This window comes from Odontesthes bonariensis, chromosome 17 (genome assembly GCF_027942865.1).
Source record: "Odontesthes bonariensis isolate fOdoBon6 chromosome 17, fOdoBon6.hap1, whole genome shotgun sequence".
Taxonomy (NCBI): Eukaryota; Metazoa; Chordata; class Actinopteri; order Atheriniformes; family Atherinopsidae; genus Odontesthes; species Odontesthes bonariensis.
This window is the reverse complement of record NC_134522.1, coordinates 246,872-486,871: the sequence shown is the minus strand read 5'-3', so window position 1 is coordinate 486,871 and position 240,000 is coordinate 246,872. Positions and strand designations below refer to the sequence as shown.

At 43.5% G+C, this 240,000-nt stretch overlaps 8 protein-coding genes across 10 annotated transcripts; 4 read left to right on the top strand and 4 right to left on the bottom strand.

Moving 5' to 3' along the window:
* Positions 1-2,764: 2,764 nt before the first annotated feature.
* Positions 2,765-14,267, bottom strand: lrit3b (leucine-rich repeat, immunoglobulin-like and transmembrane domains 3b). Its single transcript, XM_075448552.1, has 6 exons — positions 13,867-14,267; positions 9,159-9,533; positions 8,990-9,075; positions 7,838-8,138; positions 7,285-7,459; positions 2,765-3,004 (listed from the first exon to the last, which is right to left on the bottom strand). The coding sequence occupies exons 1-6, from the start codon at positions 14,265-14,267 to the stop codon at positions 2,765-2,767; spliced, it is 1,578 nt and encodes a 525-aa protein (XP_075304667.1).
* Positions 14,268-17,198: 2,931 nt separating this feature from the next.
* On the top strand, positions 17,199-20,847 carry fam241a (family with sequence similarity 241 member A). Its single transcript, XM_075447578.1, has 2 exons — positions 17,199-17,410; positions 19,333-20,847. The coding sequence occupies exons 1-2, from the start codon at positions 17,342-17,344 to the stop codon at positions 19,660-19,662; spliced, it is 399 nt and encodes a 132-aa protein (XP_075303693.1). The 5' UTR covers positions 17,199-17,341; the 3' UTR covers positions 19,663-20,847.
* A 3,693-nt stretch (positions 20,848-24,540) lies between these two features.
* On the bottom strand, positions 24,541-30,920 carry jkamp (jnk1/mapk8 associated membrane protein). Its single transcript, XM_075447682.1, has 7 exons — positions 30,807-30,920; positions 28,668-28,747; positions 27,659-27,813; positions 26,918-27,124; positions 26,225-26,406; positions 26,066-26,142; positions 24,541-25,398 (listed from the first exon to the last, which is right to left on the bottom strand). Exons 1-7 carry the CDS (start codon positions 30,808-30,810, stop codon positions 25,180-25,182), a joined length of 924 nt encoding a protein of 307 aa, XP_075303797.1. The 5' UTR covers positions 30,811-30,920; the 3' UTR covers positions 24,541-25,179.
* A 1,786-nt stretch (positions 30,921-32,706) lies between these two features.
* gpr135 (G protein-coupled receptor 135) lies at positions 32,707-35,622 on the top strand. The gene is made up of 3 exons (XM_075447894.1): positions 32,707-32,945; positions 33,809-34,026; positions 34,121-35,622. The coding sequence occupies exons 2-3, from the start codon at positions 33,926-33,928 to the stop codon at positions 35,460-35,462; spliced, it is 1,443 nt and encodes a 480-aa protein (XP_075304009.1). The 5' UTR covers positions 32,707-32,945; positions 33,809-33,925; the 3' UTR covers positions 35,463-35,622.
* Positions 35,623-38,673: 3,051 nt separating this feature from the next.
* On the top strand, positions 38,674-62,382 carry LOC142366319 (disheveled-associated activator of morphogenesis 1-like). Of its 3 annotated transcripts, none has more exons than XM_075448157.1 (26): positions 38,674-39,003; positions 45,704-45,955; positions 46,035-46,124; positions 47,960-48,031; positions 48,126-48,220; positions 48,333-48,552; positions 48,674-48,787; positions 49,447-49,557; positions 49,720-49,823; positions 49,910-49,976; positions 50,151-50,268; positions 50,358-50,496; positions 51,529-51,587; positions 51,928-52,115; positions 52,231-52,485; positions 53,379-53,486; positions 53,727-53,824; positions 55,571-55,655; positions 55,861-55,967; positions 56,557-56,645; positions 58,014-58,182; positions 59,440-59,547; positions 59,635-59,695; positions 59,776-59,946; positions 60,642-60,812; positions 61,053-62,382. In XM_075448157.1, the coding sequence occupies exons 2-26, from the start codon at positions 45,770-45,772 to the stop codon at positions 61,266-61,268; spliced, it is 3,201 nt and encodes a 1,066-aa protein (XP_075304272.1). In that variant the 5' UTR covers positions 38,674-39,003; positions 45,704-45,769; the 3' UTR covers positions 61,269-62,382. The 3 variants fall into 3 exon arrangements, with proteins under 3 accessions (XP_075304272.1, XP_075304273.1, XP_075304274.1); XM_075448158.1 differs by having other exon boundaries at positions 38,674-39,014; XM_075448159.1 differs by lacking the exon at positions 38,674-39,003 and adding an exon at positions 44,941-45,110.
* A 2,671-nt stretch (positions 62,383-65,053) lies between these two features.
* Positions 65,054-98,561, top strand: LOC142365824 (mitogen-activated protein kinase kinase kinase 7-like). Its single transcript, XM_075447557.1, has 14 exons — positions 65,054-65,434; positions 66,568-66,678; positions 78,344-78,409; positions 80,568-80,613; positions 82,791-82,929; positions 83,609-83,733; positions 89,094-89,222; positions 89,456-89,586; positions 90,088-90,172; positions 90,539-90,666; positions 91,856-91,994; positions 93,864-93,922; positions 94,145-94,260; positions 96,759-98,561. The coding sequence occupies exons 1-14, from the start codon at positions 65,369-65,371 to the stop codon at positions 96,925-96,927; spliced, it is 1,509 nt and encodes a 502-aa protein (XP_075303672.1). The 5' UTR covers positions 65,054-65,368; the 3' UTR covers positions 96,928-98,561.
* A 4,095-nt stretch (positions 98,562-102,656) lies between these two features.
* On the bottom strand, positions 102,657-105,643 carry LOC142366601 (galactocerebrosidase-like). The gene is made up of 3 exons (XM_075448551.1): positions 105,511-105,643; positions 102,868-102,944; positions 102,657-102,800 (listed from the first exon to the last, which is right to left on the bottom strand). The coding sequence occupies exons 1-3, from the start codon at positions 105,641-105,643 to the stop codon at positions 102,657-102,659; spliced, it is 354 nt and encodes a 117-aa protein (XP_075304666.1).
* A 14,937-nt stretch (positions 105,644-120,580) lies between these two features.
* LOC142366833 (uncharacterized) lies at positions 120,581-123,826 on the bottom strand. The gene has a single exon (XM_075448818.1). It carries the CDS (start codon positions 123,809-123,811, stop codon positions 120,581-120,583), a length of 3,231 nt encoding a protein of 1,076 aa, XP_075304933.1. The 5' UTR covers positions 123,812-123,826.
* Between the last annotated feature and the right edge of the window lie 116,174 nt (positions 123,827-240,000).

Below are 240,000 nucleotides of genomic sequence, written 5' to 3'. Positions count from 1 at the left end.
CATATAATTTTCATGCAATTTCTTTATTCAATTCTTTATTTTCATCTTTTTTTGTTTGTGTGGCACTTGGGGGGAGAAGGGACCCATGATTCGGGCCAGAGATGGACTGTGCACCCAAAATTCTGTCGCCTTCGGCGCCAGAATTTCTCATATTTTTATAATCCTAACCCTCTATCCGAACCTAGAGTTGCAGCCCAATCCCAACCCTAACCTTAGCCTTTCCCCCTCACTCTACTTTACTGCGTACCCCACTTCCCCCTCTACCCCCACTATGACCAACACACCATCACGAACCACCACAGAACAACTCCTCCCTCTAATCTCCACATTTTCCCATAAAATCACCAATCTTCACCAAACAATAAAGTCCAACTTCAACAGGACACAACCCCATTACTCCCCCATCAAAAACCACAGGGTAATCTCAGCTTTCAGGAAGAACCCCAACCTCCATAACCTCCTGGTCAAGTCCAAATTCACCCCCAACTCCCAACCCGTCGCCATACCAGAGGATCATTATTTCAGGAATAGGAAATTCATCACCAATCCCCACGGCAAACTGTCATTCCCCCCGCACGGCAATTTCTCTCTAAATCACACCAATATAGTTTATATCATCACTTGCACAACCTGCAATAAACACTATATCGGAGAAACTCAAAACCAACTCATCACCCGTCTCCAACAACATCTCAGAAATATCCGGTTAAACATACTCACCACTCCATTGGTCACCCACTTTCAAATTCATTCCCCGGATTCAATCATCATCTCCGGCCTCGAATCAACATCACCTGGACTGTGGGGCAGAGGAGAAGAGCAGAAAGAATCTGGATCCATAGATTAGGCACCACAGTCCCAACAGGTCTCAATGACACTCCATAATTATTCCACCTCAAACATTCCTCCACAAACCATAGCTGGAATCGAACTTGGTTTCTCCACGTGGCAGGCGGTTGCCCTTCCACTCAGCCACAAATTCCCTTCCTCCCTACCCTCATTATTTCTCCCTTCTCAATATTCATGGACCGGGGACACTCTGCAGGCAGGCCAGTGCAAACAAAATTCACACCAATAACCCTAACCCTAACCCCAACCCTAACCCTAACCCCTAACCCTCACCCTTTATCCTAACCCTAACCCTCACCCTCACCCTAATCCTGCCACCCATTCCCCCTTGCCTAATCCTAAAAGTCCCCTTGCCTAAACCTAACAACTGGATCCCCCCACCTATCACTAACCAATGGGTCCCCCGCCTAACCCCAACCACTAGGTCCCCTCGCCTGACCCTAACCACTAGGCCCCCTCGCTTAACTCTAACCATTCTATTCCCTGGCCTACCCTAACCCTCATCCTCCGATCTCCTTCTCTAAAACTCTAACTTTTATCCCCCCACACACCCGAACCTTTATCCTAAAATCCAACCCTAACCCTAACCATAACCATTAGTTATCCTTGCCATTCAGGTCCTTTTGCCTGACCCTAGCCACTAGGTCCCTTTGTCTATCACTAACCACTAGATCCCCTCACCTGACCCAAAGGCCCCCCTCGTCTAACCCTAACCATTCGTTTCCCTGACCTAACCCTGATTCAAAACCAACCCCCCCCCCCCCCCCCAGGCTAAACCCATACTTTAGTTCCTGACATAGACTTGCTGAAAATAGAGTCTGACTGGGTATCTGGGGGTGGGAGGTCCCACCTTCCAACCAACTAGCAGGGTATTGGGACTCTTCGAGTCCGCCCCTTGCTGGTTGTCTTGGGGGACCCGTGAGCCAGCCAAACCCAGATAATGTTCCACTCAGGGACTTGGAGACTACCAAAACTAAAAAATAAAATATAAAAAATAGACATATTTCTTTGAACAACTCCGCCCCTGGCCAATCAGAGAGGGGTGACGGTCCCAATAGGACACGCCCCTGACCTATTGACCGGGGGCATAGACTCTCCTCGGAGAATCAGATCCAGTTAAGGATCAATCAGACTCTTAAAAGGTCCGAAAGCATAGTAGGCCTAAAAAACACTGCTGGGTTATATCAGATGATGAGTAACTTTGATCGCGGCGCATAAAAAACGGACGAAAATGCATATAGTGAGAAGTATGATTTTTCTTAAGTTTTGTCACCCAATCGTGTTTAAATTACACGTATGATATAGCTTTTCGATCGTCGGATCCTTTAAACAAAGTATTTCTACTTTATTCGCGACAAATTACTAATTTTGGTACATTTCAACACCATAATATAGTAAATGGGACCAAGATGCAATGCAGGTTACTTCCTGGTTTAAGGGTCACGTACCATGGTGCATTGCATCCTATAAAAACTTCAATTCTGAGCTTCTTTGTCCGATTTTTATCGTATCGCCACATATATATTATATATCAAAATAAGCGACCGACCGCCACGGACCCAAATATGAAGCCCGATCATGCGTCAAACCTAGCAGGTGACTTTTAATACCACATCTAGGTATGTTTTACCACTCACAACCGCGAACGCTGGTACAATTTCTTAAGATAAAGGGTTGAGGTTGGATCGTTGTTCTTCGGATCCTGACGACCGGTCAACTTTCAAAGGTAAGTTCCTACTCGAGCATTCAAACACATTTCCTGTAGTCGTGCGGTGTATGGGGCACAGGAAATTGCTTTTTGGGTTAGCATGAGAGTCTTGGATGGTTCCAGGAGGCAATGCTTGCATGGCTGGCCTGGTTCCTTCCTTCTCCTAGGGTGACTGGGAAGGCAACGCTTAGTCGTGGCTGGTCCTGGTCATTCCTGGGGGGGACTCTCTTTAGCACGGCTGGTCGAGGGATTCTGGGGGGCCTGGGGAGGCAGCGCTCTGTCGCGGCTGGCCCCGGGCTCCCCTTTGACCCTTGGGGTGGCCAGGAAGGCAACGCTCTGTCGTGGCTGGTCCTGTCTCTCCCTGGTGGGGATGCCTTTGACTTGGCACGGGGATCTGGGGGGTTCCGGGGGGCTATGCTCGCACGGCTTACCCGATTCCCCCTTCCCCTGGGGGTGGGTGGGGAGAGGACCTCAGCTCTTCGGCCCCAATCGGCTGGACCAGGGCAACCATGCGGTGTTAACAAATGGTCCATGCGGGTTGGGGGGTAAGTATGCGGCCCCCCTGGGTTCCGATTCTAGGAACAGCACGCAGGGTGTGGTGGTCCGGAGCGGCAGGACCTTAATCGTGGCTCAGTTTTCTACGGGGGTTAGCCCCACTCACGCAGCAGCACATGCCGCACCACACATGCCTTACCTGGCTTCTGGGAAACTGGAGTTGTCTTTGGTCACTTAAAACTTACCGTAATGCCAAGCTTAATCAAATTACTTACCTTAGAATTACTTACCTCGGTCTCCGTTTTTCGACTCACGCCGTCTCAATTCTTAAAACCTACCTTTATTTCCTACTTTGCACACTTTCCGACTAGCGACTACGAACCACTTAACCTACCGCTCTTCAACCGACTTCCAATAGGGATGAATCTAATTGGGCGAGGGACACACAGCGGGACATAATCACTCCCGTCTGGGCCTCCCTCGGGCGAGGGTGTCTGGTGGTAATGGCTGAAACACCTGACGACCCCGGGGTCCACCACTGATGATGTGTCTCAAATTTAGGTTTAAACTACCTGACTAGGATCTCAAGTTGGACAACAGATCTGATGACCTGTCTCCAATTTGAGAAAACTCTCTGACACCAGACTGACACCGACCTTGATCTATATGGTCGACTCCAAATCCTCTAAAGCTAATAATTTCGTCTAAAAAAACACTATCTAGACAGATTATTCGTACATAACCTTGACCCCTGAAACACCATGAAATATCCAGCCGTGGTTAGCTCGGCTACCGCGAAGAGTTGAACTCTGTTGCTTCAGGGTTTTCAGGGAGTCTCAACAAAACATTAATTTAAACCAATTCCCTCATCGGACTTCCCCTTCTCTCCCACCTTCCATGATGGGATTGTTAGGGAGGTTACGAGATTGCGGTTGTGCCCAATCGGGCGAAGTGCTAGTTGGAAATGTGCTCACATATTAATACCTCAAAGACACTTAGTTCCGTATTAATTTAACAAATCGGATGATTGTTTCGACCCAAAATAGTAATGCTAAGCGAGGAGAGGTTGTCATGTTGGCAAGCGCCGGCCAGAGCCTTACCTTTAGTTCTCTACACCAAACCGTGAGTATCGTTGGATGCCTCGGGGGGAACTATCGAGATAGATTACTTACACCTAACCCTAAACCTAACCCTTACCCTAACCCTAACAGGAGGCTATCTCACGTGAGACATCACGTCACGTGAGTCCGTAGTTGATTGCCGAGTGTGGAGTAACTCGCTCTGGAAAGTCACAATTTCGTTGCCGTTTTTTTTACAAACATAGTCCAGTATTTCTTTCGAAAGTGAAAGGAAGTTGTATGCAACAGCAAAGCCTAGCTTACTAACAGGTTGGAATTTTGAAATGTCACATGACGTGATGTCTCGCTTGAGATAGCCTCATGTTGACAGAAGAGGCTCTGATTGAGAGCAGGTACTGGCTTGATTAAATTCATTCTGGACTCTATATCCGACCACATGAAGACCTCGGGACACTTCGGTTTGGCTTTAGGGACGCTCTACTCACTACCACGTAAGTGTTATGTTGTTTGGAGCTGTAGAAGAGGTATAAAAATAGCGTTTTGTAGCGGTGACATGATATGCCCGCGTCACCTCCAGGCTAACGACTTTTGGCTAAAAACGGTCAAATCGAAATTCTCAAAACACATCCGAATGACATGATTTTGATGTCAACTCAACGTATGTACTCCCAACATCCCGTAAATTGATCTAAAGTGCATTTTACTCCGGATTATCCCTTTAAGGGTGATGAATATGTACTTTTAAAGTGGTACTTACCCTAATAAATAATAACCATAATAACTTTGTGTATATGTGTGTGTACATATATATATATATATATATAAAGCTATGTATAATAAAGATAAGGGGATGTGTGAATATTTCACATAAGTATAAAATTGATATGTAAATATGTGTGTGGGGGGTCTGGGTTTTGTTGGGGGCCAGATGGAGTGTGTATTGACCCTGCCTCCATATTGGATGGCGAGGTTCAAACATTTATGTTCTAACCCTAAACTAACAGAACCAACATTGATCACAAAACCCAAACTCAGTGAAACACAGCATTATTCCCCACTTTTATTCATAGTGATATGAACTTGATGCATGCAGGGAACAGGTCTGCCTCCCCCTAGTGGAGGCAGAATGGAGCGGCACACTTAATTTATCTTTTTGTAAAGCTGAGATAGAGTTTACATGTTCTCCCTGTTTATTCGTGGGTTCTCTCCGGGTACTCCAGCTTCTTCCCACCATCCAAAAACATGCATGTTAGGTTAACTGGTGTCTCTAAAATTGTCCTTAGGGGTGAGTAAGCGTGTGTGTGACCCTGTGATGGACCGGCGGTCTGTCCAGGGTGAACCCCGCCTATCGCCCGATGACCACTGAGATAGGCTCCGCCCCCCCGCGACCCGACCGACAGGTTCAGCGGGTACAGAAAATGGATGGATGGATGGAAAGCTCAGATAGCTTGCAACATATATGATGCATGCAGGGAACAGGTCTTTCTCCCCCCGGTGTAACTGTATACGACATGCATACAACATTTTAAATTTATATGTATTAATATTAAATATATATATATATATAAGTGTAGACGTGTTGAAGTATGAATGGAAAAAGAATCATACCTATGTTATATCAATGTATTAAAGTATTAATATCAAGTGTTACTTTATATTGGAAATATATGATGATTTTTGGACATGTCACAAAGGGGCCATGTTATGTGTCTATGGAAGCGGCATAATTACATAATTACACATTCCTGATAGAATAATAAGTATTATGCTTACATGCTGAGTACAGCTTCAAATGATTCATTAATGCAGTAAACGGGCATCTTCCTTATAAAAGATAAACACATCCTGGAATTGGTGGGAGTTCATTTCACTGACACCACAGTTTTTTTTTTTTAGATAAAGGCAACATTAATCACAATGAGAGATGAAGACACAGATGCAGATGGAGATCAGTCTGGAGGCAAGTAAAACACAATAATAAGGTTTAATTCAATCCAAGATGTAAAACGAAGAATGGCAAAAAAAATAAAAATGCCATATGATCAAAACCACACGGGGATCTAACATAAACTGAGGGAGTCAATGATTAATACAAGGCAGTTGTGGTAATAAGGAAATAAGCTCCAGCTGTGAGAAATCAGACAGCATGACTAACTGAAAGAAATCAGGAAACCGACTGAGGAAAAACAAACAAGTACAAGAACAAGAAACAAGTTCAAATTAGACTTAGATTAAGTTAATTTAGCCAAAGAAAGAAAACATGAAATATAAACATAGAAATCAAACTGATAATGTCAGGACTGGTGGGTAGGACACGGACTCCAGAAGTGAGAAAAGCAAGCTTGGTTTATAAAGTTAAACAAAAAGCCGGATAACAAGACCAAACTGTGGAATAAATACATGAATACATGAATATTATTAAATAACAAAAAAAAACAAAAGACTTGACATGAAGGACACTTAGAACAGGTGACTGAGTGCAGCTGGGGACAATGACAAATGTGAGAGAAACTAATGAGCAAACAGGAACTGTGGGGAACACAATGGGAAACTAAACATGAACTCAAAAACCAAGACATAAAACAACCTAAAACATGATAAAACATAAAACTAAAAACATGGGGGAAATCACATGGGTGGGACAGATAACACAATAAGTAATAATATATCATATGATATTTATTCTCTAATAATTATATATGATGTATTATATAATATTTATTTCTATATAATTAATATATTAAAAAAATGTAGTGCATGAAAGTCCATTAGTCACTCAGTCGATCTTGTTATGGGAGAATTCATCTCTGTGAAGCTGGAGTCTGATTAATCTGTCTTAGGTTGGGTTGGTTGGGATTTTAGTATAGACTATGTAGACAGTGTAAGGGTCTTTTTGTTTGCTTCTACTAAGTTAATTGTACGCCGTTTTATGAACTTGCCTTCTTGAAACACTTTGGACTGAGGACTTTGAGCTCTCTGGTTCATGTTCTTCATATATGATGGGGTGCTCGTAATAATCTGACTCTCCTTCAATGTGAGGGTGTTGGTGGCAGCTGGGCTTTGGTTTGGTCTCTTGTATTTTGCAGATGATTTGGATGGAATCTTTCTGGGTTGTTTCTTGGGAGGACGAGATAGTCTGCTGACTCCCGTGACCTTGAGTTTTATCGGGGCCTCAGAAGTTCCAGCCATGTTTCGTGCTTGGCAGCGGTATTCACCAGCATCCTTGTAAGATATCCCATTCAAACTGATAATGGACCAACGGACCCCAACTCGAGGAGATTCCTGCATAACTGGAACATTAAGGCATACAGTCTTATTTTCCATATTACTATGGCATACTTTAACAGAGTTATGTCATAGACAACAGAAGATGGTACATCTTGTCTAAAACCCACATTCAGCCCAAGAGGTCAGGACCCATATCCCCTTTATTTTATGCTTAAGAGAGATTTACTACTCCAGAGCTACAAAACAAGTAGGAACAACAGAGGCAGATACACAATGTGAAGGACAATTCTGTGAGATACAAACGTGTCTGTTAAAAGAGATAAGATAGAACTTACAGCTGCTCAGTATCCTGGGTAGCTGTTCAGAGTTCTTTGGGATGTCTTGTTGGCAACAGTCTATAAAGATAATAAGATAGCAACATACTTATTTTCAAGGTCAGATGTTTTATTAACTAAAGCATCTTGGAGTGACCCTGGACTGCTCACCGGAGCTGGATGATGTTTTAATCCAGGTCAGTGTTGGTGTTGGGTAGCCACTGGCATCACAACGCAGGATTACGTTGCTGCCCAGCGGGGAGACGACCCCGGTGGCTGCCGGCTTCACTGAGAGCCGCATACAGCGAGACAGCTCGGCCTGGGTCAGCAGCATCCCGGACTGACCCAGAGACCTGCTGCACATCAGCAGCTGATCCATCAGAACCACCGAACTCCCAAAGGACATGGACAAGGAAGTTAGCATGGAGATCTGGCAGTCACACAACCAGGGGTTGTCATGGAGACCTAGGTAGCAGGACCAGATGAGTTCAATTTAAAAGAGCAACCTGATAAGATGAGGAAGTGACATGATGGCAACATTTGTTGTTAGACCGATATATTGATAAAAAATAGAATGAATTGGATTATAATTGGGTTGAATTGGACTGTATCTTTGAAATGAACTGACATGACATTGTGGGAGAAGGATGTCATGACATTCTCATGACTTCTGGCCTAGTTACATCGTGTGCCTTGCTGACTGGTTCAGATGAATATTGTTGATAGTTAGAAGAGTTGTTTAACATTAGGCACCTCCAGAGAGTGCCACGTACGCTTGTTTTGATAAGGACCAGCATAAAGAGAGATCACAAAAGGAGACGGCGGACATTTTGTACATTCTGTATGCATATTTGCTGTGGCAGTTTGTTCAATAAACTCCCCAATGGACGGCTGACCAACGCGTGATTCGACTCTAATTTCTCCACAACAACATCTGTTGGGATTTGGTGCGTTATGAATAAAACTGAATTTAATTTAACAGAACCAGAAGTTGGTCTTCATATCTGTGACAAATGAGAAACAACAAAAGGACGTTTGTGTTCACACAAAACAAAACTGTGTCTTCTGTAAACTGTAATAGTCCACCAAATTCTTCATGGTATTTGCTATAACTGACTTTATTTGAGAATGAATGTGACACGTAAACCAGGTCATTCCATAAGCAGCTCTTTCACTGCATGTAAGCTCTGTCTTTGATGTTGGCCCATTAGAAATGTTCTTATTCAGTTTACTGCTGCCATCAATTAGGATAAATGCATCTGTTTTATATATCACAACAAGGCAATATGGACGACATGCTCCAAAACGTACTCTACCCAGGATTTTTCTTTGTACTGGTCCTTCCTGTAGTCCTGGAAGAGGAAACCAAAGGTCCAAGAACTCAGCCGGTAATATGGTCAGCCTGATGAGAGAAGAAGGGACGGTTTAGAGTGGTTTAACATTCCTGAACTCTACAGAAACCTTACATATGGCCACAGAGCCCACCTGTTGCTCGACAGGTCCAGGTATGTGATATTATGGAGAAAGAGAGCAGCGTGGGCTGGAAGGCTGGACAGACGATTGTTGTGGAGCCCCAAAGTCTGGAGGTGGGGCATGTCCCTGAGCCCCTCCCACGGGAAAGTGGTCAACAAGTTTCCATCCAGACGCAGCTCTCGCAAAGCCTTCAGGTTGACGAAGCTGCTGGGATGGACGGACGTTATGGAGTTGAAAGTCAGCCACAAGAAGCGCAGCTCTGACAGATTGTAGAACGCTGCTCGGGGAACCCTGGAGATCAAGGTCTTCTCCAGACGAAGTTTTACTGTGTCAGCTGGAACATTAATGGGAACTGATGACAGCCCCGGGTCACTGCACTGCACAAGCCTGCAGGGTCAAGAACAACCAAGTAAGAACAAAGAGCAGCTGAACAAGAACAACCAAGGAAGAACCAAGAGCAGATGAACCAAACATCTTCAGGTCAATACTCAGATTCAAATGTTCCTATATGTGATTATGTGAAGAAACAGATTTTTAATTACGTGTCCCCACTTTGGCTTTTGGACATTTGATTAAAGTGTTACAAATTAAATTACAGAATGCAGGTTTTTACGTAATTAAAGTCCTCTTTAGAATTATGTTTTTCACATTTATTTGCTATCAAACTTGCACAATGACATGAATGCATGGTTAGAGCTGACCCATTCTTTAGGGTTAGGGTCAGTCCAGGGTTAGGGTTAGTCCAGGGTTAGGGTTAGGTTTAGTCCAGGGCTAGGGTTAGGGTCAGTCCAGGGTTAGGGTTAGGGTTAGTCCAGGGTTAGGGTTAGGGTAGGGTTAGGGTTTTTGATTTTATTTTATTTCAGATGTTCAAGGGAGATGGGTTAGGGTTAGGGTTAGCCTCCTAACCCCAGCCTCCAAGTCAACTAAACAAAATCATATAAGCAAAATCCCACTTAACACACCTGAAAAGGAGAGGGAAGAAGCATAGCTTATTGAATCCCACCCCTACACATTCAAAATATAATACATTTTACTTGTACGCACCTCCATGTAAAATCAAAACTATACCATACATGTTATACATGCATATCCAAATAATACAAAAAGAAAGAGAGAGAAAAACAAGAAAAAAAATCACAGCATGTTTTCACTCATGTATCTCTGAAAAACGGTCTGTTTATACATTTTCTTGAATTGATACATACTTTGACATTTTTTTTTAACTCCATCTTCAGAGCATTCCACATCCTTACTCCACATATTGATAAACTGAAACCTCTCATTGTCGTTCTATTCCTGGTTCTTTTGAAATTACATGTCCTTCTTAAATTATAATGTACATCTTCAAGACTAAACAATTGTTGAATGTTACCAGGTAGCTTATTATTTTTTGCCTTATACATAAATTGCATTGTTTGATATTTTACCATATCAACAAATTTTAAGATCTTTGACTGCAAAAAAAGTGAATGAGTATGGTCCACATATCTTACCTTATGAATAACACAAATTGCTCTTTTTTGAAAAACAACTATAGAATTCAATGAACTTTTGTAATTATTGCCCCATACTTCCACACAGTACATTAAATAAGGCAGAACTAAAGAACAGTACAGAATATAGAGTGAATCAAAATCTAAAAACATTCTGGCTTATGTATTACTGAAATACTCCTTGATATCTTGCTTTGTAGGTATTTCATATGTGGTTTCCAACTTATTTTATCATCAATTATGACTCCAAGAGATTTTATTTAAAGTTTCCAAACAACATAAATTTTGTCTTTGCTAAGTTTAAGGATAATTTATTATAATCAAACCAAACTTTCAAATTACTCATTTCAGGTCATCATCCTGTAACTTCTTTAAATTATCTCCTGAACTAAAAATGTTTGTATCATCAGCAAAAAGAACCAATTTCTTTTATTATTATTTTTTATTTTTATTTTATTAAGGCTTTAAGGATACATACATTAAAGGATATTATTCATACATTTCTCCTTTCAGTGTTTACACGGTCAGTCCCCTTGCCAGACCTAAAACAGGTAAATAAAACAAATATAAATACCCTAGCCCCTTTTTTTTTCTTTTTTTTCCATATGCAAAAGGAAACAAATAAAAAACAAAAACAAAATGAACATAAGGGGAAGTTTCACTGTATTCCTTACAAAAGAATTATGAAAAAGAAAATAAAAGACATGCATACATATATTACAGAAAGATGCCTCAAGCAAAATCTGATCTTAAACCCACTTGTTCAACATACAGTCCATCTATGCCATATAAGAACCAATTTCAATAACTTAGACACTTTGCATATATCATTAATGTACAAAATAAACAATTTTGGCCCCAACACCGAACCTTGTGGGACCCCACACACAATATCTAAGTACGATGAATAACAGTCCCCCAGTTTGACGCCTCCTATCTAAGTAGCTTTTAACCCAAACTAGAACCACTCCCCTGATACCATACTTTTCCAATTTAGTGGTTAGTAATTGGTGATTTATTGTATCAAATGCTTTTTTTAAATCAATGAATATTCCTATTGCAAATTGCTTATTGTCGATAGATTTAGTGATTTCTTCAGTTGTTTCTGTCAGTGCCATTGTTGTTGATCTGTTTGATCGAAACCCATATGGACTTTCAGAAAGTAACTGATATTTGTCGAGGAATGCATCCAGCCTTTTGTTAAAAAACGTTTCTAGTATTTTTGAGAATTGTGGCAATAAAGAAACAGGCCTTTAATTTGTGAAGTAATGTTTGCTCCCAGTCTTAAACAAAGGTATAACTTTAGCGATTTTCATTTCATCTGGAAAAACACCTGTCTGAAATGATAAGTTACAGATGTAGGTTAGTGGTTTAGATATGGCTGAAATAACCTTTTTCACCAATGTCATATCAATATCATTGAAGTCAGTGGATAACTACCTCTTGCAATTGTTAACTGTATCCAATATTTCACTTTCTTGTACATCACTTATAAACATTGAATTAGGATTACTCTTCAGTAGTCCTTCCATATGTTTCCCCCTTTCCCCTGGATCTGGGATTTCTCTTGCAAGATCAGGGCCCACATTAACAAAAAAGTCATTAAAACCATTGACAAAATCTTGTGTATTGTAATTCTTGCCATCATAAATAAAGTGCTGGGGATAATTTCTTGATGAGCTTCCTTTTCTTAAGATATTATTTAGCGTATTCCATATTCCTTTCACATTATTTTTATTCTCATTGAGTACTTTCTTGTAGTAGTCCTTTTTATTTGGCCTTATAATATGAGTTAATTTATTCTTATATTTCTTATATTTATTTTCTGCTTCTTTTGTTCTTACTCTAAGAAATTCTTTGTAAAGACTGTTTTTCTTTTTACACGCATTTACAATTCCCTTTGTAATCCAAGGATCATTGTTTTCATGCTTTCTTACACTTTTCCATTCTTTAACTGGACAATGTTTATCATATAGATTACCAAATATCTTAATGAATGTTTCATAAGCACTGTTAACATCATCATTTTCATATATTACTTCCCAGGTCTGTTTTAACAAATCCTCTTTAAATAAATGAATGGATTTCTCAGATCGGATTCTTCTATATTGTTTTGGTCTATTTGAAATGTTCTTCTTGTATCTTCCTTTTATTAACAGAAAAACTGGCAGATGGTCTGTAATGTCACTTATCAATAGCCCACTCACAGTTTGATTTTCCATATCATTAGTAAAAATATTATCAATTAGAGTAGCTGAGTGTGTTGTAACTCGGCTGGGCCTAGTAATTTTTGGGAATAAGCTCATGCTGTACATTGTATCAATGAAATCATCTATAGCTTTAACTTTGTTAGGATTTAACAAATCAATATTAAAGTCCCCGCAAATGAAAATAGTCTTATTACTCTTGCTTACAAGCATGCTTTCAAAATATTCTGTAAACACATCAATACTTATTCCTGGTGCTCTATATATACAACTTATGATAATATTTCTACCTCTTTCCATACAAACTTCAATAGTCAAACATTCAAGTAAATTGTCAACCACAGTTGTCATATCATCTAAGACTTTAAATTTCAGGCCATTGTCCACATAGATTGCTACTCCTCCACCAGCCTTGTTTTTCCTGTTTACATATACAAGTTCATAACCATCCATTTCAAAGTCCTCCACGTCCCCACTATTCATCCAGGTTTCAGATATTGCAATATGGTGAAAGGTTGTGAAAATGTATGCAAATAATCCTTTATGTCCTTAAAGTTTTTATTTAGGCTTCTGCTGTTAAAATGAATTGTTGATATGTTGCCCTCGTTGGTGATGTTATGATTAAATTGTTCGTTAGTGTAGTAAGAACAGTTTTCATTCACCTCGAGAAGAAAATTGTACACGGTCATATTCTGTAATCAGCTGAATTGTGTCAAGAGTATTGTCTGTTAAGTCTCGTGAAACTGTGAGTGTCATGGTTAGGAAATGTGGTCGCGTTTACCTTCGTTCATCACAGGTACTCGCTCAACTCCTCGATGTTTTTGATCACCAATTCCTCGGCCTCCTCCGGAGATCCGTTAAGTTTGATGAACACCTTTCCATGTCCATGTCTGCTGAATTTTCTTCTCCTTCCTTAAATCCCGTGCCTTTTTGGCTATATCCGCATTTCGTTTTGTCAGATGGTCATTCATGTATACGTTCGTTCCTTTTAATTTCTTTCCTTGTTTCAACAACTCCAACTTGTGCTTCCTGTTCACAAATCTCAGGATCACACTTGTTTCCTTAGGCCTTATTCCTCTCCGTGTGTCGGTGCCGACTCTCTTCTTGGGCAAAATATGGCATGCCTCGATGTTGTTAGTATCCAATATAATTCCATTTGATTCCATGAAAGCAGCGACCTGTCGCTCCGTGGAGCTGGCGTTTTTCTCCTCGGAGGCCGCGTCACCATTGCCTTCAGGTTCCACTGCCCTCGCGTATGATCTTGGTTTGATGTTCAGTCCAGTTATGATAACATCATTCATTCGACTGTATTGCTCCAGGTATTCCAGGTCCGTGACTCTGTTTTCCAGAGTCACGGTCCGTCTTTCCAAAGACGCAATTTTCTCATCCTTTCTTTTGATTTGCTCCTGCATCTCCTCCATTTTTTTCACAAGTTCCAAAATCATCGTCTGTTGTTCTTTGACAGCTGCTACTTCCAAAATCAACTTATCAAGTGATTGTTTCAGCTCCAAGTTGGAAGGCATCTTGATTTGGCTTGTTGGTGCTCTGCACCAGCTGATGGTTCAAGCAAGGTTATCGGAGTTTCGTCAAACCGAAAGCATCACTGCGCACCTTAAAAGTTCACGGTATTTCACCATAATACTTTAATCAGGCACACGATCAGCTTTGTTAAATAATAATAAATAAAGAATCGGAGCCGCGAGGCTACTCTACCTGCTCACAGGAAGTGCGTCACAGGACACAGGAGGGTCAGTCCAGGGTTAGGGTTAGTCCAGGGTTAGGGTTAGGGTCAGGGTTAGTCCTGAAGCAGCAATGAAGCAAAAAAGGATGATGACAAGGCAGTGCCAGGGACTGAAATATACAGTAACAAAGTCTATACTATGCATGACTTAAATCGGAGGTGTGCACTTCCATAGAATATCTTTGATCATTTTGACCTGTGCTGTGTTTGTGCTGCACTTTAATCCCAGACTGAAACTCTTAAAACCATCCAATTATCTGCAGATACTCTCAAAGTCAGTTTGCTGTTTTTACTTAAGTGTTTTAGAAATAAAGGGGGATTGATATTTAGGTATTTGATTGGCTAATGCTTCTTGACCAAAGGTACAGGATATCTAAGTACCTGATTAATTAATGCATGTTTAAAAGGCATGCAGTGCATCACATGCTAATGAGGATAGAGCGATCAGATCCAATATGTAAGTAGTAAAAAGGAAAGAAATTTCCTTGCACAACCTGGTTTGGGAAGGGTAGGTAGGTCTAACAGCAACCCGGTTACCAGGAAAATTAATTTCATGTTTCTGAAAATCAATGAAACGTACAATATCTATGTTTCAAATGTGTTATTTTATGCTTTTAACCAAACACAGAAACACACAGAGATGAAGATACTCAACCTAAGCTCTGCCATCCCACTGCTCCCATACGTGCACGCGCACAAAGCCGGACAGGAGTGCACCTCCATCAGAGGCAACTGCAGGACGAGGACCAGCAGGAACATCTCTGATCAAACAAACTGCTCAGAGAGGCTTTTTGTTCTCCATACACCTCTCCAGTCTGTGGGTTGGTCTGGCTGCACAGTGAAACTGAATCCCAGATTAGCCGGGATTACTCTGTTTAGAGGCGGGATGTAATCCTTCGCCTCACTGTCAGAATGACACATCACAGCATCAGAGTCCAAACGGGGCCCCGAAGACAACTTACCCCTCCATCAAGATTTGATCATTTCATCAGAAGTGAGCAAAGGTGGGTGGGCTGCAGCAGTGGATACCTAAATGCTCCGTTCAGCACCAAATGTCCAAATTGTGATCAGAACATCTATAATTCACCCCAGACTACCTAAAAACAGGGCTTAATGTGTAAAATGGCGAACTAACCCTTTAATGTGATTTTCACAGTTGAGAGTCCATTTTTACTCCAAGATTTGTAACAGGGGTGGAGAGGGAGATGTCCAGAAAAAGAAATAGTCGTCAGAGTTGAAGTTTGAACCTGGTGAGGGGTGCCAATCAATATGGCCTCAGTTTTGGAGCAGTTTAACTGAAGAAAGTTCTGATTCATCCACGTCCTTATCTCCTCCAGGCAGGTAGTGAGGGCAGTGAGTGAAGATGGTGATGATGATGCTCCAGTTCTAATGTAGAGTTGTATGTCGTCAGCATAACAATGGAAGGAGATGTTGTGCCGATTAATGAAGTGTGTAAAACTACAACTCTGCATCCTGGTCTGAACCCTGGGTTGTCATGTTTTTGGAGGACTAATAAATTCTTCCATATTTCTAGAAATGAGAGCTGCTCCTTCCAAAGTGGGATGGATGCCGTCTCTCCTAGTCAGACCAGGCTTTCTCCATAAAGATTGCCAATTTTGTAGTTTTGTAGTCGAGGTTATCTGAATTGGAAGCTCGACACTGCACTGTTGAAAACCGACCGATAGCTAACCAGGTCCCTTTAGTCACTGTGGAGCCACCTGGCATAGCTAATCCCGTTAGCTGTTCCCCAGCTTGCCCTGAGCAGCGAGGACCCCCAAGCTGGCTGGGTTACAGTCAGGAAGAGGAGGCATAGCCCTAAAGCCCGTAGTTCACTATCAACCTGTCTGCGTTTCTAATAGATTTTCCCCACTCAGCAACACATTCTGACGTATTAGGAAATGCGCGTTACTCAAATTAACAGTCCCTTCTTTCTGTTCATGCATTTTACATGTTTTAAGACGTGTACAGATGTGATAAAGTCTTTAAAAGCCAAATTAAAGCCCCCCCCCTCTCTCTGGTTGTTATTCAAAGCTTGTGATGTTTGAATGATATTAAATTGACACTGAATGATGATTTAAGGGTCAAATCTACAGTCGGAGGGAAGGATCAGGTGGATGTGGGCTTATTTCGGATTTTAGAAATAAAAACAAAAGATGATGCAATCAGAGGGGGTCAAGATGAAGATGGAGTCAATCACAAGGCCAATCAGGGACCCTCATGTTGTGTTGACAGCGATGTTGTGTTGACAGCGATGACTTTATATACTCCTAAGAAAAGTTTGATTATATGGAAGTTCACTTTAACATTTCACTTTGCAATAATGGGGCAAACAGAAAGAAATGTTCAAAATCTCTTTGTTGTGTCTGTCGGAGGATGGTTAGAGTTTAAAAATTAGATGTAGCCGGTGGGATGAGAAAATATACACACATACACAACGATAAGGTGCAAACTCCCCACAGAAAGAACCAAACCAGGATTCAAACCTTAATGTGACTAATTAACATTACTGTGAGTAATTAACATTAATTTAACATTAATGTTATTACTCTGTGGGTGCAGTGACTCTCCCAGCCTGCAGGCGGCGCCAGGTGGCTGAACAGGTCGATATGCATCTAACCGCCACCTCCCGTAAACACGGCTCTGGGCGGACGGACAGCTTCTCTCCGGTCAGTTCGTGGTGTCCTGACCCTGGAAGGTGGCTTCGGTTCGGGAGTCCTGACCCTGGAAGGTGGCTTCGGTTCGGTTCGGGTGAACATGTCGGACGGACGCGGGCTGGAGGACCAGAGGGCGCGAGGCTCCGCCGGCCAACGGCTCACTCACGAGGTAAAACCGTTAAAGTAACTGCCGAGCTGTGAATGTGAAACTAAGTAAGCTAACACCGAACTGAGCCGAGCCGAGCCGAGCCGGGCCCGGAGGGGGTCTGTGTGGTTCTGTTTACAGTCACTCACCACCGAGTTAATAAAGTTTGCTCATATTTAACAAACTGAAGCTCCTGAGCTTAAACATTTACTGATTTAAAGGTTCTGGGAGGATCGGGTGGGTTAGGGAGCAGCAGAAGGAGGAAGTTTCAGGGCTGGATCAGCACTGTTGGGTCGGTGTTTTATCAGCTGATTGATCAGTGTGATCAGCAGCTGCTGATCAGCATGAACTTTGTTCAGAGGTAAAAACAGGCGTGTGTGCCCACTTCCTGTTAGTTTCCCTGTTGGTGAGCGTGCACGTGCGCGTGCACAACAGCAGGGCCTTCACTAAAGCTGTGAACATTTCCTGATTGTACCTGATGGACTTCCTGCTGATAACAGGCTCCTTTATTCTCTTTATTGCCCAAACTTCTCTAACTGCTGCTTTGACAGCCATGAAAAACAGTTTGGCACGGTAACAGTTATCCAGCTGTGTTCCAGCTGTTATCCAGCTGTGTTCCAGCTGTTATCCAGCTGTGCTCCAGCTGTTATCCAGCTGAGTTTCAGCTGTGATCCAGCTGAGTTCCAGCTGTGTTCCAGCTGTTATTCAGCTGAGTTCCAGCTGTGATCCAGCTGTGTTCCAGCTGTTATTCAGCTGAGTTCCAGCTGTGATCCAGCTGAGTTCCAGCTGTTATCCAGCTGTGCTCCAGCTGTTATCCAGCTGAGTTTCAGCTGTTATCCAGCTGTGCTCCAGCTGTTATCCAGCTGTTGTCCAGCTGAGTTTCAGCTGTTATCCAGCTGTTATCCAGCTGAGTTTCAGCTGTGATCCAGCTGAGTTCCAGCTGTGTTCCAGCCGTGATCCAGCTGTGATCCAGCTGTGTTGCAGCTGTTATTCAGCTGAGTTCCAGCTGTGATCCAGCTGAGTTCCAGCTGTTATCCAGCTGTGCTCCAGCTGTTATCCAGCTGTTATCCAGCTGAGTTTCAGCTGTTATCCAGCTGTGCTCCAGCTGTTATCCAGCTGTTATCCAGCTGAGTTTCAGCTGTGATCCAGCTGAGTTCCAGCTGTGTTCCAGCCGTGATCCAGCTGTGTTCCAGCCGTGATCCAGCTGTGATCCAGCTGTGTTCCAGCTGTTATCCAGCTGTGTTCCAGCTGTTATCCAGCTGAGTTCTCAGGGCTCTAGACTAACTTTTTGTACTGGTTGCACTGGTGCGCCTAACTTTTTTTCTTAGGTGCACCCAAATTTTCAAACACATTACATTTAACATCGCAGTTTTACAGGTTCACTTTATTTATTTATTTTTAAATCGCTGTCCATATAGGCAATATTGACTTGTAAACGATTAACTAGCAATCTGGTCAAAATAAAGCTCTTTATTTGAAGCACAATTCTACAAACTTACTGAACTTAACTTTCTAACTACTTACTGAAACTTACTGAAAAAGTGTTGGTGCTTAAAGTGCTTCACTGGCCTGAAATTTCAACTTAAAACATCTCAAGATTAATGAAATAAAAAGAAAATCTAAATTAAAATTGCAAGTTTTTTAAGGGCTTCACACTGAACATCTCATGGCTCAATGTCTTATGGACTATCCTCCATGCAGTCACATGCCCCTCGGATGGCCAACTCCTGTAGTTGGAAAATATATATATATATATATCTATATCTATCTATATATATATATCTATATATCTATATCTATCTATATATATCTATCTATATCTATCTATATATATCTATATCTATATATATATCTATCTATCTATATAGATATATATATATATATATATCTCAGCTGTGTAACAGCAGCCCACACACATGATCCTGATCTGAGTTCTCTTTGCACAGATTGACTTCAGCTGGACCCGACCTAGACCCCCCGGTGCCGCTGCCCGACCTGGACCCCCCGGTGCTGCTCGGCCCCCCGGCGCCGCTGCGTGGCTGCGGGACCCGGCCCCCGCCCCCCCTCAGCTGGATGACTGTGAGCGGATGGGGACGCTGTTCGGGATGATCAACAAGTGTCTGCGGGGGGCCGGCTTCAGCCAGATGTACTTTGGGGACCGGACGGTGGAGCCGGTGGTGATCGTGTTCTTCTGGCTGCTGCTCTGGTTCCTGGGTCTGCAGGCCCTGGGGCTGGTGGGGACCCTGTGCATCATCATCATCTACATCCAGAAGTGATCCAGATCCTGCAGGCTGGACTCAGAACTGGACTCAGAACTGGACTCAGAACTGGACTCAGCTGGTTTCTGGGAGGGTTTGTTTGAATAGAGAAGTCCTCCCCGGTGTTCAGACGCTCCCTGACCTCTGGGGAATTGGTAGAATCCGGGGTCTGGGGTTCTGGGGTTCTGGGGTTCTGGGCCGGGACATTTCACCATTACGTTGTTGCCAAAGGACACTTTTCTGTAAATACGCCGGGCTGTTAAATTCAGTTCTTTTATTTCCATTAAACCCAAGAAGCTGCGGTGACTCACCGGGTCCTCAGCCTGACTGAATACACCGCCAGGAGTCCCATGATCTAACCTTTGACCTTTGACCTTTCCTGTTCCCCCAAATTTGCAGACCAACTCATCCCATGGGTCCAGAAGTAGAAACGTGCTTTTTTTAAGTTTCAGCAGCGTAACATTTACATTAATGAATAAAGACGGAAACCATCTCTGAGAGGTTCTGAACTGGTTCTGGTTCTGAACTGGTTCTGGTTCTGAACTGGTTCTGGTTCTGGTTCTGAACTGGTTCTGGTTTGGGCAGCAGGTGGTTCTCAGTTTCCTGTGATGCTGCTTCAGTTTATCTGAACTAATTATAAACAACTTTAATCAGTTAAATAACCATCAGCAGCTGAAGTGAATTACAGGAAGGATGACCTCTGACTGACCTCTGACCTCCAGTTATCTGAAAGCTCACTGAGGAGTTTATCTGCTGATGAACAGTCTGAAGTACATAAAGAATGTTTAGAGAAGTTATTCTGGAACCATCCGAGTGCTTCTGTCAGCATGAATCTGTTCTGTACCAATTTAATTTAATTTAATTTAATTTATGATTTACTCAGAAAACTATTGATTACGGTCAGCGATGCCTTATATCTCCTTACAGGGAAAACTCGGCTGCCAGTGTCTGTCCGAGCATATTTGCTTTTAAAAATCCCAAAAACAGATTACAACATAAAATAACTTTAAACTGTATTAGAATCAGTTATTTGTTGTATTGATATTACTGTGAGTGATCGGGAGCATCATCGTTCTGCTGGAATCGGACTTCCTCGGGTCCACTCGGCCAGACGCCACGCCTCAGAATCTGCTGTGAACCCCGGGGGTGCATAAAGCTGGGTCTGAGGGTCTGGAGGGTCTGAAGGGTCTGGAGGGTCTGAAGGGTCTGTAGGGTCTGAAGGGTCTGAAGGGTCTGGAGGGTCTGAAGGGTCTGGAGGGTCGGAGGATCTGAAGGGTCTGAGGGTCTGAAGGGTCTGAAGGGTTGGAGGGTCTGAAGGGTCTGAAGGGTCTGGAGGGTCTGAAGGGTCTGGAGGGTTGGAGGATCTGAAGGGTCTGAGGGTCTGAAGGGTTGGAGGGTCTGAAGGGTCTGAAGGGTCGGAGGGTCTGAAGGGTTGGAGGGTCTGAGGGTCTGAAGGGTCTGAAGGTCGGAGGGTCTGAGGGTCTGGAGGGTCTGAAGGGTCTGAAGGTCTGAGGGTCTGGAGGGTCTGAGGGTCTGAAGGGTCTGAGGGTCTGAGGGTCTGAAGGGTCTGAAGGTCGGAGGGTCGGAGGGTCTGAAGGGTTGGAGGGTCTGAAGGGTCTGAAGGGTCTGGAGGGTCTGAAGGGTCTGGAGGATCTGGAACATGTCGGAGCCGTTTTGTTTTCAGCTTACTGAACAGTCGCTGTGCTGAAGGACTCTGATTGGCTGCTTCTCTCTGAGGGTTTGGTTGCACGGTGAGGCGTCTTCATCGTCTTCCTCAGGACGCCTCCATCAGTAAACCTGTAGCGAACACTCGGGCAGCTTTGGACTCTGTTGATTTATCCAACAGAGTTTAATTTATCCAGCTTCCCCGAGCAGCTGATCACATATCAGTTTGAGTTTTATCTGAAGCGGCTTGTTGGAAAAATGAATAAATGTGTCAAAGTAACTCCTGTCATCCTGTGTTCACCTTCCTGTTTCCAGTTTAACTTCTGCTGTCTAACACCTTTAACAGGTCGTCTCCTGATGAATCCTCACCTGAAACCTGATCAATGCTGAAAACTTTGAGCTGAAGGAAGTCCTGTCACACTTTGATTAAATCGGAGTTTTCATCGGGTGGAAAAAAAATATTTGAGTAGATTGAATCTTTGCTGCTGCTCACACATTCAGCCGATCAGTTTTCTCCTTTTTGGTCTCTGCTGTTTGTAATATTGAGTTCTCCCTGCTGTTGGAAACATTTCCACCACAATGAGTCAAATGTTCCAACCCTAAAAGTGACCCTGGGAACATGCACCTGTCAGTAATTAGTCTGTCAGCTGGAAGTGACCTTTGATGTTCAGGCTGATTAAAATCAGGGGTTGAAGTTTAATCCTTTCTTTATTCATCAGAAAGCACCTGATATAGAAGTTGGAAGACTCTGTGCAGTCATCATGCCTGAGCTAATTATTACGCCACGATTAAACCTTTTTCAAATAAAACAGATAAAACTCAAAACAATGTAACTGAAAAACTTTAAAAAGGGTAATCTATTCTGAGGTGACAGGAAGCCAACGGAGAGGCTCTAAAACTGGTGTTATTGGTGCTCTCTTTCTGGTTCGGGTCAGAACTTGTGGAGTTCCGGAGGAGCTGCAGGGGGAAAAGAAAGTAGAGCAATGCAGTAGAAGGAATAAAAGCTGTGAAAGAGTGCATCGGCTTCAGAGAGAAACTGTATTCTGGTGATATTCTTCAGATAATAAAAACAGTCGCAGTTACATTTCTGACATGTGGCTCAAAACTGAGATCTGGGTCAGGGATGTCCAAAGTCCAAAGGGAGGGCCGCTGTCCTGCAGGTTTTAGATGCTGCTTCAACACACCTGATTCAGGTGAAATGGATCTCTTCAAAAGATTAAGTTCTGCAGCAGCTGATGATGCGCTGATCTGGAGCAGGGAACATCTAAAACCTGCAGGACAGCGGCCCTCCCTTTGGACATCCCTGATCTGGGTCAAAGAGGACGCCAAGATTCTTTTCTTTACTGCTTCAGATGGGTTCAGAGTAATCGTAGATGAACTGACAGTTTCTCTCTCTGAGCTTCAGCACCAATAACTAAAACCTCAGTTTAGTCCTGGTTGAGCTTCAGAAACTTTTCTGAAATCCATGTTTTAACATCAGACGGTTTAAAAGGGAAACTACGGTGTCATCAGCATAGCTGTGGAACTTAAGGCTCCCGATGACACCTCCAAGGGTAACATATAAAGATTAAACAGTGGTGGGCCTCAAACTGACCCTTGGGGGACACCAGTATTCAATTTATGACTTATGGAAGATTGATCTTCCATTCCTATAAAAAATAAAAATAAAAAAAAAAACTCAAATAGAAAAAATATATGATTCAAGCCATTTTAGAACTGTTGTGTAAACCAACTCTTATTGGGTTAGGGTCAAAAGGAGAGGGTTAGGGTTAAAAGGAGAGGGTTAGGGTTTGGGTTAGGGTCAAAAGGAGAGGGTTAGGGTTAAAAGGAGAGGGTTAGGGTTCGGGTTAGGGTCAAAAGGAGAGGGTTAGGGTCAAAAGGAGAGGGTTAGGTTTCGGGTTAAAGGGATAATCCGGAGTAAAATGCACTTTAGATCAATTTACGGGATGTTCGTAGTACATACGTTGAGTTGACATCAAAATCATGTCATTCGAATGTGTTTTGAGAATTTCGATTTGACCGTTTTTAGCCAAAAGTCGTTAGCCTGGAGGTGACGCGGGCATATCGTATCGCCGCCACAAAACGCTATTTTTATACCTCTTCTACAGCTCCAAACAACATAACACTTACGTGGTAGTGAGTAGAGGGTCCCTAAAGCCAAACCGAAGTGTCCCGAGGTCTTCATGTGGTCGGATATAGAGTCCAGAATTAATTTAATCAAGCCAGTACCTTTCCGGAAATGTTGCTGCTGCACCTGCCGCTGAAGACTGTGGTGAAGTTGGTTTGATATTGGATATTCGACAGATATTCACAATAAGGAAATAAGGTGTCTTTTTTTCCCCAATACCTCCCAAGCCTTGTGACCTAGTGAGTGTAGTACCAACCACACACACCTTTTTGTACACCAATTGAATGCACACTTTATTTTATATTCATTTCAAAAGGAGAGGGTTGAATTCAGATTAATTAGTTCTAAATGAGTTGGTTACTAACCCTAATCCTAAAGGCTGATTTATGGTCGGAAACCAGGTCGTCTGCGTGTGTGTCGCAGTTAACGCAGACGTGCCCCCGCCCCTTACGCAGACACTCTGGTGCACCTCCCCAAAATTGTAACTCACCGCAGACGTCGCCGCAGGAGGAGAGAAAGGAGGCCTCTGATTGGTCAACTCTACATCCGCTCTACACTATTCATATTTCCGGTTTGCTAACCGGCTAATGTTGACGCTAACCGTGCTAACCGTGACGATTCTTTCGCCTCTCTGCCAGCTCCAGTAGTAGCAATATTTCTTCTATTTCTAGATCGATCAGCTGCATCTCAATCAAAGTGCGCATTCGTCCAGTCGCCATTGTTGTTGAATGACCTCCGTAACCGGAAGAGAAACATGCCACCACCAGACCCACAATCCTAGCTTGTTCGTGATTGTCCCTCTTGCGTTGTGGCGTGGGATTAACATAGTGCAGACAGCGCTTCAAATGTAGGCATAAATCAAAGATAACTGCGTCGTGTCTGCGACAAGCTCACTGCGACACACTGCTGCGAGAGTATACACGGCCCTTAAGCCTGGTGTGTGATGATAGGCAGGGGTCATAGCATCAGGGGAAAGTTGGGGGCTGAGGCTCCTCAGTGGAGCTTAGACCCCAGAAACCTGGATCAGGACCATGCAGACCAGGACTCTACATCTGATGCAGTTCTGCAGTGGAAACAGGTGAGTCATGAAGCTGGAAAACATCAGGAGGAAACATCAGTTTATTTCTCTTTGCTGTGAGACGGAAACACAAACATTCAGACATATATTTACAGAGCAGCCGGCCTCTGAGGAGGTTCACACTTCAGAAGGAAAAGGAACAGAACAGCAGCTGCTTAAACACATCGTAAAGACTCAGTAAAATACTCAGAAATACATCCTGTACGGAGCATATATATGAGAGCTCCAACCTGTGCTGAACCAGTCCGACAGTAACATGTCACATGACCGGGTGTGGCTGCGCTGCTTCATCAGGACGGACCCAGAATTCACCAGAACATTTGCTCAAACTGTCATCAGCTGCTGCCAGAGGAGGGAACTGGACTCCAGACACTCAGTGTCCACTGCCCCCCTCCGACAGGGTGGACTCAGTGTCCAACGCCCCCCTCCGACAGGATGGACTCAGTGTCCACTGCCCCCCTCCGACAGGATGCGGCTGGGCTCAGTGTCCACTGCCCCCCCCTCCGACAGGATGCGGCTGGGCTCAGTGTCCACTGCCCCCCTCCGATAGGGTGGACTCAGTGTCCACTGCCCCCCTCCGACAGGGTGGGCTCAGTGTCCGCTGCCCCCCTCCGACAGGATGGGGTGGGCTCAGTGTCCACTGCCCCCCTCCGACAGGATGGGCTCAGTGTCCGCTGCCCCCCTCCGACAGGATGCGGCTGGGCTCGGTGAACTTGGCGGTGGCGATGTAGAACAGGGTGGGGCCCGGCACCAGGGCGAGCAGCGGCAGCGCCACCTCCAGCTTATCCAGCAGCGAGATGGAGATGATCCCGTAGGCGTGCAGCAGCCAGTGGCTGAGCAGCACCACCAGACGCTTCTTCCTGGAGAACAGGGTCTTAAAGGACTGTGGAGGGGAGACAGGTGGGGGGGGAGATCAGTGATTGGTTCAAACACACACCTGAAACTTTACATTTAAAATAGAAACAGTTCAGACCCTGTGTTCCTCTGATCAATCAACATATTGCTCAGTTTAACTCTTTAAACCTAAACTGGACGATAGAAACAACTGAACCTGGGGTGGAATCTGACCAATCAGACAAAGGCGATTCTCTGTGGGCGGGACTTTGGAACAACTGCTGTCAGTTCAGGGCTTTGTTCCAAACCGCATACTTCTCCTACTACTCCTACTAACTTTCTGAGTCAGTATGCGAGTTTGAGTAAGCGAGAAGTTCCCGGATGCATACTAGATTCTCTACATGTTGGGTATGCATCATGAGGTCACTACTCATACTCAAACTACCCAAGATGCAACGTAACGTGACGTCGCCGATCGTCATTTCCTGTCAAAACGGCAGTTTCAAGCTAGCTACAACGAGGGTAGGTTCACTTCCTGTTTTCAAAACAAAAGCACCAATTGTATGGTAATGGCTTTCCCTATGATAAAAGGCAACGGGTATTTTATTTTGTGAAAATAACAGGAAGTGCGTTGCTCACTGCGGCAAGCTTTAGTAGCGCCGAATTCGTGGGAACAAAATTGTAAACAGCCGGTATTTTGTCAGGTTTCGTCTCACCTGTATCTCAGAGGCAGACATGTAGACGGCGAGCGTGACCAGCGACAGGACCAGGATGATGTAGGGGAAGGCGTAGTCTGAAACACAGACCAACGTGGTTAATGAACCAGAAAATGCTGGTTACTGTGTTACCATGGAAACATCTGCGGAGAAACTCACAGAGCAGCCCGCCGCCGATGGCCTGCAGTACCGTGAGGATGGGAAAGAAGTAAAGAGCTGCGTAGATGCTCCTGAAGCGGTCCGACTTCCCAAGACCGCAGGCGATCTTCTTCACCAGCAGAGGGCGCAGCATCATCATCATCACCAGGCAGAAGGCGTAGTAGATCAGGACGATGGTGTAGCTGGGGAGGAGTCAGGAAGTAACATCAGACAGGAAGTGATGTCAGAAACAGGAAGTAACGTCAAAGAGAGGAAGTAATGTCAGAAACAGGAAGTGACGTCAAAGACAGGAAGTAACGTCAAAGACAGGAAGTAACGTCAAAGACAGGAAGTAACGTCAGACAGGAAGTGATGTCAGAAACAGGAAGTGGCGTCAGAGACAGGAAGTAGCGTCAGAGACAGGAAGTAGCGTCAGAAACAGGAAATAACGTCAGACAGGAAGTAATGTCAGAAACAGGAAGTAACGTCAGAGACAGGAAGTAACGTCAAAGACAGGAAGTAACATCAGACAGGAAGTGGCGTCAGAGACATGAAGTGATGTCAGAGACAGGAAGTGATGTCAGACACAGGAAGTGACGTCAAACAGGTAACGTCAGAGACAGGAAGTGATGTCTGAGACAGGAAGTGACGTCAAACAGGTAACGTCAGAGACAGGAAGTGATGTCTGAACCGGTCCAGGCTCTTGGTACTCACAGCGGGTAGACGGCCTCCTGGGTGCAGTGCAACGTGTTGATGTAGTCGGGGCTCGGGTTGTACAGCATGGTGTACCAGTCGGACAGCATCTGGACCCGGCAGGACCGGATGCTGAGCAGGCCCACTGGTTCTGTGAGGAGCAGGGTCACCACGGCCGAAACGCTGCACTCCAACATGGCCGTCACGTGCTGCAGCACGGCGCTGGAGCTGCCAACAGACACCAAGAGTCAGTCACCTGGCGTCCATCATCACCCGACCGCCTGACCCGAGTCCAACGAATCACAGACCAGGAGGAGAAACACCTGACCAGAGTCTGAACCAGAGTCTGGATCTGGACCTGAACCAGAGTCTGGACCTGAATCAGACAGAGTCTGGACCTGAACCAGAGTCTGGACCTGAACCAGAGTCTGGATCTGGCCCTGAACCAGAGTCTGGATCTGAACCAGCCAGAGTCTGGATCAGGACCAGAGTCTGGACCTGAACCAGAGTCTGGACCTGAACCAGCCAGAGTCTGGATCTGAACCAGCCAGAGTCTGGATCTGAACCAGCCAGAGTCTGGATCTGAACCAGCCAGAGTCTGGACTGCTGGTTCTTACTCGGTGAAGCTGCCTCTGAATACTTTAATGAATTAATAAAATGTTCCAACAACTTGTTCTTGTCATTTTTATCTGGTTTACGGATCAGCTGGATGAACAGAACCAGAACCAGAACCAGCTGGTGAGCAGCAGGGCTCCACCTCACCTCTTCTTCCCAGAGTACCACTCGATGAAGAACCAGTGCAGAACCAGAGGCAGCATGGCCATGAAGCCCAGGTAGAGCCAGTCGTAGAGCTCGGGCACCTCTGAGCAGCGTTCACACACCTTCTGGAGGTTGGCCCGTTCCCCCCGAGGACAAACCTGAGATCACCGAGGCAGCAACGAGCACGAGGAAGAGGAAAGATGATTAAAACATGAAAGTAGCAACGAGCACGAGGAAGAGGAAAGATGATTAAAACATGAAGAATAACCACAGATATACACAGACAGGAAAAACTAAACCTGTGACCTCATGTAAACCATGAAACCACCGTCAGGTACCATCAGATGGCCTCCGCCTGCTCCTCATTGGTCAGATCAGTGAGGTCAGAGGCCTCCTGCTCCTCATTGGTCAGATCAGTGAGGTCAGAGGCCTCCGCCTGCTGCTCATTGGTCAGATCAGTGAGGTCAGAGGCCTCCGCCTGCTGCTCATTGGTCAGATCAGTGAGGTCAGAGGCCTCCTGCTCCTCATTGGTCAGATCAGTGAGGTCAGAGGCCTACGCCAGCTGCTCATTGGTCAGATCAGTGAGGTCAGAGGCCTACGCCTGCTCCTCATTGGTCAGATCAGTGAGGTCAGAGGCCTCCAGCTGCTCCTCATTGGTCAGATCAGTGAGGTCAGAGGCCTACGCCTGCTGCTCATTGGTCAGATCAGTGAGGTCAGAGGCCTACGCCAGCTGCTCATTGGTCAGATCAGTGAGGTCAGAGGCCTACGCCAGCTGCTCATTGGTCAGATCAGTGAGGTCAGAGCCCTCCAGCTGCTCCTCATTGGTCAGATCAGTGAGGTCAGAGGCCTCCAGCTGCTCCTCATTGGTCAGATCAGTGAGGTCAGAGGCCTACGCCAGCTGCTCATTGGTCAGATCAGTGAGGTCAGAGGCCTACGCCAGCTGCTCATTGGTCAGATCAGTGAGGTCAGAGGCCTCCGCCTGCTGCTCATTGGTCAGATCTTTGGTACTCACCCCACACTCCCCCTCCACGGACCCGTTCACCAGGAGCCGACCACAGTACAGACCCGGACACGTGGAGCTCATGGCGACCACTGGAAGACAGAAGCACACTGTGAACAGACGGCCCGGGGTTCCTAACCAGTCCATGAACCAGTCCTGTTCAAACTAACCGGAGCATCCTCCATCTTTCCTGGTCTAAAAAGCTTTTTACAGAAATATTTCTCAGACCCAACACTGCTGATCTGGGTTTCCAGCATCATTCTCAAGGCTCGTTGACACAAGTAAACCAGAACGTTACTGCCCACATTCTCCCAGGCCTGCTCCAAGTTGGCCTGGTTCTTACAGCCACCAGAGGGCGGTACAGAGTTCAGAGTTCAGACATTACTGCCCACATTCTCCCTTCTCTTTCTTTCCTCTCTTTTTCTTCTTTCCTCTCTTTCTTTTTTCTTATTGCCTATATATTGATAAAAGCACTTGTATATTGAGAATTCACGTTTTGTATGCAACGTAGATTGTTGTTGTTGTAACATTGTGGTTTTCAATAAAGAAAAAAAATGCCTGCTCTAAGTTGGCATAGTTCTTACAGCCACCAGAGGGCAGCACAGAGTTCTGACGTCAGTTTGATAACAAACATGGCGGCGGTCAAGCAGATAATGCTCTTTAAAAGGAGACATTAAACACACAGCGCAGTATTAAACACAGTGAGACGTGTGGACAGAGTTTTAAACACAGTGAGACATGTGGACAGAGTATTAAACACAGTGAGACGTGTGGACAGAGTTTTAAACACAGTGAGACGTGTGGACAGAGTTTTAAACGCAGTGAGACGTGTGGACAGAGTATTAAACCCAGTGAGACGTGTGGACAGAGTTTTAAACAAAGTGAGACGTGTGGACAGAGTTTTAAACAAAGTGAGACGTGTGGACAGAGTATTAAACGCAGTGAGACGTGTGGACAGAGTATTAAACGCAGTGAGACGTGTGGACAGAGTTTTAAACGCAGTGAGATGTGTGGACAGAGTTTTAAACGCAGTGAGACGTGTGGACAGAGTATTAAACACAGTGAGACGTGTGGACAGAGTTTTAAACACAGTGAGACGTGTGGACAGAGTATTAAACACAGTGAGACGTGTGGACAGAGTATTAAACCCAGTGAGACGTGTGGACAGAGTTTTAAACAAAGTGAGACGTGTGGACAGAGTTTTAAACGCAGTGAGACGTGTGGACAGAGTATTAAACGCAGTGAGACGTGTGGACAGAGTATTAAACGCAGTGAGACGTGTGGACAGAGTTTTAAACGCAGTGAGACGTGTGGACAGAGTTTTAAACGCAGTGAGACGTGTGGACAGAGTTTTAAACGCAGTGAGACGTGTGGACAGAGTTTTAAACGCAGTGAGACGTGTGGACAGAGTATTAAACCCAGTGAGACGTGTGGACAGAGTTTTAAACGCAGTGAGACGTGTGGACAGAGTATTAAACGCAGTGAGACGTGTGGACAGAGTTTTAAACACAGTGAGACATGTGGACAGAGTTTTAAACGCAGTGAGACATGTGGACAGAGTTTTAAACGCAGTGAGACGTGTGGACAGAGTTTTAAACGCAGTGAGACGTGTGGACAGAGTATTAAACCCAGTGAGACGTGTGGACAGAGTTTTAAACAAAGTGAGACGTGTGGACAGAGTATTAAACGCAGTGAGACATGTGGACAGAGTATTAAACCCAGTGAGACGTGTGGACAGAGTTTTAAACAAAGTGAGACGTGTGGACAGAGTTTTAAACACAGTGAGACATGTGGACAGAGTTCCAACATTTCCGTTGTTGTCTTCTTCTTCGTCCCTTTCGTTGGTCGCACTGCTGAACCCCCCCTCCTCCCGGTGCGCCCCCCGCGGTTTCTGATGGAACTGCTCCATTTTATTAAATGGTTAAATTAACGCAGTGGACGGACAGAAGGTGCCGTGTGTGTGAATGTTAGAAACAGAAGAGCCATTAATCCTGCTCCAGCCGGAAGGAGCCGAGCCGAGCCGAGCCGAGATACATCAGCTACATCGGCTCCTTCCGGCTGATAAAACAAGAAGCCGTTACGGTTAAAGTGCGTCAGTTAATCAGCTGTGAACAGATGAAGAAGATCAGCTTTAACTCAGCTTTAACTCACCCATTATGAAAACCACAGATCAATAAAATGAGCTCCTTTTCTTCATTTCTCTCAGCTTCTGCTTCTTCTTCTTCGTCTTCTTCGTCTTGTATTTGTTCTTCTTCTTCTTGTATTTGTTCCTGGATGCAGCAGGTCCACAGCGCCACCTTTCTTATTGGAGGAGGAGGACATATATCCTTTATACATACTACATGCATAAATACTTTATACATACTACATGCATATATACTTTATACATACTACATACATATATACTTTATATGTTGAACAGTCATCAATTCTGTACCTTCAATTCAGGGACCGAAACTGTGGAAGCCCGTTTCTGCCACTTAATAAAAATAAAAATAGAAATACTATCTCATAATTATGAGATACTAATTCAACAGACTTAGTATCTCACGATAAACATGAACTTCTTCTCTTCTGTTATACATGAATCATCTGTATTTGTGTTCATATACTCAATGCTTATTTTTTCAGTCTGTAATTACTCATAATCTGATTTATCTATTTATTAATTTAATCTATTTTAGTGCTACAGTTTCTTAGCACGGCTGTGGCTCAGAGTGGGTCATCCAATAATCGGAAGGTTGGCAGTTCGATTCCCACTCTCGCCACTCAAAAACAAAGATTGGTGAAACTGAGAGCTGGAGGGGTAACAGTCCACCTCCTTCTCATGGCCGAGGTGCCCTTGAGCAAGGCAACAGTGCCCCATGATCCCCGGGCGCTGTGAATGGCCGCCCACCGCTCCAGTGTGTGGCATCTATGAGTGTGTGACCCTGTGCACGTGCACGTGTGTGTCAGCAGGTGCCTGGACGGGTTAAAAGCGGAGGACTTTCATGTGTCTGCATGACCATAATATAATGATCAATCTTAATCTTTTTTTGTTTAATATTTTTATTGGGAGGTAAGGCACATTGGAATAGAAATCAATGTCACATTTACATTGAGCATTATATCACCACTGACAGTTTGAGCAAACATTGATACAGTCAAAATAATGTGCATCTTGATGAGTTAAAAAAAAAAAAAAAAAAAAAGCATACAGTCTACCTCCTCTAGTGTTTTTTTTTGTTTTTTTTTTCACAACAATTCCAGAACAATACACAATTGTGGGGGGCTACTTAACTAACAGTTAAGGACATCTATATATAGCAATTGATAATAAGTGTAATATGTACGTGTGTGTGTAAGCTGCTCAGTATAAATAAAAAGGAGGACAAAAGACAGAAAAGGAAAAAGAGAGGAAAGAGAAGGAGAGAGTGAGTGGGGGTCCGTCAATCAGGGGGCAGAGATTGAAGAGAATGAAAAAAAGTTAAAAAAGGACGCCACTTGTTGTAGAATTTGTCAGAGTTACCTTTCACTGAATATCTGATCTTCTCCAGCTTTAGAAAAGACATAGTATCGTTGAGCCACTGAGAGCTGGAGGGAGTATATGTACATTAACATCAGCTCTTTTAAAAGAAATATAAGTTATTTAATAGCTGATTGTGCTGTTTAATTCTTTAATTTGGATTTTTTTTTAGTAACCTGGTTTACATTTACTCAGGTGAAAACATTAAAATATCAGAATATTAATACTGTAAACATAAGTGAACTGAGGTAAAACAGAGTTGTGTATAAACCCGTTTTATTGCCACAGCCACGGAGGCACAGCATCACCGGTTGCCATGGCAACGCGCATTCATTCAAAGGGCGTGGCTTCGGAAGCTGAGAGCAGACATCTTTACAGAATAAGCGCGTGCAGGCTGTGTTCACCTGGACTCGTGAGGCAGCTGAGATGATGTGATGATGGAGGTGAGGAGAGGCAGAGAGCCCGCTCCGTGTCCCCGGGTCCCCCGGCTCCTCAGGCCGCTGCTCCGGCGGCGCTGAGCGCCTCCGCGGGCCTGCGGAGCGGCCTGCCGGACAGATCCAGCTGTTTGCTGTGGCCGGCAGAGACAGAGCACCGCAGCATGTTTCACAGGAGAACCTGAACACGACGAGGGAAACAGGGGTTTGTTCTGTTTGTTTCTTCTGCGGAGGGAAGTGAGGAGTCCGTTCATCAGTGGATGGGCGGCCCGGATCTGTTCTGAGGAGAAAACACGCGTCTCACATTTAAACTTCACCGTCAGGTTAACAACAGACACCGAGCTGGAGATGGTGAATATCTTTCTGTTTATCACAGTATATAAAATGTCAGAATAAGTAGAAAAAAGTTCATGTAAAACAGCAGAATGTCAACAGGTGCATCAACCTGTGAAAACAGCAGCTGTGAGCACGTGCACAGATGCACAGCCACACGCATTTTTAATGCTGCAGATCAATAACACCATAAATCAGGGACCGTTTCATAGGGTTATAACCCTCTGAGGGGTAATAACTCTGACCCTCTGAGGGGTAATAACTCTGACCCTCTGAGGGGTTATAACCCTCTGAGGGGTAATAACTCTGACCCTCTGAGGGGTAATAACCCTGACCCTCTGAGGGGTAATAACTCTGACCCTCTGAGGGGTTATAACTCTGACCCTCTGAGGGGTAATAACTCTGACCCTCTGAGGGGTAATAACCCTGACCCTCTGAGGGGTAATAACTCTGACCCTCTGAGGGGTAATAACCCTGACCCTCTGAGGGGTAATAACTCTGACCCTCTGAGGGGTTATAACTCTGACCCTCTGAGGGGTAATAACTCTGACCCTCTGAGGGGTTATAACTCTGACCCTCTGAGGGGTAATAACTCTGACCCTCTGAGGGGTAATAACTCTGACCCTCTGAGGGGTAATAACCCTGACCCTCTGAGGGGTAATAACTCTGACCCTCTGAGGGGTTATAACTCTGACCCTCTGAGGGAGAATAACTCTGACCCTCTGAGGGGTAATAACTCTAACCCTCTGAGGGGTTATAACTCTGACCCTCTGAGGGAGAATAACTCTGACCCTCTGAGGGGTAATAACTCTAACCCTCTGAGGGGTAATAACTCTGACCCTCTGAGGGAGAATAACTCTGACCCTCTGTCGTCACCACAGAGAGAAACAGCTGGATGGGTTCAGGACATGTTAGGATCCAGGCCACCAACACACACCGACTCAGCTGTCAGTGGGACCCACAGGAGATGACCGCTGCCGTCCTGCCCGGCTTCATCCATGGATTCCCCTGTTAGCATGGCGCTGCGGGGCAGCAACTACACAGCTGACTCCGAGGGCTTCATCACCCAGCTCAGCACCTCCTCACCTCTGGTGCCACGGTAAGCTCTTTCACCACCTGGATGAATGCTAATCTGATTAGCAATGAGAACTTTCTCCAGATTATGTGATAAAACGTTCCACTTCTGTCTTCAGGGTTGTTTCCATGGTGACCAGCCTGGTGATTTCCACCATAAAGGCCACGGTGCAAACCACAGGAAGCGTGTTGGCACTCCGAGACCAGAGAGGCAGCGAGCAAAGCGAAACGCATCAGCCAACGATGGCGCCGGTCCTGGGCGCCGCCGGGACCCCCTCCGCTCTGCAGGGGGTCGCGGTGGCAGCTCAGGCCCTGGTGCTGCTCTCCATCTTCCTCCTCTCCAGTCTGGGGAACTCTGCCGTGGTCATCGTCATCATCAAACATCGACAGCTGCGGACGGTGACCAACGCGTTCATCATGTCGCTGTCGCTGTCAGACTTCCTCACCGCGGTTTTATGCCTTCCCTTTTCCTTCGCCATGCTCTTCAGTAAGGACGGAGTCTGGATGTTCGGGGACGCTTTCTGTGTGGCCAACGGCTTCTTCAACACCTGCTTCGGCATCATCTCCACCCTCACTATGACTCTGATCTCCTTCGACAGGTACTACGCCATCGTCAAGCAGCCGCAGGCTAAGATCGGACGTCAGAAGGCCACTCGGCTGCTGGTAGCTGTGTGGTTAACCGCGGTGATATTCTCCCTCCCGTGGTATCTGTTGGTCCAAACACCGACTCAGGTGCATAAGCGAGGTTTCTACCACTGCATGTATGTTTTCCACTCCGGTTCCTCCAGCATGGGCGCAGCTTACAGCATCTGTCTCATCGTGGTGTGTTACCTGCTGCCCTTCTCCCTGATGTGCTTCTGTCATTACAACATCTGTAAGACCGTGCGGCTCTCTGAGATACGAGTCCGGCCCGTCACCACGTACGCTTACTTACTCAGATTCTACAGTGAGATGCGAACGGCCACCACAGTGCTGATTATGATCGTGTTTGTCATCTTCTGCTGGGGACCATATTGTTTGATGGGGTTGGTCACAGCGATCGGAGACTACACTTTCAACCCTGCGATGGACACGGTGGCCATCTGGCTGGCCTGGGCCAACGGAGCCATTAACCCTCTGATCTACGCTCTGAGGAACCCAAACATATCGATGCTGCTGGGACGCAGCAGAGAGGAGGGCTATCGGACCAGAAACATCGCTGCTTACCTCTCCAGCCAGAGCCAGAACCGGGAGATCCAGCTGAGCCAGGCAGAGAGGATCAGGGACCGTTACGTGTGCCGGGCTGGGTTGAACAGCAGCCGATTGTCCAGTTCCAGTCCTGGAAAAACCGGAGGAGAGGTGGCGATGTGGGCCTGTAAGAACCCTGCGGTGTTCTTCTGTCGGGACGCCCAGATGGACACGGCAACGCTGGCCAACGCTGCCGGCACCGCCAAGACGAAGACCGCCGACACCAGCCTGTGAGCCGGAACATCTGGCCTGCTGATGCAGATGTTTCCTCTGATCACAGACTGTTAGATGCAGATGTTTCCTCTGATCTCAGACTGTTAGATGCAGATGTTTCCTCTGATCTCAGACTGTTAGATGCAGATGTTTCCTCTGATCTCAGACTGTTAGATGCAGATGTTTCCTCTGATCTCAGACTGTTAGATGCAGATGTTTCCTCTGATCTCAGACTGTTAGATGCAGATGTTTCCTCTGATCTCAGACTGTTAGATGCAGATGTTTCCTCTGATCACAGACTGTTAGATGCAGATGTTTCCTGTGATCACAGACTGTTAGATGCAGATGTTTCCTCTGATCTCAGACTGTTAGATGCAGATGTTTCCTCTGATCACAGACTGTTAGATGCAGATGTTTCCTCTGGTCACAGGCTGTTAGATGCAGATGTTTCCTCTGATCACAGGCTGTTAGATGCAGATGTTTCCTCTGATCACAGGCTGTTAGATGCAGATGTTTCCTCTGGTCACAGGCTGTTAGATGCAGATGTTTCCTCTGATCACAGGCTGTTAGATGCAGATGTTTCCTCTGATCACAGGCTGTTAGATGCAGATGTTTCCTCTGATCACAGACTGTTAGATGCAGATGTTTCCTCTGATCACAGGCTGTTAGATGCAGATGTTTCCTCTGATCACAGGCTGTTAGATGCAGATGTTTCCTCTGATCACAGACTGTTAGATGCAGATGTTTCCTCTGATCACAGACTGTTAGATGCAGATGTTTCCTCTGATCACAGACTGTTAGATGCAGATGTTTCCTCTGATCACAGGCTGTTAGATGCAGATGTTTCCTCTGATCACAGGCTGTTAGATGCAGATGTTTCCTCTGATCACAGACTGCTAACAGCACATCAGGATTCAGGAAGCAGGAGGATTATTGTTGACATACTGACTTAAAAGCAGAAATCTTCCCACTATTTGGGGAAAAAAAGTTCTGTTATAAAAATATCCCTTCAGTCCTTAAGCATTGGGAGTTTCTATACATTTCATGTGTAAATGCACCTTGTGGATGCAAAGCACTGAACGAGCCGCCAGCTCGTCCTTACTTCTCACACTGTCTCACTAGAGAAATGACTGAATTTGTTGCTTGTTTTAATGCTAATGTGACCTTTAGTTTTAAACCTGGTCTCAGTCCGGTAATTATTTTGTACAACTTACAAACAACAGAAGAAAACCCAAAGGAACCTGTCAGATCTGGGGTTTCTCTCTGTGGAAACAGACATGTGTACTCTGTTGTTTGTTCACACGTCCTTTTGTCACAAATTCAGAGATAATTAAATGAGTTGTTGCTATAAATATTGATGGTGGTGGGAGGGAATAAATATCAGAATGCTTCCAGCAGCCTACTCCGTCTGAAATGTTATCAACTGTCCCTAAATTCACTTTTTAAATTCAGAAGTAGTTACATTGGAATAAATGTTTAAGTTTGCATTGGAGCAGTTTAGACCTATTAGCATCTTAACTTTGGGATGTTTCAGGGTCACCTGAGTGGACGAGCCATCAAGAACACAGACTGATGCAGACGCTGTACACGAGGGGTAAAGGTGGGATAAGAGTTCATGGACAGGAGCTCAAGTGGAGGGTGTATGTTACAGATGGGCCCAGTTTAGGTGTATGTTACAGATGGGCCCAGTTTAGGTGTATGTTACAGATGGGCCCAGTTTAGGTGAGTGTTACAGATGGGCCCAGTTTAGGTGAATGTTACAGATGGGCCCAGTTTAGGTGTGTGTTACAGATGGGCCCAGTTTAGGTGAGTGTTACAGATGGGCCCAGTTTAGGTGAGTGTTACAGATGGGCCCAGTTTAGGTGAGTGTTACAGATGGGCCCAGTTTAGGTGACTGTTACAGATGGGCCCAGTTTAGGTGAGTGTTACAGATGGGCCCAGTTTAGGTGTGTGTTACAGATGGGCCCAGTTTAGGTGAGTGTTACAGATGGGCCCAGTTTAGGTGTATGTTACAGATGGGCCCAGTTTAGGTGTATGTTACAGATGGGCCCAGTTTAGGTGAATGTTACAGATGGGCCCAGTTTATGTGAATGTTACAGATGGGCCCAGTTTAGGTGAATGTTACAGATGGGCCCAGTTTATGTGAATGTTACAGATGGGCCCAGTTTAGGTGTATGTTACAGATGGGCCCAGTTTAGGTGAATGTTACAGATGGGCCCAGTTTATGTGAATGTTACAGATGGGCCAAGTTTAGGTGTATGTTACAGATGGGCCCAGTTTAGGTGTATGTTACAGATGGGCCCAGTTTAGGTGAATGTTACAGATGGGCCCAGTTTAGGTGAATGTTACAGATGGGCCCAGTTTAGGTGAGTGTTACAGATGGGCCCCAGTTTAGGTGAATGTTACAGATGGGCCCAGTTTAGGTGAGTGTTACAGATGGGCCCAGTTTATGTGAATGTTACAGATGGGCCCAGTTTAGGTGAATGTTACAGATGGGCCAAGTTTAGGTGAATGTTACAGATGGGCCCAGTTTATGTGAATGTTACAGATGGGCCAAGTTTAGGTGAATGTTACAGATGGGCCCAGTTTATGTGAATGTTACAGATGGGCCCAGTTTATGTGAGTGTTACAGATGGGCCCAGTTTAGGTGAGTCTTACAGATGGGCCCAGTTTAGGTGAATGTTACAGATGGGCCCAGTTTAGGTGAATGTTACAGATGGGCCCAGTTTATGTGAGTGTTACAGATGGGCCCAGTTTATGTGAGTGTTACAGATGGGCCCAGTTTAGGTGAATGTTACAGATGGGCCCAGTTTAGGTGAATGTTACAGATGGGCCCAGTTTAGGTGAATGTTACAGATGGGCCCCAGTTTAGGTGAATGTTACAGATGGGCCCAGTTTAGGTGAATGTTACAGATGGGCCCAGTTTATGTGAGTCTTACAGATGGGCCCAGTTTAGGTGAGTGTTACAGATGGGCCCAGTTTAGGTGAATGTTACAGATGGGCCCCAGTTTATGTGAATGTTACAGGTGATTACACAGCTGCAGCTCAGACAGGTGAGACTGGGACAGGTGAGGCTGGGACAGGTGAAGCTGGGTGTGACCACATGCTGCAGGAATGCAGCCCTGTCTGTTTTTAACACACCCACTCAGGCTGTGAGTTTCTCTCTGCACACACAGTGACATCAGAGGGTGAATCTGAAGGCCGGCGCTGTGGGGATGCATCACAGTCAAACATTGTAGTCCTGCAGGTTTCTGTAAAACTGGCTGAGCTGCATGAATCAGCTGTGGGGCAGAAGCAGCATTTCAACAACCCTCTGAGAGCAGCAACTCAGAGTTTCCCTCTCAGGTGGCTGTTGTTGTGTTTTCAGACCGTTTTCTGCAGCATTCTCTCGCTTCTTTGAAATTCTGGGCCTCTGTCTTTAGATGATTTAAAACTTCAGTTTCAGACCTGATCAGCTGTTACTATGTTTAACTGGAGGCTGACGACCAAAGATGGCAGAGTGAAGGATCCGACCGATGACTGCAGCAGGTCTCACTGCGTCACATAGGACTAAATCCCAAAGGTAAGCCAAAGGTAAGGCGCCATCCCAGGGCAGCTTATTCTCTGATGACCGCAGTGCACAGGTGGTTTTACAGTGTTTCAGGTACATGTAGAAGGAAATGACTGTGGAGTGCACGTGTATAGCATGTTGGGTGTGTTTGGTTGAAATGTATTTTTAAAGCCTGACCACCTAACCCTCTCCCTTGAGCTGTCACCTTACCGTGGTGGGGGGGTTTGCGTGCCCCAATGAGTCTGGGAGCTATGTTGTCTGGGGCTTTAAGCCCCTGGTAGGGTCACCCATGGCAAACAGATCCTAGATGAGGGACCAGACAAAGAACAGCTCACAAGACCCCTATGATGAGTGATACTTTTGGACGCCGTGTTCCCTTGCCCGGACGCGGGTCACCGGGGCCTCCCCCTGGAGCCAGGCCCAGGGGTGGGGCCCGCCGGCGAGCGCCTGGTGGCCGGGTCTGTGCCCGTGGGGCTCGGTCGGGCACAGCCCGAAGAAACGACACGGGTCCCCCTTCCTACGGGCTCACCACCCGTGGGAGGGGCCATGGGGGTCGGGTGCAATGTGAGCTGGGCGGCAGCCGAAGGCAGGGACCTTGGCGGTCTGATCCTCGGCTACTGAAGCTGGCTCTTGGGACGTGGAACGTCACCTCTCTGCTGGGGAAGGAGCCTGAGCTGGTGCGCGAGGCTGAGCGGTTCCGGCTAGATATAGTCGGACTCACCTCGACGCATGGCTTGGGCTCCGGAACCAGCCTCCTCGAGAGGGGTTGGACTCTCTTCCACTCTGGAGTTGCCCGCGGTGAGAGGCGTAAAGCAGGTGTAGGCATACTTATTGCCCCCCGGCTGTGCGCCTGTACATTGGGGTTCACCCCGGTAGACGAGAGGGTAGCCTCCCTCCGCCTTAGGGTGGGGGGACGGGTCCTGACTGTTGTTTGTGCTTATGCACCGAACGGCAGTTCAGAGTACCCACCCTTTTTGGAGTCCCTGGAGGAGGCACTAGAGAGTGCTCCTCCGGGAGACTCCCTCGTCCTGCTGGGGGACTTCAATGCTCACGTGGGCAATGACAGTGAGACCTGGAGGGGCGTGATTGGGAGGAACGGCCCCCCCGATCTGAATCAGAGTGGTGTTTTGTTGTTGGACTTCTGTGCTCGTCACGGATTGTCCATAACGAACACCATGTTCAGGCATAAGGGTGTCCATATGTGCACTTGGCACCAGGACACCCTAGGCCGCAGCTCGATGATCGACTTTGTAGTCGTATCATCGGACTTGCGGCCATATGTCCTGGACACTCGGGTGAAGAGAGGGGCGGAGCTGTCAACTGATCACCACCTGGTGGTGAGTTGGCTCCGCTGGTGGGGGAGGAAGCCGGTCAGACCTGGCAGGCCCAAACGTATTGTGAGGGTCTGCTGGGAACGGCTGGCGGAATCCCCTGTAAGGAGGAGTTTCAACTCCCACCTCCGGCAGAGCTTCAACCATGTCCCGGGGGAGGTGGGGGACATTGAGCCCGAATGGGCCATGTTCCGTGCCTCCATTGTTGAGGCGGCCGACCGGAGCTGTGGCCGCAAGGTGGTCGGTGCCTGTCGTGGCGGCAATCCCCGAACCCGCTGGTGGACCCCAGTGGTGAGGGAGGCCGTCAAGCTGAAGAAGGAGTCCTATCGGGCCTTTTTGGCCAGTGGGACTCTGGAAGCAGCTGATGGGTACCGACAGGCCAAGCGGAACGCAGCCTCGGCGGTTGCTGAGGCAAAAACTCGGGCTTGGGAGGAGTTCGGGGAGGCCATGGAGAACGATTTCCGGATGGCCTCGAGGAGATTCTGGTCCACCATCCGGCGGCTCAGGGGGGGGAAGCGGTGCACCGTCAACACTGTGTATGGTGAGGGCGGGGCTCTGCTGACTTCAACTAGGGACGTCGTGAGTCGGTGGGGGGAGTACTTCGAGGGCCTCCTCAATCCTACCGACACGCCTTCCGATGAGGAAGCAGAGTTGGGGAGCTCGGACGTGGGACCTCCCATTTCTGGGGCTGAGGTTGCCGAGGTGGTCAAAAAACTCCTCGGTGGCAAGGCCCCGGGGGTGGATGAGGTCCGTCCTGAGTTCCTCAAGGCTCTGGATGTTGTGGGGCTGTCTTGGTTGACACGCCTCTGCAGCATCGCGTGGACATCGGGGGCAGTGCCTCTGGACTGGCAGATCGGGGTGGTGGTCCCCCTCTTTAAAAAGGGGGACCGGAGGGTGTGTTCCAACTATAGGGGGATCACACTCCTCAGCCTCCCTGGTAAGGTCTTTTCGGGGGTACTGGAGAGGAGGATCCGCCGGATAGTCGAATCTCGGATTCAGGAGGTGCAGTGTGGTTTTCGTCCTGGCCGTGGAACAGTGGACCAGCTCTTCACCCTCCGCAGGATCCTGGAGGGAGCATGGGAGTTCGCCCAACCTGTCTACATGTGTTTTGTGGACTTGGAGAAGGCGTTCGACCGTGTCCCTCGGGGACTCTTGTGGGGGGTGCTCCGGGAGTATGGAGTGCCGGACTCCTTGATATGGGCTGTTCGGTCCCTGTATGACCGGTGTCAGAGTCTGGTCCGCATTGCCGGCAGTAAGTCGGACATGTTTCCTGTGAGGGTTGGACTCCGTCAGGGCTGCCCTTTGTCACCGATTCTGTTCATAATTTTTATGGACAGAATTTCTAGGCGCAGCCAGGGCGTCGAGGGGGTCCGGTTTGGCGACCTCAGAATCGGGTCTCTGCTTTTTGCGGACGATTTGGTTCTGTTGGCGTCGTCAGGCCGTGACCTTCAGCTCTCACTGGAGCGGTTCGCAGCCGAGTGTGAAGCGGCTGGGATGACCATCAGCACCTCCAAATCTGAGACCATGGTCTTCGGCCGGAAAAGGGTGGAATGCTCTCTTCGGGTCGGGAATGAGATCCTTCCCCAAGTGGAGGAGTTCAAGTATCTCGGGGTCTTGTTCACGACTGAGGGACGAATGGAACAGGAGATTGACAGACGGATTGGTGCGGCGTCTGCAGTGATGCGGGCTCTGCACCGGCCCGTCGTGGTGAAGAAGGAGCTGAGCCAGAAGGCGAAGCTCTCGATTTACCGGTCAATCTATGTTCCTACCCTCACCTATGGTCACGAGCTGTGGGTAGTGACCGAAAGAACGAGATCGCGAATACAAGCGGCCGAAATGAGTTTCCTCCGCAGGGTGTCTGGGCTCTCCCTTAGAGATAGGGTGAGAAGCTCGGTCATCCGGGAGGGGCTCGGAGTAGAACCGCTGCTCCTCCGCATCGAGAGGAGTCAGATGAGGTGGCTCGGGCATCTGGTGAGAATGCCTCCTGGACGCCTCCCCGGTGAGGTGTTCCGGGCCCGTCCCACTGGGAGGAGACCCCGGGGAAGACCCAGGACACGTTGGAGAGACTATGTCTCTCGGCTGGCCTGGGAACGCCTCGGGGTCCCCCCAGAAGAGCTGGAGGAAGTGGCCGGGGACAGGGACGTCTGGGTCTCTTTGCTCAAGCTGCTGCCCCCGCGACCCGATCCCCGGACCAGCGGAAGATAATGGATGGATGGATGGATGGACCACCTAACCATGGTAGAGGCCATACTGTGACAGATTCTGTCCACCTAACCATGGTAGAGGCCATACTGTGACAGATTCAGACCACCTAACCATGGTAGAGGCCATACTGTGACAGATTCAGACCACCTAACCATGGTAAGGCCATACTGTGACAGATTCAGTCCACCTAACCATGATAGAGGCCATACTGTGACAGATTCAGACCACCTAATCATGGTAGAGGCCATACTGTGACAGATTCAGACCACCTAATCATGGTAGATGCCATACTGTGACAGATTCAGACCACCTAACCATGGTAAGGCCATACTGTGACAGATTCAGTCCACCTAACCATGATAGAGGCCATACTGTGACAGATTCAGACCACCTAACCATGGTAAGGCCATACTGTGACAGATTCAGTCCACCTAACCATGGTAGAGGCCATACTGTGACAGATTCAGACCACCTAACCATGGTAGAGGCCATACTGTGACAGATTCAGACCACCTAACCATGGTAAGGCTATACTGTGACAGATTCAGTCCACCTAACCATGGTAAGGCCACACTGTGACAGATTCAGACCACCTAACCATGGTAGAGGCCATACTGTGACAGATTCAGTCCACCTAACCATGGTAGAGGCCATACTGTGACATATTCAGATCACCTAACCATGGTAGAGGCCATACTGTGACAGATTCAGTCCACCTAACCATGGTAGAGGCCATACTGTGACAGATTCAGTCCACCTAACCATGGTAGAGACCATACTGTGACAGATTCAGTCCACCTAACCATGGTAGAGGCCATACTGTGACATATTCAGATCACCTAACCATGGTAGAGGCCATACTGTGACAGATTCAGTCCACCTAACCATGGTAGAGGCCATACTGTGACAGATTCAGACCACCTAACCATGGTAGAGGCCATACTGTGACAGATTCAGACCACCTAACCATGGTAGAGGCCATACTGTGACAGATTCAGTCCACCTAACCATGGTAGAGGCCATACTGTGACAGATTCAGTCCACCTAACCATGGTAGAGGCCATACTGTGACAGATTCAGACCACCTAACCATGGTAGAGGACATACTGTGACAGATTCAGTCCACCTAACCATGGTAGAGACCATACTGTGACAGATTCAGTCCACCTAACCATGGTAGAGGCCATACTGTGACAGATTCAGACCACCTAACCATGGTAGAGGCCATACTGTGACAGATTCAGTCCACCTAACCATGGTAGAGGCCATACTGTGACAGATTCAGACCACCTAACCATGGTAGAGGCCATACTGTGACAGATTCAGACCACCTAACCATGGTAGAGGCCATACTGTGACAGATTCAGACCACCTAACCATGGTAAGGCCATACTGTGACAGATTCAGTCCACCTAACCATGGTAAGGCCATACTGTGACAGATTCAGTCCACCTAACCATGGTAGAGGCCATACTGGGACAGATTCAGTCCACCTAACCATGGTAGAAGCCATACTGTGACAGATTCAGACCACCTAACCATGGTAGAGGCCATACTGTGACAGATTCAGACCACCTAACCATGGTAGAGGCCATACTGTGACAGATTCAGACCACCTAACCACGGTAGAGGCCATACTGTGACAGATTCAGTCCACCTAACCATGGTAGAGGCCATACTGTGACAGATTCAGTCCACCTAACCATGGTAGAGGCCATACTGTGACAGATTCAGTCCACCTAACCATGGTAGAGGCCATACTGTGACAGATTCAGTCCACCTAACCATGATAGAGGCCATACTGTGACAGATTCAGTCCACCTAACCATGATAGAGGCCATACTGTGACAGATTCAGACCACCTAACCATGGTAGAGGCCATACTGTGACAGATTCAGTCAGAAGAACCAACCATCATTAGAGTCCTCAGATGAATCCTGACATGAAACCAGCTCACAGACTCTCAGGGTTATAACAGCAGCGATGTTCAGTCTGAGGTCAGTGAACTGGACTGTTTGTTGACTTTGAAAGCTCACCATCATGAGTGGTGTTTGTGTAGAACATGTTTGGCTTTGCTCTAGTTTTTATCGCCCAGATCAAACATTCAGTTTGAACAGCAGCCATGAGGCATGAGCTTTGACCAATGGTGGTCTCTGCTGAAAAGGTAGAAAAAAGTACTGCTGACGAGTTCAGTCCGGTCAATCCAATCTTTGGGAAACCATCACAATAACTGAGAGCTGAGTTACAGCATTAATGTCTTCATCAGACTGTGAGATCTGCCTCTGGAGGGTTATATTATGCAGGAAGGAGCTCAGCTCATGTGTTCTGATGGTTCTGATGGTTCTGAGCTTGACCTCAGAGGGCAGCTTAAGATTCTGAATGCTGGATTAGGTATTGAAGATGTTGGTTTAAATCTACTGGACCTCTGTGGAAATAAGATGTAGATGTACCAGGCCGAGCACCAGGACCAGGACCAGGACCAAGACCAGGACCAGGACCAGGACCAGGACCAGGACCAGCACCAGGACTAGGACCAGGACCAGGACCAGGACCAGGAGACCAACTCAAACAGACACGGTTCCTGTTGGTGGATTTAACAAAACGTTTCACAGATTTACTGTCTGATTGTTTGATTTCAGGGACTCTGATGCTGTAATCTATTGTCAGAGATTAAAAGTTTATTTTTTGCACAGTACGCTTGATAAGCTGCAGCATTCGTCACATCGATCACAGACTCATTGCGTTAACCATGGAGCACCAACATGACTCCTCCCTCACATCCAAATATGGTCACTTCTGGTTCCAGCCAATCACAGTCCGGATGAATCAGAGAAACCTGAAACCATGAGAGACACTTTAAGATCAGAGGTTCTTTTGGTTTGGGCCATTTCCTTTGGATCCAAACAAAGAAGAATTAAATGTATAATAAATCCACTGCTGTGAGAATGTTGATGATATGCAGCTCATTATGTGTCCTTTATGATAAAGTTGTGCTGATTTTAGGTTATATAAAAACCTAAAATCAGATGTGGGACAAATTGAATCTGATATTAATAAACAGGGTAAAACACTGTGATTGAAATAAGATTCTCATTAGGGTTTCAGATAACTGTAAGTGCTTTAAGCCCAAAACCCGTCTCCTCACCTGGCAGTTTACCTGTGTTCCTTCTGTCCAGCCAGCCAATCAGGTCAGCTCGCTGAAAGAAGCTGTCCAGCCAGCCAATCAGCTCGCTGAAAGAAGCATGGCCTCTACAGAGAAGCAGCCTCGGGGGCGGGGCCTGGCGGCGCTGTTTCCATGCTGCTTCAGAGAACCTGACCAGCCAGAGATCACCTACCGGCAGGAGGCCACGCCCACTGCGGTGGCCCTGGAGCCCACGCCGCCCCTGCCCCCCCTCCAGGAGCTGGACGCCATGTTCAGGGAGCTGGTGGTGTGTACAAGGCACCGTTCACGTCTGTGTTGCCTTTCAGACGTGCAGTTACTCTTTCTTTAATCTCTTTCTGTTTCAGGATGAGCTGGAGCTGACGGAGCAGCACCGAGCAGCCATGTTCGCTCTGCCGGTGGAGAAGAAGTGGCAGCTCTACTGCAGCAAGAACAGGGTGAGAAACCTTTGGTACTACAGGCCATAACTGTGTGAGAAGAAGTGGCAGATCTACTGCAGCAAGAACTGGTCTGATCCTTAGTTTGGTTCTCAGTTTGGTCCTCCGTTTGGTCCTCAGTTTGGTCCTCAGCTCCCTGTTTGGTCCTCAGGTTGGTTCTCAGTTTGGTCCTTGGTTTGGTCCTTGGTTTGGTCCTCCGTTTGGTCCTCAGTTTGGTCCTCAGTTTGGTTCTCAGTTTGGTCCTCGGTTTGGTCCTCGGTTTGGTCCTCAGCTCCCTGTTTGGTCCTCAGTTTGGTTCTCAGTTTGGTCCTCCGTTTGGTCCTTGGTTTGGTCCTCCGTTTGGTCCTCAGTTTGGTCCTCAGTTTGGTCCTCCGTTTGGTTCTCAGTTTGGTCCTCCGTTTGGTCCTCAGCTCCCTGTTTGGTCCTCAGTTTGGTCCTCAGCTCCCTGTTTGGTCCTCAGGTTGGTTCTCAGGTTGGTTCTCAGTTTGGTCCTCCGTTTGGTCCTTGGTTTGGTCCTCCGTTTGGTCCTCAGTTTGGTCCTCAGTTTGGTCCTCAGTTTGGTTCTCAGTTTGGTCCTCAGTTTGGTTCTCAGTTTGGTCCTCCGTTTGGTCCTCGGTTTGGTCCTCAGTTTGGTTCTCAGTTTGGTCCTCCGTTTGGTCCTCAGTTTGGTCCTCAGGTTGGTCCTCCGTTTGGTCCTCAGTTTGGTCCTCAGTTTGGTTCTCAGTTTGGTCCTCCGTTTGGTCCTCGGTTTGGTCCTCAGTTTGGTCCTCCGTTTGGTCCTCAGGTTGGTCCTCCGTTTGGTCCTCAGTTTGGTCCTCAGTTTGGTTCTCAGTTTGGTCCTCCGTTTGGTCCTCGGTTTGGTCCTCAGTTTGGTCCTCAGCTCCCTGTTTGGTCCTCAGTTTGGTTCTCAGTTTGGTCCTCCGTTTGGTCCTCAGCTCCTTTTTTGGTCCTTAGTTTGGTTCTTAGTTTGGTCCTCCGTTTGGTCTTCAGCTCCCTGTTTGGTCCTCACTTTCTCAGTAGTTCCTCTCAGTATAAGATCCTTTGTTCATCTCAGTGTTTGTCAGATCCTCACCGTTACTTTCATCATCGATCTTCTCTGTTCCTTGTTCATCTCCCGTCTGGTTGTTCTATTATTTCGTCTTTTGTTTTCCTAGTTTAGTTGATGTTTTCCCGTCTCAGCAGCTCTTTTGGTTTCTGTTCAATAAAGACTTCAATCAATCATCTGTTAGCCTACAGACAGCTTCTCTCTGCATCTGGGTCCTTCATAACCTTCCACCGCTGACAACAATAACGAGTCCTCTGAGATAATCGGTCGTGTGTGTAACTTATTAATTCCCCTCAACATGACTCAGCATCCTTTGAAGCCCCAACTCCATCAGATGATGACGACATGATGACAGTCCACTTAAATTCAGTTCAGTTTTATTCATAAAGAACCAAATCACAACATGTTAGAGCACTTCAAAGATACAGGGCAATTCAAGCCAATTACAGTCCATGGTAATCCTTTCATAATCCAATTAAATCCAATTAATTGAATTCCAAATGTGTCCAATTCATACAGAGCCAATTTAAAAAAGTAGCCTCGCTCAGGAAACCAACAGATTGCACTGAAACTTGTCTTCCATCCAATCCCCCATCCTGAGTGTGCATGAGGCGCCTGTGGAAACACTTCCTGTTTGGGTCAGCTGATGACATCATGGGGTTAGGGTTAGAAAACGATCTTATTGCACAGTGACAGTCACCATCATGAAAGCCGTTTAAATCAGTCATAAATGCTGATTATTTCACATGAACAGCAGAAAACTCACAACTCTGATGTGTCTTTGATTCAGGAGGCAGAGGATGAGAAAGGAGCCACGAGCTGGCCGGAGTTCTACATCGACCAGCTGAGGACCATGGCTGCGGTGAGTCCCTCAGGTTTTACACCGCAGAGGATCAAATAAATATGATTAACTGAAGACTCTGTGGTGAGTGTTGGGTGGACTCTTGTCTCCTCAGAGGAGGACTCTGCAGGTGCTGGAGGATGAGGAAGACCAGGGCCGGCAAAAGGTGGTAGAAGATCTGAAAACAGCTCTGCGGACTCAGCCGATGAGGTGAGTCTCTGCCGGCTCAGTGTTTCTTCTGTGTTCTGGAGCTGAAAATAACCTGAAAATAACCTGAAAATAACCTAAAATGACCTGAAAATAACCTCCTGGTCTCCGGCAGGTTCGTCTCACGGTTCATTGAGCTCGATGGCCTCTCGTGCATCCTGAACTTCGTGAGGACGATGGATGATGAGACGGCCGAGTCTCAGGTCCACACGTCTCTGATCGGCTGCATCAAAGCTCTGATGAACAGCTCTCAGGGCAGAGCGCACGTCCTGGGGCACTGCGAGGGCATCAACGTGATTTCACAGAGTCTGGCCACCGAAAACATTAAAGCCAAGGTGAGTTACAGCCTCACCTGTGAGTAAACAGGTGTATCAGAAAGGAAGAGTTTCTTATGACAGAGCTTCCACATGTAAACCTTAATGAATGTGTCTCTGATGAGTTCATCTGTGTCCTCAGGTGGCCGTTTTGGAGATCCTTGGTGCAGTTTGTCTGGTGCCAGGCGGCCATAAAAAGGTCCTGGAGGCCATGCTGCACTTCCAGAAGTTTGCCTCTGAAAGAACTCGCTTCCAGGTCTGCTTTTTTGGTTTTTCATTCATCGCTGTGAAAGTGTGAAAAAAGATGGACGAAGTCACTATGGCATCTTCTCTTTATTGATAGATTAAACTTTCCTCCATCTAAAATCTCTGTTTTTAACTCATTTCCCAAACCAAAGAACATTCACAGTTTGAGGTTCTCTGCAGCAACGACACTGATAGCTCAAATTACTGCAAACAGAGCAGAATAATCCCGTTAGTCTGTGGGCCATCAGTTAACTACACCCATCTGACCCAACATTTTCTAAAGTTACTTGTGATTTTAAAGAAAAATCTGAGGTTAAACATCCATTGATGGACTGAATGTGTTTGAAACACCACTAAACGTGTAATCTCATGAGAAATGTTGGATAGATTTGAACCACTTTTCTTATTTTACTTTGGTGTATTTAAGATGTTTATAAATGAGGTTGTCATTAAACAGATAATCTACCAAATGATAAGGTATGAAATGATTTCCTTTAGATAATTTACCCAAGCTGAGTGCAGATTGTTCAATGAAAACTCTTTTCAGACCTGCTCTGCTTTCCATTGACCAGAGAACACCTGAATGTGTCTGAATGACCTCTGTTGGACCAGCCGTGGTCTTTCATCACAGAGTGAACTCACATTTTCAAACATTTTCTCTGTGTGTAGAACCTGCTGACCAACCTGGACAGATCCACAGGCTGCTACAGAGATGAAGTCAGTCTTAAGACCGCCATCATGTCCTTCATCAATGCTGTGCTCAGCCAGGGAGCAGGAGAGGTGAGATGTCTGACGGTCTGAGGACCACCGCTTCCACTAAACCACCTCAATGATTTAAAATGGATTTAAAATGGATTTAAAATGGATGGGACACAATTCATTACAGTACAGTACAATATAACACAGGTAAGTCTCACATGTTTTCTGTGAATGTGTTCCCAGACCAGTCTGGAGTTCAGGATTCATTTACGTTACGAGTTTCTGATGTTGGGCATTCAGCCAATTATTGACAAGCTGCGCTTCCATGAGAACGCCACCCTGGACAGGTACACCAGGTCTTAACTTTTTCAAACATTTATTCATATTTGTACTTTGACTTTAAAAGGCTTTCTTTTCTCTTTCTGTCCTTCAGGCATCTGGACTTCTTTGAGATGTTGAGGAATGAAGATGAGCTTCAAATGTCCAAACGCTTTAATGTTGTCAGTAATTTTGCTTCATGTCATACCTCTTAGGTCTTATAATTTAAATTGTTTTATTCTCTCAAGTTTAAAATGATACCTGACTATGAAACTCTATATTCCAGCGTTCAAGTTTCAGCTTGTGGTTAGTGTTTGGCATTTGTTGATAATCTGATGTTCTTTCCACCGTCTCAGAATCACATCAACACTAAAAGTGCAAATCAGATGTTTGAGCTGATCAAGAAGAGCCTGAGCCACACTGCAGCTTACCCTCACCTGCTGTCAGCTCTGCAGCACTGCCTCATGATGCAGCGTAAGATCAGTTACCGTTTACTGCACCTCCTTCTTCTCTGGGTAACATCTCTAACCCTAACCTAAGTGTTGACTCCTTTCTGTCTGCAGATAAAAAGAGCCCCACAGTTCTTCAGTACTGGGTTCTGTTGGACAGGATAGTTCAGCAGCTGGTTCTGCAGACAGACAAAGGTGAAAACCCGGACATTGCCCCACTGGAGGACTTCAATGTTAAAAACATTGTGCGCATGTAAGTTCCAACACTGTCATTAAGGTGTAACATACAGCCAAAAGACTGAGATGTTCTCAGGTTGTGGGTGTTTGTGAGTCTCTGCATCAGGGGGTGGAGTCTCTACCTCAGGGGGAGGAGTCTCTGCCTCAGGGGGAGGAGTCTCTGTCTCAGGGGGTGTAGTCTCTGCCTCAGGGGGAGGGGTCTCTGTCTCAGGGGGAGGAGTCTCTCCCTCAGGGGCAGGAGTCTCTGTCTCAAGGGGAGGAGTCTCTGCCTCAGGGGGAGGAGCTTCAGTATCTCTGGATCTGGTTCTCAGTGATGGTGAGTTGGAGTCATAGATGGACAGACGGATCGGGGCTCCGTCAGCAGGAATGAGGGCGCTGAGCCAGAAGGAGAAGCTTTCAGGTACCTTCTCCATCTTTGCTCCAACCCTCAGCTGTGGGCTCAGATCTGAGTAGAGACCCAAAGAAGGAGGTTGAGGATACGAGAGGCTGAAATGAGTTTCCTTCAGAGGGGGGCGTGGCTTAGCCTTAGAGACAGGGGGGGAGGAGCTCCAACATCCAGAGGGAGGAGCTCCATCATCTGGGGGGAGTAGCTCCACCATCAGGGGGAGGAGCTCCATCATCCGGGGGGAGGAGCTCCATCATCCAGGGGGAGGAGCTCCATCGTCCGGGGGAGGAGCTCCTCCATCTGGAGGGCGCTGGGAGTAGAGCCGCTGCTCCTCCACTTAGAAAGGAGTCAGCTGAGGTGGTTCCTCTGGTCAGGATGCCTCCTGGGAGTAGGCCCCGGGTCAGAACTAGAACTCTCTGGAGAGATTATAGATCCCATCTGACCTGGGAACACCTCGGGATCCCCAGGAGGAGCTGGAGAGGGATGTCTGGGTTTACATGCTAGACCACAAACACAGATGGGAACTTTCTAACCTGCTAACAGTTCAGTTAGCTTCAGTTAGCTTCAGTTATGTTCGCTCTGCTCCATCACATGTTGGTCCACTGCAGCTGTGGCTGAACATGAGCCGACTTCCTCACCTGATCCTCATCTTTGTGTTGACAGGCTGGTCAAAGAAGATGAAGTCAAACAATGGAAAGAACAAGCTGCTGAAATGAGAAAAGGTAAACACACACACACATCTGTGCAGGAGCTTTTCATATTATCAAAAGGGAAAGATAAAGGAGTTTAAAGTTTAAAGAAATACAACAATGTTGGCAGGTCAACGTGTTCAAAGGAACCATCCAAAGCCATCATACCTTAGTTCTTCTGTAAGCAGGTTTTACACTGTGATGTTTTGTTCAAAATAAACTATAAAACAGGTGTTTCCTGATGTCCCTGTTAATAAAACCAGGGTTCAAACACCTCACTCTGAATGAAATGTGTCGATGAGCCGCTAGGCCTTCATAACCACCCTCTGAAGGACTCATGGCCACGTTTCATCCAATCTTCCCGTCCTCTCAGAGCAAAAGCAGCTGCAGCAGCGCTTGGAGAAGAAAGAGCGGGAGTGCCAGGCCAAGAACAAGGAAAAGGAGGACATGATGGAGACACTGAATAAGATGAAAGACCGATTGGCGCGAGAGACCAACGAGCACAAGCAAGCCAAAGGACGAGTGGAGGAGCTGTTGGCACGGCTACAGCAGCTCAGCTCAGTGCGTTCAGTCCCATCCTGAAGTTCAGACAACATCACAAACAGGAAGTTTCTGGATATTTGAGTCACATCAGGAAGGATTTTAAGGTTGTTTCTCTGCCATCTTCTCTTTTTAGGCCTCCAGTGTTCCAGGAGGACCCCCACTGCCCTCTGGTAGTGTAGTTCCCCCAGTTCCTCTCTCATCCACCTCCACTCCTCATCCTGCTCCTCCCCCCCCACCTCCTCCTCCAGGAGGCCCATCGGTCTTTGGCATTGCTCCCCCCCCACCACCTCCTCCTCCAGGAGCTCCACTAGAAACAGGACAAAGGAGGAAGAACATTCCTCTGCCGTCTCACCCACTGAAGTCCTTCAACTGGAGCAAACTGCCTGAGGTACACCCAGGTGTGGGTACTGTTGACTAACCCTAACCCTGTGGGTACTGTTGACTAACCCTAACCCTAACCCATGTGTACTGTTGACTAACCCTAACCCTGTGGGTATTATTGACTAACCCTAACCCTGTGGGTACTGTTGACTAACCCTAACCCTAACCCATGTGTACTGTTGACTAACCCTAACCCTTTGGGTATTGTTGACTAACCCTAACTCTAACCCTGTGGGTACTGTTGACTAACCCTAACCCTGTGGGTACTGTTGACTAACCCTAACCCTGTGGGTATTGTTGACTAACCCTAACCCTAACCCTGTGGGTACTGTTGACTAACCATAACCATAACCATAATATTTGAAAATATTAATTTTCAAAAATATTTGAAAATATTAATATGAAAATATTAATTTTGATAATTTTGATAATTTCTCCCAAAAACCAAATTGCATCCACTACCTCCCTTGTTATAACCTTTCCATGCCACATACCCTAACCCTAAGGGTCACAGTCCTAAGTCCACCACTCCAAGCTACTTTTCGAAATATTCATTTCTATAACTTTAATAATTCTTCCAAGAAAACAAATCAGACCCACTACCTCCCTTTATTCTACTCTCACCTCCTCTTCTCCCTCTTTCCCTTCTGCCTCTTCAGACTGCTCCTTTAGGTCTATAAACCCCTGTTACTGCTGCAGATGGTTCTGAACTGCAACACTTCTGCTGGACCTGTTTGTTTTAAGTTATCAGTCTGTGAGAAGGTTTACTTCCACTGAAGGAGATAAACTCATGCTGGTTGGTTGGTTTCCTGGCTGGAAAACAGGAAAACAGCAGGCCGCTGCATGGAGAACATATGATCCACTTTGAGGGTAAACGGATCACGTTTTTGTCTTTTTCAGAACAAACTAGAAGGAACCATCTGGGAAGAGATCGATGATCTGAAAGTGTTCAGAGTTCTGGATCTGGAGGAGTTCCAGTCGACCTTCTCAGCTTACCAGAGACCAACAGTAACTCAAAGCACACTCACACTGATCACACCACAAATAAATAAATAAATAAATAAATAGATAAATAAATAAATAAAGATGCCTTGCCTCTGAGCCACTCTGACACCAGTCAGTACAAATGTGGCTACATTCACATAAACACACATAGAAAGAGTCAGAGAGTCATTAGGTTTCTAAGAAACATAATATTTATATTAAACCTCAGAGCTTCATTTGACTGTAACATGTGTTTGCTCACAGAAAGATGCTGAGGAAGACCACCTGTCTGTTCAGAGAGTGAAGGAGCTGTCAGTGATCGACGGACGCAGAGCGCAGAACTGCAATATCCTCCTGTCACGGTAAGTGTTGGTCTGCACGCCGTTTTCACAGCGTGTGATGATGAAATGCATCGGCGTGATTCTCCTCACATCTTTAGAGACACATCAGACCTTCATATGTCCATCACCGGCTTCTTTTTAGTACCATTAGACCAGTGGCGTCAATTCAGCCAAAGCTAAGGTATGGCAAGGTCACTATAGTCACATGACTACAGTATCAATCAATAAATATACATGCCCAGCAAATAATCACCACAAAAGTCTGATATGTAGCTTATCTGTGTGCAAACGCAGTCTCACTCTCACTCTCACCCCGCTAACATAACTATGGACACAAACACTTAACTACGCACGTCTTGATCAATTCAGTCAAATGCGCCTTTACGCATCCGTTGTTGTGCTGCTGTAGTTGTGCTGCTGTAGTTGTGCTGTTGTAGTTGTACTGCTGTAGTTGTGCTGCTGTAGCTGTGTTGCTGTAGTTGTGCTGCTGTTGTTGTGCTGCTGTAGTTGTGCTGCTGTAGCTGTGTTGCTGTAGTTGTACTGCTGTAGTTGTGCTGCTGTAGTTGTACTGCTGTAGTTGTGCTGCTGTAGCTGTGTTGCTGTAGTTGTGCTGCTGTAGTTGTACTGCTGTAGCTGTGCTGCTGTAGTTGTGCTGCTATAGCTGTGCTGCTGTAGTTATGCTGCTGTAGTTGTGCTCCTGTAGTTGTGCTGCTGTAGTTGTGCTGCTGTAGTTGTACTGCTGTAGTTGTACTGCTGTAGTTGTGCTGCTGTAGTTGTACTGCTGTAGTTGTGCTGCTGTTGTTGTGCAGCTGTTGTTGTACTGCTGTACATGTGCTGCTGTAGTTGTGCTGCTGTAGTTGTGCAGCTGTTGTTGTACTGCTGTACATGTGCTGCTGTAGTTGTGCTGCTGTAGTTGTACTGCTGTAGCTGTACTGCTGTAGTTGTGCAGCTGTTGTTGTACTGCTGTACATGTGCTGCTGTAGTTGTGCTGCTGCAGCTGTACTGCTGTAGTTGTGCTGCTGTACTTGTGCTGCTGTACTTGTGCTGCTGTAGTTGTACTGCTGTACTTGTGCTGCTGTAGTTGTACTGCTGTACTTGTGCTGCTGTACTTGTGCTGCTGTAGTTGTACTGCTGTAGTTGTACTGCTGTAGTTGTACTGCTGTAGTTGTGCTGCTGTACTTGTGCTGCTGTACTTGTGCTGCTGTAGTTGTACTGCTGTAGTTGTGCTGCTGTAGTTGTGCTGCTGTAGTTGTGCTGCTGTAGTTCTACTCCTGTAGTTGTACTGCTGTAGTTGTACTGGCGCCCGCACCCTCACCCGGGCCTTGACCTTCCTTATCGCTGTCCAAGTCTGATCCAGCTCTTTCAATCTGAGAAATCGGTGGGGACTCACAAATCTCAGATTCAATTTGAGAAGTCGGAGTGGAGGAGTTCTCAGTCTCAGCGCACGTAGTCTCCATCTCCCTGTTAGCATTAGCATTAGCGTCGGAGGTGCTGAAGTGGACAGCCTCGTTAACAGCATGAATCCCGCCTTCACTACCTGGACCCATCATCACCTGCCCTTTATTTGGTGAAAAATGAATCTAAAGTTTGATGTAAATTGATGCCCATGCAATAGACCTGGGGTCTGACTCTGAGCAGCTTCTTTTAGTCCCATTAGACCTCAGGTCGGACTCTGAGCAGCTTCTTTTTAGTCCCATTAGACCTCGGGTCTGACTCTGACAGGCTGTCTGACTTGATGTGAAACATGAGTTTGAATTTCTGTGACAGACTGAAGCTGACCAATGAGGAGATCTGCCAGGCCATCTTGACCATGGATGAACAGGAGGACCTGCCCAAAGACATGCTGGAGCAGGTATGAAACCAGAAGTTGTGTGTTTGTTCATGAGTCCATGTCTGTCATCATCCCGGTTCTGGCAGCTGAAGTCCAAACCAACAGAACTTTCTGACCTGTTGGATGAGTTCAGAACACTTTAACCAAATAATAACTGTGTGTGCGTGTGTGTGTGTGCGTGTGTGTGCATGTGTGTGTATGTGTGTGCATGTGTGTGTTTGCGTAGCTTCTAAAGTTCGTTCCTGAGAAAAGTGACATCGAGCTGTTGGAAGAACACAAGCACGAGTTGGACCGCATGGCTAAAGCCGACCGTTTCTTGTATGACATGAGCAGGTACGCACGTACACGTGCACAGACACATCAACACACACACGTGCTTTTGTGTAAACAACCTGAATGTTTACAACATGAACTCCACAGCTCACATGACATCAAACAGCAGAGAAAGTGATAAGCGTTAAACTTAAATAAACTTAAATAAACTCATGAGCCCCTCCTCATCCGTAAAACCTCCACCCCATCAGATCTGTTGATGTACTCGGGGGGGGCGTTGGTGGTAGCTGGAACCTTCTATTCAAAGGTTCTCATCAAACTAGATTAGATTAGATTGTACTTTATTTATCCCACAACGGGGAAATTCACTTGTCACAGCAGCAACAATAGACATGAAACAAGAAATTAAAAAAGATAAACATTTTTTTTAAAGAGAAAAAGCAAGTACTAAAAGGTAAAAAAAAAGAAAGAAAGAAAAAAAAAAGTAAGTACTAAAAACTAAAGTGACCAAAAAGTAAAGTGACCTAGTATGAATAAGGCCCACCAAGGATGGGGGGCTGATCAGGGTGGGGCAGATGGTCATAAATTAAATGAAATAAACTTTTTCATGAGTCCAAACAGTCAGTTGTTGTGGTCTGGTGCCCCCCAGGATCAACCACTACCAGCAGAGACTGCGGACCCTCCACTTTAAGAAGAAGTTTGCAGACAGAGTTGCTGACGTCAAACCAAAGATCGAAGGTATGTGGCCATACGTTGACCAAAGATCGAAGGTATGTGGCCATACGTTGACCAAAGATCGAAGGTATGTGGCCATACGTTGGCCAAAGATCGAAGGTATGTGGCCATACGTTGACCAAAGATCGAAGGTATGTGGCCATACGTTGGCCAAAGATCGAAGGTATGTGGCCATACGTTGACCAAAGATCGAAGGTATGTGGCCATACGTTGACTAAAGATCGAAGGTATGTGGCGATACGTTGGCCAAAGATTGAAGGTATGTGGCCATACGTTGACCAAAGATCGAAGGTATGTGGCCATACGTTGACCAAAGATCGAAGGTATGTGGCCATACGTTGACCAAGGCCATACGTTGACCAAAGATCGAAGGTATGTGGCCATACGTTGACCAAAGATCGAAGGTATGTGGCCATACGTTGGCCAAAGATCGAAGGTATGTGGCCATACGTTGACCAAAGATCGAAGGTATGTGGCCATACGTTGGCCAAAGATCGAAGGTATGTGGCCATACGTTGACCAAAGATCGAAGGTATGTGGCCATACGTTGGCCAAAGATCGAAGGTATGTGGCCATACGTTGACCAAAGATCGAAGGTATGTGGCCATACGTTGGCCAAAGATCGAAGGTATGTGGCCATACGTTGACCAAAGATCGAAGGGATGTGGCCATACGTTGACCAAAGATCGAAGGTATGTGGCCATACGTTGACCAAGGCCATACGTTGACCAAAGATCGAAGGTATGTGGCCATACGTTGACCAAAGATCGAAGGTATGTGGCCATACGTTGACCAAAGATCGAAGGTATGTGGCCATACGTTGGCCAAAGATCGAAGGTATGTGGCCATATGTTGACCAAAGATCGAAGGTATGTGGCCATACGTTGACCAAAGATCGAAGGTATGTGGCCATACGTTGACTAAAGATCGAAGGTATGTGGTGATACGTTGACCAAAGATCAAAGGTATGTGGCCATACGTTGACCAAAGATCGAAGGTATGTGGCCATACGTTGGCCAAAGATCGAAGGCATGTGGCCATACGTTGACCAAAGATCGAAGGTATGTGGCCATACGTTGGCCAAAGATCGAAGGTATGTGGCCATACGTTGGCCAAAGATCGAAGGTATGTGGCCATACGTTGGCCAAAGATTGAAGGTATGTGGCCATACGTTGACCAAAGATCGAAAGATCGAAGGTATATGGCCATACGTTGGCCAAAGATCGAAGGTATGTGGCCATACGTTGACCAAAGATCGAAAGATCGAAGGTATGTGGCCATATGTTGACCAAAGATCGAAGGTATGTGGCCATATGTTGGCGACCTGTTCTATGACAGCGTTCCTCACCTCCCCGTCCTTTCTGCCCTCAGCTCTGACCCTGGCGTCCCAGGAGCTGGTTCGGAGCGGGGCGCTGCGCCAGCTCCTGGAGGTGATCTTGGCCTTCGGGAACTTCATGAACAAAGGACAGAGAGGGAACGCTTTTGGGTTCCGAGTGTCCAGCCTCAACAAGATGGCCGACACCAAGTCCAGCACCGACAGGTTTGTTTGCCACAAATTCACCTTCACGGTCCTGCTTTAGTGCACGTCAGGGCTGATAGTGCACGTCAGGGCTCACACTGAACAGAACTGCTGGTGATGGCCTAAAGCCAAATGACCTACAGGGCTACAGGGCTGCAGGGCTACAGGGCTATAGGCTACAGGGCTACAGGCTACAGGGCTGCAGGGCTACAATTCTGCAGGGCTACAGGGCTTCAGGACTGCAGGGCTACAATGCTGCAGGGCTACAATGCTGCAGGGCTACAGGGCTGCAGGGTTACAATGCTGCAGGGCTACAGGGCTACAGGGCTGCAGGGCTACAGGGCTGCAGGACTACAGGCCTGCGGGCTACAGGGCTACAGGGCTGCAGGGCTACAGGGCTACAGGCTACAGGGCTGCAGGGCTACAGGGCTACAGGGCTACAGGGCTACAGGGCTGCAGGGCTGCAGGGCTACAGGGCTACAGGGCTACAGGGCTGCAGGGCTACAGGGCTGCAGGGCTACAGGGATACAGGGATACAGGGCTGCAGGGCTACAGGGCTACAGGCTACAGGGCTACAGGGCTGCAGGGCTACAGGGCTACAGGGCTACAGGGCTGCAGGGCTACAGGGCTACAAGGCTGCAGGGCTACAGGGCTACAGGGCTACAGGGATACAGGGATACAGGGCTGCAGGGCTACAGGCTACAGGGCTGCAGGGCTGCAGGGCTACAGGGCTACAGGGCTACAGGGCTACAGGCCTGCGGGCTACAGGGCTACAGGGCTGCAGGGCTACAGGGCTACAGGGCTGCAGGGCTACAGGGCTACAGGGCTACAATGCTGCAGGGCTACAGGGCTACAGGGCTACAGGGCTGCAGGGCTACAGGGCTACAGGCTACAGGGCTGCAGGGCTACAGGGCTACAGGGCTACAGGGCTACAGGGCTACAGGGCTGCGGGCTACAGGGCTACAGGGCTGCAGGGCTACAGGGCTACAGGGCTACAGGGCTGCAGGGCTACAGGGCTACAGGGCTACAATGCTGCAGGGCTACAGGGCTACAGGGCTACAGGGCTACAGGGCTGCAGGGCTACAGGGCTACAGGGCTACAGGGCTGCAGGGCTACAGGGCTACAGGGCTACAGGGCTACAGGGCTGCAGGGCTACAGGGCTACAGGGCTACAGGGCTACAGGGCTGCAGGGCTACAGGGCTACAGGGCTACAGGGCTACAGGGCTGCAGGGCTTCACCCTGACAGAGAGGAATGTGTGTGACTGTTGATGTTTGCAGGAACGTCACTCTGCTGCACTACATGATTACTGTGCTGGAGAGGAAGTTCTCTGCGGTGCTGTCATTCAGCGAGGAGCTGCAGAGCGTTCCAGAGGCCTCTAAAGTCAAGTAAGTCTGAGGCATATTAGTTTATCTGAATATGAGCTCTGGGTTGGTGGGGCTCGTTCAGACTGTCCAACATCTGTGTGTCTGCAGTATGACCGAGCTGGAGAAGGACATCAGCAGCCTCAGCTCAGGTCTGAAGAGCATCGAGGCGGTAAGTATGTCAGAAAAGTTTTAAAAACCTGTGTGAGACACATGTTTGACTACGGCCCGTATCTCTGTTCACGTGTGCAGGAGCTACAGTACCAGCAGGCCCAGTCCTCCCAGTCCTCCCAGTCCGCCCAGTCCGCCCAGTACTCCCAGCCTGTGGTCGATAGGTTCGTCCCTGTTGTCAGTCAGTTCATCGCTGTGGCATCCTTCAGCTTCTCTGATGTGGAGGAGTCGCTTCGGGAGGCCAAAGAGCTGGTGAGTGTACCACACTGGTCAGCCCATCACCGCACAGCAGAAGGATCCTGGTTCTGATCCTGGTTTTGTCGGTGTAGACGTGTGCATGTTCTCCCTGTGTGAGTGGGTGCTCTCCAGCTTCCATCCACCATCCAAAACAGTATGTTAGGTTAATCAGTGGTTCTAAACTGACCCTGTGGGTGAGTGTGGGTGTGCATGGCTGTATGTCTCTATGGGTTGGGGTTAGGGTTAGGGTTTAGGGTTGGCCACCTGTCTGGGGTGTTCCCCGCCTAATGTGGCGGCTGTAGCTCAGGAGGAAGAGCAGTCGCCCACCAATCGGAAGGTCTGTGGTTCGGCTCCGGCTTCCCCGGGCTACATGTTGAAGTGTCCTTGGGCAAGACACTGAACACCACGTTGCCTACCGATAAATCCATCATAAATCCATCGGTGTATGAGTGTGTGTGAATGGGTGAATGTGGCATGTAGTGTTAGCAGCGCTTTGAGAGGTCAGCTAGACTAGAAAAGCTATACAAGTACAGTCCATTCAACATTGACCAATGGGAGCTGATAGGCTCCGCCCCCTGTGACCCTGAGTTGGATTAAGTGGATGTTTACATCAGTATGGTGACGGTTCCCACTTTATCCTGCATAACAAACTCTGAGAGGTTGTTTTTACAAATCCTAAATCACATGACCTCTTCTCCTGTCTCCTGCAGTTTGCAGAGGCACTGCGACACTTTGGAGAAAGTTCATCCAACCTGCAGCCGGATGAGTTCTTTGGCATCTTCAGCACGTTCCTCACGGCGTTCTCAGCAGCCAAACAGAACAACGAGGACATCGCCCGGTGGCGAGAGGGGGAGGAGAGACGGGCGCTCCTGGAGGCTCAGGTTAGCAGAGACACCCTTCATATGCAGGCACATGGATATCAGTCATGTGACAGAAAAGTCAGTAATCATATGATACAGACTGATGCACAGATAAAGTCACATCCCAATAAGTCTGAACCTCATGGTCTGTTCACATCCCAATAAATCTGAACCTCATGGTCTGTTCACATCCCAATAAGTCTGAACCTCATGGTCTGTTCACATACCAATAAATCTGAACCTCATGGTCTCTCTCTGCAGATGAAGAAGGACAGAGAGCAGAGGGGGACGGCGGCCAGAGGAAACAAAGAAGATGAGGGTGGGGAGTTTGATGACCTGGTGTCCGCCCTGCGCTCTGGGGAAGTCTTTGACAAGGATCTGTCCAAAATGAACCGCCGGAGGCAACGGAGACACAACTCCTTCAGCAACAGTCGAGAAAGGCCGGCAACCAAACTTGACCAGAACCAGGACAGCTGATGAGAATCTGAGGAAGGTGGTCAGTGTGGAGGAAGAACCTCTCTGAGAAGAACACAGTGACAGAAACAATAAGTCCAATATGTGATGCGTCCAACTGTGGAACATCTGAATGTAAACCGATGTGGTAATGTCTTAATATATCAGATATGGGAAACCATTTCTCATGTTTCCACTGAGGAGAGGAATAACACCCGAGTGTAGCAGCTGGGTCCGTGTATCATCCGATCATTCAACTATTCCATTGAATCTGGCAAACGAAAAACGAAATAACGACTCCATATTTTGTTTTCCCGTTTTTCTGTATGACCAAAAAAAGGGAATTGGTGTTTGTTCTCCCTTTTTCCAACACAAAACAGAACATATAATAAACAGGGAAACTAAAACTAAATAATAAATCTAATTTACGTTTTTGGGTTATTGGTTTCCCGGTCATCCGCTCCACTCAGTGTAATCTGGCTGGCGCAATGAAGTGTCAGCTCATTTAATCAATCATAACTCGCTTGAATACAAAACTGATTTTCGCGGGGGTTTTGTTTCTGCAAAATTCATATATGTAGGCATGATACGAGACACATGATTCAGTGTATTTTAATATTCATAGTAGGCTTAACAGTAATATAATATCCTGGTAACATATGTGATGTAAGATAGGTTATTTTGCAAAAGACATACGATATATAAAATATAATACACACACACACACACACACACACACACACACACTGTAGAAAAGGCTCCAAAGTTGAGACATGTTATGTTTAGAGTGTGACGTTTATAGATATTGTGTTGGTCAGTTCATAGCGGAGCGGCCCCCTGCTGGCAGATTCTGAGAAATCTAATAAAGACAATTTGAATCAATCCTGATATAGATATAGATTTTCATTTCTTCTGAGATATATGTAGATATAGATATTATTTTTTCTGATATATAACTTCTGTCTATTGTGTTTTATCTTATATGTATAATGTATTATTTCTTCATTTTTCAACTTAATAAAATAGCTGAGTAGTACACAATCTTCTTCTCTATCATTTATTAGTGTTTATTTATATATATATGTGTGTGTGTGTGTGTGTGTGTATTATATTTTATATATCGTATGTCTTTTGCAAAATAACCTATCTTACATCACATATGTTACCAGGATATTATATTACTGTTAAGCCTACTATGAATATTAAAATACGCTGAATCATGTGTCTCGTATCATGCCTACATATATGAATTTTGCAGAAACAAAACCCCCGCGAAAATCAGTTTTGTATTCAAGCGAGTTATGATTGATTAAATGAGCTGACACTTCATTGCGCCAGCCAGATTACACTGAGTGGAGCGGATGACCGGGAAACCAATAACCCAAAAACGTAAATTAGATTTATTATTTAGTTTTAGTTTCCCTGTTTATTATATGTTCTGTTTTGTGTTGGAAAAAGAGAGAACAAACACCAATTCCCTTTTTTTGGTCATACAGAAAAACGGGAAAACAAAATATGCAGTCGTTATTTCGTTTTTCGTTTGCCAGATTCAATGGAATAGGTGAATGATCGGATGATACACGGACCCAGTTGCCGATCACTGATCATAGTGAGATAAACTTTCAGAACTTTTACTGCCAATAACTCATGTCTGAGTTGAATCTTAGAACCAGAACTTTTGTCTCCCCCAAACTGAAGCCATGGAAACAGCCCGGCAGTGATGCTGCCACCCAACGGGTCAAAGCTTTTCTTTTCCTGTTGCTTCTTTTCAGTCTTTTCAGAAATAAGTTGGTAAATGTGACCCTGACTACATCCGTTCTATGTGTTCTATTGACAAAAGATATTGGAAGTAAATAAATTTTGGATCAATACTTCGCTTCAATGGTACGTAGTAATCACATGGTGAGAAACCCATCTATGTGATTGGGTGAAACATGTCCTGTATGAATGAAAATGCATTTAAGGTTATTTAAAAAAACTGTATATAATATAACATCATATGTGATATAATTTGACATAATGTAATGTTTGTTTGGTTGGGGTCCAATAATGAAACTGCTGGAGCAACATTGTGTCTGTTCCTGGTCTTTGTCCTGAAAGTGTTTCCACCACAGAAACCCTCAGCCCAGAATAATGAAACACCTCCAGCTCCTGAATAAAGGACGATCTATGCAAACGTTGATTTAGATTCCTGAAAACCTGGTTCTGGTTTTTTATCCTGTCAGGAACTGAAGCCATGTGTGGGAGAGGCACTCTCATGGTGTCCACCAGGTTTATAAGCCTGTGTGCACCTGTGGTTCTCTTTTTAGACCCTCCAGAAAAATGCGGGCTAAAATCCTTGATCTTGCGGGCTAAAATCCTGGATTTTGCAATTGAATATGCAGGTTTTTTAATGATTTTATGCCGTGAAATTTCAAAAAGTTGCGGAAACTTGCGAATTATGCAAAAAGTTGTGAATTATGCAAAGTTGCAAAATATGCTGCTACTGAATGAAAAAGAGTAATTTTAAAGACCTCCTATGATAAACAAGCATACTGGAACCAAGTTACTTCACAGAAGGTTTTTTTATTTTAACAACTTGAGCAGTTTCACAATACATACACACGCGCGCGCACACACACACACACTTCTCGGTCTCATTCTGTTTAATTTATTCTTCATTTGGCCAATTTCAAGCGTGTACGCTACTCACCTCGTTTCTGGTAGCCCTCACAAGGGTTTTGGAGGTTGATGCCTCGGTGAACGTCAGCTGTCTGGCTTTGGCTTTCCTTTCCGCAGCTGCAGAAAGCATTTTCAAATGTTTCGCGCTGGTAAAGTGGCACGTCACTGACGATTTTCTTTTATGCTCCAACACACAGTTGCACGGGGTGCAGAATAGTTTCCCCCCGCTTTCGTGCAAGCCATCGGGGTACTGGTTTGCCCGGCCTTTGGCAGTAATGTGCGCCGGTAGGTGAGATCAATTAGCTTTTTTCATTTTGTCTCTCATTAATTTTCTCTTCACGCTACGGTGCTGTTTTCCTTGTTTGTGTTGGTGGCAATGACGTCGCAACCTGCGAGTCGCCAGTTAATTTAGTTCATTTAGACATTTTTTTCTTATCCCAACTTTATGCAGAAAAGTGCGGAGATTGTGAAATCAAGCGAGTCCTACATATTTTGCGCGGAAAATGTGATTATTGCGGTGAATATACGGCTTTTTTGAAAAATATTGACCCCCGCATAATCAGCGGTATTTGGAAAACCACTACTACAACTTCAAGCATAATAATAATAATAATAAAAATAATAATAATAGTAATATTTCAATTCAGTAATGAAAATATGGTCACACTAGCATAAATCATGACCGTCAATTTTGTTAACATTGTGGAAGTTTTTTTTTGTAAAGAAATGTAGAATAGTCAACTCCAGCTTTTTATTACCTTAATTAAGTCTACATTTCAGATCATTATATACAACAAAAACATCCGAAAATGTGAGTTAAAAAAAAAATAAAGCTATAAACTTTGTAGATATATGCTTTTTTTAAATCACCACCTGCACTTATTCTATCAATACAAGACACTGCCCCAACCAGCGCCCCCGTAGCCACGCCCCTGAGCTTCCAGAGTTGCTTCCTCCCTGGAAACGTCTCTTTCCCTGAGAAGGAACCCGGATGTGAAACTGGAACGGTGGGGAATGTCGCCCCCTGGTGGAATCTGAAATAACAACGCTGCATTGAGGAGCGCGAGCCCGATTCAAAAATCCGCCTCGTGCGTCTCCGGGCGCTGTGACGTATGTGTGACGGTTGGTCCTCTCTTCCGCCCTGTGACTCCGCCCACTACATTTCAGCTCCTCACTTCCTGAACTCACAGCAACAGATGAGCAGTTAGGGTTAGTTAGTTAGTTAGTTAATGTTAGTTAAGGTTAGTTAAGGTTAGTTAGGTCCGGCAGCAGCCAGCAGACACTTTGACCCGGTAAGAGGAGGTTCCGGACCGGCTGGGGAGGATCCGGACCGGCTCAGGAGGATCCGGACCGGCTGGGGAGGTTCCGGACCGGCTGAGGAGGTTCCGGACCGGCTGGGGAGGATCCGGACCGGCTGAGGAGGTTCCGGACCGGCTGGGGAGGATCCGGACCGGCTCAGGAGGATGGCTGAGCCCGCGGTCGGCTGCGTGTTTGAGGACATCCAGTATGACGATATCCAAGTTGAGGCGGTGAGTTCACTTCTCCAGCGGGTTCTGGGAGGTTCCGGGTCGGGCTGAGAGCAGCTGAGAGCCGGTGTGGTGGAACTAGGGTTGCCAACTCCCTGAATAATAAATAAAGGACCCAGTTGCCTTCACTCTTCCTGATGAATTTTTTAGCCCATTTTTTTGTGAGTGAAATTATTTTTTTTAACTATTTGACTCGAACCTGAATTGAATTAGATGCATATAACACAAGGAAAACAAATTATTATCCAGCTATTTACTTTGATTAAAAAATAACTGTTTATTAATTGAATAAAATCAGTTTCTTTCTTAAACAGAAACCTGTCCTGCTTAAATTAAAACTGTACACATTAATATAAAACAATAGGTAGAAAGCAGAACATTCATTTGGTAATAGTGCACATTTTTAGTGCAATAATAACAGTGCAAACAGAAAATCTTTAGAAAACTTTCTGTTTGCTTTGTGTCTTCCTCTATCTGCCTCCTCGACCAATGGGATGAGTGTATTCTGTATCGTCATACTTGTGTTAATATGCTGTCAGCTCATTGGTCGCAGAGCAGGAACAAGTTTACCGTATATTTTCACATAAAGCCCTGTTATTCATTTCCATTGGCATGATACTGACTATTGTTTTGCTCTCACAGTAATACGGGACAAAGTGCGTCCCTTTTCAGCTCAATACGGGACGGGTGCTTTTGTTTCTAAATACAGGACGGTTCCGTTTTTCAAGGGACGGCTGGCAACCCCAGTTGGTACCGTCCGGGAGAACTGAACAGAACCATGAACAGAACTATGAACAGAACCAGGAACAGAACCAGGAACAGAACCAGGAACAGAACCATGGAGCCTGTCGTTAAAGCCTTCAGAACCAGCTGCTGGTAAATGTTTAACTTTGTTTCTGTGGAGAGGATGTGGGTCAGCTCCTCTCTGGTTCTGGTTCTGTCTTCTCTGGGTTCTGGTTCCTCTGGGTTCTGGTTCTGGCTCCTCTCTGGTTCTGGTTCTGGCTCCTCTGGGTTCTGATTCTGGCTCCTCTCTGGTTCTGGTTCTGGCTCCTCTGGGTTCTGGTTCTGGCTCCTCTCTGGGTTCTGGTTCTGGCTCCTCTGGGTTCTGGTTATGATGTTTCTGTGTTCTGTTGCAGGCCGTTGGCAGAGGAACCTTCGGGGTGGTCTTCAAAGCGGTTTGGAAAGGAAAGGATGTGGCCATCAAAACCATCGAGAGCGAGAACGAGAGGAACGCCTTCCTGGTGGAGGTGAGTCAGAACCTGTTCCTGAACCGGTTCCATCAGAACCTGTTCCATCAGAGTCTGTTCCATCAGAACCTGTTCCATCAGAACCTGTTCCATCAGTTCGTGTAGTTGATGGTCGTTGTGGTGTTTCTGTAGTTGATGGTCGTTGTGGTGGTCGTGTAGTTGATGGTCGTTGTGGCATTCGTGTAGTTGATGGTCGTTGTGGTGGTCGTGTAGTTGATGGTCGTTGTGGCGTTCGTGTAGTTGATGGTCGTTGTGGTGATCGAGTAGTTGATAGTCGTTGTGGTGGTCATTTAGTTGATGGTCGCTGTGGTGTTTCTGTAGTTGATGGTCGTTGTGGTGTTCGTGTAGTTGATGGTCGTTGTGGTGTTTCTGTAGTTGATGGCCGTTGTGGTGGTCGTGTAGTTGATGGTCGTTGTGGTGTTTCTGTAGTTGATGGTCGTTGTGGTGGTCGTGTAGTTGATGGTCGTTGTGGTGTTTCTGTAGTTGATGGTCGTTGTGGTGGTCGTGTAGTTGATGGTCGTTGTGGTGGTCATTTAGTTGATGGTCGTTGTGGTGTTTCTGTAGTTGATGGTCGTTGTGGTGTTCGTGTAGTTGATGGTCGTTGTGGTGTTTCTGTAGTTGATGGCCGTTGTGGTGGTCGTGTAGTTGATGGTCGTTGTGGTGTTTCTGTAGTTGATGGCCGTTGTGGTGGTCGTGTAGTTGATGGTCGTTGTGGTGTTTCTGTAGTTGATGGTCGTTGTGGTGTTCGTGTAGTTGATGGTCGTTGTGGCGTTCGTGTAGTTGATGGTCGTTGTGGTGATCGAGTAGTTGATAGTCGTTGTGGTGGTCATTTAGTTGATGGTCGCTGTGGTGTTTCTGTAGTTGATGGTCGTTGTGGTGTTTCTGTAGTTGATGGTCGTTGTTGTGTTCGTGTAGTTGATGGTCGTTGTGGTGTTTCTGTAGTTGATGGCCGTTGTGGTGGTCGTGTAGTTGATGGTCGTTGTGGTGTTTCTGTAGTTGATGGCCGTTGTGGTGGTCGTGTAGTTGATGGTCGTTGTGGTGGTCGTGTAGTTGATGGTCGTTGTGGTGTTCGTGTAGTTGATGGTCGTTGTGGTGTTTCTGTAGTTGATGGCCGTTGTGGTGGTCGTGTAGTTGATGGTCGTTGTGGTGATCGTGTAGTTGATGGTCGTTGTGGTGTTCGTGTAGTTGATGGTCGTTGTGGTGTTCGTGTAGTTGATGGTCGTTGTGGTGGTCGTGTAGTTGATGGTCGTTGTGGTGGTCGTGTAGTTGATGGTCGTTGTGGTGTTTCTGTAGTTGATGGCCGTTGTGGTGGTCGTGTAGTTGATGGTCGTTGTGGTGGTCGTGTAGTTGATGGTCGTTGTGGTGTTTCTGTAGTTGATGGCCGTTGTGGTGGTCGTGTAGTTGATGGTCGTTGTGGTGTTTCTGTAGTTGATGGTCGTTGTGGTGTTCGTGTAGTTGATGGTCGTTGTGGTGTTTCTGTAGTTGATGGCCGTTGTGGTGGTCGTGTAGTTGATGGTTGTTGTGGTGGTCGTGTAGTTGATGGTCGTTGTGGTGTTTCTGTAGTTGATGGCCGTTGTGGTGGTCGTGTAGTTGATGGTCGTTGTGGTGGTCGTGTAGTTGATGGTCGTTGTGGTGGTCGTGTAGTTGATGGTCGTTGTGATCGTGTAGTTGATGGTCGTTGTGGTGTTCGTGTAGTTGATGGTCGTTGTGGTGGTCGTGTAGTTGATGGTCGTTGTGGTGATCGTGTAGTTGATGGTTGTTGTGGTGGTCGTGTAGTTGATGGTCGTTGTGGTGTTTCTGTAGTTGATGGCCGTTGTGGTGGTCGTGTAGTTGATGGTCGTTGTGGTGGTCGTGTAGTTGATGGTCGTTGTGGTGGTCGTGTAGTTGATGGTCGTTGTGATCGTGTAGTTGATGGTCGTTGTGGTGTTCGTGTAGTTGATGGTCGTTGTGGTGGTCGTGTAGTTGATGGTCGTTGTGGTGATCGTGTAGTTGATGGTTGTTGTGGTGGTCGTGTAGTTGATGGTCGTTGTGGTGTTTCTGTAGTTGATGGCCGTTGTGGTGGTCATGTAGTTGATGGTCGTTGTGGTGGTCGTGTAGTTGATGGTCGTTGTGGTGATCGTGTAGTTGATGGTTGTTGTGGTGGTCGTGTAGTTGATGGTCGTTGTGGCGTTCGTGTAGTTGATGGTCGTTGTGGTGATCGAGTAGTTGATAGTCGTTGTGGTGGTCATTTAGTTGATGGTCGCTGTGGTGTTTCTGTATTTGATGGTCGTTGTGGTGTTTCTGTAGTTGATGGCCGTTGTGGTGGTCGTGTAGTTGATGGTCGTTGTGGTGGTCGTGTAGTTGATGGTCGTTGTGGTGTTTCTGTAGTTGATGGCCGTTGTGGTGGTCGTGTAGTTGATGGTCGTTGTGGTGGTCGTGTAGTTGATGGTCGTTGTGGTGATCGTGTAGTTGATGGTTGTTGTGGTGGTCGTGTAGTTGATGGTCGTTGTGGCGTTCGTGTAGTTGATGGTCGTTGTGGTGATCGAGTAGTTGATAGTCGTTGTGGTGGTCATTTAGTTGATGGTCGCTGTGGTGTTTCTGTATTTGATGGTCGTTGTGGTGTTTCTGTAGTTGATGGTCGTTGTGGTGTTCGTGTAGTTGATGGTCGTTGTGGTGTTTCTGTAGTTGATGGCCGTTGTGGCGGTCGTGTAGTTGATGGTCGTTGTGGTGTTTCTGTAGTTGATGGCCGTTGTGGTGGTCGTGTAGTTGATGGTCGTTGTGGTGGTCGTGTAGTTTATGGTCGTTGTGGTGGTCGTGTAGTTGATGGTCGTTGTGGTGTTCGTGTAGTTGATGGTCGTTGTGGTGTTTCTGTAGTTGATGGCCGTTGTGGTGGTCGTGTAGTTGATGGTCGTTGTGGTGGTCGTGTAGTTGATGGTCGTTGTGGTGATCGTGTAGTTGATGGTCGTTGTGGTGTTCGTGTAGTTGATGGTCGTTGTGGTGGTCGTGTAGTTGATGGTCGTTGTGGTGTTTCTGTAGTTGATGGCCGTTGTGGCGGTCGTGTAGTTGATGGTCGTTGTGGTGTTTCTGTAGTTGATGGCCGTTGTGGTGGTCGTGTAGTTGATGGTCGTTGTGGTGGTCGTGTAGTTTATGGTCGTTGTGGTGGTCGTGTAGTTGATGGTCGTTGTGGTGTTCGTGTAGTTGATGGTCGTTGTGGTGTTTCTGTAGTTGATGGCCGTTGTGGTGGTCGTGTAGTTGATGGTCGTTGTGGTGTTTCTGTAGTTGATGGCCGTTGTGGTGGTCGTGTAGTTGATGGTCGTTGTGGTGTTTCTGTAGTTGATGGTCGTTGTGGTGTTCGTGTAGTTGATGGTCGTTGTGGTGTTTCTGTAGTTGATGGCCGTTGTGGTGGTCGTGTAGTTGATGGTCGTTGTGGTGTTTCTGTAGTTGATGGTCGTTGTGGTGTTCGTGTAGTTGATGGTCGTTGTGGCGTTCGTGTAGTTGATGGTCGTTGTGGTGATCGAGTAGTTGATAGTCGTTGTGGTGGTCATTTAGTTGATGGTCGCTGTGGTGTTTCTGTAGTTGATGGTCGTTGTGGTGTTTCTGTAGTTGATGGTCGTTGTGGTGTTCGTGTAGTTGATGGTCGTTGTGGTGTTTCTGTAGTTGATGGCCGTTGTGGTGGTCGTGTAGTTGATGGTCGTTGTGGTGTTTCTGTAGTTGATGGCCGTTGTGGTGGTCGTGTAGTTGATGGTCGTTGTGGTGGTCGTGTAGTTGATGGTCGTTGTGGTGTTCGTGTAGTTGATGGTCGTTGTGGTGTTTCTGTAGTTGATGGCCGTTGTGGTGGTCGTGTAGTTGATGGTCGTTGTGGTGATCGTGTAGTTGATGGTCGTTGTGGTGTTCGTGTAGTTGATGGTCGTTGTGGTGTTCGTGTAGTTGATGGTCGTTGTGGTGGTATCGTAGTTGATGGTCGTTGTGGTGGTCGTGTAGTTGATGGTCGTTGTGGTGTTTCTGTAGTTGATGGCCGTTGTGGTGGTCGTGTAGTTGATGGTCGTTGTGGTGGTCGTGTAGTTGATGGTCGTTGTGGTGTTTCTGTAGTTGATGGCCGTTGTGGTGGTCGTGTAGTTGATGGTCGTTGTGGTGTTTCTGTAGTTGATGGTCGTTGTGGTGTTCGTGTAGTTGATGGTCGTTGTGGTGTTTCTGTAGTTGATGGCCGTTGTGGTGGTCGTGTAGTTGATGGTTGTTGTGGTGGTCGTGTAGTTGATGGTCGTTGTGGTGTTTCTGTAGTTGATGGCCGTTGTGGTGGTCGTGTAGTTGATGGTCGTTGTGGTGGTCGTGTAGTTGATGGTCGTTGTGGTGGTCGTGTAGTTGATGGTCGTTGTGATCGTGTAGTTGATGGTCGTTGTGGTGTTCGTGTAGTTGATGGTCGTTGTGGTGGTCGTGTAGTTGATGGTCGTTGTGGTGGTCGTGTAGTTGATGGTCGTTGTGGTGATCGTGTAGTTGATGGTTGTTGTGGTGGTCGTGTAGTTGATGGTCGTTGTGGTGTTTCTGTAGTTGATGGCCGTTGTGGTGGTCGTGTAGTTGATGGTCGTTGTGGTGGTCGTGTAGTTGATGGTCGTTGTGGTGATCGTGTAGTTGATGGTTGTTGTGGTGGTCGTGTAGTTGATGGTCGTTGTGGCGTTCGTGTAGTTGATGGTCGTTGTGGTGATCGAGTAGTTGATAGTCGTTGTGGTGGTCATTTAGTTGATGGTCGCTGTGGTGTTTCTGTAGTTGATGGTCGTTGTGGTGTTTCTGTAGTTGATGGTCGTTGTGGTGTTCGTGTAGTTGATGGTCGTTGTGGTGTTTCTGTAGTTGATAGCCGTTGTGGCGGTCGTGTAGTTGATGGTCGTTGTGGTGTTTCTGTAGTTGATGGCCGTTGTGGTGGTCGTGTAGTTGATGGTCGTTGTGGTGGTCGTGTAGTTTATGGTCGTTGTGGTGGTCGTGTAGTTGATGGTCGTTGTGGTGTTCGTGTAGTTGATGGTCGTTGTGGTGTTTCTGTAGTTGATGGCCGTTGTGGTGGTCGTGTAGTTGATGGTCGTTGTGGTGGTCGTGTAGTTGATGGTCGTTGTGGTGTTCGTGTAGTTGATGGTCGTTGTGGTGTTCGTGTAGTTGATGGTCGTTGTGGTGGTCGTGTAGTTGATGGTCGTTGTGGTGGTCGTGTAGTTGATGGTCGTTGTGGTGTTTCTGTAGTTGATGGCCGTTGTGGTGGTCGTGTAGTTGATGGCCGTTGTGGTGTTTCTGTAGTTGATGGCCGTTGTGGTGGTCGTGTAGTTGATGGTCGTTGTGGTGGTCGTGTAGTTGATGGCCGTTGTGGTGGTCGTGTAGTTGATGGTCGTTGTGGTGGTCGAGTAGTTGATGGTCGTTGTGGTGGTCGTGTAGTTGATGGTCGTTGTGATCGTGTAGTTGATGGTCGTTGTGGTGTTCGTGTAGTTGATGGTCGTTGTGGTGTTTCTGTAGTTGATGGTCGTTGTGGTGTTTCTGTAGTTGATGGCCGTTGTGGTGGTCGTGTAGTTGATGGTTCTTGTGGTGGTCGTGTAGTTGATGGTCGTTGTGGTGTTTCTGTAGTTGATGGCCGTTGTGGTGGTCGTGTAGTTGATGGTCGTTGTGGTGTTTCTGTAGTTGATGGCCGTTGTGGTGGTCGTGTAGTTGATGGTCGTTGTGGTGGTCGTGTAGTTGATGGTCGTTGTGGTGGTCGTGTAGTTGATGGTCGTTGTGATCGTGTAGTTGATGGTCGTTGTGGTGGTCATGTAGTTGATGGTCGTTGTGGTGTTGTGTAGTTGATGGTCGTTGTGGTGTTTCTGTAGTTGATGGCCGTTGTGGTGGTCGTGTAGTTGATGGTCGTTGTGATGGTCGTGTAGTTGATAGTCGTTGTGGTGGTCATTTAGTTGATGGTCGCTGTGGTGTTTCTGTAGTTGATGGTCGTTGTGGTGTTTCTGTAGTTGATGGTCGTTGTGGAGGTCGTGTAGTTGATGGTCGTTGTGGTGTTCGTGTAGTTGATGGTCGTTGTGGTGTTTCTGTAGTTGATGGTCGTTGTGGAGGTCGAGCCGCCGACAGTTGTAGTGGTGTTCGTGTAGTTGATGGTCGTTGTGGTGGTCCTGTAGTTGATGGTCGTTGTGGTGTTTCTCTAGTTGATGGTCGTTGTGGTGTTTCTGTAGTTGATGGTCGTTGTGGTGTTCATGTAGTTGATGGTCGTTGTGGAGGTCGAGCCGCCGACAGTTGTAGTGGTGTTTCTGTAGTTGATGGTCGTTGTGGTGTTTCTGTACTTGATGGTCGATGTGATGTTTCTGTAGTTGATGGTCGTTGTGGTGGTCGTGTAGTTGATGGTCGTTGTGGTGATCGTGTAGTTGATGGTCGTTGTGGTGTTCGTGTAGTTGATGGTCGTTGTGGTGTTCGTGTAGTTGATGGTCGTTGTGGTGGTCGTGTAGTTGATGGTCGTTGTGGTGGTCGTGTAGTTGATGGTCGTTGTGGTGTTTCTGTAGTTGATGGCCGTTGTGGTGGTCGTGTAGTTGATGGTCGTTGTGGTGTTTCTGTAGTTGATGGCCGTTGTGGTGGTCGTGTAGTTGATGGTCGTTGTGGTGGTCGTGTAGTTGATGGTCGTTGTGGTGGTCGTGTAGTTGATGGTCGTTGTGATCGTGTAGTTGATGGTCGTTGTGGTGTTCGTGTAGTTGATGGTCGTTGTGGTGTTTCTGTAGTTGATGGTCGTTGTGGTGTTCGTGTAGTTGATGGTCGTTGTGGTGTTTCTGTAGTTGATGGTCGTTGTGGTGTTTCTGTAGTTGATAGCCGTTGTGGTGGTCGTGTAGTTGATGGTCGTTGTGGTGGTCGTGTAGTTGATGGTCGTTGTGGTGTTTCTGTAGTTGATGGCCGTTGTGGTGGTCGTGTAGTTGATGGTCGTTGTGGTGGTCGTGTAGTTGATGGTCGTTGTGGTGGTCGTGTAGTTGATGGTCGTTGTGATCGTGTAGTTGATGGTCGTTGTGGTGTTCGTGTAGTTGATGGTCGTTGTGGTGGTCGTGTAGTTGATGGTCGTTGTGGTGTTTCTGTAGTTGATGGCCGTTGTGGTGGTCGTGTAGTTGATGGTCGTTGTGGTGGTCGTGTAGTTGATGGTCGTTGTGGTGATCGTGTAGTTGATGGTCGTTGTGGTGGTCGTGTAGTTGATGGTCGTTGTGGCGTTCGTGTAGTTGATGGTCGTTGTGGTGATCGAGTAGTTGATAGTCGTTGTGGTGGTCATTTAGTTGATGGTCGCTGTGGTGTTTCTGTAGTTGATGGTCGTTGTGGTGTTTCTGTAGTTGATGGCCGTTGTGGCGGTCGTGTAGTTGATGGTCGTTGTGGTGTTTCTGTTGTTGATGGCCGTTGTGGTGGTCGAGTAGTTGATGGTCGTTGTGGTGGTCGTGTAGTTGATGGTCGTTGTGGTGATCGTGTAGTTGATGGTCGTTGTGGTGGTCGTGTAGTTGATGGTCGTTGTGGCGTTCGTGTAGTTGATGGTCGTTGTGGTGATCGAGTAGTTGATAGTCGTTGTGGTGGTCATTTAGTTGATGGTCGTTGTGGTGTTTCTGTAGTTGATGGTCGTTGTGGTGTTCGTGTAGTTGATGGTCGTTGTGGTGTTTCTGTAGTTGATGGCCGTTGTGGCGGTCGTGTAGTTGATGGTCGTTGTGGTGTTTCTGTAGTTGATGGCCGTTGTGGTGGTCGTGTAGTTGATGGTCGTTGTGGTGGTCGTGTAGTTTATGGTCGTTGTGGTGGTCGTGTAGTTGATGGTCGTTGTGGTGGTCGTGTAGTTGATGGTCGTTGTGGTGTTTCTGTAGTTGATGGCCGTTGTGGTGGTCGTGTAGTTGATGGTCGTTGTGGTGGTCGTGTAGTTGATGGTCGTTGTGGTGATCGTGTAGTTGATGGTCGTTGTGGTGTTCGTGTAGTTGATGGTCGTTGTGGTGGTCGTGTAGTTGATGGTCGTTGTGGTGGTCGTGTAGTTGATGGTCGTTGTGGTGTTTCTGTAGTTGATGGCCGTTGTGGTGGTCGTGTAGTTGATGGTCGTTGTGGTGTTTCTGTAGTTGATGGCCGTTGTGGTGGTCGTGTAGTTGATGGTCGTTGTGGTGGTCGTGTAGTTGATGGTCGTTGTGGTGGTCGTGTAGTTGATGGTCGTTGTGATCGTGTAGTTGATGGTCGTTGTGGTGTTCGTGTAGTTGATGGTCGTTGTGGTGTTTCTGTAGTTGATGGTTGTTGTGTTGGTCGTGTAGTTGATGGTCGTTGTGGTGTTTCTGTAGTTGATGGCCGTTGTGGTGGTCGTGTAGTTGATGGTCGTTGTGATCGTGTAGTTGATGGTCGTTGTGGTGTTCGTGTAGTTGATGGTCGTTGTGGTGTTTCTGTAGTTGATGGTCGTTGTGGTGTTTCTGTAGTTGATGGCCGTTGTGGTGGTCGTGTAGTTGATGGTCGTTGTGGTGGTCATGTAGTTGATGGTCGTTGTGGTGTTGTGTAGTTGATGGTCGTTGTGGTGTTTCTGTAGTTGATGGCCGTTGTGGTGGTCGTGTAGTTGATGGTCGTTGTGATGGTCGTGTAGTTGATAGTCGTTGTGGTGGTCATTTAGTTGATGGTCGCTGTGGTGTTTCTGTAGTTGATGGTCGTTGTGGTGTTTCTGTAGTTGATGGTCGTTGTGGAGGTCGTGTAGTTGATGGTCGTTGTGGTGTTCGTGTAGTTGATGGTCGTTGTGGTGTTTCTGTAGTTGATGGTCGTTGTGGAGGTCGAGCCGCCGACAGTTGTAGTGGTGTTCGTGTAGTTGATGGTCGTTGTGGTGGTCCTGTAGTTGATGGTCGTTGTGGTGTTTCTGTAGTTGATGGTCGTTGTGGTGTTTCTGTAGTTGATGGTCGTTGTGGTGTTCATGTAGTTGATGGTCGTTGTGGAGGTCGAGCCGCCGACAGTTGTAGTGGTGTTTCTGTAGTTGATGGTCGTTGTGGTGTTTCTGTACTTGATGGTCGATGTGGTGTTTTTGTAGTTGATGGTCGTTGTGGTGGTCGTGTAGTTGATGGTCGTTGTGGTGGTCGTGTAGTTGATGGTCGTTGTGGTGTTCGTGTAGTTGATGGTCGTTGTGGTGGTCATGTAGTTGATGGTCGCTGTGGTGTTTCTGTAGTTGATGGTCGTTGTGGTGGTCCTGTAGTTGATGGTCGTTGTGGTGGTCGTGTAGTTGATGGTCGTTGTGGTGTTCGTGTAGTTGATGGTCGTTTTGGCGGTCGTGTAGTTGATGGTCGTTGTGGCGGTCGTGTAGTTGATGGTCGTTGTGGTATTCGTGTAGTTGATGGTCGTTGTGGTGTTCGTGTAGTTGATGGTCGTTGTGGTGGTCGTGTAGTTGATGGTTGTTGTGGTGGTCGTGTAGTTGATGGTCGTTGTGGTGTTCGTGTAGTTGATGGTCGTTGTGGTGTTCGTGTAGTTGATGGTCGTTGCGGTGTTCGTGTAGTTGATGGTCGTTGTGGTGTTCGTGTAGTTTATGGTCGTTGTGGTGGTTGTGTAGTTGATGGTCGTTGTGGTGTTCGTGTAGTTGATGGTCGTTGTGGTGGTCGTGTAGTTGATGGTCGTTGTGGTGTTCTTGTAGTTGATGGTCGTTGTGGTGGTCGTGTAGTTGATGGACGTTGTGGTGGTCGTGTAGTTGATGGTCGTTGTGGTGTTCGTGTAGTTGATGGTCGTGTAGTTGATGGTCGTTGTGGTGGTCGTGTAGTTGATGGTCGTTGTGGTGTTCGTGTAGTTGATGGTCGTTGTGGTTTTCGTGTAGTTGATGGTCGTTGTGGTGTTCGTGTAGTTGATGGTCGTTGTGGTGGTCGTGTAGTTGATGGTCGTTGTGGTGGTCGTGTAGTTGATGGTCGTTGTGGTGTTCGTGTAGTTGATGGTCGTTGTGGTGGTCGTGTAGTTGATGGTCGTTGTGGTGGTCGTGTAGTTGATGGTCGCTGTGGTGGTCATGTAGTTGATGGTCGCTGTGGTGTTTCTGTAGTTGATGGTCGTTGTGGTGTTTCTGTAGTTGATGGTCGTTGTGGAGGTCGTATAGTTGATGGTCGTTGTGGTGTTTCTGTAGTTGATGGTCGTTGTGGTGTTCATGTAGTTGATGGTCGTTGTGGTGGTCGTGTAGCTGATGGTCGTTGTGGTGGTCGTGTAGTTGATGGTCGTTGTGGTGTTCTTGTAGTTGATGGTCGTTGTGGTGTTCCTGTAGTTTATGGCCGTTGTGGTGGTCGTGTTGTTGATGGTCGTTGTGGTGGTCGTGTAGTTGATGGTCGTTGTGGTGTTCGTGTAGTTGATGGTCGTTGTGGTGTTCGTGTAGTTGATGGTCGTTGTGGTGGTCGTGTAGTTGATGGTCGTTGTGGTGTTTCTGTAGTTGATGGCCGTTGTGGTGGTCGTGTAGTTGATGGTCGTTGTGGTGGTCGTGTTGTTGATGGTCGTTGTGGTGGTCGTGTAGTTGATGGTCGTGTAGTTGATGGTCGTTGTGGTGTTCGTGTAGTTGATGGTCGTTGTGGTGTTCGTGTAGTTGATGGTCGTTGTGGTGGTCGTGTAGTTGATGGTCGTTGTGGTGATCGTTCAGTTGATGGTCTTTGTGGTGGTCGTGTAGTTGATGGTCGTTGTGGTGTTCTTGTAGTTTATGGTCGTTGTGGTGGTCGTGTAGTTGATGGTCGTTGTGGTGGTCGTGTAGTTGATGGTCGTGTAGTTGATGGTCGTTGTGGTGGTCGTGTAGTTGATGGTCATTGTGGTGTTCGTGTAGTTGATGGTCGTTGTGGTGATCGTGTAGTTGATGGTCGTTGTGGTGGTCGTGTAGTTGATGGTCGTTGTGGTGTTCGTGTAGTTGATGGTCGTTGTGGTGATCGTGTAGTTGATGGTCGTTGTGGTGATCGTGTAGTTGATGGTCGTTGTGGTGTTCGTGTAGTTGATGGTCGTGTAGTTGATGGTCGTTGTGGTGGTCGTGTAGTTGATGGTCGTTGTGGTGTTCGTGTAGTTGATGGTCGTTGTGGTGATCGTGTAGTTGATGGTCGTTGTGGTGATCGTGTAGTTGATGGTCGTTGTGGTGGTCGTGTAGTTGATGGTCGTTGTGGTGGTCGTGTAGTTGATGGTCGTTGTGATCGTGTAGTTGATGGTCGTTGTGGTGTTCGTGTAGTTGATGGTCGTTGTGGTGTTCGTGTAGTTGATGGTCGTTGTGGTGATCGTGTAGTTGATGGTCGTTGTGGTGTTCGTGTAGTTGATGGTCGTTGTGGTGTTCGTGTAGTTGATGGTCGTTGTGGTGTTCGTGTAATTGATGGTCATGTAGTTGATGGTCGTTGTGGTGTTTCTGTAGTTGATGGTCGTTGTGGTGGTCGTGTAGTTGATGGTCGTTGTGGTGTTCGTGTAGTTGATGGTCGTGTAGTTGATGGTCGTTGTGGTGGTGGAGTAGTTGATGGTCGTTGTGGTGTTTCTGTAGTTGATGGTCGTTGTGGTGGTCTTGTAGTTGACAGTTGTAGTGGTACAGTGGTCATGTAGGTGACATGTTCTGGTGTGATGGTTCTGTTGCTTTGTATTTTGTATTTTACCAACCAGTCTGATATAAACTGTATTCTCCTTTGTTCATAATAAATCATCCAGATCCACCCTGTGAGGTTGTTTATTAAGATGTTTGGTTTCTTTGTTTATCTTTTTTTCTTTGTTCGTATTTGTTGGTGTCCAGCTCCGCCAGCTCTCTCGGGTCAGCCATGCCAACATTGTTAAGCTGTACGGCTCATGTAAAGACCCAGTGAGTAATACTTCTTCAGTTTCAAACTGCATATTTTGTCTCTTTTCAAATATCTTGTCACTAATTTTCAGTTTGGTCTGGACTCAGCAAGTGTCAGGGGACATTTACTCATTAACTGAGGTTTAATCGGGGAACATTAACTCTTTAACTGAGGTTTAATCGGGAAACATTAACTCTTTAACCTGTTACTGCACGCTGTACCGTCAGCGGTACACTTGGGATTGGAATTGGGCGGTATGCACTTTAGTTCAATCCTGAATCGCCATCCCTTAACAAGTATAGTCATGCCATACACCGTTAGAAAGCTGAGATTCACCCGATTCATTCAAGACCATTCCCGAATCAAATGGTTGCTCACAGCCATAACAGTAACAGACGTTAGCTCAGCTAGCCTCTAAGCTAACGTGTTTCAGTGTGACATCTCAACCTACCTTTCAAGCCTTGCTGTTATCCACCAAAACCTTTTCGTGACTCGGGGACACCTTGTAAAGCTTGCCAAGTATCCATGGTTATGAAATATGAAGTCCTTTTTCTTATAAACTTAATCCTCTCCTCACAATGTTGATGTATTGTCCAACCGCAAAACGTACTTTGGGCGACTAAAGACGCAAAAGTAACTTATCTAGCTGGCTCCGAGTCATATGCCAGTCCATTGCTTACAAATTACTCAATGTGGAGGTGTGTCAGGTACTGTAGCTTCGATTGACACCAGACACAAGCCAATCGGAGCATGGTTAGTGGGCAGTACACGTCTTGAAAGCCAATGAGGACACACGTCTTCACTTCCCACAATACTACTTAGAATGACAGTAGTTCCAGCCAATGGCGATTTCCATGTAAATTATGTTTATAACCTTTTAGCCAATAGTCTAAGGTTTCCAACGGTGTATGGGACTATACTATCAAGCTTGTATGTGCCAAAACAAATCCATGCGTTATCCATCATAGGGGAAATGCCCCGTGTGGTGCGTAACGTGCATAATGTAAATGCGTACAGATTGTTGCATTGAATCATAACACACAAAGAGATTTGTGATTTTGATATTGGTTTGATATTGTAATTGATACTGTTATAGATAGATAGATAGATATTATATTATATTATTGTTTGATTCTGGTTATACAGCTTTGGTAACCAAGTGTCCTTTTGGAGACTCCAAAAAGGAACTAAGGAAAACGCATAGACATACCTGTTGAAAAATACCTCTGAACAATTCATTTTTTGGTCTTTTGACTCCAAATTTGGACTGCATGAAGTCAAGACATGTGGCTCTGACCTAGCTAGGTCTATAGAGGCCTAGAGGTCCCTGAATGGCTTTACCCAATTTAATGTATAGGCAAACATATGGACGGGGAAACAACCCCATCATTCTAACCCCTCCCACTCTGGGTCAGTAAGACACAGCATCACACAGACACTTTTATAATATTCCTGAGAGTGTTACCTTTCCAATGATACCAGACACATCTCTGAGTCTCAACAAATGTGGGATCTGTGCTGTTTACAACTTGGGCATGTCGTTTTGGCAAAAAACGTGAAAATGGGGGGCGCGCAGTAAGGGGTTAACTGAGGTTTAATCGGGGAACATTAACTCATTAACTGAGGTTTAATCGGGGAACATTAACTCATTAATTCAGATTTAATCTGGGAACATTAACTCTTTAACTGAGGTTTAATCGGGGAACATTAACTCATTAACTGAGGTTTAATCGGGGAACATTAACTCTTTAACTGAGGTTTAATCGGGGAACATTAACTCATTAACTGAGGTTTAATCAGGGAACATTAACTCTTTAACTGAGGTTTAATCAGGGAACATTAACTCTTTAACTGAGGTTTAATCGGGGAACATTAACTCATTAACTGAGGTTTAATCGGGGAACATTAACTCTTTAACTGAGGTTTAATCGGGGAATATTAACTCATTAACTGATTTTTAATCGGGGAACATTAACTCATTAACTGAGGTTTAATCGGGGAACATTAACTCTTTAACTGAGGTTTAATCGGGGAACATTAACTCATTAACTGAGGTTTAATCGGGGAACATTAACTCATTAACTGAGGTTTAATCGGGGAACATTAATTCAGTAACTGAGGATGAGTTTGGTGTATCGTGCCGCTGTGTTCTCACCCTAACATGCTTTGTGTTGCCAGGTCTGTCTGGTGATGGAATACGCAGAATGTGGCTCGCTATATAACCGTAAGTTCCTGCTGAGAGAAGTCCGTTATTATGTGTTTTTTTTTTAAAAGGTGTTTTTGTCCCACCGTGTTAAAGCTGCAGTCTGCAACTCTTTTTCAACAATTAATGCCTGGAACTGTCCGGGGATTCTGAAAGTAGTACATTAAATACCCCAATACAAAAAAAAAAGAGTTCTCTATGTCCCCTATATGTCCCGCTAGGTCCCTCCAAAGCCAGCAGGTTTGTTTACAAAATTGCAGACCGGACCGGTAAAAGGTAACCAATCAGGTTTACGAGCTGGGCTCTGTTGCCTGTCAATCACCGATTGTGCACGCGCGATACAAGGTAGGCTCGTCCCCACGCTTATTTATCTGGACTATTGAACTTCATTACGGGCTAGTCTACTTACTGTGTCTTCCATGATCGCAAATGACAGGTGAGTTGATGAATGAGGAGTCGTGTAGGCGCATCTGGCGTGCACGTCTACGTGCACGAGTTCTCATGTGTTTTGATGGGGCGGGACAGGAAGTTGAATAACTTTTTATTTTTCGGTTAAAAAATAAGCATTTCTTGCATTTTGCGACTACGGAGGTCACCGTTTTCAACTTCAAGCGTTCTGATAGATCATGTAAACTCTTAAAATGCCAAAAAGTAGGACTTTACGTATGACAACAACAAATCTTGCAGACTGCAGCTTTAAGGCCACAGTAACTGATGTCTCTTGTCCCACCGTGTTAAGGCCACAGTAACTGATGTCTCTTGTCCCACCTTGTTAAGGCCACAGTAACTGATGTCTCTTGTCCCACCGTGTTAAGGCCACAGTAACTGATGTCTCTTGTCCCACCGTGTTAAGGCCACAGTAACTGATGTCTCTTGTCCCACCGTGTTAAGGCCACAGTAACTGATGTCTCTTGTCCCACCTTGTTAAGGCCACAGTAACTGATGTCTCTTGTCCCACCGTGTTAAGGCCACAGTAACTGATGTCTCTTGTCCCACCGTGTTAAGGCCACAGTAACTGATGTCTCTTGTCCCACCGTGTTAAGGCCACAGTAACTGATGTCTCTTGTCCCACCGTGTTAAGGCCACAGTAACTGATGTCTCTTGTCCCACCGTGTTAAGGCCACAGTAACTGATGTCTCTTGTCCCACCGTGTTAAGGCCACAGTAACTGATGTCTCTTGTCCCACCGTGTTAAGGCCACAGTAACTGATGTCTCTTGTCCCACCGTGTTAAGGCCGCAGTAACTGATGTCTCTTGTCCCACCTTGTTAAGGCCGCAGTAACTGATGTCTCTTGTCCCACCGTGTTAAGGCCACAGTAACTGATGTCTCTTGTCCCACCGTGTTAAGGCCACAGTAACTGATGTCTCTTGTCCCACCGTGTTAAGGCCACAGTAACTGATGTCTCTTGTCCCATCGTGTTAAGGCCACAGTAACTGATGTCTCTTGTCCCACCGTGTTAAGGCCACAGTAACTGATGTCTCTTGTCCCACCGTGTTAAGGCCACAGTAACTGATGTGTCTTGTCCCACCGTGTTAAGGCCACAGTAACTGATGTCTCTTGTCCCACCGTGTTACGGCCACAGTAACTGATGTCTCTTGTCCCATCGTGTTAAGGCCACGGTAACTGATGTCTCTTGTCCCATCGTGTTAAGGCCACGGTAACTGATATCTCTTGTCCCACCGTGTTAAGGCCACAGTAACTGATGTCTCTTGTCCCACCGTGTTAAGGCCACAGTAACTGATGTCTCTTGTCCCACCGTGTTAAGGCCACAGTAACTGATGTCTCTTGTCCCACCGTGTTAAGGCCACAGTAACTGATGTCTCTTGTCCCATCGTGTTAAGGCCACAGTAACTGATGTCTCTTGTCCCATCGTGTTAAGGCCACAGTAACTGATGTCTCTTGTCCCATCGTGTTAAGGCCACAGTAACTGATGTCTCTTGTCCCACCGTGTTAAGGCCACATCAGTTACGTGTTAAGGCCACAGTAACTGATGTCTCTTGTCCCACCGTGTTAAGGCCACAGTAACTGATGTCTCTTGTCCCATCGTGTTAAGGCCACAGTAACTGATGTCTCTTGTCCCACCGTGTTAAGGCCACAGTAACTGATGTCTCTTGTCCCACCGTGTTAAGGCCACAGTAACTGATGTCTCTTGTCCCACCGTGTTAAGGCCACAGTAACTTCTGTCCTTTGTATTTCAGTCCTGCACAGCGCTGACCCTCCCCCCGACTACACCGCCTCTCATGCCATGAGCTGGTGTCTGCAGTGCGCTCTGGGAGTTGCTTATCTTCATGCCATGAAGCCCAAAGCTCTGATCCACAGAGACCTCAAACCACCAAAGTAAGACTTTCCCATGATGCATCTGTTCATCATCACTGTGTCAGAAAAAATGCTTTGTGTGCGATGTTGGTGTTGGCCGGCTCGTTTGCTGCTGACTGTAACTTCTCTGCGATTAAAGGACACTTTCACAGACTTTCTGACACTTTCTGTTGGACTCCATCAGGTTGACTTTAGGTGAAAGTGAAATGTTGTCCACATTCATAATAACCTCAAAGTTCTGCTCATTGTCCCAACCTCACATCAAAATATATGCTTTCATAAAGTAAAACCGGATAAAGAAAAACAGTTAACTGCAAATCCTTTAAAACCTATTTACGGTCCAACACGGTCCAACAGTACTGAACCATGCTGGCTGCTTCAGAACAAGGGTTCAGACAAGATGTCAATGAAATAATAATGAAACAAAAATTTATTTGTCTCAGCATCTTATTGGTCGACTTTTTCCTGTGTCCATTTAAATGCTGGAAGGATTTGCAGGTCTTTGCGTGTAACACCTGGTTCTGTTGCAGTCTGCTCCTGGTTCTGTTGTAGTCTGCTCCTGGTTCTGTTGTCTAACACCTGGTTCTGTTGTAGTCTGCTCCTGGTTCTGTTGTCTAACACCTGGTTCTGTTGCAGTCTGCTCCTGGTTCTGTTGTAGTCTGCTCCTGGTTCTGTTGTCTAACACCTGGTTCTGTTCCAGTCTGCTCCTGGTGGCCCGTGGGACCGTGTTGAAGATCTGTGACTTTGGGACCGCCTGCGACATTCAGACCTACATGACCAACAACAAGGGCAGCGCAGCCTGGATGGCCCCCGAGGTGTTCGAAGGTGAGTTACAGTCTGTGTCCATCTTTAAATGTTCACAAAACCACAGCAGAGCTGGACTCTGAGCAGCAACCGGAGCAGCAAACTGAACAGCAACCCGAGCAGCAACCCGAGCAGCAGGTTGATGAGTTTCCACATAGCTGCTGGTCACACACAAAAGTCTTAGTGTGAACTCTGACTCCTCAGATATAACAAGAACCAGCAGGTACCTGGTTCCATCGGGTCAGTACCACCAGGTGTTTAGTTCCATGGGGTCAGAACCTTCAGGTACCTGGTTCCATCGGGTCAGTACCACCAGGTGTTTAGTTCCTTGGGGTCAGAACCTTCAGGTACCTGGTTCCAACGGGTCAGTACCACCAGGTGTTTAGTTCCATGGGGTCTGAACCTTAAGGTACCTGGTTCCATCGGGTCAGTACCACCAGGTGTTTAGTTCCATGGGGTCAGAACCTTCAGGTACCTGGTTCCATCGGGTCAGTACCACCAGGTGTTTAGTTCCATAGGGTCAGAACCTTCAGGTACCTGGTTCCATCGGGTCAGTACCACCAGGTGTTTAGTTCCATCGGGTCAGAACCTTCAGGTACCTGGTTCCAACGGGTCAGTACCACCAGGTGTTTAGTTACTTGGGGTCAGAACCTTCAGGTACCTGGTTCCAACGGGTCAGTACCACCAGGTGTTTAGTTCCATGGGGTCTGAACCTTCAGGTACCTGGTTCCATCGGGTCAGTACCACCAGGTGTTTAGTTCCATGGGGTCAGAACCTTCAGGTACCTGGTTCCATCGGGTCAGTACCAACAGGTGTTTAGTTCCATGGGGTCAGAACCTTCAGGTACCTGGTTCCAACGGGTCAGTACCACCAGGTGTTTAGTTCCATGGGGTCTGAACCTTCAGGTACCTGGTTCCATCGGGTCAGTACCACCAGGTGTTTAGTTCCATCGGGTCAGAACCTTCAGGTACCTGGTTCCATCGGGTCAGTACCACCAGGTGTTTAGTTCCATGGGGTCAGAACCTTCAGGTACCTGGTTCCAACGGGTCAGTACCACCAGGTGTTTAGTTCCATGGGGTCAGAACCTTCAGGTACCTGGTTCCATAGGGTCAGTACCACCAGGTGTTTAGTTCCATGGGGTCAGAACCTTCAGGTACCTGGTTCCAACGGGTCAGTACCACCAGGTGTTTAGTTCCATGGGGTCAGAACCTTCAGGTACCTGGTTCCATCGGGTCAGTACCACCAGGTGTTTAGTTCCATCGGGTCAGAACCTTCAGGTACCTGGTTCCATCGGGTCAGTACCACCAGGTGTTTAGTCCCATGGGGTCAGAACCTTCAGGTACCTGGTTCCAACGGGTCAGTACCACCAGGTGTTTAGTTCCATGGGGTCTGAACCTTCAGGTACCTGGTTCCATCGGGTCAGTACCACCAGGTGTTTAGTCCCATGGGGTCAGAACCTTCAGGTACCTGGTTCCTTAGGATCACTACCACCAGGTGTTTAGTCCCATGGGGTCAGAACCTTCAGGTACCTGGTTCCATCGGGTCAGTACCACCAGGTGTTTAGTTCCTTGGGGTCAGTACCACCAGGTGTTTAGTTCCTTGGGGTCAGAACCAGCAGGTACCTGGTTCCAAAGGGTCAGTACCACCAGGTGTTTAGTTCCTTGGGGTCAGAACCAGCAGGTACCTGGTTCCATAGGGTCAGTACCACCAGGTGTTTAGTTCCATGGGGTCAGAACCTTCAGGTACCTGGTTCCATAGGGTCAGTACCACCAGGTGTTTAGTTCCAGGGGGTCAGAACCTTCAGGTACCTGGTTCCATAGGGTCAGTACCACCAGGTGTTTAGTTCCAGGGGGTCAGAACCTTCAGGTAACTGTTTCTTTGGGGTCAGAACCTTCAGGTACCCGGTTCCATGGGGTCAGAACCTTCAGGTACCTGGTTCCAACGGGTCAGTACCACCAGGTGTTTAGTTCCATGGGGTCTGAACCTTCAGGTACCTGGTTCCATCGGGTCAGTACCACCAGGTGTTTAGTTCCATGGGGTCAGAACCTTCAGGTACCTGGTTCCAACGGGTCAGTACCACCAGGTGTTTAGTTCCATGGGGTCTGAACCTTCAGGTACCTGGTTCCATCGGGTCAGTACCACCAGGTGTTTAGTTCCATCGGGTCAGAACCTTCAGGTACCTGGTTCCATAGGGTCAGTACCACCAGGTGTTTAGTTCCATGGGGTCAGAACCTTCAGGTACCTGGTTCCAACGGGTCAGTACCACCAGGTGTTTAGTTCCATGGGGTCTGAACCTTCAGGTACCTGGTTCCTTAGGGTCAGTACCACCAGGTGTTTAGTTCCTTGGGGTCAGAACCAGCAGGTACCTGGTTCCAACGGGTCAGTACCACCAGGTGTTTAGTTCCATGGGGTCAGAACCTTCAGGTACCTGGTTCCATAGGGTCAGTACCACCAGGTGTTTAGTTCCATGGGGTCAGAACCTTCAGGTACCTGGTTCCAACGGGTCAGTACCACCAGGTGTTTAGTTCCATGGGGTCAGAACCTTCAGGTAACTGTTTCTTTGGGGTCAGAACCTTCAGGTACCCGGTTCCATGGGGTCAGAACCTTCAGGTAACTTGTTCCTTGAGGACAGAACCTTCAGGTACCTGGTTCCATGGGGTCAGAACCTTCAGGTACCTGGCTCCATGGGGTCAGAACCTTCAGGTACCTGGTTCCTTGAGGTCAGAACCTTCAGGTAACTGTTTCCTTGGGGTCAGAACCTTCAGGTACCTGGTTCCATGGGGTCAGAACCTTCAGGTACCTGGTTCCTTGAGGTCAGAACCTTCAGGTAACTGTTTCCTTGGGTTCAGAACCTTCAGGTACCTGGTTCCATGGGGTCAGAACCTTCAGGTACCTGGTTCCTTGAGGTCAGAACCTTCAGGTAACTGTTTCCTTGGGGTCAGAACCTTCAGGTAACTGGTTCCATGGGGTCAGAACCTTCAGCGACCTGGTTCCATCGGGTCAGAACCTTCAGGTAACGGTTTTCTTCGGGTCAGTACCACCAGGTGTTTAGTTCCATGGGGTCAGAACCTTCAGGTACCTGGTTCTATAGGGTCAGTACCACCAGGTGTTTAGTTCCTTGGGGTCAGAACCTTCAGGTACCTAGTTCCATAGGGTCAGTACCACCAGGTGTTTAGTTCCATGAGGTCAGAACCTTCAGGTACCTGGTTCCATAGGGTCAGTACCACCAGGTGTTTAGTTCCATGAGGTCAGAACCTTCAGGTACCTGGTTCCATAGGGTCAGTACCACCAGGTGTTTAGTTCCTTGGGGTCAGAACCTTCTGGTACCTGGTTCCATCGGGTCAGTACCACCAGGTGTTTAGTTCCATGGGGTCAAAAGCTTCAGGTACCTGGGCCCTCATTCATCATTAGTGCGTAGAATCCCTTCTAAATCCTGTCGTATGAGTGAAATTTAGAATGTGCCCAAGTACATAAAAATCGGTATTCATCAAACGTTCTTAGACAGGTCGTACGCACACTGGTAGGTAATCTGCAATGATAAATACCACACCTGCCAGTTCACCTTGCGCGGGCACGAGCAGACTAATTTGCATCATGGAACGCCCCCAAGTAACCATATATGGCACCAACATTCCCTTTAAAAGCCACCGGAACTTGCTTGCTTGCGCTTGACTCAGAGCGCGGATCTCGAAAACACATGAGAAGCAATACAGAATCATACGCGGCGGACAGCACAGCTTTATGCCAATTACGCACACAGGCTCCACACCCCCACACACGCATCGCGTCTGCAATCATAACTCATTAGGGGAAATCACATTTTGCCAATATTTTAGAGACCCCCCAACATTTCCCAAATCATGTTTTCGGGGGGTCTCGTGTCAGTTTCAGGGGGTCTCGGATCCCCCGAGTCCCCCCGTAGTTCGAACACTGAATATAACCAATGTTGCAAACATGCTGCGCAACACTCACCAATAAGCCATCCATCTTCAACAGCTCCTTCTTGTAAACGAAGACCCACGGAGCTGTTCTGCAAAATAAAGGAATCGTGCGTCCCCCCTGGGCATCGGGCAACGACATTGAGAAGCAGCATATCACTGTCGCATATAAGCTGTACATTAATGGAGTGCTTCCCCTTCCAATTCACGAGGTTGTATTCGTGCTGTGATGGTGCTTTTAGTGCGACGTGAGTGCAGTCTATTGCTCCTATGACGTTGGGGAACTGCGCGATACCATAAAACCCTCGCTTAATGCTGCCTGGCGTGGACCCCCATAAGGGAATCGAATGTAAGTCGGGGCCAAAGAAATAATCGCATCCAACACTGTGGGCAGAATTCGGCTCATGGACGGCTGAGAAATGCCGCATCGATCTCCTACCTCGCGCTGAAACGTACCTGTAGCCAAAAAGCCCAGAGTGGACAGCATCTGTATATGCACAGCACAGGTATGGCTTGCGTGCGCTTAGTTTCTCGTTCGAGAAATGGCCCCAATTCACGGCAGAGGTCGAGCAATATATGTTTTGGAAATCTGAACCTGCTTAGAAGCCACTCACTACTTTCTGCCAATAAATCTGCACGCTCCCTAAACACGCGCTCCCTCCGTAGCGCACGGTTTTCCAGATCCTCAAGCAATGCAAGATGGGCCATGTTGCGTTCTGAATGGCATGTCCTACGTGTGCCTTTTATACCCATATCAATTAAACTAGGCTGATTATTGTCAGGTCTTCTGGTGAAACAATTATTGTTACACTCTGAATGAAATGCAATGAACGCCAGGTAGGTCTAATGCACCGTGCTTTGGAATTGCATAGGCTACACGGACCCAAATGCTGTCAGACATACTGTAATGCAACAATTGAATGAACATTGTAATATTCCCCTGTGCAGCGATCAACACCATTTGCAGTTTCGTAATTCTACCACTAGGCAATGTGCGTAAGCATGGTCAAAACTGTGCGTAGATTTAGGCACATTTCTAAGTTCAAGTACATGTTCATAAATCCCACACTTTGCTCAGGAATGATCGCACGCACGCTTTACGCACAGATCTGTTCCTAAGAACGCTTGATAAATGAGGGCCCTGGTTCCATAGGGTCAGTACCATCAGGTGTTTAGTTCCATGGGGTCAGAACCTTCAGGTACCTGGTTCCTTAGGGTCAGTACCACCAGGTGTTTAGTTCCTTGGGGTCAGAACCAGCAGGTACCTGGCTCCATGGGGTCAGAACCTTCAGGTAACTGTTTTCTTCAGGTCAGAACCTTCAGGTACCTGGTTCCATAGGGTCAGTACCACCAGGTGTTTGGTTCCTTGGGGTCAGAACCTTCAGGTAACTGTATTCTTGGGGTCAGAACCAGTACCTTCCACCTTCCTGCCTTTCTGTTCAGGGAGCAGCTACAGTGAGAAGTGTGACGTGTTCAGCTGGGGCATCATCCTGTGGGAGGTCATCACCCGAAAGAAGCCCTTTGATGAGATCGGTGGCTCTGCTTTCTGCATTATGTGGGCCGTGCACAGAGGTGAGTGACACTGGACACATGCAGTGCATTCTGGGAACAGTTTCAGCTTTCAATGATCTGTTTTTAACTGTTGATTCTGGTATTTCTGCACGTCGGGACCCTTGGAGCTCAGAGACTTGGGTTGGGTCTAAACAACACAGAACTCTCTGAAAGAACGTTGATTCCTATGTTGATCCGGTCCGCTTGGATCGTCCTGCAGACGTGATCCTGACGGTTTGTTCTCTGACACGCAGGAACCCGTCCACCTCTGATCAGAGACCTTCCAGAACCCATCGAGACTCTGATGACCCGCTGCTGGGACAAAGAGCCCAGCCACCGGCCCTCCATGAGCGAGGTCCGGGACACCATGAGCCACCTGATGAAGGTACGGTCCAATCATGAAGGTACGGTCCATTCATGAAGGTACGGTCCATTCATGTGACAGCTTTCCTTTCGTCTGAGAGAGTGTGGACCGGGCAGCATGCAGAACCTCAGAGCAGAACCTCAGAGCAGAACCTCAGAGCAGAACCTCAGGGCAGAACCTCAGGGCAGAACCTCAGAGCAGAACCTCAGAGCAGAACCTTAGAGCAGAACCTCAGGGCAGAACCTCAGAGGATACCAGAACCGGGTTAGAGCAAATACCAAAGCAGATAGCAGGACATCTGAGGACACTGAGACTGTGTGACCTGGCAGCATAGTTTTCACCAGTGTCTCTTTCAGGATGTTCTGCTATCAGCTGTTCTTTAGTACAAACATCCAGAACGTTCTCCGATGGCGAACTCAGATAACCTGTCTGAGCTGTAGCTTCCTGCCTGTAAAAACCTGAAATTTTCTGAACCTGTCAGCACCAGCTGACCCTAATAAATAAAGTCTGCTTTCATTTCAGTACTTCCCTGGTTCTGATGAGCCCCTCAGCCTCCCCCACCAATCTTCATCCAGCAGAAGTGGCTCCTCATCAGCCACCAGCACAGGTAACAGTCAGAGACCAGAGATGTGTGACCTCTGAGGAACCTCTGAGGAACATCTGTGGAACCTCTCAGGAACCTTTGAGGAACCTCTGTGGAACCTCTGAGGAACATCTGAGGAACCTGTGAGGAACCTCTGTGGAACCTCTGAGGAACCTCTGAGGAACATCTGAGGAACCTCTGAGGAACCTCTGTGGAACCTCTGAGGAACCTCCGTGGAACCTCTGTGGAACCTGTGAGGAACATCTGAGGAACCTGTGAGGAACCTCTGTGGAACCTCTGAGGAACCTCTGTGGAACCTCTGTGGAACCTCTGTGGAACCTCCGTGGAACCTCTGATTCAGGCTGTTTGTTGGTGTGTGTGGTTCTGCAGGCTCGTGCACCGACTGCAACGTCAACAGTAACCGTAGCGACGACTCCGAACTCAGAAACTCGGCCGGCAGAGACGAAACCCTGAAGAGCTTTGAGGCGAGCTTCCCGTTACAGTTCAAGCCCATGAAGGTAAATCAGAGAGTTTACATGACGTTAGAAACAATCTGATTATTGTGTTCATTCAAACTTTTAATTAAACAGGAATAAAGAGATGAAAAATCTCTTTTCCAGGGGTGTCCTGGCCAAGAAAGGCCAACAACACACACACACATTTAAGTATAACCATAGAAAAACTTCAATTAAAACCTCAAAATATTTAATAATCACAGTCAGAAATGAGCAGGATGGTCAATCAGAGCATTTACAGTCAGATAAATCAGCTTCTATCAGATTTAAAATTAGTTTAAATCAGTATAATGAGGCCGGCTCCTTCAGATTCAGCTGGTTCTGAGCAGAGGGAGCAGCAGGTTTAAAGGCCTTTTCCAAACTCAGAAATATTGAATACTTCCTCGGATTGGAGACGATAACTTCTTATACTTTCCCAGTTTGTTGTTGATGGAGCGTGAACGGAGGCGCCATCCAGCTAGAGCCAGCCTTGAGCCTGACGTGGATCACAGCTTTCGATGACCTTCTGCGCTGTCTTTGCGCCTAGACGCTGCCGAGGTCTGGCTGCTCCACATCCAGAGAATGGGTGGCGCAGCTGTTCCTGTGCATCTCCATTTAGTTCTGTTTGGCAATGCTTTTGGATGGTGCTGTAGACATGTCCACCTGTTGGTCCAGAAGACCTAAGCACTGGAAAGACACAGTTCCTTCATAATATAAAGGTAAATTGCACCATTGTTAGGACCCGGTGTGGTCGCGGTGTCCTGGTGCGCTGGCACTTTGGATCTAGCCCGCCACCTCTGCTATAAAATGTTGGAAGGCAAATGGAATATCAGGAATAGCTCCGACACATCGAGCATGAGCAGAAATGGTTGAATATGTGTCTGAATCTAATCGTAATGACAGCTTGGTAATTTAGCCAACAGCTTAAAACTGGATGTGTTAGACATAGTAGATGAGTCTTTTGAGGCACACCAGTCTGAACAAACAGGACACCGGCAGCTCGAGCTTCTGAAAGCTCCCTGCCACAAGGTTAGTAAGGAAACACGTACAGCTGCCTGCCACAATGTTAGTAAGGAAACACGTACAGCTGCCTGCCACAATGTTAGTAAGGAAACACTTACAGCTCCCTGCTGAGTGTCAGTCATGTAACTGCACAAGCAATGCTGGCAACAGGGACCTTTTTACAATAACTTCCTAATGTTTCCTCTCCCAGCCTGCGGCTCTGCGCTCCGGACCATCCCGAACATCCAGCATGGACTCTCAGCCAGGCTACTCTCTAAGCCACACCCACTCCAGCAGCCCTGTGACCGCCTGCAGCCAATCAGAGCTGAGGACAACCCTGAGTCCAACAGGTGAGGAGCTCACAGAAACACCATCTAATGTTCAGAACCAGTATATTCAGAACAATATACGGTCTGATACTCTCTACCACCAAGGGGCGATATACAGTCCGATACTCTCCACCACCAAGGGGCGATAAACGGTCCGATACTCTCCACCACCAAGGGGCGATAAACGGTCCGATACTTTCCACCACCAAGGGGCGATAAACGGTCCGATACTTTCCACCACCAAGGGGCGATAAACGGTCCGATACTCTCCACCACCAAGGGGCGATAAACGGTCCGATACTTTCCACCACCAAGGGGCGATAAAGAGTCCGATACTCTCCACCACCAAGGGGCGATAAACAGTCCGATACTCTCCACCATCAAGGGGCGATAAACTGTCCGATACTCTCCACCACCAAGGGGCGATAAACGGTCCGATACTCTCCACCACCAAGGGGCGATAAACGGTCCGATACTCTCCACCACCAAGGGGCGATAAAGAGTCCGATACTCTCCACCACAAAGGGGCGATAAACGGTCCGATACTCTCCACCACCAAGGGGCGATAAACAGTCCGATACTCTCCACCACAAAGGGGCGATAAACGGTCCGATACTCTCCACCACCAAGGGGCGATAAACGGTCCGATACTTTCCACCACCAAGGGGTGATAAAGAGTCCGATACTCTCCACCACCAAGGGGCGATAAACAGTCCGATACTCTCCACCATCAAGGGGCGATAAACTGTCCGATACTCTCCACCACCAAGGGGCGATAAACGGTCCGATACTCTCCACCACCAAGGGGCGATAAACGGTCCGATACTCTCCACCACCAAGGGGCGATAAAGAGTCCGATACTCTCCACCACAAAGGGGCGATAAACGGTCCGATACTCTCCACCACCAAGGGGCGATAAACAGTCCGATACTCTCCACCACAAAGGGGCGATAAACGGTCCGATACTCTCCACCACCAAGGGGCGATAAACGGTCCGATACTCTCCACCACCAAGGGGCGATATACGGTCCGATACTCCCCACCACCAAGGGGCGATATACAGTCCGATACTCTCCACCACCAAGGGGCGATAAACGGTCCGATACTCTCCACCACCAAGGGGCGATAAACGGTCCGATACTCTCCACCACCAAGGGGCGATAAACGGTCCGATACTCTCCACCACCAAGGGGCGATAAACGGTCCGATACTCTTCACCACCAAGGGGCGATAAAGAGTCCGATACTCTCCACCACCAAGGGGCGATAAACGGTCCGATACTCTCCACCACCAAGGGGCGATAAACGGTCCGATACTCTCCACCACCAAGGGGCGATAAACGGTCCGATACTCTCCACCACCAAGGGGCGATATACGGTCCGATACTCTCCCCCACCAAGGGGCGATATACGGTCCGATACTCTCCACCACCAAGGGGCGATATACGGTCCGATACTCTCCACCACCAAGGGGCGATATACGGTCCGATACTCTCCACCACCAAGGGGCGATATACGGTCCGATACTCTCCACCACCAAGGGGCGATATACAGTCCGATACTCTCCACCACCAAGGGGCGATATACAGTCCGATACTCTCCACCACCAAGGGGCGATATACGGTCCGATACTCTCCACCACCAAGGGGCGATATACGGTCCGATACTCTCCACCACCAAGGGGCGATATACAGTCCGATACTCTCCACCACCAAGGGGCGATATACGGTCCGATACTCTCCACCACCAAGGGGCGATAAACGGTCCGATACTCTCCACCACCAAGGGGCGATATACGGTCCGATACTCTCCACCAGGGGACAATAATTCCATCTGTGAGGGTTATGTTTGTATCTTTAGTCTTTTACAGTTTGTGTGTCTGTGTGTTCAGCTACCAATGGATCAGACCTGGTTCCACCGGCCTATCAGAAGCTGGATCACCAGCTACAGGTGAGTTCATGAAAAGTATGAAGCTTTGGTGCAAACTTGACCTACAAATGTGATAAGACATTAATCAGTGTTCATACATATGTTGGTGTTCAGTATAAAGAGCAGGAAGTATAGAATTTTAGGTTCTGTTAGTTTGGAGCTTCGCTGAACTGTAAACACAGCACAGATGATAAAGAGCTTTGATAAATGGTTGATTCTGTCGTGCTGTGTTTTTCCGTTCAGCCACTGGCTCCGTGTCCAAACTCCAGAGAGTCCATGGCCGTGTTCGAGCAGCACATCCGGATGGCTCAGGAATACTTGAGGGTTCAGTCAGAAATGGCCGACCTGCTGTGTAGAAAGTAAGTTACCGGTTACCACGAACATGCTGCCTCTGACCATGTTGAGTTCAAGCTAATAAGAATCCAATTAAATCAAATTCATTACATTCAAAATTAGTCAAATTCATACAGAAACAAAGAAGTCGCTAAAAGTAGCTTTGCTAAGGAAACCAGCAGACTGAATTGAAACTTCTCTGATCCAATCCCAGGTCCTTGGGGTGCATAAGGCAACTGGTCCCCCAGCAGTCAAAGCCTATAGTAGCATTATGGGATGTTTTAGGGTCACCTGAGAGTAGGGATGGGAATTGATAAGATTTTTACGATTCCAATTCCATTTTCAATTCTGCTTAACGATTCGGTTCTTTGTCGGTTCCCTTATCGATTCTCATTTGGAGAAAAAGGACAACAAACCGGTCGATCAGCATCAACTTTGTTTAGTTTAGAAGTAACACGAGTCATGACCTCACAAACCCAACAACGCTGAGGTCCACATTGGTCAATCATGGCCTGGGTAATTGAACTCTTCCTGCTCTGGTGAAAGGAGAAGCTGGAGGTAGACGTGAACTGGGGGTAGTACCACCAGCCTCTGGCTCTGAGCCAGTCAGGCTCTGTCTCTCATGATTTCATCTAAATGTAATGCCTGAGAAGCCATTAATTTAACCTTAACCGTTACTAACAGCAGCTTTTACAATGAGCCAAATGGTGCTAACATGGTAGGCAGTGTTTGTTAGTTAGTTAGTTACCTGCAGTGTTAGCCGAGGACATGCTAACGTTGCTAACGTTGCTGGGTTCAGATTCACCAACGTTAGTCCGGAGCAGATCGAAAACGCGACATTCATTCATAGTTATTGCATGTTGGTAGTATTTCCTCCCTTTGGTGAAATATTCACTTTGCAAGTTGCCCTGTTGTCGTCTTTTTTAGGGATGTGTAACCAAACTTTCGAGCGTTTGTACCGCTTGGGCGCCATGTTTACTGTTGGCTGCTGGCTGCGCTGGACTCGCCACGCAACGCTGCGTGGTGACGTCATTCACGCCCACTGGAATCGATAAGGGAATCGTTTGCAAAATCGCCAAACAATTCCAAGGAATTGAAACACTGGGAACCGGTTCTCAACAAGAACCGGTTTTCGATTCCCATCCCTACCTGAGAGGGGGTCTGCTTCCTGAAGCCAAACTGGCAGCCGGCCTGATTTGTCTGAATTTAGAAGCAGACAGTCATCCAGGTCTTTATGTCTTTAAGACATGTTGTAGTCTGAAACCAGATGAACCCAATAGGTTGGTCATAGATGAGTTCAGCTGAGTATCATCAGCAATCACCAATAATTGAACCCATCACCCTCAGTACCATGACACCAGCAGCCCTAAGCAGGTTCTTACAGGTAAATCACAGCTTCAGAAGTTAAAGTTCCAGCTCTTTGTAGAGTAAAAAGTTGTAAGAACCTCAGAACCGAAGAAGCTTCTCTGACTTTGGTGGAAGGATTAGTTTGAACAGTCGGGTCCACTGACGGATGCTTTGTGTTTCTGTTTGTTCAGACGGATGCTTTGTGTTTCTGTTTGTTCAGACGGATGCTTTCTGTTTCTCTTTGTGCAGACGGATGCTTTGTGTTTCTGTTTGTTCAGACGGATGCTTTCTGTTTCTCTTTGTGCAGACGGATGCTTTCTGTTTCTCTTTGTTCAGACGGATGCTTTCTGTTTCTCTTTGTGCAGACGGATGCTTTCTGTTTCTGTTTGTTCAGACGGATGCTTTCTGTTTCTCTTTGTGCAGACGGATGCTTTGTGTTTCTCTTTGTTCAGACGGATGCTTTCTGTTTCTCTTTGTTCAGACGGATGCTTTCTGTTTCTCTTTGTGCAGACGGATGCTTTCTGTTTCTGTTTGTTCAGACGCATGCTTTGTGTTTCTCTTTGTTCAGACGCATGCTTTGTGTTTCTCTTTGTTCAGACGCATGCTTTGTGTTTCTCTTTGTTCAGACGGATGCTTTGTGTTTCTCTTTGTGCAGACGGATGCTTTGCGTTTCTCTTTGTGCAGACGGATGCTTTGCGTTTCTCTTTGTGCAGACGGATGCTTTGCGTTTCTCTTTGTTCAGACGGATGCTTTGCGTTTCTCTTTGTTCAGACGGATGCTTTGCGTTTCTGTTTGTGCAGACGGATGCTTTCTGTTTCTCTTTGTGCAGACGGATGCTTTTCGTTTCTCTTTGTTCAGACGGATGCTTTGCGTTTCTCTTTGTTCAGACGGATGCTTTGCGTTTCTCTTTGTGCAGACGGATGCTTTGCGTTTCTCTTTGTTCAGACGGATGCTTTGCGTTTCTCTTTGTTCAGACGGATGCTTTGCGTTTCTCTTTGTGCAGACGGATGCTTTGCGTTTCTCTTTGTGCAGACGGATGCTTTCTGTTTCTCTTTGTTCAGACGGATGCTTTGTGTTTCTCTTTGTGCAGACGGATGCTTTGTGTTTCTGTTTTTTCAGACGGATGCTTTCTGTTTCTCTTTGTTCAGACGGATGCTTTCGGTTTCTCTTTGTGCAGACAGGAGCTGATGTGTGAGCTGGAACAGGAGCAGAGGGAGCAGCAGGCCTCATCTCGCCTCCTCCAGGAGCACAGCGAGCTGCTGGAGGCCAACGGCAGGCTGTCGGTGGACTGCCAGGACCTCCGGAGCAAGCTGGGCCTCATCAGGAGTCAGAACCAGAACAGCTAGGACCCAGCACCGTGGCTTACTTTAATCCTCCTGTGGATCCAAACAGCTCCAGCAGTCCAGAATGTTTTTATTCTCAGAAAACAGCACTACAAAACCCGAACTAGATCATTCAGAATCAGACCATCGGTTTGGTACCGGACTGTTCAGTGTGTTAAACAACAAAGTGTAACCAGGGAACTCTGTATGTGTGTGTGTGTGTGTGTTGTAGTCAGAGTTGCTGTGTTGTAGCAGCCTGTCCAAAGGTGCATGTGCACGTGCGTTACACAGCGAGCCATCTTCCAGGGTTTCCTCCTCTGAATAATCCCACGTCCACCTGACCGATATGTAAAATATTAACTTCATATGTGAGACATGCAGGCTGTGATCACTCTGATTGGTTCTTTGAGTGATTGGTCCAATATGTGATTGGTCCACCGTGTGATTGGTCCACCTTGTGATTGGTCCATCATGTGATTGGTCCATCATGTGATTGGTTCTTTGAGTGATTGGTCCACCGTGTGATTGGTTCTTTGAGTGATTGGTCCACCGTGTGATTGGTCCACCATGTGATTGGTCCACCGTGTGATTGGTCTACCTTGTGATTGGTCCACTATGTGATTGGTTCTTTGACTGATTGGTCCACCGTGTGATTGGTCCACCGTGTGATTGGTCCACTGTGTGATTGGTTCTTTGAGTGATTGGTCCACCGTGTGATTGGTCCACCTTTTGATTGGTCCACTATGTGATTGGTTCTTTGACTGATTGGTCCACCGTGTGATTGGTCCACCGTGTGATTGGTCCACCTTTTGATTGGTCCACTGTGTGATTGGTTCTTTGAGTGATTGGTCCACCGTGTGATTGGTCCACTGTGTGATTGGTTCTTTGAGTGATTGGTCCACCGTGTGATTGGTCCACCTTTTGATTGGTCCACTATGTGATTAGCTCTTTGACTGATTGGTCCACCGTGTGATTGGTCCACCGTGTGATTGGTCCATCATGTGATTGGACTTCTGAGTTGGCTGAAGCTGATAAAAACTGCATGTGTTCGAGGTTGCGCCCTACTGGAGGAAAACTCTGGAAAAAGGCTTTGAATGAGCATTTAGTTTTACTCAATTACTGCACTAAAGTGCAAAACTGAGGTACATGCACTTCAGTGCTTCTTATTTTCACTGATGTCAGAGGAATGCTGAGGACTTTGGACTCCACGGAAGCCATCAGATACATGTAAAGGAGCAGATGAAATCTGGTCAGATTAAATCCTCCACAGAAGTGGAGCTGAAACACTCAAAGATTAATCAAAGATTTATTAGATACTGTTTTTTAACATTGTTTAAATCATGTTTTATGGAAAGATTCTTCTAACTTGACTGCTAAATCTTTTAAATATGTTATTTTCTTTTTTTCACTTTATACAACTTTAATGTACAGGTTTGGACAAAACAAACATTATGAAGCTCTTCCACGAATTTCTGAATACTTCAGTTGATACAAATGTAAATATGATTCTGTTTCTCCTCCATCAGTTACAGCAGTTCATACTTTTATATGATTTGTAAAACTAAGCATGTAAATATATCATGAGTGGACATTTGTCAGCAGGACTTTTTGTATTTTAAGTACTTTTAACACATTATACTTACATGTATATACTTTCAGTTTGAGTTTTAATCCTTTTTTGTAAGACCAACCTGAATGCTTTCACTGACTGCACCCTAACTCTGGGTTGAACCTCTTTCTCCTTTGCTCAGAGAAAATCCTCCTGATGGTTAATTGGACCTTAATATCAGGCCAGCAGGGGGCGCTGTCCGTTCTGATGACTGTCAGTTTGTCTGAGGCAGAAACCTTTAAAATACTAGACAAGTGTTCAGTGTTTTTTCTGCTGACATAAACCAGCCACCCCTCATCCACTGACGAAGAGTTTAAGATCTGCTTCATACAGAAAAGTTTTTTGGTGGTTCTGATGAAGAAGGAAGTGGTGTGATGGTGTGTCAGCACACAGGAAAACAGAAAGCAAAGCAAAGTGGAATGGAACCTACATTACTGCATATTAGTGAATGAATTGATCTTTGAAGAGAGGATTTCACATTAATGCTACATGTCCACTTCTTGTATTGTAAAATGTCCTTTTCATTTTCTGCCTTTTGGAACTATTTTCACTTCTAAGTTTAGATGATGACACCAAGCTTGTCCAAAGATGTTACACAACCCAAAACTTTTATCAAAACTTCTCTCTGATCCTGACCTGCACGAGGCGACTGTGGAGAGAAAAAACTCCCTTTAACAGGAAGAAACCTCCATCAGAACCAGATAGCCTGATAACTGAAGGCTCTGCCTAAAATGTTCCTGATTTTAACAATATTACGAAGGTAGTCCTAGAAACCTGCTTTATATGCAAGTGAAATGATAAATTCTGGTCAAAAATAACTCCAAGGTTCCTCACTGTAGAACTAGAAGCCAAGGAAATACCATCTAGAGTAACTATATAGCTAGACAGTTTCTCCCTGAAGCGCTCAGGTCCAAAGATAACGACTTCAGTTTGTCTGAATTTAGAAGCAGACAGTTCTGAGTCATCCAGGTCTTTATGTCTTTAAGACATGCTTGTAGTCTGACCAACCTATTGGGTTCATCTGGTTTCATAGATAAGTACAGCTGAGTATCATCAGCATAGCAATGGAAATTTATGCCATGCTGTCTAATAATGTTACCTAATGGAAGCATGTATAAAGTGAAAAGAATCGGTCCAAGCACAGAACCCTGAGGAACTCCATGACTTACTCTGGTGTGTGAGGAAGATTCTTCATTTACAAGAACAAACTGAAATCTATCAGATAAATATGACTTAAACCAGCCTAATGCAGTTCCTTTAATCCCAATAACATGTTCAAGTCTGTGTAATAAGATACTGTGATCGACCGTAGCAAATGCAGCACTGAGATCCAACAGGACAAGCACAGACACAAGTCCGCTATCAGAGGCTAAGAGGAGATCATTGGCAACTTTCAGCAGTGCAGTTTCTGTGCTATGATGCACTCTGAATCCTGACTGAAACTCTTCAAACAGATTATTTCTGTGTAAGTGATCACAAAGCTGAGCTGCAACTATTTTATAAAGAACTTTAGACATAAAAGGGAGATTGGATATAGGTCTATAATGAGCCAACACTTCTGAATCAAGAGTAGGTTTTTTAAGTAAAGGTTTAATTACAGCAATCTTAAAAGTCTGAGGTACATATCCTGTCAACAAAGACAGATTGATCAAATCCAATATGGAAGTGTCAATTAATGGGAAAACCTCCTTGAACAGTCTGGTTGGGATTGGGTCTAAAACACAAGTTGATGGTTAGAAGAGACTATTGCTGTTGTTAGTTCAGAGAGATCAACTGGGCAGAAGCCGTCTAAATACAAATCAGGTTCTAAAGATACTTCTAAAGCTGCTGTACTTGATAATACATTACTGATAATAGTGGGAAGGACTCCATCAATCTTCTCTCTGATAGAAACAATTTTATTGATAAAGAAGCTCATGAAATCCTCACTGCTGAGAGTTAAAGGAATACCTGGCTCAGCAGAGCTCGGACTCTTAGTCAGACTGGCTACAGCGCTGAAAAGAAACCTGGGATTGTTCTTATTCTCTTCTATCAATGATGAATAATAAGCAGTTCTAGCTTTACGAAGGGCTTTCTTATACGTTATTAAACTATCTTTCCAGACTAATTGAGACTCTTCTAAATTAGAGGAACGCCACTGTCTCTCCAGCTTTCTTGCAGTCTGCTTTAAAGCACGCAGCTGTGAATTATACCAAGGAGCCAACCTCTTCTGGCTGATTACCTTCCTTTTCAGAGGGGCAACATTGTCCAGTGCTGTACGCATTGAAACTATAGTGCTGTCAACAAGAGAGTCAAGTGCTGCTGGAGTAAAGTTTAGGTAGTCGTCCTCTGTCATATCTGCACATGGCAGTGAAGAAAAGGATGATGGAATTAATTCTTTAAATCTGGTTACAGCATCCTCTGATAGACACCTTCTATATGTAAATTTCTTCTCAGAAACTGTATAGTCAAGTAATGTAAACTCAAAGGTTATCAGAAAATGGTCAGATGAGACAGGGTTATGAGGGAACACTGTTAACTGTTCACTCTCAATGCCATAAGTCAGCACAAGATCAAGGGTGTGATTAAGGCAGTTAGTCGGTCTGTGAACACTCTGAGAAAATCCAATAGAGTCCAATATAGAATTAAAGTTCATATTCAGGCTGTCATTTTCAACATCTACATGAATATTAAAGTCACCCACTACAATGACTTTATCTGTACTCAGCACTAACTGGGATAAAAACTCTGAGAATTCAGACAGAAACTCAGAATAAGGGCCAGGTGGACGATACACAACAACAAACACAAGAGGTTTCTGGGATTTCCACTTTGCGTGGGAAAAACTGAGAATCAGATATTCAAAAGAGCTCAAACTAATCTTGGGTCTGGGACTGATGAGTAACCCTGATCTGAAGATAGCTGCCACTCCTCCTCCTCTGCCTGTGGTTCCAGGAACGTGAACATTTAAACAGTCAGAGGGAGTTGATTCATTAATGCTAACATGATGCTAACATGATGCTAACATGATGCTAACATGATGCTAACATGATCCTCCTGCTGCAGCCAGGTTTCTGTAAGACTAAATATATCAATATGATGATCACAAATCAACTCATTCACTAACAGAGACTTGGAAAGGAGAGATCTGATATTCAGCAAACCACATTTAATAGTTTGATGTTTTTGTTCAGTTAAAGTTTTTGTTTTAATAATTTCTTTTTGCACAAGAGGATTTGCTCCTTTTGTGTTAATCGATTGGGTGGGTAGCAGCAGGTGGGAAGCTGCAGAGAAGTGTGTAAGACTACAACTCTGCATCCTGGTCTGAACCCTGGGTTGTCATGTTTTAGGGCGGCAAATAAATTCATCCATATTTCTAGAAATGAGAGCTGCTCCTTCCAAAGTGGGATGGATGCCGTCTCTCCTCATCAGACCAGGTTTTCTCCAGAAAGATTGCCAATTATCTCTGTAGCCCACGTTGTTTGCTGGACACCATCTAGACAACCAGCGATTGTAAGACGACATGCGGCTAAACATGTCATCACTGGTCAGATTTGGCAGGGGTCCAGAGAAAACTACGGAGTCCGACATTGTTTTGGCAAAATTACACACCGATGCAACATTAATTTTAGTGACCTCCGATTGGCGTAACCGGGTGTCATTAACGCCGACGTGAATAACTATTTTACCATATTTGCGTTTATCCTTAGCCAGCAGTTTTAAATAGGATTCTATGTCGCCCGCTCTGGCCCCTGGAATGCATTTGACTATGGCCGCTGGTGTCTCTAATGCCACGTTTCTGACTATAGAGCTGCCAGTTACCAGGGTTTTGTCCTCAGCGGGTGTGTCGCTGAGTGGGGAAAATCTGTTAGAAGCGTGGATTCAGTCTGAACTACAACATATTTAAAACAGACATGTGACTGTAAACATTTTTATATGAATAAAGGTTATGTTGAATAATTAATCTGCATTGTGTTCAGGTCAGGTTTGATGAATGTTCTGAGATTTATCCCCACAAACAACTCAAGTCAAAACAGTTTTTTAATTGAATTAACAAAGTTCAGGTTTGATTCCACAGAGTTACATTAATTTAAAACAGTTAAAACAGTTAAAAGCACACAGAGTAAAGCTCATTGTGATCGACTGTGAGGATTCCGGTCCGGCTTCACTCCGCCGACACGGCAAAGTTATCGAACTGGGCCAGCTCAAACGAGCGCGTTCCTATGGCCGCCCAGCCGTTCTTCGGCGTGGGAACCACAACGTTCTTCCACAGCGGCGTTCCGTCCAGCGTCCCGGAGGCGCTCTGACCCTACGGGGGAGACGGGACGTTACTCTGCTTCCCGGCGCCCTCCGTCCACGACCAATCAGCTGCTTACCTGCACAGTGAGCGACAAGGTGTGCCAGACGTGCGCTCCGGTACCGGACCGGCCCTCCGCCAGCACCGTCTGTCCCGCTGGAGACAAAACAGAACCCAGCAGAACCCAGCAGAGCCAAACAGAACCCAACAGAGCCCAACAGAACCCAACAGAACCCAGCAGAACCCAGCAGAACCCAGCAGAGACCAGCAGAACCCATCAGAACCCAACATAACCCAGCAGAACCCAGCAGAACCCAGCAGAACCCATCAGAACCCAACATAACCCAGCAGAACCCAGCAGAGCCAAACAGAACCCAACAGAGCCCAACAGAGCCCAACAGAGCCCAGCAGAGCCCAACAGAACCCAACAGAGCCCAACAGAACCCAGCAGAACCCAGCAGAACCCAGCAGAGACCAACAGAGACCAGCAGAACCCAGCAGAACCCAGCAGAGACCAACAGAACCCAGCAGAACCCAGCAGAGACCAACAGAACCCAACAGAACCCAGCAGAACCCAGCAGAACCCAGCAGAACCCAACAGAACCCAGCAGAGCCAAACAGAACCCAACAGAGCCCAACAGAGCCCAACAGAGCCCAGCAGAGCCCAACAGAACCCAACAGAGACCAGCAGAACCCAGCAGAACCCAGCAGAGACCAACAGAACCCAGCAGAACCCAGCAGAACCCAGCAGAGACCAACAGAACCCAACAGAACCCAACAGAACCCAACAGAACCCAGCAGAACCCAGCAGAGACCAACAGAACCCAGCAGAACCCAGCAGAGACCAACAGAGCCCAACAGAACCCAGCAGAACCCAACAGAGCCAAACAGAACCCAACAGAGCCCAACAGAGCCCAACAGAACCCAGCAGAACCCAGCAGAGACCAACAGAACCCAGCAGAACCCAGCAGAACCCAGCAGAACCCAACAGAACCCAGCAGAGACAAAACAGAACCCAACAGAACCCAGCAGAGACCAACAGAACCCAGCAGAACCCAACATAACCCAGCAGAACCCAGCAGAGCCAAACAGAACCCAACAGAGCCCAACAGAACCCAACAGAGCCCAACAGAGCCCAACAGAACTCAACAGAGCCCAACAGAACCCAGCAGAGACCAACAGAGCCCAACAGAACCCAGCAGAACCCAACAGAACCCAGCAGAGCCCAACAGAACCCAACAGAACCCAACAGAGCCCAACAGAACCCAACAGAACCCAACAGAACCCAACAGAACCCAGCAGAGACCAACAGAGCCCAACAGAACCCAGCAGAACCCAACAGAACCCAACAGAGCCCAACAGAACCCAACAGAACCCAACAGAACCCAGCAGAGCCCAACAGAACCCAACAGAGCCCAACAGAACCCAGCAGAGACCAACAGAGCCCAACAGAACCCAGCAGAACCCAACAGAACCCAACAGAGCCCAACAGAACCCAACAGAACCCAACAGAACCCAACATAACCCAGCAGAACCCAGCAGAGCCAAACAGAACCCAACAGAGCCCAACAGAACCCAACAGAACCCAACAGAGCCCAACAGAACCCAGCAGAGACCAACAGAGCCCAACAGAACCCAGCAGAACCCAACAGAACCCAGCAGAGCCCAACAGAACCCAACATAACCCAGCAGAACCCAACAGAACCCAACAGAACCCAACAGAGCCCAACAGAACCCAACAGAACCCAGCAGAACCCAACAGAGCCCAACAGAACCCAACAGAACCCAACAGTGCCCAACAGAACCCAGCAGAGACCAACAGAGCCCAACAGAACCCAGCAGAACCCAACAGAACCCAACAGAACCCAACAGAGCCCAACAGAACCCAACAGAACCCAGCAGAGCCCAACAGAACCCAACAGAACCCAACATAACCCAGCAGAACCCAACAGAACCCAGCAGAGACCAACAAAACCCAGCAGAACCCAGCAGAACCCAGCAGAGACCAACAGAACCCAACAGAACCCAGCAGAACCCAGCAGAGACCAACAGAACCCAGCAGAACCCAGCAGAACCCAGCAGAACCCAGCAGAGACCAACAGAACCCAACAGAACCCAGCAGAACCCAGCAGAGACCAACAGAACCCAGCAGAACCCAGCAGAACCCAGCAGAGACCAACAGAACCCAACAGAACCCAGCAGAACCCAACAGAACCCAGCAGAACCCAGCAGAGACCAACAGAGCCCAACAGAACCCAGCAGAACCCAGCAGAACCCAGCAGAGACCAACAGAACCCAGCAGAACCCAGCAGAGACCAACAGAACCCAGCAGAACCCAGCAGAACCCAACAGAACCCAGCAGAGACAAAACAGAACCCAACAGAACCCAGCAGAGACCAACAGAACCCCGCAGAACCCAGCAGAACCCAACATAACCCAGCAGAACCCAGCAGAACCCAGCAGAGACCAACAGAACCCCGCAGAACCCAGCAGAACCCAACATAACCCAGCAGAACCCAGCAGAGCCAAACAGAACCCAACATAACCCAGCAGAACCCAGCAGAGCCCAACAGAACCCAACATAACCCAGCAGAACCCAGCAGAGCCAAACAGAACCCAGCAGAGCCAAACAGAACCCAACATAACCCAGCAGAACCCAGCAGAGCCCAACAGAACCCAACAGAACCCAACAGAACCTGGTTCTAAAGCCTGGCGCACTGACCCAGGTCGTTGGTAACCTTGTAGCTGCCGCCGGCCTTCAGGCTCTCCATGAAGACGTCACAGGTGACCGTCACGTTCTGCCTGTGGCGGACACAGAACCAGATGTTATCAGAGTTCATCTCAATTCGGTACATTTTTTATCATGTATTTTTTGTTACACAATACAAAAAGACAATCACCAGTTTTCAGGATTACACTTTTTTTTTCTTTTTTTTTACCACAAACCAACTGTCAGCTGGACCAACAGTTTTCTTGTTTTCTCAGTTTTCTTTGACATAATAAAGGTTTATTATTGCTATTATATAAATGTGAAGTAATTACTTCTGAATTAATTATACTGAAAGGGAAAAAAACTGAACTTTTTTCTGGTTGTTACATGCCAGGCATGTATGTGTGAGTGTGTTGTGTCTGTGTCTCTCCCCCCTCCCCCTGTGTCTTTTAGGTGCTTACAGCAGAAATGCTGTTCACCTGTGCAAGCAGGCTCGGCTGCTCATTGGCTCTCTACCTCCCCAGCTGGCCTATGGTGACAAGGGAGAGGCCTTAAAATGGAGGACATCCCAGACCTTTGGCCCCTTTTTGGTTTTTGCTTGTGCTTGTTGCTGTCCTCGTCTGGCTAAGTAGTGTCTCTGACTGGTAATTTGGACTGTATGTGATGGGAGGTTTTGGGTCTAGGTAAGTTGGGGTACCCTTTACATTTGTTCATGCACGTAGGTGAAAATTGTTATCTCACTAGGTTTATTGGTTGTGCCACTCCTGTAATGTTTTGAAATGTTCTTTTGTTAGAGAAGCCAGTTAGCCATTTTGTTTGCACTTTATTTTCTTCAGAGGTAGTTTAGGTAGGCCTCCTTTTGTTATATTAATTTCATTTGTTTTGGCACAATCTCTTTATCCCATCCTCCCCACTTCTGTGTGTCTTTTTGTTTTAATAAACCACGTTGTTCACTTTCACTGAGACTTGTTTGATTTCATTGGTTGTCGTGTTATTGTCTGCTGACTGGGTCACCAAGTGGACGTAACACTGGTGTTTAAATGTTTTTATAATTCATGGGTCAAAAATGACCCATAAGACAATCTTTGTACCCTAGTGGTGTACAGCCCACATGGAAACATAAACAAAAACTTTTTCTAATGATGCGGTCCCTTTAGGAAAAGTCATAACATTTCAAGTTGGAAAAAGACAGTTTAAGGCATTTTTTCTACAGCTAAACATGGTGGTGGCTCACTTTGGACCTGCAAGACAACAGGAGGATTAAACGCAGCACATTCCTTGAAATGTCTTTAATTTCTAATCTGTGAATGTTTGTCAAACTACAGCCATGAAGGAATATATGAACGAATTGGACTATTTTATGAATAATTATGATTACAATTAATTGAATTCCAATTGGCTTGAATTGGACTTTATTATCTAAGTGCCTTGAGATGAAATTAGTTTTATTTGGCACTATATAAATAAAAATGAATTGAAAGTAACTGGAATCTGGGACGGTTTGTTGTGCAGGAAACTGACAGAAGCGGCTTCAAACAGCCTATCAGGATTCTGCTTCCTGTGACACCCTCATACAGGAGATAATAGAGCTGTTAAAACCCAGTGTCTCCCCATGAGCTCCCACACGCTGCAGTACCTAAAGGTGGCCACAGGGTGTCAGTGTTGGCTGAGAAATATCAACCATCAGTGTCAGAAACACAGAAAACAAACCATCCATTCGATCCTAAACCAAGTCTCTGAGTAATTTAATCTTTATAGGAACTTGTTTTTGTCCCCAAAATGAAGATGGCTCCACACTGTGGTTAAGTGAACAGATTTATTTAGCTGGCTGTTTGCTGAAAGGTCACAGAACAAATAAAACCATGTTAAATTACTACATTTATGACTGTATTCTGGTCTGCATGCAGAGTTTTAATGTCAAATAATATCCAGAAGTTTGTGAAGCAGGCAATTAAGAAACAAAATTTACTCAAAAACACAGGTAACAATCTAATAAAAGTGAGACAAAAATAAGTAATTTAATGCTTCCATATTGTGTAAAACTCTTTCCTGTTCCTGGGAGCATATATCAGGGCGTCTGAGGTGTAAAACTCCTTCTTCCTGTTCCTGGGAGCATATATCAGGGCATCTGAGGTGTAAAACTCCTTCTTCCTGTTCCTGGGAGCATATATCAGGGCGTCTGAGGTGTATAAACTCCTTCTTCCTGTTCCTGGGAGCATATATCAGGGCGTCTGAAGTGTAAAACTCCTTCTTCCTGTTCCTGGGAGCATATATCAGGGCGTCTGAGGTGTAAAACTCCTTCTTCCTGTTCCTGGGAGCATATATCAGGGCGTCTGAGGTGTAAAACTCCTTCTTCCTGTTCCTGGGAGCATATATCAGGGCGTGTGAGGTGTAAAACTCCTTCTTCCTGTTCCTGGGAGCATCTGGTTACTTTGGTCTTTTGTTTTTCTAAGTTTAGTTTTTGGTTATCAGCCTAATTCTGCCTCCGGTTCACCATCCTTCCACATCTTCCTTTGACTCCTTCATATTAATAAGTGGTTTATTTCTACCTTTCTGAGTTTTACTTTCATGTTCCCATGCATCCTTTCTGTTTTCTTTGCATTTTCTTTGTGTTTTCTTTGCGTTTTCTTTGTTTTCTTCTTTAACTTTCTAAAAACAAGATGTCTAACAGAGGAGGAACTAAGAGAAGCAAAAGGGTCGAGAGTTAACGCCTCCAAATGAAGGACGAACGGCTGCAGAAGGACGGAGACGTCCAGCCGAACGGGGACGTAAATCTGGGCGTCATCAGCATAACAATGAAAGTAAGTGTTAATGTCCGTCCTCCTCTTAAAGATATTCTGTCAGAGGATCCTAAAAGAGGCGAGAAAGGAAGCTCTGAAGCTCCTTTCAGCATGAAGACCAGCCGAACAGATATTGTTACAGGAGTCTTTTCTGTTTTAACATCGTTGTTCAGCGGTATGAAGGATCATCCAGACCCAGAACTGACATCTACCTGCCTCCTCTTATTCTTCAGGTGTTCCCTGAGGATGAATAAATCCCGCGGAGGAATCAGCAGGGAACCAAATGTCCCCGACTCAGGAACAGGTCAAACACAGAATATTTCATTTCAGGATTTATCCTCCTGGGACAACAAGGAGCTGCAAACGCAGGTAGAAAAACACTTTATTTTCCTCAGAAATCAACCAGGAAATTAAACCATTTGGGATGTTTTAACTTCTTATTTTCTACAAGGACAACTCAGAAAAAGTCCTGAAACTGTCATTCTTACGTCAGCAGATGGCGCCACTGTGCTGCTGTGGGTTTGAGACTGTGGCTCAGCCTCAGCTCAGAAACATACGAGCTCTGGAAAAAGTCACTTTGTAAATGAACTGTGATCACGTGCACTGTTGAGCTGATTGTATTAGCTGCACTGTAGCTTTAAAAAGTACGTTATCAACACCAAAAGCACATGTTTTTGATCTGTTGACTCATCAGCATGTTGCCACCGGAGCAAAGAAGATGTTCGAGTTACATAAAGTTATTTCTGTGATTATATTTGGATATCTAAGTTAATTGTTTTGTTTATTTTTCTATTGTTTAGTTAATCTGACACCAAGCTTCCCAGAAATTATCAAGATAACGTTGGTCTGAGCCGGACATTAGGGTTGAGTTTAATCAGGATGTTAACACGATGGCAGAGCTCAATGACCCTGCAGACCTGCAGAAAAGGCCGGCGTCCATCATCTCTGGGACTCCTCTCATCACATTAACCGTCTCCGCTGTGGGAATAAATAAGACGACATGACGGATGCTCTGCGGACGGACCCGAAACAGAGCAGAGCTCAGGGAGACGGACCCCGTTAAACCAGACGTGAAGTCCCGAGGCGTCACGTCCGACCCGCCCGCCGGGGTGATGGATGGAAATGAGACGCGGTGACTTTGGGATGGAGGAGCTGGGCCTGAATATATTGACAGAGGTCTGATTGTTCACATGCAGCCGGATGATGAACTGTCCCGTTCAGTTAAACATCCAGAAACAACACGCTTCGTTCCTGCAGGGCGGACAGAGTCCCGTTGAGTTATACATCCAGAATAGGATGTTTTTATGCCGTTTTTAGGATGTTTTTAGGCCGTTTTTAGGCATTTTTAGGATGTTTTTAGGCCGTTTTTAGGATGTTTTTAGGCCGTTTTTAGGCTTCCAAACTACATACTACATATTGCATACTACATACTCATCGATCAGACAGTATGCAGAGCGTTTACCCACAATGCATTGCGCTCCTGCCCGAGCCGAAATCAGCCGGCCTGAAGCTGATTTCCCTTAAGCTCTAAACTCTGTAAACTTTAGCAACATTTGAAACATTTTCAGGCGAGAAAGTAGTCGTTTAGATCCCCAACGTGTTGAAAACCTGACAAAATACCGGCTGTTTACAATTTTGTTCCCACAAATTCGGCGCTACTAAAGCTAGCCGCAGTGAGCTAACGCACTTCCGGTTATTTTCACAAAATAAAATACCCGTTGCCTTTTATCACAGGGAAAGCCATTACCATACAATTGGTGCTTTTGTTTTGAAAACAGGAAGTGAAGCTACCCTCGTTGTAGCTAGCTTGAAACTGCCGTTTTGACAGGAAATGACGATCGGCGACGTCACGTTACGTTGCATCTTGGGTAGTTTGAGTATGAGTAGTAACCTCATGATGCATACCCAACATTTAGGAGAATCTAGTATGCATCCGGGAACTTAAAGTAATACTATGTAACATTTCTACCTTAAAATAACAGCTTGAAAAAAATTATGCAGCTAGAATGAGTTTTAATATTACGATTGGCCTGTCTCCTATGCCCTTCGGGGGTCTGAGTTGGAAAAACTGCGCTATGTAACTTTGCTGGAGCGGCCCGGGAGCTGAGCGGAAGTACTTCGACTTGCTTTCTGGCACACCTACCGCAAAAACAAATAGACCCCTCTCACGCTCCCAGGTACATTTGATTACTCTTACCTTCTCGGTCGACATAGCTTGCACCTTCTGACTCCTCGCCGGTTCGTCAACAAACGTGAAACGTGAAAGCGAAAGGGTGTTGTATTTACGACAGTGTAACCGTACATTACCTCCAAGCCTGTAGGGGGAGCTCCAGAGTGGGCTTTTTGAGAAGTTACATTGTATTGCTTTAAAAAAAGTTAAAGTTAGTAGGAGTAGTGGGAGTAGTATGCCGTTTCTAACACAGCCGATGTCTGGTTGTTTTCCGTTTGCTTATTTGTGAACAGATGTTAAAACTAACGAGGGTCCCTCGGACCACCATATCGGACACATATCCGTAATATGGTGATCATAAGAGAGGCTGCAGAGGTTCTACTGAAGAAGGCCCAGTCAGCAGGGCAATTTTATTTTATAGAGCACAATTCGTACACAAGGTAAATCAAAGTGTTTCACAGCAATAAAATCATTTAAAAAAAAATAAATAAATAAATAAATAAAAAATAAAAAAAACATTAAAAATAATCATTAATAATTCATTTAAAAGTGAAGAGTGCAGATAAAATACTTTCAGGTGTCACATGCACAGCTAAACAGAACTGTGCATGTGATTTAAACATGGTCAGAGCTGAGGCCAGTCGCACATCTGCTGAAAGGCTGTTCCAGATGTTAGGAGCATCACACTGAAACACTGTTCCAGATGTTAGGAGCATCACACTAAAACACTGTTCCAGATGTTAGGAGCATCACACTGAAACACTGTTCCAGATGTTAGGAGCATCAAACTGAAACACTGTTCCAGATGTTAGGAGCATCAAACTGAAACACTGTTCCAGATGTTAGGAGCATCAAACTGAAACACTGTTCCAGATGTTAGGAGTATCAAACTGAAACTCTGTTCCAGATGTTAGGAGCATCAAACTGAAACTCTGTTCCAGATGTTAGGAGCATGAAACTGAAACGCTGTTCCAGATGTTAGGAGCATCAAACTGAAACTCTGTTCCAGATGTTAGGAGCATCAAACTGAAACACTGTTCCAGATGTTAGGAGCATCAAACTGAAACTCTGTTCCAGATGTTAGGAGCATGAAACTGAAACACTGTTCCAGATGTTAGGAGCATCAAACTGAAACACTGTTCCAGATGTTAGGAGCATCAAACTGAAACTCTGTTCCAGATGTTAGGAGCATCAAACTGAATCTGTTCCAGATGTTAGGAGCATCAAACTGAAACACTGTTCCAGATGTTAGGAGCATCACACTGAAACTCTGTTCCAGATGTTAGGAGCATCAAACTGAAACACTGTTCCAGATGTTAGGAGCATCAAACTGAAACTCTGTTCCAGATGTTAGGAGCATGAAACTGAAACACTGTTCCAGATGTTAGGAGCATCAAACTGAAACTCTGTTCCAGATGTTAGGAGCATCAAACTGAAACACTGTTCCAGATGTTAGGAGCATCAAACTGAAACTCTTTTCCAGATGTTAGGAGCATCAAACTGAAACTCTGTTCCAGATGTTAGGAGCATCAAACTGAATCTGTTCCAGATGTTAGGAGCATCAAACTGAAACTCTGTTCCAGATGTTAGGAGCATCAAACTGAAACTCTGTTCCAGATGTTAGGAGCATCAAACTGAAACTCTGTTCCAGATGTTAGGAGCATCAAACTGAAACACTGTTCCAGATGTTAGGAGCATCAAACTGAAACTGTTCCAGATGTTAGGAGCATCAAACTGAAACACTGTTCCAGATGTTAGGAGCATCAAACTGAAACACTGTTCCAGATGTTAGGAGCATCAAACTGAAACTCTGTTCCAGATGTTAGGAGCATCAAACTGAAACTCTGTTCCAGATGTTAGGAGCATCAAACTGAAACACTGTTCCAGATGTTAGGAGCATCACACTGAAACACTGTTCCAGATGTTAGGAGCATCAAACTGAAACACTGTTCCAGATGTTAGGAGCATCAAACTGAAACTCTGTTCCAGATGTTAGGAGCATCAAACTGAAACTCTGTTCCAGATGTTAGGAGCATCAAACTGAAACACTGTTCCAGATGTTAGGAGCATCAAACTGAAACTCTGTTCCAGATGTTAGGAGCATCAAACTGAAACTCTGTTCCAGATGTTAGGAGCATCAAACTGAAACTCTGTTCCAGATGTTAGGAGCATGAAACTGAAACACTGTTCCAGATGTTAGGAGCATCAAACTGAAACTCTGTTCCAGATGTTAGGAGCATCAAACTGAAACTCTGTTCCAGATGTTAGGAGCATGAAACTGAAACACTGTTCCAGATGTTAGGAGCATCAAACTGAAACACTGTTCCAGATGTTAGGAGCATCACACTGAAACACTGTTCCAGATGTTAGGAGCATCACACTGAAACACTGTTCCAGATGTTAGGAGCATCACACTGAAACTCTGTTCCAGATGTTAGGGGCATCAAACTGAAACACTGTTCCAGATGTTAGTGGCATCACACTGAAACACTGTTCCAGATGTTAGGAGCATCAAACTGAAACACTGTTCCAGATGTTAGTGGCATCACACTGAAACACTGTTCCAGATGTTAGGAGCATCAAACTGAAACACTGTTCCAGATGTTAGGAGTATCAAACTGAAACACTGTTCCAGATGTTAGGAGCATCAAACTGAAACACTGTTCCAGATGTTAGGGGCATCAAACTGAAACACTGTTCCAGATGTTAGGAGCATGAAACTGAAACTCTGTTCCAGATGTTAGGAGCATCAAACTGAAACACTGTTCCAGATGTTAGGAGCATCACACTGAAACTCTGTTCCAGATGTTAGGAGCATGAAACTGAAACTCTGTTCCAGATGTTAGGAGCATCACACTGAAACTCTGTTCCAGATGTTAGGAGCATCAAACTGAAACACTGTTCCAGATGTTAGGAGCATCAAACTGAAACTGTTCCAGATGTTAGGAGCATCAAACTGAAACACTGTTCCAGATGTTAGGAGCATCAAACTGAAACACTGTTCCAGATGTTAGGAGCATCAAACTGAAACTCTGTTCCAGATGTTAGGAGCATCAAACTGAAACTCTGTTCCAGATGTTAGGAGCATGAAACTGAAACTCTGTTCCAGATGTTAGGAGCATCAAACTGAAACTCTGTTCCAGATGTTAGGAGCATCAAACTGAAACACTGTTCCAGATGTTAGGAGCATCAAACTGAAACTGTTCCAGATGTTAGGAGCATCAAACTGAAACACTGTTCCAGATGTTAGGAGCATCAAACTGAAACACTGTTCCAGATGTTAGGAGCATCAAACTGAAACTCTGTTCCAGATGTTAGGAGCATCAAACTGAAACTCTGTTCCAGATGTTAGGAGCATCAAACTGAAACACTGTTCCAGATGTTAGGAGCATCACACTGAAACACTGTTCCAGATGTTAGGAGCATCAAACTGAAACACTGTTCCAGATGTTAGGAGCATCAAACTGAAACTCTGTTCCAGATGTTAGGAGCATCAAACTGAAACTCTGTTCCAGATGTTAGGAGCATCAAACTGAAACACTGTTCCAGATGTTAGGAGCATCAAACTGAAACTCTGTTCCAGATGTTAGGAGCATCAAACTGAAACTCTGTTCCAGATGTTAGGAGCATCAAACTGAAACTCTGTTCCAGATGTTAGGAGCATGAAACTGAAACACTGTTCCAGATGTTAGGAGCATCAAACTGAAACTCTGTTCCAGATGTTAGGAGCATCAAACTGAAACTCTGTTCCAGATGTTAGGAGCATGAAACTGAAACACTGTTCCAGATGTTAGGAGCATCAAACTGAAACACTGTTCCAGATGTTAGGAGCATCACACTGAAACACTGTTCCAGATGTTAGGAGCATCACACTGAAACACTGTTCCAGATGTTAGGAGCATCACACTGAAACTCTGTTCCAGATGTTAGGGGCATCAAACTGAAACACTGTTCCAGATGTTAGTGGCATCACACTGAAACACTGTTCCAGATGTTAGGAGCATCAAACTGAAACACTGTTCCAGATGTTAGTGGCATCACACTGAAACACTGTTCCAGATGTTAGGAGCATCAAACTGAAACACTGTTCCAGATGTTAGGAGTATCAAACTGAAACACTGTTCCAGATGTTAGGAGCATCAAACTGAAACACTGTTCCAGATGTTAGGGGCATCAAACTGAAACACTGTTCCAGATGTTAGGAGCATGAAACTGAAACTCTGTTCCAGATGTTAGGAGCATCAAACTGAAACACTGTTCCAGATGTTAGGAGCATCACACTGAAACTCTGTTCCAGATGTTAGGAGCATGAAACTGAAACTCTGTTCCAGATGTTAGGAGCATCACACTGAAACTCTGTTCCAGATGTTAGGAGCATCAAACTGAAACACTGTTCCAGATGTTAGGAGCATCAAACTGAAACACTGTTCCAGATGTTAGGAGCATCAAACTGAAAGGCTGTTCCAGATGTTAGGAGCATCAAACTGAAACACTGTTCCAGATGTTAGGAGCATCAAACTGAAACTCTGTTCCAGATGTTAGGAGCATCACACTGAAACTCTGTTCCAGATGTTAGGAGCATCAAACTGAAACACTGTTCCAGATGTTAGGAGCATCAAACTGAAACACTGTTCCAGATGTTAGGAGCATCACACTGAAACTCTGTTCCAGATGTTAGGAGCATGAAACTGAAACTCTGTTCCAGATGTTAGGAGCATCACACTGAAACTCTGTTCCAGATGTTAGGAGCATCACACTGAAACTCTGTTCCAGATGTTAGGAGCATCAAACTGAAACTGTTCCAGATGTTAGGAGCATCAAACTGAAAATCTGTTCCAGATGTTAGGAGCATCACACTGAAAATCTGTTCCAGATGTTAGGAGCATCACACTGAAACTCTGTTCCAGATGTTAGGAGCATCAAACTGAAACACTGTTCCAGATGTTAGGAGCATCAAACTGAAAGGCTGTTCCAGATGTTAGGAGCATCACACTGAAACTCTGTTCCAGATGTTAGGAGCATCACACTGAAACTCTGTTCCAGATGTTAGGAGCATCAAACTGAAACTCTGTTCCAGATGTTAGGAGCATCAAACTGAAACACTGTTCCAGATGTTAGGAGCATCAAACTGAAAGGCTGTTCCAGATGTTAGGAGCATCAAACTGAAACTCTGTTCCAGATGTTAGGAGCATGAAACTGAAACACTGTTCCAGATGTTAGGAGCATCAAACTGAAAATCTGTTCCAGATGTTAGGAGCATCACACTGAAACACTGTTCCAGATGTTAGGAGCATCAAACTGAAAGGCTGTTCCAGATGTTAGGAGCATCACACTGAAACTCTGTTCCAGATGTTAGGAGCATGAAACTGAAACTCTGTTCCAGATGTTAGGAGCATGAAACTGAAACACTGTTCCAGATGTTAGGAGCATCAAATTGAAAATCTGTTCCAGATGTTAGGAGCATCACACTGAAACACTGTTCCAGATGTTAGGAGCATCAAACTGAAACACTGTTCCAGATGTTAGGAGCATCAAACTGAAAGGCTGTTCCAGATGTTAGGAGCATCACACTGAAACTCTGTTCCAGATGTTAGGAGCATCAAACTGAAACTCTGTTCCAGATGTTAGGAGCATCAAACTGAAACACTGTTCCAGATGTTAGGAGCATCAAACTGAAACTCTGTTCCAGATGTTAGGAGCATCAAACTGAAACTCTGTTCCAGATGTTAGGAGCATGAAACTGAAACTCTGTTCCAGATGTTAGGAGCATCAAACTGAAACTCTGTTCCAGATGTTAGGAGCATCAAACTGAAACACTGTTCCAGATGTTAGGAGCATCAAACTGAAACTCTGTTCCAGATGTTAGGAGCATCACACTGAAACTCTGTTCCAGATGTTAGGAGCATCAAACTGAAACACTGTTCCAGATGTTAGGAGCATGAAACTGAAACACTGTTCCAGATGTTAGGAGCATCAAACTGAAACTCTGTTCCAGATGTTAGGAGCATCAAACTGAAACTCTGTTCCAGATGTTAGGAGCATGAAACTGAAACTCTGTTCCAGATGTTAGGAGCATGAAACTGAATCGCGGCCTCACCTTGTTCAGTCCTGACTCACATCGCTGCGTTCCTCCGGGGCAGCGCAGCTCGCTGCTTAACTTCTGAACACCGGGAGAGTCGTTGGATCTTTATCCAGTCTTTGGAGGGCAGAGGAGGAGGAGGAGGAGGAGGAGGAGGAGGAGGAGGAGGAAGATGTTGAACAGGTATAAAAGCCTTCAGAGCCTGAGCAGCATGAATGCTGTATTGATTGAGAGAGGAGTTTAGAGTCCTGAGAAGCCTCCTCACTCCCACACAGAAGTACCCTTAATTTCTGCTAACAAACGGAGCTAAAAGTGAGGCTGACGGTCAGAGTGCAGCTGCTTTTTTTGGCCATAAATTGGATCGATGGCAGCCTGAAGCAGCCTCGCGCTGCATCGATCGCAGAGAGGAAACACCTCAAAGTTTTCTGAGAGCAGGAAGGCTGCAGCGTTCAGAGGACACAGAGGGTTATATCAGGCCTGTGTTCACTGCAGATGGAGCTTCTGTTCACCAGAGGCTTTGTGTTTGGACCTGAGAGCCCAGCCTGAAACAGTTTATATTCAGTCAGTCGAGCTTCTGCAGCAGCAAACATTCAGATTATTTATGGAGTTCACTCGTAGCAGCATCAGAAGGGCATCAAACAGAGAGAAGAAGCATCTCCTTCAACATTTAAAGTCTCTCATTTCGCTGTGTTGTTGGATTAAGATGAATATCTGTGATTCCTGCTCATAAACTTCCTGAATCCACGTAAAGACTGAGCAAGAGGAGGAATAATAAAGTGAACTTTATCTTTCTACTGCATACTACATACTACAGACTACATACTACATACTGCAGCATACTACATACTACATAATACACACTACATACTGCAGACTACATACTGCATAATACACACTACATACTGCATAATACATACTGCAGCATACTACATACTACATAATACACACTACATACAACATACTGCAGACTACATACTGCATACTACATACTACAGCATACTACATACTACATAATACACACTACATACTGCAGACTACATACTACATAATACACACTACATACTGCAGACTACATACTACATAATACACACTACATACAACATACTGCAGACTACATACTACATACTGCATACTACATACTTGTCAGGTTTGGGTGTGAAGGGAAGGACACGGATGCAGACTTTTTTGAAAGGAAAACTGGATTTATTTACAAAAATAACAAAAAGCCGGATTCAAAAAACAAAACGTGACAAAATAAACAAAGGTCTCAACATGGCATAAATAAATAAATACTTAACTTGGCAAAATCGACGTGGAACATGGATAACAAGACGGGTGAGACATGTAGGGCACAAAACAAAGGCAAAGATCCGACACACTGAGAGGGGAGACTGGAAACTAAATAGGGAGTGAGAGTGATTGGAGAGTGAGTGCAGCTGAGGGAAAAAACACAGGTGAAGTGAGTGAAACTAATGAACTGGTAAGTGAAGGGAAACTAAAACATGGCAAAACTAAAAACTAAACATGGACTAAGAACCAAAAACATGACCTAAAACATGAAACTTAAAACATGAGTCCATGGGCGTGACAATACTGCATACTACATACTAATACTGCATACTACATACTGCATACTGCATACTATATACTAATACTGCATACTACATACTGCATACTGTATACTATATACTAATACTGCATACTACATACTGCATACTACATACTAATACTGCATACTACATACTAATACTGCATACTACATACTAATACTGCATACTACATACTGCATACTATATACTAATACTGCATATTACATACTTCCATACTGCATACTATATAATACATACTGCATACTACATACTACATAATACATACTGGATACTACATACTGCATACTATATAATACATACTGCATTCTACATACTACATACTGCATACTATATAATACATACTGCATACCACATACTACATACTGCATAATACATACTATATAATACATACTGCATACCACATACTACATACTGCATAATACATACTATATAATACATACTGCATACTACATACTGCATACCACATACTGCATAATACATACTATATAATACATACTGCATACCACATACTACATACTACATACTGCATACTATATAATACATACTGCATACCACATACTACATACTGCATAATACATACTATATAATACATACTGCATACTACATACTGCATACCACATACTGCATACTACATAATACATACTGCATACTACATACTGCATAATACATACTTGTCAGGTTTGGGTGTGAAGGGAAGGACACGGATGCAGACTTTTTTGAAACGAAAACTGGATTTATTTACAAAAAAAACAACGTGGAACATGGATAACAAGACGGGTGAGACATGTAGGGCACGAAACAAAGGCAAAGATCCGACACACTGAGAGGGGAGACTGGAAACTAAATAGGGAGTGAGAGTGATTGGAGAGTGAGTGCAGCTGAGGGAAAAAACACAGGTGAAGTGAGTGAAACTAATGAACTGGTAAGTGAAGGGAAACTAAAACATGGCAAAACTAAAAACTAAACATGGACTAAGAACCAAAAACATGACCTAAAACATGAAACTTAAAACATGAGTCCATGGGCGTGACAATACTGCATACTACATACTAATACTGCATACTACATACTGCATACTACATACTAATACAGTGGAAACCGCTTATAGTGGTCACGGATATAGTAATCAACCGCTTATATGGATCAAAAGGCTTGGGACGGAATCATTTCTATACAAATGCTGTTTAAATAATTCGTTTATAGTGATCAAGAAATCCGCTTATAATGTTCATTTTTGGCCATTTTATGAATGTAAACATGTGCAAAAATAATTTTAAAACTACGTGTAGCTATTTTATTTTTTACTTCCTTGATTCCTTTCTGGACGTCTGCTTCTGCCTTGCTAGCCAACGTAGCGAGTTGACACCGGGCAGCAAGCGCGCGAATCATGGCTGGAAAAAGGAAGTCATGGAGAAGCATGTGTCCGAGGATGGGTGCTGGAGAGCGGATTGAATGCGCGTGTGACCGCTGGAAGCTCCAGGCTGGTTCTTGTAAGATGGGAAGCCGGTGTTCATTCGATTTCTCCTACTTGTCGAGAATTGCTACTTTGTGGTTTTGCGCATGCGCCGAGCCGATTTTCTAAGTTTCGTTTTCACGCCAAGTAGCACAAATCGACAGAACACCGGCACGGAGGAGCATAGATCCGAGCAGGGGTGCTGAAAGGCGGATTGAATTCAAACTTTATTTTCTGACTTGTAAGAAAAAAAATGCACCGGCGGCACAGCAGAGAATAAGTTACGTACTGTATTTGAGTTAGCCTACAGTATGTCTGCGCACTGCGCAGTACTGTAATTAAACTTGCATGATAATAAAATTCAGTAAATGCTGAAGCTATACGTTTCATTTAATTGTTCTCATTGAAAAACGATACAAATGGCATTTAGATGATATTCTCCATAAAAAATAAGTGAAATACCTGTACTGTAATACAACTTCGGTTTTAGTAATCAACCGCTTATAGTGTTCAAATTGGCTCTGGACCAACGTGATCACTATAAGCGGTTTCCACTGTACTGCATACTACATACTGCATACTACATACTTCCATACTGCATACTACATACTGCATACTACATACTGCATGCTGCATATTCCATACTCCATACTACATACTGCATACTACATACTGCATGCTGCATACTACATACTGCATACTGCATACTACATACTGCATGCTGCATACTACACACTACATACTCCATACTGCATACTACGTACTGCATTCAGGCCGAACCTCATAAAGGAGAGTCCCCAACATCGTGAAGCCTTAAAGGGACAGTTCGCCTCTTTTGACATGAAGCTGTATGACATCCCATATGGTTATTCAATACATCTTGTGATGCAAGATCTTGGACACATCATCAGTGATAGTACCTGGGGTCACAGGGGGTTTCGGGTCTTTCAACTTCAGACCCCCTCACCCAGGCGACCCGACCGGGAGTGATCAGTTCCCGGCCTGTGTCCAAGAAGCGCTCTTCCACGCCTTGTCCCTCTGAATCCACAGCCATCGTGACGCTTTCTCAGCGGCCTCTGTAGCAGAGCGGATGGCTTTCCTCTTACGTGCCCCTGTGATGCCTAGGAGACTGTAGGCCCTGCAGAGTGACTTCCCTGCAAAGCCCCTTCCCCCGACCTCAATGGGCAGGCACCTTGCTCTCCACCCCCTGTTGCGGCAGTCCTCCACCAGCTCAGCGTATTTCTCTCTCTTCCTCCCACTGGCTTCCTCCATCCTCTCCTCCCAGGGCACCGTCAGCTCCAGCATGATGACCTGCTTGGAGGACTCTGATTGCAGCACAATGTCTGGTCTCAGGCGTGTCTCTATGATGTTCTCAGGGAACTTGAGCTGTTTTCCCAAATCCACCCTCAGCTGCCAGTCCCTTGCTGTTCCCAGGATTCCTGCTTGGGCCTTTGGCTGGGGAGGAGGCTTTTCCCCAGCCTTCACGAATGGTATCCTGAGCCTCAGTGGTTGTAAGTGCTTGCTGTGGTCAATGGCACAGTGGATGGACTCAGCAACTGCCTTCAGCACCTGGTCGTGGTGCCAACGATAGCGCCCATCTCCAAGTGCCTTAGGACAGCTGCTGAGGATGTGCTCCAGTGTTCCTCTTCCCTGGCACAAGGTACATGATGGAGCTTCAACCTTACCCCAAAGGAAGAGGTTTGACGGGCTGGGCAGGACGTCGTAAACAGACTGGATGAGGAATTTTATGCGGAGTGGTTCTGCCTTCCACAACTCCGACCATGAGATTTTCCTGTCCATGGCTTCCTCCCATCTGGTCCACGCGCCCTGCTGCTTCAGCCCCACCCACTGGCTTGCACGCTGATCTTCGACTCCAGCACGCACCTCGAGTTGGACCCGGTCCCGCCTTTCCTTGCCCCTGAGCCTGCTAAGGTGGGTTGTTGGTATGGTTCCCAGTCCCGCCCGGCCAATAGCCACGGATCCTACAAGCTCTTTGTGGAACAACCGAGCTTCTGCCTGGTTCACTGCCTCCTGCGCCCTCCACTTTCTGCCTGTCCTCACCTCAATCGCAGCTTGAGCAACCTTTGGGTCCTTCGATTCCCTGTATTGGAGAACCTCCCTTGCCCTGGCTACCATGAACTCCTCTGCAAGGCCTTTGATTGGTAGGGTCAGCTTGTTGTTGTTGCCGTAGAGGGCGATGCTGCTGAGACTCCGAGGGAGCCCCAGCCAGCGTCGGAGGTGGCTGCTGACCCTCCGCTCAAACCCTTCCACGGTGGACATGGGGAATTCGTAAACCAGCAATGGCCACAGTATCCTGGGCAGGATGCCATGCTGGTACACCCATGCCTTGAACTTCCCCGGGAGACCAGATTTGTCTACCGCAGTTAGCCAGCCGTCCAGTTGTTCATTGGTAGCCCTGATGGAAGCTGTATCTTTCAGGGAGCAGTCGAAGATCTTCCCCAGGCTTTTCACAGGCTTCTCCGTGACTGATGGGATCTGAGAGCCTCCTAGGAAGAAGCTGAACCGGTCGGTCACTTTCCCTCCCTTTAGGACTAGAGACCTGGATTTCTCCGGCTTGAAGCGCATGCGGGCCCAGGTGGTAAGCTTCTCCAAGCCCTGGAGGATCCATCTGCATCCTGGTACTGACGTTGTTGTTACTGTCAGATCGTTCATAAATGCTCTAATGGGGGGCTGACGGATCCCGGACTTGGTTATGGGCCCTCTGCACTCCGGCTCGGCAGACTTGACCAGCATGTTCATGGCCAAGGCAAAGAGAATCACTGAAATGGTACATCCAGTGATTATCCCTTTCTCTAGCCGGTGGCGCTCTGATGAAACTGCACCAGAAGAGAATCTCAGGTAAAAGCTGTTATAATAGTCCATGATTAAGGCCTTGATTTTACAAGGGACATGGTGCCTCACCAATGCCACCTCCACCAGCTTATGGGGTATAGAGCCGTATGCATTAGCTAGGTCCAGCCAAAGCACAGATAGGTTCCCTTTCCCCTCTCGGCCCTCTCTTATCAGCTGTGTCACCACTCCACTGTGCTCCAGGCACCCCGGTACCCCTGGGATCCCACCCTTTTGTACTGAAGTGTCGATGTACTGATTCCGAAGTAGGTAGTCTGACAGCCGGTGGGAAAGGATACTGAAAAATATCTTCCCCTCGACATTGAGCAGCGAGATGGTCCTAAACTGCTCTATGGTAGTAGAACTCTCTTCCTTCGGAACCCACACTCCTTCTGCAGATCTCCATTGGTGGGCGACAGTCCCTCTCCTCCAGATTGCCTTTAGGATTTTCCACAGACGGCTCAGGAGCTTGGGGCACCTCTTGTACACCAGGTAGGGTACTCCATTGGGTCCAGGTGCTGAGTTGTTCCTTGCAGCCTTGACCACAGACTGAATTTCTTTCCAGATGGGGGCTTTGGTGTTGAGCTCACAGGCTGGCTCCGGTGGCTTGATCAGGTCTCTGCATTCACCTAGGTCCTCCTCCCTCACTGCATCGCTGTGTGTTTCGTGGAGGTATGAGTCTACCTCCTCTTTTGCGCAGGTTAGATGGCCACTGCGCTTCTGGCCTAGCAGTTGTTTGGTGAACCCAAAGGGATTAGCTAGGAATGCAGCGCGTCTTTTAGCCCTTTCCTTCGCCCGTTTCCTATGCCACTCTGCTCTTCTGAGGGTTAGCAACTTCTTCCTCAGGACACAGCGAATTTCTGCTAGCCCCGGCTTCAGGTCCTCACTTGCCCTTTTGAACTGGCTCTTCAGGTCCCTGAGTTCCCGTCGCAGCTGTGAGATCTTCTCTGCCCTCCGGTTCTTGGAGTAAGGGTTTGCTGCAGCACGCTTGTCAACTGTTCCAAACCTTTCAGTGGCGATGCTGATGACCATGGTGGCCATTACTTGGAGTTTCCTGTCTGCCCCTCCTCTCATTGTGGCTTCCAGGATACCGTCCAAATCGTCATCAAGCTTCTGCCACTCACTCGCTTTACTGGCAGGAGGCCACTTGACCCGCTTTTGGTGTTGTGGAATGTCTGGAGCTAGGGCTTCCCGAGCATGGAGGTTCTGGGCGCTGTGGGTTGACTCCTGGCTCGGATCCTCCTGCGTCTCACCAAGGTCCTCTGGAGTCTGTAGGGGCCCGTGGGGCTCGACCCCCACTGGCTCCTCCTGCGGCTCGCAGAGGCTGTTCCTTGTGCGCTGCTCTGGTTGCTCTCTCACCAAACATCCCATCTTGGTCTGGTGGATCTTCAAACCCCACGGGTTTTTGCAGCTCTTGCCGCATATGCACGTTGTATTCGTTGTCGGTTGTCCGTTTGCATGGGTCGTTGCCTGGTTGTCCGTCCGGTTGGGGTGCTCATTCTCCCCCCCTCTCGGGCTCCCCTGGGGGTATGTTCCTTTAAGACGTTTCGTAGCTGAGTAGGGTTTCTTCCTCTCGGAAGATGCAGGGCGGGTTGCTGGCCCTTCCTGCCCCAGTTGCCGTCTTTCCGTGCTGTCCGCTGTCTCTCCAAGCCGTCACCACTCTATTCATGGTCGTCAACTAGTCTCTTCCTGGACGTCACTGGCTTTGCCAGAGTGATACGGTTATTCAATACATCTTGTGATGCAAGATCTTGGACACATCATCAGTGATAGTACCTGGGGTCACAGGGGGTTTCGGGTCTTTCAACTTCAGACCCCCTCACCCAGGCGACCCGACCGGGAGTGATCAGTTCCCGGCCTGTGTCCAAGAAGCGCTCTTCCACGCCTTGTCCCTCTGAATCCACAGCCATCGTGACCTCTGTAGCAGAGCGGATGGCTTTCCTCTTACGTGCCCCTGTGATGCCTAGGAGACTGTAGGCCCTGCAGAGTGACTTCCCTGCAAAGCCCCTTCCCCCGACCTCAATGGGCAGGCACCTTGCTCTCCACCCCCTGTTGCGGCAGTCCTCCACCAGCTCAGCGTATTTCTCTCTCTTCCTCCCACTGGCTTCCTCCATCCTCTCCTCCCAGGGCACCGTCAGCTCCAGCATGATGACCTGCTTGGAGGACTCTGATTGCAGCACAATGTCTGGTCTCAGGCGTGTCTCTATGATGTTCTCAGGGAACTTGAGCTGTTTTCCCAAATCCACCCTCAGCTGCCAGTCCCTTGCTGTTCCCAGGATTCCTGCTTGGGCCTTTGGCTGGGGAGGAGGCTTTTCCCCAGCCTTCACGAATGGTATCCTGAGCCTCATATCAGTAACATCATTTCTGAACATCTTCTTACCCCCTGCTGCGTCCTGTGAGCAGAGTTCCAGCCTCGTTTTGCTGTTGATGAAGGTAGTCCGGCTAGTTGGCTGGGGTTTATAAAATAAAGCGTTTTGCTTCTCAGAACAATATGCGTTCAACAGAGTAATACATTTGCATCACAGAATGGAACCTCACAGGTTCCTCACACATCTGTTTTTGGACCTTTAGGGTCTGATGATACTCTCTGAGCAGAACAACGAAGGACACCAGATGTAAAAGTGAAACTGCTGAAATTGCTGCTGCAAACAGAAAACCTTTTGTTGTCATTTTGAACCAGGTAAAGCAGTTTTTTTCAGCGTGAGACCCAATTAAAGTGCCTGGGTGTCCCGCCGTGTGAATAATGTCTGCGTTACTGCTCAGGACGTAATAAGCAGAAGTTCTGCACAGTCTGTAACATCTACAGTCAAATTAGCTTTTTATTATTCATCAGCCAGAATTATTCAGCCAGCAGGAAGCCCAATCAGACGGCTGCACACTCCTGTGTGGCTGCTGCTCGAGTTCTGGGGCTCATCTGCACATGTGATGCATTACGCAGGCAGAGAGCTCGCTGCTGACATTAATAGGACGCTTTGTTTTAAATGGAAATGCTTATTAATGCTGATTCTTCCCAGCTTCCTAACCGGATAAAGGCAGAGCCTTCAGTTATCAGGCCCCTCTCTGTGGAACCAGCTGCCAGTTTGGGAGGCAGAGCCTTCGGTTATCAGGCCCCTCTCTGAGGAACCAGCTGCCAGTTTGGGAGGCAGAGCCTTCAGTTATCAGGCCCCTCTCTGTGGAACCAGCTGCCAGTTTGGGAGGCAGAGCCTTCAGTTATCAGGCCCCTCTCTGTGGAACCAGCTGCCAGTTTGGGAGGCAGAGCCTTCAGTTATCAGGCCCCTCTCTGTGGAACCAGCTGCCAGTTTGGGAGGCAGAGCCTTCGGTTATCAGGCCCCTCTCTGTGGAACCAGCTGCCAGTTTGGGAGGCAGAGCCTTCAGTTATCAGGCCCCCCTCTGATGAACCAGCTGCCAGTTTGGGAGGCAGAGCCTTCAGTTATCAGGCCCCTCTCTGTGGAACCAGCTGCCAGTTTGGGAGGCAGAGCCTTCAGTTATCAGGCCCCTCTCTGTGGAACCAGCTGCCAGTTTGGGAGGCAGAGCCTTCAGTTATCAGGCCCCTCTCTGTGGAACCAGCTGCCAGTTTGGGAGGCAGAGCCTTCGGTTATCAGGCCCCTCTCTGTGGAACCAGCTGCCAGTTTGGGAGGCAGAGCCTTCAGTTATCAGGCCCCTCTCTGATGAACCAGCTGCCAGTTTGGGAGGCAGAGCCTTCAGTTATCAGGCCCCCCTCTGATGAACCAGCTGCCAGTTTGGGAGGCAGAGCCTTCAGTTATCAGGCCCCTCTCTGTGGAACCAGCTGCCAGTTTGGGAGGCAGAGCCTTCAGTTATCAGGCCCCTCTCTGATGAACCAGCTGCCAGTTTGGGAGGCAGAGCCTTCAGTTATCAGGCCCCTCTCTGTGGAACCAGCTGCCAGTTTGGGAGGCAGAGCCTTCAGTTATCAGGCCCCTCTCTATGGAAATCTTTTATCTTTTTTTATTTCATTTTTTTATTATTATTTTTTATTTAAATAAAAAGAACCATTACGCAATAACTGATTCATTTTAAGAAACACCCTTGCACCCCTTTCTTTTAAACTTTTATTGGGGATCCGCGTGGCCCGGTCCGGGAGTGGCCCGGCGGCGCATCCCTTTTAGGGGGTGCTGCTGCTGGGCCACGCCCCGGCTGTGGTTTTTTAATGCTGGACACTCTCAGTTTGCAGTTTTTCCGTTTCTTGTCTATCTCTAACTCGTATTTGCTTTAAAATAATCCCTGTTATCCCAGGAAACTGGTTCACGCCTCTTTTACTTCGCAGCGAACGCACACATCTGCGTGTTTAATGGAGCTTCTGACCTGGTGAATCCACGCGTGTCCCAGACGTTCTGCTGAGGTTCGCCTCCATGTGTAAAACCCAGAGTTAGAACCAGAACCAGGAAGGGTGGCCATCCGCCTCCACCAGCTGGGGTTTGAGAGGACAGAAAGGGGGGGGGGGGGGGGGGCGCGGCGGCGGCGGCGGCAGCACTGTAACACCATTCAAAGGATATCTGTTGGAACAGGGAAGCACGAGTTAATGACCACAATAATGTCACATGTACATAAAGAGAGTAAAGTGAGCAAAGGTGTGACAGATGAGGCCCCCCAGCAGCCTGGGCCTATAGCAGCTTATTTAACCTTTTACCCAGCGTATGGACTCTGTTTTCAGGCTGAGAAAAGTGACTTTTTGGTGAAGTAAACTCTATTAGAGTAACTGTATTTTTAAGATTCAGTAAGAACTCGAGCTTCTTAGGTAAAATTAAACATTTTATTAACGTAATACATGAATTATTTGTTTGTTTGTTTCTTTATTTGTTTCAAATCTGTATACAGAACAGAGTTTCACAGTTAGCTACAACACAACGATTTGAAAAGGGGATGGAGGAAGCTTTACTTTTAATTTTCCAACCCCTTACTCAACCGCTCACAACAAAACAATCATAAAAACACTACAATAACTCTCAACACAAACACAGGACAAAGACAGAGACACAGACAGGCCCAGACTAACTCCAACCCTACACCCCTCTCCCCACAGAATATACATGTGCATATACATACATACATATGTATACACATACACACACACATATACACATAACATACACAAAATCCGTATATTAAGGAAAAAATAAATAAATAATAATAATAAATAAAATAAAAAATAGAGAACATGTCACATCATACTACATCAGTAGTGATAGTTGTAGCAGCAAGAGTAGTAGTAGTTTAAAAAAATAAAAATAATAATAATAATAATCAAATAAAAAATAAAAATAAAACTACCAATAGTTAATACAATAGGTTTCTGGGGGAATTATGGGGGAAGAGTAAGTTTTTCTTTGGTTTCCTCATACAATTTAAATGTTTAATAGTTGTATGTACATAAACCTGGAAATACTACATAAACTTTACTTTGAAAGTGTATCATTAAAATCTACTAAGTTACTTCATAACAGCAAATATTACAGATTTACTACAGAGTAAAATGATGTTGCTGCCTATGAAAAACAAGTAGAGTTTACTTAATTTGTTTAAATAAATATAACTTAAAACTTAGATGTAATTAAGTAAATGTTATTTTACTCCTACATAAAAACTACAGAAAGATGCTGATGTTAAAAGTGTGTTTGCACAACAAATGTTATGGCACTTTCATTCATATGGCAGCACATTTAAAATAAAGCTAAATGCTAAAAGCTATACACTACTTTTGGATTAATTTTTGGATTCTGCGATTAATTGTGATTAATCAGGGAAATCATGTGATTAATTGCGATTAATCAGGGAAATTATGCCATTAATAGATTAAACATTTTAATCGTTGCCCAGCCCTGGTTTAAAAATTAAACGAGTAAAGCAGGAATTCATTCGTCTGGATGTTTAAACTGGTAAATATCCATGAAACAAACTGAGCCGTCAGATTAAAGCTCTGTGGAGCTTCATTTAAGATTAAATAAAGTGTAGAAATAAGTAATTTGTGGCCCCCAAAGCCACCAGGGGCCATTGTTTTCTGATCCTCGTGTTATATTTGACTTCTGTTCCACTTACAGTGTTGCCGGGCAGGATTCCAGCCTTTCTGACGGGTGGAAGCTGGATTGATTATCAGCTCAGAACTGCAGTCAGACTTTAAACTGGCAGAAAACAGCTTCTTATCATCCCAAAGGACACATTTAAAACACAGAAGAGGAAATATGAGCTCTTCACACTCTCTACATGAAATATTTTGGCCATAAGTTATTTTTAGGAGCTCATTTTATGTCTAATATTTGCTGTTTCTCCCTGCTGCTGTCTTAATGGACACTTTTATTGTGTTCTCGGCTCTTTTTGCTTCGCAGTTGTGTGCTAATGTGCACAGCTTTAAAAATATGCTTTATGTACAAACTAAACTAATTAAAGGGCTGAAATAGCCCAGATGCTTCAGTCTCTGACAAATAACAGCAAACACGAACAAACTGCTGCTAAAATGTTGTGTGTTTTCTGTTAGTTACGATCCAGAGCTCTGAATTACGAGGTGAATAGGGTAATATTTTAAAATAATAGATATCACCATGAAACTTCCTCAGTTGATTACTTATACAAGTCTAAAAAAAACATAAATTTTCGGCATATTTTTTTTATTATAATGTCACATTAATCAGGCCAGGAATGATTTATCAACAAATCCTTCTGTAAATATCTTTAGAATACTTCTAAGTGTATAACTATAAACTTTGGTATTAGTAGGTGCCCCATAGGCTGAGATATTGATACTGGAAAAATACAAAAAACTGATTTTGAGAAAACGGCATTTAAAGATTTAAATAGGGGAATTCATTTTGGTAAATTTGGGCGAAACGTACTGCCGCGATTAAACAAAATGTGATGAAATAAACATTTTAATTTATGTTTTGAAATAACAAATATCGAAGGAGTAGACTGGCTAAAGGAGCTAGCATACGCTGGCTAAAGGAGCTAGCGTGCTCTGCGGTCAAGTGTGACGGTGGTTTAAGCAGGCTGCGTTGCCAGGTTTAACAGTGTGCCCCCATTAAGCCTTAATTAATACTTAATAAAAATACTTAATACTGCAAAAATGCAAACTTAATAAAAATACTTAATACTGTGCAGTATTCGCTGTGTGTTATTTGAAAAAAATGTATTGTTATTGTTACCATATTGTTATAATCTACTATGCGAGTGTGAGCCACCAGTTAAAGCTTGAGGAGCCGCGCAATAAGGATCTGTGCTTTAGTGCAATATAAATGGACGACCTTTCCATAAGTTCACCCTGTAGAGCAGAGAGAAGACCAAAGGCATTTCTTCATTCTGGGCAGTAATCAGAGTTTCAGTTTTGTTCAGTTCCTCCTGAAGATGTGGGAACGAACGTAGCTTCACCTCCACAGCACCTTTTCCTTCTTCCTCTGACAGCTTTCAGACAGCAGCATCATAAATTCATAATGTTGCACCAGGCTGAAGGTCTTTCTTGATGCGTCTCTAAATTACTCCACAAAAAAGCTGCGGCGTGCAGCAGAATTTTGCTGCTGACCTTTTCCTGCTGCGGAGCGGGATGAGATTTACTGGCTCCTGTAAAGAAAAGCTGATTGAAGATCATCGTTCAGCACCGAGGTCATGATTTAGAAATGTCTGATTCTGAACAGGCAGCACACAGAGGAAATATTCAGTTAGAGCAATATGTCACTACGTCACTCCTTATGTTGGCTCCGCCTCCTCTGCTAAGCCCCGCCCACTCACATCCCCCCTGCTGGCCGGATGAAGCCAGTTTCTGGTGGAAATGTTCTGCTGTCAGATGCACTGAGGAGCATGCATCTTCCATCCAGCAGCAGCCTCAGAGGATATCAGAGCCCAGTGGATAAACTATCTGAGGCTAATGTTCCAGCAGAGTTAGCTAAAGACTGTGGATAAACTCTGAGGCTAATGTTCCAGCAGAGTTAGCTAAAGACTGTGGATGTGCAGCAGCCACTTTTCATCCCACTGTTTTAACAACTTGGTCCAGTTCAATGCTGGACTGAAGAAGCTGAGCCACAAAGAGGGATCAGTTCCAACTCTCAGAGCCTGAACTTCAGAGCAGGGAAATGGAAGCATCTGAGAAATAACTCCTCCTGTTTTATTTATTGATTTATTTTCTCCTTTAGCAGCAGCTAACGCTAACAGCTTAGCTAATTAAGGTGACGTACACCAGCTTCTAAGGAGTTATTGCTGTTCCTTTAGCAGCAGCTAACGCTAACAGCTTAGCTTATGAAGGTGACGTAAATATAAATATTTGGACTCATTTTCTCTAACTGATCCATGTTGTGATTTCTGGTCTTTTCTCTGGTTTCATTATTTCTTAGCGCCCTGCTTTACCTTCTGTTTGGTGTTCTCAACCTTTTTTTTGGTATTTTATCTCTTGAATTCTGTCCTCGGTGTTCAGATTTAGTTATCCTCAGTATATGTCCTCCTCTGTGAATCTCAGAGCTGTTATGAGCTGATTCTTCCCTGGTCTGGATGTTTTATCTTTTAGTTTAAATTCATGCTTTCCTGACTCTGTCGTGCTTTTGGTTTTTGTTGAATAAAAGACTTTACTTGAACCGTCCTTTGTCCTCCATATAAAGATATAAACACGAGCTCATTATATTTATTTTCACTACCTCATCCATTTACTCAAAGGTTCAGAGGTAAAAACCTTTAATTGGGGGTTAGCCAGGACTTTCAGCCCGTTTATACTCTGGGTGGAGCTGAAGAGGTTCAGGACCGTCTACATTTTCCTGAGTCCACATCCAGATTAAAACCTGCCGATAAGCGTTTCTGTGAAAGTATTAATTTCCTATGGGCTTCTCATTGGTCAGATCATCAGCTGCTCCCTGTAACTTTCACACAAACACCCTCAGAAAAGTTTCCTGAGGAGAAAAGCTGACATTTTCCACTAATGACTCAACACCGTCTGCTGGGAGAGTTTTTAAAGAGTTCCTCCTCAGACGACCTGGAGCAGTTTCCCTGCCTTCCATCCTCCCCCTCGGTGCCCCATCACTCAGCCCCCTCAGCAGCAGTATGACGGGGGAGAAGCTGACGGAGCTGCTGGTGCTCAGACCTGCAGACATCAGAGGAGTCCACCCATCAAACGCTGGTCCTGCTGCTGGTCTCACTGCTGATTTTACTACAGTTTCACAGGGTTCCTCTTTCCCTCTGATAACTGAGTAACTGCATGCTGCCTCTCAGCTGTTTGTTAGAAACTTGTATTTCTGAGATATCCATCAGAATATATCAGCCTGTATCAGGTGGTGTTAAAGCTATCTCAGGTGGTGTTAAAGCTGTATCAGGTAATGTTAAAGCTATCTCAGGTGGTGTTAAAGCTATCTCAGGTGGTGTTAAAGCTGTATCAGGTGGTGTTAAAGCTGTATCAGGTGGTGTTAAAGCTGTATCAGGTGATGTTAAAGCTGTATCAGGTGATGTTAAAGCTGTATCAGGTGGTGTTAAAGCTGTATCAGGTGATGTTAAAGCTGTATCAGGTGGTGTTAAAGCTATATCAGGTGGTGTTAAAGCTATATCAGGTGGTGTTAAAGCTGTATCAGGTGGTGTTAAAGCTGTATCAGGTGGTGTTAAAGCTGTATCAGGTGGTGTTCGGCTTTGTGGTTTATCCCCGCCGAAGAGGGTACCGGAAGAGCAAGATGACGCTTTTACAACTCAAGTTTCCAACGTGTTTTATTTTCTTTGGTTGGTTCCACATTAGAGCACCTGCAGGTTATAAACCTGTGGAATAAACACCAAGTTGTGTTATACATTAGATGCCATATTCACATATAATGTACAAAAATAAGTACAAATTCACTGCAATATAAATAAGCAAATCCATATAAATACACAGAAAAGCATCCATAAAGCTATTGACTTTTATTTAACTATGCACCAAAACATTAGTAATTAGTATATAAATATCTGCAACTTGTATAAATAATTCATATAAATCAATTTGTAAAACATAACCAACTAAAACCCACAAATATGCACAACAGTTAATTTATCTAAACAACAACAGACATCACATATCACCCATTGCACTACAGACAACACCAGACTACAACACCCAGGATGCACCGCGAATCAGGAAGTAGGCTTGAAACGCGCTTAGTTTTAAAATGTTTGTACCGTCAACTCAAACCAATAACTTAACCAGCGGATAAAAACAAAGCACTTGCCAAGCGACCACAGTGAAAATGTTATAAAACATCCGACCAGTTAAAAGGATGGCAGCAGCCGATCAAGCAGTTAAAACAACCAGCGAGAGAATATTAAAACCCAGCACCTTACCGGTGACGTGCGTTGCTCTTCAGGCATGCGATCAGATTCTGTGCACGCTCCCGTTTATCTATGTGTCATCTGGACTATCAGCAGCATTCCCAACCAACGGCAAGCCAGCACTCCAAACCCAGGTAAGTGCCCCCTCCCACCTAATCAGCTGTACAGCATTTTGTCTGATCACCCGTGAGTTCATGTTGTTTACTCACCACCAGTGACAGTGCGCGCAACAGGTGGTGTTAAAGCTGTATCAGGTGATGTTAAAGCTGGATCAGGTGGTGTTAAAGCTGTATCAGGTGATGTTAAAGCTGTATCAGGTGGTGTTAAAGCTGTATCAGGTGATGTTAAAGCTGTATCAGGTGGTGTTAAAGTTATCTCAGGTGATGTTAAAGCTGTATCAGGTGGTGTTAAAGTTATCTCAGGTGGTGTTAAAGCTATATCAGGTGGTGTTAAAGCTGTATCAGGTGATGTTAAAGCTGTATCAGGTGGTGTTAAAGCTGTATCAGGTGGTGTTAAAGCTGTATCAGGTGGTGTTAAAGCTGTATCAGGTGGTGTTAAAGCTATATCAGGTGGTGTTAAAGCTGTATCAGGTGGTGTTAAAGCTGTATCAGGTGATGTTAAAGCTATATCAGGTGGTGTTAAAGCTATATCAGGTGGTGTTAAAGCTGTATCAGGTGGTGTTAAAGCTGTATCAGGTGGTGTTAAAGCTGTATCAGGTGGTGTTCGGCTTTGTGGTTTATCCCCGCCGAAGAGGGTACCGGAAGAGCAAGATGACGCTTTTACAACTCAAGTTTCCAACGCGTTTTATTTTCTTTGGTTGGTTCCACATTAGAGCACCTGCAGGTTATAAACCTGTGGAATAAACACCAAGTTGTGTTATACATTAGATGCCATATTCACATATAATGTACAAAAATAAGTACAAATTCACTGCAATATAAATAAGCAAATCCATATAAATACACAGAAAAGCATCCATAAAGCTATTGACTCTTATTTAACTATGCACCAAAACATCAGTAATTAGTATATAAATATCTGCAACTTGTATAAATAATTCATATAAATATAAATCAATTTGTAAAACATAACCAACTAAAACCCACAAATATGCACAACAGTTAATTTATCTAAACAACAACAGACATCACATATCACCCATTGCACTACAGACAACACCAGACTACAACACCCAGGATGCACCGCGAATCAGGAAGTAGGCTTGAAACGCGCTTAGTTTTAAAATGTTTGTACCGTCAACTCAAACCAATAACTTAACCAGCGGATAAAAACAAAGCACTTGCCAAGCGACCACAGTGAAAATGTTATAAAACATCCGACCAGTTAAAAGGATGGCAGCAGCCGATCAAGCAGTTAAAACAACCAGCGAGAGAATATTAAAACCCAGCACCTTACCGGTGACGTGCGTTGCTCTTCAGGCATGCGATCAGATTCTGTGCACGCTCCCGTTTATCTATGTGTCATCTGGACTATCAGCAGCATTCCCAACCAACGGCAAGCCAGCACTCCAAACCCAGGTAAGTGCCCCCTCCCACCTAATCAGCTGTACAGCATTTTGTCTGATCACCCGTGAGTTCATGTTGTTTACTCACCACCAGTGACAGTGCGCGCAACAGGTGGTGTTAAAGCTGTATCAGGTGATGTTAAAGCTGTATTAGGTGGTGTTAAAGCTGTATTAGGTGGTGTTAAAGCTGTATCAGGTGATGTTAAAGCTATATCAGGTGGTGTTAAAGCTATATCAGGTGGTGTTAAAGCTGTATCAGGTGGTGTTAAAGCTATCTCAGGTGGTGTTAAAGCTATCTCAGGTGGTGTTAAAGCTATCTCAGGTGGTGTTAAAGCTATCTCAGGTGGTGTTAAAGCTGTATCAGGTGGTGTTAAAGCTATCTCAGGTGGTGTTAAAGTTATCTCAGGTGGTGTTAAAGCTATCTCAGGTGGTGTTAAAGCTGTATCAGGTGGTGTTAAAGCTGTATCAGGTGATGTTAAAGCTATATCAGGTGGTGTTAAAGCTATATCAGGTGGTGTTAAAGCTGTATCAGGTGATGTTAAAGCTATATCAGGTGGTGTTAAAGCTATATCAGGTGGTGTTAAAGTTATCTCAGGTGGTGTTAAAGCTGTATCAGGTGGTGTTAAAGCTATATCAGGTGGTGTTAAAGCTATATCAGGTGGTGTTAAAGCTGTATCAGGTGGTGTTAAAGCTATATCAGGTGATGTTAAAGCTGTATCAGGTGGTGTTAAAGCTATATCAGGTGGTGTTAAAGTTATCTCAGGTGGTGTTAAAGCTATCTCAGGTGGTGTTAAAGCTATATCAGGTGGTGTTAAAGCTGTATCAGGTGATGTTAAAGCTGTATCAGGTGGTGTTAAAGCTATCTCAGGTGGTGTTAAAGCTGTATCAGGTGGTGTTAAAGCTGTATCAGGTGGTGTTAAAGCTGTATCAGGTGATGTTAAAGCTATATCAGGTGGTGTTAAAGCTATATCAGGTGGTGTTAAAGCTATCTCAGGTGGTGTTAAAGCTATATCAGGTGGTGTTAAAGCTGTATCAGGTGATGTTAAAGCTATATCAGGTGGTGTTAAAGCTATATCAGGTGGTGTTAAAGTTATCTCAGGTGGTGTTAAAGCTGTATCAGGTGGTGTTAAAGCTGTATCAGGTGGTGTTAAAGCTGTATCAGGTGGTGTTAAAGCTATATCAGGTGGTGTTAAAGCTGTATCAGGTGGTGTTAAAGCTATATCAGGTGATGTTAAAGCTGTATCAGGTGGTGTTAAAGCTATATCAGGTGGTGTTAAAGTTATCTCAGGTGGTGTTAAAGCTATCTCAGGTGGTGTTAAAGCTATATCAGGTGGTGTTAAAGCTGTATCAGGTGATGTTAAAGCTGTATCAGGTGGTGTTAAAGCTATATCAGGTGGTGTTAAAGCTGTATCAGGTGATGTTAAAGCTGTATCAGGTGGTGTTAAAGCTGTATCAGGTGGTGTTAAAGCTGTATCAGGTGGTGTTAAAGCTGTATCAGGTGGTGTTAAAGCTATCTCAGGTGGTGTTAAAGCTGTATCAGGTGGTGTTAAAGCTGTATCAGGTGGTGTTAAAGCTGTATCAGGTGATGTTAAAGCTATATCAGGTGGTGTTAAAGCTATATCAGGTGGTGTTAAAGCTATCTCAGGTGGTGTTAAAGCTATATCAGGTGGTGTTAAAGCTGTATCAGGTGGTGTTAAAGCTGTATCAGGTGGTGTTAAAGCTGTATCAGGTGGTGTTAAAGCTGTCTCAGGTGGTGTTAAAGCTGTCTCAGGTGGTGTTAAAGCTGTATCAGGTGGTGTTAAAGCTGTATCAGGTGATGTTAAAGCTGTATCAGGTGGTGTTAAAGCTATATCAGGTGGTGTTAAAGTGATATCAGGTGGTGTTAAAGCTATCTCAGGTGGTGTTAAAGCTATATCAGGTGGTGTTAAAGCTGTATCAGGTGGTGTTAAAGCTATATCAGGTGATGTTAAAGCTGTATCAGGTGGTGTTAAAGTTATCTCAGGTGGTGTTAAAGCTATCTCAGGTGGTGTTAAAGCTATCTCAGGTGGTGTTAAAGCTATATCAGGTGGTGTTAAAGCTATATCAGGTGGTGTTAAAGTTATCTCAGGTGGTGTTAAAGCTATCTCAGGTGGTGTTAAAGCTATCTCAGGTGGTGTTAAAGCTATCTCAGGTGGTGTTAAAGCTATCTCAGGTGGTGTTAAAGCTGTATCAGGTGATGTTAAAGCTATATCAGGTGGTGTTAAAGCTGGTGTTAAAGCTGTATCAGGTGGTGTTAAAGCTATCTCAGGTGGTGTTAAAGCTATCTCAGGTGGTGTTAAAGTTATCTCAGGTGGTGTTAAAGCTGTATCAGGTGATGTTAAAGCTATCTCAGGTGGTGTTAAAGTTATCTCAGGTGGTGTTAAAGCTATATCAGGTGGTGTTAAAGCTATATCAGGTGGTGTTAAAGCTATCTCAGGTGGTGTTAAAGTTATCTCAGGTGGTGTTAAAGCTATATCAGGTGATGTTAAAGCTATCTCAGGTGGTGTTAAAGTTATCTCAGGTGGTGTTAAAGTTATCTCAGGTGGTGTTAAAGCTATCTCAGGTGGTGTTAAAGTTATCTCAGGTGGTGTTAAAGCTGTATCAGGTGGTGTTAAAGCTGTATCAGGTGGTGTTAAAGCTGTATCAGGTGGTGTTAAAGCTATCTCAGGTGGTGTTAAAGTTATCTCAGGTGGTGTTAAAGCTGTATCAGGTGGTGTTAAAGCTGTATCAGGTGATGTTAAAGCTGTATCAGGTGATGTTAAAGCTGTATCAGGTGATGTTAAAGCTGTATCAGGTGGTGTTAAAGCTGGTGTTAAAGCTGTATCAGGTGGTGTTAAAGCTGTATCAGGTGATGTTAAAGTTATCTCAGGTGGTGTTAAAGCTATCTCAGGTGGTGTTAAAGTTATCTCAGGTGGTGTTAAAGCTATATCAGGTGGTGTTAAAGCTGTATCAGGTGGTGTTAAAGCAGAGCGGTAAAGTGACTTAAGACGACCAGAGATTTTCTTTGTGATTAGGTTGATGTGAGGTTTGAAAGATAGCTGAGAGTCTAGCCAAAGGCCTAAATGTTTAAAGTCATCCACTTTTTCTAGTGCTGTACCATCCAGGTAGTTAATATACCAGTTGTTTGGTAAAGGATTTTGTCTAGTGCAAAACAACATAAGATATGATTTATTCTTATTCAAAAGCAGCTTATTGCCAGAGAGCCATTCACTCAGACCGTCTTGAATATTGAATTTGTAAAATGTCTAAACTGGAGGAGTATATTACAGTGTCATCTGCATATAGGTGAATTTGACAGTCAGAACAGATTTGTGGGAGATCATTGATAAAAATAGAAAATAATGGGGTGGTCGGTGGCGTAGTGGGTTAAGCAGGCGCCCCATGTACAGAGGCTACAGTCCTCGCTGCAGCTGGCCTCGGTTCCAGTCCCACATCGGATGGCCCTTTGCTGCATGTCTTCCCCCTCTCTCTGTCCCCTGCTTCCTGTCTCTCTCCAACTGTCCTATCATTAAAGGCATAAAGAGCCCAAAAAAAAAAAATAGAAAATAATAAAGGGCCTAAAGATGAACCTTGCGGTACACCTTTGTCAACAATCTTAAAGTCCGACTGGCTGCCCTGAAAGAAAACACATTGACGTCTATGATGAGGAAAGGAGTTCAAAAATAGCAAAGAGTCTGTAGAGAGACTAACAGCGTGTAGTTTGTCTAAAAGGAAATATTGATCAGCCATGTCAAATGCTTTAGAAAGGTCAATGAATATAGCCCCTGTAGGCATGTTGCTGTCAGGTGCTGACTGTATATCTTTGGTAAATTTTAGAAGAGCAGTGGTGGTTGAGTGGTTTGGTCTAAAACCAGATTGGTGCGGTGATAATAACTTATGATCATTAAGATATTTAGATAATTGATTAAAGAAAGTAAGTTGGACATGTATTCTGTAATAATAATTCTATAAATGAGCCGTTGGACATGTATTCTGTAATAATAATTCTATAAATGAGCCGTTGGACATGTATTCTGTAATAATAATTCTATAAATGAGCTGTTGGACATGTATTCTGTAATAATAATTCTATAAATGAGCTGTTGGACATGTATTCTGTAATAATAATTCTATAAATGAGCTGTTGGACATGTATTCTGTAATAATAATTCCATAAATGAGCCATTGGACATGTATTCTGTAATAATAATTCTATAAATGAGCTGTTGGACATGTATTCTGTAATAATAGTTCTATAAATGAGCTGTTGGACATGTATTCTGTAATAATAATTCCATAAATGAGCTGTTGGACATGTATTCTGTAATAATAATTCCATAAATGAGCTGTTGGACATGTATTCTGTAATAATAGTTCTATAAATGAGCTGTTGGACATGTATTCTGTAATAATAATTCTATAAATGAGCCATTGGACATGTATTCTGTAATAATAATTCCATAAATGAGCTGTTGGACATGTATTCTGTAATAATAATTCTATAAATGAGCCGTTGGACATGTATTCTGTAATAATAATTCCATAAATGAGCCGTTGGACATGTATTCTGTAATAATAATTCCATAAATGAGCTGTTGGACATGTATTCTGTAATAATAATTCCATAAATGAGCCGTTGGACATGTATTCTGTAATAATAATTCCATAAATGAGCTGTTGGACATGTATATTGTGATTTTAAATTAAAACAGCACTCTGTAATTCTCACTGCAGACATTTGAACATCAGCTGCAGCTCTTCTGCTCGGCTGTAAACACTCATTTAAAGTGTCGTACTGGATGTTTGAGGCTGTGATGGGTTTTCATTAAACATGATTAGTCATGCTGCCACACATTCCCAGCGCTCTCACAGTCAGACTGCAGGGCTGGTGTCACTTCCCGTAATAAACACCCACAGTCTTCTTCAGTGGAAAAACAACCTGACATTAACTTCTTTCTGACTTTCTTTCTGACAGTTCTGTTCAGATGTTGCTTGTGACTGAGGTTCGGTTTCCTCCTGGTCTTCATCTCTCGATCTGTTTGTTTCCTCCATCCTGAGTTGCTCTCTGACTTTTTACTGGAGCACTTCACAGTGTGACGGCTGAGTGCAGCCGGGGCCGAGCCAGCTTAGCGTTAACCGGGTAATGCATGATCCTTCACTCCCTGACCCAGAAACATGGTCAGGCGCAGCACTTCCACACCATGGAGGAGGTGGAGAAGATGGATGTGGGACCTGCAGCTGCCACCACCAGGACACAACGACAGGTGTACACCAGGTATCAGCGGCTGGAAACCGGCTTATTGTACCCTCAGGTTTAAGAAAGAATGAAACAGCAGAAAACTATCCTGCTGGCAGCTTTTTCAGACATGAATGGTGGTTATACAAGAGGTAGGGATGGGAATTGATGAGCTTTTTACGATTCCAATTCCATTTTCAATTCTGCTTAACGATTCGTTTTTTTGTCGGTTCGCTTATCGATTCTCATTTGGAGAAAAAGGACAACAAACCGGTGGATTAGCATCAACTTTGTTTAGTTTAGAAGTAACACGAGTCATGACCTCACAAACCCAACAACGGTGAGGTCCACATTGGTCTATCCTGGCCTGGGTAATTTAACTCTTCCTGCTCTGGTGAAAGGAGAAGCTGGAGGTAGAGGTGAACTGGGGGTAGTACCACCAGCCTCTGGCTCTGAGCCAGTCAGGCTCTGTCTCTCATGATTTCATCTAAATGTAATGCCTGAGAAGGCATTCATTTAACCTTAACCGTTACTAACAGCAGCTTTTACAATCAGGCAAATGGTGCTAACATGATAGGCAGTGTTTGTTAGTTAGTTAGTTACCTGCAGTGTTAGCCGAGGACATGCTAACATTGCTAACGTTGCTGGGTTCAGATTCACCAACGTTAGTCCGGAGCGGATCGAAAACGCGACATTCATTCATAGTTATTGCATGTTGGTAGTATTTCCTCCCTTTGGTGAAATATTCACTTTGCAAGTTGCCCTGTTGTCGTCTTTTTTAGGGATGTGTAACCAAACTTTTGAGCGTTTGTACCGCTTGGGCGCCATGTTTACTGTTGGCTGCTGGCTGCGCCGGACTCGCCACGCAACGCTGCGTGGTGACGTCATTCGCGCCCACTGGAATCGATAAGGGAATCGTTTGCAAAATCGCCAAACAATTCCAAGGAATTGAAACACTGGGAACCGGTTCTCAACAAGAACCGGTTTTCGATTCCCATCCCTAATGAGAGGTGGAACCTCATTTTAACATTAGAGGTGTAATTACAGTATCTTTCTAATTGCTGGATTAGTTTAAATGAATCATAAACCGGTTTATGACGGCCTGTTTCTACAGTTTAAATTCTGGTAATTCAGCCGACTGATTTTTGGTAAATTAAACTAAGAATCGAAGCAAGTAATTTGCCTTGAGGACTTTTTGTTCCTCGATGAATCTATGAATCATTTCAGGCCTTCTGCCCAGTAAATATGTAATACATAATCACAGCAGCCATCATCTGTGAGCGGTCCGAACCCAAAAGGATCACTCAGAAGTACTGACCACCATCACTGAACCCAAACATTTACGGGTTTCATTTATCAGAGTTTACCATCAATCATTTCATGAAGTGGAAAACATTGTTTGTCGTCTGAAGGCCAGAATGTCCCAGAAGTCTACAGGAAAGATGAGCAGGACATTATCACGTTAACATTACCTGCATGAATTACATGCTAAACGTTAAAGGTGATCGTCAAAGGGAAACTCAACCAAAGAGGCTTTTGGATAATTTAAATTACAGGCGACTAAATGTCCAGGATGAGGAGTTAGATTTTACTCTTTTTATGTTAACAGTTATCGCATTGGTTTGGTATCGCATTGGTTTGGTATCACATTGGTTTGGTATCACAATGGTTTAGTATCGCATTGGTTTGGTATCACAATGGTTTGGTATCGCATTGGTTTGGTATCACAATGGTTTGGTGTCACATTGGTTTGGTATCACAATGGTTTGGTATCGCATTGGTTTGGTATCGCATTGGTTTGGTATCGCATTGGTTTGGTATCGCATTGGTTTGGTATCGCATTGGTTTGGTATCACATTGGTTTGGTATCACAATGGTTTGGTATCGCATTGGTTTGGTATCGCATTGGTTTGGTATCGCATTGGTTGGTTATCGCATTGGTTTGGTATCGCATTGGTTTGGTATCGCATTGGTTTGGTATCGCATTGGTTTGGTATCGCATTGGTTTGGTATCGCATTGGTTTGGTATCGTATTGGTTGGTTAGCACATTGGTTGGTTATCACATTGGTTGGTTATCGCATTGGTTAATGCATTGCTTTGGTATCACATTGGTTTGGTACCACATTGGTTCGGTATCACATTGGTTTGGTATCACATTGGCTTCTAGGTTCATACATTCATGTTGTGGGCCAAATGACTCCATCTGTTGCCTTATATTTTAATCTTCCTACAGGAGGAGCACTACTGGTGCATAAACTCCATCACAGAGTGAGAAGGTCTGTTTGACTCCCTGAAGAAGGACAGTGAGTCACTGAGACTGTACGGCATGAAGATAAAAGCATTTTTAAATCAGTTGCTGTTACCCCATCCGAAGAGCCGAATATCAGGAGGAATCCAGCGCTCACACACAGTGTTTTAAGTATGTTGCTTTATTTACATTTTCCACTCATCCATTATTTAAATGGCTGATTTCCCTGATATCTCCACACACCTGTCGGGTCAATCAAAACCTATTCTTTGTTCTCACAGTGCCGTCTCTCTATAATCCAACCCCCACCTCCCTAAAAGCTGAAACCAATCAGCATAGCTGAGGAAAATCCAGCAGTTTGAAAACAAGCCACTTGTCAGAGATTAAAGGGATACCCAAAGGAATGAACCAACTGTTTTGTGCACCGTTCCAGATCATCAAAATGATGCATTGGAGGAAAATAGGCCTGATGTCCTAAAGAGCTGAAGTAAATAAAGATCTTTATGTGCATATGTGGAGTCTGTTAATGTAGCAGAGATTATCCATCAGGTGAACTTGAATTACTTGATGTGAGATGCTTTTTATATCTCTTAACAGCGAACACACTCTGAAACTTTCCATTATAAATCCACTTTAGCTCTCCAGCTCCCAGATGTAGCGTTAAACTTCCCTCAGCAAAGAAATGCTTTTTCTCTGTTTGACCACACAGACACACTTCAGTGTTCTGTGGGTTGGCTTTTAAATCTCCCCTCTGTGGTCTCGGCTCTGTGCAGGCCTTAAATAAATGGACTGCTTCTCCCAGAAACAATGAGAATTTCTCCAGCCCTGACAAAGATCAATCCTGGCCGTGAGCGCTGGAAGCAGCCGAGTGCAGTGGAGCTCTGGCCTCTCACACTGACAAATACGTCCGGAGGGCTTTCACTCACAGTTTTCCTGCACACAGACTCTTTACTAAATATTTTACCAGTTAATGTTCTGTTTAAAGGAAATAAATCTGCTTTATTACAACTTCAATCTTATTTTTGTAGCTCTGTCCATCATTTATGTGGTGTGTCGATGACATTATAACCAACAAGCCGACAGCACAGATCTGACGGAGAGAGCTCAAGTTCACCCAGTCAAAGCTTTATTTTAGCTAAACTTACAAAAAAGAGAAAAATCACAGCAAATCTGTGAAATAATCACCCAAACGTCAAACAGAGCCAGCAGGCCTGCTTCCTTCTTTTAGTTGAACATCCTTTATTTCTGATAGTTATGTGCAGTTTGATGAAGAATGGAGATACTTCCAACTTCAGTTCAGCTGTGTTCACGCTCAGATTTGCCTCCAAATAAAGCTTTAAATGATTCAGGTGTCATCTTTCTGGGTGACACTTAAATCTTATCTCTCAAGGTGACATGTAATGCCCTTTCTAACAACTCGACACGATTTTATGAGGTCTTATTGAGATGTATAAGACAGGCTTTGGTCAAAATAATGGTCTGTTGATCCCAGAGGGAAACAGGTTAGCATGTAGCTGTAAGCTAGCAGCAGATGCTAGCAAACAATGCTTTCTCATCAACAGTGACCAAGCCGGAGATGTACACAGCGTAACTCGTAGTAATGCATGTGTAGCGTTAATTACTGCGTTTAAACACTTTGGATATATTAACCTCATTAAACAGTTGTACTGGGAGACCTCCATCTTTATCAGAAACATGCCGATAATGTAACGTTAGCACAGCGAGAGTGAGGAGAGGACCGGTGTTGTGTTGGAAACACAAAAAAAACATCATATCCAGATTTAAGCCTAACATTCTAACATGATACATGTCTGACTTGTTCTGACCTTTTAAAGCAGATGGAGGAATGATCCACTCAGCACTTGTTGTTCAGGTGATGGAATGTTATTTTGTCTCATAATTGACTTTATTGTCTTTGCTTCTGAACAGCAGGAGGACATAAAGTTAACGACTGAGCGGCTGCAGACTGAACATCTGTATCATCTGTAGCAGCTCAGCTCAGTGACTAACAGAGTGCCGTGTGGAGCGAGTCCTGCACAACTTTGCATTAATTCCACTCAGGAAGACGGGAAATTTCTGATTTCAGGCCTCCGACAAAGCACAGGTGGCGAGCTCGTCAGGAACACCGATGAGCAAGAAGACTTCCAGAAACCCGGCAGAACAGCGTCTCCAGCTGTTTCCAGCTGCTGTTTCCAGCTGCTGCTCATCTGCCGGAGTCTGCGGGGACGCAGCCGCCTCTTAACTGGAGTCATGCCTGTCAGCAAAGTTTATGCTCAGCTGGTGGAAGATGGTGATTTACTTTTCCAGAGAGTAGCTACTGTGAAACAAGCACGTGTCATCGCTGCTTCACCCTCAGACTGTGAGTGGAATGAGTTTCTGAGATAAAACTAAAGAAAAACCATCAACAGGCTGTGAGAGCATCCCGGAAATGTCACCTCCACATGTTTTATACGAATGCTTTCTAGCTGCAATGTTACAGGAATCTGCAGAGTGAGTTAACAGGATGAAGTGACACGATTCTGAAGTCTAAAATATTTTAAAAGATCCTCAGCTGATCGAAGTCAACGAGCTGAACACATCTTAATATAATCAACTGAGGGGAAAACGATGGCAAAACTTAACTAAACATGAACTTAAAAACGAGGACATGAAACAACCTAAAACTTGATAAAACACAGAACTAAAAACATGGGGAAAATGGAGGTGAGAATATTCTGTTGGTTTAAGCACAGCGGCTCTCTGTCTCAGCCCTGTTCTATTTCATCCTTACTGACCGCCAGAGGCGGTGCTTTCAAGCACTGAATGATACATCTCGCGCATGCGCAGGTCGAGTGTTTATACCAACAACGTCACTCGTGACCCCCTGCTGAGCCCGGAGAGCCTATATCTTCCGGCAACATTAGCAGGTCAGTCCTTTTCATCTTCTCGCTGCGCAAGGTAAGTTACCGCGTCTGCATATGAGACAAATTCTACAACTATTTCTTACTTCATCGTTCGCTGCTGGTGGTCTCGCGACGTCCCGTCGAGGCTGCGAGCTGCTCGCCCTTCAGAGACCGCAACGAACTGCCGAGAGGTATGTAACCTTTTTTCTTTCCCTCGGCTGATGAAGCGTACTGCCAGCTGTTACAAGTTACAGCTGTTTATAGTTACATTGTCAGCGAAGGCTAATTGCTAGCCCTCTCCCGGCATCTGTGACCTGCCTATGTTAAAGCGGCCAACTCGGTTGTGCCGGTTCTTTGATTTTGTTGCTGCTATTGTTCTGCCCCTCTCCTGGTGTAAGGCGGCGCGTGCGCCCCCCGCTCCTAGCACAGGTGGCCTATAGTGGTTGTCGGTGAAGGCACCGTTTGCGGCTCCCTCTCCCGGCATCCATCTATAGATAAAGTGTTTAAATAAACAATTGCCCCTCTCCTGGTGTAAGGCGGCGTGTGCGCCCCCCGCTCCCAGAACAGGCGGCCTATAGTTGATTGTCGGTGAAGGCACCGTTTGCGGCTCCCTCTCCCAGCATTCATCTATAACTAAGAAGAAGAAATATATAAATAAGAATTAGTAAATACGTACTATCGTCAAATATACTGTGTGTATATATATATATATATATATATAGAGCTAGAGGTGGTCCCGACATGGATCACAACCACTCCTGCTCGGCCTGTATGGCTCCTCTACAGCTTGAGGATGGCCATGATCTGTGTCCTTCGTGCCTCGGCCTCAGACATCTGAGGCAGGGTCTCTCAGACGAGTCCTGCATGAATTGTGGCATCTTGCCTCATGCTGTCAGGGCTGCAAGGCTGGCCGAGGTAGAGCGCCTGTTGGGCCCTCCCTTGTCTCCCCAGTTGACCCCTGACCAGCGGCTGGCCCCGTCTCGGTCTAGCCGACCACGGCGTCGGCCTGCTGAGACTGCAGGCCCCACCTCCGGGAAGAGGGCCAAGGGGTCCGGGCTTACTTCTAGAGTGGATCAGCTGACAGCGGAGCTTGACAGCATGAAGTCCCTCCTCCTGGCTCTCCAGCCTGGGGCTGGGGCAACCCAGCCAGGTGCCCTTGTTCCTCCAGCGGCCTCCTTCGGGCCGGAGGAGGATGCGTTTTCCATAGCAGCTTCAGCTACTATGTTTCAGGACTACGCTTCGGACGTGCTCCTGGGAGACGAAGCCTCCCGTCCCTCTGCAGCGGGCTCCCTTTCTTCAGCCCGTAGCTCTGCGGGTGGCAGTGAGGAAGGCTCTGTGGGAGCCGCCATCCGTACGGCTCTAGCCAGGCTACAGCTGGACGTGCCGCAGGCTCAGCCAGCTTCGGCCAGTGCCTTTTTCAACCTCAACAGGTTCCTGAAGGTCTTGAGGTTCCATATGTTGACCACTGCAGAGGTTCTGCGTACGGTCTCCAGAGGGGAGTGGTTTACCTCCATAGACCTGGAGGATGCCTACTTTCACGTTCCTGTGGCGCCGCACCATCGGCAGTTTCTGCGATTCGCCTTTCAGGGCCGTCATTTCCAGTTCAGGGTGCTCCCGTTTGGTCTCTCCCTCTCCCCACAGGTGTTCACCAGGTGTGTGACGGCAGCCCTCTCGCATCTACAGTCGCGGGGCATGAAGATCTTGCGGTATCTGGACGACTGGCTCGTCTGTGCGCCGTCCCAGTCTCAGGTGGCCCTCGACACTACGTGTCTTCTTTCCCATGTGGCCCGTTTGGGCCTCAGGGTGAATTTTACAAAGAGTGGCCTTGTCCCATCACAGAACACAGTTTTTCTTGGGGTGACCCTCAATGCGGTCACCATGATGGCCTGCCCGTCGCCACGGCGGGTGGTAGACATCCTCCGCCACCTCCTCCCGTTTCGGGAAGGCAGGCGGTTCCACTACTTGGAGTTCCTACGCGTCCTGGGGAAACTGACAGCTGCAGCTGCTGTGGTCCCCTTAGGATTGCTGTCGCTGCGTCCCCTCCAGTGGTGGTTGCAGAGCTTTCACCTGGATGCCAAGAGACACCGGCACAGGAGGCTCGCGGTGTCCCACCGTTGCCTTCTTGCCCTGGCCCCATGGAGGAAGCGTTCGTTTCTCCTCCAGGGCATGCCCATGGGCTCCATTGCATCCCGTCGCGAGGCAGTCACGACGGACGCCTCCCTCTCGGGGTGGGGCGCCGTGTGGCAGAACCGGACGGCTCAGGGGCTGTGGCCGGCGCGGGACCGCTCACAGCACATCAACGCACTAGAGCTGCGGGCTGTGCACAGGGCGTTGCAGGCTTTCCTCCCTTTCTTGAGGGGCCGACATGTACTCGTGCGGTCGGACAATGTTTCGGCAGTCTCCCACATAAACCACCAAGGAGGCACCAGGTCTGCACTGCTACTGCAGGCATCCCGGGTTCTCCTACTGTGGGCAGCACCACGCTTAGCCAGCCTAAGGGCAATATATTTGCCCGGGGAACGCAACCAGACGGCGGACTTGCTCTCCCGTTGCAAGCCTCCGCCGGGGGAGTGGCAGCTCCATCCGGAGGTGGTGCTCAATATCTGGACCACCTTCGGCAGAGCAAACATGGACCTCTTTGCCTCAGAAGAGTCGACCCATTGCCCCCTCTGGTTCTCCCTGACAGAGGAGAGCAGTCCCCTGGGACAGGATGCTCTGGCCCACGACTGGCCAGAGGTTCTCCTCTATGCTTTCCCGCCGATCCCTCTGATAGTCCCTACGCTACAGAGGGTCCTCCAGCAGGGCCACAGGCTGCTGTTGGTAGCCCCCTTTTGGCCAGGGAGGACGTGGTTTCCACTGCTGCACAGGCTCTGCAGCGGTTCCCCGTGGCGCCTCCCCGACAGGAGGGATCTCCTGTCTCAGTGGCAGGGTCAGATCTGGCATCCCGACGCGTCCCGCCTGCAGCTGTGGGTCTGGCCACTGCAGGGCCCGACCCGATGCTGACTGAGTGCTCTGGCGATGTCTGCCATACCATCCTAAACGCGAGGGGGCCTTCTACCCGGGCGCTTTATGAACAGAGGTGGCGGCTGTTCACTACATGGTGCTTGGACAGGGGTGAGGACCCTGTGCACTGTCCTGTCCCTAGGATTCTGGAGTTCCTCCAGTCACTCCTGGAGGGCGGCCGGTCCCCCGCTACCCTGAGGGTGTATGTGGCGGCCATTTCCTCTCGGCATGCTCGAGTGGTTAACGGCACGGTGGGGAGCCACAGGTTGGTGTCCCTTTTCCTGAAAGGTGCGCGGTGGCTGCGCCCCCCACGAGTGCGGCGCACCCCGCCATGGGATCTGCACCTGGTGCTCGGCGCTCTGTGCTCGCCTCCCTTTGAACCCCTTGCTCAGGCAGGGCTGAGGTGGGTCTCCGCTAAGACTGCCTTTCTACTCGCTATCGCATCAGCGAAGCGCGTCGGGGAGCTGCATGCTCTGTCGGTGAGCGACTCCTGCATGAGGTGGAACTCGGATGGCTCAGGGGTTTCCCTATGGCCGAACCCCGCTTTTCTCCCGAAGGTGCTGTCTTCATCTAACCTCAACAGACCTATCCACCTGGCACAGTTTGTTCCCCCGGAGGGGGAGGACAGGTTACGCCTACTGTGCCCTGTGCGGGCTCTGAGAGCCTACGTGGCCGCAACTGCCGGTATCAGGCAGTCGGACCAGCTCTTCCTCTGCTATGGTGGCCCTTGGAGAGGCTGTGCGCTCTCTAAACAGCGACTGTCCCACTGGGTGGTGGACGCCATCACCTGGGCATATAAGGGAAGTGGGGTGAGCTGCCACTCCACCAGAGCTGTCTCGACCTCATGGGCAGCCCTACGGGGCGTTCCCCTGGAAGACATTTGTGAGGCAGCGTCATGGGCGTCACCGAGTACCTTCTCCAGGTTCTATCGAGTGAATGTTGCCACTCCCCACCCGTTGGCTGTGGTCCTGCTGCCCGACTCTGCTGCTTCCTCTCAATAAAGTGAGTAGGTGCTGGATTCCTCATGACTTTTCTGGTATTAGTCATCCAGTGCTTGAAAGCACCGCCTCTGGCGGTCAGTAAGGATGAAATAGAACGAAAGTTACGTATGTAACTACGGTTCTATGAATCCTGGATGACCGCCAGAGCGTTCTGTAAGGACTGACCTGCTAATGTTGCCGGAAGATATAGGCTCTCCGGGGTCAGCAGGGGGTCACGAGTGACGTTGTTGGTATAAACACTCGACCTGCGCATGCGCGAGATGTATCATTCAGTGCTTGAAAGCACCGCCTCTGGCGGTCATCCAGGATTCATAGAACCGTAGTTACATACGTAACTTTCGTTTTCATGGGTGGAAACTTCGCTAAAGTGGTGAGGTCAGTGCTGTAAAAACTGCCCCCAACACTGACCTGACTCCCTTTCTCTAGATATTATCTCTCAGCAAACACATTTGTGACTCGCAAAGACACAAGATAAAGATCCGGGTTTATAGTTATGGTTAAAAACAGCTGATCCTCAGCTTTGTGTCTCAGTTTTAAAACATTCAACCAGTAGAGAAAAGTGTGTTGGTGGGAAAAAAGGAAATAAACTTCACATTTAAAAGTCAGTCCTCCTTTTAGGTTGTTTTCTACAGTAAATATCAGAAGTCCAATGTTAGGAACGCTGCGTTGAGATGAATAATCAGGGAAGAAGTCGGCGTGATTAATGGAGCTTCTGGAAGCAGAGGAATCACGGCCGTAGTTACACTTCATTACTGTCAAAGCGTGTCTGCTCTGCTGTCTGAAACAATTACCCTGACGAGCTTCAGATGATGAAAGGTCTGCCGAGATTAACCGCTCTTTAAAGTCGGAACACTGTGGACGATTCACTCGTGAGTCATCAAAACAAACCAGAAGAAGAAACAGAACCAGATGGTTCAGCCTCAGAGTCCTCAGATCTGGAAATGTTGTAAACATTTAAAAAGCATCCATAACAGAACACATTCATCTCTGCTTTTAACCCTTTAACTCTTTAACTCTCTAACCCTTTAACCCTTTAACTCTTTAACCCTTTAACTCTTTAACTCTTTAACCCTTTAACTCTTTAACCCTTTAACTCTTTAACTCTCTAACCCTTTAACCCTTTAACTCTTTAACCCTTTAACTCTTTAACCCTTTAACTCTTTAACCCTTTAACTCTTTAACTCTTTAACCCTTTAACTCTTTAACCCTTTAACTCTTTAACCCTTTAACCCTTTAACTCTTTAACTCTTTAACTCTTTAACCCTCTAACCCTTTAACCCTTTAACCCTTTAACCCTTTAACTCTTAACCATTTAACCCTTTAACTCTTTAACCCTTTAACTCTTTAACCATTTAACCCTTTAACTCTTTAACTCTTTAACCCTCTAACCCTTTAACCCTTTAACTCTTTAACTCTTTAACTCTTTAACCATTTAACCCTTTAACTCTTTAACCCTCTAACCCTTTAACTCTTTAACCATTTAACCCTTTAACTCTTTAACCCTCTAACCCTTTAACCCTTTAACTCTTTAACCCTCTAACCCTTTAACTCTTTAACCCTTTAACTCTTTAACCCTTTAACTCTTTAACCCTTTAACCCTTTAACTCTTTAACCCTTTAACCCTTTAACTCTTTAACTCTTTAACTCTTTAACCCTTTAACTCTTTAACCCTTTAACCCTTTAACCCATTAACTCTTTAACTCTTTAACCCTTTAACTCTTTAATTCTTTAACTCTTTAACCCTTTAACCCTTTAACTCTTTAACCCTTTAACTCTTTAACTCTAACTCTTTAACTCTTTAACCCTTTAACTCTTTAACCCTTTAACTCTTTAACCTTTAACTCTTTAACCCTTTAAGTCTTTAACTCTTTAACCCTTTAACTCTTTAACTCTTTAACCCTTTAACTCTTTTACTCTTTAACCCTTTAACTCTTTAACCCTTTAACCCTTTAAATCTTTAACCCTTTAACTCTTTAACCCTTTAACTCTTTAACTCTTTAACCCTTTAACTCTTTAACCCTTTAACCCTTTAAATCTTTAACTCTTTAAACCTTTAACTCTTTAACTCTTTAACTCTTTAACCCTTTAACTCTTTAACCTTTAACTCTTTAACCCTTTAAGTCTTTAACTCTTTAATCTTTTAACTCTTTAACCCTTTAACTCTTTAACTCTTTAACCCTTTAACTCTTTAACCCTTTAACCCTTTAAATCTTTAACTCTTTAACTCTTTAACCCTTTAACTCTTTAACTCTTTAACCCTTTAACCCTTTAAATCTTTAACTATTTAACCCTTTAACTCTTTAACTCTCTAACCCTTTAACTCTTTAACCCTTTAACCCTTTAACTCTTTAACTCTTTAACCCTTTAAATCTTTAACTATTTAACCCTTTAACTCTTTAACTCTTTAACCCTTTAACTCTTAACCCTTTAACTCTTTAACCCTTTAACTCTTTAACTCTTTAACTCTTTAACCCTTTAACTCTTTAACTCTTTAACCCTTTAACCCTTTAAATCTTTAACTATTTAACCCTTTAACTCTTTAACTCTTTAACCCTTTAACTCTTAACCCTTTAACTCTTTAACTCTTTAAATCTTTAACTATTTAACCCTTTAACTCTTAACCCTTTAACTCTTTAACTCTTTAACCCTTTAACTCTTTAACCCTTTAACTCTTTAACTCTTTAACCCTTTAACCCTTTAAATCTTTAACTATTTAACCCTTTAACTCTTTAACTCTTTAAATCTTTAACTATTTAACCCTTTAACCCTTTAAATCTTTAACTATTTAACCCTTTAACTCTTTAACCCTTTAACTCTTTAACCCTTTAAATCTTTAACTATTTAACTCTTTAACTCTTTAACCCTTTAACTCTTTAACCCTTTAACTCTTTAACTCTTTAACCCTTTAACTCTTTAACTCTTTAAATCTTTAACTATTTAACCCTTTAACTCTTAACCCTTTAACTCTTTAACTCTTTAACTCTTTAACTCTTTAACCCTTTAACTCTTTAACCATTTAACCCTTTAACTCTTTAACCCTCTAACCCTTTAACCCTTTAACTCTTTAACCCTTTAACTCTTTAACTCTTTAACCCTTTAACCCAACGCTACTTTATTTCCATCCCCTATGAAGAATGCAAAAAGAGGAGGTGTTCAAGGAACTACCTGGTGCCTGATCCCCCTGGCCTGTTTGTTGGCCACGTCTGGCCCATGTATTTGAAACACAAGAAACTTTAACTCTTTAACCCTTTAACTCTTTAACTCTTTAACCCATTAACTCTTTAACCCTTTAACTCTTTAACCCTTTAACTCTTTAACCATTTAACCCTTTAACTCTTTAACCCTCTAACCCTTTAACCCTTTAACTCTTTAACCCTTTAACTCTTTAACTCTTTAACCCTTTAACTCTTTAACCCTTTAACTCTTTAACTCTTTAACCCTTTAACCCTTTAAATCTTTAACTATTTAACCCTTTAACTCTTTAACTCTTTAAATCTTTAACTATTTAACCCTTTAACCCTTTAAATCTTTAACTATTTAACCCTTTAACTCTTTAACCCTTTAACTCTTTAACCCTTTAAATCTTTAACTATTTAACTCTTTAACTCTTTAACCCTTTAACTCTTTAACTCTTTAACTCTTTAACCCTTTAACTCTTTAACTCTTTAAATCTTTAACTATTTAACCCTTTAACTCTTAACCCTTTAACTCTTTAACCCTTTAACTCTTTAACCCTTTAACTCTTTAACCATTTAACCCTTTAACTCTTTAACTCTCTAATCCTTTAACCCTTTAACTCTTTAACCCTTTAACTCTTTAACTCTTTAACCCTTTAACCCAACGCTACTTTATTTCCATCCCCTATGAAGAATGCAAAAAGAGGAGGTGTTCAAGGAACTACCTGGTGCCTGATCCCCCTGGCCTGTTTGTTGGCCACGTCTGGCCCATGTATTTGAAACACAAGAAACTTTAACTCTTTAACCCTTTAACTCTTTAACTCTTTAACCCATTAACTCTTTAACCCTTTAACTCTTTAACCCTTTAACTCTTTAACCCATTAACTCTTTAACCCTTTAACTCTTTAACCCTTTAACTCTTTAACCATTTAACCCTTTAACTCTTTAACCCTCTAACCCTTTAACCCTTTAACTCTTTAACCCTTTAACCCTTTAAATCTTTAACCCTTTAACTCTTTAACCCTTTAACCCTTTAAATCTTTAACTCTTTAACCCTTTAACTCTTTAACTCTTTAACCCTTTAACTCTTTAACCCTTTAACCCTTTAAATCTTTAACTCTTTAAACCTTTAACTCTTTAACTCTTTAACCCTTTAACTCTTTAACCTTTAACTCTTTAACCCTTTAAGTCTTTAACTCTTTAACCTTTTAACTCTTTAACCCTTTAACTCTTTAACTCTTTAACTCTTTAACCCTTTAACTCTTTAACCCTTTAACTCTTTAACTCTTTAACTCTTTAACCCTTTAACCCTTTAAATCTTTAACTATTTAACCCTTTAACTCTTTAACTCTTTAACCCTTTAACTCTTAACCCTTTAACTCTTTAACTCTTTAACCCTTTAACTCTTTAACTCTTTAACCCTTTAACCCTTTAAATCTTTAACTATTTAACCCTTTAACTCTTTAACTCTTTAACCCTTTAACTCTTAACCCTTTAACTCTTTAACCCTTTAACTCTTTAACTCTTTAAATCTTTAACTATTTAACCCTTTAACTCTTAACCCTTTAACTCTTTAACTCTTTAACCCTTTAACTCTTTAACCCTTTAACTCTTTAACCCTTTAACTCTTTAACTCTTTAACTCTTTAACCCTTTAACTCTTTAACTCTTTAACTCTTTAAATCTTTAACTCTTTAACCCTTTAACTCTTTAACCCTTTAACTCTTTAACCCTTTAACTCTTAACCCTTTAACTCTTTAACTCTTTAACTCTTTAACTCTTTAAATCTTTAACTATTTAACCCTTTAACTCTTAACCCTTTAACTCTTTAACCCTTTAACTCTTTAACTCTTTAACCCTTTAACCCTTTAAATCTTTAACTATTTAACCCTTTAACTCTTTAACTCTTTAAATCTTTAACTATTTAACCCTTTAACCCTTTAAATCTTTAACTATTTAACCCTTTAACTCTTTAACTCTTTAACCCTTTAACTCTTTAACTCTTTAACCCTTTAACCCAACGCTACTTTATTTCCATCCCCTATGAAGAATGCAAAAAGAGGAGGTGTTCAAGGAACTACCTGGTGCCTGATCCCCCTGGCCTGTTTGTTGGCCACGTCTGGCCTATGTATTTGAAACACAAGAAACTTTAACTCTTTAACCCTTTAACTCTTTAACTCTTTAACCCATTAACTCTTTAACCCTTTAACTCTTTAACCCTTTAACTCTTTAACCATTTAACCCTTTAACTCTTTAACCCTCTAACCCTTTAACCCTTTAACTCTTTAACCCTTTAACTCTTTAACTCTTTAACCCTTTAACCCTTTAACTCTTTAACCCTTTAACCCTTTAACTCTTTAACTCTTTAACCCTTTAACTCTTTAACTCTTTAACCCATTAACTCTTTAACTCTTTAACCCTTTAACTCTTTAACCCTTTAACTCTTTAACTCTTTAACCCTTTAACTCTTTAACCCTTTAACTCTTTAACTCTAACTCTTTAACTCTTTAACCCTTTAACTCTTTAACCCTTTAACTCTTTAACCTTTAACTCTTTAACCCTTTAAGTCTTTAACTCTTTAACCCTTTAACTCTTTAACTCTTTAACCCTTTAACTCTTTTACTCTTTAACCCTTTAACTCTTTAACCCTTTAACCCTTTAAATCTTTAACCCTTTAACTCTTTAACCCTTTAACTCTTTAACTCTTTAACCCTTTAACTCTTTAACCCTTTAACCCTTTAAATCTTTAACTCTTTAAACCTTTAACTCTTTAACTCTTTAACTCTTTAACCCTTTAACTCTTTAACCTTTAACTCTTTAACCCTTTAAGTCTTTAACTCTTTAATCTTTTAACTCTTTAACCCTTTAACTCTTTAACTCTTTAACCCTTTAACTCTTTAACCCTTTAACCCTTTAAATCTTTAACTCTTTAACTCTTTAACCCTTTAACTCTTTAACTCTTTAACCCTTTAACCCTTTAAATCTTTAACTATTTAACCCTTTAACTCTTTAACTCTTTAACCCTTTAACTCTTAACCCTTTAACTCTTTAACTCTTTAAATCTTTAACTATTTAACCCTTTAACTCTTAACCCTTTAACTCTTTAACTCTTTAACCCTTTAACTCTTTAACCCTTTAACTCTTTAACTCTTTAACCCTTTAACCCTTTAAATCTTTAACTATTTAACCCTTTAACTCTTTAACTCTTTAAATCTTTAACTATTTAACCCTTTAACCCTTTAAATCTTTAACTATTTAACCCTTTAACTCTTTAACCCTTTAACTCTTTAACCCTTTAAATCTTTAACTATTTAACTCTTTAACTCTTTAACCCTTTAACTCTTTAACCCTTTAACTCTTTAACTCTTTAACCCTTTAACTCTTTAACTCTTTAAATCTTTAACTATTTAACCCTTTAACTCTTAACCCTTTAACTCTTTAACTCTTTAACTCTTTAACTCTTTAACCCTTTAACTCTTTAACCATTTAACCCTTTAACTCTTTAACCCTCTAACCCTTTAACCCTTTAACTCTTTAACCCTTTAACTCTTTAACTCTTTAACCCTTTAACCCAACGCTACTTTATTTCCATCCCCTATGAAGAATGCAAAAAGAGGAGGTGTTCAAGGAACTACCTGGTGCCTGATCCCCCTGGCCTGTTTGTTGGCCACGTCTGGCCCATGTATTTGAAACACAAGAAACTTTAACTCTTTAACCCTTTAACTCTTTAACTCTTTAACCCATTAACTCTTTAACCCTTTAACTCTTTAACCCTTTAACTCTTTAACCATTTAACCCTTTAACTCTTTAACCCTCTAACCCTTTAACCCTTTAACTCTTTAACCCTTTAACTCTTTAACTCTTTAACCCTTTAACTCTTTAACCCTTTAACTCTTTAACTCTTTAACCCTTTAACCCTTTAAATCTTTAACTATTTAACCCTTTAACTCTTTAACTCTTTAAATCTTTAACTATTTAACCCTTTAACCCTTTAAATCTTTAACTATTTAACCCTTTAACTCTTTAACCCTTTAACTCTTTAACCCTTTAACCCTTTAACTCTTTAACCCTTTAACTCTTTAACCCTTTAACTCTTTAACTCTTTAACTCTTTAACCCTTTAACTCTTTAACTCTTTAACTCTTTAAATCTTTAACTCTTTAACCCTTTAACTCTTTAACCCTTTAACTCTTAACCCTTTAACTCTTTAACTCTTTAACTCTTTAACTCTTTAACTCTTTAAATCTTTAACTATTTAACCCTTTAACTCTTAACCCTTTAACTCTTTAACCCTTTAACTCTTTAACTCTTTAACCCTTTAACCCTTTAAATCTTTAACTATTTAACCCTTTAACTCTTTAACTCTTTAAATCTTTAACTATTTAACCCTTTAACCCTTTAAATCTTTAACTATTTAACCCTTTAACTCTTTAACTCTTTAACCCTTTAACTCTTTAACTCTTTAACCCTTTAACCCAACGCTACTTTATTTCCATCCCCTATGAAGAATGCAAAAAGAGGAGGTGTTCAAGGAACTACCTGGTGCCTGATCCCCCTGGCCTGTTTGTTGGCCACGTCTGGCCTATGTATTTGAAACACAAGAAACTTTAACTCTTTAACCCTTTAACTCTTTAACTCTTTAACCCATTAACTCTTTAACCCTTTAACTCTTTAACCCTTTAACTCTTTAACCATTTAACCCTTTAACTCTTTAACCCTCTAACCCTTTAACCCTTTAACTCTTTAACCCTTTAACTCTTTAACTCTTTAACCCTTTAACCCTTTAACTCTTTAACCCTTTAACCCTTTAACTCTTTAACTCTTTAACCCTTTAACTCTTTAACTCTTTAACCCATTAACTCTTTAACTCTTTAACCCTTTAACTCTTTAACCCTTTAACTCTTTAACTCTTTAACCCTTTAACTCTTTAACCCTTTAACTCTTTAACTCTTAACCCTTTAACCCTTTAACTCTTTAACCCTTTAACTCTTTAACCCTTTAACTCTTTAACTCTTTAACCCTTTAACTCTTTAACTCTTTAACCCTTTAACTCTTTAACCCTTTAACTCTTTAACCCTTTAACTCTTCAACTCTTTAACTCTTTAACCCTTTAACTCTTTAACCCTTTAACCCAACGCTACTTTATTTCCATCCCCTATGAAGAATGCAAAAAGAGGAGGTGTTCAAGGAACTACCTGGTGCCTGATCCCCCTGGCCTGTTTGTTGGCCACGTCTGGCCCATGTATTTGAAACACAAGAAACTTTAACTCTTTAACCCTTTAACTCTTTAACTCTTTAACCCATTAACTCTTTAACCCTTTAACTCTTTAACCCTTTAACTCTTTAACCCATTAACTCTTTAACCCTTTAACTCTTTAACCCTTTAACCCTCTACACCCCATAGCGGCCGTTGCCGGCCGTTCTTTATTCTCCCATAGCGGCCGCCGCCGGCCGGCATGAAAATACTCGTCTTACTACGGGAAAATGATGTTTCTGAACTGTAACTACACACTTCACTAGTTCACAACTGCTTAATGAACAAATTGTTGTATTAAAATATATATGTTTGTATTCAATTATTTCGAGATATTGTCATGTTTTTGAGGGATTTCTCTTGGCCGCAGTTGAGACTGATATGAGAACGGAGGTTCTGCGTTTGGGCGCAGCTTCACGAGCTACAATTATACTTCCTTTGTTTAATATTTCCCGCCGCAGTGTGCCAAGTATTACTTTGTAGCTACCAGCTTCGTTCATTATCACTCGATTACCTCAGCCACTCAATTCAAGAAAATGACAGCTCCGAAAAGACTGCGGATGTTTACCTTGAAAGAGACGTTGGCAATTTGCACCGGTTCGCAATTGTCCGACTCGGATTTCAGTGACACTAACGTAAGTTGTAAATGTGATTTAGATAGATTTACAACTTAATTTGAGACGTAGTGGCCAACCTTGTCACCTACAGCCGTTTTGATTAGCCATGCTAACTCCAGCTGATTTATCGTTAGTTATTTGCGAGCTTGCCGGTCAGTGTCCTTCAACAGAGCATACACCAGACTACACCTAAACTAAGAGATAATAAAGCAAAGATGATGATGATCATTACCTTATATGTTGGTTACCATTGAAGATCCCGAAATAGTAGTAATAGTTGTAATAATATCCAAATCCAAGTCCTTCCTTATTTAGCGATGTAATCCAGTGACAGCGCTAGCAACTCGAAACGCTGAACTCCGGAGAGGAAATGTCAAACGAAACTGTAGATTTTTTTTAAAGTCCAACTCCTTGTTTGCTACTGGTAATCTAACTACCTGCCTGGTATAAGTAGCCTACACATATTTCCCGGTTTATGTAAGGCGCCTATCAACAAACATTTCAAGTGATGCCTGATTATAATGCGAGAATTTCAAACCGGACCTGTCACCATCATTCGTCCACAAAGTGATAGCCCCAGCATTTAGTTTGCCAGAGTTAGACTACGATCAACTCGATCTTATAAATGTAATTGTGCAAACGTATTTGAAATACTTAATACATTTTGTGGAAAATTGTTTGTGTTAGTCTTGTCATGGTACTGTAGTGAAGTTCTGAAGTGGGCCCAAACTGTTTTTCTCTGAGGAAGGTTACCAAATAGCTGCCCCTATTTCTCTGCATCATAGCCTATCGTCTATAATAATAATAATAATAATAATAATAACTTATATATAATAATAATATATTATTATTATTATATATAATAATAATAATAATAATATATAATATATATAGCGCTTTTCAAGATACCCAAGGTCGCTTTACATTACATGTAGGCATGTGTGTAAATGTGTTTATGCGTGTGTATATGGCAGGGGGTGAGGGGGGAAATTACACTGAATTTCAATAAAAACAAATTTCATTACATTCATTTTACTATCATTTTATTAATACTGAAGTCGTTCAGAATAGCCATATGTGTCACATTCACATGGTTGGAAAATATTGCTTTCGGAGCCCTTTCCCTGTTAGTGGTTTTTTGTTTTAGATGGATTTGGTGTGTGAGAGCAGTGACGCTGAATCCCAAGATGAGAATGGTGAAGATGAAGGAGAGGAGGATGAGGAGGAACTGCCAAGGTTGAGTGGAAGGGGAAGCAGAGGGAGAGGAGGCAGAGGAAGAGGAGGCAGAGGAAGAGGAGGAAGCAGAGGGAGAGGAGGCAGAGGAAGAGGAGGAAGCAGAGGGAGAGGAGGCAGAGGAAGAGGAGGAAGCAGAGGGAGAGGAAGCAGAGGGAGAGGAGGCAGAGGAAGAGGGGAAAGCGATTCTCTGGAAATTGTATGGACTGACACTGTGTCTGCTCCCACCATCAGGCCCCTTCCAGTCCAGCCAGGACTTACGTCACATGTAGCTGGGGTGCTGGACATACTTTTACAACTGCTAGGTGTTGCGTTTTTCTCTAACTTAGTGATGTATACTAACACCTATGCTGGTCTAAACAACCTCCCTTCATCCTGGTTCGACACATTTGAGGAGGAGATTAGGGCCTTTGTGGGGTTTAACATTCTGATGGGTATTCATAGTTTGCCATCCATAACCGATTTCTGGAGCACAGATGAGTGTCTGCGTGTTCCTTATATAGCCAACAGGATGTCCAGGAACCGTTTTGAACAGCTTTGCCGCTTCATGCAGTGTCGCGATGTCACCACCAATGACCAGCAAGCTGCAAACGATAAATTGTTCAAGGTCAGGCCCTTCATTCAAACACTGCAGCAAAACTTCCCAAAGATGTTGTCTCCCTGGTCAGCACTTTCAGTTGACGAGGCCATGATCAAATTTGATGGGCGGCTTAGTTGGAAGCAATACATGCCAAAAAAACCAGTAAAATGGGGCATAAAAATATGGTGTTTATGTGATGCTTTCACCGGTTATTGTTTAGCTTTTCACCTCTATACAGGGAAGGATGGTGATGAAGCTGGTGGGAAGGGCCTTGCACACAGGGTTGTCATGCAGCTGATGAGGGGCTATCTGGGGTGTAACTATCATGTATATGCTGACAATTTCTTTTCCTCTTTTCCCTTAGTGATTGATCTGCTGAAACACAAAACATATTATTGTGGCACAATCCGTAAAACAATGAGGGGTTTCCCTAAGGCCATTTTAGAAGATGTCCTTTTGGTTGGTGACAGCAGGAAGGTTAGCAATGGAGAGATGATAGTTTGTCGCTGGCGTGACAAGAGGGATGTGTTTATGGTGTGTACGAACAACTCTGGGGAAGATACATGCAAGCCCCGGACCAAATTTCAGCCAGACGACACCATAACTGTCCCAAATATGGTCATGGACTACAACAGTAAAATGGGGGGGGTGGATCACATGGATCAAATGAGGAGCTACTATAATGTTGGGCGCACTGGCAGGAAGTGGTGGAAGTATGTGTTTTGGGGCATGTTGAACATTGCCATTGTAAATTCATATATAGTGTGGGTGCTCCAACAGAAGCCACTTCCCAAAAATAGGAAGTCCTGGTCACTAAAGGCCTATAAGTTGATGCTCATCCATGAGCTCTGTGATGGGTTTAGTTCCAAAACGAGAGGGGCAAAGGGTCTTGCATCTGGCACAGTGGAGAGACTTGTGACAAGAAACTTGAAGGCGGGGCATGACCTTGTGCGTTTTTCTGGACGAAAAAGGGGCTGTGTCAGTTGCAAGAGAGGAGGCAGAAGAGCTGAAAGTGGGAGATGTGTGGAGACATCGTTTGGGTGCTCCACTTGTGTTGTCCCATTGTGTAAAACAGGATCCTGTTTTTATGAGTTTCATGGGATGCTGTAGAGTCTTGCAACTGGAAGCAGAGGGAGAGTAGGTATAAATATTTGTATATATAGGTTTTCAACATCTTAAAAAAGTTAATTAAAATTGAATTAAATTAAATAGTTGACATTATATTATAACATGTAGAATTATATGGGAAACTCACCTTTTTGTAAGTTTTATTTTCTTGCTTGTTAGGACATACTGTATCTGCACTTCTTTTGTTCAGAAATTATCTGAGGAATAACATAAAAAATATTACATTGTATACAATAAAAAAGCTTTGACTCTGATCTTTTAAATTAATTAAACTTGTTATTGACAAATATAAACTCACTTTCCCTAATCATTTTTAATACATACGCTAATCTAAACCACAGTTTTCATCCGTGCTTGTCACAGACGATAGTTGATAGCTTTAGCTATTCAAGCTAACCACGATGTATACCACGTTTCAGGCAGTGCTATGGAGAGGGCTAGCTAGCTGTTTCTCTCAATTGATGACTCAAAGATGACTTGTTTACTGTCTTTGTACTGTTATCACATCTTCTAGTGCCTATATACGATATCTGAATGAGTGTACTGGTATTTATATGTATACTTCGTCAGTTGTAGCTTTGGGTAATCCAGTAACAGCTGCAGTTGTAGGCGACTAGCATACAAACATTTCTGCAAAGCGACGGGTCTGACGATAAATCAGATTTTTTTAAACTTTTATTGGTCAACGGGTGGATACAGCAAGATAAACGTGACATTTTTCGGTTAAAAACTTGACTGTCATTCAGGCTTGGGCCCATTATTATCAGCAGGTTACTTACGCGATATGACCGTCCATTTGTCCGCATCGCTGCGATTGAATGACTGATGGCGCAAGTCAAAATGTCTTCTTCTTCTGTAGGCCTATCATATGCCGTGCGTTGCTAACTGAACAAATTTGAATAAAAAACAAACACCTCAATATGTTGATATGTTATGCAAAATAATACTTAAATATGCCTACAGTACTATAACTATCCATTTCAAGTTAAAAAGAGGAGTGAATATTTGTTCAGTCTCAAAATATCCTTTTTGATACAGTTCAATGGTCGTCTATGAATACATGAATGAATATTTCCTAATGGATCACATATCATTTAAAAGAGCCATTTCCAATCTTTAAATAGAAAGAAACTTGCAATGAACACTTGTCATTAGTTTTCAAGTTATTCTTGGTTATTTGAAATGTTTCTCAAATTGCCCATTTCTTTCGGAATTCTCAGGAATCTGGAGCATTGTTGTAAAATTCTGTTGGGGTCTAGAGGGTTAACTCTTTAACCATTTAACCCTTTAACTCTTTAACCCTCTAACCCTTTAACCCTTTAACTCTTTAACCCTTTAACCCTTTAAATCTTTAACCCTTTAACTCTTTAACCCTTTAACCCTTTAAATCTTTAACTCTTTAACCCTTTAACTCTTTAACTCTTTAACCCTTTAACTCTTTAACCCTTTAACCCTTTAAATCTTTAACTCTTTAAACCTTTAACTCTTTAACTCTTTAACCCTTTAACTCTTTAACCTTTAACTCTTTAACCCTTTAAGTCTTTAACTCTTTAACCTTTTAACTCTTTAACCCTTTAACTCTTTAACTCTTTAACTCTTTAACCCTTTAACTCATTAACCCTTTAACTCTTTAACTCTTTAACTCTTTAACCCTTTAACCCTTTAAATCTTTAACTATTTAACCCTTTAACTCTTTAACTCTTTAACCCTTTAACTCTTAACCCTTTAACTCTTTAACTCTTTAACCCTTTAACTCTTTAACTCTTTAACCCTTTAACCCTTTAAATCTTTAACTATTTAACCCTTTAACTCTTTAACTCTTCAACCCTTTAACTCTTAACCCTTTAACTCTTTAACCCTTTAACTCTTTAACTCTTTAAATCTTTAACTATTTAACCCTTTAACTCTTAACCCTTTAACTCTTTAACTCTTTAACCCTTTAACTCTTTAACCCTTTAACTCTTTAACCCTTTAACTCTTTAACTCTTTAACTCTTTAACCCTTTAACTCTTTAACTCTTTAACTCTTTAACTCTTTAAATCTTTAACTCTTTAACCCTTTAACTCTTTAACCCTTTAACTCTTTAACCCTTTAACTCTTTAACTCTTTAACTCTTTAACTCTTTAAATCTTTAACTATTTAACCCTTTAACTCTTAACCCTTTAACTCTTTAACCCTTTAACTCTTTAACTCTTTAACCCTTTAACCCTTTAAATCTTTAACTATTTAACCCTTTAACTCTTTAACTCTTTAAATCTTTAACTATTTAACCCTTTAACCCTTTAAATCTTTAACTATTTAACCCTTTAACTCTTTAACTCTTTAACCCTTTAACTCTTTAACTCTTTAACCCTTTAACCCAACGCTACTTTATTTCCATCCCCTATGAAGAATGCAAAAAGAGGAGGTGTTCAAGGAACTACCTGGTGCCTGATCCCCCTGGCCTGTTTGTTGGCCACGTCTGGCCCATGTATTTGAAACACAAGAAACTTTAACTCTTTAACCCTTTAACTCTTTAACTCTTTAACCCATTAACTCTTTAACCCTTTAACTCTTTAACCCTTTAACTCTTTAACTCTTTAACCCTTTAACCCTTTAAATCTTTAACTATTTAACCCTTTAACTCTTTAACTCTTTAAATCTTTAACTATTTAACCCTTTAACCCTTTAAATCTTTAACTATTTAACCCTTTAACTCTTTAACCCTTTAACTCTTTAACCCTTTAAATCTTTAACTATTTAACTCTTTAACTCTTTAACCCTTTAACTCTTTAACCCTTTAACTCTTTAACTCTTTAACCCTTTAACTCTTTAACTCTTTAACTCTTTAAATCTTTAACTCTTTAACCCTTTAACTCTTTAACCCTTTAACTCTTTAACCCTTTAACTCTTAACCCTTTAACTCTTTAACTCTTTAACTCTTTAACTCTTTAAATCTTTAACTATTTAACCCTTTAACTCTTAACCCTTTAACTCTTTAACCCTTTAACTCTTTAACTCTTTAACCCTTTAACCCTTTAAATCTTTAACTATTTAACCCTTTAACTCTTTAACTCTTTAAATCTTTAACTATTTAACCCTTTAACTCTTTAACTCTTTAACCCTTTAACTCTTTAACTCTTTAACCCTTTAACCCAACGCTACTTTATTTCCATCCCCTATGAAGAATGCAAAAAGAGGAGGTGTTCAAGGAACTACCTGGTGCCTGATCCCCCTGGCCTGTTTGTTGGCCACGTCTGGCCTATGTATTTGAAACACAAGAAACTTTAACTCTTTAACCCTTTAACTCTTTAACTCTTTAACCCATTAACTCTTTAACCCTTTAACTCTTTAACCCTTTAACTCTTTAACCATTTAACCCTTTAACTCTTTAACCCTCTAACCCTTTAACCCTTTAACTCTTTAACCCTTTAACTCTTTAACTCTTTAACCCTTTAACCCTTTAACTCTTTAACCCTTTAACCCTTTAACTCTTTAACTCTTTAACCCTTTAACTCTTTAACTCTTTAACCCATTAACTCTTTAACTCTTTAACCCTTTAACTCTTTAACCCTTTAACTCTTTAACTCTTTAACCCTTTAACTCTTTAACCCTTTAACTCTTTAACTCTTAACCCTTTAACCCTTTAACTCTTTAACCCTTTAACTCTTTAACCCTTTAACTCTTTAACTCTTTAACCCTTTAACTCTTTAACTCTTTAACCCTTTAACTCTTTAACCCTTTAACTCTTTAACCCTTTAACTCTTCAACTCTTTAACTCTTTAACCCTTTAACTCTTTAACCCTTTAACCCAACGCTACTTTATTTCCATCCCCTATGAAGAATGCAAAAAGAGGAGGTGTTCAAGGAACTACCTGGTGCCTGATCCCCCTGGCCTGTTTGTTGGCCACGTCTGGCCCATGTATTTGAAACACAAGAAACTTTAACTCTTTAACCCTTTAACTCTTTAACTCTTTAACCCATTAACTCTTTAACCCTTTAACTCTTTAACCCTTTAACTCTTTAACCCATTAACTCTTTAACCCTTTAACTCTTTAACCCTTTAACTCTTTAACCATTTAACCCTTTAACTCTTTAACCCTCTAACCCTTTAACCCTTTAACTCTTTAACCCTTTAACCCTTTAACCCTTTAAATCTTTAACCCTTTAACTCTTTAACCCTTTAACCCTTTAAATCTTTAACTCTTTAACCCTTTAACTCTTTAACTCTTTAACCCTTTAACTCTTTAACCCTTTAACCCTTTAAATCTTTAACTCTTTAAACCTTTAACTCTTTAACTCTTTAACCCTTTAACTCTTTAACCTTTAACTCTTTAACCCTTTAAGTCTTTAACTCTTTAACCTTTTAACTCTTTAACCCTTTAACTCTTTAACTCTTTAACTCTTTAACCCTTTAACTCTTTAACCCTTTAACTCTTTAACTCTTTAACTCTTTAACCCTTTAACCCTTTAAATCTTTAACTATTTAACCCTTTAACTCTTTAACTCTTTAACCCTTTAACTCTTAACCCTTTAACTCTTTAACTCTTTAACCCTTTAACTCTTTAACTCTTTAACCCTTTAACCCTTTAAATCTTTAACTATTTAACCCTTTAACTCTTTAACTCTTTAACCCTTTAACTCTTAACCCTTTAACTCTTTAACCCTTTAACTCTTTAACTCTTTAAATCTTTAACTATTTAACCCTTTAACTCTTAACCCTTTAACTCTTTAACTCTTTAACCCTTTAACTCTTTAACCCTTTAACTCTTTAACCCTTTAACTCTTTAACTCTTTAACTCTTTAACCCTTTAACTCTTTAACTCTTTAACTCTTTAACTCTTTAAATCTTTAACTCTTTAACCCTTTAACTCTTTAACCCTTTAACTCTTTAACCCTTTAACTCTTAACCCTTTAACTCTTTAACTCTTTAACTCTTTAACTCTTTAAATCTTTAACTATTTAACCCTTTAACTCTTAACCCTTTAACTCTTTAACCCTTTAACTCTTTAACTCTTTAACCCTTTAACCCTTTAAATCTTTAACTATTTAACCCTTTAACTCTTTAACTCTTTAAATCTTTAACTATTTAACCCTTTAACCCTTTAAATCTTTAACTATTTAACCCTTTAACTCTTTAACTCTTTAACCCTTTAACTCTTTAACTCTTTAACCCTTTAACCCAACGCTACTTTATTTCCATCCCCTATGAAGAATGCAAAAAGAGGAGGTGTTCAAGGAACTACCTGGTGCCTGATCCCCCTGGCCTGTTTGTTGGCCACGTCTGGCCCATGTATTTGAAACACAAGAAACTTTAACTCTTTAACCCTTTAACTCTTTAACTCTTTAACCCATTAACTCTTTAACCCTTTAACTCTTTAACCCTTTAACTCTTTAACCATTTAACCCTTTAACTCTTTAACCCTCTAACCCTTTAACCCTTTAACTCTTTAACCCTTTAACTCTTTAACTCTTTAACCCTTTAACCCTTTAACTCTTTAACCCTTTAACCCTTTAACTCTTTAACTCTTTAACCCTTTAACTCTTTAACTCTTTAACCCATTAACTCTTTAACTCTTTAACCCTTTAACTCTTTAACCCTTTAACTCTTTAACTCTTTAACCCTTTAACTCTTTAACCCTTTAACTCTTAACCCTTTAACCCTTTAACTCTTTAACCCTTTAACTCTTTAACCCTTTAACTCTTTAACCCTTTAACTCTTTAACTCTTTAACCCTTTAACTCTTTAACTCTTTAACCCTTTAACTCTTTAACCCTTTAACTCTTTAACCCTTTAACTCTTCAACTCTTTAACTCTTTAACCCTTTAACTCTTTAACCCTTGTGTGGTCTTAACACTGTGTTTACTGCGTGGCGACGTGGCAAAAGTCATAAAATTTCAAGTTGGAAAAAGATAGTTTAAGGTATTTTTTCTACAGCTGAACATGGTGGTGGCTCACTTTTGACCCGCAGGACAACAGGAGGGTTAAATGGATTAAGGGTTAAGAGAAGACTGAGCTACAAACTGAAGCTCTGGACTTTGATTCATGTGATCTGACAACATGTCAGCAGACATTACAGGAAAATAAACAGTCCGGTGTTGTTTAACAGCAGTTTCAGAGGCTGTGGGGCGTCTCAGCTCCGTAATATTAAGAGACACATGACGCGCTCCTTCAGATGTAAACCAGCAGGGACAGAGTGACGGCCTGAGGTGGAAAGTTTAATTAAAAGATAAGATCTTTATTAGGAGCCAACAGCTCTCTGGGCTGGGACTCTCTTGCTGCAGGTCTGTGGACTGTGGTGTTGGAGAGGTGAGAGAGGATGTGTACAGCGTGTTACCTTTTCTGGCTCTAATGCCGAAAATGTCCAGCACCAAAGCACGCTGTACACTCCTCGCCTCCAGCAAGATGCTTGACAGGTTCTCAGTCCAGCTCTGGAGAATCCGCTTCTCTGAAAGAACGTCCAGCAGATCAATAGTTACTTGTAACCTCTGCCAACAGGTGGTGTCCCGCTCCAGCCAGAAGTCCTCCAGCAGGTCCCAGAATCGGTCGGAGTCCGCTGCGGCCATTTTTGGTGAAAACCTTCTGTCAGGATGCAGGTTGGCAGGACACGGATGCGGACTTCAAAAGGTGCAAAAAAGGAACAAAAACATGAATATAACTGTGATAAGAAAACAAATGACTTGACATGGCATGAAAAGCACTTAGCTTAAGGCGTGGCGTGGCGTGGCGTGGCGTGGCGTGGCGTGGCGTGGTAAGGGAATGGTGAAATCAAGGTAAGGAAATCACAAACCGAAAGGGGAAACCTGGAAACTAAATACTGAACTGGGAGTGATTGAGCTGGGGACAATGAATGCAGGTGAAACTAATGAACTGAACATGCGAACTGAGGGCAAAAACGATGGCAAAACTAAACATGAACTCAAAAACCAAGACATGAAACAACCTAAAACATGATAAAACATAGAACTAAAAACATGGAAAACCTCATGGACGTGACAACGTGTTGATATGCGTGTAAATATCTGCATTTTGGGATGTGTTTTCCTTTGTTTCTCTTTATTCTGACGTCATCGCTGTGGAGAGACACAACGCTGTGTGCCGGGAAATTGGATAAATCAAACCTCAAACTACCAGAAGAAGTCTTTAGCAGAAGGACTCATCACTGAGAAACGGGAGATTTTTAAGCTTCATGTTCTGCTGTTTTAACCCTAAACCAGAAGATTTCACTCTGCAGTTCTGAATTCTTTGTCTGTGAAACTCTGACCTCATCACCTGCTCTCCTGCTCAGATCACTGCTTTCTCACCAAATGTTGGCTTATGTGCAGTTATTTTCACCTCCATGAAAAGGAATTTGTGTCCCAGCACATGGATCAATGGAGCGACTGATGAAAAGCTGAGTTTCACTAATGTTGGGCAACAACAAAAAAAGACCAGAGGGAAAAATTGGAAAAGGGAAACAACCACATGCTGCTGAATGAAATTAAATCTCTTATCCTGATAAAACCAGCATCTGGATCGTCTCAGCAGTGCAGTCGAGGAGCCTGAAGAGGATTCAGAGAGGAGGAGCTGGAGGGATGGGAAAGATTTTTACGATTCCAATTCCATTTTCGATTCTGCTTAACGATTCGGTTCTTTGTCGGTTCCCTTATCGATTCTCATTTGGAAAAAAAGGACAACAAACCGGTGGATTAGCATCAACTTTGTTTAGTTTAGAAGTAACACGAGTCATGACCTCACAAACCCAACAACGGTGAGGTCCACATTGGTCTATCATGGCCTGGGTAATTTAACTCTTCCTGCTCTGGTGAAAGGAGAAGCTGGAGGTAGAGGTGAACTGGGGGTAGTACCACCAGCCTCTGGCTCTGAGCCAGTCAGGCTCTGTCTCTCATGATTTCATCTAAATGTAATGCCTGAGAAGGCATTCATTTAACCTTAACCGTTACTAACAGCAGCTTTTACAATCAGGCAAATGGAGCTAACATGATAGGCAGTGTTTGTTAGTTAGTTAGTTACCTGCAGTGTTAGCCGAGGACATGCTAACGTTGCTAACGTTGCTGGGTTCAGATTCACCAACGTTAGTCCGGAGCGGATCGAAAACGCGACATTCATTCATAGTTATTGCATGTTGGTAGTATTTCCTCCCTTTGGTGAAATATTCACTTTGCAAGTTGCCCTGTTGTCGTCTTTTTTAGGGATGTGTAACCAAACTTTCGAGCGTTTGTACCGCTTGGGCGCCATGTTTACTGTTGGCTGCTGGCTGCACTGGACTCGCCACGCAACGTTGCGTGGTGACGTCATTCGCGCCCACTGGAATCGATAAGGGAATCGTTTGCAAAATCGCCAAACGATTCCAAGGAATTGAAACACTGGGAACCGGTTCTCGATTCCCATCCCTAAGGAGCTGGAGGAGCTGATCCAGCACAGAAAACACTGAACACGAACCCGATGAATAAAAGGTTCCAACAGCAGCTCAAACACGGAGGAAGACGATCAGGATGATGAGGACGTCCTGCTCCTACATCCTGATGCTCGGCAGGAGCTCCTGGATGAAACTGAACATTTTCCATCCTGCAGGTCAGGAACCTGCTTTCTGAAGGATCCTATCGGTGGACCAAACCTTTATTCACAGGTCGATGGGTTGTTGGAGGAAAGAGAATTCAGAGAAACGTTTTTAGGAATTAAAACTAAAAGCCCTGAAGCCATATATTCAAACATTTAGGGTTGCAAAGAGAGTTTTTGGCAGCTCATCTTTAAAGCTTCATTCTGACTCCACTGTGAGAGATTTCCTTGTTACTGTTTCTTTCTTTGGACACCAACGTATCCGCCTGAATTCCCCATCAGGCAGCATCCAGGCCAAGAGAGGAAAACAATGGAGGATAAATTAATTGTTGCAGTCTCTGGTTTCCCAGAGCTGTACGATACAAGCCTGTTTGTCTACATCAGGCTGAAAGGGCCGGTGACCGTAACTTCATTACTTCTATCCTGATGTTACCAAGATGATCAGTCTTGTACCTTCCACACAGGACTGTAACAGTAATCGAATAGAGGACAAACAAATCAACTTCCTGCTGCTTTATGTTCATGAGCAGCTGATATTAACTGGAGAACAGTCCCAGTAAGCCATCCGGACTTTCCCACATCTTAATAGATTTTTCTGTAACTCAGTGAAATACATCACGGTGACATTTAGCTGCGACGGCTCGCTGTATTTCACACTTTCGTACCTTCAGCGCAGCACTGGAGCCGACCTCGTTTAGATTTAATTTCACTGTGTGTTGACATGATGTAGAGAGGCTTCTGCAAAAGTAATTAGCTGCTGTAAACTCGTCACCGATAGCCCGGAGGAGAGGAAAAACATCCCTGCACACGGTCTCAGGTTCCCTCCGATCCTGTAAAACACGTTATCCCTGCTGGCAGGAGGATTCAGGACCACAGCCAGATGATGCCGATAGATTCTTTGGGGGAATAGAAATCATAATGAATTTTTCAAAAAGTTTGTTTTTTGGCTGGTATGACTCACACAACAGCCCTGATTATAGTTATTTATATTTTATTCTGAAAACGGACTCATTTCCTGGTGAAACAGAAGGCTCTGATTGGTCAGTTCCACTGGCCTCATCAAGCCCCGCCCACAATCCTGCATCAGTCTGTAGAGATTTAAAATTAAAAAATGTTTCTCTGAAGACAAACTTTGTCCTGATCACCTGTTATGGTTGGTTTGGCGGCCGGCTGCAGTTTCTCTCCACATTTTTTTGTCTTTCGTTGGATCTTCTTGAGATTTTCGAATCAGCTTTTACTGTGAAAAACACAATTTATCTTTTACACCTGTTATGATGCGTAACCATGGCAACGGGAGAGTAGTTAACTTAAGTAGTTAGCTTTCCAAAACACAAGTAATGTCTGATATAAGACCCCAAATCAAGATGAGTTGAAGAAGAGACGTCTGGGATGCAGAGCGGGAACAAAATGGAGGAAAAGGAGGAGGAAGTATAAACCATGTCTTCCTCTGATCATCAGGGGAAATATGAGATCTCTGGAGGATAAAATGGACGAGCTTGGATCCCTGATGAGGACACAGCAGGAATATCAGGCAGAGACCTGGCTGCAGGAACAGCTCTAACAGCTCTCTGCTCAGCTCTAAGACTATCCGGGCAAAGCATTGTTTGCTAGCATCTGCTGCTAGCTTACAGCTACATGCTAACCTGTTTCCCTGTGGGATCAGCAGAGGAACTATCTGTATCTGTAAGCTAGCATCTGCTGCTAGCTTACAGCTACATGCTAACCTGTTTCCCTCTGGGATCAACAGAGGAACTATCTGTATCTGTAAGCTAACATCTGCTGCTAGCTTACAGCTACATGCTAACCTGTTTCCCTCTGGGATCAACAGAGGAACTATCTGTATCTGTAAGCTAACATCTGCTGCTAGCTTACAGCTTCATGCTAACCTGTTTCCCTCTGGGATCAACAGAGGAACTATCTGTATCTGTAAGTAGAGCTGGAGGGTTGTTGGTCTGACTGCAGGAACAGCTTCATCATGTTTGCCACACAGGATTCTTCCTTTGGAGATTTTAATGTAAAACTCATCGTCCTGCTGGACAAAGAGGAAATGGTCACGTGCCCGAGGAATTGTTCCAACGGAGATGGTTCACTGTCAGATAACAACAAAATGAACTGACTTCCAGTTGTGTAAACTTGATGCACGGTCGATATTTCTATTAGAGACAGAAAGCTGAAATGACCTCACGCCCGCCCGCTTTGAGAGCAACAATCGAGACATTTATCACGATGGATTTTCTGCACAAATCTCCACACGGCTGGAAAAACGGCCCATCTAATCAGCTGAGCGATTGATCTGTAAGCAATGAGTGTTTGACTCTACAGTTTCCTCCATAATAGATAACCTTATATTTCCAGGAAGGATTCCCGCTGCTCCCAGATAAGTCAGCAGATTTATTCTCACCTGTAACAGATGAAACATGTCTCAATGATGTGAGCATGCGGCGAGTCTTTGGCAGGCAAGCCTCCATTTTTTAAGCAAAAAAATGAGTCTTTTATTGAATGAGCGCCAGCAGCTTCTCCCACTTTATCACCGCTGACAGCTTGTCGCTGCTCGGTGATAAAGGAGCGGCCGCCCCATGCCGGCTCTGCGTGTTACCACTGACCTCCGTGTTCCCCGGCCTCCTTCGCCGAGGCAGCCTGCCAGAAGCAGAACAGACAAATGGAGGTGTCCTGCAGGTCATCGGCGGACAAGGTGGGAACAGAGAAAGGTGTATTTAAGTAACTCCCAAACTTTAAATAAGAATTAAAGGCTCATACTGACAAAACATTGTTTTTAGAGAGTCTATGATTTTCTGTTTTCTAAATGTGGTGTCATGTATTTGTTCCACAGATTTTATCTTTAGGACCCTGGGGAGGTGGCCCTGAAGTGCAAATCACAACGACTCAAGAGAAAACACAACGACAAATAAAAAAAAACACAAAGACAAATAAAAAAAACACAAAGACAAATAAAAAAAAACACAAAGACAAATAAAAAACACAAAGATAAATAAAAAAACACAAAGACAAATAAAAAAACACAAAGATAAATAAATGAACACAACGGCAAATAAAAAAACAAAGACAAATAAAAAAACACAAAGACAAATAAAAAAACACAAAGACAAATACAAAAACACAAAGACAAATAAAAAAAACACAACGACAAATAAAAAAACACAAAGACAAATAAAAAAAACACAAAGACAAATAAAAAAAACACAAAGACAAATAAAAAAAACAAAGATAAATTAAAAAAAAACAACGGCAAATAAAAAAACAAAGACAAATAAAAAAACACAAAGACAAATAAAAAAACACAAAGACAAATAAAAAAAACACAAAGACAAATAAAAAAAACACAAAGACAAATAAAAAAAACACAAAGACAAATAAAAACCACAAAGATAAATTAAAAAAACACAACGGCAAATAAAAAAAAACACATCGGCAAATAAAAAAACAAAGACAAATAAAAAAACACAACGGCAAATAAAAAAACACAAAGACAAATAAAAAAACACAACGGCAAATAAGAAAACCCACAAATATAAATACAAAAACACAAAGACAAATAAAAAAACAAAGACAAAGAGAAAATGAATCAGAATACAAATCGATTACTGAAGTAAACTTCTGGTTTCAAGCTGTTTAAAGGAAAAGTTCGTTTTTTTAAACCTGGACATTGTTTTAGGCATAAAATACGTTCATCTACTCACCTGTCACCTCCATGTTTGTAGTTCATTTGTGTTTTATCATGTTTTAGGTTATGTCATGTCTTAGTTTTGCCTTTGTTTTCCCCACAGTTTCTGTTTTCCCCATGTTCAGGTCATTAGTTTATTCACTTCACCTGTAAGTTCTCTCAGCTGTATCCATTCACTCATCAGTTCCCTCAGTATTTAGTTTCCTGGTGTCTCACAGTTTTGGTGAAATCCTTTCACCCTTCCTGTCAACGGAGGCTGCATTGTTAATGGTGTTAATCCAGTAGAAGAAGTAGTTCTCCTAACAGAAAAGAAACCAGGAGGGGAGAAAAACAACAACTGCGGTGGACATCCACAAGAAGAAAACTGAGAGTTCCACTTCTGCTTAAATCTGGATATTATCTCACATGTGGAAGACACTGATGTCATTGTTTGTTGATCAGAAACAGCTGGTGAGTCGCATCATTTTAATGAGATTCCTCAGAAAGAGGAGACAAACTGTTCTTTAGTTCTTCACCTTCTTCTCAATGCGAGGCGTTTTTTTTTTATTTGTCTTTGTATTTTTTTATTTGTCTTTGTGTTTTTTTATTTATCTTTGTGTTTTTTTATTTATCTTTGTGTTTTTTCTTTTGTCTTTGTTTTCTGATTTGTCTTTGTGTTTTTATTTGTCTTTGTGTTTTTTTATTTGTCTTTGTGCTTTTTTATTTGTCTTTGTGTTTTTTTATTTGTCTTTGTGTTTTTTTATTTGTCTTTGTGCTTTTTTATTTGTCTTTGTGTTTTTTTATTTGTCTTTGTGTTTTTTTTAGTTGTCTTTGTGCGCTGAAGACCCAGCGCTGCACGGTGTGAGCAGCACAGCGCACGGCTGTGAGCGTGCACGGCTGTGAGCGTGCACGGCTGTGAGCGTGCACGGCTGTGAGCGTGCACGGCTGTGAGCGTGCACGGCTGTGAGCGTGCACGGCTGTGAGCTCGCCGTATTCTGTTGACGGCTCTGAACATTGTTTGTGGATTAATGAGGCCGGCCGGCCTGCAGTCATTTCCAGCCATAACTCTGACCAAGGTGCTTTTAATGCACTCTGTGAGCTAATGTTTCCTCCTCCTCAGGATCAGCATTGACTCTGAGGTCGGAGGAGGCGGGGTTATTGATTATGACGGCTCTGGGTGTGAGGAAGGTGTTTGGTTACTGTTGAGTAATTTATCAGTGAAGTCGAGTTCCTTCGGAAAGCAAACATCGGGCCTCATCAGACACTCGTCGTCTTGGAAGAGCTCAGATTCCTCTGATAATTAGCACATTTGGCTGTTTTATTTCAGGTAACTGTAACTGTAACAGATTACTTTCTGCTGCAAACCGCCGCCCTCTGACAGGAGGCTCTGCCCCACCGGCAGCTGGACGATGACGCAGAGCGCCACGACTCGCGGGAGGCTGAGCACACGCAGGGCATCAACAGGCTAGCTGTTAGCAAAGTAGCTATTAGCAGGCTGCTGTTAGCAGGGTAGCTGTTAGCAGTGTAGCTGTTAGCAGGCTGTTTTTAACCATGGTAGCTGTTAGCAGGGTAGCTGTTAGCAGGGTAGCTGTTAGCAGGCTGTTTTTAACCAGGGTAGCTGTTAGCAGGGTAGCTGTTAGCAGGCTGTTTTTAACCATGGTAGCTGTTAGCAGTGTAGCTGTTAGCAGTGTAGCTGTTAGCAGGGTAGCTGTTAGCAGGCTGCTGTTAGCAGTGTAGCTGTTAGCAGGGTAGCTGTTAGCAGGCTGCTGTTAGCAGGGTAGCTGTTAGCAGGCTGTTTTTAACCATGGTAGCTGTTAGCAGGGTAGCTGTTAGCAGGGTAGCTGTTAGCAGGCTGTTTTTAACCATGGTAGCTGTTAGCAGGGTAGCTGTTAGCAGGGTAGCTGTTAGCAGGCTGTTTTTAACCATGGTAGCTGTTAGCAGGGTAGCTGTTAGCAGTGTAGCTGTTAGCAGTGTAGCTGTTAGCAGGGTAGCTGTTAGCAGGCTGCTGTTAGCAGTGTAGCTGTTAGCAGGGTAGCTGTTAGCAGGCTGCTGTTAGCAGTGTAGCTGTTAGCAGTGTAGCTGTTAGCAGGGTAGCTGTTAGCAGGCTGCTGTTAGCAGGGTAGCTGTTAGCAGGCTGTTTTTAACCATGGTAGCTGTTAGCAGGGTAGCTGTTAGCAGGGTAGCTGTTAGCAGGCTGTTTTTAACCATGGTAGCTGTTAGCAGGGTAGCTCTCACAGCTGGCACACAGCTGGCCGCCTGCAGAAGCAGCTCCCGTCGTGTTTGTTAATCTATGTTCTTTTTTTTGTTGTTAACTTAGTTGAATTCCAGTGGAAATAACACAAACAATCAGCAAAGCTTTACACAATGGCTGGACGAGGTTTGGTCGCTGTTCTTCGCGTTCTTTTGTTACTTTTTCTACTCTTTGTAACGGAGAACCTGGCCAAACGGAGCAGCGGCATTGTGTACACGCGTGAACAGCTGATTGCGCTGTGTGGGCCTGTGCTGTTGCCCGGAGACAGGCCTGTGATCCCAGAGGAGATACGGAGGAGACGCCGGGGTTGCAGGTCTGGAGTTAAACGGAGGATGAAGAGGAGACGGCACAAACCAGCGGTACCAGCGGTTATTGTGGGGAACGTGAGGTCTTTGGGAAGGTGAGGACCCAGAGGGAGTCCAGGGAGTGCAGCATCTTCTGCTTCACGGAAACTTGGCTGCACTCGCTCATTCCGGACTACAGCGTGGAGGTACCTGATTTTCTTTGGTGCGGGGGGACAGAGACTTTTCCAAGAGTAGGAAGAAGAAGGGTGGTGGGATTGCACTTTATTTGAGTGAGAGGTGGTGTAACCCTGGTCATGTGAACGTGAAGGAACTGATCTGTACCCCGGACATTGAACTTCTGGCTGTGGGAATGCGTCCGTATTATTTACCGAGGGAGTTTACGTCCACCATCATGGTTTCTGTTTACATCCCCCCATCAGCTGATGCAGCGGCGGCCTGTGATGTCATCAGCTCGACCGCTGCCAAACTCCAGACTCAACACCCGGACGCTTTCATGATCATCACAGGGGACTTTAACCATGCCTCACTAGAAAAAACTCTAAACAACTTCCAGCAGTATGTTGACTGTCCCACCAGGGAAAACAAAACGCTTGATCTCCTGTATGCAAATGCCAAGGATGCATACTGCGCCACAGCCCTTCCCCCCCTTGGCAGGTCTGACCACAACTTGGTCAGGATGACTCCCAGGTATGTCCCTCTTGTGAGTAGGCAGCCCGTGCGCACCAGGACAGTGAGGAGGTGTACACAGGAGGCGGCTGAGGCACTGCAGGACTGCTTTGGGTCAACAGACTGGGATGCACTCTGTGAGCCTCATGGGGAGGACATAGACAATATGACTGACTACATCAGATTCTGTGAGGACACCGTCACGCCAGCCCGGACCGTGCGCTGCTTCTCCAACAATAAACCCTGGATTACCAGTGAGCTGAAGGCACTTCTAAACAGAAAGAAGATGGCTTTCAGGTCTGGAGACAGAGAGGAGCAGAGGAGAGTGCAGCGTGAACTCAAGGAGACACTGAGGACATGCAGGGACAACTACGGGAGGAAGCTTGAGTCCAAACTCGAGCAGAACTGTGTGAGAGATGTGTGGACTGGAATGAAACGCATAACTGGGATGAAGGGGAAGGACACGCAGACATCAGGGAGCCTGGACAGGGCAAACCAGTTTAACCAGTTTTTTAACAGGTTTAGGCTACGGCTACACGGAAACGAAACAAGTTTTTTTTAAAAACGGGTACGAAAATTCTTGCAACCACACGGCAACGCTGCTGTAAAGACTCAGGTCCAGACGAAAACGGATGAAAACGATGAAACGATGCAGTACACACGCCACTGTGTCACGCCACGCTGTGAGACAATAGAGAAGTCTCACAGCGTCAACGTTTGACTGACGCAAAAACGTTTTCGCTGTAACAATGGAAACGAAACGACCTCGTTTTCAAACTTTCCCACTCTGGAACCCGTTCTCAAAAACTATCGTTTTGGGGTAGTGGGAACGCCGGCTCCGTGTGGCCGCGACAGCCAAACGATAAGAAAAAGTATCGTTTACAGTGAAAAACGTTTTCGTGTAGCCGCAGCCTTAGTTCATCTCCTGCCACCCGCCTGTCACCCCCACCCCCCCACACATCCACACTGTCCCAAGTTGCTCAACACACCTACCGGCATTCTCCTGCACGACTCCTCTCCATCTGCCCCTCTCCCCTCCTTCCTCCTCCCCCTCCTCCTCTTCGGACAACAACACCAGCCCCCAGCTAACGGTGACTACAGGCCAGGTTAAGAGGCAGCTGGATAGACTACACCAGGAAGGCTGCGGGCCCTGACGGCATCACACCATGGATCCTGAGGACCTGTGCCAGCCAGCTGTCTCCTGTACTCGTACATCTGTACAACCTGAGCTTGAGTCAGGAGAGAGTCCCGTTGCTGTGGAAGACGTCACACGTGGTTCCTGTCCCCAAGAAGTCGAGGCCATCCGACCCAGAGGACTACAGACCGGTCGCTCTCACGTCTCATGTGATGAAGGTCATGGAGAGACTGGTCCCAGCCCAGCTGAGGCCTCAGGTGAGGACGTTTCTAGACCCCCTACAATGTGCCTACCAGCCCCACTTGGGAGTTGATGATGCTGTCGTCTACCTGCTGCAACGAGCCCACATGCACCTGGATGGTGGAGGAGACACTGTGAGAATCACATTCTTTGATTTCTCGAGTGCCTTCAACACCATCCAGCCCCGGCTACTGGGTGAGAAGCTGCGGGGGATGGGTGTCCACAGCTCAGTGATCTCCTGGGTTACTGACTACCTGACAGGTCGGCCACAGTCTGTCCGTCTGGGCAGTGTCCTGTCTGATGAGGTGGTCAGTGACGTAGGAGCTCCACAGGGAACCGTGCTTTCTCCTTTTCTCTTTACCTTATACACCACGGATCTCCAGTACAACTCTGAGTCATGCCACCTACAGAAGTTTTCTGATGACTCAGCTGTTGTCGGGTGTATAAGAGATGGAGAGGAGGGGGAGTACAGGACACTGATGGACAACTTTGTGGAGTGGTCTGAACAGAATCACCTGAGGCTGAACGTCAGCAAGACCAGAGAGATGGTGATCGACTTCAGGAGGAAGAAGAAGACGCCTTCACAGCCACTGAAGATCAAGGGGGAGGTGGTGGAGGAGGTGGAGGACTACACATACCTGGGAGTGGTGATCGGCAACAGACTGGACTGGGCATCCAACACCGACGCTGTGTGGAAGAAGGGGATGAGCAGACTTTATTTCCTAAGGAAGCTGAGATCCTTCATGTGTGCAGCAGGATGTTGGAGACCTTCTACCACAGTGTTGTTGCCGGAGCCATTTTCTTTGCTGCTGTGTGCTGGGGAAGCAGCATCAGAGCCAGCGACTCTAACAGGCTGGACAAAATCATCAGGAAAGCTGGCTCTGTACTGGGACAAAAATTAGAGTCACTGGAAACCGTGGTGGAGAGGAGGACACGGAAGAAGCTGTTATCTATCATGGATAACAAACAGCACCCTCTCCACCACACAGTGGACAGACAGCGGAGCACCTTCTCACACAGACTGCTTCAGCTCCGCTGCCGAAGGGACGGATACAGGAAATCTGTCCTGCCACATGCCATCACCCTGTACAATAATAGTAAAGTGTCATTATGGTATCAGTTGTGCATAACCGCACAACTGCATTGTTGCACTTTGATGTACATATATTGTTATTTTATTTATTTTATTTATTTTATTTATTTTATTTATTTTATTTTATTTTATTTTATTTCTATTCTTATTCTTATTTTTATTTTTACTGTCTGTACGCTGCTACTGCAAAACAATTTCCCAGCTGGGATGAATAAAGTAGTTCTATTCTATTCTATTCTATTCTATTAGCAGGCTGCTGTTAGCAGGGTAGCTGTTAGCAGGCTGTTTTTAACCATGGTAGCTGTTAGCAGGGTAGCTGTTAACAGTGTAGCTGTTAGCAGGGTAGCTGTTAGCAGGCTGTTTTTAACCATGGTAGCTGTTAGCAGGGTAGCTGTTAACAGTGTGGCTGTTAGCAGGGTAGCTGTTAGCAGGCTGGCTGTTAGCAGGGTAGCTGTTAGCAGGGTAGCTGTTAGCATCGACCTTTCCTTTTTCACTAACAGCTGCAGATGAACTGGTGGAAGATGTGGACAAAGCAGAGAGAAAAAGTCGTGTCTCACCACTGCTGTCTATTTTAAACTGTGTTGATGCTGTAGTAGCTTATAACGATATGGTAACAATAACAATAAATTTTTTTCAAATAACATACAGCGAACACTGCACAGTATTACGTATTTTTATTAAGTATTAAGGTTTAATGGTGTTTCCTAAAGGGGGCACTTTAGCCAGCGCACGCTAGCTCCTTTAGCCAGCGCACGCTCGCTCCTTTAGCCAGCATATGCTAGCTCCTTTAGCCAGAGCACGCTAGCTCCTTTAGCCAGTGCACGCTAGCTCCTTTAGCCAGCGCGAGATGCAGGCACAATGGATCGGTTTTTGATTAAAAAAGGGCAAAAACCAGCACAAAAACCAGCACAGAAACCAGCACAAAAACAGCACAAAAACCAGCACAAAAACCATGCTCATCCCGAATGTCTCACTATGATTACAACAATAAACTACAAATACAACATGAAGAAAGTCGAGGACATGCAGGCCAGCTTCCGCTCAGGCCAGTATTAAGGTAAATGTGGTCTGAATTAAAAATGTATTGGCTGTGTTGTTTCTTTTTTGTGGCTCTTGTGAAATAAATAGTGAGAATCACTGGTTTAGAGGAAGGGATGCAGGATGGAAAAGGCCCTTCTGAGTCGTCTGGTTTTACAGAACATGCAGCGACTGATGTGCCATCAGGTGTTATAAACACCTATAAAACAGCTTCTTAACTCACATATTTCTTCAGTTTGTGTGATTAAAATCAGATGTAAATGAGGCTAAAATCCTGATGAAAGCTTTATGAGTATCTCTGCTTTAAAGCGGCGCTATGCAACTTTCAATTCAATTCAATTCAATTCAATTCATTTTTATTTATATAGCGCCAAATACAACAAATGTCATCTCAAGGCACTTAGATAGTAAGTCCAATTCAAGCCAATTGGAATTCAATTTTCTTTCAGTAATACGCGGTTTGTTTACCATGCAATACACACCCCAAAGCGGTAGGGGGAGCTGCGTAGAAAATAAGGCAACAGTCTAGCCAGACTGTCGCAAACCCACCAGAGGCAATTTACGGTTTATTTTTCAGGACACTGGCACAGAGTTGGAGAGCCGTCGACAGCTAATGGAGAGGGGGTGTGTCTTATCAGGCTACCTGGCTCGGCTCAGAGCCCTTTACGACCTGCCGTGAAGCAGTAGTTCTCGGCTCTCGTGTGTCGCGAGACTTCCAGAGGTAAACAAAGCACGCGGCGCCACAGGCAAAGTTGCAAGCGCTGTTTCGGTCTAGGGCCACCAGATGGAGATGGAAATGTCACCGTTTTCATCAGAACGGGTCAGCCAAGCAATCTGATGATTGCCAAGCAATTTTATGACCATGAAAAAGTTGCATTGTGCCGCTTTAAATGAACCTGATGCTAACATGCTAACATGTTAACAGCACTGACAGATGAGTATCACTACTTTAAATGAACCTGATGCTAACATGCTAACATGTTAACAGCACTGACAGATGAGTATCACTACTTTAAATGAACCTGATGCTATCATGCTAACATGCTAACAGCACTGACAGATGAGTATCAGCTGGGTCATGTGATGCTCTGGGACATCATGGAGCAGCTTTATTGACCCTGGAACTCTTTACTGGAACTCTTTGGTCCACTTACAGGCTGTTTCCGCCTGTTTTTGTCCTGCTGATCTGATCACTAACTTCACTAACCCGACTCCAGCTGCTGAAACCGTCAGACAACCAGCGATTCACCCACTGATGACCTCATATATACATACATATATACATATGACCTCATACAGGAAAAGGAGGCCAAAGGAAGCTTTAAAGAGGTTTCCGAGTGCTTCTTCTTCCTCTCTGAGACACAATCTGACGTATCAGAAGCATGTGAAGCTGTAAAAACCTTGTTTGTTCCATTGTTCACTAATAACAAAGCAGATATGTCACAGAATGGAATGGATGTTTTCAACAAAGCACTTTATAATTAGCTCATAATTATAGATAAAATGAAGTCGGTGCTGAATTGGTGCTCTTGTAATGAATTAATTACCTGCAGAGTCTGTGCACAGCAGGGCAGCTGAGGAACATCTTTCCTCCTCCAACTGAATCAGAAGCTTTCTGCCTGGAAATAAACTCTCTTTCTAATCTGCTCGCATCTGAAACACTTTAATGAATTATATGAAGAAAGTACATTTAAATCTCTTAAAGAAGAGTTACTGTCACATCCCTGGACCCACCTGATGATTGATAAAGAAGCACAAACTCACCTATTTACCTGTTTCAAACAGTAAAAATTTCATAATTACAGGAGCTGGATGTAACTGATTAAAAAAGAAAGCCCCCCCCGTCAGTTCCAAGGCTTTATATCAGAACATTATAAACCACCTGTTCCTCAGCAGGTGTTCATATATCATACATATGATCATATCGGTGTTATATATGAACATATATAATCATATCGGTGTTATATATTATATAGGTGTTATATATTAACATATATAATCATATCTGTGTTATATATTAACACATATAATCATATCGGTGTTATATATTAACATATATGATCATATCGGTGTTATATATTAACATATATGATCATATCGGTGTTATATATTATATAGGTGTTATATATTAACATATATAATCATATCGGTGTTATATATTAACACATATAATCATATCGGTGTTATATATTAACACATATAATCATATCGGTGTTATATATATAAACATATATGATCATATCGGTGTTATATATTAACATATATGATCATATCGGTGTTATATATTATATAGGTGTTATATATTAACATATATAATCATATCGGTGTTATATATTAACACATATAATCATATCGGTGTTATATATTAACACATATAATCATATCGGTGTTATATATTAACATATATGATCATATCGGTGTTATATATTAACATATATGATCATATCGGTGTTATATATTATATAGGTGTTATATATTAACATATATAATCATATCGGTGTTATATATTAACACATATAATCATATCGGTGTTATATATATAAACATATATGATCATATCGGTGTTATATATTAACATATATGATCATATCGGTGTTATATATTATATAGGTGTTATATATTAACATATATAATCATATCGGTGTTATATATTAACACATATAATCATATCGGTGTTATATATATTAACATATATAATCATATCGGTGTTATATATTAACACATATAATCATATCGATGTTATATATTAACACATATAATCATATCGGTGTTATATATTATATAGGTATTATATATTAACACATATAATCATATCGGTGTTATGTATATTAACACATATAATCATATCGGTGTTATATATTAACACATATAATCATATCGGTGTTATATATATTAACATATATGATCATATCGGTGTTATATATTAACATATATGATCATATCGGTGTTATATATTAACATATATGATCATATCGGTGTTATATATTAACACATATAATCATATCGGTGTTATATATTAACACATATAATCATATCGGTGTTATATATTAACACATATAATCATATCGGTGTTATATATATTAACATATATGATCATATCGGTGTTATATATTAACATATATGATCATATCGGTGTTATATATTATATAGGTGTTATATATTAACATATATAATCATATCGGTGTTATATATTAACACATATAATCATATCGATGTTATATATTAACACATATAATCATATCGATGTTATATATTAACACATATAATCATATCGATGTTATATATTAACACATATAATCATATCGGTGTTATATATTATATAGGTATTATATATTAACACATATAATCATATCGGTGTTATGTATATTAACACATATAATCATATCGGTATTATATATTAACACATATAATCATATCGGTGTTATATATTAACACATATAATCATATCGGTGTTATATATTAACACATATAATCATTTTGGTGTTATATATTAACATATATAATCATATCGGTGTTATATATTAACATATATGATCATATCGGTGTTATATATTATATAGGTGTTATATATTAACACATATAATCATATCGGTGTTATATATTAACATATATAATCATATCGGTGTTATATATATTAACACATATAATCATATCGGTGTTATATATTAACACATATACTCATATCGGTGTTATATATTAACACATATAATCATATCGGTGTTATATATTAACACATATAATCATATCGGTGTTATATATTAACACATATACTCATATCGGTGTTATATATTAACACATATAATCATATTGGTGTTATATATTAACACATATACTCATATTGGTGTAATATATTAACACATATAATCATATCGGTGTTATATATTAACACATATAATCATATCGGTGTTATATATTAACACATATACTCATATCGGTGTTATATATTAACACATATAATCATATCGGTGTTATATATTAACACATATACTCATATCGGTGTTATATATTAACACATATAATCATATAGGTGTTATATATTAACACATATAATCATATCGGTGTTATATATTAACACATATAATCATATCGGTGTTATATATTAACACATATGATCATATCGGTGTTATATATTAACACATATGATCATATTGGTGTTATATATTAACACATATAATCATATCGGTGTTATATATATTAACACATAATCATATCGGTGTTATATATTAACACATATACTCATATCGGTGTTATATATTAACACAAATAATCATATCGGTGTTATATATTAACACATATACACATATACTCATATCGGTGTTATATATTAACACATATACTCATATCGGTGTTATATATTAACACATATAATCATATCGGTGTTATATATTAACATATATAATCATAATATGTGTTATATATATTAACACATATAATCATATCGGTGTTATATATTAACACATATAATCATATCGGTGTTATATATATTAACACATATAATCATATCGGTGTTATATATTAACACATATACTCATATCGGTGTTATATATTAACACAAATAATCATATCGGTGTTATATATTAACACATATACTCATATCGGTGTTATATATTAACACATATACTCATATCGGTGTTATATATTAACACATATAATCATATCGGTGTTATATATATTAACACATATAATCATATCGGTGTTATATATATTAACACAAATAATCATATCGGTGTTATATATTAACACATATAATCATATCGGTGTTATATATTAACACATATACTCATATCGGTGTTATATATTAACACATATACTCATATCGGTGTTATATATTAACACATATAATCATATCGGTGTTATATATTAACACATATAATCATATCGGTGTTATATATTAACATATATAATCATATCGGTGTTATATATTAACACATATAATCATATCGGTATTATATATTAAAACATATAATCATATCGGTGTTATATATTAACACATATAATCATATCGGTGTTATATATTAACACATATAATCATTTTGGTGTTATATATTAACATATATAATCATATCGGTGTTATATATTAACATATATGATCATATCGGTGTTATATATTATATAGGTGTTATATATTAACACATATAATCATATCGGTGTTATATATTAACATATATAATCATATCGGTGTTATATATATTAACACATATAATCATATCGGTGTTATATATTAACATATATAATCATATCGGTGTTATATATATTAACACATATAATCATATCGGTGTTATATATTAACACATATACTCATATCGGTGTTATATATTAACACATATAATCATATCGGTGTTATATATTAACACATATAATCATATCGGTGTTATATATTAACACATATACTCATATCGGTGTTATATATTAACACATATAATCATATCGGTGTTATATATTAACACATATACTCATATCGGTGTTATATATTAACACATATAATCATATCGGTGTTATATATTAACACATATACTCATATTGGTGTAATATATTAACACATATAATCATATCGGTGTTATATATTAACACATATAATCATATCGGTGTTATATATTAACACATATACTCATATCGGTGTTATATATTAACACATATAATCATATCGGTGTTATATATTAACACATATACTCATATCGGTGTTATATATTAACACATATAATCATATAGGTGTTATATATTAACACATATAATCATATCGGTGTTATATATTAACACATATAATCATATCGGTGTTATATATTAACACATATGATCATATCGGTGTTATATATTAACACATATGATCATATTGGTGTTATATATTAACACATATAATCATATCGGTGTTATATATATTAACACATAATCATATCGGTGTTATATATTAACACATATACTCATATCGGTGTTATATATTAACACAAATAATCATATCGGTGTTATATATTAACACATATACACATATACTCATATCGGTGTTATATATTAACACATATACTCATATCGGTGTTATATATTAACACATATAATCATATCGGTGTTATATATTAACATATATAATCATAATATGTGTTATATATATTAACACATATAATCATATCGGTGTTATATATTAACACATATAATCATATCGGTGTTATATATTAACACATATACTCATATCGGTGTTATATATTAACACAAATAATCATATCGGTGTTATATATTAACACATATACTCATATCGGTGTTATATATTATATAGGTATTATATATTAACACAAATAATCATATCGGTGTTATATATTAACACATATACTCATATCGGTGTTATATATTAACACATATACTCATATCGGTGTTATATATTAACACATATAATCATATCGGTGTTATATATTAACACATATACTCATATCGGTGTTATATATTAACATATATAATCATATCGGTGTTATATATATTAACACATATAATCATATCGGTGTTATATATATTAACACAAATAATCATATCGGTGTTATATATTAACACATATAATCATATCGGTGTTATATATTAACACATATACTCATATCGGTGTTATATATTAACACATATACTCATATCGGTGTTATATATTAACACATATAATCATATCGGTGTTATATATTAACACATATAATCATATCGGTGTTATATATTAACATATATAATCATATCGGTGTTATATATTAACACATATAATCATATCGGTGTTATATATTAACATATATGATCATATCGGTGTTATATATCAACACATATACTCATATCGGTGTTATATATTAACACATATAATCATATCGGTGTTATATATTAACACATATAATCATATCGGTGTTATATATTAACACATATAATCATATCGGTGTTATATATTAACACATATAATCATATCGGTGTTATATATTAACACATATAATCATATCGGTGTTATATATTAACATATATGATCATATCGGTGTTATATATTAACACATATACTCATATCGGTGTTATATATTAACATATATAATCATATCGGTGTTATATATTAACACATATAATCATATCGGTGTTATATATTAACATATATGATCATATCGGTGTTATATATCAACACATATACTCATATCGGTGTTATATATTAACACATATAATCATATCGGTGTTATATATTAACACATATAATCATATCGGTGTTATATATATTAACACATATAATCATATCGGTGTTATATATTAACACATATACTCATATCGGTGTTATATATTAACACAAATAATCATATCGGTGTTATATATTAACACATATACTCATATCGGTGTTATATATTAACACATATACTCATATCGGTGTTATATATTAACACATATAATCATATCGGTGTTATATATATTAACACATATAATCATATCGGTGTTATATATATTAACACAAATAATCATATCGGTGTTATATATTAACACATATAATCATATCGGTGTTATATATTAACACATATACTCATATCGGTGTTATATATTAACACATATACTCATATCGGTGTTATATATTAACACATATAATCATATCGGTGTTATATATTAACACATATAATCATATCGGTGTTATATATTAACACATATAATCATATCGGTGTTATATATTAACACATATAATCATATCGGTGTTATATATTAACATATATGATCATATCGGTGTTATATATCAACACATATACTCATATCGGTGTTATATATTAACACATATAATCATATCGGTGTTATATATTAACACATATAATCATATCGGTGTTATATATTAACACATATAATCATATCGGTGTTATATATTAACATATATGATCATATCGGTGTTATATATTAACACATATACTCATATCGGTGTTATATATTAACATATATAATGTGTGTATAATGGGTGTTAATAACAGTCCCATCATCAGGGACGGCAGAAAGCCGCTGAACACTAACATAACCTGATCAGCTCCTCTGACTTCCTGTCCACACTTTGATCATTTCACACCGTTAATGGAGCCCGTCACTCACCGCTCCTCACAATTACTGCAGCAAATCCTATTTTTAATGGAACAGCGGCTTTAATCTAACGTGCATGCTCACATAAAGCTCCCACTCATTTATTCAGACTGCGGGCCCTGGCAGACGCCACTTATAATTGAGATGCAGAAAAGCTCCCCTGACTGCCTTCATTCATTCCTGGGGTGCGGAGGCTTTTTATTGGCCGTCTCCGGGGCCTCGGTGTGATGCGGGGACAGATGATGCTCAAGCAAAACGTTCCATTGTTGATGCCACAGAGAGATGCAAACATAATGTGATGAACACGAGTTTTATCGTCACGGTAACACACCAGCTGCAGAACACACCGGTGAACACCGACATCCTGCAGAAACACCAGTAAAGCTGCTTTAACTCAACCTGTTGAGTTAAATTCAATTCAATTAAATATTTATATATTATATTATATATAATATATATTTATACATATATATTATATTAATAATATTATAATATAATATATATAATAATATTAATATTATCTAATTATATTATATGTATTGTTGTTTTTATCCTGTTGTATAGCCCTTTGAGTACGAGTTGGCTATTGTAAAGGGCTATATAAATAAAGTTTGATTGATTGATTGATATATTTATATATAATATATAATATAATATTTATATATATATATATGTATATTATATATATATGTATATTATATTAATAATATTATCATATAATATATATGATAATATTTATATTAACATTAATAATATTATATAATAATATTATATTATATGTATTGTTGCTTTTATCCTGTTGTAAAGCACTTTGAGTACCAGTTGGCTATTGTAAAGGGCTATATAAATATAGTTTGATTGATTGATTGATTGATATATTTATATATAATAAATTAAAAATAAAAATAATAATTAAATTCAGTGTTCTGGGGGCTGTATCACTTGATAAACACAACGGTTCTCCCACTCTGAACAGACTAAATATTTGTAGCTGTACAGCAAACCAGAGAAAAAACAGAAAAGCCTCAGAATTGATCCACCTCAGATCATTTTCCACATCTTTTTCTCTTTTGGTTTCTCTCTCCATCTGTCCTCTGGGATTTCTGTTCATTACTCAGAACTGCTGCAGCTCATTTAAGCTGGATGGGTTCTGATGGATCCAATCTTTAACTCATCCCACAGACTTTGGTCGGAACGCTCAGTTCTATTCAATAAAACTTTATTAATCCCAGAAGGTAAATTATATCCCTGCAGTATTAATTATTATCAAAGATCAGCTGCTGTTACAGATAAATAATAAAACATTAACCAGAGAGGAAGGTGTGGTGGAAACCTTCAGAGGTCTCCATCAGTGGGTTGGGCTGTTGTTTCTGTTGCTTAGCAACAACTCAGCTGATGATGTCACACACAGCGTCAGCAGGTAACTCAGGTGAACCAGCTGTGTGATCCTCCTCCTTTCCTGTTAGCGCTCTGTCTGCAGTCTCTGTCTGCCCGGATAGTCTTAGAGCTGAGCAGAGAGCTGTTAGAGCTGTTCCTGCAGCCAGGTCTCTGCCTGATATTCCTGCTGTTCCTCATCAGGGCTCCAAGCTCGTCCATTTTATCCACCAGAGATCTCACATTTCCCCTGATGATCAGAGGAGGAAAGGGTTTAAACTTCCTCCTCTTTTTCCTCCATTTTGTGCCTGCTCTGCATCCCAGATGCCTCCTCTTCAGCTCATCTTGATTTAGGGTCTTATTTCCGGCTTTGGAAAGCTCAACTTTCCTGTTGCCATGGTTACACACCATAACAGGTGATAAAATGCTCCCAGCAGCTCAGAAACATTTCAGAAATCTGTGTTGTCACAGAGAAAAAGCAGAAGAAGAAGCATATTTTCAGAATATTCGTTCAGAGAATGTAGACGATCTTTCGTTTATTAGTTTCGCCGAAGATTTTGGCATCTCCGTGAAAAAACGTAAGAATAACACGTTTTGTACCGTTGTTAAGGTGGTTGCTATGGACGCTGCTATATCTACGTTACCGAAAATATTACGCATAGTTCGCGCTAGAAATGCCATCAAAATGCATACAAATGCAGATGCTTTCTTAAAATATTATGTTTTTCACAGAAAAAAGGTCGACAGTCGGCCATTTTCCTTTATTAGCTGAGGGAAACTTGATAGTCACGTGACCTGGTTACGAAGCAATGTAAATGAATGGGCCAAATAAAACGTGGTATTGTCACAATTTTGGGGGCCAAATTGTGACAATACCACGTTTTCCCTTGTGGACCAACGTAGCTGTTACACGTTTTTCTGTGAGACCGGGTTGGAATGGATGACCTGTAGTGTGACTTTCTAAAGGGATTTAAAACCTGATTAAAAGTCAAACTGTCCCAGTTAAACTGAGCGTTCAGCTTCAGTCTGACGGAGCTCACACCAACAGCATGTCTGATTCCAGCTTTCATGCAGATCTCAGTGTTTTCAGCAGCTCAGATCTCAGATCCAGCTGTGGAGCAGCAGCTGCTTTTCCCTTCAGGGTCACTCCCACATATCCTCTTTGTCCCAGCTCACGGTTTCTGTTCTCAAAGCGTATTTATGTAAAGCCGACGGTCAGAAGCTGCCAACACGCCGTCACAAAGAAACATTATTGATTGTTGCAGATACATTTTTCTTCTGGTTTCAGTTCTGGGTCACAGCCGCAGGCCTCCAGCGTGCACGTTGCATGTTCTGCTGTGAACACAAGCTGGAATCTGAGAAGCTAAAAGCTAAAATACAACCAGATGTTTGTTTTATCCGGTGGTTTCTGGTCTGATTCTGTCTGAAGCAGCAAACATAGAAACGAGCAGTGCCACAGCAGAGGTTTAACGGCGGCTTTTATTTGACTCTGAACAGCATCACATAAACTGCTGGAAGCTTCGGGCGGCTCATAAAAAGTGTTCATCACAACAAAAACATCATAATGTCTCCATCACAGCTGGAAACGCTTCAGACCGAAGTCACGGCGGCCGTCTCTGATCCAGGGACGAAAGGCTTCCACTTTTTCACCAGATTTAGATTTATTATTATTTATTTAGATTTATTTTTTATTATTTATTATTATTTCTTAATTATTATTTATTTATTATTATTTATTTAGATTTATTTTTTATTTATTTAGATTTATTTAGATTTATTTTTTATTTATTATTATTTATTTAGATTTATTTTTTATTTATTATTATTTATTTAGATTTGACCCCCCCTCCTGCTCTCAGGGGTCAACACCTGGACCTGATCCAGATGTTTGGTTGTGTTTTATCAGTCGTATCCTCACAGCTGTCCAGATGTGTCTGATCCATGATAACTTCCTCCAGTTCTTACCTACAGCACAGCGATGTGAACAGTGTGGTAACAAGATGAAAATAAAGACGTTATAACCATGTAATTACCAGGTAACAGCCTGGTAATTACATGGCATGATGACACAGTTCTGGTAATAATAATAATAACCTAATAATAATAACCAGATAATACAGGGGGTGTTTCAGGGTACAAAGATGGCACGAAATAGGTCAAAACTGGTAATTACTGTGTTAAAGTGCTGAAATTCATCCCTTATGAACATTTTTCTGTTTCACTAAAGAAATTCTATGTTTATTGTTGTTTGTTTCTGTGTAATAAGCATGAATCCCTCACTTCTGAACACCTTCTTCAGATGTCCCCCCACAGCTGAGCGCTGGAGCTGAGGATGACGGCTAAAGCCTCAGCTTTCTACTCAAGTAAAAGTAAAAAGTATTCATCCAAATAATTACATGATTGAAAAAGTGCTCGGTGAAAAAACTACTCAAGTACTGAGTAACTGTTGAGTAACGTCTGATTTATTTTTTAACACAAGCATTCAATCAGACAGACAAAAATACTAAATAATCATCTTTAGGCAGATTAGAGTTCATCCAATTGATAAAATAAATTAAATTAATCAATTAATTACAAAATAGCTTAAATTAAAATAATCCAGGTACATTCAGGTACTTCAATAAAGAATAAAAGAGACTTAGGAAATGTTTAAAACATATGTAACCCATATGTAACCTAAAAAACAAACATTCACCTATCCATGGGGGAAAAACGAGTTTAGGAAACTTAGCGCTACATGTTTCCTCAAGTTAGATGTTGAGTTTCTGCTGAAATGTGCGTTTGTTTTGGTTGACACAGAAGACACATAATGTAGCTGCTGTTTCTCACTCTTTGTAAGGTAAACATGCTTTCAGTATGAGGCCTCGTCTGCGTCTTCATTTCCCACCGTGGGTTCTGACATTTTTCATCTGTTTCTTTCTTTGTTTGCTACGACTGCTAATGCTAAAGCTAGAGTATCAGACATCCCAAGTTCCAAAAACTCATTTCAGGGAGATGCTTATTGAACCCCCCCCCCCCCCCCCCCCCCGCGCCCCGTACAGACACATTTAAGGCCAGCAACTTTTCACCAACTGTTTATTCACTAACGGTAATTAATATAATATAATAATTAGGCCTATCATTTATACATATTTTCTTTAATTAATTTACGCTTAATTTATTTTGCCTATTTATCAAGATATTGAATTGGGGATTTTTTAAAAGGCTTAGACAGGCTGGATATAGATAGTTAGATACTGTAGCTGGCTAGTTAGATATAGGTCTACACAATTTAGTAACTAAATGTGTATTGATACTTCAAATAAGTCTTTGATACGTTTTGCTTCATTTTACAACAGCATTTAACCAACAGAAATAAAATGCAGATGATGGTGCGTTCAGCCTACCTCCACATGTTTTACAGTCATTAAGTCCGCCGTGGGCAACACTGAAGTCACTATTGCATACAGTGCACCTCGCCACGGTGTCATCATTCTTCACCTTCACTAGACATGGGTATACTTTAGTATATTCTGCTGTAAAATGAGTCTTATATTTTCGTTTTTTACTCGAGGATTCACCCTCTGCCATTTGGCAGGATGCACAGTTTTGAGTGGTAACTTAGGTGACTGTCAGAGAGTAAATCGAAGCCCTCCCACACCGAACGGTATTGGCTTATTTTGCTGACTAAACCAATCAGCGCGCCCTCTGACCAGCAGTCGCCCTGAACAGAGCATCGCTTTGGACAGATACGCACAGGTTTCACCCCTCTCTCTCTCTCTCTCTCTCTCTCTCTCTCTCTCTCTCTCTCTCTCTCTCTCTCTCTCTCTCTCTCTCTCTCTCTCTCTCTCTCTCTCTCTCTCTCTCATGCCTGCGCAGTCCAAACGCGCATGGTGCACGAGTTATTGTGTTGCCTGCACGCTCTCACTCGCATTGAAAAAAAAAAAAAAAACACTCCCTCGCATAGTCTAAAATCCGGGATATTTCATCCGACTCGCGGGCATCCGTGATTAACTATCAATATCAGGGAGACTCCCGGAACTTCCGGGAGACTTGGGATGTCTGGAGTACCGTCACGTGACCAGACTGCACGGCTGCGTCTGATTGGTGGAACACAGTCAGGTGGTAGAGCCTTTGGCGGAAGTCTCTCTCTCTGTCAGAATGAAACATTAAAATGAGGCGTACGCGGGGGGATAAAAATAATGAGGCGTAGAATACCAAAGAGGTCAGAAGAAACGTAACCAGCTCATTGTAGCCTAATGTAGCCGAGTAAATGTATTTTATTCATACAGCCCTTTACAAACAATCATTACGATGTACCAAAGTGCTTTACAGTAGTTAATAAATAAAGAGAAGAATAAGTTAAAACATTTTAAAAAATAATAATAAATAATAATAATAATAATACATTTAAAATAAAAATAAAAACAATAAAAGAACAGTGAAAGCAATAAAAAGTAAGAGGACAGTTTCTGCTGAACAAATCTACTCAAGGAAAAGTAAAAAGTATAGAGATTTAAAACTACTCCTAGAAGTATTATGTTTTCAAAAACTTACTCCAGTAAATGTAACTGGTTACTACCCACCTCTGCAGACGCTGTTTCCTTCCCAGCAGAAACAGTAACTCATGCTTTTGCATCCTGAAACTTTCATCATTGTGAACTCTTTCTTCCAGCCTGAGAATCTGTTCCACATGAGGGAACTTTAAACAGAATTTACACAGAATAAAAAGCCTCAGGAGGGAGTCAGACCTCCTGCTGTGTTGTTGCTGCAGTCCTTTGAATTCATCTTCTTTTATTCTCATTAATCGACACAAAGTTTAGTGAATTTATTAAAAAGAAAAAGTATTCAGGGCTTCTGCATCAACACTTTATCTCAGGAGCCTCCTGTTCCTCCTGATTGTTGCTGAGATGTTACAGAAAATCCCCCAAATCCAGATGTGCAAACCCAAAGTAAACTCTCTGAATACTCATGTGTTATTTCAGTTTTTTATTTTCTAAAAAATGTACAAAAATGTCTAAAATTCTGTTTTCATTTTCTCAGTTCGAGGTTCGAAGTGTGATTCACTGATTAAACGATTGTTGCATCGATTCAATTCAATTCAATTCATTTTTATTTATAAAGCGCCAAATACAACAAATGTCATCTCAAGGCACTTAGATAGTAAAGTCCAATTCAAGCCAATTGGAATTCAATTCATTGTAATCATAATTATGATTCGGAGAACTGGAAGAATTAAAGGGGATCTGAGTACGTCCTGAAGCCGCTGTAAATGTTCACGTGCACTTTATGTGCACGGAGGGGAAATAAAACTGATTTAAAGATGAATTTGAGGCCTTTATCATCTTTAAATTGTGTCTTTATGCTGAGAAGTGAAGAGAAAATCTGAGGCTGTGATGAACGCCGGCGTCTGATGAGAAGTGTCACGCTGACCGGAGTCTTTACCGCCGTCTCCTAGGAAACCGAGACATCCCTGTACGCTCTGAACACACACACACACACATCTCTGTTTATAGATGGTGTGAACACACACACACACACACACACACATACACACCTGTTTATAGATGGTGTGAACACACACACACACACACACATACACACCTGTTTATAGATGGTGTGAACACACACACACACACACACACACACACACACACACACACCTGTTTATAGATGTATGAACACACACACACACACACACACCTGTTTATAGATGTATGAACACACACACACACACACACACACACACACACACACACACACACACACACACACACACACACACACACACACACACCTGTTTATAGATGTATGAACACACACACACACACACACACCTGTTTATAGATGTATGAACACACACACACACACACACACACACACACACACACACACACACACACACACACACACACACACCTGTTTATAAATGGTATGAACACACACACCCAAATAGAGCCAAAATAAATGAAACGGATGAGAACTAGCTTTGTAGCTATAATCCGGCATATTTACTTTTTTTTTATACTGATGTTCATTAAAGTGATACTCCGGAGTAGATTCAACCTGGGGTCATTTGAACCGTGACATCCAGCCAAGTAGCCCACCCGCAGTTTTTTGGATATTGACTGAACATCAACTGAGTTACAGAGTTATCCCGAATAGCTTCGTACAAGCGCTAACGGACCCTGGCAGTATCTCCAAAATGACCACACTAAAATCACATGCCATGACACCAAACTTCTACAGAAGTACAAATATGGTCTGTACTCACAAAGCGATGCATTTGGAAGTTTGTACATAGTCCAGGAGTTTATTATTATCAACACAAGCCTGATAGCTTCTCTGCAGCTAAAGCTGCGTCGACGTCACTTCAGAGAGCTGGGAGCTTCAAAGTAAGATGAGGGTTGATCTACTACTGTAGACAACAAAGCAAGGCTGCTCAATTTCTCCATTGATAAAATAATTTCACAACTCTACAACATACAAATTCATAAAAAAAACATGTAGAATATAGCATATACTTTGTTGTCTACAGTAGTAGATCAACCCTCATCTTACTTTGAAGCTCCCAGCTCCCAGAAGTGACGTCGACGCAGCTTTAGCAGCAGAGAAGCTATCAGGCTTGTGTTGATAATAATAAACTCCTGGACTATTTTTAAACTTCCAAATGCATCGTTTTGTGAGTACAGACCATATTTGTACTACTGTAGAAGTTTGGTGTCATGGCATGTGATTTTAGTGTGGTAATTTTGGAGATACTGCCAGGATCCATTAACCCTTGTAGAAGCTATTCGGGATAACTCAGTAACTCAGCTGATGTTCAGCCAATATCCAAAAAACTGCGGGTGGGCTACTTGGCTGGATATCACGGTTCAAATGACCCCAGGTTGAATCTACTCCGGAGTATCACTTTAATGTGCATTGTCCCTATTAAAAAAAATATATAAATAAATAAATAAAAAAAATGTTTGAAATGATCGGTTACCTGAGAGTTCTATCCATCCGGTTGGGGTAAAGTCTCGGTTAAATGAGCATCATCTTTATGTTTAACCATATTTTCAGAGGTGGGTTGATCCGCTCACTGCCAGGTTCCATTAAGCTTTAACCAGCTTTTGGATAAGTTCTGTTTCCTTCCACTTTGCTTCAGAGGCAGATTTAAAAAACATTGAAACTTTAGTTTAGTTTACCCTGATAAAGATTTATCCCATTCCTTAAATTGTTTGTCATATCACATAAATAAGAAAGAGATTCATTTTTATTGATTCAGTTCCTAAGTGAAAACTAAACATTGGGATTAAGTTCCAACTCTTTTTGTCTCCATCTATCTTCTGGCTTAACTGGATGAAATTTAAACAACTTTGTTCATTCTTTAGAGACCTTTAGGGTTAGATGCTGTTAAATATTTCACTTGAGCTGAGCTCCAGGTTATTTTGAGCTTGTATTCTGACTGGATAAAGACAGAAGTCTCCAGGTAAACGATCTCCTCGTTACATTACATCAGACGCCTGCTGAGGCCTTTGCTTTGCCGTTCTTGTCAGTGTGACAGGACGCTGTAAAGTCCAGGCACACTTTGTCGGTGACCTTCTTTGGGACGGAGGTGCGTGTTTACTACATAATCGCTCTGTGTGGAGGCGCTTTGAATAGTGATTTCTGCTGCTGAGTGCTGCTTTCAGCGGCGGTAACCTCAGACGGCGAGGCAGAGTGAATGTCAGAGACAGACGAGCTGTCTGGAGCCTGTGGTTGCTGGCCTCATCGATCCAGACGGATGCTGAGCTGAGCCCAGGGACTCCCTGGAGAACCCAGATCCAGATCCCTGAGATCCAGATCCCTGAGATCCTGATCCTGATCTTATTTCTTGGGGCTATTGTGCCTTTAATGGATAAGAAAGTTCAGAGAGACAGGAAGCAGGGGGCAGAGAGAGGGGGAACAACATGCAGCACAGGGCCGTCCGATGCGGGACTGGAACCGGGGCCAGCTGCAGAGAGGACTATAGCCTCTGTACATGGGGCGCCTGCTCAGCCCACCACGCCACCGACCGCCCCTGTTTTATTATTATTATTATTTTAGAGGCCTTATAACTCAGCCATAAAGCCACAAATTTTACTTCAAAACGTAGGCATTTTTGTCCTCTTTCACACAAAGTCACACTCATTGAGCTCTGCCACACAGATTTCTTACAAATTGCCTGGAGAGAAGAGGTCTTCTCTCCATTTTCATTATAAATGCCTAAAGTCATCAAATTCAGGTGAAAACTTATTTTAAAACTGCCATAAAAAATGAGCCACACATAGTAGCCGAATGAAAATCACACCGCTGGCTTCTGCCGTCTCTTGGGGCGCTGACGGTTCAAGAATTATTCGGATACGACTTTCACTTTTCGAACAGCGACCGTTTGTTCGAGACAGTAGGCTACAGTCAAAATTATAGTGTAATTTTAAGAAGCCACAGTGAGCGTACATGTCAGAGACAAAGACCTGTGTCCTGTTACCGGGGCAACGAGCCGCACCTGCTCATGTTACCGGGACAACGAGCCGCACCTGCTCCTGTTACCGAGGCAACGCCTTGTTAGCCTGCTCTGTTCTAAGACTGCTTATGAGGGAAGAGCCAAGATGGCTGCCCAGTTATAACAGCTTAATGTTATAAATCTGATCTGCGTTTCTCCTTTAAACTGATAGTGAGGGGAAGTTTGAAAATACCCACAATGCAATGGGAAAATGCATTGAAAAGCACCAAACGAGGGCATTTTGAAAATGCCATAAAAGCTGCATTTTAATCAGGACCTTGATAAAAATGACATAACTGTCGATAGGACACCTGTCTTCTCCATTTTGGGACTCGCAAAGGTGCCAAATTCAATGGGAAAATCGATTGAAAAGCACTTAACGAGCCAAAAATGCCAAAAACTGCCCTATTTTGGAGGCCTCAAAGCTCAGCCATATGACATCACAGAGACATCATTCAAAGTTTATATGTGACAGGAGACTCCCAACTTCAGCTGAACTAAACAGTTTGTTGATAGGGCGGGCAGTAGATTGGCACCCATCAAAATTTCTTCAGAAATGTTCCAGTTTATTTTATTTTGTAAAAGTCTGCTGCTGTCTGCTGTGGAACAGGAAAAGAAAGTAATCGGCGGATCCACCAAACATGGAGAAGGGTACGGAACTTTTACTCGGCCATTTTTATGTTAAAGTTCTTCCAGACGGCGGAGTCGACAGAACCAAAGTCATCTGTAAACTCTGCCAAGTTGAATTGTCTTCTCAGCGTAGTAGTTCCAGTCTAAAATATCACTTAAAGGCAAAACACACAACTGATAGCAGCAAGTCATTCAAGGAAACAGACAGTGGAGCGAGGCTTCTACATAAAAACTACAGAAAGATGCTGATGTTAAAAGTGTGTTTGCACAACAAATGTTATGGCACTTTCATTCATATGGCAGCACATTTAAAATAAAGCTAAATGCTAAAAGCTATACACTACTTTTGGATTCATTTTTGGATTCTGCGTACAAATGAGATTAATCGTGATTAATCAGGGAAATCATGTGATTAATTAGATTAAACATTTTAATCGCTGCCCAGCCCTAATAAATAACCCATTCATGTGGCCAAAAATAAAACTAAGAAAACACTTTTCACAGACCAGTGGCCGCAGACATATGGAGGTTTATTAAAAGGAATCTGAAACCAGGCCTTAATAAGGTGAAGAAGTATCTGGACACAGTTAGAGTCGATTTGGCCTTTAAACAGACAATCTAAACCTGTTTTAAACTGTGGACTCTGCCTTCCACATCAGGGCCTGAACAGCATCACTGACCTTTACAACAGATCAATACTTCCATCTTCTGGTTTCCTGGTCAGAGAACATGACATTCAAAGATCAGATCCCCGTCCTGAACCGGTTCCCACCATCACATTAAAGAGATCATGAACCAACCTAAACTCAAACTAAGAGGCTCCTCGGATAAACACTACATGGTTTGACGGCTCTTCTTAGACTACAGTGGGAGTTTTATTGTGTTTATTTGCAGAGGTGGGTAGTAACGAGTTACATTTACTTGAGTAGGTTTTTGAAAACATTATACTTCTAGGAGTAGTTTTAAATCTCTATACTTTTTACTTTTACTTGAGTACAATTTTTGGCTGCTCTACCCACCTCTGGTTATTTGTCTTGTGATCTCATCCATCTGCATGATTTGTTCTCAGTAAATCTTCTCTTCTGGGATCTGGAATCCTTGAACTTTGTGTGTATCACCTGCTGAATTATTCTGACCTGATTCCCTTCTTTAACCCGTCGATGTGAGATGAAACTGTGTTTAACTGACCCCTCACCTGCTCTGCCGGAGTCTAAACGGCTGCAATCGCTCTTATCTGAGCGGCCGGTGGTGAAAAGTTTAAAAGTTTTAACCTTTAAATCTCCTCTCTGCTTCCTGGGAGCCTCCTCGGCCTCCTCGGCCTCCTCGGCCTCCTCGGCCAATCGGCTGGCTCCCCTTCACTGCAGGAACGATTCATTTCGTCCTCCTTCGACACAACGGGGGCGAAAGTGAAGCTGGCCTCAGAGAGGAGGAGATGATGAAGGAGGGGAGTCAGCTGAAGGATGATGGGAGGCAGGGTTTAACGGGGCAGTTTATGAGCCGATTTTACGCTCTTTGTTGAGCCAAAGTGACGACAGAGTTTATCACTGATGGTAAAACGTGAGCAGATCCCCTGAGAGCTGAAGAGTTGCTGCTGTGGACTCATTACAGCAGAGATACGAGTGCACCAACATAAAATGTGTTTTAAAGACCCTGTAGCCTCTTTAGAATAATTCCATCCAGATTTGAGCAGTCTAACTATTGTAGTTTCCATACAGGACTCAGTTTAGGGCGATCAAAATGCAAAAATGCAGTGAAATGGCCCTTTATGCTCATCCATTTAATTTGCTTTTAAAGATCTATGAAAACATTTATCATAAACTATGTTTCTGTCTGTATCTAATGGCTGCTCGGCTGGATTAATGGACTCGATGTGGGGGCTCGCAGGTCCTCGGGTCTCCAGATGTTTCCCAGCAGGTTTCCTCCATCATCTCCTGGCTTTCAGTAGCCTGTAACCTGTTGATTTTATACATTTTTCATCCTATTTTATTGTAAAGCAGCTGTTATTACTGATGTTTTACGTCTTTTAGTTCAATTCTTTCCACTCATTTCTTCTGTTCAGCTTCACGTTGGTTTGGTTTGAAAAAGATTTTTATTTCAGCAGAACGTTTAAAAACAGCCGAGGGCGACGAAAGCGCTTCACATAAAACATTAAATAATAAACCGTAAAAACGACAGTAAAATCTGCTGGAAGATAAAACGACTGAAAGCTGAGATTTAATATTTAGTTTAACTGAATCACCTTTGGTTTACCAAACACTGCTGGTGTTTCAGAAGTCTCTGCCATGGAAATAAGGAAAGGAACCTTCAAAGGAGTTCACAGAGCGATGAATCAGTGGAGGATTAGACTGATGACACGCCTCGGTCTCCTTCACATGTTTAAAGACTCAATGAAGCAGTTTGTCTCATTTGATTGAAGTTAAGGACGTTTGCACGTTCGACTGATGTGGAAAAAATGTGGAAAAAATTACCTTTAAAACCAAAATCATTTTATTCCTGAATGACGAGTTAAAACGTTTGATTTAATGTGACGTTGGATCCTTTTCAAAGTGCTACGATACTGGATTAAATACATGGATCTGTTATGCAAAGGCCTTAAATTTCAGGATTAAAACATCAAGAAGTTCCCAAAGATTGGCTGCATGACACATCTGAACTCTTCCTGTCAGATAATCCTAAATAAATAAATAAATAAAATAAAATAAAATAAAATAAAATAAAATAAAATAAAATAAAATAAAATAAAATAAAATAAATAAATCCTCCTCTCAGGCAGGTACGGAAAGGCAAAAGGGACAAAACTAAGACCACGGAGAAGCTGAGGGACAGGTTGTCCCAGTGATAAAAACTTTATTTATAAAGCAGCTTTACAAAGTGCTTCAGGTGGAGGAAACTGTGAGTTAAACAGTTAAAAGTCCAACATAAATGATTCACTGATTCTGTTTCTTTGGTCCTTCCAAAGTCGAGCAAAGGCACCTCCAGATGTGCACATGGACTGTGGAGCTGCCCCCCCCCCGAGGGGCCAACAGAAAATAAAGCTTCCCCTCAAACATCTGCAGCTTCAGAACTGGGACCATCAAATGTTCCTTTAAAGGTGGAGCTGCTGCATCCGTACTGGATCAGAGGAAAAGATTCTGCCTCCCTGTGACCTCTGCGGGAGGCAAGAAGCCATCGAGCTCTTCTTCTTCTCTGCTCTCTGCTGCCATGGTTACGCTCACCGTAGATTACATCACCATGGTTAAGCTCACCTTAGATTACATCACCTTAGATTACATCACCATGGTTACGCTCACCGTAGATTACATCACCATGGTTACGCTCACCTTAGATTACATCACCATGGTTACGCTCACCGTAGATTACATCACCATGGTTACGCTCACCGTAGATTACTTCACCATGGTTACGCTCACCGTAGATAACATCACCATGGTTACGCTCACCTTAGATTACATCACCATGGTTACGCTCACCATAGATTACATCACCATGGTTACGCTCACCGTAGATAACATCACCATGGTTACGCTCAACATAGATTACATCACCATGGTTACGCTCACTGTAGATAACATCACCATGGTTACGCTCACCGTAGATTACATCACCATGGTTACGCTCACCATAGATTACATCACCATGGTTACGCTCACGGTAGATTACATCACCATGGTTACGCTCACCGTAGATTACATCACCATGGTTACGCTCACCTTAGATTACATCACCATGGTTACGCTCACCTTAGATTACATCACCATGGTTACGCTCACGGTAGATAACATCACCATGGTTACGCTCACCGTAGATTACATCACCATGGTTACGCTCACCTTAGATTACATCACCATGGTTACGCTCACCATAGATTACATCACCATGGTTATGCTCACCGTAGATAACATCACCATGGTTACGCTCACCTTAGATTACATCACCATGGTTACGCTCACCATAGATTACATCACCATGGTTACGCTCACCGTAGATTACATCACCATGGTTACGCTCACCTTAGATTACATCACCATGGTTACGCTCACGGTAGATAACATCACCATGGTTACGCTCACCGTAGATTACATCACCATGGTTACGCTCACCTTAGATTACATCACCATGGTTACGCTCACCGTAGATTACATCACCATGGTTACGCTCACCGTAGATTACATCACCATGGTTACGCTCACCTTAGATTACATCACCATGGTTACGCTCACCTTAGATTACATCACCATGGTTACGCTCACGGTAGATAACATCACCATGGTTACGCTCACCGTAGATTACATCACCATGGTTACGCTCAGCATAGATTACATCACCATGGTTACGCTCACCTTAGATTACATCACCATGGTTACGCTCACTGTAGATTACATCACCATGGTTACGCTCACCGTAGATTACATCACCATGGTTATGCTCACCGTAGATAACATCACCATGGTTACGCTCACCGTAGATTACATCACCATGGTTATGCTCACCTTAGATAACATCACCATGGTTACGCTCACCATAGATTACATCACCGGGAGCAAACCTAATCTCCACATGAAGAAACTGTCGGATGCAATTATATTCACATCAGCACAAACTCATTAAACCAGGAAATGTTGGATCATTGTTGGGATCCGTAATAAAACGGGCCGCCCCCCTGCCCCCCCCCCCCCCTCTCCCGCCCCGCCGCCATCATCAGGTGCAGGTGCACGTGGAAACATCCAAACTGACACCTGGGCCCCGGTGTGGAAGGTGACTCCAAGGTTCCTCGGTGGCTCCTCGTCCCCCGGACCACCCGAGTAATCAGACTGCCACTTCTGATTAGCGAACCCACCAATCAGAGCAGCCCTGCAGGGCCCTGCCGTCCAATCAGGACGTCTTCTCCGGGCGCCCGAGGACGTGTGGGCGCTCACACCTCCCCTCCCCTTCAGAGGGGAAGTAAATTGTACAATTAGATTTTGCTCCTGTGTGCAAAGTTTCAGCTGAATGGTTCGACCCACAGATCTGCAGGAGGGGGGGGGGGGGGGGGGGGGTGGTGGGAGGGGGGGCGCTCTGGGTGGAGGAGGAAATGTTCAGCAGGCTCTCACAACTTTACTTTGTGTCCCTGAAGGTTCACGTTTGTCTCTGCGTCATCACACGAATGATGGAAATCCTGCTGAGTTGGCTCATCGAGCAGCGAAAACAGCAAAAGATCAAAAAAAGATCAACAAGAAACACAATGGCTGTGTTCGAAACCCCATACTACATACTGCATACTGCATACTACATACTGCATACTACATACTACATACTACATACTACATACTGCATTCTACATACTATATACTGCATACTACATACTACATACTGCATACTACATACTGCATACTACATACTACATACTGCATACTGCATACTACATACTGCATACTACATACTACATACTACATACTACATACTGCATTCTACATACTATATACTGCATACTACATACTACATACTGCATACTACATACTGCATACTGCATACTACATACTGCATACTACATACTGCATACTGCATACTACATACTGCATACTACATACTACATTCTACATACTATATACTACATACTGCATACTACATACTGCATACTACATACTACATACTGCATACTACATACTGCATACTGCATACTGCATACTACATACTGCATACTACATACTGCATACTGCATACTGCATACTGCATACTACATACTGCATACTACATACTACATACTGCATACTACATACTGCATACTACATACTGCATACTGCATACTACATACTACATACTGCATACTGCATACTGCATGCTACATACTGCATACTGCATACTGCATACTACATACTACATACTTCATGCTGCATGCTGCATACTGCATACTACATACTGCATACTGCATACTGCATACTACATACTTCATGCTACATGCTGCATACTGCATACTGCATACTGCATACTACATACTTCATACTACATGCTACATGCTACATGCTACATTCTACATGCTAAATGCTACATGCTACATACTACATTTAGCATGTAGCATGTACAATGCATTTCGCTCCTGCCCGAGCCGAAATCAGCCGGCCTGAAGCTGATTTCTCTTAAGCTCTAAACTCTGTAAACTTTAGCAACATTTGAAACATTTTCAGGTGAGAAAGTAGTCGTTTAGATCCCCAACGTGTTGAAAACCTGACAAAATACCGGCTGTTTACAATTTTGTTCCCATGAATTCAGCGCTACTAAAGCTAGCCGCAGTGAGCAACGCACTTCCGGTTATTTTCACAAAATAAAATACCCGTTGCATTTTATCATAGGGAAAGCCATTACCATACAATTGTTGCTTTTGTTTTGAAAACAGGAAGTGAACCTACCCTCGTTGTAGCTAGCTTGAAACTGCCGTTTTGACAGGAAATGACGATCGGCGACGTCACGTTACGTTGCATCTTGGGTAGTTTGAGTATGAGTAGTAACCTCATGATGCATACCCAACATTTAGGAGAATCTAGTATGCATCCAGGAACTTAAAAAAAGTTAAAGTTAGTATCAGTAGTGGGAGAAGTATGCGGTTTGGAACACAACCTGTGAGTCTGTTGCACTTCCTGTTTTGATCCAACAAGCGATACATTTTGCAAACAGTGCCCCCGATGGCCAAAATTCAAATGACATGAAGCAGTTAAAGGGACAGTTCGCCTCTTTTGACATGAAGCTGTGTAACATCCCATATCAGCAACATCATTTCTGAACATCTTCTTACCCCCTGCTGCGTCCTGTGAGCAGAGTTCCAGCCTCGTTTTGGTGCTGATGAAGGTAGTCCGGCTAGTTGGCTGGGGTTTAAAAAATAAAGCGTTTTGCTTCTCAGAACAATATGCGTTCAACAGAGTAATACATTTGCATCACAAAATCGTTCTCCAGGAAAAAGTCAGACCTCACAATCTCTTGGCCCTATTTTCTCTCCCTTCGTATCACTGCCTGCTGCCGATAGCCGCGGACTCAAACCTCCATCAGTCAGTAGCTCATCCTCACAGTACGAGCGTAGCTTGTTCCTTCGTCTCAGGCCGACATCCAACTTTGTACCGAGGTTAAAATGACGAGGAAACATTTATCTGATCCCAGCTGAGGCGTGATGGCTGCTCTGCGAGCTCCGAAGGTCCCGCTGGAATCCTGCATAATCTCTGAGGAACACTTCAATAAACAAACACCAAGCCTAACAGCTCATAGACATCATCTTTTTGACCTTCGCTTTCATGTCACAGGGGATGTTTTCTGTGTGTTCGGCTCACATTCCCTGAAAGAACAAAGAAAAACATGTTGCTAACTTGCTTTATCAGAAAGGAAAGTTTTCAGCCTGATCTTAAAGGTAGAGAGGGTGTAGCATCTGTTGCTAACTTACAACTAAAATGCTAAATGCTAAACTATTGCCCTCTTGGGGGGGTCGAGCTGCTAAAGGCTGATTCATACTCGGCGCAACCTCGCTCATACTAGCTGGTCGCAAATGGCGCAAACGGTCACGTGTCCCAAAATTCCGCCACGCCCCCCGTCGCAAGCTAGAAAATCCTCGCGCGGCGCAAGGGCGCGCACACAACTTTTTTTCTGACTTCGCGCGCGCTCAACCGTAAACAGCTGACCAAGAAAAAGAAAAAATGAACACTGCAGAGACCGCGGTGACCGAGAGGGTGCGCCTCTACAAACATCTGTACGACACGTCTATGAAGTTACACTGGGACAACGTTTGACAAAGTTCGTCTTGTTGCAAAGGACGAACAATCCACCATCTCTTCTGTTTTTGCCGCAGCCGCTTAGCTCTGAGATACATATACAGTTCTACACCCAGAGTAAATTCATTCCGAATCAGATGTGCCAGCCTCTGCTGACGTGACACCACAGGTGGCATTGTGTATGCTTTTCTTCGTCCGGTTCTTCAGCTTGTTTCCTCAACAGTGACGCCCGCTGGTCTGGAGAGAACTGCAAATGTGACGCATACTCGACGCAAACTGCGCTTATGAGCTGAAGGAACTGTGAAGGGGCTGGCGCTTTCGATGACGTCATTAATGGTTCTCGAGCCAGAACAGTTGCGCGTTTGCGCCGAGTATGAATCAGCCTTAAGTCTCCAGACCACTGTGAGCCACGGTGCTTAAACCCAAAGGTGTTTATACCAAAGTCTGTCTGATTCATCCCAATAAAAGCTCAGTAAATCCTGTTAAACTGTTAAAGAGGACACAGTCTGCTATCAGAGGAGGGAACAACCACTCCACATAATGTTTTTACTCAGTGTCTGCTCCTTTTTACGGATGTTTTATTGCACTTTGGTTTTACAGGCGAAACATCGACGGTACCAACCAGGGGCGATTTTAGGACCTGGTCTTTAGGGGGGCCCAGCCCCCAGTGCTCACAGAGGCACATTATTTCTCACTAATTGAGGCGAATTAGTAGCCTGGCTGACGCGTCCACAATCTCGATGAGATGGTGGTCTGGGAACTAGGTGTGCATTTTCTCGTATTTGAGGCGTGGTTTACGAATGCCTAGAGCCGTTTATTGGGCACTACGAATGTCTATCAAATGACGTCAGGTATTTCCCATGCTGCTTTGCGCGCGATTCATAGCCAATTGTATCACTTATACCAGATGACGACAGAAATTCGACGAGGAAGAAGAAAAAAATGGAAAATAAAAGTAAACTTGCGCTCTAAGCTACTTAAATTGACAACAAAGTAGGCCTATATGCTATATTCTACATGAATTTTTATGTTGTAGAGTTGTGAATTTATTTTAATAATGGAGAAATTGAGCAGCCTTGCTTTGTTGTCTACAGTAGTAGCTCAACCCTCATCTTACTTTGAAGCTCCCAGCTCCCAGAAGTGACGTCGACGCAGCTTTAGCAGCAGAGAAGCTATCAGGCTTGTGTTGATAATAATAAACTCCTGGACTATGTACAAACTTCCAAATGCATCGTTTTGTGAGTACAGACCATATTTGTACTACTGTAGAAGCTTGGTTTCATGACATGTGATTTTAGTGTGGTAATTTTGGAGATACTGCCAGGGTCCGTTAGCGCTTGTACGAAGCTATTCGGGATAACTCAGTAACTCAGCTGATGTTCAGCCAAGATCGGAAAAACTTCGGGTGGGCTACTTGGCTGGATGTCACGGTTCAAATGACCCCAGGGTGACTCTACTCCGAAACACTTTCTAAGGCTGCATTGAACGGTAACGTTGTGTCCGCTGTCATGTTGAATTAACACTCTACAAGCTTCGGTGTAGCGCATTGACGTCGTCATCGTCTTGCTGCCGCCGCCCCCCCCCCCCGTTCTGTGATTGGTTCCCAAACTCTGGCAAAAATAAGGGCGGTGGTTTCCAGGCTGACTTTGCAGTGAGAATGAAATCGAGCGCAAAGCAGCATGGGAATTCCCAGGCTAGCGAATTAGTACATTTATAAATTTTGGAGCTGTATTAGTTTTGCTTTGAGTAGTGTTTTCTCCTACAACATTCAATTTTGACCTCTTCATTTTAAAAGATTTGTGGCTTGACAGGGATAACAGAGAGCCTGAGACAAATATTGAAGATAAATTTATTTTGGGAGTAAAGAGTTAAAACAAAACCAAATGCTAGAAAATAAATAAAATGGTCACTAAAATAATGCATCCTTGAGCAAAAAAAAATGTGTTTTTGCATAATATAATATTTAAAAAATGTGCTGAGCCAGGGGGTGCCGAGCTATCTCACGGTGGGGCCTTGGCACCACTAAAGATACCCTAGCTGAGCCCCTGGTACCAACCAACAGACGAGTTTTCCTGCAGAAGCTGCAGGGCTTTGGTTACTTTGCTTTATGTGGAGATGTTTGCATCCAGTAAAAGGTTAGATATGAAATAATATTCTGACCGCGTTACCTCGGTTTTTATCTCAACGTGTTGTGGCACCTCCGCAGCTCTCGTTACATCGAGAAAGATGAGAAATGCTTCAGTGGGGCGCTTGGTTTCCCCTCGAAGGTAAAAGGAAGTGCAGACGTGTTGCTTTGTGTGTTTCTGTCTGAAAGAGAAAAACTCTGAGTCAGAGAAAATGAGACAGAAGAGCTGTTAGGTGAATAAAATGACATATTACTACATTCAGGGGAAGCTCGTGAGCATACAGCCGGGAGTCGCCGTTCGCTGAGGAGGTCGACGGTCACGCCGCCCTTAACCTTGTAGCACCCAAGCATGTGAATACTCATTGAAAAAAATCATTTTGGCTCTTCTTGCATCTTTTTGGGTGGGAATAAACCAATATTTTTGGAATTTTTGGAATTGGGCTATTTTTTTATCATTTTAGGCCATGTTGCATATTTGCAGCTGTGGGCTTTCCTGATTCATTTAGTTCACAAAACCAAGTCATTCTCTGCAGATCGTTTGGCAGAAAAGGTTTAGTGAAAGTTCACCAGTAACTGCTGCTACCACAATAAAATGTATATAATAAACCTTTATTGAACATTCTTAATACAAAGTGCGGAACGCAACCATCATAAACTTTCCATTCAACAACAAATCAAACAGATTTCACAGATCTTTGTTGTGAAAAAGTGAAGCACATATAAAATGCAAAAAAATGTAATGTAAATAAATAATGTAAATAAATAAAAAGCTTGTTGCATATCTGCAACTGTGGGTGCTACAAGGTTAACACAGGCATCATGGTCGTTCTGCCCGAGTTACAACAAGTCCGAGCAAACACAACTTCTTCCTGTCCTCATAAAGAAGACCTTTCTGAAATCACCGGGGAGGATAAACCCGAGTGTGAGCCGCCCGACGGCTTCATTTCTCACTGCACATTATAGCATCAGATGAGGTTCCACCTCTATCAAAAGGACATGAATTATTAATGGTGCCATATGGCTCTCCTTTCCATTCTCAACCTTCTAATTATGTGAAAGTTAAAAAAAATCCAATTTGCAGTTCTACATTATTAAAGAACACCGAACCAACGCTGTGCAATCCAGAAGCTTCATTCAGCGCCTGAAATGATCCCGCAGCGCAGTTTTTACCCCCGCTGAAGGCTTTTAAATCAATATTTAGGGCTTTATGATTCATTCTGAATCTGTTTGGGAGCATCACAGCAAACATGTCACCATCTGCTGATCATTAGTTGCTGAGATGTTCATTTAGATGTTTAACCTGCTTTGCTGCCAACAGTGAAGAGAAACCCAACCGAACTGTTTTTATGTTTAAAGCTCTTTGTGATGTAACGATGACGTAACGATGATGCTTCTGTGCTTTGTATCAGTTTTTGCTCCATAAATAACGACACAGCGTAAGGTAAGGTGACTTTATTTATACCCGAAGGTAGATTTGGTCCTCTGCTTTTAACCCATCCAGGTCGGCACCTGTTGGCACACATGCACACACACTCAGAGACAGATGCCAACCTGGAGTGGTGGGCAGCCATGAAGTGCCCGGGGAGCATGGGGGGTACGGTGCCTTGCTGAAGGGCACCTCAGCTGTGACAAGGAGGTGGACTGACACCCCTCCAGCTGTCAGTTCCACCAGTCTTTTTTAGAATAGAATAGAACTACTTTATTCATCCCAGCTGGGAAATTGCTTTGCAGTCGCAGCGTACAGACAGTAAAAAAAAAAAGAAAGATAAGAATAAAATAAAATAAAAAAAATAAAAAATTATAAAAAAATTAAATTAAAAAAAAATTAAATAAAAATAAAAATATACGAGAGCGGGATAACCTTCTGGTTATTGGACGACCGACTCTAACCACTGAGCCACGGCCGCCCAAATGTGTGAAATGTGTTGTTGTTAATCTGAGGTTGGATTCACTGAGTTTAACACCTGCTGAGGAACAGATGAGTTTTTAATATGTCCTGATACAGAAAACCTGATAATTAAATGAAGGAGGGGGGACTTTCTCTTTCATATGAGTGTCTGTAATCATTCATCTCCGCCCACTGTCTGTCGGCCGGAATAATTAACATCCATCGTCAGACAGAAAGCAGAGATTTAACATTTGAAGGATTTTCAGGAGCAGAAACACCTCAGACTCTTCTCAGACCCATAAGTTACACCTGTCCCAGACAGAAGAAACAACAGCAGGTTTAGGTTGGATTTACATACAGATTTAGCTCTGATTTCCTGTTTTTCAGTAACGGATGCAACCGTCTGTGTGTACAACATAATGGATTTATGTGTGTGTGCATCAGTTCACATATTTCTATGAAACCAGGTTCTAACCGTTTGAGTTTGACAATAAGCTGCATGTCAGAATAAGTTTAAATGATTAATCAGGAATTAGCTCCTTAAAGCAATACTATGTAACATTTCTACCTTAAAATAACAGCTTGAAAAAAATTATGCGGCTAGAATGAGTTTTAATATTACGATTGGCCTGTCTCCTATGCCCTTCGGGGGTCTGAGTTGGAAAAACTGCTCTATGTAACTTTGCTGGACCGGCCCGGGAGCTGAGCAGAAGTACTTCGACTTGCTTTCTGGCACACCTACCGCAAAAACAAATAGACCCTTCTCACGCTCCCAGGTACATTTGATTACTCTTACCTTCTCGGTCGACATAGCTTGCACCTTCTGACTCCTCGCCAGTTCGTCAACAAACGTGAAAGTGAAAGTGAAAGGGTGTTGTCTTTACGACAGTGTAACCGTACATTACCTGCAAGCCTGTAGGGGGAGCTCCATAGTGGGCTTTTTGAGAAGTTACATTGTATTGCTTTAACGCCTATTGTCGCATATATGCTAAAAACCGTTTCACTCAATCAACCAACTGAGAGAGCATCTTTATTCCGCCAATGCCGGTTAGTCCATATTCACTACGAACCTAGGAACCTTTATATAAATAAATATGTAAAAAAAAAGGGTGAATAAAAAAACATTGCCCTGTGATGGACTGGCGGCCTGTCCAGGGTGTACCCTGCCTCTCGCCCATTGACTGCTGGGATAGGCTCCAGCCCCCCCGCGACCCGACCGACGGATTCAGCTGTATAGATAATGGATGGATGGAAAAAAACATTGTTTTTTCACTGTTATTTTACTGTGTTGTTGTTATCTTATCATTGACCATTATGCCTGGTGTTGCAAATAAGCAACATACCAAATTACATACCAAATTACATACCCAACATACCAAATTACAGACCAAACATACCAAATTACATACCCAACATACCAAATTACAGACCAAACATACCAAATTACATACCCAACAAACCAAATTACATACCAAACATACCAAATTACAGACCAAACATACCAAATTACATACCCAACATACCAAATTACATACCAAACATACCAAATTACATACCAAACATACCAAACATACCAAATTACAGACCAAACATACCAAATTACATACCCAACATACCAAATTACATACCAAACATACCAAATTACATACCAAACATACCAAACATACCAAATTACATACCCAACATACCAAATTACATACCCAACACACCAAATTACATACCAAACATACCAAATTACATACCCAATATACCAAATTACATACCAAACATACCAAATTACAGACCAAACATACCAAATTACATACCCAACATACCAAATTACATACCAAACATACCAAATTACAGACCAAACATACCAAATTACAGACCAAACATACCAAATTACATACCCAACATACCAAATTACATACCAAACATACCAAATTACATACCAAACATACCAAATTACATACCCAATATACCAAATTACATACCAAACATACCAAATTACATACCAAACATACCAAATTACAGACCAAACATACCAAATTACATACCCAACATACCAAATTACATACCAAACATACCAAATTACAGACCAAACATACCAAATTACATACCCAACATACCAAATTACATACCAAACATACCAAATTACATACCAAACATACCAAATTACATACCCAATATACCAAATTACATACCAAACATACCAAATTACATACCAAACATACCAAATTACAGACCAAACATACCAAATTACATACCCAACATACCAAATTACATACCCAACACACCAAATTACATACCAAACATACCAAATTACATACCCAATATACCAAATTACATACCAAACATACCAAATTACATACCAAACATACCAAATTACAGACCAAACATACCAAATTACATACCCAACATACCAAATTACATACCAAACATACCAAATTACAGACCAAACATACCAAATTACATACCCAACATACCAAATTACATACCAAACATACCAAATTACATACCAAACATACCAAACATACCAAATTACATACCAGACATACCAAATTACATACCAGACATACCAAATTACAGTGAACCCTCGTTTTTCGCGGGGGTTACGTTCCAAAAAGAACCCTTGATAGGCGAAATCCGTGAAGTAGAAACCTTTTTTTTTTTACAATTATTATACAATGAAATACTGCATAATGCATTGAAACCAAAGAACAAAACCGTTACAGGCCCAAGCATTTGTTTAACAAATAAAAGTACTGTATAAACGTTTTTTTTTTTTACAAATAACTACTGTAGCCTACTGTAAAATAATCATTTTAATCATCAATACAAACTGAAGGCTTCAAATTGCGGAGATCAGCACCGCCCCAGCGCGACCCGAGTCACTGGATTAGAACGGGAGAAAATTAAAAATGATTTTGAAAAAAAATACAAAGTGCAGTAGGACAAATAGTGACTCACGTGTATTGCACTGCTCTCTGACTTAGCCGCTGCATCCTGACTCTGCTCTGTAGCGTTTTTTTCTTCTAAAGCCTGGGGTGCAGGTGTGTTTTTTCGAGAGAAGAGCTTAGTTATCGGTAGTTGTTGTCGCTCTTTTTTCTTCTGGGCAAAAAGATTCTTATATACCGACATGCCACCATCGATTATGTTTGAGAACTGTAATGAACGTGTACGTGTACATATTAAACCGCAATGTTATTGACACACAGGTAGAGAAGAAGCGGAGAGACTGTTTAGCCAATCAGAATGCAGAACACAATGCACGATGCAAATCCGTGAAGCAGCGAGACCGTGAAAGGTGAACCGCGTTATAGCGAGGGTTCACTATACATACCAAACATACCAAATTATATACCCAACATACCCAACATACCAAATTACATACCCAACATACCAAATTACATACCCAACATACCAAATTACATACCAGACATACCAAATTAAATACCCAACACACCAAATTACATACCAAACATACCAAATTACATACCCAACATACCAAATTACATACCCAAAAAACCAAATTACATACCAAACATACCAAATTACATACCCAACACACCAAATTACAGACCAAACATACCAAATTACATACCAAACATACCAAATTATATACCCAGCATACCAAATTACATACCAAACATACCAAATTACATACCCAACATACAAAATTACATACCAAATTACATACCCAACATACCAAATTACATACCAAACATACCAAATTACATACCCAACATACCCAACATACCAAATGACATACCCAACATACCAAACTACATACCAAACATACCAAATTACATACCCAATATACCAAATTACATACCCAACATACCAAATTACATACCCAACACACCAAATTACATACCAAACATACCAAATTACATACCCAATATACCAAATTACATATCCAACATACCAAATGACATACCCAACATACCAAATGACATACCAGACATACCAAATTACATACCAAATTACATACCCAACATACCAAATTACATACCAAACATACCAAATTACATACCCAACATACCAAATTACATACCCAACATACCAAATTACATACCAAATTACATACCCAACATACCAAATTACATACCCAACATACCAAATTACATACCCAACATACCAAATTACATACCCAACACACCAAATTACATACCAAACATACCAAATTACATACCCAATATACCAAATGACATACCCAACATACCAAATAACATACCAAACATACCAAATTACATACCCAACATACCAAATTACATACCAAATTACATACCCAACATACCAAATTACATACCAAACATACCAAATTACATACCAAACATACCAAATTACATACCCAACATAACAAATTACATACCCAATATACCAAATTACATACCCAACACACCAAATTACATACCAAATTACATACCCAACACACCAAATTACATACCCAACATACCAAATTACATACCCAACATACCAAATTACATACCCAATATACCAAATTACATACCCAACATACCAAATGACATACCCAAACATACCAAATTACATACCCAACATACCAAATTACATACCCAATATACCAAATTACATACCCAACACACCAAATTACATACCAAATTACATACCCAACACACCAAATTACATACCCAACATACCAAATTACATACCCAACATACCAAATTACATACCCAATATACCAAATTACATACCCAACATACCAAATGACATACCCAACGTACCAAATTACATACCAAACATACCAAATTACATCCCCAACATACCAAATTACATACCAAACATACCAAATTACATACCCAACATACCAAATTACATACCCAACACACCAAATTACATACCCAACATACCAAATGACATACCCAACATACCAAATTACATACCAAATTACATACCCAACATACCAAATGACATACCCAACATACCAAATTACATACCAAATAACATACCCAACATACCAAACATACCAAACATACCAAATTACATACCCAACATACCAAATTACATACCCAACACACCAAATTACATACCAAACATACCAAATTACATACCCAATATACCAAATTACATACCCAACATACCAAATTACATACCCAACACACCAAATTACATACCAAACATACCAAATTACATACCCAATATACCAACTTACATACCCAACATACCAAATGACATACCCAACATACCAAATGACATACCAGACATACCAAATTACATACCAAATTACATACCCAACATACCAAATTACATACCAAACATACCAAATTACATACCCAACATACCAAACTACATACCCAACATACCAAATTACATACCCAACATACCAAATTACATACCAAACATACCAAATTACATACCCAACATACCAAATTATATACCCAACATACCAAATTACATACCAAACATACCAAATTACATACCAAACATACCAAATTACATACCCAACATACCCAACATACCAAATGACATACCCAACATACCAAATTACATACCCAACACACCAAATTACATACCAAACATACCAAATTACATACCCAACACACCAAATTACATACCAAACATACCAAATTACATACCCAATATACCAAATTACATACCCAACATACCAAATGACATACCCAACATACCAAATGACATACCAGACATACCAAATTACATACCAAACATACCAAATTACATACCCAACATACCAAATTACATACCCAACATACCAAATTACATACCAAATTACATACCCAACATACCAAATTACATACCCAACATACCAAATTACATACCCAACATACCAAATTACATACCCAACACACCAAATTACATACCAAACATACCAAATTACATACCCAATATACCAAATTACATACCCAACATACCAAATTACATACCCAACACACCAAATTACATACCAAACATACCAAATTACATACCCAATATACCAAATGACATACCCAACATACCAAATAACATACCAAACATACTAAATTACATACCAAACATACCAAATTACATACCAAACATACCAAATTACATACCCAACATACCAAATTACATACCCAATATACCAAATTACATACCCAACACACCAAATTACATACCAAATTACATACCCAATACACCAAATTACATACCCAACATACCAAATTACATACCCAACATACCAAATGACATACCCAACATACCAAATTACATACCAAATTACATACCCAACATACCAAATTACATACCCAACACACCAAATTACATACCCAACATACCAAATGACATACCCAACATACCAAATTACATACCAAATTACATACCCAACATACCAAATGACATACCCAACATACCAAATTACATACCAAATAACATACCCAACATACCAAACATACCAAATGACATACCCAACATACCAAATTACATACCCAACACACCAAATTACATACCAAACATACCAAATTACATACCCAATATACCAAATTACATACCCAACATACCAAATTACATACCCAACACACCAAATTACATACCAAACATACCAAATTACATACCCAATATACCAAATTACATACCCAACATACCAAATGACATACCCAACATACCAAATGACATACCAGACATACCAAATTACATACCAAATTACATACCCAACATACCAAATTACATACCAAACATACCAAATTACATACCAAATTACATACCCAACATACCAAATTACATACCAAATTACATACCCAACATACCAAATTACATACCAAACATACCAAATTACATACCCAACATACCAAATTACATACCCAACATACCAAATTACATACCAAATTACATACCCAACACACCAAATTACATACCAAACATACCAAATTACATACCCAATATACCAAATTACATACCCAACATACCAAATAACATACCCAACATACCAAATTACATACCCAACATACCAAATGACATACCAAACATACCAAATTAAATACCCAACATACCAAATTACATACCCAATTACATACCCAACATACCAAATTACATACCAAACATACCAAATTACATACCAAACATACCAAATTACATACCCAACATACCAAATTATATACCCAACATACCAAATTACATACCAAACATACCAAATTACATACCCAACATACCAAATTACATACCCAACATACCCAACATACCAAATGACATACCCAACATACCAAATTACATACCCAACACACCAAATTACATACCAAACATACCAAATTACATACCCAATATACCAAATTACATACCCAACATACCAAATGACATACCCAACACACCAAATTACATACCAAACATACCAAATTACATACCCAATATACCAAATTACATACCCAACATACCAAATGACATACCCAACATACCAAATGACATACCAGACATACCAAATTACATACCAAATTATATACCCAACATACCAAATTACATACCAAACATACCAAATTACATACCCAACATACCAAATTACATACCAAATTACATACCCAACATACCAAATTACATACCCAACATACCAAATTACATACCCAACATACCAAATTACATACCCAACATACCAAATTACATACCCAACACACCAAATTACATACCAAACATACCAAATTACATACCCAATATACCAAATGACATACCCAACATACCAAATAACATACCAAACATACCAAATTACATACCCAACATACCAAATTACATACCCAACATACCAAATTACATACCAAATTACATACCCAACATACTAAATTACATACCAAACATACCAAATTACATACCAAACATACCAAATTACATACCCAACATACCAAATTACATACCCAACACACAAAATTACATACCAAACATACCAAATTACATACCCAATATACCAAATTACATACCCAACATACCAAATGACATACCCAACATACCAAATGACATACCAGACATACCAAATTACATACCAAACATACCAAATTACATACCCAACATACCAAATTACATACCCAACATACCAATTTACATACCAAATTACATACCCAACATACCAAATTACATACCCAACATACCAAATTACATACCCAACATACCAAATTACATACCCAACACACCAAATTACATACCAAACATACCAAATTACATACCCAATATACCAAATTACATACCCAACATACCAAATTACATACCCAACACACCAAATTACATACCAAACATACCAAATTACATACCCAATATACCAAATGACATACCCAACATACCAAATAACATACCAAACATGCTAAATTACATACCAAACATACCAAATTACATACCAAACATACCAAATTACATACCCAACATACCAAATTACATACCCAATATACCAAATTACATACCCAACACACCAAATTACATACCAAATTACATACCCAATACACCAAATTACATACCCAACATACCAAATTACATACCCAACATACCAAATGACATACCCAACATACCAAATTACATACCAAATTACATACCCAACATACCAAATTACATACCCAACACACCAAATTACATACCCAACATACCAAATGACATACCCAACATACCAAATTACATACCAAATTACATACCCAACATACCAAATGACATACCCAACATACCAAATTACATACCAAATAACATACCCAACATACCAAACATACCAAATGACATACCCAACATACCAAATTACATACCCAACACACCAAATTACATACCAAACATACCAAATTACATACCCAATATACCAAATTACATACCCAACATACCAAATTACATACCCAACACACCAAATTACATACCAAACATACCAAATTACATACCCAATATACCAAATTACATACCCAACATACCAAATGACATACCCAACATACCAAATGACATACCAGACATACCAAATTACATACCAAATTACATACCCAACATACCAAATTACATACCAAACATACCAAATTACATACCCAACATACCAAATTACATACCCAACATACCAAATTACATACCAAATTACATACCCAACATACCAAATTACATACCAAACATACCAAATTACATACCCAACATACCAAATTACATACCAAACATACCAAATTACATACCAAACATACCAAATTACATACCCAACATACCAAATTACATACCCAATATATCAAATTACATACCCAACACACCAAATTACATACCAAATTACATACCCAACACACCAAATTACATACCCAACATACCAAATTACATACCCAATATACCAAATTACATACCCAACATACCAAATGACATACCCAACATACCAAATTACATACCTAACATACCAAATTACATACCCAACATACCAAATTACATACCAAACATACCAAATTGCATACCCAACATACCAAATTACATACCCAACATACCAAATTACATACCCAACACACCAAATTACATACCCAACATACCAAATGACATACCCAACATACCAAATTACATACCCAACATACCAAATTACATACCCAACATACCAAATTACATACCCAACATACCAAATGACATACCCAACATACCAAATTACGTACCCAACATACCAAATTACATAACATATTACATACCCATACCTAACCCCTGGCTGCTTCACGCTGGTTTGTTTGAGGAAGTTGGGGGGGGGGATTCCCAATGACGTAGCGGGGAGTGTGCTTCGGCTGTATTTTCCGCACCGGAAACTAGTTCCCAAACCGTCATGAGCAAAACAAGCCTTCCGTGTTGATTTACACAGTCATTTGCACTCGATGTGAAAGTACACCACTCACACAGTAATTAGAAGGTAAATCAAGTAAATTAATTAACTTTGGGCGAAATATTTTGATTGGCAACGCTGGCGACGCTAGCATGTATGTATTACGCGCAACCAAGCAGTGGTCAGTGCTGTGAGATTCGGATAATGCCTGGGTCGCCAGGAAAACGCTCCCACACACTTATTTATGTCTCGGGAATGCGGGGATACACTTAATTTGGCCTGGGGGTGGCATATCCCTTTAAGGGGTGTTTAACCCTGCGTTTCCCTGTCATCACGTTCATTTCTCCCTGCTTCATGCTGAGCTTTCCCCTCCTGCCAGACTCACCTGAGTCTCTGCAGCTCTCAGCTCGTCTTTCATCCACCTGCTTTGGGTTCAGACTTCCTGGTTTCCTCCCTCCGTGTTTCTTTTTTTAAAGGCTCTATAATTAGAGTCAGAAGTTTCTGGCAGCCCACTCTCCATGAAGGCTTTAATCGATAACTCCCATGATGTGTGGTTGGTTTGCTCTGCACTCCAGAGGGGATGATGTGGGGGCGTCTGCTGTAAATCTGTGTAAAGGTGGCAGCAGCTCTGCAGACAGAACCTTCAGCACACAGAACAGCTTCATCGGTTTAACTCACCTCCTAAAAATATGAACATAATCACAACAAATTGCTGAGAGACCACAAAGCAATATACAAAGATGCAGCCGGAACACTTGTTCCCAGATGGAGAGTAATGAGGAGGAAGCGCACGCCTCTCAGAAGCTGCTGCTATTACCTCTGTTTCCCCGGGGAAATTAACTGTGTGGTGACAACTCACCAGATCAACAACTCTGAGAGGAATCCAGTTCCTCTGCACAAAGTGTAATTACAGACTCCTCTCTCTGGACTCTTTACAGCATTTTATTAGTGCGAGAGCTTTCTTCCTCTGAGAACCGACGGACAACACTTTGATTTAGAGTTTAAACTGTTTTATTTAGAGTTTAAACTGTTTTATTTAGAGTTTTACTGTTTTATTCAGTGTTTTACTGTTTTATTTAGTGTTTTCACTGTTTTATTTTATTTTTACTGTTTTATTTAGTGATTTTACTGTTTTATTTTGTTTTTACTGTTTTATTTAGTGTTTTATTTAGTGTTTATACTGTTTTATTTTGTGTTTTTACTGTTTAATTTTGTTTTTACTGTTTAATTTAGTGATTTTACTGTTTTATTTAGTGTTTTTATTGTTTTATTTTATTTTTACTGTTTTATTTAGTGATTTTACTGTTTTATTTTATTTTTACTGTTTTATTTAGTGTTTTCACTGTTTTATTTTATTTTTACTGTTTTATTTAGTGATTTTACTGTTTTATTTTGTTTTTACTGTTTTATTTAGTGTTTTATTTAGTGTTTATACTGTTTTATTTTGTGTTTTTACTGTTTAATTTTGTTTTTACTGTTTAATTTAGTGATTTTACTGTTTTATTTAGTGTTTTTATTGTTTTATTTTATTTTTACTGTTTTATTTAGTGATTTTACTGTTTTATTTTATTTTTACTGTTTTATTTAGTGATTTTACTGTTTTATTTTGTTTTTACTGTTTTATTTAGTGATTTTACTGTTTTATTTTGTTTTTACTGTTTTATTTAGTGTTTTATTTTGTGTTTATACTGTTTTATTTTGTGTTTTTACTGTTTAATTTTGTTTTTACTGTTTAATTTAGTGATTTTACTGTTTTATTTAGTGTATTTACTGTTTTAATTAGTGTTTTACTGTTTTATTTAGTGTTTATACTGTTTTATTTAGTGTATTTACTGTTTTAATTAGTGTTTTACTGTTTTATTTAGAGTTTATACTGTTTTATTTAGAGTTTTACTGTTTTATTTAGTGTTCATAATGTTTTATTTTGTGTTTTACTGTTTTATTTAGAGTTTATACTGTTTTATTTAGAGTTTTACTGTTTTATTTAGTGTTTATAATGTTTTATTTAATTTTCACTGTTTTATTTAGTGATTTTACTGTTTTATTTTGTGTTTTTATTGTTTTATTTAGTGATTTTACTGTTTTATTAAATTTTTACTGTTTTATTTAGTGATTTTACTGTTTTATTTTGTTTTTACTGTTTTATTTAGTGATTATAATGTTTTACTTAGAGTTTATACTGTTTTATTTAGAGTATATACTGTTTTATTTAGAGTTTTACTGTTTTATTTAGTGTTTATAATGTTTTATTTTGTGTTTTCACTGTTTTATTTAATTTTTACTGTTTTATTTAGTGATTTTACTGTTTTATTTTGTGTTTTATTGTTTTATTTAGTGATTTTACTGTTTTATTAAATTTTTACTGTTTTATTTAGTGATTTTACTGTTTTATTTTGTTTTTACTGTTTTATTTAGTCTGCGATGGACTGGCGGCCTGTCCAGGGTGTACCCCGCCTCTCGCCCATTGACTGCTGGGATAGGCTCCCCCCCCGCGACCCGACCGACGGATTCAACGGTATAGATAATGGATGGATGGATGGATGTTTTATTTAGTGTTTTATTTTGTGTTTATACTGTTTTATTTTGTGTTTTTACTGTTTAATTTTGTTTTTACTGTTTTATTTAGTGTTTTTAGTGTTTTATTTAGTGTATTTACTGTTTTATTTAGTGTTTATACTGTTTTATTTAGTGTATTTACTGTTTTAATTAGTGTTTTTTTGTTTCATTTAGTGTTTTCACTGTTTTATTTAGTGTTTTACTGTTTTATTTAGTGTATTTACTCTTTTAATCAGTGTTTTTACTTTTTTATTTAGAGTTTAAACTGTTTTATTTAGTGTTTTCACTGTTTTATTACTGTTTTATTTAGTGTTTATAGTGTTTTATTTAGTGTTTTCACTGTTTTATTTAGTGTTTTACTGTTTTATTACTGTTTTATTTAGAGTTTAAATTGTTTTATTTAGTGTTTTCACTGTTTTATTTAGTGTTTTACTGTTTTATTACTGTTTTATTTAGAGTTTAAACTGTTTTATTTAGTGTTTTCACTGTTTTATTTAGTGTTTTACTGTTTTATTACTGTTTAAATGAGTGCTTTTACTGTTTTATTTAGAATATTTCTCTTTTATTTTGTGTTTTTTCTATTTCATTTAGTGACTTTGGGTCAGATTTCCTTGTCTTGATTTTTTCTGTGTTTTCTTTGATTCTCTTTACTATTTATTTAATCATCATAATTTGTATCTTTATGCCTGACATGAATACATTTTTTTACTTTGACTCTTCTATGAATCTGAACACTTCTGGAGTAAAACTAGTAAAAAACGACTCGTCCTGCCGGTTGTTCCTCAGCCTGAGCACGCCGGTCATGTGATCAGGGCGACGCGAGGTCGGAGCTTTCGGTGCTTATCTGCACGGATGCCGTCTGACCGGCCGTGAAAGGCAAACAGATCGATGCTTCACACTCTGTCGGCTTCATGCAGCCGCTCGCTCAAACCTGAGCCCAGCCAAGCGTCTCTGTCACGCCCTGCAGGAGGACGCCATTAACAGCTGCCCCCCCGCTGTGATTTCTTACTGCCTTAAAGTGCACTGACAGTTAATAGATGTGGTCGATCCATATTTAATGTGCTGAGAGCTGCTGAGGGATCCTTCACCTGTGCTTGTCCTCTGTCTCAAGACAACGGCTGCCAGCCTCCAGGAGCCTCCAGGAGCCTCCAGGAGCCAAACAGGAGCCTCCAGGAGCCTCCAGGAACCAAACAGGAGCCTCCAGGAGCCAAACAGGAGCCTCCAGGAGCCTCCAGGAGCCCCCAGGAGCCTCCAGGAGCCAAACAGGAGCCTCCAGGAGCCTCCAGGAGCCAAACAGGAGCCTCCAGGAGCCAAACAGGAGCCTCCAGGAGTCCCCAGGAGCCTCCAGGAGCCAAACAGGAGCCTCCAGGAGTCCCCAGGAGCCTCCAGGAGCCAAACAGGAGCCTCCAGGAGTCCCCAGGAGCCCCCAGGAGCCAAACAGGAGCCTCCAGGAGTCCCCAGGAGCCTCCAGGAGCCAAACAGGAGCCAAACAGGAGTATCCAGGAGCCAAACAGGAGCCAAACAGGAGTCCCCAGGAGCCTCCAGGAGCCTCCAGGAGCCTCCAGGAGCCTCCAGGAGCCTCCAGGAGCCAAACAGGAGCCTCCAGGAGCCAAACAGGAGCCTCCGGGAGTCCCCAGGAGCCTCCAGGAGCCTCCAGGAGCCAAACAGGAGCCAAACAGGAGTCTCCAGGAGCCAAACAGGAGCCTCCAGGAGTCCCCAGGAGCCTCCAGGAGCCTCCAGGAGCCAAACAGGAGCCTCCAGGAGTCCCCAGGAGTCCCCAGGAGCCTCCAGGAGCCTCCAGGAGCCAAACAGGAGCCTCCAGAAGCCTCCAGGAGCCCCCAGGAGCCTCCAGGAGCCAAACAGGAGCCAAACAGGAGTCTCCAGGAGCCAAACAGGAGCCTCCAGGAGTCCCCAGGAGTCCCCAGGAGCCTCCAGGAGCCTCCAGGAGCCAAACAGGAGCCTCCAGAAGCCTCCAGGAGCCTCCAGGAGCCTCCAGGAGCCTCCAGGAGCCAAACAGGAGCCCCCAGGAGCCCCCAGGAGCCTCCAGGAGCCAAACAGGAGCCTCCAGGAGCGAAACAGGAGCCTCCAGGAGCCAAACAGGAGCCAAACAGGAGCCTCCAGGAGCCCCCAGGAGCCCCCAGGAGCCTCCCGGAGCCAAACAGGAGCCTCCAGGAGCCTCCAGGAGCCCCCAGGAGCCTCCAGGAGCCAAACAGGAGCCTCCGGGAGTCCCCAGGAGCCTCCAGGAGCCTCCAGGAGCCAAACAGGAGCCAAACAGGAGCCTCCAGAAGCCTCCAGGAGCCCCCAGGAGCCTCCAGGAGCCTCCAGGAGCCAAACAGGAGCCCCCAGGAGCCCCCAGGAGCCTCCAGGAGCCAAACAGGAGCCTCCAGGAGCGAAACAGGAGCCTCCAGGAGCCAAACAGGAGCCAAACAGGAGCCTCCAGGAGCCCCCAGGAGCCCCCAGGAGCCTCCCGGAGCCAAACAGGAGCCTCCAGGAGCCTCCAGGAGCCCCCAGGAGCCTCCAGGAGCCAAACAGGAGCCTCCGGGAGTCCCCAGGAGCCTCCAGGAGCCTCCCGGAGCCAAACAGGAGCCTCCAGGAGCCTCCAGGAGCCCCCAGGAGCCTCCAGGAGCCAAACAGGAGCCTCCGGGAGTCCCCAGGAGCCTCCCGGAGCCTCCAGGAGCCAAACAGGAGCCAAACAGGAGCCTCCAGAAGCCTCCAGGAGCCCCCAGGAGCCTCCAGGAGCCTCCAGGAGCCAAACAGGAGCCCCCAGGAGCCCCCAGGAGCCTCCAGGAGCCAAACAGGAGCCTCCGGGAGCGAAACAGGAGCCTCCAGGAACCAAACAGGAGCCAAACAGGAGCCTCCAGGAGCCCCCAGGAGCCCCCAGGAGCCTCCCGGAGCCAAACAGGAGCCTCCAGGAGCCTCCAGGAGCCCCCAGGAGCCTCCAGGAGCCAAACAGGAGCCTCCGGGAGTCCCCAGGAGCCTCCAGGAGCCTCCAGGAGCCTCCAGGAGCCAAACAGGAGCCAAACAGGAGTCTCCAGGAGCCAAACAGGAGCCTCCAGGAGTCCCCAGGAGCCTCCAGGAGCCTCCAGGAGCCTCCAGGAGCCAAACAGGAGCCTCCAGGAGTCCCCAGGAGTCCCCAGGAGCCTCCAGGAGCCTCCAGGAGCCAAACAGGAGCCTCCAGAAGCCTCCAGGAGCCCCCAGGAGCCTCCAGGAGCCTCCAGGAGCCAAACAGGAGCCTCCAGGAGCCCCCAGGAGCCCCCAGGAGCCTCCAGGAGCCAAACAGGAGCCTCCAGGAGCCTCCAGGAGCCAAACAGGAGCCCCCAGGAGCCCCCAGGAGCCTCCAGGAGCCAAACAGGAGCCTCCAGGAGCCTCCAGGAGCCCCCAGGAGCCTCCAGGAGCGAAACAGGAGCCTCCAGGAGCCAAACAGGAGCCAAACAGGAGCCAAACAGGAGCCTCCAGGAGCCCCCAGGAGCCTCCAGGAGCCAAACAGGAGCCTCCGGGAGTCCCCAGGAGCCTCCAGGAGCCTCCAGGAGCCTCCGGGAGTCCCCAGGAGCCTCCAGGAGCCTCCAGGAGCCTCCAGGAGCCAAACAGGAGCCAAACAGGAGTCTCCAGGAGCCAAACAGGAGCCTCCAGGAGTCCCCAGGAGCCTCCAGGAGCCTCCAGGAGCCTCCAGGAGCCAAACAGGAGCCTCCAGGAGTCCCCAGGAGTCCCCAGGAGCCTCCAGGAGCCTCCAGGAGCCAAACAGGAGCCTCCAGAAGCCTCCAGGAGCCCCCAGGAGCCTCCAGGAGCCTCCAGGAGCCAAACAGGAGCCTCCAGGAGCCAAACAGGAGCCTCCAGGAGCCCCCAGGAGCCCCCAGGAGCCTCCAGGAGCCAAACAGGAGCCTCCAGGAGCCTCCAGGAGCCAAACAGGAGCCCCCAGGAGCCCCCAGGAGCCTCCAGGAGCCAAACAGGAGCCTCCAGGAGCCTCCAGGAGCCCCCAGGAGCCTCCAGGAGCGAAACAGGAGCCTCCAGGAGCCAAACAGGAGCCAAACAGGAGCCCCCAGGAGCCTCCAGGAGCGAAACAGGAGCCTCCAGGAGCCAAACAGGAGCCAAACAGGAGCCAAACAGGAGCCTCCAGGAGCCCCCAGGAGCCTCCCGGAGCCAAACAGCCCAGAAAACACTGTTATCTTTTTTTCCTTTTTTTTTTCTATTTTATAAATTAAGTGCTCATTAGTAATGTTTGAAATATAAAAGAGAAGAAAAACAGGCTTGGGTTACTGCAACCTCAGGTATTACATAACAATAAAGACAAAAAAAAAGTACAAGAATACAAAAACAGATCCGGAAATATCCCATCACAATATTCCTCCCCCGAAGAAATTAAAATCACACAGAAAACGGGGGGGGGGGCTCCATATAAACTTAATAGTTTCCGGATGACCAATGAAATGGCATTTGTGTCCCGAAAGCTTCATTCTTCTTTACATTAAAAGCATGTAATTGTAATTTGAAACATGTAACAATGTGAGTCCAAAGTGGACAATCTGATACAATTTGAAGTTAAACTTGGGGTGTCTTTCTCTCAGTTAATCTGAAAGTGGCATTGAACATTGAAATACAAAGCACGTTGCTTATTTCAGCAACACAATGCCAACCCCACAGTCTGCACGTATCACAACACACGCATGACTCTACTGTAACAAAAAAGAAAAAAAAAAAAGTCTGGATATTGAATTGACCTGCCGGTTCCGACTTGTAAAAATGTTCAGTTTCAACATCTGATATATCGTCTTTATATGAACGCCTAAATCGTTGTATTCTACACAGCATTGCGAGTCATTTGGACTCGAGAGATTGGACATTTAAAAGTTAAAAGGCACATGACATACATTCAAAAGTATGTCAGCATTACAGTGAAAATGTCAACCAACTGCTAACATCCTAACCGGATATTTCCCCTCGAAGTTGGTGGAGAAAAAACACTGTTATCAACATCAGATAAAATGCGGCCGGGTGGTGAACTTCAGCCACTCAGTGAGGCTGCATGTGAACAGAGATGTTGATAAGAGTTAATGCTTCAGAGCTTCTGCTGAGCTGTGTTGCACTGGATCATCATCACTGCACTCATGTATTAAACTTATGAGCACAAAAAGAGTTAAAAAGCTTAAAGAGATCAAATGTGGAGTCCCACAAGGTTCTGTGCTGGGCCCCAAACGCATTATTTTATATGAAAAACAGACCGAAGGCATCTGAGATTAAAGATTGTTTGATTCCAAATTGTATTAAAATGAGAATAAAACAGAGATGCCAGCAGATGGACTTTAGTTGACAGGTTATTCTATAAAACATGAAGATAAAAGAATTGCAGTTTTGCTTGGATCAAAGGTTTGGAGCTGATATTAAAACTTTGTGTGTTTTACTAAAAGGAGAAAAAGACTTTAACACAAAGCTGATATAAAGTCCGTTTATTGAATTCTGTATCCCTAAAATGTTGTTATGTGTTAAATATGACTTCATCATCATTATTATTAAAATCACGATAATTAATTGGTTTATTGTTTTTAATTGAATCATCTGAATAATAAATGTTTTACAGTAAACTGTCGTGTTTTGCTTGCTTCTTTATCCTGACACTTGTTTTTCGTGTTATTACTGATAATAAAGTCAGTTTATTAAAGTCTCACATCGCCTTGTTTATATGTCCAAAACGTGTTTTTACATGTTTAATATGATCTGTGCTGTTCCATACCGTTTTTATATTGTACAGTCTGTATAGCTTTATATCTGTATAGTTTGAATATCTAGCAATCTAGCAATGTTGACCGGTAGTCGAGGAACGACATTTCGTTGTCAAAACTCACGTGTGATTTTTGTGCAATGACAATAAAAGAAAGTCTAAGTCTAAGTCTAAGTCTAAGTCTAAAATGAGACCAAATAAATGTATTTTCTGATAAAAACCTTCCTTAATGATGAGATTTCTTTCTCTTTAATATATTTGGGATCATCTCTTTGAGTTATTGTATATCTGTAAAAGAGCAGCTATTCTTCATTTTGATGCCGTTATCTTCAGAAAAAGCGTGAAAACAAGTTAATTTTGTCTATTTTTTTCTGGTAAACGTGATAATTGTGAGCTTAACATCTGTTGCCATGCCAGATGTGTAACATCCAGTTAAAGGAGAATTCCGGCCATTTTACAAACATATCCCATCTGTTGGAGACCCAGGAAAGTTTGCCAAAGGGAAAAACGCGAGAAATTTTCATGCCCGCTGCGCAAAGTTTTCCAATTGCGCTGATTTCCATGAAAGCGGGCTCTATCGGGCAAGCTTTTAACCTTTTCTGAGGCTCTTGATGTGTATCAAAATACTTTTTACCGAATTGGCCGTGGTGTCAGTAGCAATACAATTCAACCCAGGGGCTAACCATACCATTAGCTAGCACAGACATCCCGGGGGTTCTTATCTCCCGCAGCTGAATAACGGGCGAAGGTGCGCTCCTTTCAGCAGTCATGTGACATCACGGCGAAAATGGGTGTTGAAACGAGTCAGCTGTTCGATAGGAAACAATAACAAACACGGCAACGTGTAGTTCGGTTCCCAAGGGGCGTTTTTGGTGGACAAAAAGACAATTTTGGAATACTATAGTGTATGACTTCGGCGATCGATTAATTTGTGCGCACGCCTGTGGAACACGGAAGCTGAGAGAGGTAGGTGCGCTGTTTTTGAAATCTCAAAATGTATCATGTCTGTGCTAGCTAATGGTATGGTTAGCCCCTGGGTTGAATTGTATTGCCACTGACACCACGGCCAATTCAGTAAAAAGTATTTTGATACACGTTAAGAGCCTCAGGAAAGGTTAAAAGCTTGGCCGATAGAGCCGCTTTCATGGAAATCAGGAGGACGGTGCACGGCTCTGTGAGGATGGTGCACGGCTCTGTGAGGACGGTGCACGGCTCTGTGAGGATGGTGCACGTGCACGGCTCTGTGAGGACGGTGCACGGCTCTGTGAGGACGGTGCACGGCTCTGTGAGGACGGTGCACGGCTCTGTGAGGACGGTGCACGGCTCTGTGAGGACGGTGCACGGCTCTGTGAGGACGGTGCACGGCTCTGTGAGGATGGTGCACGTGCACGGCTCTGTGAGGACGGTGCACGGCTCTGTGAGGATGGTGCACGTGCACGGCTCTGTGAGGACGGTGCACGTGCACGGCTCTGTGAGGACGGTGCACGTGCACGGCTCTGTGAGGACGGTGCACGGCTCTGTGAGGACGGTATTTGATCTGTTTCCTGCTTCAGTTACTTCCTGAAACCTTTGGAAAGCAGAACCTTCATCACATGTTTAACTCAACTTTAAACTGATCAACTCATGTGATAATCTCTGATCTGATCACCTGGATGAAAGAGCTCACTTTAAAAATATTAAATATACTTGTAATACACCTTAAGGAGTCTTCTGTGAACAGCATGAAACACGATCATCTTCTTTATATGATCTGTTTCATTATCAGTCCAAATGGGTCCTTTTCCTCCTCTAACCCATCTTTACCATAATATAATATAATACTGTGCATCTTTAACATAATCCGTGTACATGAAGCAGTAAGCTCTCCTCACATTACGGAGGAGCAGCACGCGCTCTAATGTCTTCAGAGTATTGATTGAATCTAAATGACTTTCCTTATGATTCTGCCCCGAAAAGGTTTCCATTAGGCGTCCAGCAGTGATGAACGACATGCAGCTACACCGGAGAGGAGAGGTGGAGAGGAGAGGGGGAGGGATGGAGGGATGGAGGGATGGAGGGATGGAGGGATGGAGGGATGGAGGCAGGTCATTACCGAGCTGCAGATCTGAGCGGACATCACATCTCTGTTCCAATCTTTATTCTATGAGGGAGGCGGAGGAGACCGATCCTTCCAGGCTTTGGAACATCTGTTGACGTCTACAAAAGGCAACTTAAGACCTATTTATTGGTTCAGGTTTTTGCTTAATTGTCTCGGGGCTGATATGATGGTCACTGAGTTGCCTTTTAAACTTCCTAACTGTGTGTTTCTGTTGTACCTGTAAAGCGCTTTGGGACCCTGGTCTGTGAAAGGCGCTGTACAAATAAAGCTCACTGACTACACATTGTTCAGTATTTTCTCTTTTCTTTTCTTTGAAATTCTCCCAAACTTTAGACATTTTTCCTCTTTTTCTCTTCGTTGTTTTCTCCAGTTTCCTCCATCCAATCAAACGTTGTGCGACAGTAATAACTGTCCGTGTGAAACAGAACATGTTGGTGGGATGGAAGATTTTTTTTTTTAATTGAGTTTCAGCTTTACCTCAAACTGGTGTGGACGTTCACTTTGGTCTGATTTCAGTCAGTCTGACATGTTTCGATGCTTTTTAAAAGTCCAGTTTACTCAATAAGTTGTTTTTCTCTGGATGAAACAAACATCTCTCCTCTTCGTCAGTAGGCTAAATCTTTGGGATTTGTTCTGGGCGTGTGTCATCAGTGGGTAATAACGGAGTGTCGGCCCACTCATTAGCTTGAGAGGGATGAACAGATTAACATTAAAGCTGCTCCAACAGGGCGAGGTTAATGCCTCATAGTCGTCTAATGACTCAGGAAATGTGCCGTTCTGCCACAGATCCATCACCGGCGTCCGGCGGTGTTTGGGATGCGTACGCTGGGGAGGAGGCTCGGCATTGGGAATCGATGTGTGCTCACACAGCACTTCATCTCTGAGGTGTGAGCATTCAGTGGGAAGCGTCCACGAGACACTCATAACTGTAGGTTAAATACCAGGAAAACAGTCTCAGGGGTGGAAATCAGGCCACCAGATGGCTTCTCTGACATTTAATAAGGTTTATTTAAAAGCCCTGAGAAAAGATGTGAACAGCTTCACAACAGCTGGACTCAGGCTGTGGATCCTTTATTTAACCTATAAAAGACCTCTGAATGCACACATCAGCGAGAAGTTCACTTAATTTAACAGAGAAAACACTTTGTCAGATATTCTGTTTGTATTTATTGTGATAAGTAAAGACTGAGACTGATGCAAAAATCCTGTTTTTAGTTTAATCAGAAGCTGAAAAATAAAAAAAAGTTTTCCAGCAAACCTTTAGTGACTTGATGTTGGCCTCAGGAGAACCATCAGACCAGCCGTCCAATCAGAGAGGGACTTCGTCCGTTGGGTCGATGTAAAGAACGGTAGGGATGGGATCGAACACAGAAACCAATCAGGTCCGTCTCAGAACTACAGACTGATGCATCAAGAAGTCTAGAGAGATCTTCAATAGGGATGGGAATCGAAAACCGGTTCTTGTTGAGAACCGGTTCCCAGTGTTTCAATTCCTTGGAATCGTTTGGCGATTTTGCAAACGATTCCCTTATCGATTCCAGTGGGCGCGAATGACGTCACCACGCAGCGTTGCGTGGCGAGTCCAGCGCAGCCAGCAGCCAACAGTAAACATGGCGCCCAAGCGGTACAAACGCTCGAAAGTTTGGTTACACATCCCTAAAAAAGACAACAACAGGGCAACTTGCAAAGTGAATATTTCATCAAAGGGAGGAAATACTACCAACATGCAATAACTATGAATGAATGTCGCGTTTTCGATCCGCTCCGGACTAACGTTGGTGAATCTGAACCCAGCAACGTTAGCAACGTTAGCATGTCCTCGGCTAACACTGCAGGTAACTAACTAACTAACTAACTAACTAACTAACACTGCCTATCATGTTAGCCATTTGCCTCGTTGTAAAACCTGCTGTTAGTAACGTTAGCAACGTTAGCATGTCCTCGGCTAACACTGCAGGTAACTAACTAACTAACACTGCCTATCATGTTAGCACCATTTGCCTCATTGTAAAACCTGCTGTTAGCAACGTTAGCATGTCCTCGGCTAACACTGCAGGTAACTAACTAACAAACACTGCCTATCATGTTAGCACCATTTGCCTGATTGTAAAAGCTGCTGTTAGTAACGGTTAAGGTTAAATGAATGCCTTCTCAGGCATTACATTTAGATGAAATCATGAGAGACAGAGCCTGACTGGCTCAGAGCCAGAGGCTGGTGGTACTACCCCCAGTTCACCTCTACCTCCAGCTTCTCCTTTCACCAGAGCAGGAAGAGTTAAATTACCCAGGCCAGGATAGACCAATGTGGACCTCACCGTTGTTGGGTTTGTGAGGTCATGACTCGTGTTACTTCTAAACTAAACAAAGTTGATGCTAATCGACCGCTTTGTTGTCCTTTTTATCCAAATGAGAATCAATAAGGGAACCGATAAAGAACCGAATCGTTAAGCAGAATCGAAAATGGAATTGGAATAGTAAAAATCTTATCAATTCCCATCCCTAAAGAACGGCATAATGCTGTGAAAAAAACGACGGCATTTCTGCAGCATTAAAAGCACGACTTTATTATAATTCCCGTTCAGTTGGAGGTGATTTTTGGCCCTCTCTGCCTTCCATAGCTGAGGGGTCAGAGGTCACGGGGTCCATCTCAGGCTCGTACGGAAGCCCAGAGTGGACGTGGTACGTATAAACTTTTTTTTGATGGTTTTCTCCAGATAACGAGATAATTTACCGATGGTTTTCGAGGCCACTTTTTCCTCCCCAGTCCGCCCCTGTTTATATGTTTAGATGTATTTCTGGCAAAGGTTTTTACCCATTTTTACCCCCTTTCATTGGAAACTGAATTAAGCAGCCTATGAATCAAACATGGAGCGTGTGAAAATGCACAAAGCAAATCTGGTGTGACGAGCATCTGAAGAATGGAATCAGGTTTAACACACACCAATCATGCCGTCATCGTTATCTCGAGAAAACGATAACGGCACCTCTCGTGCGTCATTGGGTAACCATGGAGACGGCCTGGTCCCCTCAGCTGGTCACTGATGAAGTCGACTACATCAGCATTTTCCAAAATCTGACATTTTCAGCTGAGTCCGTTCTTGGAAAGTCTTTAAGAACACCGAGAAACTGATCATGAGCATCCAAGAAAAGAGAGTCGTCTCGTTATCTCGAAAACCATCAAAAAAAGTCCGCTACCGAGCCAAACCAAACCAAACCAAACCAATCCAATCCAAACCAAACCCAAGCCAAACCAAACCAATCCAAACCAATCCAAACCAAACCAAACCAAACCAAACCAATCCAATCCAATCCAAACCAAACCAAACCAAAACCAAGCCAAACCAGTCCAAACCAAACCAAACCAAACCAAGCCAAACCAAACCAAACCAAACCAAACCAAAACCAAGCCAAACCAAGCCAAACCAATCCAAACCAAACCAAACCAAAACCAAGCCAAACCAAGCCAAGCCAAGCCAAACCAAACCAAAACCAAGCCAAACCAGTCCAAACCAAACCAAACCAAACCAATCCAAACCAAACCAAACCAAACCAAACCAAAACCAAGCCAAACCAAGCCAAACCAAACCAAACCAAACCAAAACCAAGCCAAACCAAGCCAAACCAAACCAAACCAAACCAAACCAAACCAATCCAAACCAAACCAATCCAAACCAAGCCAAACCAAACCAAACCAAAACCTAGCCAAACCAAACCAAACCAAACCAAAACCAAGCCAAACCAAACCAAACCAAACCAAACCAAACCAAACCAAACCAATCCAAAGCAAACCAAACCAAACCAAACCAAACCAAAACCAAGCCAAACCAATCCAAACCAAACCAAACCAAGCCAAGCCAAACCAAACCAAACCAAACCAATCCAAACCAAACCAAAACCAAGCCAAACCAATCCAGACCAATCCAAACCAAACCAAACCAAACCAAACCAAACCAAACCAAACCAAAACCAAGCCAAACCAATCCAATCCAAACCAATCCAATCCAAACCAAACCAAACCAATCCAAACCAAACCAAACCAAACCAAACCAAACCAAACCAAAACCAAGCCAAACCAATCCAATCCAAACCAATCCAATCCAATCCAATCCAAACCAAACCAAACCAAACCAATCCAAACCAAACCAAACCAAACCAAAACCAAAACCAAAACCAAGCCAAACCAAACCAATCCAAACCAATCCAATCCAAACCAAAACCAAGTTAAGTGTTTTCATGTATTACCAAGCCATGTTCTTTGTTTATGTTTTATTTTCCACAGTTTAGTTTGGTCATCCGGCTCAGCCTTTTGTTAACCTCTGAAAATAATAAATCTAGTCTTGTGTTTTTGAAAGTCCACATTCATGTCCTTCGATGCCTCGCACCCACGAGTCGTAACACCAGCTTCTTCTTCTGATAAAAACTGGTTCCAGACGCAGGAACTCATCCTCACTTTCCTGTGAAGCTGAAATGAATAATTAATGGAAATGTTTCCGCAGAGCAAATGAAGGATTATCTACGATGCTGCTGGAGAGCAAACATTTTCTCCAGCTCTGATGAAATGGCCGCCCTGTGGGCCACAGTGTGGGACTGTAACACCACCCAATGACCCTCCACTCCTCAATCCATTAATCATTTACAGCATAAATTATTCCTTTATATCTTTGCTCCAGCAGGTAATCAATGCAGGAAGATCCAGGGACGGGCTGGGACAACATTTTACCGCTGATTTCCCTGTGCACGCATTTCCACCTCCCCGGCACAGCGGTGCGCAGAGGCAGTCTATCTCAGCTGAAGTGTCATTAGGTCTGGAGCCCATTTTTCATAATCCACTGGAGCTCCACAGATCAATACCTGTGTGTTCGCAGGTGTGTGAGCAGAGAAAGTGGAGCCCGTTAGTGGCTCTCTGATGCAATTTAATGCCAGCTGACCACAGTAATGACCACGAGGAATGGAAACCAAATATTCCTGGGAATCATGGAGCTTTAATCCATCCACCACAAAGTAAAGAGGAAACAACTCTTGGTTTTATTCTCCAGCCGTTCTGTTGGTTTAAAACCGTAAAAATGTAACAGGATTGATCAGCCAACCTTCATCCCTCTTTTGACTGAGACAAGACAATTACTGATAATACCTGGAATAATTTGTAGCTTTAAACTGTCTGCTGTGAAATAAAGCTCCCTCCATCCTCCTCCTGTGGATGTCCACCACAGCTGTTGTTTTTTCCTCCTGGTTTGTTTCCTGTTAGAACTTCTTCTACTGAATTACAGGCACTAACAGCGCAGCCTACAGCGCCCCCTGTGGGGCCTCTACACAGATGAGTTTATTCACTTTAAACACTCAAAGGAAACCTCTACACGGAAGAGTATTAGGGCCAGGCATAAGAAAAAATATTTATATTTTGCCTGTCGAGAATAAAGTCAACATGTCGAGAATAAAGTCAACATGTCGTTTTCTCGAAAATTCGACTTTATTCTCGACATGTCGACTTTATTCTCGACAGGCAAAATATAAATATTTTTTCTTATGCCTGGCCCTAATACTCTTCCGTACCTCTAGGCCTCATTCATGTTGGTTTTCTGCAGTTTTTTAGAACATCGTTTCAGATTATCTTTGATAGTCAATTGAATTCCGGCTCCAATTCACTGTGGAAACATAAAATATGGAGGAGAAGCTTGTTGCAGACAAGAAAGGTTTTTTTCTTCTTCTATTATTGTTGTAAAATGATGGATTTTAATCAAAACAATGATCCCTTCTCAAATGTAAGAAGTTTAGTCGGCTGAATTTAAAGGAACACGAGATAATTAATAACAATCCTGCTGCAGTTAAACCTCTAACATGTTGAAAAGGACCATAAAGCAGAACGATCTGGTTGTGTTCTTACAAATAGTGACCCTGTAAGGTCTGTGATTTAAACTCAGTGACTTTGTCTGGAGGTGTGAGAGGAGTTGGTCTGTTAAGCATCTTTTATTACGTGTCCCGTAAATTGGCTGAAGTCTGGGAGGCTTTATTTATTATAACCGTTAGCCTTTCAGTTGGTGTCTGCTCTTCCAGCCTTTTCTTAGGAGGTAAAATATCTCCATGATGACGTTTTTAAAAAAGATAAATTGATTTACTTTTCTGGGATTAAACACTAATCCATCTGAGATGGCTTCAGACTGTCCTCATAATGCAAAGAAATCTGCTTAATCTGTATTCATTTAGCAGGAAAACAGTTTCTGCCCTTTTTGTCTTTAGATGAGAGACAGTGTTAAGTCTTAAAAAATCTCTTTAAAGTTGTCTGGGAGGCATTTACTCTGACATGAGCAGAGGTGTCAAGTAACGAAGTACAAATACTTCGTTACTGTACTTAAGTACACTTTTTAGGTATCTGTACTTTACTCCATTACTTATTTTTCTGCCCACTTCTGACTTCTACTCATTACATTTTCACACAAGTATCTTTACTTTCTATTCCTTACATTTTCAAAACAAACAGCCTCGTTACTCTTGGCTTCAGTTTAATGTTTATGTATTTCACGTCATGTGCGCCATCCACACCTACTGAGAACGAGTGTAATTGGATGAATCATATAACGCAAACACTAATCGGTTGGGCTATTCGTCAAATTTGTGCTGACACACAAGGAAATCGTCATTCGTCAGAAGCAAGCAGGTGTTCTACAAACTGCAAACCCGAAGCTGCGCGAAGTGTGTGCCACGCCACAATGTGGGATTCAGAAAAAGATGGCGAAATGTCTGAAAGGTCGGACACAGGCGAGAGCGTATCAGGAGACGGAGACCAACAAGACCTTCCTCATCCTTGGCCCTATCTCAAAGAATTTTTCGAAATAGTCGGGTGCAAAAATGACTCGTGGAAAATGCAACGCAAACTCTGCACACCCAAGACCCCCGTGTGGAACTAATCAGTTTTCAAATTAAGCTTGCAATTCATATAGTGGCATCTACCTTTTTGTGTAGATGCCACTAAATAAATTTAATTTTTTTTTTTATTTAAAGGTTACTTTATACTTTTATACTTTAAGTAGGTTTTGGAGCAGATACTTTTTCACTTTTACTTGAGTAAAGAGGTCAAGTTGATACTTCAACTTTTACCAGAATGTTTTTAAACTGCAGTATCTATACTTCTACTTAAGTAACAAATGTGTGTACTTTTGACACCACTGGACATGAGAGAGTAAATGCCTGCTCATCGGTCCGTGACAGCTCATATCCAAACCTTTACAGGCGGATATGTCTAATATTATGTAATACTTACATGTAGTATTATGTTAAAGAAAATTAGGTGGTAACCAAATTTAGAAATATGTTTAATATTGTTTAGAAAACAGTTGTTTTTGTCCTATTTATACTTAATATTTAATTGTATTTATTTATAAAAAGCTTCAGCCGAAACATTTTCAGTCAATAGTTAAATTCTGGATTTTTCTTTCTTTCTTTAACTTTTTTTGTTGTTTTGAAAAAAAAGAAGAAAATATCAAAAATGACCTAAATAAAATATTAATAATTAATTTAATAAAGAAGGAGTCTGAACGTCTCAGATGGATATGAGATGTGTTACAATAAGAACATAAACTGAAATAAGCATATTATCCTGTAAAAGACGAGTCCTCAATAAACAGCATGTGGTGAACTTAGGCTCCTCCCACCTCATCATCTGACCTTTAAAACAGATCAACGTGGAGCTGCACGGTTAATAAACAGCAGGCGATGAACTTAGGCTCCTCCCACCTCATCATCTGACCTTTAAAACAGATCAACATGGAGCTGCACGGTTAATAAACAGCAGGCGATGAACTTAGGCTCCTCCCACCTCATCATCAGACCTTTAAAACAGACCAACGTGGAGCATGATGAACTTAGGCTCCTCCCACCTCATCATCTGACCTTTAAAACAGACCAATGTGGAGCATGATGAACTTAGGCTCCTCCCACCTCATCATCCCACCTTTAAAACAGACCAACATTGAGTCCACGAACACAAAGAAACGACAGAAATAGACGAAATGTGGCTCTGATGAAATGTTTATCTGTGTCCCTCAGAAAGACTCAAATCTCTCCAACAAACTTAATTCGAATCCTTTTGTCCCGGAGGCCTAAAGAACTTCAGCTTCCTGAATCATCATTTTTAGTTTAACTGCAATCATAAAGATATATTTTACTTCTAATTAAAGAGGAAGGCAGGCAGTTAGGTTAGAGTGCCTGTTAGAAGGGAAGAAACTGAACTTTAAGATGTTCAGCACATTGATGAAAGAGAAGAATTAAAACACTTTATGGTGAAGGTGCATGAATTATGAATCATACATGACTTAAAGCTCTGACTGTGGATTCCACTGCATTTCAAAACCTTTGATTATGATGAATTAAACTCAACTTCTTCATGTTTGTGGCCCCATAAGCAACGTTTCATCTCAAACAAAACTTCTCCAGATATATAAAACTTAAAGCAGAGTTTTAAAACCTTGAAACAGCTGTTTTCTTCCTGCAAAATAATTCCAAACTAACACAGTTTGATGTGAGACTCTGAGATGAAAAAGTATTGATTATTTTAGAGCTGCAGCACACTTTCTGTGATCAACTGTTCCATCGAGTTTTATCAATAAAAACTATTGAAAAGAAAAAGATTTGCATCAGAGCAGCTGTTAATGTGAACTAGTATTCTGAGTCCCATCAAAGTCCAACCAGAACAATAACAGCTCATCTTATCAGACATGTTGTGTCTGTAACATCAGAGGCTGCTGGTTAAACCGCTGTTATTCTGAGCCACTGTGCTGTCTGATAACAGGCAATAAAACAGGAAATAAGAGGCTTTATCAGGATTATCAGCTGCATTAAAACACAGTTTATGAAAGCAGAGACAGCAGGAGAGAAGCTAACAGATGTTAGCACAGCTGGATGTTAGCTAGGAAGCTAATAGCTGCTGTTCTATAGTCCTGTTATCAGTATCAGGAGGAGGAATGTTTTTAGTTTATAATGTAACTTTTAAATCATTAACATTCAGTTCAAAACTGGAGAACGATGTTGAATCTGTGATGGAGTTTCCCAACAGGAAGTTGTCCAACAGAAATTTGCCCAACAATAGTTCTCTTACAGGAACTTCTCTAACAGCAAGTTCCCCAACTGCAAGTTCTCTAAAAGGAGGTTCCCTAACAGGAAGTTCCCAAACAGGAAGTTCCCCAACAGCAAGTTCTCCAACAGCAAGTTAGTCATTGTTCTGTCAATGTGACATGTTCAAATAAAAATAAAAAAAGTTCTACAACAGGAAGTTCTCTAACAGGAAGTTCTCCAAAAGAAGTTCCCAAACAGAAGTTCTCTAACGGGAAGTTCCCAACAGAAAATTCCCCAACAGCAAGTTCCCCAACCGCAAGTTCTCTAACAGGAAGTTCCCTAACAGGAAGTTCCCCAACAGAAATTTGCCCAACAGGAAGTTCCCTAACAGGAAGTTCCCCAACAACAAGTTCCCCAACAGCAAGTTCTCTAACAGGAAGTTCCCTAACAGGAAGTTCCCCAACTAGTTCTCCAACAGAAATTTACCCAACCGGAAGTTCTCCATCAGTAAGTTCCCTAACATGAAGTTCTCTAACAGGAAGTTCCCTAACAGGAAGTTCCCCAACTATAAGTTCTCCAACAGAAATGTACCCAACCGGAAGTTCCCTAACAGGAAGTTCCCTAACAGGAAGTTCTCCAACAGAAATGTACCCTACAGGAAGTTCCCTAACAGGAAGTTCCCTAACAGGAAGTTCTCCAACAGAAATTTACCCAACAGGAAGTTCCCTAACATGAAGTTCTCAAACAGAAATTTACCCAACAGGAAGCTCCCCATCAGTAAGTTCCCTAACAGGAAGTTCTCCAACAGAAATGTACCCAACATGAAGTTCCCCAACAGGAAGTTCCCCAACAGGAAGTTCCCTAACAGGAAGTTCTCCAACAGAAATTTACCCAACAGGACGTTCCCTAACAGTAAGTTCTCCAACAGAAATTGACCCAACATGAAGTTCCCCAACAGTAAGTTCTCCAACAGAAATTTACCCAACAGGAAGTTCCCTAACAGGAACAGTAAGTTCTCCAACAGAAATTTACCCAACAGGAAGTTCTCTAACAGGAAGTTCCCTGACAGGAAGTTCCCTAACAGGAAGTTCCCTAACAGGAAGTTCCCTAACA

Bases quoted from the DNA above. Each gene is read 5' to 3' on its own strand.
- LOC142366319 (XM_075448157.1), top strand. From the start codon at position 45,770: ATGGCCTCTACAGAGAAGCAGCCTCGGGGGCGGGGCCTGGCGGCGCTG. The intron at 49,558-49,719 runs GTGAGATGTCTG...ATGTGTTCCCAG, and splicing joins TCAGCCAGGGAGCAGGAGAG to ACCAGTCTGGAGTTCAGGAT. The intron at 59,696-59,775 runs GTAAGTATGTCA...TCACGTGTGCAG, and splicing joins GTCTGAAGAGCATCGAGGCG to GAGCTACAGTACCAGCAGGC.
- fam241a (XM_075447578.1), top strand. From the start codon at position 17,342: ATGTCGGACGGACGCGGGCTGGAGGACCAGAGGGCGCGAGGCTCCGCC. The intron at 17,411-19,332 runs GTAAAACCGTTA...CTCTTTGCACAG, and splicing joins GCCAACGGCTCACTCACGAG to ATTGACTTCAGCTGGACCCG.
- gpr135 (XM_075447894.1), top strand. From the start codon at position 33,926: ATGGATTCCCCTGTTAGCATGGCGCTGCGGGGCAGCAACTACACAGCT. The intron at 34,027-34,120 runs GTAAGCTCTTTC...TTCTGTCTTCAG, and splicing joins TCCTCACCTCTGGTGCCACG to GGTTGTTTCCATGGTGACCA.
- LOC142365824 (XM_075447557.1), top strand. From the start codon at position 65,369: ATGGCTGAGCCCGCGGTCGGCTGCGTGTTTGAGGACATCCAGTATGAC. The intron at 66,679-78,343 runs GTGAGTCAGAAC...GTTGGTGTCCAG, and splicing joins GGAACGCCTTCCTGGTGGAG to CTCCGCCAGCTCTCTCGGGT. The intron at 80,614-82,790 runs GTAAGTTCCTGC...TTTGTATTTCAG, and splicing joins ATGTGGCTCGCTATATAACC to TCCTGCACAGCGCTGACCCT.
- LOC142366833 (XM_075448818.1), bottom strand. From the start codon at position 123,811: ATGGGATGTTTGGTGAGAGAGCAACCAGAGCAGCGCACAAGGAACAGC.
- LOC142366601 (XM_075448551.1), bottom strand. From the start codon at position 105,643: ATGTACCGAATTGAGATGAACTCTGATAACATCTGGTTCTGTGTCCGC. The intron at 102,945-105,510 runs GTCAGTGCGCCA...TTTTGTCTCCAG, and splicing joins CAAGGTTACCAACGACCTGG to CGGGACAGACGGTGCTGGCG. The intron at 102,801-102,867 runs GTAAGCAGCTGA...TCTCCCCCGTAG, and splicing joins CCTTGTCGCTCACTGTGCAG to GGTCAGAGCGCCTCCGGGAC.
- lrit3b (XM_075448552.1), bottom strand. From the start codon at position 14,267: ATGGAGGAGATGCAGGAGCAAATCAAAAGAAAGGATGAGAAAATTGCG. The intron at 9,534-13,866 runs GTTGGAGTTGTT...TTGACCCTGCAG, and splicing joins TTTGTGAACAGGAAGCACAA to GCTTGTGCAGTGCAGTGACC. The intron at 3,005-7,284 runs GTCACGGGAGTC...ACCCACCCCCAG, and splicing joins AGGCCCCGATAAAACTCAAG to GGGAAGGGGGAATCGGGTAA.
- jkamp (XM_075447682.1), bottom strand. The intron at 26,143-26,224 runs GTGAGTTTCTCC...TCTGTGTTTCAG, and splicing joins CATCGGCGGCGGGCTGCTCT to ACTACGCCTTCCCCTACATC. The intron at 25,399-26,065 runs GTGAGACGAAAC...TCCCCTCCACAG, and splicing joins TGTCTGCCTCTGAGATACAG to TCCTTTAAGACCCTGTTCTC.